This window comes from Triturus cristatus, chromosome 6 (assembly GCF_964204655.1).
Source record: "Triturus cristatus chromosome 6, aTriCri1.1, whole genome shotgun sequence".
Taxonomy (NCBI): Eukaryota; Metazoa; Chordata; class Amphibia; order Caudata; family Salamandridae; genus Triturus; species Triturus cristatus.
The window spans coordinates 388,773,613-389,061,970 of NC_140589.1; positions in this window are offsets into that span (position 1 = coordinate 388,773,613).

The following is a 288,358-nucleotide window of genomic DNA, read 5'->3' on the forward strand; positions in this document are numbered from 1 at the left end:
AAAGTGCTCAGGAACTGGTTTGGACTGGGCAAAGACCCCTCTAACCCAGAGGAGCAAAGGAATTAGGGGTATAAGTATTGGGACCCTGCTCCCAAGAAATTAGATCCTGCTTGACAAGAAGAACCTCTGCCTGAGAGGAAGGAACCGGGAAAGCTGTAAGGAGGAGTACTGTCCCTGACCTGGGGGATTGGCCTGCAGTGGTTGCCTTGCTGCGGAAAGGAGAGGAGAAAGACTACAAAGACTTTATTTCAACTTGTGCTTCAAAAGATCTCCAAGGGCTTGGAATAGAGCTTGCCTCCTGCTGAAGTCTCAGGAACAACAGACTTCACCCCCTAGCTCCCCAAAGTTCTTTGGAAGTGCCTGCTGCTGTTGTTAGGCCTTCTGAGGGACTGCGTGTCGCAAGGAGCTGGAAGCGCGACTCAAGAAGGAGAAGCGTGCCGCCGTCGGAACTGCTGTCGTCGCATCACGTAAAGGGTGTCGCCGCTGCAGCATCGCATCGAGCGGAAGCGTCTCGCATTATCCAAGAAGTGTGTCGCAAAGCTGAAGAAGCGTGTCGCCATCGCAGCCATCGTAGCTGACGCATCGCACCGCATCAAGAGAAGAGTCTCGCATCGAGGAAGAGGCGTGTCGCCATCGCAGCCATCGTAGCTGTCGCATTGCACCGCATCAAGAAAAGCGCCTCGCATCCACGGAGAAGCGTGCCGGCGTCGGAGCTGCTGTCGTCGCATCGCGTAAAGGGATGTCGCCGCTGCAACATCGCATCGAGCGGAAGCGTCGCGCAAATGTCGGAGAAGAGTGCTGCTGCCAAGGCCGCTGTCGTCGCATCGCATAAAGGGTGACGCCGCTGCAGCTGACGCATCGAGTCGAGTCTTCTCGCAACATCGGAGAAGCGTAACGCATCGGGAAGATCTTCACGTCTTTATTTCTTTGCACCAAAAGCTTCATCGCATCAGCATTGTTGCAACACTTTCGTTGCCCTGCGTGTCACATCTAAAAGGTACATTGACTTAAAGTGTCGCATTTAAGAACTTAAGAGAACTAAGCAAAATTCTACCATCTAAAGTAACAGTATTGTGTATTTTTGTCGTTTAATGGTCTTGTGGTAACTCTATATAAAGAATCCTTATTTTTAATATAAAAACCTGTGTGGTGTCCATTTGTAGTGTTGTCACTTGGTTACTGTATGTGTTCACAAATGCGTAACCTATAATGCTCTGAGATAAGCCTTGTCTGCTCACGCCAAGCTACCTAGAGGGTGAGCAGGGGTTATTTTAGGAGTGTAACCCCTTACCCTGACTAGAGGAAAGGTTGCCTGCTTGTCACAAGTACCTACCTGTTCCAACCAGAGAACACGGATTCTAACATGCTCCATGTCACAGAGACACACATTTGAACATCTTTGACATGTTGGACAGGGCATCGGATGCTGCCAATGAATTTATTATTTCTCATATGTCCATTGGCCTCTGTGGAATCCCCAATGCACTGCATGCCATTTAAAGTACACAGGTGGCAGGAGGGGTGCCACACACTCCCTGATCATGGCACACACTGTGCGTCACATGCAACACCAGGCTGGTGGACAGCACCTCTAAGCAGTTACGTGCCCTAGGCCACTGACACAACCTCAGCAGAGTACACAGACACACACAGGCACAGAACAATCACCTGCCATTGGCAACAGCGGATACATACATCACTCTGCACATGTGCCACTTGCCTGTGGGGTGTCACAGGTTTTGGGCTACCTCATCAAGTCAAACACACAGCACGGCTTACTTCTCACATCAGATGGTTAGAGCTGTTGTCTCCTCCATGCAGCCGTGGTGCAACACTTCACATACACACTCACCCACATGACAAGGAACATTCACACACATCAATGTCGATGGGGCGTACACATCACTTGAACACTCTCACCACAGCTCCACTCAACTCATACACATCTGTGGGTACAGTCACCTGTCACACCGGGGGGACCACTGAATCACCTCAGGACAATAGACAAAATAGGGGACAAAGGATTTGCCAGGCTGAATGTGTCATGCACTATGCAGTGAATGTCACAGTAAGCACAATGCAAGTGAGGAGTGCACACCTGAACTACATCATGCTCAGCATGAGAGACATAAGCCTTTCCCCCCCCCCCGGGACCCACTGTAAACAACATTGCATGTCTGTCACGCCTGCACACAATGGCAGAAGTGACAGTCACAAAAAAGGTGCACAGTCAAAGGTAGTGGAGTCAGCACTCACCTGTTGCCATGGTCTCCCATACAGGCTGGGGTACTGTGGGAGGAGCACATCCAGCAGGGTCTCATTCTCCTCCAGGGTGAATGGCTGTGCCCTCTCCACAGTCCTTGACATGGTGCCAGAGCAAACACACACAGCAGCAGTGGTCGACAGGAAAGTTGTGCAGGCAAGTGCCCTCTCATGGGTTCAGCCTGACTTATATCTGTCTTGCTGGGTGCTTTCATTTACAGGAGTACAGAGTGATTGGTCAGACTCATTTGCATACTATGTTTCCTCCAATCCCTTTAAACATACACCAATGACAGGATTTTGCATGGTTCGAAATTTGAGCATCATAGCAAGGTAAACACCACTTTGCAACATTGTAATTTTTGGCCCAACTGACTTTTCCAGCCCACATGATGTGCACATTGCAACGGATATCTCGGTATCCATGACAACCTGCATGCATTTTGGGCCTAATACTTCTCCACTATGTATTTTTAGAGTCAAAAACACAAGTATGGTGCGTTTCACACATACCCGTACACGTACAGCACCACTACAATAGTGATACGGACCGTACACACGCTCTGAGAGCGTGTGTACGGTCCGTATCACTATAGGAGTGGTGCCGTAGGAGTACGCGTGTGTGTACAGAGCGTACACACACGCGTACCCCTTCGGCACTACTCCTATAGTGATACGGACCATACACAAGCTCTCAGAGCGTGTGTACGGTGCATTTCACATGCTTACACTGGTGATAGGATGCGCACACGAAAGGAATGGAGGTATCAGACTCGCACACGGCTGTACATCAAGTCATTGTCATTGCAGACGTTCGTGTGCATGGCCTAGGTGTGTCAGGCAGTGAAATTGCACATGTCTCCTCATGTAGTTGCACAATTGATGTGTGATGACCTGTGTACACATGCCATGTGTGATGGGGCACTATGTGGCACACTTCCCCTTCATACTTTGCACATGTATGCCTGTACTCCACACCTGTCACGCACAGCATCACTGGCATGGCACAGTCACCACCACCCGCAACTGTCCCCTGATGCCATGGACAGGGACACTACCAACTGACATTTCACGATCAGTGTGCCCCGATGTGACTATGTCATGTGTGTGTCATGTGTTCCCATGAGCTTGCTGTTAGTGTTCCGTCAACTACATTTGCTGTTGCTGCATCCAACATGTGTCTGTGTGGAGATGTGCATGGCACACATCTGCGCACACCATGCCACATAAGCATGGTCTGTATGCATTGGACATGACATTTTCACATGAGGACATATCTGCGTTGTATCAATGTCTGTGGTTTATGTTTTCACGTGTACCCCTTCATTGCAATGTGTTGGATCTGTACATTTGTCATTCCATGTGACCTGTGCGTTGAGCTTGCCGTCAGCTGTCTGTATGAGATGACATCCTTTAAATGCAGCTATGTGGATGTATGTCACTCCTGTGATGTCTCTGGCTGTTCACTCAGACTGGCTCCCAGCTCGTTTCAGGGCATGTCATGTCGACTTGCCAATCAAGGGATGTATCTTGGTTTTTGTAGGAGTCTCACCAAGCTGGCATATGTGTCCTGGATGTATTGCACAGACCAGACTCTGTTTTCATCTGATGTGTAGTAGCAGGTTAGCATGTGCTCTGTTCATTGACATTGATGATGTCATGCTCTAAATCTTCGGTATTCAATTCAATTTTCTGCAGGGCACCATCTGTCCCCCGACCAATGCCAGACTTGGGTGCCATGAGGAAACGTGACTGCATCCGACGGTACAGATTCACACCACAGTTGATTGAGGACTTGACCGCCAAGCTGGAACCACACCTCCAACTGTGACACAGGTATCCCACTGCGCTGACCCCCAAGATGAAGGTGATGGCAGCCCTACATTTTTTTGCCACCTGTACGTTTCAATTCACCATAGCTGATGTTGGTGGCATGTCCCAGACAATGTTCAGCCGTGTCCTGCGTGATGTTTTGGCCGCCATGTTGGTGCACCTTGATGAATTCATCCATTTCCCTACTCCTGAGGAGTTGACAGGTGTCAAGGGTGATTTCTATGCCCTGGGAGGGATGCCCCATGTCATTGGGTCCATTGATGGGACACATGTAGCTTTGGTAGCACCACAGGCACAGGAGGTAGCCTATCGCAACCGTAAACATTACCACTCTATTAATGCCCTTGTGGTGTGTATTGCTAACATGCTGATTTCCCATGTCTGTGCACAGATTCCAGGGTCAGCACACGATGCCTACATCATGAGGTGTAGCAGGGTGCCACAAATGATGCTGCGGCTGCACAACGAACGAGCATCTCTTGTTGGTGGGTATACTCTGTTTTGCCTGTGTGTTGCAGTATCTTTTGCGCTTACAGCATCTCCTGACCCACTTTTTTACATGATGTTTCCATGTAGGTGACTCAGGATATCCCAACTAGGGGTGGGCGGAATTTGCGTAATCGTGTTACGCAAATCTCCGCGAAACGGTAAAAAAATCTCCGCGAACACGCAGAAATTCCGCGAGCACGCGGAATTGCTTGCTCGCGATGCTTTTTCCTGTTCACAATCGCTGTTTGCGTGCTCGGGGAGAAATATCTCGCGAACACGCATTTTGAGAACGCGAACAAGCAAAAATTTTGCGAAGTCGCGGAAAGTGGAATTTTGGCCAATTTCGCGTTCTCCGCAGAACGCGAAATTACCCAAATTCCGCAAATTCCGCGAACGGAACGGAATTTACCGCCCAGGCCCAATCCCAACATGCCATGGCTGATGACACCTCTCCGCAACCCAAGATCAGCTGCAGATTGCCGCTACAACAATGCACACGGGCAGACAAGGCGAGTGATTGGGAGAACTTTTGGCCTCCTGAGTCCGGTGCCTTCACAAGACAGGCGGGTCCCTCCCATATGCACCGGTGAAGGTCTGCAATATCTTCCTCATGTGCTGCATGCTGCACAACATGGCAGTGGAGAAGGCAGTGCCACTCATCCTGGATCCTGATGAGCAGGAACATCCACCCGTGGAGGATGAAGGGCTTGGTCACGAGACAAGTGACGAGGAGGAGGAAGATATCCGGAGTCAGCTCATACGCAACTTCTTCTCATAATGGTGAGTCTACTGGGTCTGAGGGTGCACGCTTGTATCATTGGGTGGCATGTGTTGCAATGTGTGTGTCCAGCTGACTGTATGCTAAGTGACTTAGATGTGTGTTTGGATGTGTCACTCGAGTGAGGATGTAATTTCACACATTTTCCCAGAAACACTGTCTTTTAAATTAGCATGGGGACAACATTGTTCAGGTTTAGTAAATGACCATGTATGCGTAGAAAACTATTTGTGCTGACTTCTTGTGTGTCTGTCATTCCCAGGTACTTGCGCATGTTGTCTGCGCGTGTCATCGTTGTCCTCCTGCTATTCCTCACGAGTATTGCAACGTGTGGTGAATCAGCGTTCCATGCACGGACACGGGGAAAGGTCATTTTGGGTAAGGATTGAAGCAAGGCAATGTTTGGGGTGGTACGTGTTTGGAATGTGTAGGTACTGCTCCTGTGCATGTTGTGTTCCCATGCATACATGTCGACTCACCATGTGGCACATAACATGTAGCATGACTCCCATGAATTGATAGTCACCCTTCCTGACAGTCATCTGTAATGGGTGTAGGATTCAGGTGAAGGCATCAATGTGTGTAAAAATTCCCTCTGAAACCTATGGGATGCTACGGGTTGACATAGTGTGGGACATCCCCATGACAGGCTCAATGGGGAATTGCAGCCTCTCTGTGTGCAGCAGGAGGTGTTTGGCTCATCCCCTTAACTTGTGTGCCAGTTCATTTGGATTTACAACATTCGTGTTGTGAAGGGGGTGTCCAGCGTAGGTCCCACATGTTCAGTCAATTGACCTGTGAGTCTGTGCACATAGATGCATTTCCCTTAGTGTGAGTGTGAGTAATAAAGGTGTTCCTCACACTCATAAGTGCCTCATCTCTGTCAATGCAGGTCTCTTGCCACTTTGCATGCGTAATCTCTGGCATAGTTGTCAAAGATTGTGCCTAGGAGTGTATTTGTATTTCGTCAACATGCATGCATTTCTTCATGGATAATGAACTCTATTGTGCATGAGGTCCATGAATGTGTATGTTTTTGTCCAGGTTGCTCACCCCAACAGGCCGGACAAGCCTGCTGAGGGTGTGTCTCCTGTGTGCAGATCGGCATTCTGTTGCCTGATCCTGTGTCAGTCATCTTTGGTGATTGTTCAGCCATTTTCTCTGGGTGACCCATGACTAACCTGACACTCCTTCCTTTACGTACGCCTGTTGCAATTGTTGTCCTTTCTGACCTCCTTGTCTTTGTGTGCTACTTTCGGCCTAGTTTCCAGTCCATGCCGCCTGCTGCTGCGGGCCCACCAAGTTCCCAGATTCTGCAACCCACACGCCTCCAAGATGCTCCTCCATTCCTCCCTCCACCCATTCATTGGGCTGTCATCAGCTTGTCTGTGCCACTGTTGCCGCCACGCTGTGCCAAAGACAGGAACGTCAGCGCATGCAACGTGCACATTGCACGACACTCATGTCCTTGCATTACCCACATCACACAACAGTCTCATGTTGCAGCCACCCCCCAAGCAATGTGCAACCAAAATTCAACCACATGCTCTCAGCCATGCCCTAAGCATGCACACGACCCCTTTGCATGCTGAGTGTGCAACTCCAACTGCCTACACAGAGCTGCCCCGCCATCCGGGCCATGTCCCTCCAACTCCACACCGGCTCCGTCCAACAGCACACCATTGGACTCTGTTACCTCCTCAACACAACAGGACCACACATAACCTTCATGACAGTGACGTGGATAAAAGCATCCGCAGCACACAACTTCTTAATTGCCATCTCAGACGGCTACAAGAGCAGCCGCAGGGACAACACTAACAATCCCGGGGGATGAATTGATATCTATTTCCAAGTACGCACTCAGGGTTACTAATCGGGTTTGGTACAAACCCCCTGCAAACCCTCAGAGTAGCACTCATCTACAGATCTCCAAGCCTACATCCACAATTCAACAAAGCCATCAACACGTTCATCTTCACGCACGCACTCACATCCACAGAATACATGTGGCTGTGGGCCCAGAACTTCTGGCTGGATGAGAACCACACCAGCAACCATCATTGGTCCATCCACATTGTCATCCACGTTTCTGACAAGCAACACACTGCCACACACCCCGCTACCAAACCCCCACAGATGCTTGATGTAAGTCAACACAGACATGCTGTGTGGGACACTGGAACCATCACCACCCCCACACCCTGCAACCTCACACACTGGATCAGCAACTGATCCAACAATCTAGCCACGTTGACGGACTTTCCTGTGACGCACATAAATAATTACGCCACCTGTGACCAGGCACAGCTAGTGGACTCGTACACGTCTAGCAGGACTATTGTGCACAGCTTGCAACACAAATAACCATCAGTGGCCTTACAAGCAGGGCAAACGGCACACACAGCCATCACCATGTCATCATCAAGGACTATTGGAGATCCTTCAGAAGGTGCAGAGGCAAACACAGCGCACAACATCAAGGAGCTCTTCTGCATTGTGAGTGCACTGACATCAGCTCTCCATCCACAAAACAGCCCACCCTTGCAAGGCTGAGCCAATCCCTTTCTACTTTCTACCACTGCAAGCAAATGGACATACACGCAAGCCTTGGCACACAGAGGCAGAACGCACTATTATACGCGGGACCAACCCCCCTCAGGTTTAGCACTTCCATCATCAGGAGATACAACACCCGGCTCATGTACAACATCCACTGGGAATCTCCATCAGGCCCCTTCCCACACAACATCTCAACCACATCATTCCCCATCCTTGTAGCCCCCGTCCAGCATGTCATGTATGTATCATTGGAGTTAGGCACATTCCATGGAAGATAGATGCATGCAGTGACCCAGGCTCTTCTTAGACAACGGACGGCAGGAACGCAGGCTCTCAAGGAACATCACCGTGCTTCCCTAGCCTGCAAATGTCATCAGGAAGACAGGCAATGAGCAACTGACAAACTTCCTCCACGCAAAGAGCTCCAGGCAACCTGCACAAGGCCATCTTCCACTGTAATCATCCCACTGCAAACGTCATCATTACCAACAACAACGACAACTTTGCCCTGCTCCACAATGGTGAGGCCACCCCCCTTGACCACTCCACAGCATTAGCCATGATGTGCTCACACACTGTCAGCTCACACATCTCCAACACTGGTATCCCGGGTATGGACCCTGATGAAATCACCTAGTAGCTCACCAGCAAGGCCATGGGAGTGGGACTCAAGCCTTAAGCATGTAGTACAGTGGCCTCATCTGGAACATTGCCAAGGGCTCATCTCTCAGCGTGTCAATCTTCAATGTGTCCATGACCCCCCTCTCCACCATCACATGCGCACACAACCTCTTCATCATCTCGTATGCCATTGACAGCCAGCTGCTCCTCACCCTCACCATAGACACAGCCATTGCAGGTTCCAACCTTCAAGTAGGCATGAGGTCCGTTGATGAATGTGTGAGCATCAGCCACATGAGGCTGGACTTGTACAGGACTGAGGTTATAATCTGAGGATTGTCCCCTTACAGCTGGGTCAACTCCTTGTGTCCCACCCGCCAGGGCACTGCACCAGCACCCAGTGACCACGCACACCAGATGGTGTGCATCCTGTACTCGACGCTCACAATTGCCATGCTACTCACCAGCATCTGTACCTCATGCTGCAACACCCTCCGCATGATGCACATGATCCACAGATAGATCCACTCCAAGGAAAGACAGACCATCCCCAAGGTCCACGACACCAGCTGTGTCAACTACAGCCTCGCACCCTACAGAGCAAGTACAGCCAAACTCCCGGCAAACTTGTCCACATGCAGGGTGCATCTGCACACCTCAGCTTCAACATCCCGTGCACCAGCCTCATCAACGTCCACCTGAGATAGATGCAAGGGATCACTGTGTGCTGCAGGATGACCTTCACACTCCTCACACACACTCAGGATGCAGTCAGCAACCACAGACCCCAAAATCAACCTTGTACGTCTGTCATCCAAGACTCCATTGGGCCAACTCTATGCATCCAAACTTGCCCTGGCCACCATTCTTCACATCCACCAAACTCCAGCATGAAGGAGATGGGTCTCCCCCCTGGCCAAACATACCTGGGACTCCCTCCCCGGGAACATCCACATGAGCCATGACCTCTAGGCCTTCATCATCCTCTTCCTGATGGGTCTGTCCGCACAGTATTGCAAGCCCCCCCTCAGCAGCTTGAGGCCATCACGGGTGAGTATTGGGCTCCTAGTCTGTATCGGATGATACATTGTGACCCATGTGTGTCCTGTACCGGACTCAGATCCCAGGGTATGGATGGCTGGAGTTAGTTCAACACTCAGGCATAGTTTGGCATTCACCCACACGTATGTTGTGGACTAATGCAAAATGACTGCAACATCTAATTATAACACATTAGTTTTATTCTCGGTGGGGTGCGTGTTGTGTTAGAAATAAATAAGGTGCTCTACTGGGTGCCTGGAATCCAAAGTTCACAGGGGGAGATGGGATCCTTGGCATTTGAAGTCATCAGAGTCCAGACCACAGTGTTGGTCATCATTGGTCAGACTATGACCAGCAAGTCCATGTGGCAGAGAATGTCAGTGAATGAGGTGATGCTGTTGCGCATGAAGGCCAGGTGCCAGGCTAGGTGACCTGGGAGATGTGGATGGTCCACTGCCTCTCACGGTCTTTTCCGTGGATGACCCACCTTCCTCCGGGGACCCTCAGATGCAGGCCTGGACGATGCTTGGGACGCTCCTTCGGACGAATCCTCCTCCTCCTCCCTCCCTGTGGCTGGTGTTGGTCTTCACCTGGTGGCACACGGAGGGTTGGCCATGTTCTCGGCGATCCGATGGAGTGAGCGGCTTGTGTCCGTTTGCACCGCCAGGAGCTCAACCAGTCTTGCCTCCATCCGTCCTTGGTGTTGTTGTTGACTGGCATGTTGCTCGGCCTGCTGATTCTTAATGTCTGTGAGGGTCGCCACTACGTGACTGATGGCCCTGGTGTCATGCCGGTATGCCTCCATGATGTTGCGTACGTGTGACATACCGGTCCCTTCAACTGGCTGGTCAGGTTCTCGCCTCCGCCTGCCTCCACTCCCACCACCCCTGTCCACACAAGCCTGGCCTGCCGTTGTGGGCACATCGGGTCTACGGGACCCCTGAGGGATGGCAGTTGCGGGGTTGTCTGCCTCCTCCTGGGTGCCCGGTGAACCTTGTCCCTCCAGGTCAGACTGGCTCAGTTGTTCAGTGTGGGCAGGGGTCCTGGGTGTCTCCTGGGATGTGGCAGGAATGGGGGTGGTGGTTGACACAGCTGTACCTGAAGCAGGTGCTGCAGGGGCTTGGACACCAGAGGGGCCAGGTGGGTTGGGGTCATCCGCAGAGTGTTGTGAGGTGTCCCTGCCGGTGGGATCAGGTTCCTCCTGTGCCTGGGACTGTGGTACTTCCCCCCCATTGTTGGGGGGAGATCCATGACGTTGCCCTGTGTGTGAGAGAGAGACAATGTTAATGCTGTTTAATGCGACATCCATGTTTCATACATATTCTAGTTGCCACAGTTCCTCCAGGTAGTTGTATGTGCCTAGGATTCACATCAATGTTCACTTGTGTATGGGTATGTTGCAGGGGACTGATTGAAATGTTCTCCAGAGTGTTTGACATGTTGAATTTGGGCTTGGATGCTTCTTTGGCTGTGGCTTGATCTTGTTGTGTCACATGTCCATTGTGAGAGTGGGTAACTCCATTGGCTGCCCCGGTGTGTGCTTGTGTAAGGGGTGTGTGATCATCCCTCAGCCCGACGCTGTTCAACATCCACATGGCCCCCCTCACACAAGTGGCCTGCCACCACAACCTCAACATCATCTCCTACGCAGATGACACCCAGCTCATCCTCTCCCTCACCATGGAACTTCACACTGCCAAAACAAACATCCACATGGGTATGAAGGCCATCGCCGACTGGATGAGGAGCAGCCGTCTGAAACTGAACTCGGACAAGACGGAGGTCCTCATCCTCGGACCCACACCCTCAGCCTGGCATGACTCCTGGTGGCCAACCGCTCTGGGGACAGCACCGACACCCACCGACCATGAACGCAACCTAGGATTGATCCTCGCATCCTCCCTCTCCATGTCCAAGCAGGTCAACGCCGTCTCCTCCTCCTACTACAACACCCTACGCACGCTCCGCCGAATCTACAGGTGGATCCCGACCGAAACAAGTAGAACAGTGACACAGGCCCTCGTCAGCAGCAGACTGGACTACTGCAAAGCACTCTACGCAGGACTCCCATCCAAACAACAACGGCGGCTACAACACTTCCAAAACGCCTCCGCACGACTGATCGTCAACGCCCCCTGCCACAGCCACATCACCCCCCTCCTGAGAGACCTGCACTAGCTCCCCATCGACAAGAGGATCACGTTCAAGTTCCTCACCCACGCACACAAGGCACTCCACAACGCCGGACCAGCCTACCTGAACATCAGACTCAGCTTCTACACCCCCACCCGCCAGCTCCGCTCCGGCAGCCTCGCCCTCGCAACTGTCCCCTGCATCCAACGTACGACCGCCTGCGGCAAATCCTTCTCCTACCTCGCCCCCAAGACCTGGAACACCCTCCCAAGCCACCTACGACTGACCCAAGACCTACTTGCCTTTAGAAGACTCCTCAAGACCTGGCTCTTCGAGCAGTAGTGGAACCCCCCCCCCCCTCAGCGCCTTGAGACCCTCACGGGTAAGTAGCGCGCCTTACAAGTTCCCTGATCGATTGATTGATTGATTGACGGTGCCTGCTGGTGGGTGTAGTGTGATTTGGCAGTGGGTCTCCCAGGTGATGTATCTGTCCCCCCGTGGAGCATGCTGCCATGTCAGTGAGTTTGAGTTCCTGTCCTAGATATATGAGCTTGTTGTGTTTGTGTTTGAGTTTGCAGTGGTCACAGGAGGGCCTTGTGCTGCCTACAGCAGGGCCAAGTGTCAGCTACCTTGTCAGTACTTTGCCAGTCCCTGTGCATTGAGCATGGTGCATGGGTATGTACCTGGGCCATATGGGCTGAGGGCAATGGTGTCTGTTTCTGAGCTGTAGAATGTGTTTTGTGATCGCCACCCTCCCAGCATCCCGGACATCCAGTCTTGGGTTTGTGGTTTGTGTAGCCTGGGACATGGCATGGCCTTGCTTTGTGAATGGGGCATACACATGTTAGTGGCTTGAGCGTTGTTTTTGAGTGTGGTTGTGTCCGGTGAGGGCTTGGGGGTAGGTGAGTGCATTTGTTGTAGTTGGGGTGTGGATGCCATTACCCCCATGTTACGTATGTTGTTTGTGTACTCACCAGGCTCGGCAACTCCTTCGACTCCGTGTACTCCCACCGGTGGAAGCAGGGCCATCACCTTCTCCTCCCAGGGATGGTAATGTACCGGTCTGCGGGGCAGCCCACCTCCAGTGATGTTGCTCTGGGCGTAGTCCTCGTTCATTTTGCGCTTGACTGCCCTCCGCAGATCGTACCACCTGGCTTGGCATTCATTCCTGGTCCTTCTGATGGGCGCAACAGCATTCACCCGATCGACGATCCTCTGCCACATGAGTATTTTTTCGGCTATGCTGGTTTGTCTAACCAATGTTCCAAAGAGCTGTGGCTCGACTCTGATGACTTCATTGACAAGGATGTCCAGCTCCTCCCTTGTGAACTTTGGATTCTTGTCTGTGGGCATAGTGTGGGGTGAGGGTGTGGATGGGTGTGGGAATGTGGGGAGGGGGTATGTGTGAAGGAGTGTGTTTGAAGGTGAATATGTAAAGGTGTATGGGTGCAGTTGTTGTGGTGTGGTCTGTATCTGCAGTGAGTCTGTTGGTTTGTGTGTGAGGGCCCTTTTTATTGGTCCATTTGTGGGTGTGCCTGAGTTTGAAATTTGGGTGGGGGTGTTATAAGAGGTGGTTGTGAGTTTGGGCCTCTGTTTGCCTGTTTGGATGTGCCAGGTCAGTCATTTTGATGTATTTTCTCCTGTAGACGTGTTTTGTGGTGTTGTGCGTGTCGCATTGACCCTCCTTGTGCTGTTTTACAGTGTCCTGGTTCAGTACGAGTTGTTTTAGTGTATGTACAGTGCGCACAGACGCGATGCTGGTGTACGGGGTGGGGTACGGTGTGTCCAAGTACGGGACTGGGGTACAGTGCGTCCAAGTACGGGGCTGGGTACGGCGCGTACAAGTAGAGGGCTGGGGTACGGGGCTGGTGTACGGCATGTACAAGTACGGGGCTGGGGTACGGGGCTGGGGTATGGCGCGTCCAAGTATGGGGCTGGGGTATGGCGCGTCCAAGTACGGGGCTGGGGTACGGGGCTGGGGTACGGCGCGTACAAGTAGGGGGCTGGGGTACGGGGCTGGGGTACGGTGTGTACAAGTAGGGGGCTGGTGTATGGGGCTGAGGTATGGCACGTCCATGTACGGGGCTGGGGTCCAGTGCGGTAATGGGGGGGTACGGTGCTGACATATGGGGGTACGGTGCAGACATACGGGGTACGTGCGGCCATACGTGGGGGGGCTGTACGACTCGTATCCTGGGCACAGGTTTACCCTGGATACGAGTGGTACGGAGTTCGCTCCGCACAGAACTTTTTACATACGCTTGTGTATTGGGAAGGGCGGTACGGATCGTACTTGTGCGCTCGGACTTCATTTTTACGAGTTGTACGTAAAACATGACGAGGACGTCTCGTAGACATTTTCCCAATACGAGTCGTATGTATTTTACACGTATGAATCGTACTTCACCGGTGGGACGGCACTTGTACGATTCGTACGTAAAAAGATACGGATACGAGTCGTACTGTAATTTTTTTTAACGGATTTGAATCGGCACCTAACTGCTCATCTGCCATGTGTAAGCAGCAATTCAATTTCAAATATTCGATTGGCAGTATTTATTGCTAAGCCAAGCTGTGCAAATAAACAACCAGCAACTTATGCAAACGTAATTGTAAACTAAGACATCTTATACTGTAGCTAATTAAAATCTCCACATGAGTGAAATGCAAATCTGCCAGCATGTGCATATATTATAGTGCAGAAGAACACAGTTATCAGTGTAGGTCACCACATGTTGCCCATACACTAATGTACACTCTAGATTGCACTAACATATATTCCATGCTGAGCAATAACAATAAAATATCATATCTTTGTTTATATCAATATCTTGCATGACACAAAATTGTTCGGCTCCACTTTCCAGGTTAACTAAAGAAAATCCCAATAATACACCTGACGAAAAGGGGCATTTATTGTAAATTACCTCCTCGCCAAATGCTACTAATTCACCTTTTTGTATCCATTTTGGCACCCACCATGCATCCTAATGCTCCCACCCTACTTGTTCTTGTGAATAGGCCCCTTGAAGAGGTGTGAACTTACTCCCCGGGCTGAAACAAAGATCTTGGGCGTGGGGAAGTATTCTATTTCTCTGGCAGAATGAACATTTGGGCTTTGCCCAGATAATTGATTAACTTCAAAGAGGCCTACACTGTCATAGGTAAATATTACTTTCTACCTGGGCAAGACATTTCTTTGTTACCCCAGGCAAGCAGCCACCAATCCAAGTGGGAGAGAAGCTGTTCCCAAATTGGTTTGAAGTGACCACAGAAGAGTTGTTACGCATTTCCCTTTCCAAACCTATGGGGTGGGCACACAGGCTCTGTATAGGGGGAAAAGGGATCCACCATCTTGTATTTGGGCAGGGAGCGGTAATATGGAATTATCTGCAGCAGGCCACACATTAACTACAGCAAAAGTGGGTAGGGTTGCCCCTGAGACTCTTTCCCTATAGGTAGGGGCCAGACTTCACTTCTATTGAAAGTGTAGGGCCTATTATAAATGTGTTGCTCCTAGACACCCTCTACAGAACACTACTGGACCTGTTAAAGACAAAAGAAGGACTGCACCTGCTATTGAGGCCTGTGAGACGACCTCAATCAATCAATACATCGGGGGAATTGTAAGCATGCTACTCACCTGTGAGGGTCTCAAGGCGCTGGGGGGGGGGGGTACTATGCAGCTTCGTTGAATCGAAGAGTTAGGTCTTGAGCGTCTTCCTGAAGATGTTCAGGGAGGGGGCACACCTAATGTTGAACGGGTGATGGTTCCAGGTCTTGGCCGCGATGTTGGAGAAGGATCTCCCGCCTGTCCTGGCTCTGCTGATGCGATGGATTTTGGCGAGGGAGAGGTCAGCGGATCGGAGGCTTCCGTGGGTACGTGGAATGAGATTCTCTCATTGAGGTATTGGGGCCAGTGTTGTGGAGGCATTTGTAATCGTGGGTGAGTAACTTGAAAGTCACTCTTTTCTCAACGGGGAGCTAGTGTAGGTTCTGCAGGTGTTGGGTGATGTATTCAGTCGAGGGATGCCGAGGACGAGTCTGGCTGCGCTGTTCTGAATGGTCTGGAGCTTGCAGAGCGTAGACTTGTTGATCCTGGCAAAGAGGGCGTTCCCGTAGTCTAGTCTGCTGGTTATGAGTGTGTGAGTGACGCCCTTCCTTGATTCGGGGGGATCCATTTGAAGATCTTTCGGAGCATGCCGAGGGTGTTGAAGCAGCTGGAGGCGACGGCGTTGACCTGTTGGGTCATGGAGATGGAGGAGTCAAGTACGATGTCGAGGTTGCGGCCGTGGCCTGTTGGGGTGAGAGGGCTGCCGAGGGCGGTGGGCCACCAGGTCTTGTCCCTTGCATAGGGGAAGAGTCCGAGGACGAGGACCTCTGTCTTCTTAGAGTTGAGCTTCAGGCAGCTGCTGTTCACCCAGGATGCTACGTCCTTCATTCCTTCGTGGAAATTGAGTCTGGTGGTGATATGGTCCTTGGTGAGGGAGAGGATGAAAGGCTGGAGCTGCTCCTACTTGTACACAGGACACAAAATTGGACTCCAACGGTCAGTTTGCTGACCTACTTTTAAAACACAAGGACACAACAGGCTGCAAGAAGTCCCCATTTCCTGAAGACCTAGTTGACCAGTTCCAACTAGATCTGCCCTGGACCCTGCTGGTGGCTTCTGGCCTTGGCTACGTCAAAGTGTACTTCTCATAACATCCTGAAAAACCTGGAACATTTTGATTTGAAAGACCTCCAGAAGACCAGGACAAATTTGTCAAGACTCAGGTTGCTTCGAAAAGGTCACAGCTTTTCCACAGAAGCAAACTAGTTTCAGCAGGACTTCTCAGAGAGGGTATCTGGCCTTGTGGAGCCCTCTTTGATTACAGCTCACAGCCTTGTACCACTTGAGGAATCTGAGCTTCAAAAAAGTGACTAAGTAGAAATGTTATGGGTCCGATTCACAGAACAAACTTAAGACAAAATCCTAAACTTAGTACCATTTTGGTATTCACAGAATGCACTTACTACTTCTGGTATTCACAGAATGAACTTACTACTTTTTCGATTCACAGAATAAACTTACTACTTTTGCTATTCACAGAATGGATTTACGACTACTAAACTTACGTCCGCACTCGGGCCGGAAATTCCGGCCCGGAGGCGGAGCTTCCGACCCAGAGGCGGGGCTTCCGGCCCGGAGGTGGGGCTTCCGGGCCGGAGGCGGAGCTTCCGGCCCGAAGGTGGGGATTCCGGCCAGTGGTGGAGATTTAGCCATGGCCAAAATCTCCACCTGTGGTCCGGAAGCTCCGCCTCTGGCCCGGAAACCCCGCCTCCGGGCCGGAAGCTCCGCCTCCGGGCCGGAATTTCCGGCCCGAGTGCGGACGTAAGTTTAGTAGTCGTAAATCCATTCTGTGAATCGCAAAAGTAGTAAGTTTATTCTGTGAATCGCAAAAGTAGTAAGTTCATTCTGTGAATACCAGAAGTAGTAAGTGCATTCTGTGAATACCAAAATGGTACTAAGTTTAGGATTTTGTCTTAAGTTTGTTCTGTGAATCGGCCCCTAAGTGTGTACAAAGCTTTAGGAAATTTAATGCAAAGTGGACCTTCAAGATTTCAATATCAACATTTCATTGATCAGATGCTAATCATTATCAAAAATATTTGTATTCATTCAGCAGTGTTATATCTTTTGTATCTTTTTTTGTTAAAAATCAATACATATACATTATATTCATATACAGAAGCTCAAATTTGGTTCATTGCATACCACATGATATTAATATTTCTATAATGGTTCTTACTAGATCCTTTCAGGCATACTCCCACATTCATCCACTGCCTATTTTATCATGGATGTAATACCTAGGTTCTAAGCAATTTTTGGTCTTTAGACAAACAATCGATTGTTCATTGTATTCATTACAAATGTCCTCTAGTCGTTGCAAGGAATATTTTAAGACTTTCTTCTTGTGGGGTATGTTATCATTTGTTAAGGATTTAGTATCACCAATTACAATATGGCCTCTTTTTTAGTCATGAAGAACATTCATAATGCTCATAGCTGGAAGGAATCTGATCCTACCCGCATTTCGGCTTTAAGCCTTCATCAGGAAGCCATGTTAAATATGAATCCTAAACACATGTGAAAAGAAAATAATTCAACCACTCGTTTAAGATTTATTAACAGCCCGATTCAATGGTGGATTTGTATTTTTAATAAATATTTAGGAAGTTTAATTTTTAGAAAGTAACCTTTTCCATGCATACTTCTCTCAGAGGCTAATTTCAATTAGCTTGTTAAAAGCTGTCAAACCATGTATTTAATGCTAATGAGGTGGAAACTTCCCCAGAGCAGATAAAATTGTCTTGAAATGAAGAGGTGTTTTCTTCCACTGGCAGGAATGGCCACTGTGGGAGTCAGGCAATAAATCAGAAACATTGAATTAAAAGTACCTGGTGTCCCTTCAGGACCCATGTGGCCCCTATAGGAGGCAGTCAGGAATTGATTGGGTAATTAATAAATTGTTGGTGTCCATCCAAAAATAGAATAAATGAATTAATAAATACCTGATATCCCTTAAGTGTCCTTGGTGCCCCTATGGCAGGCAGGGGGCTGGTAACAAACTGAACAAATGAAGTAATGCATACCATATGCCCCTCCTAGGCCCATGTGCCCCCAATGGGCAACAGGGAAAATGTAATAAAATAATTAAAAACAACAATTGTGTATTATAGGCTACTAGAATCAGCCACAAGCGCAGATAAATATATTAGGGAAGATATATTAGGGAAAAATAAAAAAATTAACTAACATGACATGGGTTTCTTCTAATATCAATGGCTTTTAAAAATGTAATAAAATGAATAATAATCAGAAACAACCATTGCCTCCAAAAAATGTTATTTTTTCACCACATGGTGTTGGCCAGCCAGGAAAGATAAATCCATAACAATGGCAAAAGTACCTCCTACCACAAACCCACACACACCAAGCACCGATGCAAAGTTGCCACCATCTCAGGAGGGAAATAGGCAAAGGCGTAAAGAAATCTCCTTTCTCATGAAGTTTTTATAAGGTTGGAGAAAACCAGGAATCAGCAAACAAGGGGAGGAAGTCCCAAGAGCAGGATCAGCAAGTGGAAGGAGCGAAGAAATAACCAAAGGAAAATCGCTTTGTTGCAATCCACTCACCAACCAAACTAAGGCCTTTAAATAGTAAAAGAACAGGAAAAGGAAATTACATCAAACACCATGAGACAGAAAACATATTGAATTGGGAAAGTCAGGAAGGAACGAAGAAAGAGCCATGATTGAAATGAAAAGAAAATAGAATGGAAATCCTAAATGCACTCACAGCAGAGTTACCTTAAAAGGAAGCTGCACAACCATTGGATGGGTAATTGCCATTTTAGAATTGAAGAAGGAGCAAAAGCCATGAGCACAGAAGCTCAAAAGGCAACAGACCTAGGTGAAAGACTCCTCTAATATCCTACATTTATCCATCCAGAACTACGCCCTAGAGGTCGTAAAATCCTTACATGACGAACACCGCAGATTGCGGAAAGGAAACAAATCCTCTCTAGCCTACAGCTGTAGGCTTTGTAAGGCACATTCTGAATCCAGAGACCAGTAGGATCCCGCAAGAACCACCGTTATTTTGCAACTAGACGGCAGAGAAGCCTTGGATGGAAGACACACATCTTGACTCCACACAGTGGCCATCACCAGTTGGTCAGCAAAGAAGGAGGCATGGAAAACGAAGCGAACATGGCAGCCATCATCTAGCTGGAGCCTCTTCCTCCCAAACCACCAAATAATTTCTCACAAGAATACTGGAAAGGTATTGCACATATATAGACTTAAAATGTGAATGGGTCTATCTGGGTGCCTAGTACGCCACTAGCACAGATAAATATATTAGGGAAGATATATTAGGGAAAAAACAAAAAATGAACTAACGTGACATGGGTTTCTTCTAATATCAATGGCTTTTAAAAATGTAATAAAATGAATAATAATCAGAAACAACCATTGCCTCCCAAAAATTTTATTTTTTCACCACATGGTGTTGGCCAGCCAGGAAAGATAAATCCATAACAATGGCAAAAGTACCTCCTACCACAAACACACACACACCAAGCACCGATGCAAAGTTGCCACCATCTCAGGAGGGAAATTGGCAAAGGCGTAAAGAAATCTCCTTACTCATGAAGTTTTTATAAGGTTGGAGAAAACCAGGTATCAGCAAACAAGGGGAGGAAGTCCCAAGAGCAGGATCAGCAAGTGGAAGGAGCGAAGAAATAAGCAAAGGAAAACCGCTTTGTTGCAATCCACTCACCAACCAAACTAAGGCCTTTAAATAGTAAAAGAACAGGAAAAGGAAATTACATCAAACACCATGAGACAGAAAACATATTGAATTGGGAAAGTCAGGAAGGAATGAAGAAAGAGCCATGATTGAAATGAAAAGAAAATAGAATGGAAATCCTAAATGCACTCACAGCAGAGTTACCTTAAAAGGAAGCTGCACAACCATTGGATGGGTAATTGCCATTTTAGAGTTGAAGAAGGAGCAAAAGCCATGAGCACAAAAGCTCAAAAGGCAACAGACCTAGGTGAAAGACTCCTCTAATATCCTACATTTATCCATCCAGAACTACGCCCTAAAGGTCGTAAAGTCCTTACATGACGAACACCGCAGATTGCGGAAAGGAAACAAATCCTATCTAGCCTACAGCTGTAGGCTTTGTAAGGCACATTCTGAATCCAGAGACCAGTAGGATCCCGCAAGTACCACCGTTATTTTGCAAGTAGACGGCAGAGAAGCCTTGGATAGAAGACACACGCCTTGACTACACACAGTGGCCATCACCAGTTGGTCAGCAAAGAAGGAGGCATGGAAAATGAAGCGAACATGGCAGCCATCATCTAGCTGGAGCCTCTTCCTCCCAAACCACCAAATAATTTCTCACAAGAATACTGGAAAGGTATTGCACATATATAGACTTAAAATGTGAATGGGTCTATCTGTGTGCCTAGTACGCCACTAGTAAAGCAGCAACAATAAATTCAACAGCACATCAAAATGAAAACAGTAAGAAAGGAGGGATAGAAACTTTAAAAATGCATCAAAACACAATTACCCCTCAAAATCCTTTTAAACTTGAGGAAAAAACAATTAATCAACCGTCTCACAAAGACACACAAATAAAAATTCTGGGCAGGCACTTTGGGAAGAACAAAGAAAAATGTCTGGCTACATGGGCCTGTACTCCTGGAGCCAACCTGACCCTAGTCAACAACAGGGACATGCTGACAAACTAACCTACATTTGGCATGAATACAAGACAACCCACAAGCCCCTAAAACAATAAAATAATATTGCCAAACCTGTGAGAATGAACTAAATACATCCAAGTCCTATAGCAGACTAGGCCACAAAGTTAAAGAGCACCACAGAAGAGAGACAAATCTGAACAAAGTTCACAAAAACACACACCAAATGAGGGAATGTTATTAACCCCAGACCCCCACCATCCCAAAATGTCCATTATTACTCTATTGTTATCACATCTCACAGAGGCCTGCCTTCAACCTTCTTAACTTCAGGTCATCAACAACAAACAAACACAACGTAAATAATGCAATATTAATAGTAATGCCTGCCAAAACAAACATTTTGCAACAGATTATATTCAACTTCCTTGATTTTGTAAACCTAGCATGATTCCAGTTTACAAGGATGGATGATGTAGCAAGAGAAGGAAGAGTCAGGCTTTCCTTCCACAATACACATTCAAAATGGCTAAGAGCCGAGTGGGAGTCTTCAGGACAGAAAGAGGAAATTGGCAGTGTATGTACAGTAGCCTCACTCTCCACGGCACTCATTCTTTGTAACCAAATAAAACAAAACGTGCATTTTGTGCTTAAATTCTACCTGAACGGTCATACTGGGTGAAAAAGTTAGCCCCAAATGACTTTTTGGAGTTATTTCAGCTATTCCTGCTTTAAAATAATTGTGCTTGTGTTTAGGTTGATTGGGTAGCTGCTGTATGCCGATTGCATTCTTCATGTTCTCCTGTGACAGTTTTTTTCCCCTCAATGGACATCTTGTTTACATGAGATGACATAATGGCATCATTTCAAGTTTTATTTATAATTTTCGCAACATTGAATTCCTGAGACTATGCCAGATTAAACAGGTTAATAACTATGCACAGGCCTGAAAAAGATCCAGATCAGTAAATTGAGTAGATTGAGTAGCTCAATGTGTGGAATTAAAGTAGTACTACTCACACACTACAAAATGAAATTCCAAAACTTATGGCTGCATTCTTCTGGCTTTACTGCCCTTTTTTGTGGAGATCTCCAAAACAGTGATAGAGATCTCTGAACACAAATGTTCAGAAATTAGTATTAAATGTGTAAGGAATTAGGTGAAGTAGTGGGAAAATGGAGTGACACATATCTGCTCATAAAGGGCATTTGCGGAGCATTCAGGATTTTCATTAATTTGAAAGGGAACAGGGCTAGGCCTGCACATGCATTGTTTAGTGTCACCAATCCAGTGAGAGAGGGAGATAGTCCCAGAACAAATTTGGTGTAGTTGAGGAAGAGGGGACTGCTTATTTCCCTAAACACACCACTGGCTGGCACCCTATCCACCTCTGAGGAAAGAAAGGGTGTTCCTTCTTGGATTTCATTTATAATACTTCACTGTGGGTTAGTTTGCAGAAAGGCAAACAGTATGTACTTCAAACGTGGACAGGTTTGGCGTTGGGAACCTTTTTCTCATTAGTTAGGGAGAGTTCAGGAGTCACCCCCACCCACTGGCAATGGAAACCTATCAAGGTGGCAATCACCCATAGCTCACAAGAACATTCTTTGGAGCTGTTCAGTATAGGAGACTGGACATTCTGTTTACGACCTGTGTGGAGACCTGAAGGGATGGACCTGCTCTTGCTTGTACTCAAGACTAAAAAGTGGACTCCAAGGATCAGCCTGCTAAAATATTGTGTGGATACATAGACACAATAAGTTGAAGAGTCCTTTATCCTGAAGTACTCAGATGACCAGTGGCAAAGGGCCCTAAACTAGACCCAACTGGTGCCTCTCCTGGATTAAGTCCTGCCTCCGAGTTCTGTCCTGGGAGCCTTAGAAGTGGTCAAGAAGAGCTCCTCCAGAAATTCTGAAAAGTTGCAACATTTTTGAAATTCCAGGACCTCTTTAGCTTCAGTTGGCCTTGGCAGCAATGTGTCCGATTTCAAAGGGACTTTGTTGCATATTGCTTCAGGCTTTCCCCTCCGGAAGATTTGGAGCTTCATAAAAAGTCTTAGTGCAAGTTTTAGAGTTTGTCAGAAGTGTTAGTCACAAGCGTAACTAGTATTCCATCCACCTCATTATAGGTGCATTATGTTATAATGGAAGACAGAATACCTGTTCCATTTGTGACAATCTACCTGTCTGCCACACTCTAAATCAGGCCCAAAGTCATTAGGTGGAAACCTTGACCGGGCGAAGGCGCAAACAGTATCTGCCCAATGTAAGGACTTCATTGTGCACGAAATCTGAATTTCTCCAGCTCAGGACCTTTCTTGCAACTAATGGCTTCAGTGGGACCTTGTTCAATGTCTTCCTTGTTCCGAAGGGACTTCGGTGGATGCAGCCTGCAATCTTGTCACGCTATAGGATTTCAACTTCTAGTTTTGAGATTAAGTCTGAAAGTTAAATCTCAGACAATGGCATATGGTGGTTGGCCTGAATACAAATCTAGGCCCCAATCAACCGTGAATAATGGCTACTGATTGACACTTTAGTTTTTTCCTGTGCTTTTTGCGCTGAATATTTAGGGACATGTTTATCAAAATGTCAATTAACGCAATGTAGCAAGACAACATGCTGCCTTGCGTGACAGGGGAAGAGCAGGAATGTGTTATATCTACTAAGATTCCTGCTCTCTCCCTGCAAACTGAGTGCTGCATAGAGATAACGTAGGCACGCTTGTGCCAGGGTTAAAGGGTGCCTGAGTTACAGGAAGGATTTTTTTCTGCTGGTAGGGACACCTGCACACAAACAATCTGCACAATGCGGCAAACGTAGAAAGAGTAAATCACAAGAGAAAATAAAGATATCTCTCCTCTCTGCGCCTCTGCTGGGAAGGTATACCATTTGAATGCACTCCCAGGTTTACAAGTCTTTGTAAATCTGTGAATGCACCAATGTCCGTTGGCGAATGTCTAGGAAACCCCAAGCTCCACGCATTGAATTCCTTCCCAATTCAGAGTAATGCAAGGCAGTGATTTGTGCTACCGTACATTACTCTGGATTTACTAATTGATGCAGAGGTGCACAAGGCAACTTTGCGTTGTTTAGGAAATCTCACTTAAGCCCTGAGTTGGCTTGCGTTGCCTTGTGTTACTCAAGGGCAATGCTATATTAAAGTTCTAGTTATACAAAACACAATCATAACCCTGAGACATCCATGTTGTACATTATCTGACAGGTAGGTGTCTGAAAATATATGTATCATGATCATCAATCCACCATTACTGAACACACACATTGTAAGCCCAAGTCATCCAATGATCCTATTTCTAATTCAACCCCATCTCACCCTAAAGTCTGATGCAGTGCATGAACACCAATCTTCTACTTCCTATGGGGTAGTGTCCATGTCCGCCTCCCAATCTTCCCCCTCTATGAAGCTATCCACCCATTCCCCCGTTTGCAGGTCATCCAGCACTTTTTTCTCCCTTGTAGTCATTTTAATTTGCTTTTTCTCCACCCTCGCCCATTCCAACATAGCTTTGCACCACTGGGGTAGCTGGGTGATATGGGCACTCCTCCATCCCATCACCATCCTCCTGCTCTTGATGACCAATGGAAATCTAATAAACCTTGGTGCATCTTTTTACCTTTTGCTCTGGGAATTACCGCCATATGCCCTATACAGGCACAGGCTCAAAATGGTGCCCGTGGCTGCTACTACTGTATTGGTGTAATGTTGACCAATCCCAGTGCAGAAAGGTAGCCACAGGCTCCAGACATCTGGGGCAGGTAGCAGCTCTATTGCGATATATCTTTTGCAAAATTACCGGTGCCATGTATGTTCTATGAAGGAAATTGAAATGTATCAATTTCAATAGAGGATTATTGGAGACCTCTCTGATCTGTGCACATGCTGTATTTCATAACCTTTCGGTGAACAGATCTCCAAGATCTTTACCCCACACCCCTTTGCCTTTAAGTGCCTGAGCAGAGATATCATGCCTTACTGCCCTATACAAATGAGTTATAGTATGCTGGATTGTTCCCAGTTGTAGGATGGCTTGCAAGGTATGAGTAGGGACAGAAGTAGACAGAAACTCGTTCAGATTTCCCCTGACATTTGTGACATTTTGGCATAATGAGGGAACTTCTTCTGTCTCACGACAAATGCCTCCTGGGCATCTCAAAAAGTAATAAATGTGTCCCCTTGATAAAGATCTCCTAAGGTATTACAGCCTCCATCTCACCATTGTTAATGGCCATCACCTCAGTTATTTGTTTGAAAAGTGTCAGGGATTATACGTTAACTTGTCTTGCAAGAGGAGGTCTGCGGATTATTTGTCACATGGTGCATTCCTACACCACTCCTCTCTGTTACACTATGTATGGAAATTGCCCTCGAACATGGCTCCCTCTCATAAGCAGAACTAGGAGCACGGCATTCCCATGTATACCTTTAAGTAGACTCTTTTCCTAAGTGCCTTTTTCTGCCACCAAACGGGTCGCATGTTTTATATGAACTGTACAGTAATAGGTTTACAGAACCTGGAGCCTTAACCCTCCTTCTTCAAGAGTCTTTTTTAAGGAGAGCATGGAACATACTGCTGTGCTTCCCCACCAAAACCAATCTAACCAACAAACTGTCCCGCTGTTTAAATGTGGACACAGATAGAGGGCACAGAGGGTAGTGTAGCATATAAAGACAACATGGTAAAACTACCATCTTTTCGATAGCAACCCTCGCCTTAGGGGTTCTCTGCCTCGCGCTATGCTACTTTCACTGTTTGCTGCTGAACGGTGCTTTTAATTGTTTTTATTGTAGTGTCCTCATACCCGCACTATAAAATATTTACTCGCTATTATGCACATTCTCTTTCGCTTGTGGGCCGCTACTGACTCTCTTGTTGCCGCCACTTACTTCCTGGTTTCCCGTTGTGCCACGAGGAGACGCCATCTTGGGGAGTTGGCGTTCTAGCTCCTCGGGCACACGGGGCTATTTCAATGCAGGCTGCGTGGAGGACAGCGCCTTAGGGGTTCTCTGCCTCACTCTACGCTACTTTCACTGTTTGCTGCTGAACGGTGCTTTTAATTGTTTTTATTCTAGTGTTCTCATACCCGTACTATAAAATATTTACTCGCTATTTTGCACATTCTCTTTTGCTTGTGGGCCGCTACTGACTCTCTTGTTGCCGCCACTTACTTCCTGGTTTCCCATTGTGCCACGAGGAGATGCCATCTAGGGGAGTTTGCGTTCTAGCTCCTCGGGCACAGGGGCTATTTCAATGCGGGCTGCGTGGAGGAGAACGTCTTAGGGATCCTCTGCCTTGCGCTATGCTACTTTCAATGTTTGCTGCTGAACGGTGCTTGTAATTGTTTTTATTCTAGTGTTCTCATACCCGCATTATAAAATATTTACTCACTATTTTGCACATTCTCTTTTGCTTGTGGCTCGCTACTGACTCTCTTGTTGCCGCCACTTACTTCCTGGTTTCCCGTTGTGCCACGAGGAGACGCCATCTTGGGGAGTTGGCGTTCTAGCTCCTCGGGCACACGGGGCTATTTCAATGTGGGCTGCGCGGACTCGCAGCTGGCGTGCCAAAGGCGTGCCTAAGGTAAGCCTGTCTGCGCCCGTCAGCGTCCCGAGAGCAGCCAGCGCCAGCCATGCTGTGCGTGAGCCCTTTGCTCTTAGATGGTGCTTCACTGCGGCCGAATTGTGGGCCCTTGATCATACTCCCCTATGTCAGTTTGGAAACTGGGAGATGACTGGGGCTCTAAATAAGGCATGAGACTCCTGTCGATTCAAGCTGTCCCAGGACCCAAATGCCCCTGTTTTTACTGGTACCCTTGCAAGGCCACCCCCCTATTCGGGCCACCCTTATGAACGTCCGCTCTTTAAGAAAACATCATGCTGAAGTTTTTGAGCTTCTTGATGACAACTCCCTGGATCTGCTGTTTTTAACTGAATCCTGGTTGGATACTTCTTCAGATCCAATTGTAGCCCTGGCTACACCTATGGGCTATAAGATCGCTAGAGCTGATCGCCTGGAAGGGAGAGGGGGGCGGAGTCGCCATTTTTTACAAAAATAAGTGGGATCTCTGCAAGGGGGATGTCACTCAGTGGGGTGGATGCGAAGCCCTGGACTTTAGTATCCGCTTCTCGGCCCACTTTACATTAGGGTGTTCTTTGATCTATAGGCCCCCTGGCCCAGTGGGGCCTTTTCTCCAGGCTTGGGGAGACGCGGTTATTATTAGGGAGGTCAAATTCACTCACTCTATGATCTTGGGAGACCTTAATATTCACTTGGATCAAGCAGAGAGAAAAGATACACGTGATCTGTTGGATATGGCACATCTTGACCAACATGTTAGCATCCCTACCCACCAAGCGGGACATATTCTTGATCCCATCTGCAACAACTTTCCTATCCTATTAGAGGACCCCTACCCTGTCACATGGTCAGATCATTTTTTATCTCGCATCTCATGGGTGGTGCCGAATGTTGAACCGATACGGCGCTCAGGCTACAAATCAGCCTATGGCAAAATTGAACCAGGTGAACTTAATACAGTTCTAGCAGCTACCAAACCAAGTTTGGGGGAGGAGATTGAGGAACACCTAGCAGGGTTCTCTAGCTGGATTTCAACTGCGGTAGCCAAAGTGGCCCCCTGTCATCCAGCTAGGTTGGTGCAGGAGTCACCATCCAAGCCATGGTATAACCCTACTCTTAAAGCTATGAAGCATGACTGTAAGGTCTTTGAGCGGGCATGGCGGAGGAATGGCTACCGTCCGGTTGACAAGCAGAAGATCAGAACTAAGCAGAAATTATGTTATGCAGCTGTTACGCCCGCTAAAGGGCAATTCTTCTCTGCCCTTATTGAATCAGCCAGCAACAGCCCTAAGGACATTTTTGCTGTTGTTCAGAGCTTCACGTCCCTGATGGATCAAGCAAGTGTGTCGCTATCTTCACCTTCTTGGTGTAACACCCTCTTCTGCTGTTTTAGGGATAAGATTTGGGCTATCCAAGCAGCATTTATTCCTTGCAATAGCACTATGGAGATACCTTTGGAATGTCACTCTGCTGGTCCAGTCCCCACCTGGTCCGTATTCAGTACAGTGGACCCATTGGAGTGTCATAAAATTATGAAGGGTCTGAAGTCAGGTTCGCCTTCGGACCCCTGTCCAGCGAGAACACTGGCAGCAGTTGCTGAGGTTATCAACACTGAGGTTAATACCATTATCAATCTGTCTCTTCAGAACGGGGTGGTCCCGCAGGCTTGGAAGGAGGCTAAGATCCTTCCTCTTCTAAGAAAGCCGTCACTGGACCCCCTCTGCCCAGGGAATTATCGACCTATCTCCCTCCTTCCTGCTGTGGTGAAGGTGTGTGAGAAGGTGGTCAATAAGCCGTTGATGGACTTTGTGGAAAGGGAGATGCTTCTGCACCCTGCTCAATCAGGGTTCAGGGCATACCACAGCACAGAAACTGTGCTGGTGGAGGTGGTTGAAGCCATCCGGGAGTGCTTGGACACCAGCGGGAGAGCAGCATTAATTTTGCTTGACCTCTCGGCAGTGTTCGACACGGTCCCACACGTAATTCTTCTCTCACGTCTGGCTAAGATTGGTCTGTCAGGCGTCGTGTGGGACTGGTTTCGCTCATTTCTGGATGGACGTGCCGAGCAGATCTGGATCCCACCATCCTCCTCCTCCCCTCAACCGGTAACAACCGGTGTTCCACAGGGTTCCTTCCTTAGCCCCCTTCTTTTTAACATCTATGTGACCCCGCTGATCTATTTGGTGGAGGAGTTGGGGTCTAAGGTGATGGCATATGCAGACGATACCCAGCTGCTTTTTACCTGGGACAAAGAGGCGGACACGGTATTAGCGGTTCAACACTGCCTGTCCTCGATTTTCAAATGGCTGGCTGAGGCGCAGCTTAAATGTAAGGAAGAAAAATCGGAGGTTCTGCTCTTTGGCAAATTTCCCCTTAATTTTAGAGAGCTGCTCTGGTCTCCTGAGTTTCCTTCACCCATTTCATCAGGGAAAGCAGCAAAAAACTTGGGGGTTTGGTTTGATGAACGTCTTTCCTTCTCGACACACATCAACAAGCTGGCTGGATGTTGTTTTGGCCTGCTTAAAACCCTCAGAAGAGTTTTCCCCCTCTTCGCTCTAGCAGCGAGGAAAACTGTTGCTTGTGCGCTATAGTCTAAATTAATTAAAGAAATGGGCCTGTATTTTTTACAGAATGTATGGTCTTTATTTTCTTTTGCGAGAAGACAAATCAGGGCTTCCTGAAAAGATCTTCCTGAGTTTTGAGTAGAAATAAAATGTGTAAATAAATGATATAATTTTGGAAGAAAGGAGTACGGAAAAGTGGGAGTAGAATTCAATGGTAAAATCATCAGGACCTGGAGCTTTTCCTTTTTTAATAGATTGAATAGCAGTAAGAATATCACTAATGTGAATATCTTCCTCCAAGGAAGAGACATCTACATTAAGAGAAGAAGAGGGCTGAGGGATGGAGGATACATATTGATCAACATCAGACTGTTGAGAAGGAGATTCAGGAGTATAGAGATTTTGATAAAAGTTGGTAAATTCTAAAAGAATTTCCTCATTTTTATGAACTGTGGTGTTAGTTGACGTTAAAATGGATTCAATTTTGCTATGTTCTTTTTTAATCTTGAGATAATTAGTAAGAAGATTACCAGCTTTATTTTGTGCACTATAATATTTGGCACTGGATTTAAGTAAATATAGGTTAGTGGACTCAGCTGAAAGTTTATTAAAAGTGAATTTAGCTTGGACAAGTTCATTCAAGTTAGATTGGGATTTTGTAGAGTAACATGAGTGTTCCAATTGCTTACTACGTGAGCTAAGCAATTGTATGGTTTGGGAGGATGTCTTCCTCTTCTGGGCTACAAAAGAAATAATAAAGTCACTAGAAGCAGCCATAAAGGTGTCCGAAATAAGTTGAGGGGAGGTATGAGAAGACTAATTTTCTAAAAAGAAAGTGTCTGCAAATTTTTGAAAAGCGGAAGTAAATTTAGGATCTAATAGAAGGGCATTATTAAATCTCCATCTCCTGGTTCCTTCAATGGGAGGGAGTAGGTCTGGATCTAAAGATACAGGAGCATAGTCAGACATTAATATAGACCCAATGTCAGAGTGGGAAATATGTTGAGTAAGGGCTTTAGAGATAAACAAATAGTCTATACAGGATTGTGAAGAATGTACTGGTGAGAAATAAGTATACTCTCGAAGAGTGGGGTGACACAATCTCCAAGCATCAACAAGGGATCTTTGAGTTATAGTAGAGGTAAATTGGAGGAGGGGATACATGTAGAATTAGACCATCTATCTATAAAGGGGTCCGTAACCATATTACAGTCTCCACCCAATATCAAATAATCATCCGAATATAACATCAGTTTAGATAAGACCTGAGGCCAGAAGAGTTTATCGGGGGTGGTGGGTGCATATAAATTAAAAATAGTCAGAGGAATTTCATTAACTAGCAATGAAACTGAAACTCATCTACCTTCTGAATCTGCATCCTGATGTATAAGTTGAATATCTAAACTTTATGACAAAGGATAGCTACACCATTACGTTTGCCCGAGCCCGGTGATGCGTAAACCTGACCCACCCATTGTCGGTGAAGTTTGGCAATTTCTTTATTTGGCACATGTATTTCTTGCAATAGAACTATATCTCCTTTTAATCCAGCAATATGTGATAAAACCCGTTGTCGTTTTATGGGGGAACCCAAACCCTTAACATTCCAGGATATAAGTTTTAACAACATCTATATAGGTAAAACATTGAAGGAAAACTTAAGCTGAACTGAAAATAACAAAATACAATAATGTAACATAAGTAACTGTTTCAACAAGGTAAAATCAAGATGAACAGCATTGAGCATATATATAAAGTAGGAAAGAGATATTATAATGAAACAAACAAAATGAGCAGTAATGGAAAGTAAGAAAAAGAGTCAATAAGATAAGTAGAGAGGAAGAAGTGGGTGTTAAAGAGAATTAAAGTGTGTATGATAGGGGGAGATAACAAAGCAAATAAGGAAAGAAAAACAGAAGAAAGACATTGGCAAAGAGTAGCTCAAAAAGGAGGAAAATTGAAGAACAAAAGAAGGACAAAAAAACATACCACAAACATATATTCTGAACACGGGGGTGATGGAGCCACATAAGGAAGACGGCACGATCAAGTGGGAAACTCCAGGACGAAGACGAGAAAGGGAGACATCCTCCAGGCGGGGAAAGGGGGGACCACGATAAACCACACCTGACAATGGAGAAGAAAACTGATTATATGGGGTATGACAAAAACCAATAAAAACTAAGTATCAATATGACTAAAATACATATACATAGCAAATAACAAGAAAACAATCAAAACATTGATGAACGAGGAATCTCCATATTTTCTTCTCTGCAGGACTCTAAGAAGTGCTGTAGGTGAGCCGAATCTTCATAGGTGATGGTCTTGTTATTATAAGTCACTTTCATAAGGCAGGGATGGAACAAACCATATGTAGCATTTAGATTGCGAAGAGCAGATCTCATGTCCAAGAATTTCTTCCTTCGGTCTGCTGTTGCTTTAGCATAGTCTTGGATGAAGAATAAATTGGAACCCTGCAAAGAGATTTTTCCTTTGAGTCTGGCAGTGTGAAAAATCTTAAGTAGATCAGTATACTCAAAAAAATATAGAAGAACGCCTCTCGGTTTAGCTGAGGAAGATGAAGTTTTTGGACCTTGACCCATGCGGTGAGCTCTTTGAATATTCAATTTTGGAGTTTCAGGAAGACCCAGAAGTTCCGAAAGATAGGATTGAAAAAAGGCGAGAGGATCTGCACATTCAAGACCCTCCGCAAGGCCATAAATGCGCAGGTTTTTGGGTCTAATATGGTTTTCCAAATTTTCCACTTGATGTTTCAGGTGTGAAATCTCCGACTGTAAGGAAGGAACTTGATTGGCCAGACCCTGAATAGAGTCCACACTTTGCTCCATGAGAGTAACTTTTTGATCAGTAGTAAATCATTTGGTCTCAAGACTTTGGAGACGAGTATTTGTATCTTTCATATAAGGTTTGAGAGCACAAATTTCCTCCAAAAGCAATTCCATGGAGTTTGTTGCAGAAGAGTTAGACGGAGAGGGTGGGTCTTTCTTGATGCGTTTACCTGTTGCAGACGATGAAGCAGCAGGAATTTTAGAAGATTGCTTGAATGCATTGCGAGGTACAGTGGGTGACATACCTCCTATGGCAGCAGAACCTGAGTCCAATTCATCCATATTGTCTTCCAATATGTTAAAAGGATTGTAGTCCTCTAATGACGTAGAACTCGAGGAAATAATACTGCAGTGAGTACAGCGCGGTTTTGCCAGGAGACCGCCGCCCCACGTAAGTTTCCTTTACTGCCACTCTGTCTTCCGTCCTCCCCCACCTGCCCTCACCTTTCTCCCTTTCTTTCCAGCCTCTTAACTGTTCACATGGGACCCGCATAACTTCAGATGCCGTGTCTACCCTGGGGCCCCTGGTTGTGATCCCACTACCGTGTCTCACTGCAGTAAGTTCTGCCCTGATCTTTACGACCTTCTTTCGCGCCCCCGCCGCTCCGCCTCTCCCCAGCCCTCTGCTTTCTCCTTTTTCACCACTGGCATCCCCTCGCTTCCCTGTCGCACCACTCTTCAGGCTTCTTCACCCAGCCCGCCCTTCCGACCCGCACTTCAGCGCGTTATGCAGCCTCACCTGCCCGCGTTTCCGTTCTCTCATTGGCCCTTCCTTGGTCCTTCCTCCCTCACTCTTCTGCCCCCCCTGATCACACACACTTCCCGTTTTTCCTCCTCACCACTTGCAATTGATCCCCCACCATACGCCGTCACTCCACTCACGGCTCCTCAGCCACCATCAGCCTGCTCACACCTGGCCTCGTCCTGCCTTCTGGACATTCATCGTCCTTGCCTGTCACTGCCCTCCATTGCTGCCACTGTAGGCGACCTTAGATTCCACCCTTGCTCTATATACTTGTTGCTTCCTTGCCTTCCTTTAGAACCACCGTGTGCGTCCATAGTTTTAAGCGCCTTCCTTTCACTTGACCTCTCTTCTGTCCTTCCGTGATCCACACCATCTTGAGATACGTTTCCTTCTCATCCTTAGCACTGCCTTACATTTTATGTAACCAGCCCTGATGATGGCCTAGATTTCTACAGGCCGAAACGCCGTCGACTCTAACAGCGTAACTTCTGGCTACCCCATGTTACGGACATCCTACTCATTGTTCTTTGTAAGTTTACTTATCATTGACTGTCTGGATGTCTCAAATTTGAAAAAATTACTGTACCATTTCGTTCTGTGTTGCGCCCTACACCACCGCTGTATATACCACTTCATGTGTCACTTGCGCCGTCACAATTTTCATGAGCACTTGTGCACAGTATCCTATCGGTTACATTTCCAGTAATGTAACGCAGTGCTTTCTGTTCATGGGATTGTACATATGATGTTTAATATGTCCAACATGTTTTAAGTGACTTCTAATACAGAAAATCCCACATATATTTGTCTCCCTGCGTTTCTCCCTACGCTCCCTACGCTGATTTAATTCTTAGCAACTCAATTTTGCCTATCGTATTTGTTCCCCAAATGAAACCCACATTGAGACATTGTCGTTTGATATAATGTACTGCCCCAGTCTCGCTGTGGTTTACGGGCTACCTCCTGTAGTCTGATATTGTTTATGATATATAAAGCCAAGCAGGCGCACCTTGAATGGAAAGGGGCAAAATGAGGACGTAATTATGTCCAAAAAGGTCAGAGGCTAAAAGGAACAATATTGTAGCAGAGTATTCCCCAGGAAATGATATGTATTATACAGAATACATGAGGGGAAGGAGAAAGTTACATAATGAGGAAATGTATGAGGCCATTAATCACCAAAGAGTATATAGGGCACAAAGCAGAAAAAATAGCCCTAAAAGAGCTCTGGCGACCTGAGGCAAAAGACTGGGTAGAGAGCGCGGCATGAGGAGAAAGTCTGGTCGACAAATACAAAAACAAAATGGTGGCCACGATTATTATCGCGGCGTCAGCTCATGAAGAGAAAAAAGCCTTTAACGCTCACCCAGCATGGTGGCAAAGTGGCTGAAAAGATGCCGCAAATCTTCACAAAAGCTTTCCTGCAGTTGAGAGGTCCAAATTATGCATAATACTGCCAAGAGAGAATCTGCATCCTCCTCCGGTCACGGAGCTCGGCGGCAAGGCGGCCATCTTCGCTGGCGCCAAAGCCACCCTCCCTTGCTACAAAATTTTAACAATGATATATTTACTTGTAGATTTGCCTCATTGGGGCTTACTTTCCCACATATAGACTGCATCATTATCCTCCTAATATCAATTTTTTAAACAATTGTCTATGTAGAAGTCAAAAAATGCGCACTAATGAAAAAGAAGAGTTGGCCTAACGACTAGGGCGGTCAACCCTGAATCTGGGGAACTGGGTTTGAGACTCGGCGACGACGCTGAACATCCTGTTATTCTGGGCAAATCACGTAATCTCCCTGTGCCTAACAAAAATGAATGTGTCCTCATGTAATGCAACTAGTGCTGTGTAAAGCGCTCTGATACTCGATTTGGGTCAAGTTCGCGCTATATAAAACTCCGTTAAAAAAAAAAAAAATTGCAGAATTGACATTGATACAGAAGACAAGTAGGTTAGACAATAAAGTTCTAATTTTAAACTCTGCTATTCAATATATGAACTCTTCATTACCCCTTTAAAAGACAAAAAGTCAACAGTGGTCTTTGTGTATGTAGAAACATTCTGCTGAAATACTTGATGCTATATGAGCAAATTAAAATTTATTAAACAACCTGCTCACGGAAAGGTCAGGAATTAAGCTGTTTATGCATATTGAGCATTTTCCAATCAAGCTGCTGTTTTTTCAAGTAGCATTATTTTAGCCATTTGAGACCTAGTATGAGTAAATAGGATAGCCTACAGTTTATGCATTCAAAATAGATTATTTTCAGCAAAGCTTGCACATTAAATCTGCATAATCTATTACAACCAATATTATTTCTTGTTAATTTTTAAATCTCCTTATCACTAGCCATCTCAACAAAGGAGGAACAGCACGAAAATCACAAATGTATCCCATGCCTAACTCTTTATGAGAAATATAAAAATATATGCTCTGGGGTGGATTAATAGATGTTGTGTGAAATTATTTCATTACAAGACGCAAGGCTACCATTATGCAATACGCTTTTATTGCTGCCCCAATGTGCAGACCTTTAAAGAATATTATTATATCATAAAACAATAGAATGTGTATGAGTGGCTATAAATGTCCAGTGCACTAAGTCATCCTCCTCTTTTATTAGCTGCTCCTCAACAAGATAAGTACATGTTTTTCTGCTTTAACAAACCTTTACTACTAAACCTTAGAGAAATGTTACCATATTACATTTAATAGTTAATAATGGTTTGTAAACTATAGTGTAATATTGGTTCCATAGTAATATTGCTATCGCATTTTGGAAAGGCTTTTTATAGCTAGCTATCAATGTGAATCGTACGCCCATCTAATTTATGGTCTGGCTAGTTAAGTGCTAATTTTGTTACCATTAATACCACAAACCTTTGAACGAATTAAAATTGTCAGCGTGGGAAGTAACTTGGGCTTTAGCTGACATACTGCTGATACCGTCGAGATTGCCATAATGAATTGAATTGCGAGGATGCAATAACCTTCTTGAAAGCGGTGTTGCATCCCCCGCCCTGTTTTTTCACAAAAGAGTATAATTTTTAGGTTTAAACCTATAATAACTGATAAAACCCCACCAAAAGGAAAATAGCCATCACCAGCATAAACATATAAACACTGAAAAAACACATTTGCAGCCACAAACTAAATGCCATTCAAAGAAAGGTAAAAGCTAGTGAAAGTCATTTTTATTTCTTCCTGAAGGGGCCAATACAATGTTATATTTTTATACATGGCAGCAGCAAGAAAGACTGGGCTAACATTGTTGTGCTTGAGTTTTCTTCTTTAGGGATGTCACTAAAATATTGTTTCTTCCCTTTGCCTTTTTCAGTTTTGTTGCCTTTGGTCTAAAGATGCAGGGTTTAGAAGCATGTTTTAGGTCTTATTTAAATATTTTATAAACAGTAGAGAATCTGGAACTATCAGCATCATATTTGATATTTTGGCTACGTTTGATTTGTTCACTGATAGGTTTTCTAGCGAGTCAGTTTTGACAGTAGGTGAATTGCCAAACACCCCAGTCTTTAAACATTCAGTGCAAGGTGTATTGACAGGTATATGTGAAAAGAGTGCTGTCTCCAAGCACCTGAGATATAGGTGAAAACATGACACCAGATGTTTGGAAAACATGGAACGCAGTGTCACTTGGAATACTGCTGCAAAAAGTTCTTACCAAGTTTAACAAAGATTGGAGTGATATTGTTTGTATTTGCAGGAATTCAGCTATGTATATGAAAAGATTGTGTGATGACCTGTCAAAATAGAAACCTGAACTGAAGTGATTCCCTGTAAAGAGATCATTGCCACTTGCTAGATGTTATGCTGAAAGTATCTTTACAATCTTCGCAGTAAATGAAGAATGCTATTGACTTTGTTGTTCATTCTGGTGCAATGTTTCGTTATGCACAGAAACTTAAGCGCAAATATTTCTCATTTTGTGCTTTGTGTGGTATCAAAGAAAGAGTCATCCCAATTGTGTCATTTAGACAGTAGTTCTCAGTCCTAGATGCCTTGAATGCTACATTATCCACGTGGCGACCAATTACAGAATTTTTGCTTAGTGATGAGGCCATAGGCAAATGTGAGGATCTTTGGTTGCATATTGATAGCAATGTGAACAAAGTACACTCGACTGCATTCTTAGATTTTTACAGGATAACATGACTGCTGTAGTGGACATAATCAAAGAAGTAGAGTTTGAAACACCCTCCTCTACCAAGTGTTCAGGGTAAATGGTGCAGATGTGAAACATCTTCTTAAGAGTAGGCTGGGCAAAACTTTTAGTGACTTTGGTACTGCAACATGTTAGAATCCTTGCCACTTGGTAAGCAAAGAAATGGTGAGGAACAATTCAGGACATTGTATTTTACAGTGCATGAGAAATTGCTTGGAATGATGCATAGAAATGACCCTTCACCAACCATGGCATTTGAAGGCATTTGAAGTCAGTGAGCTTCAATGAGGTACTCTGCACAAGTTCTAGATCCCTCCCGTAAAGGGGAATTTTATCCAGACTTTGAAAAGTACTGCTTCTTTTTTTTTAACTGCTCCAATAACCGAGGGCATATGCGCCCAGATCAACGCATATGTTGCAGAACCTGTCCCAGAGAATAGCAATGTTCAGGTGCACCAGTATTTGCATGGAAAGCTATGTCAGTGGCCAGAGTTAGCAAATTGTGTACTGGCTGTATTGGTGTTGCTCGTCTCAAATGCCAATGTTGAAAGGGCCTTTTCACAGATTTACGTTTACATGGCAAAGAAAGAGCAAGCACGCATGACCAAAGACTCACTAAAGAAGTATTGTATGGTGTACTACAATAAGTTTGATTTGTTAAAAAAAATTTGAATCTCATATACCCTGTATGTACACTGTCCATACATATGCACTATCAGGGCAGAAAGCAAGCATAATAAAAGCAAAACATTCCATAAGCTCTGGAAAAACATTGTTTCTGTTGTTTTTTAATGGCACGAAAATGTGTAACCACAGATAACCACTGTTTTTTAAGGTATTGAAAACACTGAAAAAACCCAACCAGAATGTACCAAAAATAGAAACTGAAAACAGGAAAGACTAAGTATAAAGTTAAAAATATAAAAGGCAAACTGGAGTTTTTCCTTACCCGGGTTTCCTAGCAATGAGCCCATTCCCTGGGAACAATTGTTTAATTGACATTACATTGTGTCTTTTGACACGCTGCTGGATCGCATCACCACAAGCGAACATTAACAAGAGATGGACTGAGACCGTCCTTCCTTTATGTTGACACCCTCTTTCTGCCGGAGTGGGTAGCCTAGGTAACAGCTCGTCGCCTGTGCTAAAACAGCTGCGTTGCTCCGAAGAACATACTGGAGGCTGTGTAAAGGCCTCCTCTCCAAATCTATAACAGTGCTCTACTCACACCTATTGTCAAGAAGAAAACCAGATAAATATATTATCTACTCACCTTGGTGAAAATAATCACAAAAAAAGAACTGAAATACTGCACAAACCATGAGTAGGCCATCCAACTAATCTGAGAAACACAAGGACTTTAATTTGAAGCTGATAAATAACAAGTATAGAAACCACCAACTCCCAACCCCAGGCAGTTCCTGAGCTCATGGGGGAAAACAGTGAAAGGTTTCTAGAAGAGGAATTTAGGTCCTCTGAGAGGGAGGCAGTGGGCGCTGCACTAACTAAGAGGTAGAGGGTAACCTCTGTAGAGGAGTATTATTTTTCCCTCTCAGATGGAGACTCCCCTGCTACCTCTGAGCCCCAGAGAAGGCGGAGAAGATTTCCCAAAAGAGGAAACATGTGGAAAAGGCATTCAACCACGCCTACGACACTGGTAGCCCCTGCCCTTCATTAGAGAATAGTGCTCTTAGCTGCACAAGAGAATCAGGCCACCTTGACGGAGCACATAGAAAAGTTGTGGGAAGGAGTGGCCTTCTTGGGTAAGGAAGTCTCTGGATCAAGAAACTCACAATCTACTTAGAAACAAGTGCCCTAGACACTCGACTGGGGATAAGGTGTGTAATATACCAAATTTGGACTCAGAACTTATAACCTTCTTATTTAAGTCTGGAAAGGTCCGCAGAAAGGGTATTGAAAAATGCCTTAAATATTGTCAGGATAAGTTCTTTGACATACAGGGTTAGCTTCCATGCATTTTAGACATGCCAGAGTATTCCATGGGGAAGAACGATTAGGTTAATATTGACCTTCTAAGGGATTGGGCCTACCATGCCGTATGTATGCTGGAGCCTGCTAATGCTAACCTGATCATGGAGAAATGAAAGGCAGTCCTGATGAGGATGAACCCTAAATTAGCGGACCTATCCTCTAGAGAAGGTAAAGGAGATACAAAGGGTCTCCTTTTCAGGGATAATTTTATAAAATCACTAACGAAATACATTTCCACCTTCACAGCTTACAGCAAGGTGCAAACTAGCATGGCGTAGAGTCTTCGGCTCACATACCTTTTTTAGATGGGCTGACAGGAGGGGACTGGCCGTCAGTCGCGAGTCATTTAGGTCCCAGTTTTTCCTTCAAGAACAGAGAGGTTTTTCTAATTACAGCAGGGGCTGCAACCAAAACTCAAACTTTTATCCCCATAGAGGGAGAACCATGAGAAACTATGGTGGAAGACCCAGATCCTCAAACTAAGGATTTCAAGGTGAGCAGTATTGCTTCTTACCTAATAATGGTAGGGGGAAGGTTAAAACTCTTTATTTAGAATTGCAGAAGGATATCTCAGGACACATTGGGGGTTCCAAAATAGATTTTTGGGACTTCCCAGTTCAACTGACAAAACTCAGGGAGTTGATTTTAGATGCAGAAAAAATAATCCTCACAGACTTGGAGATGTTCTAAATGATGGACAAAGAAGTGTTAACGCAAGTCACAGAAAAGAATAAGAAAGGAGGATTTGTACACACAATTTTGTTTATAAAAATGAAAGTCAAGGGCTGGCACCCGGTTATAAACTTGAAGCAATTAAACACATTTCTAAACTACCCAATGGCATTGAGGTGGCTGTAAATTGAAGCCTGTGAATCGTCTGGCGAGCGACAATATGGCGGCCGCTGCAGCCTGATGGGTATTCTACCGCTGCTACTGCTCTGTGTGTGGTGGACTGCCAGTGAGTAGGTGGGACCTGCCGGTGAAAATCCTGCCAGACGGAGGGTGCTGTAACAGGCTGTCCGTGTCGCCCTGGGTGTGGTGGTGGAGGAGGCTGCCTTTGGCGCCTTTTAGAACTGACCAGGGGTCTGCCGCGAGGCGCGGCGGCCTGCTGAGGCCCGCCCAACACGGGTGCTGCTGCCACTGCTGCTGAAGATATCGACGGCGCCTGACGCGGCGGCAGCGTTCCCTGCCTTCACCTGGTGCGTTGAGCGGAGGGGTCCCTTTCTGCGGCTGCCGAGCTCTGGGGGGCCTGGGGCGCTGCGGCCTACCTCGCTGCATACATCGGTGCAGACTCTGCCTGGCGCTCTGCTGGAGGCGCAACGGACTCCTGCTGTGTTTGGGCCCGCGGATCGAAAAGTTGCATCGCCAACTGCAGGCGGGCTCCTAGCCTTCAGGTGCGGTGGTGGGTGGGGGCCAGAGAGTACGGCCATCCTCTGCAAGCTTTGGCCTGTGAGTGAGGCAAGAGGTGATTGGCACTTGTGTATTTCTGTGCAGCCCTGCACAGCTTCTACATCTAGACTTGGCCTGGGAGGCTTCCCCCTCATGGTGTGCCTTGACTGATACCTTTGTGGCCCCCCTATCCTCCGCACCAGGTGCCTCCGGGCCCTCCGCGTTGCTGCCAGTGAGTTTGCATGTCTCATCGGAACTGTTGGACGTGCATCGGATCTGGATCGCACTTCGTCTGGAACCTGTCGGCGGCATTGTGGGGACTGGGTGGCTCTGTTGAACACATTAGCCTTTACCGCCTTGTAACTCATGTGCCTGGTGCTTGTTGGATCTTACCTTGGACTGGCCTGCTGCTGTTTCCTGCTATATCTGCTTAGTCCAGTGGGTGGTCGTGTTCTAGCGAGTTCCGTTTGATGCTGTGATCTGCTGCGCAATACACCTGCACCCGCTGGCTGCAGTGCTTGTTTCTCTTGGGCCCGGTTGCGGAGGAGTGGGACCCTCATTCACCTTGTTATCAACAGCCATGGGAAGAACTGAGAAGACGCAGACTCGCCTCACGTTTGAGGCGCGAACGTCCACCAAGTCGCAACACAGAGCAGCCTCGGACTATGAGGCGGACGCCCAGGGAGAAGGCCCCTCCACGCTGGAAGCTACTCAGCTTGCCAAGCAGAAGAGTCTCTAATCCATCGAAGGGATTATGGCGGCGGTGAATCACAGACTGGACCATATGTCATCTCAACTGGAAAAGCAGAATGCGAGGATGGGGGAAATACAGCAGCACATCTCCACAAACGAAGACGGCCTCAGCGAGGTGGCGGACAAGGCACTCCACATGGAAAAGGTTTTAGCGCTTATTCACGCAAAGAATGAAGATTTGGAGGCACGGTCGTGCCGCAATAACATCCGCATCACAGACCTTCAGCAGTTCACCAACACCAGCAGGATGGAGACCTTTATTGAGTGTCTGGTCAAGGACATATTTGGCCCCGAAAACCTCTTTACTATGTTTATAGTAGAGCGGGTATGTACTCACTGGTTGGTCACTGTTCCTAAAATAGAAAGCTATAACCTACTGGGTTACATAGAACAGAAGTTAGACAATGGTCTATATATGTGCTTCCAGTCTGATGAAGATGGGGTAATATCTCCTTTAGAAATTAGTGCCCTCACACACTCATGCTTCATCATCAGGCGTTGCTCCTCGTGGGGGTGGCGCTGCTGTCCTCCACGGCTGCCACAAGAGGGCTCTTTGTTGGAGATCTTTTAGGAGATGCCGCAGTTGTGCATGTGGGTGTGTGGGCCTAAAAAGAGATGGCGCTTGTGTATTAAAATTGCCCCACCGGTACCTTGAAATCAGTTTTATTCGTAGGTCCGTGAGGTCAAAGTAAAAGGAAAATTTGGGGGAAATGAGGCACCTCTATTAACAAATATGGTAGAGGTCGAGGTATTAATCTGCTGCTCTCAGTACCCTTGTGTATTTGTGAATGTGAAACCTGGTCGACATGTTTCACGCTAGGAAGAGGTCCCTAATGGATCCTGGTGCGCTTCGTCAGGACTGTGAATGTGAATAGGTGCGATAAAAATATAGATAAAAATAGGAGCAGGGAAATAAACACCCTATAGTCCTATGGTACCCTAATAAGGCTCTGAATGAGCTAAAGTATCAAGGGAACATCTCAATGGTGCTCCTGTTATTACCTGTAGGGAAAAAAAGACCAAACAACAACAATGTAGACAAACATATAGAGACAGACATGAGTTACAGTGTACAGTGAATAAAATTGTATCCACATTTAACTTAATTACAGTAGCTGCGTATAAAGCACACCATGCAACTCGTGCGGCAATTGTGGTAGTAAGTGCCATATCTTAATATCATACAGCCACCTGAATATATTTTGACCGTGCCCTCTGTCTATATCTGTGGGTCATAGAGAGGTCTCATGCGTAGGCCTCACGTTGACTATGCATGCTGTGCTTAGGACCATGCAAATGCGATTTCTGGATGTAGCGGTAAAAAAGGGGGTTTGGTGGCCCTTGTGAATGAAGGCAGGCCATTACCGGTTGCTATGTTTCGCAAAAACATTCTCTGTGAGCATAGTGTGACGTGACTCGGTATTCCTATATTAGAGAAAGACGCATATTAGCATCCAAGTTGCATAACAGTTTACCCCTTCATACGAATGGAGTGCCTCAATGGCGGGTCCCCGCGGTCTAGAGGAGGAGTCTCTGTAGGGTAAAAAATCCTCCTTGAGTATCTTCGCGTACCTCGACATACCTGATTGTGATGAGAGTCAGCAGAGCAATACTCACGAACACGCCCCTTGGCAATGGCCTTGAACCTGCCCAGCCACTTGGCGACTGTTAGAGGATTACTGTCAGGCAGCCGGCTGGTTTTAACTATATACCGGGCAGAAATGGTGTAGCTGCGCCTGAAGGCGTGGTGACGTTTGCGTAAGCGAACGTTATTTCAGAGAACTAGCATGTAAGATGTGCTTTAGGGGGCGGCCATCTTAGGGTGACTATGCGTGTTTACTCGGATTCACACGCTAATTATCATTGTTGTTAGTTCCTATACAACCTTCATTTGAACGATGGTGACGCACACAGCTCACCAGTGGTTATTATGTATGCATAGTTGCGTGGGCAAATTACTGGGTCAGTTGCAAGGTTAGATGGTCGAGTCTTTTAGATGTATTATGATGCACAAAGATCAGGAGCTCGTTTCTGTGGGGAAAAAAATAACTAACGTTATTATAAGACCATGATTGGTTATGTCTATAGATGTCTTAAGTCATTCTTACGTTTGTGAGTATGCCTATTATAGAGATCTCATATGGTTGTGACGTGGAGGGGCCAGGAGACATCTCGAACACTCTAAACTACGAGCCTTATACTTAGCTGTTTCTAAATGTATCAATACTGGTGTACTATGCCATATTGGTATAGTGGGTCATGTGACATGGTCGGGGAATGTCCTAGAATAACATTTTATCGCACCATGTTTCCAGTGATCAAGGACGTAATTAACCATCTTTAATAGTTTTGAGTGTGCTTATTTTTGAAGGCTCCTGCAATGGTAATAGACAGTGGCTATCAAGACTTCCCCATTCACCTCAGTGGCTAGCCTGCAACCTGCATTGGCTTCAGACTATGTCAATGTAGATGTCTCATGTTATATTGATACAGGCAAAGAAGACGATGTAGTTATATCTGCCAAGTGGATCTAAAAGGGATATGGTTGGGGATTGTCATTGATGGTTTGTGCTCGTCTCGGGACAGTGTTGTTAAATTCCTTTGTGATTAGTGTCTATGGCTAGCTTTCTTTGTTGCTCTTAGTGGTAAGTTCAGCCCACGGTATCTCGTCATTTAATCCCCTCATATTACATTTTAGTCTGAACACCCAGTGTTGTTCCTGCCGGAGTAGGGTTCGGGGTCCAGTTGGGATTGGATTCGATGATTGTCCACCTCAAGCTGGTCAGGGCATGGTTCATCTCCAAGAAGTGGCTCAGTAGCTTTGTTCTCGTTTTCTTACACCGTATCGTGCTTTTGTGTTCTCCTATGTGGATTTTAACGGGTCTTGTTGTCATCCCTACGTATTGCATGTTGCACGGACATGTTATTAGATATATATAGTTTTTCGTATTACAGTTTGTGTGTCATTTTTGGACCCACGGTCTAGCCAGACCCAGGTCAATTTGTTTGGTTACTCCTGTCAGTGGACACATCGAGCATGACCTGCATGGGTTGTGGCTCTCTACAGGTGGCATTGTCCACAAGGTTGGTTGCATAAGGACAAATGTCTTGGGGCGTGTATGGACCAGGAGGTCCTTGAAATTCTGTGTTTGTTTGAATGAAAAGAGTGGGTGTGGCCCAGGTTGGAATGTTCCAGTCTCTAGAATGCTCCAGTGTTTTTTAATTGCTTTTTGGATTCTATTGGAGTTAGGGGTGAATGTGGTTACGCATGTTAGTGCTTTTGGTTGGGGTTTCTCCTCCACCTTCAAAAGAACCTCCCTCTGATTATTCCTTGCTCGATTATGTGCTTGGCGTATTGTCCTCTTGGGATAGTTACGTGCCGATCAGTTGTTCGCAAGAAAGATAGACAGTTTCTCAAATTTGCAGATGGTATTGCAGTTGCGTCGTAAATGTAAATGTTTTCCTACAGGGAGGTTGTCTCTTAGTGCCTTGGGATAATGGCTCTCATACATCAGAAGGCTGTTGCGGTCTGTGGGTTTCTTGAAATTGGTAGTCAGGAAGGTTCCTTCATGTAGGGTAATCCAGAGATCCAGGAAGGCGATGTTCTCTTTAGATATTGTCCTTGTGAATTTCAGAAAAGGGTCTAGGGTGTTCAGCCATTTGCAGAATGTTGTGCATTGGTCTTCATCTCCTTTCCAAAAGAGTAAAATATCATCAATGTAGCGCTGCCACGTCATTAGGTTCTCCTTGTAGGGGTTGGCCTCCTCCAGAATGTATTTGTCTTCAAAATTTGCCAAGTACATACAGGCTAGACTAGGCACGAACGTGCTCCCATACTGGTCCCTTGGATTTAGTGGTACAATTGTTGTTGGAAGGCAAAAACGGTTTCTTCCAGGGCCAAAGACGCACACTCACAAATGAAGAGATTGGTGTGTCATATAGTAGAGAGGGCCCATCGTTCGCTGGCTGCGCAACTGGTTCCAGGTGCCCCACCTCGCCCTATAATTGCCCGCCTACTGAACTAGAGAAAAGGGCACAGTTAACCACCAAGGGAACGCACTGTCTTTTTTCCCTGACTTTACGATGGCCGTTCAGTCAGCAAGACAGGAGTTTGGCGCAGTTGAAAAGTTCTTGCAGACGAAAGGCATTCCATATGCCATGCTGTACCCCCCTGTTTATGGCAGCAATGGTTTATGTCAAGAAGTTGAAGCGGAGAAGATCTGAGTCGCCCGTGGATCAGGACGACGGGGAGCAGTGATTGTGTATCTGGGGCTGCTCTATAGCGGAAACCACTGCTTGGCAGATGTGACATGTTTTGACTTTTCATGATGTGCTCTTTTGCTCATGATGTCGCCTGGTTGTACTTAAGTTGGCTATTACCTGTTGATTTTTGTTGCACTGTAAGTGCTCTGCATACTAACCCTCCTTTATTGCAGGATCCGATTGTGCCGGGGGTGGCAGACCCCGCCCCTGACTCTAGCTCTCTTAGTGGGCCTAGTCCCAACTTAATGTACTGTGATGTGTTTTTCCCCTTTCTACTCTGGCACAGAGCACTGTAGGGCATGTGGATGGCCACTGCTGTCTTTCGGTGCCTCTCTTGCTGCCTGCGCTCAAGTGCTGGCTGCTCATACGGTGATGCATTGTATTACTTGCCCACTCTCCCTCCGGGGAGATTTCTGTTGCAGACGTTCACCGTGGTTCTCAATCATCTAAGCTTTCCCCCTTGTAGGGACGGCAACGAATTTTGGACTGAATGTATTTGATGCAATGTCTATTGGTATCTGCTCTTTCACATGTCTTTGTCCTGATCAGCCACCTCCTACTATGTGGGAGGCTAGCAGCACTCTGGTGTTCCCCCGTGGGTGTTCCCCCCAAAAAGTTAAGCTCACTTTGTTCTCCATGTTAGGGGTTGTTTATGTCGGGACGGGATGGCTTTGGCAAGTTTCAATCGTTGAAGTGGGTGGGGGGCTGTGGGAGGGGGGGGCTGGGTGGGATATTTGGCACTCTCATCTTGTACTTTCATTGTACCTCTGCGGCTTGATTTCCATACTCTATCACACACCACTGATTACATCTGAGTCTGCATGTCCATGGGCAGTAACATAAAGTTACCTACATGGAACGTGCGTGGCTTAAATAGTCCCAAGAAGATACGATCTGTGCTGACACACTTAGACAGACTGGACGTTAAGGTGGCATTCTTATAAGAACCGCACCTTACGCAGCACTCAGGGAAGAATGTTGGCACCCGCTGGGTAGGGCTGAGGGTCGCTTACTCTTATTCCCCCCACGCTCGGGGAGTGATGATATTGGTGAAGAAAGGTGTCCCATTCACCGAGACGGATACCCAAGACAGGGTAGCACTGGTTCATGGTCACCTTGGTGACGTGGGGGTCCTTCTGATGAATGTCAATGGCCCAAACGTCAACGACCCTTCCTTCTTCACAGATGTTTGGCACCGCATCTCAAAATTTCCTCCGCCTGAACTGCTCTGGGATGGTGACTTCAATGCCTGCCTATATGGGCAACTAGGAAAAGAACAAAATGGGGAGTTAAATGTGTATGTAAGAATCTCCCAAAAAGAAAGTATAACTCCCCACAGTGGTGGAGAGTACACACTACCCCTCACACACCAAAAGGGCCCTTGGTGTCATGCTTCATCATAGGGGTCTTCCCGCCCCTCTACGGGACGGGGCGTGCTACGACCTACGTTTGCGTGGGAGCACTGTTATTATGAGACAACTATGTGTTCTGTAGGGGTGTGAGAGGAAGGGTCTGGGGTGAATGGGAAAGTGTGATTAAAAATACCTGGCTCGTTGGTCATAAGAAAATTTAATATACCGTTGAGCTGGTATTAGTAAAAGGTGGGGGGAGGAGGTGTATATGCCTCAATGAGATGTGCCTCCTATGTCTGCCGACATGTTTCGAAGCTCCCCAGGCTTCTTCTTCAGGACCTTAAGGATCCCTTCCTATACTCACTGTGTCGTGTGATAACGTGATAAAATAAATGAAAAAACGAAAGAAAATGTTGTGTAACAAGAAGAAATGACTTCCTGAGGATATATAATGCCTTAATAGGTAAGTGTAGTCAATTGACCTGTAAGAAAACACAACAGGGGAGATAAAAAGCATATTTGCATTGCTAGATGTTCAATCCATCGTGAGCATTCAGTGACCTGTAAAAAAGTGATATAGTAATCTTCCTATTTCACTATTTTAACGTTATAACGTGCTCTGGCGTGAAATAAGATGGGTGAAATAGACACTGACGTAACAAAACGCACCAAAAACATAAAGCACACACTCTAAGCAAAAAGAAAACCAGTTCCCAAGTTCATAATATCCAAAGTCTATGTAGTTGTAATTGAGCATCAAAGGTCAACCTACTTGTTGTTTGTAAAATGACAAGCGTCATGAGCCTGTTGAACGGGTGGTTGGAGTGCCTAATAGGCTATCTAAAGGATTGGAAAAAAAGGTTTTTGCCAATTGTAGGTTAACCAGGGTTAACAGAGTCCACCTGTAGGGAGAGAGAACTTTCCCTATCGGCTATGCCGTACTTACGACTCCCGGGTGCACTGCCCTGCTGGATAACCTCCCCGATCGGCTCCGTTGGTGTAACTGAGCCGGTACGAGGTATGCCTAAATACAGGGCTTAATCATGGTGGCGCGCAAAGTAGAATGGCTGCACCTGTGTGTGGCGTGTAGCACTGTTCCATGCTTGCTCTGCTGGTCGTGACCCAGAACCGGAAGTCTCCGGAAAGGGGCAACTAGACAGACAGGGCAGCGGGGCGAAGCAACACAGACAGGCAACTGAGGTGTTATTGGGTTTTCTCGATGCAGGAGCTGTACAGGATATTTGGCGCATGCGGCACCCGGGTACTCGCGAAAGTACATTCATCACCACGGTGCATGGCACATGGTCCCACTTGGACTATTGGCTTCTTTCGGAGATTGCATGCACTTGGGTTATTATCGTTCGCCACCTGGCCAAAACATTGTCAGACCACTCCCCCATGCTGCTAGAGATGCAGGCCCCAGCATGCGAGCGACCCCCATTTCAATGGTGATTGCAGCCTTCCTCACTTACAGACCAGGTGTTCAGGTGTACAGTAAGCGCGGTCATTAGTAACTTTTTTAAAGAAAACGCTGGTTCAGTAGACAGTGCTGGAGTCTTGTGGGAGGTATTTAAACTAACCATCAGAAGCATCTGCATGGAGCGCAGGCCGGGCTATTGAAGAACCTGCGTCATTGTATATATAAACTGGCGGATGAAATCCCTGCACTAGAGCGTGAGCATACTAGCTACTATATGGGAGTTGGTTACGGAACATAATGATACAGTGGATCAGGAGCTGGCACATAGGTCACGGCGCTACACCACTATGGGGAGGGAGGTTGCCCTAGTCGCTCGCTCGCTCAGAAACTGGCTGCACCTCGTAGACAGGACTACATCACAGAAATGCTAGACCCTGAGGTGATGGCGCACTATACTTCCCCTGAAATTAGTGAGGTGGTGCTGGATTTCTACTCCAATCTCTATGGGGATCATGCTCAGGCGCCAGCTGCCGATATACATGCGTATTTAGATGATGTTGCACTGGGGTGCTGTCTCTCAACCAGCGTGAATACCTCACACAGCCCTTTGACGTGTAAGATGTAAAATTTCCCATTATGTCTCTACTCACGTGTAAGGCCGCGGGCCTGGATGGATTCCCTAGTGAGTTCTACAAGGCTTATGCAGATGACCTTGCGCCCAGACTCTTGGACATCTTTGCGGAGGCGTACGACAGTGGTACTCTCCCCCCAGTGTTAAAAGAGGTCCTCTTGGTTATGCTTCTTAAGCCTGATAAGCCTGCTAATCGGTGTGAATCCAAACCCCCCTCTCCATCATAAACATAGATGCCAACATATTTGCGAAAAGGATCGCCACTAGGCTTCAACCCCTTATCCCCAACCTAGTCTTCCCGGATCAGTCGGGGTTTGACCCCGCCCGGTTAACAGCAAACAATTTATGTACGGTCTTCTCCACCCTGCATTATTTCGAGGCTGATTTTCAAGCGGTTGCTCTGCTGCTTGATGCAGCAAAAGCATTGGATTCCCTGCAGTGGGAGTTTATGTTCACAGTCCTCCTCAGAATGGGACCACCGCCCTTTTTTCTGAAGTGGATACACCTTCTATATGAGATGCCTGCGGCGTGTGTGTGCGGGTCAATGGTTGGGTTTCTATTGCGTTTCCTATTCGGTGAGGCACACGGCAGGGCTCCCCCTGTTGCCGATGCTTTTCTCGCTGGCATTGAAGCCCCTGGCTTGTAAGCTCCACCAACGCCACTCTCAGGCAGCGTTACGTTTTAGACAGCGTCCATTGGTTGTCTCAATGTACGCCGATGATATGCTTCTGTATGTCCAAGAACCTGAAACGCTTCTCCCAGGATTGCTCCGTGAGTATATCAAATTCGAATGTTTTTCAGGGCTTGGCATAAACTGGGCAAAATCGACGGTATTCTCGCTAACCGCTGGTATGCAATGCGTGGAGCTAGACTTCCCATTAACATGGTCTACCGACCCAGTCAAATATTTAGGGGTATGGCTACACATGGACCCTGAGGTGGTTGTTTCTGAGAATTATGGCCGCGCCCTGACCCAAATCACTGATAGAGCAGCACGATGGGCCAAATTCCCACTTTGTTTAGCAGACCGCATTGCCATGGTCAAAATGACATTTTTGCCCATACTTCTTTATTTGTTCATTAATATTCCCATCTGTCTCAATCTCTTGCGGTGTTTCACTCACTTCAGTCAGCATGGCTGTCCTTCGTGTGATATGGCAAGAAGCCTCAATATAGCTGGGAGGTGCTGGTGTTGCCATTCGAGCGGGGAGGTTTTGAGGCCCCGGATATGCACTTATTCTATCTCTGTGCACAGGCCCAGTTTGCTCATTATTGGTTCTTCCCACAGCGATTCCAACCGCACATAGCTATTGAGGCTGATGCTGTTCTTCCGTTGGCCCTTGTTGCGACCGCCTTGTCTGGTGGCAGTGGCGGACCCAGGACTGAATTTAATCCCGCACTTTGCACCGCATGGGCATGGAAGATGCTTGTGACGCGTGAACGATTGCAATATCTCTACGCCCCGACATTACCACTCGCCGTGCACCCAGCTATCTCTGCTGCACAAGGACCAGCTGCTCTGAAAGCATTAGGTGTGGGGAGAATAACACACTTAGGGGACCTTCATAAACACGGCCAGTTCAGATCGCTCTCTGACATACAGGGTGGCAGGGACCAGGGGTTGATACTCTGGTTCACTTATGTGTGCGTGCGGCAGGCAATAAGAACCATTTATCCCGACTACCCAGAGGAGATCAAGCAGCTGCTAGTGCTGCAGGCGGTGCTTGCGGGGGCGGATCACACAGTCCTGATCACAAAGTTGTATAATGCGTCCCTTAGGGAACAAGAACAGTTTGAATCCCCTTCCTATAACAAATCGGTGGCGCTACTGGGTACTTTTCTGTCGCCGGATATGTGGAGGTTCTGCTGTGCCCTAATTGGCTGCCTAACGACAAACTGTAACCTCTGCATCATTCATTTTAAATACCTGCACCAGTTATACTATACCCCGCTACAACGGATGCGCTTTGGTCTGCGGGAGAGCACAAGCTGTGTTCGTTGTGTGTAGGGGGATGCGGGCTTCTTGCATCTTGCATGGAATTGCAAAGGAATATATAGTTTTTAGGATAAGATTATGAATCTGCACACAAAAGTGGTGTTGGAACCAGTGCTATGTACTCCTGAGGTTTGTCTATTGGGCTGGGTAAAGACTCTTAAACCCTGTAACCGCAGATTGGTGGTTGTTTCGACCTTACTGGCTAAGAGGGCGGTGGCACAAAGCTGGGGCTCTAAACTCACCCCAACACTGAAAAAAGTGGGTCTGAGATTTACCTTATTGCAAGGAGCAACTTGAGATCTATGCCAAGGAATTGCCTGAAACTTAGCGCCCTAAAGACTTTTGGGCTCCACTCTCTTTGTATCTTCTGGGTAACCCTGATTTATAATAGTCAATGTAATCTGATACTCTTGATTTGTTTACTCTTGGGACTGCCAAATGTTGCACTACTGCCGAATGTGATGAGATTTTTTTAATGGGGACACTGTATCTTTCTTTTAGTGCTGTGGGGACTAGAGGGTTGAGGGTGGTGAGAAGTTCTTAGGGTTGTTACTGTGCACTATGGAAAAGGGTTGTACTGTTGGTGATCCTTGATGTCCGCTCTAGCCCCTTATAGGGGACTTACTGTGCATTACACAAGCTGTTCGATAAACATTTTTTTTTTTTAAGAAATCTCAAAGCATGGAATGGCAAGGGCATCTTCTGGAACATCCCAGATTTTGTCCTAGTGTCAGATATAAGCAACCAAGTCTGGGGAGCCCGGATAGGCAAATTGGAAACAGGGGAACGATGGTTGCTAGAGGAACAATCACTTCACATAAATTGCCTAAAAATGTTGGCTGGGCTGAACGCCCTAATGAGTTTTTAAAGATTTGCTGAAAAATTCAAACATACTGATTCGATTAGACAGCTTTTCATCAATGTCATATATAAATCGATTGGGAAGTGTGAAATCCCAAACCTTGTCGAACTTGGTAAAACAAATTTGGTATTTTTGCTAGGAACACAAGATTGTACTAAGAGCGGACTTTATTCCAGGACTTCAGAATGTAAGGGTGGACTGGAATTCAAGGTTTCTCTGGGATTCCGGCGATTGGATTTTGCAGCCAGAGGTTTTTCTCTAATACAAGAACTTTGGGGGCCAATTCAGGTAGATTTATTTGCAAGCAGACTAACCTTCCAAGTACCAATGTATTACAGTTGTAGGCCAGATCCGAAGCCAGCAGCTGTGGACGCTTTCCTTCAGTGCTGGGGCAAGAGCAGAGGATATGCCTTTCCCCCCTTCTCAATGATTCAGAGAGTGTTGTGGAAAGTGAGACTACAGTCCAGCAATATTATTTTGGTGAGTCCCTTCTGGAGGTCCCACGTCTGGTTCCCAGATGTGGTGGAACTTGCAGTAGATATCCCACGCCTGGTCCCGGTATCCTTGGGTCTACTACAAGGTTCGGACGGAGAAGAGCATCCTTTAGTCTCAGAGGGGAAGATGAACCATCTTGTTTGGAGAATTTCAGGATATCAAATAGATATCCAGACCTTTCAGGAGAAGCTAAAGGTTTATTGGATGAATCTTGGGCCCCAGGAATAAGAAAAAGATATAGCAGTGTTTGGAAAAAATAGTTTAGTTGGTGCTTGGGTACAGCAGGTAGTACATTACCAAGTGAGGCTTTTTGATTCTGACCTTTCTTATAGAACGATCAATTGTTGTAGATCTGAAATTTCTTCTGGCCATGTCCTGGCTAATATAGCAGTTGGTAGTAATCCTTTAATGTGAAGGGTGATGAAGGGTGTGAGACTAAAAAGACTCCCTAAAGCAGGTTATGAATCCATGTGGGATGTGAATTTGGTTTTCAAACTCAATAGTTCTTGGCCAAACAACACTTACCACACAAATATCTGTGAAACTGGCAACCTTGTTATGGTTCGTTTCCTTTAGGAGAGTCTCGGACATCAAAGACCTAGAGTTGTTCAACAGATTCTATTCAACAGAGAGTGTACTTTTTGACATTTGGAAAAGAAAAAAGCCTTTGTCAGATTCTGTCTTCTATTCCTTTTTTCATGATTGCAAAAATGTATGTGTGGTAAGATGGATTAAGGAGTACGAAAGTCAGGTCCTGGAATTCAGGGCGCATGGTGTTGATCAACTCCTTTTATCTCAAGTGAAACCTGAAAAACTCATTTGTACAGCCATATTACCCAAATGAATATGCTTGATTATGAGTGAAGCTGGTGAAGATCTCTCAAGGTTCAGAGCCAATTCCTCAAGAGTGGCCAGGGCTATTAAGGTATTTTGGGCAGGTGGATCCCTGCCTAAAATACTTAAAACAGCTTACTGATCAAATGCAAGCATCTTTGTGAGGTTTTATTTAAGAATGGTGGAGCATGTTAGTAACATAGTTTCAGATGTCTTTAAACATGCTTAATGGTAGCCTCTGGTCTTGTAATGAAATGGTGATTTTCCAATTTGTATGCAGGCTAACATTATCCCACCCTTCTCACCCTTAAGTAGAGGTATGTTTTTCAAAGTTGAATATTTTCCTAAAAGATGTATTTCAAGGATTTTGAATAAATATTTATAGAATGTATTTTCTCTTAAAAAGTTAATTTCTTTCATTATTATGAAGCTATGTTTGAATTACATTTACAGTGAGACTTCTTTTCAATTTTTTTAGATAATAGTTCGTAGGATTCAGCAAAAATAACCAAAGGGGCTCGTTTCTTGTGTAATCGAAGCTAAAAGAGGTGGATGACTTTGGGCACTGGATACTTATAGTTCCTTGAGAACATTCTAATATTTTATGTTGTATTAATATTCTTTAAAGGGCTGCATGTTGTGGCAGCAATAAAAGCTTATTGCATAATCTTAGCCTCCGTTTTCTTTAATGAAATCAAGATTCTCTCTGCATATAAATTGGAGAATCGCCATTTCACACAACATTCATCAGTCCACTCCAGAGCATCTATTTCTATATTTCTCATACAGAGTTAGGCATGGAATACATTTCAGACATTTATTCTCAACAATTTGTAATGGCGAGGTATCTACAACTCTCAAATGCCACTACCATAATATACAGCCAGGGCTCATTTAGCTAAATATACCTTTACCAATGTTTTGATCAGTGTGTTCCCCTGTCTAAAGGCAAAATCAAATACTGAGGAAACAGACCTTCAAAATGAATCTTTTTTTGGGTTAAATGTGGTGGCCATAAATCATTTTGGCTAAACTGCACTCCCAAATAGGAAAGCAATGTAACTCTTGTAATCTCACACCCTTAAAGCTGGTACCTTCTTGTCTTTGTGGCTCTATGACCTATAATCATAAAGTGTGATTTGCTGAAGCTGATACAAAGGTCCAGGAAATTCATGAACGTGACAAATGATTCCAGTAAAAGCTTGACATCAAGTGCTCTTCTTGACATCAGGGTGGCATCATCAGCAGAGAGCTAATCCAGAATAAATCTAGACCCCACTTGTGGCATATCCCAGCCATCACTAAGCAGGGAAACCTCCAATTGATTAACATATAGTGTCAATAAAAGTGGAGCCAAAATACACCCGTTGTCTCACCCCTGCTTGATCTCAAAGCACTCTGTACAAGAACCATCAGTACCATATCTCACAGAGGCAGTCAGATTCCTTTGCAAATCGTAAAACAAGTAGACTTTATCCCGATCTCAAAACCCCAATGTTGCCCTATTAACAATATCAATAACAATATGTGGAGGGAACTGAGTAGTTATAGTCAGGACCATGCTTCCAAAGGATAAGCATTTTTGGGGGTTTGATAAAAACTTTGGCCCTGTTTGATGAATCTTCTTGAAAGTTTCCCAAAAGGTCTCATTGACCTCAGCTTCTTCCTGAACAGCTTTTGGGTGATACGTTAAGAAGGAACAGAGAAGAAGGTGTTTACTAAATCACATTTTCCCCTTTAACCCCTTCCATGCGCATGACGGAACCACGCCGTCATGAGCCATGGGCGGCGTGTGCTCCTAAAGGCATGGTTCCGTCATGCTGTGGCGGCTCTGCCCACCCGGCACTGATTCCCCGCCTGTGCGGGCGAATTAATGAGTGGGCAGAGTCGTGACGGAACCACGCCATCATGAGCACAGCTCACCCGTGACTCATGACGGCGTGGTTCCGTCACGAGCATGGCGGCGCCGCAATCACCCCGCACCCCCCCAGCGCCACAGCAGAATTAGCACCGCGGCCAAGGAGTTAATTTTTCCATAGGGAAATTGAACAGCTATGCCAAAAAAACTACTGAATGGAATTACACCAAATTTGGCACAATTCTAGATTGTGGCTCAGAAATAGTGCATTTTGTGATATGAAGTAAATCCATTCAATAGTTTTGAGACATTTAGGACCAAAAACGTCGTCACGGTGGATCTGTGCAATCTTATTGTCTGACCACAACTATAACAGCAACCCCATTTTATGACTAAGGGACTTGTCCCTGTGTCATCAAATAATAGATTAAAATGTTGCAAGTGTGCAGGGTAGAGGTACCCAGACACCTTGGATGGGTTGACGGAGCCACGTTGGGATGCCGCCTGTGGTTGAACCAGTATTGGGAATTTTTAATTTGCCCATTCAGTGGATTTGTGGATCTCGATGCTCAGAGTGGCCTCCTGAGGCTTTGAGAATGGTCCTTGGATCTTAAAAAAATGTGTTTAAAAAACACAACTACACACATCCACTCATCCATGCAATCCTGCACACACACTCTCCCACCCCCACCCCCACACATAGGAAGACACACACCCACACAAACTCATACACACAACTATGCAACCACTCCCCCCCACACACACATACATTAACAACCTCCCACACAGACACAGTGACACACACAATTTCACACACATGCACTCAAAAACACTTATGTAAGCCCAAACACACACACACACCATGATATACACACTTATTTGGCCCCACACACACACTTACACATGCTCACCCACACATATGCACACACACACACTCAAAAAACCTACACAACTCCACACATATACACTAACATACACAAACACCCACACAACACCACACCCTGACATGCACACCCGAACAACCCAAACACACACTGGAACACACATCTGTACATACACACAGTGACACACACATCCACCCCACCCCACACACCCTCAATCTCACACACAATCACATTCACACACCCACACAACCCCCACCACACACTGTCACACGTAGCTGCACAACTGTGAACACACTCTGGCACACACACACACACATACACAACTGCACACCCATACCACCTTGCACACAGACAATCACATGCATAATCGCATGCACAGCGACACAACCCAACACACTTACACACACACACAACTACAGAACTGCCCCACACAGTCTCACACACACACACATAATCCCTCACCCACATGCTCACACACATCTTCACAACCCCACACACATACACTGACACACATGCAGAGAACCCCCACAGACAAACATCCAGACAGTTACATTTCCACACCTACCCCACACACATACAATCACACTCAACCCCACACACAGAAAGTGACATGCACACCCGAAAAACACCAAACAAACACTCATACACACACCCACCCACACAAAGCCTCAAATACACAGTAAAGCACACTTACATGGACCATAACATGCACACACACTCACACTAACCTGCACACACACACCCCATACACACATATACCTACCCAACTCCACACACATACACTGACACACACACACACACACAATACTGCACACTTGAATGCACTCCCAGATAACCACACATACACTGATACACCCAATCAGACAACTCCCCTAGACACACACTGACATGCACTGCCACACAACCCTGCAGGCACACTGGCACACACCCAAACAGCTGCAAACCACACTCAGACAATCACACACCCATGCAGCCCCTCACACACACACACTAACACGCATTTACAACCCCACAGACACAGTCATGCACATCCACACAATCCTACACACACACTCACAACACTACACACACTCACACATGCAGACACAATCACACACACTCACACACACAACCACACATATACACACACTCACCCTCTCACACATACACTAACACACACCCACACAGCACTACACACACACACAGTCACTGACACAATCACATACAGTGACATGCACACCCACACATCCCCTCACACACAGTTGCACACATCCCCACACAACCCCTGCACACACACATATAGCCACGCAATCCCACAGACACATAATAACACCACTACACACATGCACATCCCCACACACACTGACATGTTAACCCATGCCACCACACACACTGGCAAACACCCCCACATACCCCCCACAAGAACTGGCATGCACACACACAATTGCATACACACAAACTCACACACACACCTACACAAGTCCACCTTTGCAGTCACACACACACAATCACTTTACCCCACACAGTCACCCACAACCCCCAAATACTGACACTCACACCCATGCAACCCTACACATTTATGCACGCACCCTCATAACCCCCCACACACACTGGCATGCACACACACAACCACATACACACACTCACACAAACATGCACACAAATCCACAGTCCCACGCACATACACTCACATCACCACACACACAATCACACATACACAACCCTCACACACACAGTCAAACATCCGCACACACCACCCCACACACAGACAATCAAACACACATACATACAACCCCACACACAGACAGTGACACACACACCAACACAATGCCACACACACACACTGACACCCACACAAAGCCACACATACACATTAACACACACACTTACAACAACTACAACATACATTATCTTGCACACCCACAAACACACATACACTTACACGCTTCTCCAGATACACTTGTGAAACAATTATCTTTTAACCCTTTGAGCGCTGTGCGAATTCCCCCGCTTTGCGGGTGAATTAATGAGTGGGCGGTGTTCAGATGACCCCCGGCCATTCTCTGCACACGCCCACCATGACGTTGGACAGCCGGGGGCCATCTGGAGCACGCAAGGTTTTCAAAGGTTTAATAAGACCCGCAGATTCACAGCAGAACTTTATATAGTCAGAATCCTCATTATTAGACTGGTTATGGATTTCACGGTGGATCCTCAGATCCACTTAAAACATTAAAAAATTGTTTTGAAAAAAGAAAATGCGGTCAGTTGTTTATTGGGTGGCCCTGAAAAGATCCTTTGTGTTTATAGTGTGTACATGTAGGTAGAACAGGAAACATTTCTTCATGTTGTTAAAGAGTTAAAGAAGATCAGGTTGCCTTCTGCTGTGAACTGGACTCCATCCTTTCGGGACACTTCTAGCATGTCAAAGAGGATAATACTGTTAAGAGCTCAGTCGAGTGTTGAAGTTCAATGTTAAACAGCTTTTGAAAACTAGTAAGGGGGTTTCTGTTGCGGGAGGCTTCTTTTTGTACAGTACAATACACCCTATGGTCATGGAGAAATGCCAAAGTTACTTTATTGACATGTCTCCTAGATTCCTCAATCTTTGAACAAAACTGAGATGACCCCTGTCATGTTTGCCTTTGACATAGGTTGGATTACACAAAGGAGTTGGGAGGAAAGAATTGTGCCAATGTTTCCTTCATTTGGATTTTGAGTCCAACCTCTGTGATAGTGCCAAGGTCGTTGCTAGCACAGTGTACAATCATGAGGTCTGGGTGCTTGTAATCTGTAATGCTCTCAATCATAGGTAATAATTGATGTCACTTCATACCTCTGGGACAATCCAAGTAATTTCCACTTTGGGATATCCAAGATCTCTACCAATGCCACAATTTGTAGCATGCTCTCTGGCCTAAAAGACAAAGCTGTAGCCCACAAACCACACTCTAAACATGATGCAGAAGCTGGATACAGGAGGAGTCAGTAGCAGAATAAAAATTGCTGACAAACAGCATGGAGAGTGAAGAAAATATATTTTTTTTTAAAGGCAGAGCAAAAGTTGTGTTCACTGATGTTCACGTGCTGATTGCTAGGTTAGGCGGTCAATAAATGCTATCTGAATTGTGTATTACAATTGTGAGCGAAATATTTTTAATAGTATTGTGATTGTAATAGATTATTTATATTTTTAACTGTAGAGGGTGACTTACAATCTAAAGGTGCTGAATTGAACAGTTAACATTTTCAAAGGCTGCTGGGAGACAATATCTTGCTTTAAATGCAAGCCACCTCTCATTATTAGCACAAATCAAATCAGCTCATTCTTTACTGTATAGTTCAGATTAAAACTATAACACTTTCCCTGTCTATTGTGTTGCAAAATATCTGGTATAATTTTTTTTAATTGTTAATTAGTTTCTTCATTAGTTCAATAGTTACACCAATAAAAATCTATACTACAATGTTAGAATAAATTAAAGAAAGTGCAAATACATGTTAGGTTTAGACCCACAGCATTTATTTTGTGGTAAACAACAAGCTTACATTTCTGTTTTAAAATGTTGTCACAATGAGTGATTTACAAGCTCAATGAATCATCAGTGTGTGGCGACTATCGAGGCACATAGAATTATAATACATTAAATCACGTCTAAATGTGTTTTCGCATTTCTCTTTTTGGGAGTTCTCCCTATGACTGAGGTTCATCATTGCTTGTGCTAAATAGAACCCCTTCTATTTTTAATAAATTGTTCCCTCCAATCCTTTTTCCTGTAAGGTCAGGTTCGGTATCCACTGCTCGTGTTTGGCAATTTACAAAATAAATACACGACTGCACCATTCAGAGTTTTAGATACAAGTGCATTCAAATCAAATCAAATCAGGTATTTATTAAGCGCGACTATTCACCCGTAAGGGTCGCAAGGTGCTGGGGGGATGGGGGGGTCGCAGGTTCCAGTCCATCAAGGAGGGGGTCTGTCGAAGAGCCAGGTTTTGAGGTTTTTTGCAAAGATGGGGAACGATGTTATCTGTCTGAGGTGGAGCGGAAGGTCGTTCCAGGCTCTGGCTGCAAGGAAAGGAGAAGGAGCGGCCTCCTGATCTGGTCTTTCTGCTGCGGGGGACCACGGCATAGGAGAGCTGGGCTGAATGTAGGGTCTTTTGGGATGAGTGGAATTTGAGAAGGCTATTCAGGTATGCTGGTCCGGTGTCGTGGAGGGCCTTGTGAGCATGGGTTAGCATCTTGAAGGTGAATCTAGCTTCGATGGGGAGCCAGTGGAGTGTGCGCATGTGCTGGGAGATGTGGCAGTGTCTTGGCAGGTTGAGGACCAGTCTTGTGGCGGCTTTTTGGATGTTCTGTAGCTTGCGGGTGAGGTTTTTGTTTATTGTGGCATAGAGTGCGTTGCCGTAGTTGAGCCTGCTGGTGACCAGGGCGTGAGTGACGGTCTTTCTGTGTTCGAGGGGGATCCAATTGAAGGTCTTATGTAGGAGGCAGAGTGTTTGGAAGCAGGAGGACGAGATGGAGTTGATCTTTCGGTCCATTTTGAGCTCTGAGTCCAGGATGATTCCCAGGTTGCGTGTGTGGTCCATGGGGGTAAGCGGACTTCCGAGGGCGGGGGCCACCAGGTGTCATTCCAGGCGTCTGGGTTTGGGCCCATGGTGAGTACTTCCGTTTTGTTGGTGTTTAGTTGTAGGCAGCTGTTTTTCATCCATTTTGCGACGGCTTCCATGCCTTCCTGAAAGTTGTGTCTGGCGGTGTTGGGTTTGTTGGATAGGGAGAGGATGAGTTGGGTGTCGTCTGCCTATGACACAATGTTGAGTCCATAGGTTCTGACGATGGGTGCGAGCGGAGCCATGTAGACGTTGAAAAGCATAGGGCTGAGGGAAGACCCCTGGGGGACTCCACAGGTGGTAGGTGTAGGGTCCAAGAGGAAAGGGGGAGTCTGACCTGTTGCGTTCTGCCGGAGAGGAAGGAGCAGATCCAGTCAAGGGCCTTGTCTTGGAAGCCTGCGTCGTGGAGTCTGCGTATTAGGGTGCGGTGAGAGACTGTGTCGAACGCCACTGAGAGGTCGAGGAGGATGAGTGCTGCTGTTTCTCCTTTGTCCAGTAAGGTACGGATGTCGTCTGTTGCGGCGAGGAGGGCAGTTTCCGTACAGTGTTTTTTTCTGAAGTAGGATTGGGAGGAGTCGAGGATGTTGTGCTCTTTGATGAATGGGGAAAGTTGGCTGTTGATGACTTTCTCAATGACTTTCGCTGAGAGCGGGAGCAGGGAGATGGGTCTGTAGATTTTGAGGTCGGTGGGGTCCGCCGAGGGATTCTTCAGCTGGGGGTTGATCTCAGCATGTTTCCAGTCGTCAGGGAGTGAGGCGGTGGATGGTGTGGCAGAGAATGGGTGCGATGGTGTCAGTGGCTCTGTTGAAAATGTGGTGGAGGCAGGGGTCCGTGGGGGCCATGGAGTGTATTGACTTTATTGTCTTCAGTGTGTTTTCGGTGGTGAGGGCTATCCAGTTATCGATCGCTGGTTTCAGGGTGTCGGGGGTGGTTGGTGAGGGTTCAGTGTGTTGGTTGTCTTCGTGGAAATTGTCGTAGATGCTCTTGATTTTGTGGTGGAAAAAGGTGCTGAGTTTGTCGCAGAGGTCATGTGAGGGAGGGATGTCGGTGGACTCGCTGGTGGGTTGGGCAAACTCCTTGATGATGTTGAATAGTTCTTTGCTGTTGTGTGCATGAGTGGAGATTCTGACTTCAATTGCTTTTTTCCTCTTTTTTCTGATGAGTTGGTGGGTGGGCGTTGGTCGCGGCTCTGAAGTTGTTGTGGGCTTCTGTGGATTTGGTGTTTCTCCAGACTTTTTTGAGGCGGCGGCAAGTGTGTCTGGACTCTCGAAGTTCGGTGGTGAACCATCTAGCTTTCTTGGCGTGGGTGTTGTTGTTTTTCTTGAGGGGGGCTATGGTGTGGGCGCTGTCGGAGATCCATCTGTGCATGGTTCGGGCTGCGGGGTTGGCGTCGTCCTTTTCCGCGATGGTTGGGGTGGAGTTGCTGAGTGATGAGGTTAGCTGGTCGTCGGTGATTCTGGTCTAGTTTCTTTGTGGGAGCAGGTGCTGGTGTCTGTGGATGGTGGGTGTTGTGAAGGTGAAGTGGACGCATCGATGGTCAGTCCATGGGAGTTCGGTGGTGTGGCTTGAGGTGATGGTGTTTCCTGTTGTGAAGAGGGGGTCGAGGGTGTGTCCTGCTGAGTGCATGGATTCGGTCATGATCTGGTGCAGTCCAATGTTGTGGAGTTTGACCAGGAGGGATGTTGTGCTGGGGTCCAGTTGATTGTCGAGGTGGAAGTTGAGGTCTCCCAGTAGGGTGTAGATGGTGGATGTGATGGCATGCGGCGAGATGATGTCCATGATGGAGTTGGCAAAAAGTCCGTGGGGTACAGGGGTCAGTAGATTAGGGTTCCTCGGAGGGTGGAGGTAGGGCTGGCCAGTATCTTGAAGTGAGGGTTTTCCATAAGGTCTGTGGACTCATCGGGGAGTGTGCTCAGGCGGATGGTGGATTTATGGACGATGGCGATTCCTCCTCCCAGGTGGGTGGAGTGGTCTTTCCTGGCGGTCTTGTATGCTTGGGGAATGGCAATGGCAATGGCGATGTCCGGTCCCGGGGTGGTGTTGGTCCAGGTTTTGGTAAAGAATGCTACGTCCGGGGTAGTGCTGTCAAGGAGGTCCCAGATTTCAGCAGCATGTTTGTGGAGGGATCAGACGTTGAGGAGGATGCATTGCAGGGTCTTCGGTTCGGTTGTGTCCTTGCGGGTGGATTGCGCTGGGTCAGTGGTCTTGGCGGTGCTGCAGGTGTGCCAGCAGCGGTGACAGCTGAAGGGTCCGTGGGTGTCGGCTGGTGATGCTAGCTTGCAGTTGTTGTTGCGGCCTGGGTTGAGAGCGTGGAGTGCTGCTGGGTCATAGCGTTGGCAGAGCAGAGATCCAGGGTTTCTGGCACTGGTCGCAGTCGGGTCACGGACGGGCACAGATGAGCTTGCCTTTGGCGCCCTGGCGGCATGGCTGCGCAGCGGCCAATAAGTAGGGGTCGGGGAGGGCTGGACAGCTGGGAGGCGGGGAGGGGAGCTGGATTGGGCTGGTCGCACTGGTCGTGCTGGGGGGAGGGGCCACGGGGGTAGCAGCGGCAGAGAAAAACAGGCTGAAAAAGGCAAAAGGAAAAAGTCAAAAAGAGAGAGAAAAATGCAAATAAGGCAGCAAAAGTGCAAGAAAGAGTGGAGGAAAGAGCACAGAGGACACAGGAGAGTGAAAGGAGGAGATTGAGATGAGGGTAAAAAAACAAGTGAAAAACGGAGGAAAGACACAGTAGGAGAGTGAAGGGGGGGCTTGAACTGAAAGGGGAAACAACCGAAAATGGAGGAAAGACCCAGAAGGAGAGTGAAGGGGGAGATAGAAGTGAGGGAAAAAACGAGTGAAAAGGAGAGAAAAAGCGGAGCAAGAGAATGGAGACAGAGGTCCACTGGACCACCAGGGATGAGGAGCAGGTGAAACCTGTGGGTGGAGGAGGGCCTCGAACACCAACACTCGAGAGTGCAAGGGCTTGGGGGACGGCCTCACTAAATGGTGGAGCTGCGAGGAAGGGAGAGCAATTTCACTGACAATGAGTCAGTGGTCTTGCTCGCCTGTCCCTGCAGCGGCCGCCATTAAGTAGGGGTTGGGGAGGGCTGGACAGCTGGGAGGCAGGGAAGGGAGCTGGATTGGGCCAGTCGCACTGGTCGTGCTGCGGGGAGGGGCCGTGGGGGCAGCAGTAGCGGCGGGGGAAAACTGGCTGAAAATGGCAAGAGGAAAATGGCAAAAAGAGAGAGAAAAGTGCAAATAAGGCAGAAAAAGTGCAAAAAAGAGTGGAGGAAAGACACAGAGGACACAGGAGAGTGAAAGGGGGAGATTGAGATGAGGGTAAAAAACGAGTGAAAAACGGAGGAAAGACAGAAGGAGAGTGGAGGGGGAGCTTGAAATGAGGAGGAAACGACAAAAAATGGAGGAAAGTCCCAGAAGGAGAGTGAAGAGGGGGCTTTCATCATCTTTCATGCCGTGCTCTGCATCTAGCGTCAATGACGCCTTTTCTATGATATGGGGCAGGTGCCCGCCGATTATTTGGTGAACATTAACATAAGGATTGGCAGTAATGCCAAGATCAGACGGGGATGCTGAGCGAGTGTTCCTGTCATCGCACACATATTTTTCGCCAATTAAGTCAGTGAGATTGAATCACGGTGCGGTCAAGTCGGCAAGACCGAGGGAAATGACAAGCATCACACATAAGCAGTAGAAAATAATGTTTGCGATGTTCAAGGTAGGAAAATGCGTAGGTGGAATTGTGGTCACCTATTGCGTTAATCAGTAAACTGCAGTCGCCAGAATCCACTTTACAAGTGCACAGGCAGATTGTTCCCAGAAAGGTGCTGAACGGTGAGTTTAATAAACACAGCAGTATGGCATGTGGAAAGAAATGAGAACTACGGAATAAGCGTTTAATAGAATCTGACCTACAAATGCATTTACCGAGAGATGAGAGACCATAATGAGGGAGCATATATGAATGAATACTGTGCCTAATATTTAAATGGATCAAATTTCATTAATTCAAAAGTATGTATTAAATTAAGGCCGAGAGTAAGACTATGAACTATGTAGTGTCTCTGTGTTACACAAATTGAAAAGAAAATGCTTGAAAAATTGAGAGCAGCAACTGACGAAATAATAAAAAAAGGTCAGTGGCACTAGTAACGCACTATATCATTTACAAAATATTTTAAAATCTCCATGTAATTTATATAGTACAAACCTAGCAAATGCGCGACATAGCACTGTAAAAATAGGGGAATTTGGGTTTGGGGCCAAGATTGAGGGAGTTGTATTATGGTGAGGATGTGAACAAAAGAGATGGAGCAAAATTCAGGGAGGAAGGAGGTCCCCCTCTGGATTCTAGTTTGATACCAAGCTTGCTGTAATTCCTTTAATTCTTATAGCTAATCGTGCTCATCATGGGCAAAGGCCTTCCACAGCGATGGCTGGATCCCTGCCTAGGAGGAGGAGATGGGGTCTAGCGGCTCGAGCTGCTTTCATTGGTGGCTGAGGAGCTAGGTCCGAATCCAGGCCTCAGTGCTAAACTGAACATCCTGTGATTCTAGTCAAAGCACTTAATCTGTCTCTAAATATGTACAAAGCACTTTTTTCAATCCTCACTGATGTACTCGATCATCTCTTGATCTCTCACATAATATGCCGTGCTCTTTTGAGTCACGCCATATAAATAAACAATAGATAGGGTGGGGTGCAGGGCCTAGAGGCCTTACTTCATTATCCAACCTCCCTTTAAATTGCATTCAGCTGTATGCACTGAGTTCTGACCACCCAGAGGGTTTAATACAGGGCCTAGCTGGAGTCCATGCCCTCTAGTGAAATCCATGCTGACACAGTCCCTGCAGATGGTGGGGAGCAGGGAACTCTTGGATGTGATACATTGGCAAAAATAAATACACAAAAAAAATCCAATAGTTAAAGTGAAGTTATGATCAATACATGTTGTTTGAAAAAGTAAACGCTAAAAATTCACTGGAACTAGTGCTCAAATTGAAGTGGCCTTTTCCAATGCTCATCACCGGACTGAATTCTCAACACCAGCACTTATGTAAGTGGACCACATAATGACACTGATTGTCAATTTCTGAGTTGAGCATGTCAGAGTGTTTACAATATCAAATCATTTAAAAATTAACAATACGTGTTTCTAGACCATTCTTTAAGCTTTGGGTTGCACTGAATAGTCCAGACTGCCACACTTGTTGGAATATGGGTATTAGAAGTTGTGTTGGTACTGGCATTTGGTGGTACTGGTGAGGGCAATGGGTGGTGCAAATTGCAGTAACCCCTAAAAATATCTTCATCCCTGGCACTTACTTTTTTTTATACTGTCTTAAAACCACAGTTAAAGTGAGTTATGGTTACAAATTAAAACCACAGAAACACTTTGTGGATATATAATATACACACTTAAAATCTCTATTCAAATTATTCAAACAGTGAAAGAAAATATATGAACATCTTACACTATTCGTAAGCTAACACTGGGACCCAATTTCCATTGTCATCAAATGTTTATTTAAGCTCAGGTAGGTTTTCTTGGCTTTTCAGAATTTTTCTTTTAACAGCTTTGGATTTTTCAACTTTAGATTCCTATTATATAAAAACAAAAACCCAAAGGCTTATATTGCCAAAAATACTTCCTTTTGCAAATTTGTTTCATTGTCGGTTGCGCTGTATGCAAAGTCCATGTTGGATGCAGACCTATTTCTGTGAGACAATTTAGCTTTCCATCAAACCATATCAGTGTCACCTTGTTGCACTTCACTGAACTGACAGAGTTTCATACAAAATTATTCTACTTCACTAACCACCATATCTGCTTGCTAGAATTTTGAAAACAGGGTTGTTATTGTTTTGTTCCTGTAGAAAATGCATGACTTGTAAAGCAGCTGCTCTAAGGTAAACACCCCGGCTGTATTCAGTACACATATCAAGTCAAAGTCAATTTTGTTTTCTGACATGAAGTGATTTACTTTTTGCCTGGCAATTAGTTACATCAGTTTGCTATTGAAAATATAGTCAAACTAGTATATTTTAAACCAGGAAATACATTTTAGCATACAAAACAGATGTAAAACTGTATATAATCAACCAAACAGTTAAAATCGCATATTTAAACCATTCTCCCGAAGAATTGCATACATTTATTGTGTAAATGCGATTCAGAGGACCGAAGGGGAATCGGTACACAAGTGCTTCTTTAACATAATCAATACACAGAAGAATATGAAATCAGTATTCAATGCAGAAGCCCTAACACTCCATGATAATATTTATGTATAAATCTTCAATCAAGGTTACCCATGCCTCAAACACATTTTCATTTAATAACATCGACGAGCCCACTTACAATTTAAGTTCAATTGTAGTTTCAGATTACTAAATGGCAAACAATGTCTTGACACTCACATGTTATGCAAAACTCACACACACACACACGCACACACACACACGCACGCACGCACACGCACACACACACACATATGTTTATGGTTGAAATAAGCGTACCACTTAGTAGGAGAACATTGTGGCTGGTAATTCAATATTTCATCAAAACTGAGATATGATTCAGAGATATGTTGGTCCTATGTAGTTGTATAGGTAGCAGTGAATCAAGGTTTCTGTTAGAAAAATCATTGCCATCAAATCATTATATTCATGTGGTTCAGTATATGGCTAGTGATTTAGATGCAAAAAGGGTCAATGCCTATCAATGTGATGGAAGGCGCATGCCTCAATAATAAAGGAAAATAGAACATTTTAGGAAATGCGAGCAGATTTTTCACCGTTTTCAGACACATCCACAAATGCTATGCTGGGTGACCAGAATACAGGTGGTATTTATTAGAGATTATATCTGATGTATCTGGATAGAATACTTGAAGTGTGGTTCTGATGTAATAACTTATCCTAAATTGGTTGGGCGATTTTCCCACAATGAGGTCTAGTAGTGATCCCGATGCCTCTAAATATCAATTTTTTTACGTAAATTCTTACAATCAATGGGACATGTTAACCGAGTAGAACTGCTGTATTACTCTTTTGCGTACTCTTTCATGTATTTGAGCAGTAAATACAAAACATCTTATATGGGAATACAATTAGATTGTTCAGGGAATATTGGTACACACTATATCCAATTAGAAAGGACTGTGCTCTTTTGCAAGTTTTAGTAATGGGACGCTGGAAGTTATTGGGCCTATGTATTACTACTTCCTGTATGTATACATGCGTTTATGGACACGTCTGTCAGTGTGTGTTCTGTTATGTTCATACCACGGTATTGTGACTTAGAGATCTCACCAATTTGCTTGGTAAAGACAATTGTAAAACAATACAGTGTTAAAGTAAACAATATCAGTTGTATGTGCACAAAGTGACTAATCTGAAGCACTCAACTGATGCCATTGCATTATTTTGTTTCACTTTAAATTAAAACTTTTAAGCAATACTTATATTGCAAAAGGTGTTAAAGTACAACTCCATTTACATAAAAATGATTGGATCATTTTACCTATTGTCCATTGTAAGAAATTGGGTTTTGGTTGAGGGAGTGAATCCTTACTCAAGCAGGATCTACAACCTTTTTCATGGGAGTCACAAGCAATCCCTAAATGAACCTGTGCTCAATCCTTGGTTAGCTTGGCACAGAGCAGTCAGGCTTAACTCAGAGGCAATGTGTAAAGTATTTGCGCAACACTTCAACAGCAAAACAGTGAAAATACGCACCAAAGCGGGTCCGACACGAGATTATTAAAATATAGTCATTTTTAATAAATAAAACAAGATCAGATGACTAATCAGAAGAACTGGAGATTTGAAATTTAACAGATTTAGTTGAAAATAGCATTAAAAGCACAAAACGCCAACTGTGGAAATCAGGTCACACCGGACCAGGACAAAGTCACAAGTTTAGACCAACGAGGATGGAGCACGGGCCAGCCACATGGACCTTATTAGGTAAGCTGTACAAGAATACCTTAAGTCCTGGTTGTGAAGCATTGTGAGGTTCCCCGTCGACGATGCCTTATGCAGCCAGGGCGATACATCATTTCCTGTGATCTGCGAGGCTGCAATGCAACCTCGCAGATCACAGGAACTGATGTATCGCATCATCAAGGCTGCATTTAGCAGAGTCCAGGGGCTGGGTTCAGATTTGTTGGATCCTTCTGTCCTTGAGGCTCTAATCAGGAGGCCAAAGAAACAGATGATGGACTGAATGGTGAACAATGCAAACATTCACCCCCAGTCACAAAGATCTAGGTTTAATCCATTGTTCTTTTGCTCACCACACCACCTCAGTTTGAACCCAGCCATATGCAAACCTTCTTGACCCTGTTCCTTATGGGAAAAGTCCAGCCCGAACTGCCAAGCCAGGCCCTCCCTCGACCGCACACGAGCATCATGGTGACCGGTTTGGGGCAACACCCTCCATCAGCCAGGCTAGCTTGAATCCAGTGGCACAGTGAGCACGGGATCCACATCTGGGCATACCCTTCCCACTTAGGGCAACAAAAGCAAAAAGAACAGATGATGGGCGGAATGCTGAACAATGCAAACATACACCCCCAGTCACTCAATTGTTTTCCCAAAAGTCCATCAATTGTTCTTTTTGCATTTGTCACCCCGACTGGGACAGGTATACCCAGACGTGAGTCTTATACTCACCATGCCATAGCTGCATTCCAACAGAGAGGCAGTTCGTACAGCAGCACAGCAGCACAGCAGCACAGCAGTCCTTCTTCCTGGCAGAGTTGGTGTCTGAGGTCCAATTTTTATGCCATGTGCCTCCTTTGAAGTGGGAGAAGCTTCTAGAGGTTTTCCTTTGAAGTGCAAACGTTTGCTGCATCCCTTGCCCTGGCTTCAGGCTAACTACAGGGGGTATGCAGCCCTGTCAGTGCATCAGCAGCACACGCTATAGGGCCCGTCCCACCTAAACCATGTAGTGTGCTATGGGGTGCCTTCTGTACTTGAGGTCATGCTATATGTTGCAGGAAAAGGCATTTGTCCCGCTCAGCATGCTGTTGGTTGCAATGTCCCACCCAGCTGTGAGAGTAGAAGTTGGTATGTACTGTAGAACAGGACTTTGTATTTTCCTTACAGTACATAATGCAGAGCATATGAATCTGTATGTATCTGACAGACTGCTACTAAGAAAGAATATTCATTGTCATGCTTAAAACACTCTTATTTTCCAGGTCCCTTGTGAATACTTCATTTCCCAGCTGCCTGGACGGTACCCATCTTGGGAGTGGCCCAGGTTCATATCATCAGCTCCGCCCTTGGGGAGCTACTCACTATTCTGGAGATTTCGTTGGAGCAGGAGCTCCGATTCTGCCCGTGAGCAAGAGCAGTGTGAAAGCGGCCCTCAAGGTATTCTGATCATCCGGCTCTTGCGCGATCTCGATCCTGTGACCGTTTCCGATTGCGGCAGTGTTTATGAGTGCAGATCATGTGTCCGCAAGTTTCCGTTGCCACAAAGCAAGCCGTGCTCCAAGTGGTAAGCCCTGATTAAGGGATGCACTTTGTTGTGATTGAAAGCGGCAGTATTAACTGAAGGGCGTGCCCTTTATTCTTTACATCGAGCAGCATCACAATAGAAACTTCGGGTTCGAGATTTGTGGATGCTCACTTTTGTACCTCATGTTTGTGTATTGTAAGAATTTAATCAGGATCTTCTCACAGTGTTTTAACTGTTTGTGTTCTTTACTAAATAGTGCAAGTAGCTGTTTGGTGTGATCTGTGGAGTAGACAGAGGTGTGAGCCTTATTGTACCTGCTGTTAAACAGTGTGCATTACTAGAGATGAGTCTTTAAAGTCATTCAAGAAGGTTAATGATTGCTATCATATGTTGGTTTGATAACCACCTTTTTTCTTTTAGATTTCCTTCCGCGCTGTTCCCTTCCCACACCCTTCCCCACACCTGGCCATTCTAATCCTCAGACCTTTATATCTACTGTATTGGAGCTGCCTGGAGGTGGACCTCAACCTCATCGTGCAGATCGTGAGAAAACCGGCCACTTTGGCAAGCCCTTTGTGTGGAGACAGTACACAGCCTATTCAAGTGTAAGTAGCACTGTGTCCAGCTCCACCCTGCCATCCTGCCAGTGATGGCCCATCCAGGCCCACCTAACCTCTCTATTGTGTGTGGCTGTCTAGGAGGAATACTCAAAACCCAGCTGTTGGCTACACCCAGTCATATGACCCAGAGACAGGCTGCCGGTACTACATGGCTAAGACAGGGAAATTACAATTTTCTAAAAGTGGCATTTTCAAAATTGTAATTGAAAATCTGACTGTACCATAAAAGAGGATTTTTCATTACAATTGCAAAGACACTAAACATGACCTTGTGACCTGGTCCCATTTTGAATTTACAGCCTGTTAAATGTAATAAGGTAACTCAAAAGTTAACTTATGGGAGAGGTAGGTCTTGTAGTAGAAAAATTTAAGGTAATAGTTTTTCACTATGGGTCAAGTTAAACTAAAAAGTACCTATCCAACTTTTTAAATACACTGCACCTTGCCATCTGGGCTGTTCATGTCCTATTCTATGGGTGACCTATATGTAGTAAAAAGGAATTGGGCCTGGCAAAATATTTATTTTCACAGGTTCAGATGGCAGTTTAAAACTTTTGGCGGCACACAGAGTGAAACATGTAGGCATACAAAAGGTGCTAGCACTTTAACGAATGTGTGACTAAAAGGCAGCACCAACCGCCTGATCCGCAGGTTACCTAAACAAACATACAGTAGAAATTCTACTTAGGACACAGTGAAGACAGATGAGCGCATTAGGCCTCACTATAGTGCATGGAATGCGTGCATTTTTGTCAGAAGCAGGGACATTAAGTAGCAGATGAACAGCCCTGATGAATGCCCCAGACCCACGTGGGCTGCCAGCGCAGGCTGAAACATGTTGGCACTTTGAAAGGAGTACACCTGAACAATTATATTCAGAGAAACCCCGAACTTTGCACCTTTTTATCCCTGCCCCAGGTACCCTCTGAATAAACACATTGTTGGAGTATACCTGAAGGCATTTTTATTATCACTCCTCTGGTTTCCTGCATAACCAGCATTTGCTTTATATAAGAACTCCCATTACATCTTTGGTTGAGTCCGCCCAGGTAACACCATCTTACCTTGGTGTGGATAGACGCCTATGATGAAGCATGCCATGATAAGTGAGTAAGGCCCCTACTCCAATATCTTTGGATACCCCACCGCCAAAGGTTGAGCAGAGAGGGAGTAATACACTCTCACGTGTGCACTTACTTCATTTTTTCTCCTCCACTAGGAAAAACTGGATGTCCTAACAGAACTTCATGCGACAGCAGTTGCTCATATGTGATACAAGTTTAAAACTGCACACACAGGCTGTAATGGTAAACTTGAGAAATGTGCAACAGGAGAATTAACTTGGTGGCACAATCAGTGCTACAGGCCCACTTAGTGTAATTTAATATACAGGCCCTGTGCACAGGTAGTGCCACTTTTTTTGGGACTTACATGGAAATTAAATATGTCAATTGGGTGCAACCCAATTCTACCATGTTTGAGAGAGAGAGCACTCGCACTTTAACACTGGTTAGCAGCGGTAACATGTAAGAGTCTAAGGCCGGCAAAAACCAAGATCAGCAAAAATATGAGGTGTGATGATAAAATGTTTGGGAGAAGACCACCCTAAGGCTGATAGGTCTAACACATGCCCCCCACCTGAAAGTGGAGAGAAATACCCAACCTCTTTGGAGTTCCTATTACTAAGGTGGAAAAACCTGGAGAGATCACCGGCATTAGTGTGATCTCACCTATTACACTGTTCCACACTAAAGTCCATTCCTTCTAGGGAGAAAGATCACCTCATCAATTTAGGATTCTCACCCCTCATGTGCATCAACCCTCTGAGGGGCTGTGGTCTATTTGGACCCAGAAGTGAGTTTCAAACAGGTATAGTCTCAGCTGGTTTAAGCCTCTTTGGTGCCCAGACTACGCTAAGGATTCTCTCTTGATAGCACTTCACCTCTGTTCCCAGGGAAGTAACCTCCTACTGATGAAGGCTAGAGGCTGGTCTAGGCCCTCCTCATTTAACTGTGACAATATTGACCATATACCATGCTCTGAGGCTCGGTATGCACAATAAATTCCTTTTAAAAGTCAGGGGCCTTGAGTACAGGGGCTTTACACATGGCCTGTTTGAGGGAGTCAAAGACTTTCTGACAGGCCTCTGTGCAGATCACCTTCCTTAGCTGTTTCTACACACTGGTGTCCATCAAGGGGGCACAATGGTGCTATACTTCTTGAAACATATCCTGTAGTAACCAGTAAGGCCCAGAAAGGCCCTCACTTCTATCTGCGTTGTGGGGGGCTACCAGGCCATGAACGTTTCAATCTTGGCCTGGAGGGACTGCACATTACTTCCCCCCCACTAGTGGTTTTAAGTGCACTACAGACCTCTGCTCCATCTGGACTTACTGGCTTTGATAGTCAGGCCTGCTTCTTGCAGAGCCTGACGCACTTCCTGGCGGTGAAACAGGTGGTCATCCCAGCTTCTACTGAAGACAGCTATGCCATTCAGATAAGCGGTGCTTAAGGCCTCCATCCCAGCCAAAAGCTGGTTCACCAGCCTCAGTAAGGTGGTATGGCAATTCTTCAGAGCAAAGGACCTTACCTTGAATTAGAAGTGGCTCTTTGGTGTGGGAAATGCCAATCTCTCTTTAGCTCTTTTAGTTAGGGAAATCTGTCAGTACCCTGAAGTCATGCCAAAGGTACTCGGGAACTTGGCAGCCCCCAACTAAGCAATGAGCTCATCAGCTCTACAGGGGTAAGCGTCAGTCTATATGACTGAATTGATACCTGTTTAGTCCACACAGAAGCCAAGTTCTGGGGTGGTACCCGGTAGAGCAGCCTTTGGAACCAGTACCACTGGTCTAGCCCAGGGACTACTGCAGTGCTCAGTCACTCCCAGCTACAGTATTTTGGAGACCTTCTCATTGATGCTGGCCCTCACCTTGTCTGCAAATCTGTAAATTTAGTTTTTGACAGGGGGACTGTCACCAGTGTCAATATCATGGGTACAATAGTGTGCAAGCTAAAGGCTGAGGGAGAACAGAGAAGTAAACTGTCCCAATAGCTGATGATAGTCCCTCGCCTGCTCTGGGGTCTCAGTAGCAGAGAGGTTAACACCCTTCTTCGTCCCATCTTTCTCCTTAGATGACAGTAGATCAGGGAGAGGTTGACTCTCCTCCTCTACTCCATCATACATCACCAACAACATGGTGATTTCAGACCTCTCATATGTGGACTTCAAGAGATTTATGTAGAGGACCCGTAGGGGATTTCTGGGGGTCTTGAGATCCACCATGTAGGTGGCCTCCCCTTCCTCTAAATCATCTCCTAGGGCCCTGTCCAACAAACCTGGAGTGCCCTGGGCTCAATTGGCACCTTCACCTATACCTTCTGTCAAAACTCGCATAGATAGGCTTCAGGTCATGCCTTGCTTCATCACTTTCTGGCTAGCTTCTACGTTATCAGAAGCATTTTTCCAGAGCTTCTGGATTTGGTTGAGAAGTCTAGCATGTAGCTAACCATGCCTGGAGGGGGAATTCTTGGGAGTTTGCTCCCATCCCTCCTTCACCAACCTGAGAGGTCCCCTCATAGATTGACCATGTAGGAGTTCAAAAGGATTGACCCCTACTCCCTTCTGTGTTACCTGCCTGTAGGCAAAGAGTAGGCAGAGCAAGAAGACATCCTACTTCTGCCTCATGGGGTCTGGTAGATCCACAATCATGCCCATAAGAGTCTTGTCTTGTTGACCCTCTCAACAAGCTCATTAGTCCAGAGGTGGTAAGGTGTGGCAAACTTGTAGGTTACCCCACATTCCTTCCACATGAACTTCATATATGCAGACATGAAGTTGGTGCCCCTGTCTTATACCACTTTGTTCAGGAAACCTACTTGGGCAAAAATTCCCATCAAATCCCTAGCCACAGCAGGTGCAATTATGGCCCTCAGAGGGATGGCCTCTCAGTGCCATGTGGTATGGTCCACCAAAACCTGGCTAAACCTGTTGCCCAAGGCAGGTTTGGGGTCCAATGGCTCAACAATGTAGATACCCACCCTCACAAAGGGGGTGCCAATGACAGACATGGGAGTCAGGGGAGCCTTGAGCATTTTCCCTGTTTTCCTGTTGGCTTGGCCAGTGAGACAGCTCCTACAGAAAGCATCTGAGGCGGCCCTCATATGGGGCTGACACAAGTGGGTGACAAGCTTGTCAAAGCTCTTTTCCTGCCCCAGATATCCAACCTAGAATATCTTGTGCACCAGACCCATGAGGAATGCCCTGTAACTTTGGGGGACCACCAGCACACATGTGGCCCTATGCACAGGTGTTGTGGGCTTACTTTAAAGGACTTTGTTCTCCCAGTAAAGAATGCGATCCAGAGGTGTCACCAGCTGCCTGGGCTTTGGCCTGCTGCCTCAGCTCCTCTAGGGTAGTGCACTCTCTGTTCTTTTTGCAGAACTCCTGCCTGGTGGGCTCTCCCTCGACAAGCAACCAAGCATGCTCAGGCAGGTCTCATAGAGAGACAATGTCCTCCCTGGTTGGCTCTGGGGACACCTCCTCCAGTATGCCATCCACTGGTACCACTGGAGCCTAAGATCTGGTTTTCCATGCCACCTGTCCTTCTCTTTCTTCGAAGCTGCCTGGGACATTCTGCCAGGCTCTCTTGACTGTTCTCCCATGCAGCCATGGACTGAGTGACCCCGCATACCTAATCAGGCAACCCCAACAATCCAAGGTGCAACTGTAGCTCCAAGTGGCCTAACGGCTTGAGTGGTTGACCTCGAAGCTGGGGAACAGGGTTCAAGTCTTGGCAGGGATGTTCAACATCCTGTGATTCTGGGCAAATCACTTAATCTTCCAGTGCCTAACGAAATGAATGTGTCCATCTGTAAAACAACTGGCGCTCATGTAAAGGACTCTGATACCTCTGGGTCAAGTTTGTAGTATATGAAACTCCCACCAAACAAAACCTCCTTCTAGGCGGTGTGCTTTCAGTCATGCCCTGGCAAACAATCCAAAGGCATGGCAGGGCTCTCAGCTACCTCAAGAAAACCTAAGCCCCACCCACTCAAAGGGAACCAGAGTCACCGGGCAGGGGTTTTCACTGGTTGTCTGCTACTATGACCTGTATTGGGTATCACATGCTCTGAGGACACCATATGACACCTAACAGTAGTCATGCTAGCCCCTGTGTCTCTCAGAGCCTCCGCCCATTGATGGCGACCCACTTGTTGTACTTGGAAGTATTGGCAGGCATGTGGGCCTTGAACACCATCTCTCTATCACCCAGGGATAATAGGGTAACCTCAGCTGCCCCCCCACACACTGACTGGGACCATCTCCTCCCCAAGAGCTACACTGTCCAACCACTGGGACTGGTTACTACTTGGGGGCTTCCCCCTTCAGGAGCATTTAGCGGCTCACTTGATGTGCCCATATTGGTAGCACCCATTGAACTAAGGGACAAACTTACCAGTATATGTATCCACAAAATCTTGTGGCCAGATTGGAAATGGAACCCTTTCCTCTGTGAATTATTTTGGGGGCGTTCTGAGGGCTCCTTTTTACTTTTATCAGCCCCGTCCATCTTCTTTTGGGCACCCTGACCACCCTTTTGGTAGTCTCCTCCCAAGATGCCCCACCCAGGTCCTGAGCCAGATGTCCACCTCGTCAGCAAGCCTTGTGGGATCAGTCATCTTACTATCCACCAGGTGCTGGCAGAGCTCCGTAAAACAAATATAGAGTATGTGCTCATAAGAATCAGGTTATATAGCCCATCATAACCATCAACTTTTCTGCTCCCCACCCAGCAGTAAGTTCCTTGCTAGAGTAATCTAAGGAATACACAGAAGACATGATTGGGAGAATATGGGTGTCTCTGAACCTCTGGCAAAAAAGTTTAGGGCCCAGTCCAAATTTGGCAACAAGGATGGCTTTCATGGGAATATACTTGGTCGGATCTTCTACCACTATTGTGAGTAGTGCATCCCTCCCCACTGTAGGCATATGTTTCCAAAAGCCACACTCAGTGCTCCTATGGGATCTTGTGCACCCTCATGGCTACCTCATATGCTGCTAGCATAGCCAGTTGTCACTATCATATCCCACCAATACTTGGGCACCAGGTCCTTGGATATGTGGACCTAATTGTCATCTTCAGACACTACAGATAAGCTCCTACCATTGCTGCTAGATTCTGTTTTTTTGTCTAGCTTTAATTTCCAGTTTTATCAGGCTACTCTCATGCAGTTTCTTTCCTTCCAAGGTCGTCTCAGAATTATTTTCCTTGGTTTTAAGCTTGCCCATTTGGAGCATCACCTTCCTTTCTGTTATTATGTCTGCCACCTCCTCTGGGGACAAGCTCCTAAAAGACACATTTCTATGACGAATTCCAGTCGCAAAACATTAATACTTTACCACCATTTGAAAAGTGGGGGTAACCTGTTCGCAAACTGGAATGGGTGCCTATAGAACCCCTTAGAGAATTTTCTAAATACATTTTTTAGCATAGGCAGTGGTCCGTAGGACCACCTCATCCTCTTAAACCATGAAAGCTACATTTTTGATTTTTAACCACATCCCATTTTCCTTTAAGTAAAACGAGTTGAATAAAAGAAAAATGATTGCTTTATTTAAAAAGCAGTCAGAGACATGATGAGCTGCTGACCTCAGCAGGCCACCATCCCTGTGATGGTTGTTATTCCTAATGGGCCGAAAATTATGCTCTTCCTCATTAATATTAATGAGGTAGGTCAATTTACGACCCACCAGGAATCACTAAATAAGAAATAAAACTTTCATAAATTAATACATACGTAATTTAGCAATTACCAAATAGTGATTCGGAAAAAATACCTACTTGAAAATCGCTATCCTAAAGGAATGTACATCTGGCCCTAGATGTCTTAGCTGCTGAAAGGTTGTTAATTCTGTTCTATAATTAGTACAAGTTTCTCATCTCATAAGAAGTAATGTATTACCAATTCAGCTGTTTCAGGGTTTCAGTAGTATTAGTCCAATTGGCAGACACACTTATATATTTGTTTTTAAGCAACTGATGGCCTTCGCAATCACCTTACTGCATCCCGCACCTCCCACTTTCCAACTCTATCAATGAGATCTACTAAACTGTACCATTTTACAGTACTATAGCATCTTTTCTTGATTTTCTCTCATTTTATCTACCTGGCTCCATCTCTTTCAGCTCAGGTTTAGCATCTACATTCCTGGATTTCAAGACTGATTTACAAATTCTCCTTTAGCGCATAAGAATCATCAACTCTAAATTATATTTTTCTTTGATGTCCCCCACTTACAATTAGTCAATGGTAGTCTGCAAAGTAAAAGTGCATTTAATACATTCTTTATCTATTCTCATTGTTGTGTTTTTTATAGTATGAACATAACCAAGAGGAGGGTTCTACCATTTGAAATATGGTTACTACATTACAAACAACAAAAGCATATATGTATACAATAATGGGGGAGGTGAAAAATGGTTAAAGACAACTGGTGGGACTGAGTACAATGAAGACTCCAGTTGTCATGATCTGTACTAAGGATTTGAACCTGCTTGTCTTCACCCGTTGTAAAAACAAGCATAATACTCTGAACCCCCTAGAACTAGATTTATTCTGAGAAAGGACAGTTTAGTTGTACACTCTAAATTTAGGCATTTCTTGGCAACTGACTTTGTATCTCTGGAGGATGAGCTATGCCTGGTGCACCTAAACTTAGAATCAAAAACTATATTTCTCAAGAGGCCACAGTTCTCTCACTGTGTTTGGGATAGTTCAGTTTCATTGCTAGGAAATCAACATATGTTGTTGCTGCTTCCAGAACAATTATTAACAGACACTGATTGGTAACCTTAACATTTGGCTATCAGGTGGAAGCAGATAACAATTTGAAGCAACATCCAGAGAAACATTGCCTGATATAAATTCATACTTGAAAGCAAACTTTTAATTATTTAGAAGTAATTTGAGAGAAAGTCTTGATGGATTACAGTTCCGAAATGTTGGTTTCTCTTCTGGATTATCAGTCACCCTGAGTATCAGAAACGATCCCCAATTTGTATAGTTGATGTGTATATATGTGTACCTGAGTTTGTTTAGGAAATAACAAAGAACCACTGTTGGAAAACCACTCCCACACTAGAAGGGGTGGTGGTGGACTTCCCGAACACACTGTGGTAGCTTGGCTTGAGTGGTCAGGAATCAGGCACCGTGCTAAGCATACAATATACCCATACAATAACCATGCGTGCATCCGTTCCAAAAACGACTCTACACCGTAAAAATTATGAAAATATCTCTCTTTATCTTTTTCTCTTAGTTGCTGATTGGAAAAATAAATAAGTCAATCACAATATACAAATTTTAAATAGTGCAGGTCAAATAAATACTGTCTGAAGATTCAATAAATAGGGGTGATCATAAATATAAAGGACATAAATATAAGTGCAGGTAATACAGGCAATTAAATATTCGGAGGCAATAAATACTGTACCAATAAATATTGTGCACCAACAAGTCCTGTGGACCAATAAATATAGTAAAGCAATAAATAGGTAAAACACAATAAATACAGTGCCCCCAATAAATAATTAAAAGTATACAGCAACACTCATGTAATCAGATCACTTTTCAATTCCTAAGGGCTGATTTGGCCCAGGCACAGCTTGTAGGGTTGTGGAAGGCTTGAGGGGGGCTACTCCCTGGCTGGGACAAGGCTGAGGCCTAAACTGAGGTAGATCAAGGGGGGAATACCAGTGCCCTGGCTTTCTCTCTCCACACAACCTCTCTAGGTTAGTCCCAGTTCACCCCTGGCACAGTCAGGTTGGTTTCAGCACCTCCCTAGCCCCTTAGAGTAGTCTCTCAGGTCTCCACAGGGCCTTAGGCGCCCTCTACTCCACTTACTGCCCTTTTTCTGATGCTCCGACGCCGCTGGAGTCGTGTCGATGCCGTGAGGCGGTTCCGGTTCGATCTCGGCGGCCTCGGCACAATGTCAGTTCTTTGACGACGCCGGTAGGCGGTTCCGGTCCGATGTCGGCGGCCTCGGTTCGATCTCGACCTCCGATTCGACGGCGTCGGGCAGTCTCTACTCGATGTCGACTTCGGGCGGCTCCGGTCCGATGGCGCTCTCGGCTTCGATGACGTCAGCCGGCCTGGCCTCGATGTCGACTTCCGGCGACTCCGGGGTGCGATCCTCACCCCCGACCTCCGGTGCTCCTCCTCTCAGGTTCCGGGCGACTCCGGAGTGCGATCCTCACTCCCGACCTCCGGTACACTTCACCTCGGTCTCCGACGACTCCGGAGGGCGGACTTCACTCCTCCGATGACGCCGCTCACTCGACCTCGGTTGACTTCCTCCTCGACCTCTGGTATTCCTCACGACCTCCGTCGGCGCCCTCTTACGACCTCAGGCGGCTCCGGGTACGACGTCTGCTTCTTCAGTCAGCGCCGCTTCTCCACCTCGGGCTCCAGGTCTCAGGCTACTCGACGCCGGACTCCAGGGAAACCAGTTTCCAGGTCAGGATCTTGCTGCTTTCTGTTTCTAAGGCCTGTTCCTGCTGTCCAGGTCCTTAGGATGAGTTTTTCTGGCTTCTTCCCACACAGGGCTACAGGCTGGGATCCATCAGTAGGGACTAGTATCAAGGGTGGGTTTATGGACCCCACTCCAGGCACAAGTTTCCACCCCTGCTGCTTCACTCCTTCCTCCTTCACTGTTGTGCTGCTCTCCCTTCACCAGTCAGGTGCCAACTGCCAGCTCCAACTGCCAACACTCTGTCTTAGCTTCCCAACATTCTAAACCGCCTCCAACTGTCACAGAGTTCTGGAATGTTCTGGAAGGCGCTGGTAGGTTCCAGTGGATGCTGGTGATGTCACAGGTGGCCACCATTTTGTGCTCCAGGCCCTCAGACAGAAGTTTCAGGGTTAGCTAAAATGGCTCCCTGAATCTGTAGCAACACGAAAAAGTCTGGTGGTTCCCAAAAAGGAAAAATTCAAACAGGGTTTGAGGCAAAAGTGGGACAAAATAAATAATGATGAGGAGGGACCACCCAAAGGGCTGACAGGTCTAACACGCGTCCCCCCCAGCTGAAAGTGGGGAGAGCTACCCAACCCCTTGGGAGTTCTCATCACTAAGGCGGAAATACCTTGAGAGACCGTCTGCATTGGCGTGGTCCACTCCAGGCCGATGTTCCACCTGAAAGTCCATCCCCTGTAGGGAAATAGACCACCTCAACAACTTGGGATTCTCCCCCTTCATCTGCATCAGCCAGCGAAGGGGTCTGTGGTCGGTCTGAACCAGGAAGTGCGAGCCAAACAGGTATGGCCGCAACTTCTTCAGAGCCCATACCACTGCAAAGGCTTCACGCTCTATTGCACTCCACTTCTGTTCCCTGGGAAGTAGTCTCCTGGATAGGAAGACCACGGGTTGATCCAGGCCCTCTTCGTTGAGTTGCGATAACACTGCCCCAATGCCATGTTCTGATGCATCTGTCTGGACAATGAACTTCCTGGAAAAGTCTGGGGCCCTTAAGACCGGGGCCTCGCACATGGCTTTCTTCAATCTCTCAAAGGCTTGCTGACAAGCCTCCGTCCAGACTACCCGTCGAGGTTGTTTCTTGGACGTGAGCTCCGTGAGGGGGGCTACGATGGTACCGTACCCCTTCACGAAGCGGCGGTAATATCCCGTGAGGCCCAAAAATGCTCGGACCTCAGTCTGTGTCTTGGGGGGCTCCCAGGCCATGATGGCCTCGATCTTCGCCTGGAGGGGTTGCACCGCTCCCCTACCCACCAAGTGTCCAAGGTACACTACCGACCCCTGCCCGATCTGGCACTTGCTGGCCTTGATCGTCAATCCAGCTTGTCTCAGGGCCTGGAGAACAGCTTGCAGGTGACGCAAGTGATCCTCCCAGCTGTTACTGAAGACGGCTATGTCATCCAGATAAGCAGCAGAGAAACTCTCCATTCCGGTGAGGATCTGGTTTACCAGGCACTGAAACGTGGCAGGTGCGTTCTTGAGCCCAAAGGGCATCACACAGAACTGGTAGTGGCCATTGGGCGTGGAGAAGGCTGACCTTTCCCTTGCTCCATCAGTCAAAGAGATCTGCCAGTACCCCGAAGTAAGGTCAAAGGTACTTAGATATTGGGCAGCTCCCAGCCGGTCAATCAATTCATCCGCCCTAGGGATCGGATGAGCATCAGTTTTTGTCACTGAATTCAGTCCCCGGTAGTCCACACAGAACCTCAGTTCTGGTTGGGCACCCGGTGGTGCAGCTTTTGGTACTAACACCACCGGACTGGACCAGGGGCTGCTAGAAGGTTCAATCACTCCTAGCTCCAGCATCTTAGTGACCTCACTATGAATGCTGGCCTTCACCTTGTCTGACATCCGGTAGATCTTGGACTTCACAGGTGGGCTGTCTCCTGTGTCCACGTCATGGACGCACAGGTGAGTCCTACCCGGGACAAGGGAGAACAACGAAGAGTACTGCCCCAGGACCTGGCGACAGTCCTCCTGCTGTTCAGGAGTTAGAGATGGGGAGAGAATCACTCCCTCCACCGACCCATCCTTTTCTTGAGACGCAAACAGATCAGGGAGAGGCTCGCTTTCCACGTCCTCTCCTCCGTCAGTCACCATCATCAAGATGACTTCGGGCCTCTCGTGGTGGGGTTTGAGGCGGTTGGCATGCAGCACCCGCAGGGGCTGACGAGGGGTCTTCAGGTCCACCAAGTAGGTAGCCTTACCCTTCTTCTCCAACACCTCAAAGGGTCCTGACCAGCGATCCTGGAGGGCACTAAGCTCTCCTGGTTCGATCACCCACACCTTCTGGCCAGGCTCCAACTCCACCGGGTGAGCGTTGTGGTCATACCACGCCTTCATCACTGCTTGGCTGGCTTCCAAGTTGTCAGAAGCTTGCTTCCACAACTTAGCCATTTGGCTCCGGAAGGCCAGCATGTAGCTCACCACATCCTGGGGGAGCTTTCTGGGAGTTCTTTCCCATCCGTCTCTCACCAGGTTAAGAGGTCCACGTACAGGGTGCCCATACAGAAGCTCGAAGGGGCTGAAGCCCACTCCCTTCTGTGGCACTTCCCTGTATGAAAAGAGTAAACAGGGTAGGAGGACGTCCCATTTCCTCCGCAGGCTTTCAGGCAGACTTCTGATCATGCCTTTTAAGGTTTTGTTAAACCTTTCCACCAGACCATTGGTCTGGGGGTGGTAAGGAGTTGTGAACCGGTAGGTCACTCCACACTCCTTCCACATTGCCCGCATATATGCTGACATGAAGTTGGTCCCCCTGTCGGACACAACTTCCTTGGGAAAACCCACTCGGGTAAAGATTCCCATCAGGGCCCTAGCCACAACAGGTGCTGTTATGGTCCTCAGAGGTATTGCCTCTGGGTACCGTGTGGCATGATCCACCAGAACCAGGATAAACCTGTGACCAGCTGTAGTTGGTGGATCTAATGGACCCACAATGTCGATGCCCACCCTTTCAAAGGGGGTGCTAACGACAGGAAGTGGTTCCAGGGGAGCTTTCAGCTTCACCCCTGTTTTCCCACTGGCTTGGCAAGACACACATGTCCGGCAGTAGGTATCGGACGACACTTTCATCTGAGGCCAATAAAAGTGTGGGACAAGACGGGCGAAGGTCTTGTCTTGCCCCAGGTGTCCTGCCAATGGTATCTCGTGAGCCAACTCCAAAAGGAAGGCTCGATAACGTTGAGGAACTACCAAGGCTCGTGACGATCCATGTAGGGGTGCCTTGGGTTCACTGTAGAGGAGGCCATCCTCCCAGTAAACACTGTAGTTCCCTTCAACGTTCCCTGCTGCCTGGGCTTCGGCCTGTCGCCTCAGCCCCTCAAGGGTAGGGCACTCCCTCTGGCCCTGGCAGAATTCCTCCCTGGACGGGCCTCCCTCCACGTGCCACTCGGCCGGGATGGGTAGGTCCTCCAGGTTGGTAACGTCCCCCTCCGCAGACTCCTGGTCCACCACCTCCGGTGGCCTATCCGTCCTACGGGGTGGAGACGCCGAGGCAGGCTCCTCCTGTCCTCGGTTCTTCCCTTGACTGGCAGCTGGCTGGGCCTTTGTTCCAGGCTCCAGCCGGAATGAACTCCCTCTTCGGGTAGTCGCGGACCTTGTGCTAACACAGGCCCAGTCAGGTGTACCCAGCATCTCGGTGTGAGTCCGGTATTCCACCTCCTTCCAAGCGTTGTGCTCCATGTCATTCCCCAGCAGACAATCGACTGGCACGGCAGGGCTTACGGCAACTCGAAGTGAACCTGCAACCCCCCCCCATTCAAAGGGAACCTCGGCCACGGGATAGTGGCCTGTTCTGCCGTCAGCCATCGCGGCTGGGTGGAGTACATTGGGAATTACCTGCTCTGGAGACACCAGCTGGCTACGCACCATAGTCATACTGGCTCCTGTGTCTCTCAGAGCCTCCCCTCTTTGGCCGTTGATGGTGATCCACTGCCCATACTTTGCGGTATTTGCGGGCACCTGGATCTTAGGAACCATCTCCCGTTCTCCCAGGGACACTAAAGTGACACCCGCCCACTCCCTTCCCTTAGTTAAGGGCATCTCCTCCCCGAGCACTACACTAGCTACTCCGGGGGTCTTTCCTCCAGTGGGAGGGGGTGATCGTTTCTGACACTTCGGATCTCCTTTATAGTGTCCAACGCCACCGCACTCGTAGCAATGGACAACCCTTGGCTGCTGACTCTGGCCAGGATTAGGGTTTCTGGGTGGGTTAGCCCTAGGGGTGAATCCTGTTCCCTTTCCTTGGAAGCTATTTTGGGGGCTTTTGGAGAACTCCTTTTTCTTTTCCCCTCCCTCTTTCTTCTGGGGGGCGCCCGGTCCGGCCTTTTGAGTATCCCCTCCAGTCCCCCTTGTGGACACCCGGGTACTAGCCCAAATGTCCGCCTCCTCAGCAAGCTTCCGGGGACTGGTCAGCTTGCTATCCACCAGGTGTTGCCGCAGTTCAGGGAAACATTTCTCGAGCAGGTGTTCCTTCAGTACTAGGTCAAACAACTCCTCGTAGTTCCTCACTTCACTGCCCTGAATCCAACCTTCCAGTGCCTTCTTTGCATAGTCCAGGAAGTCCACCCAATTCTGTGTGCCCAGTTTGTGACTACCCCTGAACTTCTGTCTGTACTTTTCAGGTGTTAGTCCAAACTTTCTGATGAGCGCCAGTTTCATGGTGGGGTAGTGGGTCTGCTCATCCTCTTCGAGGGCCAATAAAGCATCCCTACCAGCTGGAGGCATGTACTTATACAATCCCCCTCCCCAGTACTTCTCTGGAACCCCATGGGCCCTTAACGAGACCTCATAGGCCGCTAGCCACTTGGCGATATCATCACCCAACCCATAGCTAGCTACTATGTCCTTTGGCAGGTAGGGTTTGGATTCCCTGGTGATCTCTTGGTCTTTGCTGCCACCATTAGGAACAGTTGGTGCCCCAATTCTTAGGATCTGAAGCTCTATCTCTTTCAGTCTTATCTCATGAGCCATCTTCTGTTTCTCCGTCTCATGAGCCATCCTCTGTTCCTCCTTCTCCTTCTCCAGCTTTGCTAAGTCCCATGTGAGCTGTCTTTTCTCCCTCCGATCTGCTAACTCCACTTCGGATAAGCCCCCACTAGAGACAGTGCTGCCCTTCCTAGAAAGTGTCCTGGGCCCTGCTGACAGGTTCCCCACCTCAGGTTGGTACATCTCAGCCCCCTCGGGGTCAGGCTCTCCATCCCTGTCTTCCTCCTCAGCCTTGCTTTCCCTGCGTGCCTCCCCCCAAGCCCTTAAGCTGGTTTGGAGTGCACCCTTCTTTGCTCCTGGGGGACAGTACACCCCCTCCCGCTGGCAAAACTCCCTGAGTTGGGCCACAGTGTACGTTTCTAGATTTTCTAGTACAAACTCCATCTCGCCCACTCAGGTTAGAGGACAGGTTTTGTGCAGTAACAATGCAGGGGGGTACCTTTAATAATACCTCCTCCCACCACCAGAGTAAATTTGGAAAAAACAAAATCCCACAATTAGGAAGGCCGCTTTGAGAAAACTCCCGGTGTAGGCCTATGGACTACCCACAGTTATTGTTGAGTATATGTAGGCACAGCTCTATCCCACCACTGAACACCAACTTATGTTGGAAAACCACTCCCACACTAGAAGGGGTGGTGGTGGACTTCCCGAACACACTGTGGTAGCTTGGCTTGAGTGGTCAGGAATCAGGCACCGTGCTAAGCATACAATATACCCATACAATAACCATGCGTGCATCCGTTCCAAAAACGACTCTACACCGTAAAAATTATGAAAATATCTCTCTTTATCTTTTTCTCTTAGTTGCTGATTGGAAAAATAAATAAGTCAATCACAATATACAAATTTTAAATAGTGCAGGTCAAATAAATACTGTCTGAAGATTCAATAAATAGGGGTGATCATAAATATAAAGGACATAAATATAAGTGCAGGTAATACAGGCAATTAAATATTCGGAGGCAATAAATACTGTACCAATAAATATTGTGCACCAACAAGTCCTGTGGACCAATAAATATAGTAAAGCAATAAATAGGTAAAACACAATAAATACAGTGCCCCCAATAAATAATTAAAAGTATACAGCAACACTCATGTAATCAGATCACTTTTCAATTCCTAAGGGCTGATTTGGCCCAGGCACAGCTTGTAGGGTTGTGGAAGGCTTGAGGGGGGCTACTCCCTGGCTGGGACAAGGCTGAGGCCTAAACTGAGGTAGATCAAGGGGGGAATACCAGTGCCCTGGCTTTCTCTCTCCACACAACCTCTCTAGGTTAGTCCCAGTTCACCCCTGGCACAGTCAGGTTGGTTTCAGCACCTCCCTAGCCCCTTAGAGTAGTCTCTCAGGTCTCCACAGGGCCTTAGGCGCCCTCTACTCCACTTACTGCCCTTTTTCTGATGCTCCGACGCCGCTGGAGTCGTGTCGATGCCGTGAGGCGGTTCCGGTTCGATCTCGGCGGCCTCGGCACAATGTCAGTTCTTTGACGACGCCGGTAGGCGGTTCCGGTCCGATGTCGGCGGCCTCGGTTCGATCTCGACCTCCGATTCGACGGCGTCGGGCAGTCTCTACTCGATGTCGACTTCGGGCGGCTCCGGTCCGATGGCGCTCTCGGCTTCGATGACGTCAGCCGGCCTGGCCTCGATGTCGACTTCCGGCGACTCCGGGGTGCGATCCTCACCCCCGACCTCCGGTGCTCCTCCTCTCAGGTTCCGGGCGACTCCGGAGTGCGATCCTCACTCCCGACCTCCGGTACACTTCACCTCGGTCTCCGACGACTCCGGAGGGCGGACTTCACTCCTCCGATGACGCCGCTCACTCGACCTCGGTTGACTTCCTCCTCGACCTCTGGTATTCCTCACGACCTCCGTCGGCGCCCTCTTACGACCTCAGGCGGCTCCGGGTACGACGTCTGCTTCTTCAGTCAGCGCCGCTTCTCCACCTCGGGCTCCAGGTCTCAGGCTACTCGACGCCGGACTCCAGGGAAACCAGTTTCCAGGTCAGGATCTTGCTGCTTTCTGTTTCTAAGGCCTGTTCCTGCTGTCCAGGTCCTTAGGATGAGTTTTTCTGGCTTCTTCCCACACAGGGCTACAGGCTGGGATCCATCAGTAGGGACTAGTATCAAGGGTGGGTTTATGGACCCCACTCCAGGCACAAGTTTCCACCCCTGCTGCTTCACTCCTTCCTCCTTCACTGTTGTGCTGCTCTCCCTTCACCAGTCAGGTGCCAACTGCCAGCTCCAACTGCCAACACTCTGTCTTAGCTTCCCAACATTCTAAACCGCCTCCAACTGTCACAGAGTTCTGGAATGTTCTGGAAGGCGCTGGTAGGTTCCAGTGGATGCTGGTGATGTCACAGGTGGCCACCATTTTGTGCTCCAGGCCCTCAGACAGAAGTTTCAGGGTTAGCTAAAATGGCTCCCTGAATCTGTAGCAACACGAAAAAGTCTGGTGGTTCCCAAAAAGGAAAAATTCAAACAGGGTTTGAGGCAAAAGTGGGACAAAATAAATAATGATGAGGAGGGACCACCCAAAGGGCTGACAGGTCTAACAACCACAAAGAATGTAAATCAAGAACTTAAGATATTGCATCAACTACATATATGAAGAGAAAATGTGTTCATATTTTAAAAAGCAATGTCTATGTCATTTAGAAATTGCTTTTGTTTCAGTCAAAGGTTAACAACAACCTTCCAGGAGCCTGAGTTTAAGAGGTATTGTGGAGGTAGATTATTACAGTTGAAGACTCTCAGAAACATAATTTTGATGATGTAATCCTGTATTTATTCAACCCACCACAAATAGGTGCCGATTAGGATCCTGGAGAAACCGGGTACGAACCGTCGGACGGAGGTATTTCTCCGTCCGACTCGTACCCGGTTGTAAAACTTCACAAACATGGAAGTACGATTCGCACGGAAACACCATTTCCGTACGAGTCGTACAAAACACCGACCGACGAAAATATACATACGAATGTGATCCGGGAATGCTCCGACGTGACGTCGGGACGCTTTCAGGCAGCGTTTCACGACCCAGGAAGTATGAATCGAACCGACAGCAGTCCAGACGGCAATATTTTTACGGCACCCAAAAAGTGCCGGAAAAGCAAAGTACGCCACGAAACGACCAGATTAGGGGGCCCGGTACGCGCCGTAACCCCCCCAGCCCCCGTGAGTACGCACCGTACCCCCCCAGCCCCCGTGAGTACACGCCGTACCCCCCCAGCCCCCGTGAGTACGCGCTGAACCCCCACCCGTGTACGTACGAGTCGAACCCCCACCCGTGTACGTACGAGTCAAACCCCCACCCGTGTATGTACACCCGTGTACGTACGAGTCGTACCCCCACCCGTGTATGTACACCCGTGTACGTACGAGTCGTACCCCCACCCGTGTATGTACACCCGTGTACGTACGAGTCGAACCCCCACCCGTGTATGTATGAGTCGTACCCCCACCCGTGTATGTACACCCGTGTACGTACGAGTCGAACCCCCACCCGTGTACGTACGAGTCGAACCCCCACCCGTGTACGTGCGACTCGTACGTACACGGGTGTACATACACGGGTGGGGGTACGACTCGTACATACACGGGTGGGGGTTCGACTCGTACGTACACGGGTGTACATACACGGGTGGGGGTTCGACTCGTACGTACACGGGTGTACATACACGGGTGGGGGTGCGACTCGTACGTACACGGGTGTACATACACGGGTGGGGGTTTGACTCGTACGTACATGGGTGTACATACACGGGTGGGGGTACGACTCGTACATACACGGGTAGGGGTACGACTCGTACGTACACGGGTGTACATACACGGGTGGGGGTTCGACTCGTACGTACACGGGTGGGGGTTCGACTCGTACGTACACAGGTGTACATACACGGGGGGTTCGGCGCGTACTCACTGGGTCGGGGGGGGTACGGCGCGTACTCACGGAGTCTGGGGGGGTACGGCGTGTACTCACGGGATCTGGGGGGGGGTACGGCGCATACTCACGGGGCTGGGGGGGTACGGCGTGTACTCACGGGGCTGGGGGGGGTACGGCGCGTACTCACGGGGGCTGGGGGGGTGTTCGGCACGTATGTGGGCACATGTCTCCATGGTTGCTATGGGAGTTCGGTGCAGACGGTGTTTTTTCCATACGGTTGTAACATGGGACGCACGGGATGGATCGTACTTGCGCGGTCGGACTTCACTTTTCACATTTGTACGGTAAATCGTCCGGGGACGTGTCGGACACATTTTCCGACCCGAGGACGTGTGGGGAATTATTCCCAATGCGATTAGTATGGACTTTTTCCCATGCAAATCGTACTTGGCAGTTTGTACGGCACTTGTACGATTCGTACGGTAAAAAGACCGGATACGAGTCGTACGGGGAAATTTTTTACAGGATCGTAATCGGCACCATAGTCTTGATCAGAGTCTCCAACCTTTCACATAGTGAAAGCTATTCCTGGTATTTGAAAACCGCCCTGTGCTACTGCCTAATGCAGGGATTAGATAAATGTACACAGAGGCCAAATAACTTAAACACTGCCAATAGAGTACCTCAGTTTTGCTTCAGGGAGCATACAACATTAATGGCATAGGAGCTGTAACGCCAAAGGTTTATATTTAGGGTCCTCAAGGATCAGTTGTGTCCCTTTTCTCTTGAGACAGTGAAAGAGAGAAGAAAAGAGCAAGAAAAAGAGACAGAGAACATCATAAAAAAAGAAAATAGAAAGAGACAAAGAATAGAAAGAATGACTTTATACGAGAAATAAGGCAAGAGAGACAAAAGGGAAAACAAGAAAGAAAGGAGCAGATAAAGACAGGGAAAGAAGGAAAACAAAAGAAAGAGAATGAATGAGTAAGAAATAAAGAATGGAGCAAAAAAACACAAGATGAAGCAAGCAAGATTGAAATTAAGAATAGAAGAAAAGAGGGAAGAAAAAAGAAAGAAACACTGAAAGGAATGAATGAAAGAAGAGGTAGAAAGAAAGAATAGCTAAAGAAGCAGATGAAAAAGACTGAATTAAGAGAACGAAAGAGAAAAGAAATAAAGCATGAGAAAAAAGAGAATGAGATGAGAAAAGGATGAAAAATAAGGAATGGAAAAAAATGAGAGCTAGAAAGAGAACGAAAGAGTTACAAAAAAAAGAAATTAGGAAAGAGAATGAAGAACGTAAGGCATGGAGAAAGAACAGTAGTGGAGGAGGAAAAAGAAAAAATAATGAAAAAGTACCATAAGTAAATCCAACAATAGAAAGAGAAAAAATAACAGAGGATGAAAGGGAAAGACAAAGAAAGAAAATAAGACTGAAATAAAGGCGTGAAAGAATGAAAGAAAAAGGGAAAAATCTGAGAAAGAAAGAGATATATAAAGAAATAGAAAAGAAATGCTGTGATGGATGAGTTAGGCTGGATACTGGTCAAAGGGGGCAGAAACACTCTCGTTCCCTTAGACCGCTTTTCTTCAGCATTTGATAAAATCTCTCCTGATATCCTGCTAATCGGTGAGCAGTCTAAATATTTGAAAAGTTAATTTCGACCTACAATAATATCGAGTCTAGAATATCGAAGGGACAGAATATCGATGTCAAGAATATCGATGGACAGAATATCGACCCTAAGGTAAGTAATATCGATTTTTTTATATCGATGTTAGTAATATCGAAGTTAGTAATATCCATATGAAATATATCGATGTTACTAATATCCATGTCACTAATATCAATATGTATAATATTGCTATGTATTTTATTATGTATTTATTATGTATGTGTTAATTATTTTTTGTTAAGTGTTCAACTGGTTTTAAAATATATGTATATAATTTTTATATGTTAATAATGTTTTTTTTAAAGTTAATTTTGTGTTTTAGTACCGTAGCGGGTTGTGGGTTTATAGGGGAATAGGGTGGGAAGTAACTTAATTATATGAATTTAATAATACATTTTTGGGAATTATAAATACATTTTAAATAATTTTTGCGTTTAAATTCTGTAGCGGGTTGTGGGTTTATAGGGGATTAGGGTGGGAAGTAATTTAATTATGTGAAATTAATTATAAATTTTTAGGAATTATAAATTAATTTTAAATAATATTTGCGTTTAAATTCTGTAGCGGGTTGTGGGTTTATAGGGGAATAGGGTGGGAAGTAATTTAATTGTAATTAAGTAATATTTATATTTATTTATTGGTATTGATAATTATATTTTTGTTAATTAAGTATTAATTGGTAATTATTTTTTATTAATTGGTAATTAGTTTTTATTAATTGATTAATTGGTAATTATGTTAACTGTATTATTTTATTATTTGAGTGTTTCGCGCGTTTATAGGGGAATAGTGTTGGAAGTAATTGAAATTTAATTAAGTAATTATTACATTTGTTGCTGGGTATTGATAATTAATTAATTGGAGATTAATTATTAATTGGTAAATATTTTACATTATAATATTTTGGTTATGAAAATTGGGTTATTGTAGATTAATTGGTAATTAGATATGTTTAAATATTATTTATTGATATTTCTAATTAATATATTAATAAGTAATTATTAATTGGTAATTAATGTATAATAATTATTATTTTTGGTATAAAAAAGATGCAATTGTTTAATATTTTTTAATTGGTAATTAAAGTTTGATAATTATTTTTTGGTATAAAAATGTAATTGTTCAATATTTATATTCATCAATTAGTATTTATTGGTATTTATTAATAATTTATTGCTAAATAATTATTTATTGGTAGTAATGTTTTTAATAAATATCTATTGGTATTTGTAAGTAATTTTGAGTTATTTAATAATTACATTATTAATTATTTTAAAGAATTATTGTATTTATAAGTATGTTATTTTTAACTTCTAAGCTATCCAATACTTTCTTTCCCTACTGTTGCGCTCTCTGGAGTTAGAATAGTAATTTTTACCCCTACGCAATCCAACACTTTCCCTACTGTTGCACTCTCTGGAGTTGGAGTAGTAATTTTTACCCCTACGCTATCCAACACTTTCCCTACTGTTGCACTCTCTGGAGTTGGAATAGCAATTTTTACCCCTACGCTATCCAACACTTTCCCTACTGTTGCACTCTCTGGAGTTGGAATAGTAATTTTTACCCCTACGCTATCCAACACTTTCCCTACTGTTGCACTCTCTGGAGTTGGAGTAGTAATTTTTACCCCTACGCTATCCAACACTTTCCCTACTGTTGCACTCTCTGGAGTTGGAATAGTAATTTGTACACCTACGCTATCCAACACTTTCCCTACTCTTGCACTCTCTGGAGTTGGAATAGCAATTTGTACTCCTACGCTATCCAACACTTTCCCTACTGTTGCACTCTCTGGAGTTGGAATAGTAATTTTTACCCCTACGCTATCCAACACTTTCCCTACTGTTGCACTCTCTGGAGTTGGAATAGTAATTTTTACCCCTACTCTATCCAACACTTTCCCTACTGTTGCACTCTCTGGAGTTGGAATAGTAATTTTTACCCCTACGCTGTCCAGCACTTTCCCTACTCTTGCACTCTCTGGAGGTGGAATAGCAATTTTTACCCCTACGCTGTCCAACAGTTTCCCTACTGTTACACTCTCTGGAGTTGGAATAGTAATTTTTACCCCTACGCTATCCAACACTTTCCCTACTGTTGCACTCTCTGGAGTTTGAATAGTAATTTTTACTCCTATGCTATCCAACACTTTCCCTACTGTTGCACTCTCTGGAGTTGGAATAGTAATTTTTAGCCCTACGCTATCCAACACTTTCCCTACTGTTGCCGTGTCTGGAGTGGGGATAGTAATTTTTATCCCTGCGCAATCCAACACTTTCTCTACTGTTGCACTCCTTGGAGTTGGAATAGTAATTTTTACCCTTACGTTATCCAACACTTTCCCTACTGTTGCACTGTATGGAGTGGGAATTGTCATTTTTACCCCTATGCCATCCAACATTTTCCCTACGGTTGCACTGTCTGGAGTGGGAATACTAATTTTTACCTCTACGCCATCCAACACTTTCCCTACATTTGCACTCTTTGGAGTTGGAATAGTTATTTTTACCCCTACGCTATCCAACACTTTCCTTACTGTTGCACTCCCTGGAGTCGGAATAATAATTTATACTTCTACGTTATCCAACACTTTCCCTACTGTTACACTATCTGGAGTGGATATAGTAATTTTTAGCCCTCCGCTACCCAAAATTTTCCTTTCTATTGTTTTTTGGAGCTGGAGTAGTAGCTTATTGTCTCTGCTATTTAATATTTGTTTTATTATTTTAGCTAATGTAGTATATAATTAATTTTAACAACATTTAAATTAAATGTAATTTTTTTAATTTGTTATAGATAATTATTTGATTTTTATTTATGTTATTGTTTTATGTGTTTAATGTTTTTGCAATTTTTAATATTTTTAAATAATTTATAATTTATTAAAATAATTATAAAAACATTATTAAGTAAGTATATATAATATATATTATATGCATATGTTTCATTATTTTGTTATTAAATTGTATTGATTAATTATTCATTTTTAACATTAGGAAATATATTTAATTATGTTTATTTTATTTATAAGTATTATTATGTTTATTTTACATATTTTTTGTAACCAAAAAAACCCGATATTTTTAAAAACGATATTTTTGACAACGATATTTTATTTTCGATATTTTTGTACTTACCATGTTGTAGATAGGATGTCGATATTCTTGACAACGATATTTTTGTTGCGATATTTTTGTAGGTCGAATTTCTGACCTTCGAAATTTTGTCAGAGATCCCTGCTAATCATTCTATTGCCGATGATTTGAAAGACATTAACCAAGCAGTGAAAATATTGTCTTGCTATTCTAAATGTAAGTCTGCACTGAATGGAGCTATCCAATCTCATTGCTTAGACACCCTCTCCCCCAGTTTGTGTTCTATAAGATACCTCTTGGAAGTCTGATGTGGTGATTTGGCTCCTCTTTCATGGCATATGCAGACAACATTCAATTGTTCATCTGCCTGGATGACCCAATCAGTGGGGCTAGGGATACCTTTAAGAATTGTTTTAGGGAATTGGACTCTTGGATGAACAGTAATGCTCTAAAGTAAAAAAGAGAAAAGATTAAAACCATTATCCTGGGCAAAGCACAGAACATCTGGTCACATTGTAATAAGGTGCAGTTCCAGCCCCTTTCTCTCCAGTGAGGAACACAGTGATCATTCTTGATGGGACTTTTTAGTATTGAACCACATATCAATAAAGTAATGTCAAAATATTTTTCATTATAAAGAAGTTGAGGAAATGTTTCCTATCCTCCTCAGCACTGTAAGAAACTGGTTTCTTCGGCAACAGTGGTATCTTGACTGCACTGCTACAAGTAATATAAGCATGCAAGAGGGTGGGCAGGCCACACATACACATACTGACAATCACCCACATACAGACTCGCTCATACCCATGCATTCACAAGCATGCACACATACATTGATCATTTAAAGTACATACACACACACTCATTCCCAGCATGCATGCACTACTATACATACATTCAGACATACACACATGCCTGCACTAATGTACCAAACATTACAAAAAGAAAAACTTACTGGGCTGCAGGGTGATCTCAGGGGATGGGAGGAAAGCCTCTGAGACTCTTAGAGGTTTGGGACTGCCACCTCTTCCCATTGTCTGATTCAACACAAGAACATTAAACCAATTTAGAAGTAAAGAGTATATTGTAATAAATGAAATAGCAGCAGAGTGTCAAAAATCAGTATAACCGGAGATATTCAGTTTTAAGGATGCACGTAGATATAGTGCCTAAAAGCACAAAGCGCCACCCACAGTTATGTATTTGTGCTAGTCCGGGGGAGAATCACAAGTTTAGGCTGAAGGCAGTGGTGTGCAGGCAGGTAACAGGGACCTGGCTAGTCCCTTAGAAACAGTTTCCTTCTAAAATCCAGCGCCAAGCGTTCTGTTTGAAGTGGAGGATGTTGCGAAGAGCAGGTAGAGAGTCGTGGATGGTTGCTGTTGTAGCATGAAGAGCAGGTCTGGTATCATGGATTGTCATCTCTATTGTGTGAAGATACTGTCTGGCATTGTGGATAGTCAATGCTGTCGCTTTGCAGTTTCGGTCACCATGGGCTGTCGTGCGAAGGGCATATCTTGCCTTGTCGGCTCTTGCTGTTTGTCGCTGCAGCAGGAATAGCTGAGTTTACCAGAGTTTTGCATTGGTGGTTGTAGTGGGCGGCAGAGTCTTGGCACGAACAGGCCCATTGGTAGTCGAAAACTTAAACATTTCTCCTTTTTTTTAAAGAAGAATGCACTCTAATGCCAGCAAAGGGTGCAGGACCTGGAGGGCGCCACTTGGTGCTCAGGGACTCACTCTAGCAGAGCCCAGCAAGTCTCATAAAACTCCAGTTGCAGGTCCAGGCAAGTCCAGTTGCAGCAGGTTAGCTGGGCAGGTGAAGGGAGGCCTCTGGGACTTGTGTCCCTGTAACTCAGAACAGGAGGTCAGCCCAGTGACCCTTGGCATCATGCAGGTAGCCTGAGATGAAGGGATCAGTTCCAGTCTTCCATCTCAGAGATCAGGCCAGGCCTCAAGTAGCAGGGCAGACCTCTGTGGAATAAAGCAGGCCTCAAGCAGCATGGCAGTCCTCTGGGCAACAAGGCAATCCTTCCTCTTTTAATGTTCGCAGGTATAGGAGTGTACTGAAGGGTGGCTTTGGAGGCCCAATATTTATATCTAGTGCCAGTCTTTGAAGTGGGGGATTCCCTGTACTACTCTCATATCTGAAAGTTCTTCCCTTTGCCTGGATGTCTGCAGTGACAAAAGACCAGTGTGAAGTTCCTTTGTGTGCTGGAAGCAAATCTCTTTGAAATATATGCGGGGTTGGGTAAAACTCTGCCTCCAACTATCCAGGCCAGATTTCCCATCCTGCCTACATTCAGTCCCCGTTGTCTTACTGTCTGGCAGGGATACACAAATTTCAACGGCAGAGCCATTCACAGTCATGTGACCCAGGATACTGGCAGAAGGCATAAATGGTTAGGACAAGAAAATTCTAACTTTCTAAAAGTGATGTTTTCAGAATTGTGGCTTAAAATCTGACTTGACCTTTTAAGAGGATTTTACATTACAATGTATTCACCAGCATCATATTTGTATCTACTCTCAATCAAACGTTATCACTTATTACATGTAATAAGGTAACCCCATGTTAATCAATGCAAGAAATAGGCCTTACAGTAGTGATAAACGACTTTAGGAGTTTGTCACTACCAGGAAATGCAAAACATAAATCCATATGTCCTACTTTTTTAATACCATGCATCCTGCCCTATGAGTCTTCAAGGCCTACCTTAGGAGTTACTTACATGCATTGAAAAGGAAGCATTGTATCTGGCAAAAGGTGTATTTTGTCAGGGCAAAATGGCAGTTTAAAACTGCATTTCATGCTGCAGTGCCTGAGACTTGCTTAAAAGGCCTACTAGTAGCCTTTAATTTACCTGTCCTGGGTACATGTAATGCCATTTACTAGGGACTTAGAGGTACATTAAATGTGCCAATGAGGTATAAGCCAATTTTACCATGTTTTAGGGACAGCACAAGCACCTTAGCACTGGTTAGCAGTTGTAAAGTGCCTGAGTACCAAATCAAACACAAATAAATTCAGCAAACAGGAGAAGTGAAGGCAAAAAAGTTGGGGGAATACCACACCAAGGATTACATGTCTAACATGTCTAACATTCTGATACCACTAAATGCTTCCCATCTGGAGAGAGGTAAGAGAGAAACTTTCTCACAATTGTAATGTGATGAACAAGAAGAGAACACTACTTATATGTGAGCAAAACATCTTCAAGACTCTATCACATTTCTGCAATGGTCTGCAAGATTTTCCAAATAAGACTTCTGCAAATCTGGAAAAATACTCATGCAAGGACTTACATGGACAGGTTTTGCAGTACTGGTACCAGGAACTACAGACATTGAAGGGCTTAAAAAGTACAAAACCTAACATATTGTACCTTTTCTTTCATCATGCCTACAGCCAAACAATTTAGAACAATTGATTTTCCCATTAAACTGGGCATTTTAAAAGTTCACAGGGCTTGCTGAATATTTTGTCCATACCTTTCATCAGAACTGAACTCAATTGACCCTGCTCCTCTCAGCAGCCCATTACAAAATAAGTATAATTTAGATGACTGTATGTTTTGGGAGGTGATTCCCTTAGACATGCTATGGAAAAATAAAATGAGTAGGTGTTCTTTGGTAGCCGTATGCAGTCAATACATGTTCTTCAACACCTCTTGATGACATCAAGTAATAGAGTAAATAATAAAAGGAGTTTCCTAATATTTTGTAAGATGCCATTCTGGTTTGTGTGAAGACTACAAGATCAAGCATGACAAGTGAACAAACTCCCTTCTATTTTTCACAGCTGACCAGATGTGGTTTAGAAAAACACTGATGGAAAGAATTGACTGGTGAATGATATAGACAATGGAACAAGCCAAATCTGAATATATTCTTTCTGTACAACCATCTGAAGGCAATATGCAATGTGCTGTATCTAGAGACAGTGGAAATGGGAGAGGTGAGATTGAGGGCAGGGAAATCAGCATTCAGTGGTGGGATTCATGCATTCAAACCTGGGAGTCATAGTTGTCTTGAAGATCAAGAATGCCCTTATTAGAAAGATTTGAGCTCACTCTCTGGGTAGGAGGATCCATAAACTGTTTACATATCACTGGATATGATTAGCCTAATGAACAATTGATTATATGAAATTGACTCTGCGATTACAAGCATAAATAGAGTGCTGTAGAACAGGGGGGTTGTATGTGTTTTCATAGAAAAATTATTTCATGGAATGCCATCACTGAGAGACCATTTCACCTAAACTATTAGAAACTTGCAGGATGAATGGCATTTACCACTTCATAGAAACCAATTCATATGATGTTTTTTTCAAAATTGGCTTTTGCATGCTTACTTTTTAAGGTGTAAATGCAATAACTGTATGTCTTATGTTCAGAAACATTTCTGTCGGGGGCATTTATTTCATCACTTATCTTCAGGGGACATTATTTCTGATATATATCTTTGACTTCATCAAACAATTACTTTGGATTAATTCACTGACCTCTCACCACCCCTAAACACTGTTCATCCTTTCCCCCATTAAAACCCGTCCCAATACCTAAACTATACTCATCCCTGACCCCTAAACTCTATTCATCCATCTCCGAACCCTAAACATTCCTTTTACTCCTAAACCCACCCATCCCTGAAACCCTAAAAGCTCTTGGCACCCCTAAACTCCACCCAACAATGAACTCTGAAAAAAGCCTCACCTTCCCTGAACACCACTCATTCATGATCCCTAAAACCCTTTACTACCTCAAAACTCCACCCATCCCTGCACCCCAAAAAAGTTGCTGCATCTAAATTCTACCTATCCCTGAACCCTTAAAACCCCTTACCACCTAAAATCCTTCTGACCATAAATGCCACACATCCCTGGCCCCTAAATACCCTCACCACCCTTAAACTCCACCCCTTCCCTGAACCCTAAAAACAGTTTACCACTTCAAAACTACACCCATCACTGTACCTTAAAAATCCTCACCAGCTCTAAAATCCACCTGTTTGTGAACCCTAAAAACGCCTCAACGTCCTTACATTTCACCCATCTCTGAGCCTAAAAATCCCTCACCACTCCTAACCTCCACTTATCCATGAACCCTAAAAAACCTCTCAAACTCCAACCATTCCTGATCTCCAAAAAGCTCTATCTATGCCTGAACACCACACACCCCTGACTGCTAAAAAACCCTCTTCACCTGTAATCATCAACCTCACCTGAACCCAAAATCCTTCATTACTCATAAACTCCACCCAGGTTTAATGTAATTTGGTATTTATCTTTGAAATTATCTTTCCTTTAAAATGTTTGCTTTAATTCATGATCTATTTGCATTTCCTTAAATTTGTCTTTCTCTAAAACTGGTTTTACAGTATTTGGTTTTCTTCAATGTGGTTTCTCAGTTTTCATATTTCCATTAATTCACATACATCACCAAGAGGAAAGGAGGGAGAGAACAATGCAGGGAAAATAGGCAGCCTCTTCAGACATCAACAATTGAGCATTAACTATGGCACAGATAAGAACATATGCTCTATTTATCTGTCAAAACATTGGTAAAATAATAATTCATGGTACTCGGCAGCAGCTGCCACAAAAAAAAGGGCAAAGACAAACCCCCAGAAGTCCCTTAACAATTTCCTGGCATCTGAGATAAATGCCGGAAGAAACTATGAGCAGAAGTTAGAACAAACAAAGATAACTCAATACTGGTAAGAACAGAGGCAATTAATGACAATGGAGAGAAACGGAGGAGATAAAAAGCAAAAAATGGATACAAAGGCGACGTGGGGTGAAACTTCCAGGTAGCCGGACCACACAACCTCATACAAAATGTGATCAAGCAATTGTAAACTAGGATCTGAATGTTCTTATACTGTGGATTCCCACCCTGATCCAGAAATACAACTAAACCTAGATCTCAAAAGCTACAATAACTCAAAAGTATTTTTTAAAACTGTTCTTTTAAAGTTTTTATCATTTAGCATATTGGCAGCAATAGGAGAGTCTGTATATTCACATACAATTACTCAGTGCGCATACCCATTCCACTGTTATAGATAATTCAGATTATGTAGACATAAGCGTATAGACAAAGAACTCATATGAAGTGGTGTTTTTGTTAACCGTACTAAAGTAACAATCAATCCCAGTTGTAGCCAGGGGTAAGGGATCATCTGTATCATATATTTTGTGGTATATAGCATGGAGCGAGATTGACTGGTGCCCAGCCAGACCAGTGATGAATGTGTTTATATAAATCATATGGAGGACCCAATAATCTGCCGTCTGTTGTGATCCCCAAATTCTGGGGCAGTGATAGAAATACTACTCCAGTAAGCATGCCATTACTGGATCTCTAACTCCAGCTCAGGCAAGCTTTCCCCAACCTTTATCAATTTTTTTGCCAAGGGTTTCCTACACATACCCTTGTACCCATCAAATTGCAAAACAGCTCCCTCTGCTAGCGCCCATTTTTCCATCTCTGTTTTTCAGTGACTGTGCAGTGGGTCATTCAAGGACATCCAGTGAAACACAATGTCCCTGCAGCCTATCCCTATGGCCAAATCCAGAAATATTTTTCCTGCCTTGAGGGATGGTCTTCTGCTGCATAGGCCCAATAGGTAAATCTCTGAATTATGGAGTGTCTGTCTATTCCGTGTTCTCTCTAAGCCTTCCATGACCTTCGGCCAAAATCGTGTGATCACCGGGCAGTTCATACCATGTGCACAAAGTCTGCATCAATTGCCACACACCAAGGGCAGCTGAGGTTAGAGGTATTCATCATGATGTTCAGATTGTTTGCATGCCATTCTTGGCAAATCTTATTACGATTTTTAGGCTGTGTGCAGAACCGGAATTGCATATGGTTTAATGGTGTCTCCATGATAAGTTTGGTAGTGTTAGAGGACAAAATACCTTAGCCTCTTTTGTTTTAGGGACTATCTGGATTTCAATTTGAATTGTGGGGAAAATATACATGAGGAGTTTACTATTTCTAATTATGTAACTACAAGCTCAGTGCTATGTACAAATGCATCAACAAATAAACATTTCATAAACACAAACACACAAACAATGCATATGAAGGGTTGCAACATAAAAAGTGCAATTTGTCAATTAAAACAGTTTCAATAAAAAGAGTATCTGAACGATATTCTCTCCTGGCCTCAGTTACGATCAGTGAACAATAGAAGCAGCTTCATTCGAAACATTGAGTCATCGACAATAGCACAATACTTAGCACAAAAGACAGTTTGCAGTAATTTAACAGATCCACAACATATACCTCACACCAACAATCGCACCCTATATCATGACCAGGGGCTAGGTGTACCTGTCACGGGTCCCATAGGTGCCGCGAGCAACGCTGCCAATTGCGTGGCTCGGGCTACCCTCCGCGCTTACCTGAACTATGGGGAGAGGCTTCGGGACCTGTGGTGCGGCGTCCAGAAGAGAGGCGGCTCCAACACTCTTCCGCTACGCAGCGGGAGGAGCGTGCGCGAGGACGTCAACCCGGAAGCCTTCAAAAGAAACTTCCGGGTTGACAACGAAGCAGATTAATTTGCTTCGTGAGCGGATCATCGCGCTTCGAGAGAACTGCGTCTGTGCGGTGAGGTGGCAGAGTGTACCTGTGACGGATAAAAAGGATATTATCCTGGTTAAAGACTTGGGCTCTACTCACCTTGACCTAGTTGGATGGGCCTTAAAATTCATGGAGAATCTTGTTGCTTGGGCTCTATTCACCTTGATCTAGTTGGATGGGGGCTTAAGTTTCATGGAGAAGCTTGTTGCTTGTGACAATACAAATTCTGCGGACTGCCATTTATATTTTGGAATGCATGTTTACCAACAGTTATGTTTATGATGAAGAGGCAATTATGCATTATAACAATTATGTGACCAGATAAAACGTATTATCGATTATCACAAGGCAAGGGTGCAACCAAGTTACCGCGCACTCACAACCCACAGCCATCGAAGTATAATTGTTTATTACTGTTTCCTAACAGGGAGCTGTGAGGTCTTTCTAGGATTCATCCCCTGTGATGCCTATTTTCTTTATCATTTGGTGGGTATTGCGTGAGAGTGTGTGTTCAACTGATATCTGCACAGATGTAGAGAGATGAGCCTCACATAGGGCAGGAACTTATTGCCTAGTTCTGTACTTTCAGCTACCTTTTCATCATTGGATAAATAGGAATAGGACATTCCTAAATGTGCTATTGCGCAAGACTGTGGGCCCGATTCACAGAACTAACTTAAGATAAAATCCTAAACTTACTACCATTTTGGTATTCACAGAAGGCACTTACTCATTTCGATATTCACAGAAGTTAGGAGTCCTAACTTTAGGACTCCTAAATGCCTTCTGTGAATACCGAAAGTCTTAAAATTAGGATTTTTCTCAGTTAGTGGTAGTATAGTTAGAACTCCTAACTTTAGGACTCCTAAATGCCTTCTGTGAATACCGGAAGTCTTAAAATTAGGATTTTTCTCAATTTAGTAGTGGTAAAGATAGGACTCCTAACTTTAGGACTCCTAAATGCCTTCTGTGACTACCGAAAGCCTTAAAATTAGGATTTTTCTCAGTTTAGTAGTCGTAAAGTTAGGAGTCCTAACTTTAGGACTCCTAAACTGAGAAAAATCCTAATTTTAAGACTTTCGGTATTCACAGAAGGCATTTAGGAGTCCTAAAGTTAGGACTCCTAACTTCTGTGAATACCGAAGTGAGTAAGTGTCTTCTGTGAATACCAAAATGAGTAAGTGCCTTCTGTGAATACGAAAATGGTAGTAAGTTTAGGATTTTGCCTTAAGTTAGTTCTGTGAATCGGGCCCAGTGTTTTCTTTACAGGTAATGGGCACATTAGTTTTCGCACTATGGTGCCAATTCCGATCCGGTAAAAAAATTCCCCGTCCGACTCGTATCCGGATTTTTTTCCGTCCGAATCGTCAAAGTAGCGTACAAACTGCCAAGTACGATTCGAACGGAAAAAAGTCCATACGAATCGCATTGGGAAGATTTCCCCACACGTCCTCGGGTCGGGAAAAGTCACCAACACGTCCCCGGTCGAAAAACCCACCGTGCGGAAAAATAAAGTCCGACAGCGCAAGTACGATCCCTCCCGTCCTCCCCATTTCACAACCGTACGCAAAAAACACCGTCCGAACCGAACTCCCATAGCAACCATGGAGACATGTGCCCGCATACGCGCCGAACACCCCACCACCCCCCGCCCGCGTATGTACGCACCGAACCCCCACCCCAGCAGTGCATGTACGCCCCGAACCCCCACCCGTGTATGTACGCCCCGAACCCCCACCCGTGTATGTACGGACCGTACCCACACCCGTGGAAGTACGGCCCGTACCCCCACCCCAGCAGTGTATGTATGCCCCGAACCCCCACCCCAGCAGTGTATGTATGCCCCGAACCCCCACCCGTGTATGTACGCACCGAACCCCCACCCGTGTATGTACGCACCGAACCCCCACCCCAGCAGTGTATGTACGCACCGAACCACCACCCGTGTATGTACGCACCGAACCCCCACCCGTGTATGTACAGACCGTACCCACACCCGTGGAAGTACGGCCCGTACCCCCACCCCAGCAGTGTATGTACGCCCCGAACCCCCACCCCAGCAGTGTATGTACGCCCCGAACCCCCACCCGTGTATGTACACACCGAACCCCCACCCGTGTATGTACGCACCGAACCCCCACCCCAGCAGTGTATGTACGCACCGAACCACCACCCGTGTATGTACGCACCGAACCCCCACCCCAGCAGTGTATGTATGCCCCGAACCCCCACCCCAGCAGTGTATGTACGCCCCAAACCCCCACCCGTGTATGTACGCACCGAACCCCCACCCGTGTATGTACGCACCGAACCCCCACCCCACCCGTGTATGTACGCACCGAACCCCCCAGCCGTGTATGTACGCCCCGAACCCCCCCCATCCGTGTATGTACGCCCTGAACCCCCACCCGTGTACGTACGCACCGAACCCCCCCCAGCCGTGTATGTACGCCCCGAACCCCCCATCCGTGTATATACGCCCCGAACCCCCACCCGTGTACGTACGCATCGAACCCCCCCCAGCCGTGTATGTACGCCCCGAACCCCCCCCATCCGTGTATGTACGCCCCGAACCCCCACCCGTGTATGTACGGACCGTACCCACACCCGTGGAAGTACGGCCCGTACCCCCACCCCAGCAGTGTATGTATGCCCCGAACCCCCACCCCAGCAGTGTATGTACGCCCCGAACCCCCACCCGTGTATGTACGCACCGAACCCCCCCCTGCCGTGTATGTACGCCCCGAACCCCCACCCCACCCGTGTATGTACGCACCGAACCCCCCCCAGCCGTGTATGTACGCACCGAACCCCCACCCCACCCGTGTATGTACGCACCCAACCACCACCCTTGTATGTACGCACCCAACCACCACCCGTGTATGTACGCACCGAACCCCCACCCCACCCGTGTATGTACGCACCTAACCCCCAGCCGTGTATGTACGCACCTAACCCCCAGCCGTGTATGTACGCAACGAACCACCACCCGTGGAAGTACGGCCGTACCCACACCCCACCAGGGAATGTACGGACCGTACCCCCACCAGTGCATGTACGTACCGTACTGACGCCAAAAACACACGTACTGAACCAGGACAAACCATATTTACACAAGGAGAGTCAATTAGAGTTTCCCCACACCACCAAACATGCCCAACAACCCCACAAACATCACATACACTGACCTGCAACTGCCAAACTGCCAAACAGAGGCCCAAAACTCAATCACTCCTCATAACACACCCACACACTTCAAACACAGCCACACCCACAAATGGACCAATAAAAATGGACCACACACACAAACCATGAGCCTTTGCAACAGACCCACTGCTGCCAGAGCCCACAGACGACCCACACCACCATACTTGAACCTCACACTTGCATACCTTCACACAACCACCTACACAAACACCCCCTCATCACATTCACACACACACCTCCACTACCACACCCACACACCCACAACCATCCACACCCACACCCCCACAACCATCCACACCCACACCCCACGCCATGTCCACCACCAAGAATCCAAAGTTCACAAAGGAGGAGCTGGAGATCCTTGTCGACGAAATCCTCAGAGTCGAGCCACAGCTCTTTGGGACATTGGTCAGACAGACCAGCATATCCGAAAAAACGGCCATGTGGCAGAGGATTGTCGATTCTGTGAATGCTGTTGGGACCACCAGAAGGAGCAGGCACGAGTGCCAATCCAGGTGGTACGATCTGCGGAGGACGGTCAAGAGGAAGATGACTGACAATCACAACCAGGGGAACATCACTGGAGGAGGGCCGCCCCCCAGACCGGTACAATACCATCCCTGGGAGGAGAAGGTGATGTCCACGCTGGCGGTGGAGGGACTACATGGACTACCAGGACTCCCAGACCCTGGTGAGTACACAAACAACTCACCTCACATGGGGGGATGCCATACACAATCAATCATGCATGCCACCCCCCCCAAGCCACCACCGGACACAACAACACTCCACAAATACACACATGCCACTAGCGCCTCCATGCCCCATGCATCAATCAGGGCCATGCCAAGTCACAGCCCACACAAAACACCAACACAACACAGGATGTGGCCGATGCTGGGAGTGGGGGCATCAAAACTAACATTGAGCAACTCACAAGCACACAACAATGCCCTCAGCCCATATGGCCCAGGGCACAGCCATACAAACTGTGTGTACCCACACAGTACTGTCTTGCCTGCAAATGGTGGCTGCCATGCAGGATGACATGGGTCTGAAGGCACAATTTGCACATAACAGCAGACAATGAAGATGCATCGCTCTGATAGAGTCTCAGCACACACCGCCACAGCAGCAGCCTACACTCAGACACACTGCCCAATGGGTGCCCGGAGAACAGGAACTAACTCATATGAACAAGCCAATGGCCATTCAAAGACCGGCTAACTGTGTGTGCCCAGGAAGCTGGCCTGAGGTGACAGAGGGTGACAAATAGAGGGAGGGAGAGGGGGAATGAGAGGGAAGGAGACAGAGGGGGACACAGGGAGACAGACAGAGGGAGGGAGTAGGGTGACAGAGGGAGACCGACAGAGGGAGGAGGGTGACAGAGGGAGGGAGGAAGGGAGACACAGGGAGACTAAATCACCCTTGGGTGGTGTGGCCATGTCCACTCGTCAGCCGGTGGACTGTGTGCATGCAGACAAGGTCTGGCAGTGCCTCAACCCCCCCCTACCGTAGATGAAGACCGGTCCATGTGTCAATATGTGCACGAGTCCATCCATGCTGCAGGCACAGACCTAACCACACACCCAGTATACCCACCCACTGTGTCGGTAAGAACCCTGTCACAAATGCTTCAGTCACCTACCTGCAACATCAAATTGCCTTGGCAAAACACCATTTGGCCACGTACAGTGCAACACGTAAGGCGCCTCTGCATGGCTCGCTACGCCCGCACACCACACTGCTGACTGTGTACCCAAATAGATGCATCAACTAAGATTGTGTCACACATGCGTAAAGCCCTGACAGCTGTGGCCAAGGGACATACCCATGCACAAGTGCACTGTGAGAGGAATGCAAGACAGATCCAACTACCCAGAGGAAGAGTGCCAAATCAGAAATGCATGAAACATGGATGCCACATGTAACACTGTTAACATTGTCTCTCTCACACACAGGTCAACGTCGACGATGACCCCCCAACACTGGGGGGGAAGTCTCACAGGACCAGGCTCTGCGGGATGAGGACCCCACCGCCAGCGACGACTCTCACCACTCCGTGGATGACCCAGACCAACCTGGCCCCTCTGGTGTCCAACCACCTGCAGCACCTGCGTCAGGTACAACTGTGCCAACCACCACCCCCATTCCTGACACATCCCAGGAGACGTCCAGGAGCCCTGCCCGCACACGACCACCCAGCCAGTCTGCCCAGGAGGGACACGGTCCTCCGGGCACCCAGGAGGAGGCAGGCGGCAACGCAGATGCCATCCCTCAGGGGTCCCGGAGACCCGATGCGCCCACAACGGCAGGCCAGGTGCACGTGGGCAGGGGTGGCGGGAGTGGAGGACGGCGGAGGCGCGAACCTGACCAGGGAGCTCAGGACCCGGTAGTGTCCCAGGTCAGCAACATCCTGGATACATACCGGCGTGACACCAGGGGCATGGACCAGATTGCGTCCACCCTCAATGACATCAAGGGGACCCTCCAGGAGATGAAGACCCTGCAGGCCCAGCAACATGCCTGTCAACTGCAACACCAAGGAAGGATGGAGGATAGACAGGCTGAGCTCGTGGCGGTGCAAACCCAAATGACCGGTGTACTCCGTCGGATTGCCGACAACATGGGCAACCCTCCCTGTGGCACCAGGCGAAGGCCATTACCAGACACAGGGAGGGATCAGGAGGAGGAGGATTCATCCGACGGAGCGTCACAGACATCGTCATGGCCTGCTTCCGAGGGTCCCCGCAGGAAGGTGGGTCGTCCACGAAAAAGACTGTGAGAGTCAGCAGAACATCACCATCTCCCAGGTCACCTGGCCTGGCACCTGGCCCTCTGGCCCAATAGCAGCACATGACATCCTCTGCCACATGGTCTTGCTGGTCACTGTCTGACCTATGTTGACGAAGACTGTGGCATGGACTCTGACATTTTGCTACGGCAAGGATACCAACTCCCCCAGTGAACTTTGGATTCTACACTCCCGCTGTGCACCTCTTGTCATCCCCACAAACCCATACCCCACCACAAATAAATTAATCACACTTACAAGATGATGCCGTGATTCTGCATTATTACAATACATGTGTGTGTCGTAAAGTCAAAGCATGCCTGATCTCAGAATTAACTGCAACCATCCAAACCGTGGGGTCTCAGTCTTGCCCAGGACACACATGGGTCCCAATGTATCATCTGATACAGACATGGAGTACCATACTCACCTGTGCTGGGCCCAACCAGCTGAGTGGTTCCCGCACAACTGTGGCTACAGACACATTCAGGGGAGCAACAGTCATGCGCAGAGGTCAGGGATCATGTGGAGTGACCTGGCTTGCCGCTCCCAGGTATGTCTAGACATGTGTCCCTACCATGTCCTGCATGCTTGCGTCAGGCGGATGTTGAGAATGGTGGCTAGGCCAAGGTTGGATGCATGGAGATGCCAGAATGCAGTTTTGGATCACAGTGCCACATGGTTGTGTTGGGGTTGTGTGCTGCATCATGAGTGTGGGCGTGGATCGAGAAGGTCATCCTGCAGCTGGCTGTGAATCATTCCCCCCATCCCGTTTGGACGTTGATGTGGCCTGGTTGCCCGATGCAGTAGCAGAGCTGTGCAGATGCACTCCGGATATGGACAAGTATCATGGGAGTCGTAAGGCACATGTCCGTAGACTGCAGGGTAGGATTCGACACGGATGTTGTAGTTGCCCTGGGGGATGGTCTCTCTTGCCTTGAGGTGGATGGAACTGTGCATCTTGTGCATAAGACAGTTTCCACTCCCTGACAAACCGCTAGCATCTTGTCACTCTACACATAGACACATATGCACCACCTCTGAAAACTATGCCAGACATGCCGCACGCACAGTGGCAACAGGCCACCATTGACAGGGAAGAGGCACCTTGGAGACAGAGGGACAAGTTTATTAGTCATGTGTGTTGGAATGACAATGATACTCTGTCAACACATACACAGGTCATGTGGATGAACATGTGGGAGCAACACTGGCACCCCCCATTGCAACACAGATGCTGGTATTCCATTGAACTGGCACACAAGTGACGGATAACAGCTAAACACCCCCTGCTGCCACGGAGAGGCTGCTATACACCATTGAGGCCCTGATGGGGCAATCACACACCATGTCAACCCGGTGCAACCTGTATGTTTCCGAGGCCAGTGTTACACACATTGATGGCCTCATCACAATCCCCAATCCCCTGACACATGACAGTCACCAAGTCTGACCATGGCTCCAGGTGAAGCCTGCCCCATGTCATGTTCCCCATGTAGGATCCACATGTATGCAAATTGACCACACATGAACCGGAGAAGTGCACACAGACTACAAACAATTCACACATCCAAAACGCCGTGAGGCATCCCTTACCCTAAGGAGATTTCCAAACTTGCCCGTGCATGTGACGCAGAATCAGCACATGTTGCTGCGTTCATGAGGAGTAGCAGGAGCACAACAATGCCACCAGCAGACAGCATGCCCATGGACCTGTGGAAGAGAGAAACACAAGGAGTCAGCCCAAAGGAGCACATCCGCAAGCATGTACTCAACACGTATCATGTTGTCAACATGACAGGTGACAATGATGACTCTCTGACAACATCCTTCCATTGCGCCATCACTCGAGTGACACTTCAATACACACCACTGACTCACTTGGCAGACATGCAGATGGACACACACATTGCAACACATGCCACACACGGCCCAATGCGTGCACACTCAGACACTGGAACTCACCACTAAGCAAAGAAGTTGCGTATGAGCCGACTCCGCATGTCCTCCACAGCCTCCTCCTCCTCCACATCACTTGCCCCGTCACCAAGGCCTTCATCCTCCACGGGTGGATGGTCCTGGTCATCTTGATCCAGTATGAGTGGAACAGCTTCCTCCACTGCCATGTTGTGCAGCATGCAGCAGACGATGATGATCTTGCACACCTTCACCGGGGCATATGGGAGTGCTCCGCCGGTCTTGTGGAGGCACCGGAATCGGCTCTTCAGAAGTCCAAACGTCCTCTCAATGACTCTCCTGGTCCGCCCATGGGCGTTGTTGTAGCGGTGCTCGGCAGCCGTGCTGGGGTTGCGGACAGGCGTCATCAGCCATGGCATGTTGGGATAGCCAGCGTCCCCTACAAGGAAACATCATGGACAGTAGTGTGTCAGCACAGGCAGTGAGATTGGAAGATGATGCCAAACACTGAACTGCCAGAGTCTACCCACCAACAATACATGCTCGCTCGTTCCGCAGCTGCTGCATCATTTCAGGCAGCCTGCTACGCCTCATGATGAAGGCATCGTGTACTGATCCTGGAAAGCGAACACAGACATGTGAAATCACCATGTTGGACAGACACACCACAAGGGCATTAATGGAGTGATAATGTTTGCGATTCCTATACACCACCTCCTGTGCCTGTGGTGGTACCAACGCAACATGTGTCCCATCTATGGACCCAATGACATGGGGCATCCCTCCCAGGGCATAGAACTCACGCTTGACATCTGTCAACTGCTCACGAATTGGGAATTTAATGTACTCATCCAGGTGAACCAACATGGCCTCTAAGAAATCATGCAGAACACGGCTGAACATCGTCTGGGACATGCCCCCGACGTCAGTAATGGTATGTTGGAACGTACCCGTGGCACGGAAATGTAGGGCTGCCATCACCTTCAACTTGGGTGTCAGTGCACTGGGATACCTGTGGCGCGGGAGGAGTTGTGCTTCCAGCCGGCCAGTCAACTCATCAATCAACCGTTGGCTGAATCTGTAGCGGCGTATACAGTCCCATTCATGCAGGGCAGCCATGTCTGGCATACGTCGAGGGAGAGGCGGAGCCCTGCAGTGAAATGGAAGGAACACCGAAGAGTGAGCACTGTACAACGACATTGTCAATGCACTGAGCACATGTTACACAGCCAATACACAAATGCCACATTCTGAGTCAGGTCTGTGCCACATTTCCTGGACACGTACGCCAGGCAGGTGACACTCCTACCAAGGGACAGCCACTAACGGAGTGGGGCAAGCTCACGATGACATGGCATGAGACTAGCTGTGGGCCAGTGTAAGTGAACATGCACACGCATCACAGGATTCACAGACATCCACACATGTGCAGAAGTAGTATGCGTATGGGACAGACAGGTTGGTGGATGCGATATGCACTGGTCACATGTCATAGGAAAAGGACAGGCCACACACATTGCCTTGGAGGAGTACATGTCGAGACAGAACATACATAGAGAGCATGTGGATATGTACTTGTTTTGATACTCCGTGTAGTTGCATACATACACACCTCATGGCAGATCACATATGTGGGCTGGTGTGCGGAACAGTGTGCCATGGCCATCTACACACAGACACATGTTGGCAGCAGCAACATTGGACCACACACCTACAGCAAAATCATGGAAACACATGCCACACACATGACATGGTTGCAGCGTGCAACGCAGCCATACACATGTCATGTGTAATATTCCGTGTACCTGGCATCAGGGGACAGGTGCGGGTGTCCGTGACTGGGACATGCTAGTGACTCATGGCTCCACTAGTGTGTACGACATGCACACATGTCAAAGGAGTGCAGGGGATGTGTGGTACAATGCGCACCATCACACACGACATGTGTACACAGGTCATCGTACATATGCTTTGCCCACACCTCAGGGGTAAAGTGCCACATCACATCCTGACACACCTGTGTCACACACATGTGGTATTGCACAGACAATGCATTGGTGTCCACCCTTGGCAAAATCTGACCGCTCCATTCCTGTCTGTGTGCCGCCTGTCACCACTGACAGGTGTGAAACGCACCGTACATACGCTCTGAGTGCGTGTATAGGGTCCCTGGGCCAATATGGGCGCTGGCGTATGCGTACGCCACAGTAGTACGGACTGTACACGCGCTTGTACGGTCCGGATCACAATATGGGAGCTGGCGTATGCGTACGCCACAGTAGTACGGACTGTACACGCACTTGTACGGTCCGGATCACAATATGGGAGCTGGCGTATGCATACGCCACAGTAGTACGGACTTTACACGCGCTTGTACGGTCCGGATCACAATATGGGCGCTGGCGTATGCGTACGCCACAGTTGTACGGACTGTACACGCGTTTGTACGGTCCGGATCACAATATGGGCGCTGGCGTATGCGTACCCCACAGTAGTACGGACTGTACACGCGCTTGTACGGTCCGTACTACTGTGGCGTACGCATACGCCAGCGCCCATATTGTGATCCGGACCATACAGGTGCTTGTACGGTCCGTACTACTGTGGCGTACGCATACGCCAGCGCCCATATTGTGATCCGGACCGTACAAGCGCGTGTACGGTCCGTATCACTGCTTGTGGGGTGCCCTAGGGCGTGGAACGCACCGTACCTGTGTGTAAATGTATGAAAACACATAGGGGACACATGAGGGACAAGTATAAGGGCCTAAATGCATGATGGTTGCCATGGAGACTGAGTTAGATTTTTGAATTTGAGCACCAGGTGCCCAGCAGAAGTCAGTTTGAAAGAATCTACATTGTTGCAAAGTGGATGTTGACTTGACATCATCATCAAAACTGAAACCATGCAAAGCCACACACTGGGGTAGGTTTGAAGGGATTGGATGAAACGTAGGATGCAAATGTGACTGACCAATCAATCTGTACTCCTGTACATGATCCGGCCAGCCAGGCATATATAAGGCAGCCAGGTCCCATGAGAGAGCACTTGCCTGCACATCCATTCATCCATGACCACTGCTGCTGATAGTGATTCCTCTGGCACCATGTCCAGGACTGTGGAGAGGTCACAGCCATTCACCCAGGAGGAGAACCTTGCCCTGATAGATGTGATCCTCCCACAGTTCCAGAGCCTGTATGGTCGACCAGGGGTTCAGGTGAGTGCAGACTCCACTAGCTTAGACTGTGCCCCTCTTGTGTGACAGTGACTTCTGGCATTGTGTCCATGTGTGACAGACATGCACTGTTGTTTAGAGTGGGTCCCAGGGTGTGGAAGGCCTCATGTCACCCATGCAGAGCATGCTGTGTTTCCTGTGTGCACTCCTCACTTGCATAGTGCCTACTGTGACAATGAATGCATGGTGCATGCCACATTCTGCCTGCATACTCCTCCTGGGGATGTTGTTTCCACAGTCCTGATGTGATCCTGTGTTCCCCCCAGTGTGACAGGTGTCAGTACCCATGGATGTGTGTTTGTACAGTGTACCTGTGCTGTGGGTGTCCAAAGGCCGTGTTCGTCCCCTGCACATTGGTGTGTGTGTAAGTCCCCTGTCATGTGGGTGAGTGCATATGGGGAGTGTTGCACACAAGCAGCATGAGGGATGGATATATCCTGGCCATCCGATGTGAGCAGGGAGCAGTGCTGTGTGCATGCCGTGCTGAGCCAGCCCCACACCTGTGACACCCCCCGTCTACTGGCACATGGGCAGAGTGAGGTGTGTACCCGCAGTTGGCAATGCCATGTGATTGTCCTGTACCTGTGTGTGTCTGTGTACTCTGCTGAGGTAGCATCAGTGTGCTGGGGCAGGTGACTGCTGTGAGGTGCTGTACATAATCCTGGTGTAGCCTGTGAGGCACAGTGTGATCCCTGGTCAGTGAGTGTGTGGTACCCCTCATGCCACCCGTGTACTTTCAATGGCACGTAGTGCATTTGGCCTTCCACAGTGGATAATGTCCCTATGACAAAGGTGCAATTAGTTGCATGCATACCATGGCCTGTTCATGAAGAGGATTGTTCTATATGTGTGTCTCTGTGTCTTTGCTCATGTGGATTAATGTATTCTCACTTTTGCATCCTCACAGGTAGGCGCCATTGCCAAGGGGGAGATCTGGAGGGAAGCCGTCAGTGCCGTGAGGGGTACAGAGGGTCGGAGGCGGAGCCTGTCTCAGGTGAGGAAACGCTGGCAGGACATCCGGTGCTGGACGAGGAGGATTGCACGGCTCCTGCTGGGGGACTCACCTGAGAGCCGTAAGAACCGTGGGCGCCGTCGTCTGACCCACATCCAGAAGCGTGTGCTGGCGGTGGTCTTCCCCGATATGGACAGGCGCCTACAGGAGAAGCAGCAGCAGGAAGGGGGTAGGTACATGTGTGTCAGTTGTGTGTCCCCAGCCAATGTAATTGCGCAGTTGCATGGATACACTGCCAGGGTTTGATTGTGCAGTGCGTCAACTTGTCCCCAAAGTAGCCCGGTGCTGTTCTCACTCCCTCCCTTCCCCTCCTTGCCATGTGTTCCCTGGTCTGTGTGTAGCCACTCTTGCACAAGGTTATTTAGGCAGGCAGTTTATGCTGGTGCCCAATGCTAGCAGCATCATGTGTGGGGGTGATGTGTCACAGGTCTGGGGACCTTGCGTGTGCCATGGCCAATTTCAGTCATTGTGGGGTCCATGTCACTTGGCAATGTTTGTGAATCACGACATAGGGGTGTGTCTCCAAAGTGTACAGCCTTCCAGCATGCATGTCCAATTGTGTGCCCTCTGACATGATGTGCCTGAGTGGGAGGCCTGCTAAGTGCAGGGACGGTTGCTTAATTTGCAGTCATGTCCATCCTGGACCATGGAGGAGTGTGGGCACTACTGTGCCCTGGGGCACCTCTTCCTAGGTATCATGTGCGTCATCGAACAATATGGACATTCACTGTGTCTTCGCCAGGGGTTGAGTAGGGTGGCATTGTACCCTGGGCTCAACTGTTATGACCTACAGGTTGCTACATGTGTCCACTGTACAGGGGGGCCCATTTTGCTTGTGCATACTCACAGTGGGCATTACCTGTGTGTGTTGTTAAGACAATCTGATGATGTTTGCTTGTCAATGATGTGTGGACAGGCGCACCAGGGGCAGTGTGTGTACAGTCATGAATTAGTGGAGGCCATGTGTTTTCATCCCAGAGTAAGAGGTGTACATACTTTCTCCGTCTCAATGAGATTGTCTCAGGTGTGGGTGGTTTGTGCGTACAAGGCCTACATGTCAAAAGCTCCATCCTCCTTGCTGGGTTTGGCCTGTGTGTGATGTTTGACTGGACATACGCTCAAGGTGCAGTGACCCAGTCATGTTTGGCATGGTTTCATGTATTGCCTTTGCAGCATGTGCCAAGAGTAAATGGATATGATTCCTGCTCATCCCTTTTTGACGACGCAGTGTGGTGCAGATGCTGTGCACATTTGTCCCCAGAGGCTGGCTCCTCTGTAAAATTTGAAGTGAAGTGATTTGCTGTTGTGTCATGCTCTCCATTGTTTCTCAGTGGCATGGTGGGTCGACAAACTGTGTGTTCCATGGCCTACATGTGTACATAGTTTTGTAGGTGTAACTCCTGTTGCTTTTCAGGCTATGCAATGTGACCTATGTATATTTGACTCATGTGACATATGTGTACAGGTGTCTGATTATCTCCTGTCTCTTCACCTTGCCCACAGCATCGCCGGGGGACACGGTAGGAGACACTAGCACGGACCGGGAGGAGGGATTGAGCACCAGTGCCAGCAGTGCTGTCCTGTCTGGCACATGGAGTGGCACGGAGGCCGAGCGGAGTGAGGCAGAGGACCTGTTGACTGCCAACGCAGACTATGACGCAGACGGGTCCGAGGCTGAGCTCCCAGAGGTGGCGGAGTCTGCCCACTCAGCTGAAGGCAGCCCTCCACATCCCCCCGCCACCTCAGTTTCCATCACCGGCCTCCCACGTGCTCGTGGCCCTTCCCTCCGTGCTCGGTCCCCACATGTCTCCTTCCTGCCAGGCACCGCACCCCCTGCCCCTGTCACCACTGCTGCGGTGAGTGCGGAGTCTGTGGACATCCTGAGGCAGTTGCAGGTTGGTCAGACTGCGATGCTAAATGTCCTCCTTGCCCACACCCAGGTGCTGACCCAGATGGAGGCATACATGGAGGGCATGTCGGCTGCGCAGTCTGACCAACGGCAGTTGCTGAGGTCCATAGACTCCACACTGACTGCAGCACTGGATCTCCTGCAGCGCTGCCTACCCCCCCTACCCCTGCACCATCCCCAATTCCCACTCCCGTGCCTGTCCCACGCACATCCAGACGTCAGCGTGCACGCACCCCAACAGACACAGGCACCACACCACCAGGGAAGTCGAAGCGCACACCTCCTGTCACGCACACACAGGGTGAGGAAGGCACACCCACTGGGTCGGGAGGGAAACGTACAACACGCAGCCACAGTGGGAGTCCGCAGTCCACACAACCCACTCCCTCCAAATCCACTCCCCTTAGCTCTCCTGGCCAACAGTCGGTGACAGCATCATCCACTGCAAGTGTGCCCCCCAGCCCCAGGATGACACCACCCCGCAAGCGGTGGAGGCGGGACCCGGCAAGGGGAGTTGAGTCCCCCACCCTGTCCACACCCTCCCCCAGTGGCGCTGCGACCCATCCCTCTGCCCCCCCCCTCCTTGGGGCCTGTGGTTCGATTGGGTGCGGGGGAGTCGCTGGGGGAACTTGCCGACGTGTGCAGCGCCATTCTGTCCTCCACCTTTGGCGCTGGCACCCCCCCTGTGGCAGAATCATCCCTCCCTGCACCCACAACACCTACCCTTACCCCTCCTGTCCCTGCGGTGCCTGTTTCCACCCTCCCCCCTGATGCCCCCTCTTCTGTGGATGAAATGGACATGTGAACTGTGCAGGCAAGCTAGGGGACACACGTCCCGATGTGTACCCCCCCCCCGGACTTTGCTGCTGGCCTGGCCCATGGCCCTTGTACATAGTGGACATTTTCTCAGAGATATTTTCCTGCTGAATAAAGCATTTTCTTTTGGTTTTGCACACTGATGCTTTCCTGGACTTGCTGTTGGTGCTGGTGCTCCCTGAGTTGGGGTGGTGATAATGTGTTAGGGGTCTGTGAAATGTTGGAGTGTGCTGCTCATGGGGTGTACCCTGCCATCTGCGTGCCATCACAAAGGTAAATGCCAATGGTATTTGGTCATGTTTGCTCTCACTGTATGGTGACATTGTCCCAAGGTGTGTTCCATCCTCTGTGGAGCAGGCCATTTTCCCTGCAGGGTGTCTCCCAAATGCTGTGCTGTGCTGTGTCTACATTTCCTGGATGTGTGAGGGTTGCCTTTCAATATAGCCATGCTGGCTCAGCGATGGCTCCACCTGCATCTGGGGTATCACCCTTGTTGGTCACTGAACTTGTTGATGGGGTATATTGTCCTATGTCTGGGCACTGCTGGGAGGACTCTGCACCCACCCCTCCTGTGTCTGGGCACTGCTGGGAGGACTCTGCACCCACCCCTCCTGTCTCAGGGCACTGCTGGGAGTGTTAGGCACACACCCCTCCTGTCTCTGGGCACTGATGGGAGTGTTAGGCACCCACCCCTCCTGTCTCTGGGCACTGCTGGGAAAACTCTGCACCCACCCCTCCTGTGTCTGGGCACTGCTGGGAGGACTCTGCACCCACCCCTCCTATGTCTGGGCACTGCTGGGGGTGTTAGGCACACACCATTCTTATTGCAGGTTAGGTGCGTACATACACGGGTGGGGGTTCGGTGCGTACATACACGGGTGGGGGTTCGGGGCGTACATACACGGGTGGGGGTTCGGGGCGTACATACACGGATGGGGGTTCGGTGCGTACATACACGGGTGGGGGTTCGGGGCGTACATACACTGCTGGGGTGGGGGTTCGGTGCGTACATACACGGGTGGGGGTTCGGGGCGTACATACACTGCTGGGGTGGGGGTTCGGTGCGTACATACACGGGTGGGGGTTCGGGGCGTACATACACTGCTGGGGTGGGGGTTCGGTGCGTACATACACGGGTGGGGGTTCGGGGCGTACATACACTGCTGGGGTGGGGGTTCGGTGCGTACATACACGGGTGGGGGTTCGGGGCGTACATACACTGCTGGGGTGGGGGTTCGGTGCGTACATACACGGGTGGGGGTTCGGGGCGTACATACACTGCTGGGGTGGGGGTTCGGTGCGTACATACACGGGTGGGGGGTCGGGGCGTACATACACTGCTGGGGTGGGGGTTCGGTGCGTACATACACGGGTGGGGGGTCGGGGCGTACATACACTGCTGGGGTGGTGGTTCGGTGCGTACATACACGGGTGGGGGTTCGGGGCGTACTTACACGAGTGGGGGTTCGGTGCGTACATACACGGGTGGGGGGTCGGGGCGTACATACACTGCTGGGGTGGGGGTTCGGTGCGTACATACACGGGTGGGGGTTTGGGGCGTACTTACACGAGTGGGGGTTCGGTGCGTACATACACGGGTGGGGGGTCGGGGCGTACATACACTGCTGGGGTGGGGGTTCGGTGCGTACATACACTGCTGGGGTGGGGGGTCGGGGCGTACATACACTGCTGGGGTGGGGGTTCGGTGCGTACATACACGGGTGGGGGTTTGGTGCGTACATACACTGCTGGGGTGGGGATTCGGTGCGTACATACACGGGTGGGGGTTCGGGGCGTACTTACACGAGTGGGGGTTCGGTGCGTACATACACGGGTGGGGGGTCGGGGCGTACATACACTGCTGGGGTGGGGGTTCGGTGCATACATACACGGGTGGGGGTTCGGGCGTACATACACTGCTGGGGTGGGGATTCGGTGCGTACATACACGGGTGGGGGTTCGGGGCGTACTTACACGAGTGGGGATTCGGTGCGTACATACACGGGTGGGGGGTCGGGGCGTACATACACTGCTGGGGTGGGGGATCGGGGCGTACATACACGGGTGGGGGTACGGGCCGTACTTCCACGGGTGGGGGTACGGTCCGTACATACCCCTACCCACGCTCTGCGTGCCTGGGTACGGCCCGTACCCATGCCTTTGGTGGGTGGGTACGGTGCGTCCCCCCATTGTTGCGGTGCCGTGGGGTCCGCACCGTACACAGGCCATGGGGGCGTGGCTACTGGTCGTACCACGCGTACCCCTACATGACCCCAGCAATGCTGGTACGAGCCGTACCAAGGCCTTTCTGATGTGGGTACGGGCCGTACCGCCATTGATGGAGTGACGTAGGGGGACACGTGGTACGTTCCGTACCCACGCTCTTGCGGCCTGGGTAGGGTACGTACCGGTTCGCGTGACCATCCACTTCCGTTGTGGCGGACGCTTGCATTGCTGGCCTCGCCCCCACCCCCTGGAAGTGACCAGGCCCTGATGGTCAGGTATGTCCAGGCCATGTGTGATTTGGTACCATGTGTTGGTGTTGTGTGTCCTGCCCCTGCCCCCCCCTTTGCCCCTGGTTGTTGTGCTGACCTTCTGCGGCGTCTGCGTCGGTTCCTGTACGCCAGGTGGACTGCTAGGAGGGCAGGGATGGCACGTAGGTTCGGGTCCATGTCTGTTCATCGCGTCCAGCTGCTCCTTGCGTGTGTCGTCCTGATTTCCTGGCAGTTTTTGGCAGCCGGTAAATATTTTCCGTGCGGGATGACGTCGGTTCGAATCGTACTTCCTGGTTCGTGAAACGTAGGCTGGATGCGTACCGACGTCAGGTTGGCGCATTTCAGGATTGGAATTGTGTTTCGAATCTGTTCGGTCGGTGTTTTGTTCGATTCGTACGGAAATGGTGTTTCCGTAGGAATCGTACTTGCATTTTCGGATGGATTTCGCACCGGGTACGAGTCGGACGGAGAAAAAGCTCCGTCCGACGGTTCGTACCGGGTTTTTACCGGATCGGAATTGGCACCTTTATGTGTTATTCATTTCTGTCCCTGCTCAAAGGTGTTGTTTTTCGTTTCAGATCTCCCTCCCTGCTGTCCCCTTCCTTTCCTTCCCTCACTTGATCACCTTAACCTTCTGTGCTATCATAGCAAACAGAATTGAGGCTATCAAGGGGTGGACCCACTTGAGCCACAAATCGATCCCGATGATTCGACAGGAGAAACCGAAAGGTGACAAAATAATCTGCCCAAGTATTATCTCTCCTCTTGGTCGATTCGGGGATAAAGATGGCCACCGTAGAAGACGTTTTAGCAACCTTAGCCGTCTTACAACAAGAAGTAGTAGCCTCTCGAGCCGAGGCAGCTGCCTTGCAAGAACAATTTAATAGGTTTTCACGAAACCCTTTTGACGTCCCCGCTGCTCAGCCTAGTATGGGTGGGTTATGGCCCAATAGAGGAGGGATACAGGTAGTTCCTCCCATATCAGTGGAAATTCCAACTCCCATTCCCTTAGCAGCACCCGAGCGTTATTATGGGGACGTAACCAAGGTGCAGGTTTTTTTTTTAACACAAGTGTTATTACACTTCTCTTGCCGTCCCAAGGCCTTCCCTACTAACCAAGCGAGGGTTGCATTCATGATATCATACCCGGCAGGTGACGCAGCCCTATGGGCCGTTCCGTTGATAAAAATGGACGACCCGCTACTAAATGATTGGGATGAGTTTCGGGCTGAATTCGAAACAGTATTTGACCGAAGAGCCACTACCCTTTCAGCTGACAGGGAGTTGTTAGAACTAAAACAAGGTTCACGAGACTTAGTAGTATACATCAACTCCTTCCAGCGGTTAATCGCGGAAACACAGTGGCCTGAAAAGAAAAGAGCGGCACTCTTTTATCAAGGACTAAAGGACGACTTAAAGGACGTCCTGGCCCAAATTGACCCCCAGCCTTCTACTTGTACGGATTTAATTAATCTTACATTGCGACTAGATTACCGTTTAATTGAGCGGCGAGGGGATAAGCGTAGAGTAGAAAGACCATATCCCAAAACTGAAAAAAGTCGAGCCCCGGGGGTAACAACATCAACCACCCTGAACCCATGGAGATAGGGACAGTACGAGCCCCTCTCTCCTCTGAAGAGAGAGAACAGAGAAGAAGGACTGGCCTATGCTTATATTGCGGCCGTAAGGGGCATTTCCTTAAAGATTGTATGGTTAAGCCTAAATTTAGAGCAGGTCTTCCTAGAGCTGTGTCGGACGTACCTGAGACGAAGGCGGGAAACTGAAAAGCTCAAGAATAGAAAAGGGGGAGTTCTTGGGCAAATCCACTATCCCTTCTATAAGTCATTCATCACCAGACCTTCACAAACACTCCTACTTATCGCTTTCCATATATACTGACAAAGGGTGGAAAGAATCTAAGGCCATAGTTGACTCTGGGGCTACTGGTCTTTTCATGGACGAGGGTACCTCACGGAGGCTACAGATACAGCTAGATAGGAAACGGAAACCTGAAAAGGTGTGCACAGTGGACGGTAGAGTCTTAGTATCTGGTCCTATTTGCTTCTGTACACAAAAATTAGAAGTAGTATGTGATGGTCTACATAAAGAAGAGATTAGTTTCAACATCATCCAAGCCCCCCAGTATGGGATTATATTGGGGCTGCCTTGGTTAGTCAAACATAACCCCAGGGTGGATTGGGTGTCCAGAACATTGACCTTTGACTCTTCTTAGTGTATGGAGCATTGTGGAATTCCTCTACACATGTCAGTCACTGCCTTAGCTGATGAGCACACTATAGCCACAGCCACAGAACAAGATGTCATCCTTCCTCCTTGTTGCCATGAATTTTTGGATGTCTTTTGCGAAACTCAGGCAGAAATGCTACCACCTCACAGACCATACGACTGCCAAATCGACCTGGTTTCTGGTGCAAAAATACCATGCGGGTGGATATACACCCTCACTGAGCCAGAAGAACAACATATCAAGCAATACCTAGATAGGTATTTAACTAACGGATTTATTCAACCATCTAAATCCCCTGCAGCATCGCCCTTATTCTTTACGACTAAGGCTAACGGCGAACTCCGAACCCTTATTGACTTTCGTGCTCTCAACACTATCACGATAAAAGATCGATACCCGCTGCCCCTGATTCCTGTCCTTCTCGATCAGGTAAGAGGGGCTAAGATTTTTACTCGCCTAGACCTAAAAGGGGCTTACCACTTAGTCCGCATGAGGAAGGGCGACGAGTGGAAGACGGCCTTCCGAACCAAGTATGGTCTCTTCGAGTATAATGTGATGCCCTTTGGGCTTTGTAATGCCCCTGCGGCATTTCAACACTTTATCACTGATGTCCTCCGAGAATTTTGGGATATATATGCCGTAGTATATATAGATGACATTTTAATCTTTTCTGCTGACGAAGACATCCATCGTCAACATGTCAAATCTGTATTCCAAGCATTACGAAACCATGGCTTGTATTGTAAAATCAGTAAATGCGTATTTCATGTGCAGGAAGTGGAATTTTTGGGTGTTATACTAACAGCTAACGGACAAGAGATGGCTAAACATAAGGTCCAGGCAGTGAAAGAGTGGAAATCCCCTTCCTCAGTGCGAGAGGTACAGTGTTTTCTTGGCTTTGCCAACTTCTATAGGCGGTTTATACACCAGTTTTCCAAGGTAGTATCTCCCATTACCAAACTCCTGAGCAAAAACACTGCCTTCCATTGGTCAGTTGAAGCCGAACAAGCCTTTGAACGCCTCAAGGACGCCTTCACATCTGCCCCCATTTTGGCTCAACCCGACCCAAAACGGCCTTTCATAGTAGAAGTTGATGCCTCAGATGTTGCCCTAGGGGCTATCCTGTCTCAAAGACATGAAACCACCGGACAAATGCACCCCGTGGCATACATGTCACACAAACTAAACGAAGCAGAATGCAACTATACCGTTGCTGAAAAAGAGTTATTGGCAATAAAGAGGGCATTTGAGGTATGGAGGCACTATCTGCTGGGAGCACAACACATGGTCACAGTATATTCTGAACACCGTTATCTTCAGTTTATGAGATCTGCGTGTCTGTTATCTCCACGACAACTGAGATGGATGCTATTCTTTGAAGAATACAGTTTTGTAGTTACCTATAGACCAGGGACAGAGAATAAAAAGGCAGACTCTCTCTCCCGACAGGAGTCAGCACAAAACAAAAATAGGAAACAAGTACACTCCATAATGAACCCTGCTCAGGTCATTGGAGTTCTCCAGACCAAAGCATTCCTCCAAAAGATAAAAGACACCATACAGCGACCTTATTGGAGAAACTGGCTAAGGAAACACAACCAATGGAAGGTCGTACAAGGGCTCCCTATGTGTCATAACCAGTTACTGGTCCCCACTAAGGCAAGACAGCAGGAAGTAATTCACTGGTGTCATCACATACCCAGTGCAGGTCACAACGGAGTGGACAAAACGTTAAACCGTGTATTGAGAAATTTGTGGTGGCCCTCAGTCCACAAAGATGTACAACAAGCCGTTTACAGTTGTACGACCTGTAGTCAAGCCAAGACAGACCACAGAAAACCTGCAGGCTTATTACAGCCACTACCCACTCCTGAAGAACCGTGGGAAACCATTTCAGTGGATTTTATTGTTGGTCTACCCAAGGATAAAGGGTTCTCAGCCATTCTAGTGGTGGTTGACAGCCTAACCAAAATGGGGCATTTTGTAGCCTGTACTAAAATCCCTAGCGCAGGACAATTGGCTCATTTACTTCTGGTACACATAGTGCGCTTACATGGACTTCCAAGGATCATAGTCTCAGGTAGGGGATCTCAATTCACAGCTCAGTTTTGGACGGCCTGGTGTAGGGCGTTACATATGGCCTCTGCTAGGTCAACCAGCTTCCATCCACAGACAGACGGCCAGACTGAACGCCTTAACCAGACTTTGAAACAATACCTGAGGTGTTATGTGGAGGACAGTTCCAACTCATGGGTGGACTTACTATGGATCGCTGAGATGGCATATAATAGTGCTATTCATCAATCCACCTCTATGGCTCCCTTTTACAGTAACTATGGGTTTCACCCTAGAATAATTCCTTTTCTATATCCCAGGGTAAACACTAAGATTCCAGATGTCCACCAGAGAATAACACACATACAGAGAACTATCAAGATCACCAAGAAACATCTTAAAGTAGCCAAGATACGATACAAGATTCAAGCGGACAAGCACCGTAGACCCTTCCCTGACTATAGACCTGGTTCCTTTGTCTGGTTATCCACCAGAAATCTCCGCTTTCGGATTTATAGCATTTTTAATCCTAAATACATAGGCCCGTATCGAATCAAGAGGTGCATCAATGCTGTTACCATGTTGTTAGACCTACCTAAAACACTTCGTATACACCCGGCATTCCATGTCCCCTTACTCAAACCTTCATACGTCTCGCCACAGAAAAAAAAACCTCCAGTGTGGGTAAATGACGAGCCAGAATACGAGGTGAAGGGCATCTTAGACTGCAGAAAAAGTGGAACAAAGATGTGGTATCTGGTATCCTGGAAAGGATATGGGGCGGAGGAAAACTCATGGGAACCAGCTTCAGGCATCCATGCCCCTCAGTGTATACGCAACTTTCATAGACTAAATCCATCCAAGCCACGCCCTTGTCAGCATTCCTCGGAAGAGGGATGTGCTGTCACGGGTCCCATCGGTGCCGCGGGGAGTACCGCGAGCAACGCTGCCAATTGCGTGGCTCGGGCTACCCTCCGCGCTTACCTGAACTATGGGGAGAGGCTTCGGGACCTGTGGTGCGGCGTCCAGAAGAGAGGCGGCTCCAACACTCTTCCGCTACGCAGCGGGAGGAGCGTGCGCGAGGACGTCAACCCGGAAGCCTTCAAAAGAAACTGCCGTGTTGACAACGAAGCAGATTATTTTGCTTGGTGAGCGGATCATCGCGCTTCGAGGGAACTGCGTCTGTGCGGTAAGGTGGCGGAGGGTACCTGTGACGGATAAAAGGGATATTATCCTGTTAAAGACTTGAGCTCTACTCACCTTGACCTAGTTGGATGGGCCTTAAAATTCATCGAGAATCTTGTTGCTTGGGCTCTACTCACCTTGACCTAGTTGGATGGGGGCTTAAGTTTCATGGAGAAGCTTGTTGCTTGTGACAATACAAATTCCGCGGACTGCCATTTATATTTTGGAATGCATGTTTACCAACAGTTATGTTTACGATGAGGAGGCAATTATGCATAATAGCAATTATGTGACCAGATAAAACGTATTATCGATTATCACAAGGCAAGGGTGCAACCAAGTTACCGCGCACTCACAACCCACAACCATCGAAGTATAATTGTTTATTACTGTTTCCTAACAGGGGGCTGTGAGGTCTTTCTAGGATTCATCCCCTGTGAAGCCTGTTTTCTTTATCATTAGGTGGGTATTGCGTGATAGTGTGTGTTCAACTGATAACTGCACAGATGTAGAGAGATGAGCCTCACATAGGGCGGGAACTTATTGCCTAGTTCTGCACTTTCAGCTAACTTTTCATCATTGGATAAATAGGAATAGGACATTCCTAAATATGCTATTGCGCAAGACTGTGTTTTCTTTACAGGTAATAGGCACACTAGTTTTCACACTATATGTGTTATTCATTTCTGTCCCTGCTCAAAGGTGTTGTTTTTCATTTCAGATCTCCCTCCCTGCTGTCCCCTTCCTTTCCTTCCCTCACTTGATCACCTTAACCTTCTGTGCTATCATAGCAAACAGAATTGAGGCTATGAAGAGGTGGACCCACTTGAGCCACGAATCGATCCCGAGGATTCAACAGGAGAAACCGAATGGTGACAGTACCACTTGTATTACGCCCAGTGGTCCAAGCTACCAACACCTAAACAACTCAATGAGAAAACATTAATTGGTCAAAAAAAATTACTTAGCCTGTTCCTAGCACATGCTATCCTGTGATCAGGGGAGGCCCTTCTCTGTACATGGGACTAAGTGAGCATGATAGTCTTTCAATATCAGTTCCAGGACAAAGACAATAACAATAGTTCATGGAAAAAAAGGAATAACTTGAAAACCACAGATTCTGTCAGTGTCAGGGCACTCAGATTATCCTTTTACGCTTCCCCCTAGTTTGCCATACGCCATATGCTTTGCTATGGTTCTTATGTAGTCTTTTACCCTCTGTGACGGTTGCTTCAAGATGGAATTCCACCCCCAGATTCAGCACAACTTCCAACCAATTGCGATGTCTGTTCACCTTCCTAGTTTGCGCAAATGTGAATCCGTCCAGACTGAGTCCTCTTCCTTTGGCTGCAGTTGGATTTGAGGTACCAATCTGCTCCTGGCTGGCTCACCAGAATATTGCTCGAACATGAAGCACCTTGAAAAAATATGAGACAAGAGGCATTTGGCAAAACAGAAACAGTTTGTTTAATTCAACAATGCGGCCGGAGAACAGTCGTTAGCATATGGCCTAAGGACTGTCTCAATTTACAATCGGTCTAACATAGACTTTTATACAGTCCATTGAATGTAATACAATGTTTCCGGAAATCCTTTTTTGGTAAGGAATGTTCACCTCTGTCTTTGGAGCCATAAATTAAGGTATAGGATGAGGAATCCAGGCAGGCCTTGACCTTGCATCGACATAATGAGGCCAGTGGGTAACATTTACAGAAGGCCGGCATAGGCAATGTGTGATCACTGCGTGTACTGTGTGTTCTGTGTCTTGATTGGCTAAGTGTTCCTAACTTCAGGTGGCACCTGACTTTATGGTGCTTTGGTAACCCACGTACCCCTCCGGCCTTGTGTGTTTTATTGGTGCCAATTTCCCTGGACCATTGTGGTGTAGTTGCACCTATCTGTGGGGTCGATCTGGGATTTCCTGTTGGCGCATCTGTATGCTGGCTATGTGCTACCTCAGAGGTGCTAACCACCTCTGATCTGTCAATCGATAACCTCAGGCCTGTGCCACAGGGAATGCCTAAACACATATTTCTGATTTGGGTTTATTTTTACACATGAATGTATCATTAGCCATATTGACATAGACTTTCTCAGTATTAACACTACCATCAATGATACCATCAATGTACTACAGCTTTAAAGGTAGCACATGGGAGATGGTCTCTAAAATAACACACAATTAATAGAAGAAAGTCAATGATCATGAGAGGTGATTGTGAAACGTGTGTGTGACTTTGAAAAAAATAACCAAAAATAACAAGGTGATGGAAGGAATGCTGAGAATCTCTCTGGGCCATGTTCCAGACCATCGTTTCTCACTTAGGTGCCGATTAGGATCCTGGAAAAAATGTCCCCAACCGATTTGAATCTGGACTTTTTTCCGTACAAATGGTAAAAGCGCCGTACAAACTGCCAATTACGATTCGTATGGGAAAAAGTCCATACAAATCGCATTGGGAAAATTCCCCCACACGTCCTCGGGTCGGGAAAAGTCTCTGACACGTCCCCGGACATTTTTACGTACAAATGGGAAAACTGAAGTCCCAATGCGCAATTACGATCCGTCCCATCCGTCCGATTGTACAACTGTATGGAAAAAAGACCGTCCGGAGCGAACTCCCATAGCAACCATGGAGATGTCCAAACAAGTGCCTGGTACGCGCCGTACCCCCCCCGCCCCCGTATGTTCGCGCCGTATCCCCAGCCCCCCCCGCGGATGGGCGCGCCGTACCCCCAGCCCCCCGTATGTACGGAGCGTACCCCCGTACCCCCAGCCCCCCGTATGTACGGAGCGTACCCCCCAGCCCCCCGTATGTACGGAGCGTACCCCCACCCCCATATGTATGGAGCGTACCCCCGTACCCCCCAGCCCCCCGTATGTACGGAGCGTACCCCCACCCCCATATGTACGGAGCGTACCCCCCAGCCCCCCGTATGTATGGAGCGTACCCCCGTACCCCCCAGCCCCCCGTATGTACGGAGCGTACCCCCACCCCCATATGTACGGAGCGTACCCCCGTACCCCCCAGCCCCCGTATGTACGGAGCGTACCCCCACCCCCATATGTACGGAGCGTACCCCCCAGCCCCCCGTATGTACGGAGCGTACCCCCGTACCCCCCAGCCCCCCGTATGTACGGAGCGTACCCCACCCCCGTATGTACGGTGCGGACCCCCAGCGCGTAGCGCTGGGGGTCCGCACCGTACATACGGGGGTGGGGGTACGCTCCGTACATATGAGGGTGGGGGTACGCTCCGTACATACGGGAGGCGAGGGGGGGGTACAGCGCGTACCGGGCCCCCTAATCAGCTCGCATCGCTGCGTACTTAGCTTTTCCAGCACTTTTTAGGTGCCGTAAAAATTTTCCCATCCGGACTGCAGTCGGTGCGAATCGTAATTGCTGGTACGTAAAAACATGCCTAACTCCGTCCGGACGTCACGTCCGCGGTGTCCCGGATCACATTTGTATGTATTTTTCTGTCGGTTGGTCTTTTTTCCGAATCGTACGGGAATGGTGTTTCCGTACGAATCGTAATTGCATGTTTGTAAAGTTTTACAACCCGGTACGCGTCGGACGGAGAAAAAGCTCCGACCCACGGTTGTACCGGGTTTTTCCAGGATCGTTATTGGCCCCTTAATGTGTCATTCAAGTCAAGTCAAGTCAGGAGTACTTATATCGCGCACATATTACTCTTGCGAGTCTCATGGCGCTTGCAGAAACACTCCGAAAAGAAGAAAGGGACCACAGATTAATTTCCAAAAAGCCAGGTCTTTAGCTCCTTACGGAAATTACCGTGATCTGGCATATTGCGAAGATAGTGAGGCATCTTGTTCCATGAAGCTGGGGCCAAATAGGAGAAGGCATGGCCGCCCTGCCTAACAGTGTGAATTCTGAGGGGGGTGAGCAGGGCAGCATCACTGGAGCGCAGAGCCCTAAAAGGTTGGTACCAACAAAGTTTCGGCAACCAATATTTAGGACCATTTCCATACATTTGCTTGTGAGTTAAGCATAACGTTTTAAAAAGAGTTCGCTTTGGCACTGGGAGCCAGTGTAGGGTGTTTAAGTAGAATCGAGCCGAGGTCCTGTAAGGGCGGTCCAGAACTAACCTGGCGGCCGTATTTTGAAGGACTTGAAGTTTGGCCAAGAGATCAGAATTAATAGCATGCAAAAGCGAGTTGCCATAGTCCATTCTATTAATAATTAGACCTTGTATTAGAGGTCTGCGAGCCTCGAGAGGAAGCCACTTAAAAACTTTACGAAGGCTCCGCATGACACCATAACATGTGCTGATCACCTGATTTACGTGGCCCCTCATAGACAAGTTATTGTCGATGTAGAAGCCCAAGTTCCGGACCACGTTCTTGTGTGAAGGGCATGGGCCGAGCCTAGACGGCCACCAGTCATGCATCCAATGATCAGCTGCTTTGTCAAACAGCACGATCTCTGTTTTGGTTCCATTTAATTGGAGATGGTTGGATGAGATCCATTCATCCACATGGATCAGGCAGTCTTTAAAACGTTGCCTAGTTTCACCGGTATCGGGGCCAAAGGTGATTAGGATCTGAGTGTCATCCGCGTACGATATGACATCAAAACCATATTGCCTAATCACTGCGGCCAGCGGGGTCATATAAAGATTAAAAAGGGTGGGGCTCAGTATAGAGCCCTGAGGAACACCCATCTTTACCATTCGTTTGCTGGACGTGATGGTGCCCATCTGGACCATAGTTTTACGATCCCTCAAATAGCTGCTGAACCAGTTCAGAGCCGGCCCCCTGACCCCCATCTCCCAAAGTCGACGTTCAAGAATACGATGGGAGATAGTGTCAAAGGCCGCCAACAAATCAAGCAGGATAAGGATAGCTGACTGCTGCTTATCTAAGGCTAATCTAATGTTGTCCGTGATCTCAATCAGTGCCGTCTCCGTGCTGTGTGCAGCTCTGAAACCGGATTGAGAGGGGTCCAAAAGGCCATGACTTTCAAGGTGATTCACGAGCTGCTTATTTACTAGAGACTCCAATATTTTTCCAAAGTAAGGTAACAGAGAGATTGGCCGATAGTTCAAAAATATCTCTGGATCCGCCGAAGGTTTTTTTTAGAATAGGCCTAATTCTGGCTTTTTTCCAGCACAATGGAAAGTCAGCTTTTACTAGGGACTTATTAAATATTTCTACTAATTGAGTTAGGACAGTAGGGGCCAACGAGGAAAATATTTTAGGAGGGAAAGGGTCATCAGGGGAGCCAGATTTGATTTTTATAATGGCCTCGGTGACCGATTTGAGGTCACATTGCTTGAAATTCAATAGAAGGTCACCTGAGCTCAGTGGGGTATAGGGGAGTACTTCCAGTTCAGTGTCGATGTATGCAGGGGTAGGCGGAAAGGTACGATAAACATTCATAATTTTGGCCTCGAAGAAGTCTGAGAGGGAATCGGTCCACGTTTGAGAGACGGACGCTGTGGGTACGTTAGTAGTGGCCGTAAACTCTTTAAGGATATGATATAACTCCTTTGAGGAATTCTTTGCCATATTTATCCTTTTGACCAAATACGATTTTTTAGCTAGTTTAATTTAATATCAAGCATATAGCCGTTATGCATCTTTTTATAGTTATCACGATCAACGTGGTTTTTTGTTTTTCTCCACAGTTTTTCTGCGGTACGGCATAAACGTTTAGTGGCCTTAAGTGTATCAGTAAACCAAGGAGAGTTTCTGATCTTCAACCTAGTGTTCTGTACCGGGGCAATTAAGTCTAGAGTGGTTAAGATAGCATTATTTAATTGTAATACATCGTGATCAACACTCGTTTCAGGGTTTAGGGGATGAAAGCAAAAATTATCTTTGAATAATGGTGTGGTAACTTTACACCAGGGTCTGCAAAATACAGACTCATTATCAAGATGGAGTTTCTTATTAGGTATGGAGGGAATAGTGAATTCCAATAAGTAGTGATCTGTCCATATTAATGGTACTGGGGTTTCATCAGTCAATTCCAATACATTGGTAAACAAGAGATCAAGAGTATGGCCGGCACAACGGGTGGGCCCAGTCACCAGTTGGCTTAGACCAAGGGTGCTCATATCTGAGAGTAGTTTATCTGTGTCAGGATTGGCAGATAGTTCCGCATAATGATTAAAATCACCAATGAGCAGGAATTTATCTGAAGCTAAGACATGAGGGGCGATGATTTCGACTAGCTGGTCGGAAAAGTCGCCCTTTGAACCAGGGGGGCGATAGACCAGGGCTCCTCTCCAGGAGCCATTTAAATGACCGACAATTTTAAAGGAACAGATTTCAATGTTACTACAAGATACATAGTCCAAAACACGTATAGTAAAAACTCTTTTGTATATAATAAGTAGCCCACCCCCTCTTTTCTCTTTACTGTCGATTCAAATGGTTTTATATTCGGGGGGGAAGGGCCACATGTAAATCAGGACAAGAATGCTCCTGTAACCACGTTTCAGTAATAAAACCGATGTCTGGGTCTATGTGAGTCAGAAGATCCCATACATCCAGGGCATGTTTTGAAATAGAACGGGCGTTAAAATAAATGGCCTTCAATGAAATAGGAAGAGCACTTTCTTTCTTGAGAAGTTTTAGACTGGAACATGGGATAGAACAGTGCCGGACAAAAGAACGTCTGATTTCTGGGCACTGAATCTTACCGCTTTCATAGGAGCCCGAGTTCACAATGAACGGGATATTGAGGCATTTCAATTGTGTATTGTATTAAACCCATTATGACAGTTGCCCAAGCCGATGTTCGGAAATGATTGAGGGAACAGGATGCCGAACCTAATAGGGGCACGACACAATCTGAGCAGAGTTTATGGCCGCTGGACACGACCGGGCGCAGACGGGCTTGCGTTTGATGCGCTGCTGCGCGCGTCCGCGCCCTCGCCCTGTTTAAATAAGGAATATGGCAGAGAGACTAGAGCGCGTCCCTAGACTTCCACAAGGAACCGGAAGTTTGTGCAAGCCTCTACTGACCCTCCGTGCAATGGGCACACGCCGTGACAGAACGGGGTCTGGGCGAAGACTGACAGGAGGCGATTGATCAGTGCAGGTAGGTTACAACAAAAAATACAGTAAATATGGCCTTTCGAGTATTTAAGATTAAAAACAAATGACCTTTCAGATTTTCTAATTAAGAGCAAAATGCGGCACTAAATAGTGCAAACAATCAGGGCAGTTCAAAAATATTAAAATTACACAGTTTTAAATTAAAAGTGTAGCGATCTCAGAGGCATGGATAAGAGCTAAGAGCAATGGCCGATACCGTTCTAAACGGAGTAGCGCTGCTACTTTTGATATGGAGTAAATCTAAGTAATCACGGGGATGCCGGGATCAGCGTCTGTCTGCCACAATCGGGTGCGGGTGAATAATGAAGAGCCGCGGCGGTGGTTTAAGGCAAAAACCTTTGCTTCCGGGTCAGTAGACGTGTGATCGCGGTGTTGGCCCGTGGAACGGGACACTGCACGGTGAGGGGCGGGGTTAGGAGGGGAGGGAGTGGAGATCTAGACCACAGTTGAAATGGAAAATTCCAGACAGAGACCTGCCTTAAGAAAATCAGTCTTGATACTGCTCCAAAAGTAACTGCCCAGCCCAAAAAACAAGGCCACAACCCCTTCAGATGGGAACACGAGCTAACCCAGACTGGTTTTAGCCTACCTAGGGCTATTGAGTGAGGTATGGCTTAAGTCCTATGGCACAGTGAGTTCAGGACCCACGCCTGGGCATACCTGTCTCACTTCAGGCATCTATTTAAAAAACAGCAAGGTGATGGAAAGAATGCCTCAATCAACCTCAGTGAAGTAAAGCAACAATATCTCAACTGGTATGATTATTGAGGACAGTTAGAAATGCATGCACAACACATTACATGAAAGGAAAAAGGGAGACTCTGATTGAACTTTTTGAAAAGTGCACTTGGCATCATATATTTTGAAAACACAATAAAGTAGGTACAGTTGTAGGAGCACTGTAGGCAAGGAATGCGAAAACAACCCGAATTGGACATGGGGCTCAATAGTGTATGTGACACAAAAAGTGGCGACGCAAGTGACAATGTGTAATCAGCGAAAACGGGGCAATGTGCAATTAGTGAACAGATATATACAGTGAGTATTGGTGGTTCACGGCAGTAATTTACAGGTTTTTAGATGGAGACAGTAATTTGGTTGAACCACAGAGAATAATGCGCTATCAGTTGAGCTGAGGGGTCAACGGCATTTCGATCCTATGATTCAGGATCATCTTCAGGACTGGCATGCTGAATTAGAGCGGTGCTGTACAGGGGAAAAAGGAGATGGGTCAGGGAAAGGGAGGGAGGGAGAGGCACTCGTGCATGCACGTGAAAGTGAGAGCTGGATGAACACGGCGATGAACCTGTATACGTAGTGTAAGGAAGGTGAGGGGTGAATACGGAGTCAAGCGAGCGACGGCGGGAGTAGGCTGGTTGAGAAGTGGTCAGCTGTGAGGCATATAACCAGGGTATCTCAGTGAGCGTCGAGAGATTATTAAAGGAGGAGGGAGTGAGACCTGTGAGTGCTTGGGCAGGAGCGTGTGTTAAGATTACGTTGAGGAAAAGAAGCCAAGAAGAGATGCTCAGGTGCAAGAGTGAGTACGTCTTATACCTGAGGAGGACACGGTCCCATGTCCAAGAAGGGCAAAGGAACAATTGCAATGAAGGAACAGTCCGGATTCCAAGGTAGGATATCCTAGGGAAAACCAGGTGAGCATGAATAAACTGGTCAGAGCATCCACGGCGGTGATGGAAGCGCGCGGGGAGCCAAGGTTTACCTGGATGCATTACACAGCAGTGTATCATGTAAAAACTGGTGCCGTGTCACGGAGGGAACATCGGCGATTGGGAAGGAGAAAATGTAAAGCTGCTCCTCGTTGTACCGCAAATCGGTACCGACGGGGGAGGTCTAAGGAGAAAAGGATGGGTCAATATATACCGGTGGCCGGGAAGGAGCCAGTCTAAAGGTACTATGGAAAAAGGGCGGCGGAACTTACTTTTGATATGGAGTAAATCTAAGTAATCACGGGGATGCCGGGATCAGCGTCTGTCTGCCACAATCGTGTGTGGGTGAATAATGAAGAGCCGCGGCGGTGGTTTAAGGCAAAAATCTTTGCTTCCGGGTCAGTAGACGTGACAGAGCATGTGATCGCGGTGTTGGCCCGTGGAACGGGTACACTGCACGGTGAGGGGCGGGGTTAGGAGGGGAGGGAGTGGAGATCTAGACCACCGATGAAATGGAAAATTCACACATATACAAGCGTGGTAATGGATACTTGAAAATAGTTCAAACACGTTTAGGAAACATAAAAAGCAGCCATCCATTTCATGGTTACAGCAACTAAAAGGACATCGGAGAATTTTGTGCATACAGGACTGAGTAAGGTGTATTCAGAGGTATCGTAATGGTTGGCTTAGACACTTGAAAACAATTAAATCACGTATAAGATACAGAAAGGAAAGTCATCAGTTTCATGGTAACAACAAGTAAAAATCATATTGCACATTCAGAGAAATATGTGCAAAAACGGCCGAGAAAGGTGTAATCAGCGATGTCGCAAGGGGTGGTTTAAGGCAGGGGATATATACAGATAATAGAAAGGAATCAGGGCAACAATACAGCAAGGTGGTACGTGTGTATCGTAAACCTGTGTTTAACCAGATTCTCACAGCTGTGGATGTAACATGGAGAGAGGCCCTGATTAAGAAGGGGTACGCCTAAGAAGGGTGGTGAGAACAAGGCAAGAGTGGCAATGGCTCGAACGTCAGACTGGAGACCAGGGGGACCTGAGTGTTGGAGTATTGCCTAGCTATAGCAATCTGGTGAGGCATGATACATCTGACTCAGGTGGGTAGGGTGTTGGTCTTGTGTGTGTGGTAGTTAAAGTGCAATGGTGCTATTCCATTCGTCAATAGTGTTCAAGCCTGTGTTGAATGAGTTACAAACAGTGATCCATTTGCATTCGCACTTGTTAAGGGGCGCTTTTATGTCGCCACCTCTGATTGGAAGTGTTGGTTGGTCTATCACCTGCCAGGTGATATCTGTTTCACAGTGGTTTTGTTCAATGTAATGTGCGACCAGGGGTGAAGTAAGGACTTTGCAATGGATTCTGCTTTTATGTTGGATTATCCATTGCTTGACCATTTGGGTCCAATGTGGTTTGTCCAATGTAGATGAGATCGCAGGGGCATCGGACAGTGTAAATAACATTTTGGGACCTGCAGTTCGTAAGGGTCTTGAGTTTGTAGGTTTGGTTATTGGTTTGGACGTCTTTGGTATTCACTGTGAGGTCACAGACGACGCAGGCTCGGCATTTGTAGTGTCCCATGACAGGAGGTTGACTCCAGGAGGCAGTAATGGTATTCTTGCCTAGTGTTTTGGTTGGCCACGTGATGGCATGGACTAGATGTATGGCTAGATTGCTACCTCGTTGGTATGAGAAGAGTGGTGCTTCTCTGAACGTTTCAAATGGTTGTAGCAGCGGCCAGTTGCGTTTAATGATCTTGCTGACTTTATTGCTGCAGGGGTTGAATCTTGAGACAAAAGGGATCCTGGTCATGTTTTTCTTAGGTTTTGGTGTAAGGAGATGTTCTCGATGGCAATACCAAGCTCTTTTGCAGGCTCTGGTAACTAGACGCTTGGGATACCCCCTATCAAGGAGTTCTTGGATCAAGATGTCTGATTCCCGGAAGTAATCTATCCGCCATTTACAGTTTCTGCGGATGCGTAGGAATTGGCCATAGGGAAGGCCATCCCAGAGGCCTCGTGGGTGGTAACTGGAGTACGGAAGAAGGGTGTTTCTATCAGTTGGTTTTTGATGTAAGCAAGTACCGATTTTGTCATCTTCTGCGTGTATTATAACATCTAGGAATGGGAGGTCATTGGGTTTGGACTCACAGATGAATTTGAGGCCAGTTTGAGACATTCGATGAAAGGGTTAAGGGTCCGGGTGGTGCCTTTCCATAGTAGGAGAATATCATCGATGTAGAATTGCCAGAGGGAGATGTGGTCGATAAAGGGATTATTGGTGGTGAGTATCTGGGTCATCTCCAGGTTATGGACGAAGAGAATAGCAAAATTCGGGGCGAAGCATGCTCCCATGGAGACACCTTTGACTTGAAGGTAGAAGGTATCATGGTACAGAAAATAGTTATCAATCTCAGAACTGGTGATTGCCCCCCAAACTATAGTTTTTCACACACTTTGACATTCTATCTAGAGAACCCCATTATGCAAATCAGTATTGGTTCTACTCCAATGGGAACAGTCCAGCCTGACCTGCGAGGCCAGGTCCCCTCTGAATGGAGAACACTAGCAACCTCAGACCGGATTTGAAAAAAGAGGTGTCGTCAGAGAGGTGTAGTTTGAGTAAATGACACAGTAAGCAAGGGACTTACACCGGCACTTAGGGCTGTTCTCAGTACTGAGCAATAATAATCATTGTTATGTTATGTTAAAGGCTTTTAAATAGTGCAAGGATGCCTGAAAGATTATCTCTGCACTTGCTACTGGGCAGTGACACAGTCTTCTAAAAGTGGAGAGGCCAACACAGGTGTGAATATCAATTGTTTGTGAACACAATAGCTGTTGTAAACCATTGAGTTATTACTTTCTGAATAGGAAATAGGAAGGGAACTTTCAAGACCCCTCCAATTGTGATTCATTAAGGATTGCAAAAGTCCTTTAATGAGTCGGAAATAATTTTTACCACAAGGGAAGTGCTTTTGAGTTTGCAAAAGGGCCTTGTCCATGAGGCCCTTGTTCTTTTAAACTGAATTTCGAACATATGTTATACTGTAGCTGGAGGAATGCCCCTTTCACAAAGTAAAATCAAACACATTTGCAGTAACTTTCTGTGTAGGCAACTCACTTGTATTCATTTTGGGATGATACATTTTTGTGGTGTACCATGGTCCTGAGGACAAACATAATCGCCCACAACAGTATCTTGGTTTTGAACAGGTTACAATGTTTTCTGAATGTGTACAGTAGTAAAAAAGTTTGTTTTTAGCAAGGATAATGCTTAATGATATAGGCTTGAGTGAACTTTTACATAGTTCGGAGTATTTTATATATAAATCGGCGACAAATGAAGAAACTTTAGTAGATGACTTCCTAAAGGTTGTGGGATAGCTGCAACACATGTTGGGCTTATGTTTGGCTTGTGATAATTGTAGCTTCATCTAAAGGAAGCATATAACATAAGTTGGTCAATTGTGGAATGGCAAGCTGATTGTTAGTGCTCAATCAATCAATCAGGGGGTATTAAGCTTGCTACTCACCCGTGAGGGTCTCAAATCAAAGGGCTGTGGGGGGCAGCTTCGGTAAGTCGAAGAGCTAGGTCTTGAGGTTCTTCTTGAAGATGAACAGGTTGGGGGCATGTCTGATGTCAATCGGGAGCTCGTTCCAGGTCTTGGCCACAATGTAGGAGAAGGTTCTTCTACCCGTTGTTGCTCTGTGGATGCGCAGGGTTTCGGCGAGGGTGAGGTTGGCGGATCGGAGGTTTCTCTTGGGTACATGGAAAGAGATTCTATTGTTGAGATATTGGGTTCCTGTGTTGCGGAGGCATTTGTAAAAGGCACACAATTGATGGGTGGAATGCAGAACAAATCAAAACATTCCCCCTCAGTCAAGAGATCTGTTTTAAATCCATCATTCTTTTGCTCACCATGCCACCCCAGTTTAGATCTGGCCATATGCAAATCAGTCTTTACCCTGTGCCTCATGGGAACAGTCGAGCCCAAACTGTCAAGCCAGGTCCTCCCTGGACCGGAAAACAGCATCCTAGGACCGGGTTCAGGGTTTCGCCCCTCATCAGCAAGGATAGCTTGCAGGCATGGGTAAGTAGCTTGAAGGTTGCTCTCTTCTCGACGGGGAGCCAGTGGAGGTTTTGCAGGTGTTGTGTGATGTATTTGTGTAGAGGGATGCCGAGGACGAGTCTAGCTGCGGTGTTCTGTATGGTCTGGAGTTTGCGGAGCAGAGAATTGTTGATCCCGGGCATTTCCGTAGTCTAGTCTGCTGGTTATGAGTGCATGGGTGATGGTCTTCCTTAATTCGGGGGGGATCCATTTGAAGGTCTTCCAGAGGATACAGAGGGTGTTAAAGCAGGTGGAGGTGACGGCATTGACCTATCAGGTCATGGAGAAGGAGGAGTTGAGTATGATGCTGAGGTTCTGGGTGTGGTCCGTTGGAGTGGGGTGCTGCCGAGGGCAGTGGGTCACCAGATGTTGTCCCATGCAGAGGGGGAGGGTCCGAGGACCTCTGTCTTCTCCAAGTTGAGCTTCAAGCAGCTTCTGCTCATCCAGGATACAACTTCCTTCATTCCTTCCTGGAAGTTGAGTCTGGTGGTGATGGGTCCTTGGTGAGGAAGAGAATATCTGGGTGTTGTCGGTGTAGGATACTATGCTGAGTCTGTGACGTCTAATGATGGCAGCAAGCAGGGCCATTTAGATTTTGAAGAGTGTGGGTCTGATTGATGATCCTTAGGGTACTCCGCAGTTGATCTCTGTGGGTTCGGAGAGGAAGGGTGGAAGTCTGATTCTTTGGGTTCTGCAGGTGAGGAAGGTGCGGAGCCAGTCAAGGGCAGTTCCCTGTATGCCGGCGTCGTGGAATCTGGTGGTGAGTGTATGGTGGGAGAGGGTTGCGAAGACAGCAGAGATGTCAAGTAGGATCAGGGCCAGGGTGTGTCCTTGGTCGAGGAGGGTACGAATGTCGTATGTAGCAGCAAGTAGAGCAGTCTCCATGCTGTGGTTGCTGCGGAATCTGGATTGGAAGGGGTCAAAGACAGAGTTCTCTTCAATGAATTTCATCAGTTGGGCATTGACGGTCTTCTTGGTGACTTTGGCCGCAAAGGGGAGGAGGGAGATGGGTTGGTAGGTTTTGAGGTCTGTAGGATCTGCTGACGGCTTCTTGGGTAGGGGCCTGACTTGCGTATTTCCAGTCAGAAAGTGCCGGTTTCAAAGGTGGCGTTGATGGTGTGTTAAAGTTCCGGTGCAATGATGGCGGTGGCTCTGTGGAAGATGAGGCCCTTGATTTTGGAGTAGGAGCCAAGCTTGTTGCAGAGGTCCTAGCCGGGGGTGATGTCCATGAATTCGCTGGGGGGTTTGGGGAATTCCTGGATGATGCTGAAGAGTTCCTTTGAGTTGCTGAAGTTTGCGCGGATCTTGTTCTGGATGAAGGTCCTTTAGGTGGATGGAATGCGTTGGTGGTATACTGTCATAGCGTTCTTCCGAGGATTTGCTGTTTCTCCAGTTCTTTTCGAGACATCTGCAGGTGCCTCTGGATTCTTGGAGGTCACAGGTGAACCAGGTGGCTTTTCTAGGGCACTGTCAGTCGGGTTATGTAGAGGTGCGAGCTCATCTGCACAGCTGGTGATCCATCTGTAAAATTCTTTGGCTACGAAGTTGATGTCGGTCGAGGTGGGAGAGCATCACTGTTGAGGGTCAAGTTGAGCTGCTCTTCAGTGACCTTGCTTCAGTTCCTTCGCGGAGGGTGGGGTGCAGGTTTGGGGGTGGTGGGTTTGTCGGCATGGAAGTGTATTAAATGGTGGTCCGTCCAGGGAGTTGCATGGTGTGGCTGAAGTGGATGTTGAACTTGTTACCTCCTTCGAAGATGGGGTCAAGAGTGTGTCATGCCTTGTGAGTGGGGGTGGTGATGAGTTATATCAGTCCGAGGATGGTGAGGTTGTAGAGGGGGGTGGCAGAATTGGGGTCGCTGAGGTTGTCGAGGTGGAATTTGAGGTCTCCAATGAGTATTAATCCATGGAGGCGATGGCATGGGGTGCGATGAGGTTGGTGATGGTAGTGGTGAAAGCAGTTTGGGGTTTGGGGGTGTCTGTAGGCAAGGACACCTCGTCGGGTTCTTCTGGGGCTAGTCTGGATCTGGAAAGGGAGGTGTTCGGTGGTGGGCGGTTTGACACTCAAGTTGGAGGTGGTGAGTCAGAGGGAACTCTTGTGTGTGGCGGCCAGTCCTCCTCCTGGGTGGTTGAGGAGGTCCTTCATTTGGATCTCATATCCGTCGGGGATGGCGGTGGTGATGTAGGGGGCAAAGGGGGGGTTGGTCCAAGTTCCTGTGAAGAAGGCAACGTCTGGCGAGAGGGCGTAGAGGAATTTCCAGATCTCTACAGCGGGCCTGTGCAGGGATCGTACGTTGAGGAGGATGCACTTCAGGGCTATGGTAGTGTTGGTGTCTGGCGTGGGGGCAGCGGCCGTGGTGGTGCGGAGTGTGGTGGAGGTTTGGCAGTATTGGCAGCAGGAGAACTCGCCATATTTGGTGTTCAGCATGGACAGCTGGCAGTTGCTGTTCCTTCCGGGGTTGAGAGCAAGGAGGGCAGCTGAGTTGTAGCGGTGGGTGGTCAGAGATCCAGGGTCTCTGGCACTGGTCACGGTTGGGTCACAGATGGGCACAGAGGGGCTTGCTTTTGGCGTGCCTTTGGGGCTCCAGTGGCGCGACCGCACAGCAGCTGCCATTAAATAGGCAAGGGGGAGGAAAGCGGAGCTGGCATGTGGAAGCAGAAACAGCAGGGGGGAGGGGCCACAGGGGCAGCAGCAGCAGGAAAATGGGCACGGAGGAGCAAAACAAGGGCACAAGGAACAACAACGAGCAATGAGCAGAATAAAAAGTGAAGTAAAAATAACAGAACAACACTAGAATCTCAGGAGGACAACACCTGGTACAACAACAAAAAATTATGCAAGACAAGGGCACAAGGCACAACAACAAGCAATGGACAGAATACAAAATAAAATAAAAATAACAGAACAGAATCGCAAAAGGACAACACCAGGCACAACAATAACAAAACTAAGTTAAGGGCACAATGCACCATTAACGTCTACCCTACCCGGAGTGGTGTAGGTGGCAGTGGCACAATAGCAGAGCTGCAGAGAGCAGGGACTCTGCCCAGGGGGTCAGCGGTCCTGCTCACCTATAGCTTATGTAAACGTTTAATGTACTGCATAAGGTAGGTGTACAGAAGGTGGGGAGGCAGATACTTCCACACCTTATAAGTCTGGAAAGGTTTCAAATCTTTGAATAAATGAACAGCCAGCACCCTCCAAATAAAACTGCAACACACGTTGTATCCAGTTCAGGTCTTCTGTTCATTATTTCTTTAGGTCATATTAAAGACTCAACCAGTCAACATGTGTTTCATCACAATTAGTGTGTGACCCTTGAATTAATCAGAGCTGGGAAATTAGCATAAATGCAGGTTCTAATCACTTGTATGGTCCCAGCATGCAATTATATGAAATACCTTCTGTTTGAGCTTGGAAAAAGAATAAAGTGAGGTAAAACCAAAGGAAGATGTTAGTCCATGAAGTAAATGTCAAGAAATTAAAAATACAAAAAGAAAACAGCGTTCATGTGTGTCATATTTAGCCATTTTACCTGATGTGGCATATAGCTGTCATCAGTAATCACATCAGTAAGCATCAAGACATCATCAATGTAACTTCCCTAACACTAAATTTTGTCTAGCCAAATGAAGGTATCGTGCCCCACGTCTGCTCCCTCTCAAACCAACTGATAAATGTGTTGGCATAAAAGGGAGCAAATCTGGAACCCATATCCGTACTCCATGGCTGCTAGTCCCAGGAACCCTCAAATAGAATCAGAACATTCACCTGTCTATGATTCAAATAATATTCTAAGCATGCAGCTCCATTCATGAGTGATGTTTGTGTAAAGTGAGATGACATCTAGGGTTACAAAGGTCATACCCCCCTCCCAAGTAACAGCATTGATCATATTGAGCACATGTGTATCACAAATTTAAGAGCCAAGATTTCTAACAAAGGATTGAAGAAAAGTGTCTACATTTTCTGAAAGTCTCTAATGGTGCTTCAATTTCAGAGATGATTAGTCTACTCATGGGGAAGTCTGGCTCTTTGTGTATTTTTGTTAAATATATGAACTAAGGTACCTAGGTCTTTTTACTTTCAGGTAAGCAAATTTATCATCATTGATAAGTAAGTCCCCTGTCTAGCCATCCTATTAATCTCTGGGTGATGTTGTTCCCTAACCACCGTCTGATAGACAAAATGTCACCATTAAGGATATTATATTGATGATTACATGATATTTTGGTTTTGGACACTTGAAGTTGTGAATGACGTTTATGATTACTTAACCAAAATTATTACCGTTTTTTAAAAACTTGTTTTTATTATTCACCACATTGCATCATATCGCATTTTTGACAAATAGCATATACATTTTACACGGAAAACCATCATACTTTTGTGATAGAGGTGCCCATGCTAACCAACATCAGCTCCACTCACCCCATGGTACACTGTGCATTGCAATGTGTGTTGGCTCTATACATTTATCAAACCTACCAAACGTATTATCTTAGATGTGTAACTTTAAATTAAAGGCAATATAACAGAGTGCAAAATGGTACACACAAAAGTCACAAATAAGAGCAATAACCTATGAGGACAAAATTAGAGTAAAAAGAAATGGTAGCTAAGATGTTGAATATCATTGGAAAGTGCAGGATATGAAGCACAGACTTGAGACATATGGCTATGATAAATACACAATCAGGAGAGCTATGAGGAGAGCTAATACTTCAGAAAGAAACTTGAACCTCTGCACCAGTAAAACAAAAAATAATTGCAAGGGCAATGAGGTTTTAAGATGTATCATCACATATGGTAGCGATATAGATCAATGCAGCTACATAGTAAAAAGAGACTGGTGGCTCTTAATGGCAGACAATTCTATCTGTGAATGGATTACTAATCATTCCAGTATTACGTTTTAAAGAGGTTTGACTTCATGAAATATCATCAGTCGCAGTTACACAAGAGGGAAATAAGCACTCACTGGTTCAGTCAATTGACAAAAGGGTTACACAAATGTGGGAACGTCAACATGAGCAAATTTATGGTATGGGAGGCTATTCATTTTAATTGCAACACCCGGGATACTTTTTATAATAACACATACGTATCCTGTAATACTGCATTTGTGGAATATGTCTTGATTTATTGTTGAAAGAAAATCCATGGTTCCAGCATAGGAGCATTCTGAGACAGAAGAGCTGAACATAATATAACAATCTGTAATAAGGGCTAGAACTACCCTTTGCTATTCACTATTCTACATACCATGAGAATCAGGTGGACTTTAATATCATGGAATACAACATATGCCATCAGATACAAGGGGTGGTAATAGGAAACTAATTCTTTGTAGGGCTCAGGCATGATCAATACTTAGGCTAAGGGCAATTTAAAAAGGTATCAATATTGATTACAAATATCAGTACTTCCTGGGTACTTGAGCTATCGCGAGCCAAATGATGCTAGGTATTTTGGCTGCTGTATTTCAAAACTATGATTGCCACTGCTAGTTGATGTCATTTCAACCTTAAATAGATGCCTCAACTATATCTGACCCCTTACCAGCTCATTTCTTCTTCTCCACAAATGTAGCATATATTTATGCTTTGTTAATCACTTGGTCTATATTGACAAATAACCCAGCTGTGGAATAGTACTGTTGATAGATGGTTGCCTCAATTGAGACTAAATATTAGCAGATGGCAACATGGCTTTAGATTCACCACTTTGTCCTCATCACTATGGGCCTGATTAATAAAGGTAAACTTAGACTTGAAGTCTAAGTTTTGATCTGAAGTTGAAGGCCCCGAATTCACATAGTTAAATGTAGACCAACAGTCTAAGGGCCCAATTCACGAAAGGTAAACTTTCATTTAGACCACATTCTAACTTTACTAGTACTAAAGTTAGACTTTTGGTCTAAGTTTAGAACAGAAATCTAACTTGGACCAATAGTCTAACTTTACTACCTGTACAGTTAGACTTTAGGTTTAAACGTAGACTTTAGGTCTAAACTTTTTGTCTCAGTTTACCTTTGTGAATCAGCCCCATGGTTTGGACCAGAAGTCTAAGTTTAGACCTAAGTCTAACTTTGCTGATAGCAAGATACAGCCATAAAAGCCCAATTCAGACTTAGAAAACTTCATTAAAAACATATCTCATGATCTTCTCAATAAAACAAGTCTAAAGACAGCAGCTAAAAATTTTTTTTTTTAAAACAATGAGTATCCCCTGCGAACATAGTAAGTGAGTGCTGCCATGGGGCACCATGCCCCGCAATCATCATATAGGCAAGTCAAACTAGCGAGATCAGGCTATCAAAACATCATTTGTTTTCTTGTAGTGATAGCACCCCTTAAAAAAGAACAAATAAAAACACACAGTGTAAGTAAATTTAACCCTTGCAAATACAACAGGGCCTTAGCACATCTTCTGATGCTGCAAGCTTGGATTAAAGGAGTTAAAAACCTTTTAGAGTACACCAAGTAAAACTTGCAGAAAAAAGTGAAATTGAGCTGACTCTGAGGTGAGGACTTGTCACGGGGACAAATGAAAACATTATTGGGGTCAAACTGGCCCAATGGGATGCTCAAATACCATCTTATAATGCCAAATCTAACTTTAGTTTAAAGGACGCTGTCCCATGGGGCATCCACCCATGACAGATATGGTTCCATATTGTGGGTAGTCTGCAGAAACCCTTCCTTCCTTACTGAGGTTTTAATGAATTCCCCTTCCTCTCTAAGCCACATTTTCCTGGTTATAAAGGCTTTTTTGATCCAGGTAATATCTTCCTTGGTGATAGCTGAGGGTGAAGAGAAGTTTTCCGATCTCATGCTTGACATATTGCAACCATGGTATGGCCAAACCTCTATCGCAGGCTAGGCAATTGGAGGAGATCATCTGCCTTCTAAAACCTGCATGCACATTTGCCGAAACAGTACATCATAACACCAGAGGGGCCAATTTGATACAATCTTCAATGTGCTCAGCCCCCAGCTCCTGATGGACAATATAAGTAGTGGAGGCCGGGGGTACACCTAGGATGTGTTGCAGAACCCTATTCTCTTCCATCTGGAGGGTGGTGATGTTGGAGTATACCCAGATGCCAGCCCCATATGTGAGGATAAACGTTGCTAGGTACATTGGTTATTGTATCTCAAAACTATGTTTGCCACTGCTAAGAGATGTAATTACTACTTTGGATAGATATCTTCACTATATCTGACCCCTCACCATGTCATGTGGAATAGTACTGTTGCTAGATATCTGTCTCAATTGAGACGAAATATTAGCAGATTGAAACTTGGCTTTAGAGTAACCACTTTGTCCTTATCACTATGGACCCGATTCTCAAGGGTAAACTTAGATCTGAAACTAAGTCTTGACCTGAAGTCGAAGGGCCGAATTCACAAAGGTAAACTTGGTCCAAAAGTCTAAGTTTAGACCAGAAGTCTAAGTTTAGATCAAAAGTCCAGACTTACTAATAGAAAAGTCTGCTATAAGTAAAGTTAGACCAAAAGTCTAGCTTAGACTAAAAGTCTAGCTTTACAGCTGGTAAAGTTAAATTTCATCTAAATTTAGACTTCTGGTCAAAACGTAGGCCTGAATATGAGTTTAGCAGTCTGGAAGCGGCCAGTCACACCTCCGCCCCGCTCCCACATGCCAAACCACACAGCTGGCTGCCCACCAGATTACGAGTTACCAAGTGGTCTGGTGGTCTTTTGGCGCTCCCACAGCAGTGCCTATTAAAAAGGCACCGCAATGGGAGCCTCAAAGCCTGTTCCTGCATGGCATGGCCTGTAAAGTCCATGGCATGCAGTAATGGTGGTGAATGCATAGAAATGGGCCTCCTGCAGGCACCCCATAGCCCTGAGTCAACGGCGAGCCCTCCTTTGTTTCCTCACCACCACAATTCTCATGGAGGCCTTACCGCCATGAAAACTGTGGGGGTGAGGAAACTCTTAACATGGTTGGCAGTGCCGCAGCAGCACCACCAGCATATTAGGCCCTGTCACTGCAGCTGGATCCCTGGTCCCCAGCAGTTGCAGCGGTTCTGTGGTGGTCCCACCACCGTATTCATAATACCATGGCTGGACCGCCTTTCTGTCGGTTCAGGGACCACGACCACGGGTTCTCGTAATCAGGCCCTTAGACTTTTGGTCTAAGTTTACCTTTGTGAATTGGGCCCTAACTTTAGACTTAAAGTCTAAGTTTAGACCTGAAGTCTAAACTTGGACTTCAGGTCCAAACTTAGACTTCAGTTGTAAACGTAGAAGTAAGGTCTAAAGTTACACTTCATATCTAAACTTAGAGTTCACGTCTAACTTAGACTAAACATCTAAAGTTAAACTTCGGGACTAAACATAGACTTCAGGTCTAAAGTCAGACTTCATATCTAAAGTTAGACTAAGACTTCAGGTCTAAGTTTACCTTAGTGAATCGGTCCCTATATGTTTAGCTTTGTATTTGATGTATGTAAGTCTTTGCTTATACTGTGATGGAAACTGTCTCTAAACAGTATTGTTACAAGTATTGTTACTAGTTACTTACAATGAAGGGGCCTGATTGACAAAGGTGAAGTGAGACTAAAGTCTTCTGGTATTCACAAGGAGCATTTACTACTCGTAATGCCCTGTGTAAATACCGAAAGTCAAACTTTACGAATTCCAGTATTCACAAAGGCATTTACGAGTAGTAAATGCCCTTTGTGAATACCAAAGGTTGTAAAGTTAGACTTTCGTCTCACTTTACCTTAGTGAATCGAGCTCAACATGCATAACCTCTTTTGAAGTGTCAGTTCTTTTGAACAAGGTGGCAACTAAAGAATAAATTAAGTATTGTATAGAGCACATTAATGGAAAATTATGGATAATACCCATAAAATGAAAATACAAGTTAATCCACATCTACAATGTGCTATGGGCCACAGCCTAATCTTAAAAATGAAAAGGAAGCCTTTCATTTTTTTAAATGTATCCTGTAAACAGGCTGCATTTAAAAAAAAAAAAATATTGCTTTATTTTAAAAGCAGTCACAGACATGGGGCCAGATTTACGACCCTTCCAATTTGTGAGTTGCAAATTGCATTGTTGTGCGACTCGCAACTTGCGACTTGCAAATTGGAAGTTACAACTGGGTCTCAGACACTGTTTGCGATTCCTAATGGGGTTGCAAATTGCCTACCTCATGAATATTCATGAGGCAGGTGCAATTTGTGACCCCATTGGGAATGGCTAGAACTCCAAGGATGGTGGCCTTCTGGGGTCAGCAGACTACCATGTCTGTTTAATAAATAAATCCGTTTTTTTTAATGCTGCCTATTTTCCTTAAGGGAAAACGGGATGCATTTAAAAAAGATACTGTTTAATTTTTTAATAGAAAAAAAAGTGCGAAACAATCTTACATTAAAGTGCGAGTTGCTATTAGGAAGGGACGCCCTTGACACGCCCCTTCCTTATAGCGAGTCGCAACCCCATTTTGTGAGTCGGTAATAGGCTACCGACTCACAAAATAGGGTTTGTAAATAGGGCAGAACTATTTTTCAGTTGCAAACAAGCCAATTCCCATTTGTGACCACAAAAAATGGTTTTACGTCTGGCCCTTGGTGGTCTGCCAAGCCCAGCAGGCAACTATTCCTGTGATTTTAGCGATTCCCAATATGTTGCAAACTGAGACCTATCTCATTAATATTCATGAGGTAGGTCTATTTGTGACCCTCTGGGAATCACAAATGAAACTGAAAAGATGTTCAAACAATTGAAATAGCGATTTCCTAATTGTGATTTGCAGGAAATTGTAATTAGGAGCTTGCTATTTCAAAGTTTTGTACATTTGGCCCTTAATCACATAGTTTAGCTGAAGGAGTGGCAAAATATGAGCAGCTGAATATCCTCGCACCACCTGCCTACAGGCACTAAATAATATACTTTTTTGCATTGCACAATGCTTTTGGAGACTGGATACGTTTGTAGTTACTGGCAACAGCTATACACTGCATAAGGTATCATTGACTAAATAGGGCACATATGAACACCGCACCCTTCTTGCCTTACTTTTATTTCATTTAATTTGTAATTTTTAATTTCTCCACTTATACGTGATATATTAACATTTTATTGGTTTTACCTCACTTTATTCTTATTCTGTGTACGAACAGACGGTATTGCATATATTTGCATGCAGGAGCGGCCGGTATGCTGGATGAGAGGTGAGGCGGGCAGCTAGGGGGAAGGGGTATGGGGGTCACAGGGGGGAATAAAAAAATACTTTAAAAAAAGTATCTGCTGCCATCCCAGTCACGCTCTTCTGCTTCTCTTCACCGCGGGAAGGCACAGGATCCCAGAATACCCTGAGACCAATCCTCAAGCTGCTCTCATATATGAGAGCAGCTTCAGGATTCACCTGAGCACCCTCAATTTGTGTTCTAGGACAGACTGTGAGTCTGAGCCTGCTCTCTCCAACCCAGCAACACAGCTGGGTTGGAGAGAGATTTCACTGTGCATGACTCTTTGGCCGACCATAGACGGCCAGCCAAACTGTCATGCGCAGTGATGAGAGTGCACTACCATGCCCCTCAGTGCCAGTCACTACCATGCCCAGCCCTAAAGACTCGGCAGGAAAGGAAAAATAAAATGACTGTTGTTTTATTTTTCCTTTCCTGTTTTTTTTTTTGGGGGGGGGGGATGACGCTCCTCTGCCATAGCAGAGGATCCACTGCTGTTTCCATGCAGCACTTTTTATAAACCGCTTTGTCCTGTGCAGTTGCGTACTAGCGACAAAACATCATAATAACAGTTTTTTCACATCTCACAATTGCTTTTTCTGATCAGTTTCTATTCACACTGGATCATTTTGAAGAGGATAAATCTCACACTCACCTGCAGTTTGGTGATTGATCAATTACTAGGAGCAAAACAAGTGAGAACTTGTGTACAAGTTAATTTTGCAGCCCGGATGAAGTCAACAGTCACACACTTACCGTGACAAAACACCTGTTGGCAGTTTGATTCTTTAAGGTCTGAAGCAATAACAAACAGTAGGCCTGAAGTGAATACAATATGTGTTACTGTTTTCTTTGGAAACTGCAAGCTATTCATGTATTATATATGTTATTTAAGTTTAATGCTTACTTGCAAAAATACCACTGTGCATAGTTGGACAGTTAATTTAATTAGATGGAGCTATATAATGTAAAGAAAATGTGGTCCATTATACCTTCCACTGCGGAGCCAAATATTCAATATCTATGTGAGGCTTCCAAAAACAGGAACATAGATAATCAACAGGGAGCAATTGAATTCAGCAGACAAGTCACTCTACCTGTATTGAATATAACAAATACGTTACAAATAGCAATGGTCTGTGCTGTTAAGTGTTGCGCAATGTAGGACAATACCAGTGATTTTAAGTCTATCACATGTGCAACAGAATGTGCTAAATCTGTCACAGGGACCTGGAAATGTGTTTGCATTGTTTTAGTCATATTTCTTTGCAGGCACCTGACAGAGACACTATAACACGTTTTTTGCAGATTTTGAGTGAACATCTCTACTGATCATTGAGGTGGTGTTTTTGCCTATAGGCTTGCTGCACTTGGCAGCAAAAGATACTTTGTTGTCGTATTCTTTATGGCATTTCTGTGCATCTTCATTCTCAGATGTGCCACAGCTCCTGCTAGTGGGGTTGATATGATAGAGTCCTACTTTTGATACCATGGTATAATTTGAAGTAGGTACATGGAGAAGTTGATAACTTCACAGCTGCATTATGTGCCATAGGTTATGTCAGTCAGTATTCTTTATTCGATGAATAAAACATCATAAAAGCACATAAATACATGGTTAAAATACAATTAAATCATGTCGAGATCCTGACTGTTACAACACATTTAAAAGAGTAAAACAACTCATCAATATATTTCATTAACAATAATAAAATCGAATATATAATATCATAATACACAACTTGTAATAAAAAGCAGATATGCTAGATAAGTGGTAGGATCATACTACCCACTTTCCGATTTGTCTAATGCCAATGGTGTCAAATCTATATTGTTGAAAGCCCTCTATCCTGTTGGGTAAGTTGGGATTTAAGTCTCTTTATTCGTATCAACCAGGCTCTTCCAATGAATTTGGCTACGCCACATACCATCAAGGTGGAAGACGTATCAGTACAAAAGACCCTCAGCGCCATTACATGGCACCTGAGGTCCAATTGTTTACACAAAGGTTTTAACCAAATCCTCCTCGGCACCCTATAAGCTGGACAAGCAAACATAAGGTGTGCTACAGATTCTAAAGGTGCTGCACAGCACGGACAAGCCTTAGAGGAGCCACATAGGTTGTTCCACCCAGAGGTGAATGCATTTACTGGGAGGATCCCAAACCTAACTTTTAAATACAGTGATCTATCCAAGGGCTTCTCAATAAAATCAAGAAGTGGTTCAAATATCCTAGGTTATGTTTCATGTGGAAGTAAGCTTCTGAAATTCCTTTTGTTTTGGACACAGTCAATGCAGCTTTCTTGATTTGCTGAGCATCAGGGACAATCTGCCTAAAACGCCAAGCACCTATTTGATGTCATGTTTCTTCTTCTTTTGGTCATTGTGGCCTGGTGTGCTTCATTGTCTCCTAAAGAAAAAGTTTACTTGTACAAAGTGCTGAATGATGGTAGCACTACAGCAACAAGCTGTCCGGCCCCCACTAACATAATAGAAATAGTATATGGAGAGGAATGCAAAGATACACATGTTTTTTTGAATAATTATGAATTGATGTGTGCTTACAAAGCTCTACGACACTGCAAATGGTGTTCCCCTAGTCTCAATTATGCGATGTATTCTGAGGCCTCATCCTAGGCCTTTAGATACATGTGTTTTTCTTTGTCCCAATTTCAGGCTTCATTAAAGGTCATTACTTTCCTCAAAATGTTCTTGTGTTAAAACTCCTTGGAAGTACTTAAAGGTGTGGTAGTACTGCATATCTAAGAATCCACATATCAATCAATCAGTCAGGGAATTGTAAAGCGCGCTAGTCACCCATGACGGTCTCAAGGTGCTGGGGTGAGGGGGTACAGCACAGGGTCAGCGAAAAGCCAGGTCTTGAGGCCCTTCCTGAAGGTGTGCAGAGTGGGGGTGCGTATGATATTGATAGGGAGCTTATTTCAGTTTATGCCGCGATGTAGGAGAAGGCTCTTCCACCTGTTCTGGCTCTGCCAATGCGCAGGGTTTGGGCGAGTTCAGCAGATTAGAGGTTTCTCTTGGGTACGTGGAAGGAGGTTCTTTTGTTGAGATATTGGGGTCCGGTGTCGTGGAGGACTTTGTAGGCGTCGATCAGTATTTTGAAGGTTACTCTCTTCTCAACGGGTAGCCTGTGGAGGTCTCGCGGGTGTTAGGTGATGTGTTCATGTTGAGGGATGCAGAGGACGAGTCTGGCTGCGGTGTTCTGTATGGTCTGGAGCTTGCGGAGCAGGGATTTGTTGATTCCGGCATAGAGGGCATTTCTATAGTCCAGTCTGCTGGTTATAAGAGTCTGGGTGATCTTGAAATAAGACCCTAGGGGCCAGATGTACGACGCCCAAAATAGCGACTCGCAAATTGCGAGTATTTGGCGACTCACAATTTGCAAGGCGGTATTTTGGATTTACAACAGTGTGTAACACACTTTTAGTGATTCCCAACGGGGTTGCAAATTGAGAGGCTCTTGAATATTAATGAGCCTCTCGCAATTTGTGACCCCTTTAGGAATGGCAGGCTCTCCCAGGTATGGTGGCCTGCTGGGCTCAGCAGACCACTATGTATGAGACTGCTTTTAAATAAAGCATATTTTTTAATGCAGCCCGTTTTCCTTAAAGGAAAACGGAATGTATTAAAAAAAAAATTAAACGTTTTCGTTTCATTTTTTAACGGCCGGCAGTGGTCCCTTTGACCACTGCCTGCCCTTAAATGATATTTTCCCCTGCATTTGCAAAGGGGTCCCCTGAGGACCCCTTCCCTTTTGCAACCCCATTACCACCCTCTTGAAGAGGGTGTAAATTTGCGAGTGTTTTGCGACCGCATTTGCGGTCGTAAAACATTTGTACATGGGGTTGCGCTCGATATTAGGAAGGGAACACCCCTTCCTAATAGTGACTTGCAATTCCAAAATACAGAGTCGCAAATGAATTGCGACTCGCTATTTTGGTATGGTACATACCACTATTGGTATTGGCATGCACCAACGGGTTCACAAACCCGTTGGTGCATGCAAAAACAGTCATACATCTGGCCCTAGGTGTCCTCAGAAGCACTTGGTCTACTACCTAGCCCACTGTGAATATCCAAAAATACGATAGGGCCAAACACTTCTTACAAAGGCTTCTAGCAATGATGGTGCCTAAAAGAAAAAAACTTAGATGTTTCGCTAAACAATGTCCTTATTGATATGTGATAAACAGTGCAGAGGAATACACAGAAAATAAATGAGACTCAGAATTATTTTCTAGCAAGCCTTTCAGTCTCAATGGTACCTAGAAGCAAGCATAGTTAAACGGTGTTCAATAAAGTACAAAGAACTGATACCGTGCTAGAGAAAAATAGCAGAAGAAGGAGAGAAAGAGTTGTGTTCTGTTGTCTTTATCACTAGCACCCTGAGCTGGGATTTCCTTGAGTAACCCAATACTAACTACATTGTGTAAGAATTGAATGGTCAACACTTTCTGCAGTACTGTTAACACAAATACTAGACTGCCTTCCTCTGTCCGTCGTCAAGGAAGGGGATAGTTTATCTTTATTACTACACTCAATAATGTCATCAGTGCTACTTTCTGTAACAAGCCTGTACTTTACAAACCAATAGAAAAAATAAATAAATAATACATATTCTAGTAATTTTCTAATCAATGTCAAAGCTACCTTTGCAACGCTTGCGGCATTTTCTAATTTGCAACTCTCACACTTTATAAATATGCTCTGCGAGCCAGACCATTACAAACGTACATATCATATCATATTTTCAGAGTGACAATGTAAATGAAAGTGTGGGTCACCTTTAAAAAAAGACATTAAAATAGGCCCCCTAAAACCTTTGTGGACAAAAATGCAGACTGGCAATTATTATAGACGAAGGATTAGCAGCAAAGCAGGAAAAATTAACCTCCTTAGTGGAATAATTAGCAGCAGAGTGCTTGGAGCAGCAAGAAACAGGTGCAAAGGAGTGCAGAATAGAGTGCAGAGTGCAAGAACAACTTAATGACCGAGTGCAGGGCGGCCAAGGTTGACCCACTTGTTATATCCGATGTTAGCTCTGAAGGTCCTGAAGCTATCTTCTTCATTTTGGTGCAGAGTTGATTAAAACCTATGTACTAGAGTAAAACATATACATTCATATAAAACCATTAAAAGGGTAGAAGAGACTGATTGTGCAAAATGGAAGTGGCTTCTAACAAGCAATAGCGTCCAGACAACTAATTTGAAAGTTCATTACTAGTGTTCCACAGCATAAGGCCCTTGGGCCGGTTGCTGTGGTGGAGGCAAGCATAAGAGCTGCCCCCACGACCGTTCAGAGTTGGTTGTTCCATTTAAAGTGCGTGATGTACAAGGATTTGCCAGTACTAGAGTTCTCGGTAGAGTGGAAATGCAGTCTTAGTCTTGCACGAAGAGGATCAGGGTACTGAGTTCAGCACTACCGTAGGTACAATGCTGCCTCCCAGGCAATAAGTTTGTTTTTTGATGCTAGATTCTGCGGCGATTAGGAATTTTACCAGTTGACAGCTTAGTTGGACGTTGTCGCTGGAGAAGCTTGATAGCACCGCTTGCCTACAGGACCGTATATGTTGCTTGTTGAAAAGTGGCCTAAGAAGGATCCGGCGCTCCCATGTTAATTCCCTGCATATAGTGGTGAGATGCACTATTTCCTCCCCTCCTTCCACGCACAGTCGACAGGTTGCTGGCTTCGGAGGGTGTAGCCATGGCGGCATGTGGTGTGCAGAAGGCAGTAATCCTTGGTGGAATCTCAGGAACTTCTCTTTGGTGGTTTTAGAGAAGCTAGTGTGGAGGTATGCTTGAGGTGAAGCTTTGCTATAGGACTGTATGGTGAGCCAGCCATGTGCGCGTTCTGTCTGGGAGGCGCAGTCATGGATGAGGGATTGTTTTTTAACACTGTTATTTACTGTTTTTTTTAAACTTGCACGAGTCCCTGATTGCTCCTAAAGGTGCAGTAACCCCAGTTAATCAAGTGTGGCGTCCAACTATCGTCTGGCGGGGCACGCCTCTTTGCTTTGCAGTTTTTTCCACAGGTAGGCATTTAGCGATTCTGTCTCTCTTCTTCTGATTTTGTACCAGCTTTTGGTAAACGCTCCTTTACGTGCCAGCTCTTCTCTTTGTGATTGAAATAATTAGTGTGCGTTGCTTCTTATTGAGTCCACCCCAGGTACAATATAAACTACATACGATTGTGAGAAAAACAAATTGTTTGGGTACCTTTGCAGTTCCTGCATTTATTAACTCACTGGACCCACTTCTTGAAAATGTAAAAGGAAATTGCAATTCAGGGCTTTATTGCATCTGACCATGTAAAGTACTGACAACCATTGAAGCACTGATTAAAATTATTTTATGGGTACTTCACTCTTAAAATAACAATTTATCCTTTTGTGAAAGATCCTTTATGCTCCCACAATTAAAAAAATGTCAATGTCTTTTATTTTTTGTTACACATTTACCTACAGCATGCGATTTCTTTTAATATTTGTGCGTAACACCTGAACTGTATTTTCTGTCAACTGTTCTCTCTGTGCGGTTAATGCAACAATAATTAGAGCAGTGGGAAGAGAGGTGGTCCAGCTTACATCACCAATAACACCTAACTCCCTACAAAAATCCCTTAAGCCAGCAGCTTTTGAAGTGAAGCTGTATAAAATAAAACGCATACAAATGCGGAAAAGGCAATATATTGCAAAAATAAAATGTTTTCTGTTTGGACGATCGTTCAACAGATACAATAGATTACATCGACAGATATAGTGCCTAGGAATTAGTTTTGAAATCTTTGAAAACTCAAAATGCCTAATTCAGAATTTCCATTTGTGGATTCGGCCCTGCACATATGATACATTTGATCAAAGTTGCTTTAATGGCATGCATTGCCCAACTCAGTGATGCTTGAGTCATGACTCTCAGAGGGAAGAAAGATAGAGAGGATTTAGTAAATTTGAAACAGAAACCTTTGGTCAACTACGGATCTCTACGTTAACCCGCTTGGTCCAAAAAGAAAGTGTGATATTTTAGATATAAACCCAGTGTAATTTGATGTATTAACAGTTGTTAACCTGTATTGTGGAACACGTTTTTAATCATGTTTGTTTGATTTTTATGGTTTTACTCATAAAACCGAATAAAGTTTGTTGATAAGGATGATGAAGTGTGATATTTTTATTAAACAAATAATCAATTATTTCGGCTCATTTTGTCATATCCAAAATTAAGGACAGCTCAGTCTTTAAGATGTTGAGGAAATATTTTTTCATATTCTACCTGTTAAACATACATTTTGGTTTGAAGAAAACCTGCATTAATAAAAAACAGTTTAGATGGTACCCTAAAAGCTGCTATACTTCCTCACGTCAGTCGATTTGTAGGAGTTTGCAGCAAGCTAAGAACGCAGCACATTTTTTCGCTCTCTGAAGACTGATTGTATTCTACTGCCTCTATGCAAGGGAAAGTCATTTTACAGGAAAGATGCCCCAAGGGAGGATATTTCTGTGTGAAATGAATTGTAGGCTCAGGTCCGAACTCAAAGGTTTTGGTAAATCCCTGTCTCACAAATTAATTGTTTAAGCTTTCAATTCCATTCCCCTCCCTAAACAATCTTCTTACCATGGTCGCGGTGGGTACTTTGCAGTTTTGGTTGTATCTGTTTGGGTTCACATTAGGTTACCTTGGACACTGCTAGCACTCTCCTGCTTTCCCTGTCCAGAGATTGTAGCCTCCATGATTGGGCCATTCGGCAACGAATGCCGTGCTTCTAGTTTCCATTCAAAATGTTCTTCTTCTGTCTACCACGTTAATAACAAAGGACTTACTTGATTATTGTGATGGAACATCCAGGATGACTTACAGCTTTTATGGAGAGTGAGTAGCTGAGTCTGGGCAACTACTGAAATCCTGCCAACATAATATACATTTTTCAGCAGATTCCATTAACTTATGGGACCAAGGAGACATCCATGTTCTCAACACCAGAGGGGCACTAGCAGTTCTGGGTATGCTCTTTGGGTTGAAGAATGCCTTTGCCACATTCCAGAGATTGGTCAACCAGGTACTGTCTTGGCTGGAGGAATTCAGAGCCGTCTACCTGCATAACATTACAGTGATCAGCTCCAGTTGGGAGGACCACTTGCATCACCTCTGTGGAATGTTGAAGGCCCTGCAGAAGGCAGACCTCACTATCAAGGCCAAGAAATGAAGCCCAAGAAGTGCCAGATAGGACAGGGGTCTGTGATGTACTTAGGGCACCAGGTATGAAGCGGCCCCTACAGCCTCAGATTGACACCATCCTGTCCTGGGAACCCCCCTAGACCCACACTGAGGTGAGAGCCTTTTTATGTTCACTGGGTACTACCAAAGGTTTGTCAAGGGCTATGGCACCATTGTTGCTAACCCTGGGGGAAGTTCACAAAGTTACGCTACGCGGAACTCCGCAAAGTAAAATAAAATGCTGCTGCTCTACGTGGAGATCCACAAGCGGCAGAGTATGGTAGAAAAATGATGTTCGCGGTGATTGCAGTGCCGGATGCTTGTGTGCACTGTGCAGTCATCATGAACGGCACCATGCACAGGGAAAGCGGGCACTGCTTTCCCTTTCTGCCGCTTGAGTAGATTTTTACTCGAGTGGCAACTATCCCAATGTGAACAGGCAGTTTCTCAATGTGAGCAGTCGCGAGCATATACGACCACTCGCAATGAGAAACCTGACCCCCCCCCCCCGTGTTGTGAAATCTCGCCAGAAGGTTGATTTTCCATGCTCGCACTTGCCAACTTGATGTTGACGATCGCAAATGAGGAAACGTTGACGAACTTGAGCAAGGAAAAAACTCCACTCCACGTAACGTGGAGTGCGGAAAACTCCGCGAGTGGAACCGAGTTCACTGTTCAGGCTTAATTGTTGCCCTCTTGACTGATCTGACTTCCAGGAAGCAGCCATGGAAAGTGATCTGGACTGATGCTTGTCAGACCGCTTTTGATGTCCTGAAGTCTGCCATTTGCACATTGCTCATGCTCAAAACACCCAACTTCTCCTAGGAATTTGTTGTGCAAACCAATGCTTCAGAGCATGGTGTGGGTTCAGTTCTCTCGCAACTGAGCTATGGGGGCCTGGACCAACCTGTAGCTTTAATTGGTAGGAGGCTACTTCTCAGGGAACAAAGGTGGAGCTCAATTGAGCGAGAAGCTTTTGCTGTGGTCTGGGCACTGAAGAAGTTAAGGCCCTCCATGTTCAGACCGACCACAGGCCCCTCAGATAGTTGAAGCAGATGAGGGGTGTGAACACCTAAAACTGTTGAGGTGGTCCATTTCCCTACAGGGGATGAGCTTTATGGTGGAATATTGCCCCGGTACTGAACACGCCAATGCTGATAGTCTGTCCAGATTCTTCCGCCTTAGTGATGAGAACTACCAGGAGGGTGGGTAGTACTCTCCACTTTTCAGCTGGAGGAGACACATGTTAGACCTGGCATAATTGGCGTGGTTACCTCTGACTTTTTGCCCCTGCATCCTGTATTCCTTGATGCTGTGCTGGATTTCGTTTTTTGCTGGCTTAGATGCTTTGGGAGCTTTCACACAGCTCATGAGTGCCAAATTGCAAGTGCTTACTGGATAAATTATGAATCGGATTGGTTATGTACAATTGACATATTTGGTTTACTGCTAAGTCCCTAGTAAAGTGCACAGTGTGTACCCAGGGCCTGTATATCAAATGCTACTAGTGGTACAGCAGCACTGTCTGTGCCACCCGCATGAGTAGCCCTGTCAAAGTGTCTCAGACCTGCCACTTCAGTGTCTGCGTGAAGTTTTAGGCTGTCATGTCAGCCTGACATGTGCACCCACTTGCCAAGCACAAGCCTTTCCTTTTTCTTACATGTAAGGCACCTCTCACGTAGGCTTAAGGTACCCCCATGGGGAGGGTGCAGTGTATGGGAAAGGTAGGACATGTATTGGCGTGTGTCACATGTACTGATAGTGAAATCCTGTGTATTTCGTTTTTGCCTATTGAAATGCTCTCTGTCCCATAGGCTAACATGGTAGGTACTTTGTACCATCTTACAAGTATGCCTTTCCATTGGGACAATATTTAGAAAGGGAGATTAGACACTCTGTACTCAGAATTTAATTATGCACCTTTTAGTAAAGGTGTTTTTTAACTCCTGTGCTTGAAAGTGCCAGTTTTAGAAAGTGCTCACTTTCTTGTTTAACCATCCTTTGTGCCTCTGCCTGTTGTGTATTTGCTGTCCGGGTTGGAATGACAGAAGCTGGGGATGTGCATTCACTCTAGACAGTCACTGAGGGGGTTTGAGGTGTGCCCTGCCTTGTCTGGGTGACTCATCGCTAGGCTGAATAGAGCTGGTCTGCATTTAGAGTGGTGGGAGGAGTTTTGCTTGCACCTGAATAGGCTGTGTCTCCTGTTCCTCAATACTGTCCCCACCTCCTGCAGTCATTCTGGACCCAGGAGGGCAGGACAGGTTTGCATGTACTAGCATGGCTGCTCATCAGTGAGACCAGTGCAAGGGTGTCTGCAGTGTAATTGGACAACCAGCGCGGCTGATGGGAGTTCCCAGCATTGCACATCAATACCCCCAGAAGCCAACGTTGACAAAGCTTCATCGGTGGCCGGCCAGCCAGCCCCACCAAAAGGAGGCCCCAAGGATGCTTGTTAATCCAGGGACCGCCAGGAGGAACCCTGCCCTTACCACACCAGCCGTACAAGGCCGACGTGCGCACTGCAGGAGTGGCACCTCACCGCTTCCACATGTACAAGTTTGCGGGGCACACTTTTCCTTGGCCGCTCTTACTGTGGTGCATGGGCAGGCAGCTTGATTGCCTGCCACAGTAACCTCACACCAGAGCGGTGCTGACCATGACACGACACCAATGGGCGACGCAAGCACTAACTCCCTGGTGCAAAAGACACACAATTGATGGACGGAATGAAGAACAAATCAAAACATTCACCCCCAGTCAAGAGATCTGGGTTAAATCCATCATTCTTTTGCTCACCATACAACCCCAGTTTAGACCTGGCCATATGCAAATCAGTCTTGACCCAGTGCCTCATGAGAACAGTCCAGCCCGAACTGCCAAGCCAGGTCCTCCCTGGACCGGAAACAAGCATCCTAGGACCGGTTTCGGGGTTTCACCCCTCTTCAGCCAGGATAGCTTGATTACAGTGGCACAGTGAGCCCAGGACCCACGTCTGGGAATACCTGGCGCACTTAGGGTGAGAAAGCAAAAGACACACAATTGATGGACGGAATGCAGAACAAATCAAAACATTCACCCCCAGTCAAGAGATCTGGGTTAAATCCATCATTCTTTTGCTCACCATGCCATCCCAGTTTAGACCTGGCCATATGCAAATCAGTCTTGACCCTGTGCCTCATGGGAACAGTCCTGGCTGAAGAGGGGTGAAACCCCGAAACCGGTCCTAGGATGCTTGTTTCCAGTCCAGGGAGGACCTGGCCTGGCAGTTCGGGCTGGACTGTTCCCACAGGGCACAGGGTCTAGACTGATTTGCATATGGCTGGGTCCAAACTGGAATGGCATTGTGAGCAAAAAAACGATGGATTTAGGCCCAGATCTCTGTACTGGGGTGAATGTGTGACATTGTTCTGCATTCTGTCCATCAATAGTTCTTTTTGTGTTTTTGTACCTCCCTGGTGTGGCGCACGTCCATTGGCCGTCACCAGGGTGGCCTCCCTTTAAACCTCCAGTGCACCGGAGATTGTTTTTTCTGTAATTTCCCCCGGAGGAGACACGGAAGGCTTTCCGCGTCCCCCCCGATCTGTGTCGTCAGCGCGCTGTTATTTACAAGACAGTTGTTCGTCGGCAACTGTCTTGTAAATAACAGTAAAACTGATTCCTTTCATGTAAAAATGTAAATATACAATTTTAATACACTTCAACTCCCATAATGCCGCATTAAGGCCACATGGGCGTATATATAGTGCAATTGAGAAAGGACTCACTGACCGTGAGCAAGGCCGTGAGAGGGCCTAAACGCGTTGGTTGAGCTGTGCGAAAATCAACGCAATTTGAACATTCCCTTCTGAGTGCCGCGTCAATGGCTTTGCGAGATATATATATAAGAAGGCATAATACATGCTGAAATGCATTCGCCATTTCTGTCAAAAGGCTGAATAAAGAAGCCTCCCTACTTACCCCTGCTGTGGCCTCTGCTCTTTCTTCGGAGGGGTTCTGTTTATTATATATATATATATATATATATATATATATATATATATATATATATACCAACAGAAAAGGTTGCCCTCGATGATATATATATATATAAACAGAGAGAGAGAGATATAGAGAGATATATATATATATTAACTACTGGCGATTGCCAGTAGGTATTTATAGTTAGGACCTATTATCCGTAGGAAATCTGCAACATTTTATGTGGAATATCTTTGGCGCCGGTCGACGAATTTTCGCAAAGTTTTCAAAACTGGTGGGGCGCTCTGGTCCGCTCCTATCCTGAAAGTCTCGGGGTGATTCGTCAAGCGGGGGCCAAGAAAAAGGGGGGTCCCAAAACATGTTTTCCCCATACAATTTTCCATAGGAACCTTTAATCGCAGCTACAGCCCGAACTGCGGAACGGAATCACACCAAATTTTGCAAAAAGGTAACCCTTGGTTCAGAGTCGTGCCTTTTGGTTAAATGGTGTAAATCCGTTCAGTAGTTCCTGAAAAAATCAAAAGTAAAATCACATGTATATCTGGGCGGAGCCTAACCACACATCTCATCGTGAGATCAGATTGGCTGTCAGCACTTCATCCAAGAAGTGTTGGCAGCCATCTTGGGACCAATATACATGATGGCACCTCATTAAAAAGCATTGCAGTTAATAGAAGGTTTTAAGACTTTATTTTTTTTTTTGAAAATTCTTTTTATTGGCATTTATAGTACACAGAGTGCGGATATTTGCACATACAGATTTACAGTAAACATGTGCCCTTGGAGCACCGTGTGGGTTTTAAGACTTTAGTTACATTATAAATCATTTGTTGATGGTACCATACTCATTTTAGAAATTGTGGTGTTTTCTAAGGTGATTTTACAATGTGAAAAAGCCTTCTGCTGGGATATCATGAATCATGTTTGAGAGAAAACTATTTTCTCATGCTTTTCCCAAAGAGGTTTGGAAGGTGATCTATAAGCTAAACTAAGATCATATTTTCTGTAAATTCACATTATCTTTCTCAGTCATGTGAGAATGAAGTCTGACATTCTCAGTAAAACGTGCACATCCAACAAGGGCAGAGACTGTCAGTTGATTCCTTTGTGTTCTACTGCAGCTTCCCAGAGTGTTCTAAAGAACAACTAGAGCTCTAACAGTCCTACTTATGACAAACGTATTGCACACCTGAAGCAATCTTGATTGGAATAAAGTGGTAACTCTTCAAACATTTAATTTAAAAAGGAACAAAATGAGGGGGTTCATTTTGCCATAGAAAGTATGATTAGTGCTGCAGAAAGAAACATTTGGGCACATTTTGAGTGACTTCTCAAATCCCCTTCTATTACATTAAAACATTCTGACATGCAGACTGAAACATGCACTTTCAATACCAGCAGCAGACTTCCCTGGTGAGCAGTAGATTTGCTACAGTGATCTAATGAGCAACTAGAGTGCTAACATTCAGAATTTATGGCAAATGTGTGACAAATCTGAATGCCTTCTTGATGGAATCAAAGTAAAAAACTGAAAGTATTTCCTACTGAGGAGACTGTAGTAAATGAGGAAATTAGGAAACTTCATAACAAATAAGTCTCCCAAGATGGCCACCAGAGACAAAAGAGCCCAAATGTAGCACAAATATCACCCAGATGTAGCCCAATTATAGTCCAATGACAGAATGTCCCAGAGTGTTCTAAAGAACAACTAGAGCGCTAACAGTCTTACTTATGACAAAAGTATGGCACACCTGAAGCCATCTTGATTGGAATAAAGTGGTAACACTTAAAATATTTAATTTGCAAAGGAACACAATGAGGTGGTTCATTCTGGCATAGAAAGTATGATTAGTGCTGCAAAAAGAAAAATGAGGGCACATTTTGACTTCTCAAATCCTCTTACATTTCATGAAAAAATTCTGACATGCAGACTGAAACATGCACTTTGAATACCAGCAGCAGACTTCCCTGGTGAGCAGTAGCTTTACTACAGTGATCTAATGAGCAACTAGAGTGCTAACATTCAGAATTTATGGCAAATGTGTGACACATCTGAATGCCTTCTTGAAGGAACCAAAGTAAAAAACTGAAAGTATTTCCTACTGAGGAGACTGCAGTAAATGAGGAAATTAGGAAACTTCATAACAAATAAATCTCCCAAGATGGCCACCAGAGACAAAATAGCCCAAATGTAGCACAACTATCACCAAGATGTAGCCCAAGTATAGCCCAATGACAGAATGTCCCAGAGTGTTCTAAAGAACAACTAGAGCGCTAACAGTCTTACTTATGACAAAAGTATGGCACACCTGAAGCCATCTTAATTGGAATAAAGTGGTAACACTTAAAATATTTAATTTGCAAAGGAACACAATGAGGTGGTTCATTCTGCCATAGAAAGTATGATTAGTGCTGCAAAAAGAAAAATGAGGGCACATTTTGACTTCTCAAATCCTCTTCTATTTCATTAAAAAAATCTGACATGCAGACTGAAACATGCATTTTAATACCAGCAGCAGACTTCCGTGGTGAACAGTAGCTTTACTACAGTGATCTAATGAGCAACTAGAGTGCTAACATTCAGAATTTATGGCAAATGTGTGACATATCTGAATACCTTTTTGATTAAATTAAAGTAAAAAACTGAAAGCATTTCCTACTGAGGAGACTGCAGTAAATGAGGAAATTAGGAAACTTCATAACAAATAAATCTCCCAAGATGGCCACCAGAGACAAAAGAGCCCAAATGCAGCACAAATATCACCCAGATGTAGCCCACATGTAGCCCAGTGACAGAAGTGTGCAAAACACTTTTTATTGTTTGTGTTTTTGCAGTTTTATATAGTGCAGACTTGTTAGGTATTGGAGTGCTTTACATGAGCATTGGTTACATCACACAAGAACAAATTCATTTTGGTTGCAGACATGGGGAGATTAAGTGATTTGACCAGAATCACAAAATGTCGAGCTGAAGCAGGAACTCCAACCTGGTTCCCCAGTTGCAAAGTTTGCAGCTCTGGTAGTAACACCACATCCTCTCCCCTATGTGCAACATTTAATCAAGTGGTCAACTGGATAAAAAAACATAAAGATAACAAATAATTTAAAAGTGCTTTGTCGCTATTTGAAAACTCAGAAAATATGTCCTCATTTTAGTTTTTTAGAGCACTAACCATAATTTTGATGCAAATAAGACCCCCTCATATATGTAATTTCTAAAGGAAATGCTCTAGGTATTACAGTTTTGATTACATCAAGATGACGTCAGGCGTTCCACACTTTTGTAATAAATATAGAATGTTAGCAATCTAGTTGTTCATTAGGATACTGTTGAGAGGCAGAGGCCAGGGGCACGGACTCTGAAAATCGAAAGCAGGTAGGAGGGTGCAGAGGCAACAATTTGACCACACTGGGCAGGCAGGAAGGGCAGTGGCAGCACAACAGACTATGGAGGGTAGTGGAAAGGGGGGCAGGGGCAACAAACCAACAATACAGGACTGGCAAGAGAGACTGTGGCAATATAATAGACCATTGTAGGCAGAAGGAAGAGGCAGTGGTAGTACAACCATACATGCCAACAGACCCGATTCAGCCAGGAAACGTCCAATGTTTTTAAGCTCAAATAGGCTTTATTTGATCTGTCTTTTGTCTACAATCTCTCTTTTTCAATGTAACTCAAAGGGGAAAATCAATACCCCAGTTTTTTTTCAAAATTTCCCTATTACCAAGTTCAAAATGTTCACAAGTATGGTACATTGGATCATGGAACGCAGGAGGAATTGGGTTAGGGACATGGACTCGGATAACAGAGGACAGGAGGGACATGGAGAGGTGCACCAAACTGACCCTACAGGGCAGGCATCAGGGGTTGCAGCAGCACAATACACCACACAGGCAATGCGGGACGGGAGTGCAGCACAACAATCCATAGAAAGCAATAGGGAGGGGACAGGACCATGCACATGGACAACAGAGAACAGAGGGGAAAGAGGCAATGGTAGCTAGCTGACCATAATGGACAGAGAGGAGAGAAAGCTGCAGTATAACAGACCATAAAGCGCAGGAGGAACGGATCAGGGGCATTACAATGGAACAGACAAGCCAAGTAGGAGGGAATAGGGGTCTGCACATGGAAACAGAGGGCTGGGGGCAAGGGGGCAGGGCAGGTGCAGCAAGATGACCATGGAGGTCAGGCAGGATGGGCACTAGAAGTAAGACACACCATGGAGAGCAACAGTGAGACTATGACGGCATACACACAGACCATGGAGGGAAGGTGGGAGGGGTCAGGGGCAGCTAGCTGACCACACAGGGAAGGTGGGAGGGGCCGTGGCAGCACAGAAGACCATGCATGGCAAGCGGGAGGGTTAATGGCAGCAGAATGGCTATGATGGGCAAGAAGCAGGGGCATGCACAAAGGACCATGGAGAATAGAAGGGAGGGTCAGGACCTGGGCACAGACAAGAGAGTTCAGGAGAAGGGGCCTCACAACAGACCACACGGGGTAGGCAGGAGGAGCAGTTGCAGTCCAACAGACCAGGGAGGGCAGAAGGGCGTGGCAGTAAAACGGACCATGGAGGACAGGAGGAAGGGGATAGGGGCATGGAATGTGGACAGGCAGGGTGGAGGTGGCAGGGACAGGTTACAGTCATCTGACAATGCTAGGCAGGTGGGAGGGGAGTGACAGCTCAACAGAACACTCAGAGTAGATAGGAGTGGCATGTCCATGGAACATGGTGGGCAAAAAGGATGGAGCAGGGGCATGCACAAAGACATCAGAGGGCAGGGGGAAGGAGAAAAGAGGCAGCAAGCTAAGCACAGAGGTTAAGCCGGAGGTCAATGATGGGGCATAGAATTGGGCAATGGAGGGCAGGAGGAGTGGACTGGTGCATCATGCTAAATGGAGGGCAGTGGTAGCACATCAGGCCATGCATGGCAGGAGGGATGAGGCTAGTCCATGGATTCCGACAACAGAGGATAGGGAGGAGGTGGATGGGGCAGCAAGCTAATTGTTCAGAGAAGTCGGGTATTAGGAACTTTATTGTTTTTAAAATGTGTGTCTGTGCGAACTACTTAAAATATGAACAAGTATGCAGCATAATCTCACTTTTATTCAGGAAGAAGAGGATGTTTGTGACTGTGACTCTGGGCTCACTTGGCAGAAACACCCCCTGACCCTGCACCCCCATTGCAAAATATAATGCCTGTGAAAAGAGTAGGTGAACGCAGTGTTATATAGAATATAGTCCTGAGAGCACGATTGAAAATGAAAACTAGATATAGTGTATGGTATAAACTATGCACCAAAAAGTGTGATATAAGATGAACCAGGGCATGAAATAAAATATGCAATACATTGTGCGCAATGACAGATTCATTGGAGAGCACGAGCTAGCACAGGCACTAGCGCGTGCTATGCGATATGCACCTTGGAGTGTAATATGCAGAGGGCAGTGTTGAGTAACCTAACTAATATCTAAAGTTGTAATGTCAAATATGTGCTGGGGAGTGTAACATTGTATATGCACTGTGACAAAGATATGGATCCCAGATTGTAATATGTATGGCATAGTGCTGTGCGTTATAACATAGGCATCTAGGAAGGCACGTTAGATGGGGCAATATAACCCATTCAAAGGCAAGTGTGGCATGAAATATTCACGGGGTGGTGTTACAGTGAATATGGGCTAGAGAGTGTCACAGCATACGCACTAGCTGGTGGAATACAACACAGAGGTGTGTGGCACTCGGCAGTCACTGGTGGGTGTAACACAACATTGGGCTCAGCCATGAGCGCGCTGTGACTCTCAAGTGAGATTCGTCTCCTTTCCAGAGAGTAAAATAAAAAGTATTACACATCCGGCGGTGGATGTGTGTTTTATTAACCGTGAGGAGGGTTTCTTGCATAGTTTTGGTCGAATTTTTGTCGAATCCCCTTTGAGTGGCTTGGTGTGCGTCTGTAATAAATGTGCCCATCAATAGCTACCCATATTTGTGTAAATAAATGACAAGGGTGTCTACTTGGAGAGTACCCACCGGTGGGGGCGCTGGGATTAGGCACGGTAGGGCGTCAGACACGTCAGAGCTTCACAAGCGGTGTAAATACATTCCACGTGGATTCATTGTATGCATAGTCGCCTTTTAATGAATATCACGCAAATCATCATGGTGATAGGTACGTACGGTTTGTCCAGCATGTCCTAGGTGTTTCTATAAATATATTTGAAAGAAAATAATAAAAAACAAAGGCCGGCCCCGGGAGATGGGGTCTCCGGGGCCATCAGTGGCCTGAGGAGGGGGGCAACGCAACCCCCATCCTAAAGAATAAAAAAAAAAAAGGCCTTGCCCCAGGGTTGGGGTCCCCAGGGCCGATTAAGGCCTCGGGAGAGTAGCCACATGGCCCCCATTCCCAAAAAAAAAATCTAAAAACAAAATTAGGGGGCAGGCCCCGGGGGATGGGGTCCCCAGTGCCAATAAATTAGAAAAAGAAGGGGGGCCACACAGCCCTCCTTCTTAAAAAAATAAAATAAATAAAAGACCAGCATCGTGCCGGAGGCCACGCCCCCTCCTTGCAGCACTCTGCAAACGCGCCCCCTGGCGAGTTGTAAGTTGGGTAATTAATTCCCCTTCAATACTGAGGGTCCCTGAGGGCCAACTAGCCCAACAGGTATCTCCAGTATGCGCCAGGGAGCTGTGTGGCAGACAGGTGTTCTGAGGCCACGCTCCTTTTCACACCTCTCTGCAACGCAGCTCTGTGGTGCTTACTGGAGGTACCTAGTGGGCTTGTGTGACCCTAGGGACCCTTAGGATTCAAGGGGACTTAATCTCTCAACTTAGAACGGCCACAGGGCGTGTTTACACAGTGGTGAAGGGAGGGGACAGGGCCTGAGGTGACGTGTGCAAACAAGCCCTGTGGCGCGTTTTAAGATGGGAAAATAATTCCCTTTCAATCCTGCGGGACCCTGGGGGGCAACTAGCCCACCAGGTGCTTCCAGTAAGCGCCACAACGCAGCATTGCAGAGAGGTGGTGCAGGCCGTGCCCCTTTTTACACCTCTCTGCAATGGCGCATACTGGACGTACCTAGTGGGCTATTTTGCCCCAAGGGACCCTCAGAATTCAAGGGGACTCAATCTCCCAACTTGAAACGGTCACAGGGCGTGTTTACACAGTGGGGAAGGGAGGGGACGGGACCTGAGGTGACGTGTGCAAACACGCCCTATGGCGCGTTTTAACTTGGGAAAATAATTTCCCTTCAATCCTGAGGGCCCCTGGGGGCCAACTAGCCCACCAGGTGCTTCCAGTAAGCGCCACTGCGCTGCATTGCAGACAGGTGGTCCAGGCCATGCCACTTTTTACACCTCTCTGCAACGCAGCTCTGTGGCGCTTACTAGAGGTACCTAGTGGGCTAGTTGGACCCTAGGGACCCTCAGGATTCAAATGAACTTAATCTCCCAACTAAAAACGGCCACAGGGCGTGTTTACACAGTGGAGAAGGGAGAGGACGGGGCCTGAGGTGACGTGTGCAAATACGCCCTGTGGCGCGTTTTAACAGGTAGTTTTAATCCCCCTGCCCTATTATATACTAGCAGTTTACAGAGGAGGTCATGCTAATCACAGGGGGACCCCAACGCATAGTGTTCCCTAGTGTATGTAGGTGTTTTCACTGTATTCTAAGTGTCTTTTAAAATAGCACTGGCTCTAGGACTGGTTAGTCAGACTCAGTTACCGCCAGTATCCGTCTGAAAAAGTTGAGGGTACAGGATGATTTTGCAACAAGGCCTCTTTCTGCTCTTCTGTTTGTTCTTTCTGCACATTATCCTCCTTCCTGCACTTTTCTTCACTTTGAGGACTTCTGAAAAAACCATAGGTTTCAGGCATGTTATAGTTAGGAATTAGCATTTAAAAATCCTTAGAAATTCACTGAAAAAACCATAGGTTTCAAGGGCGTTATAGTTAGCTGGACTTTTCACTCATACAAAACCATTCAAATTCCCCCGTTATAGTTAGATCAGCTAACTATCACTCGCGCACCCGCAATGCACTGCTGATGACGTCACATATTACATCACTCATGACATGGTCAGTGACATCACTCATGACATCACTGATGACATCTCAAATGACATCATTGATGATATCACTGATGACATTATCCTTGTGATAGAGTGGCAGACCTCCTCTCACCCTAATATAACCTTTCATACACACATTCAAAAATAGAAACTAACATTTTCAAAACAATGGGCATACCAATACCAGTTACAACAACCTATTCAGTAATTTTAAGATCCACATACACATTCACTCATTCACCAACAGTCCTATACAGTCACTCATACATGTACTCACTCATCATATGTACTCATACACCTATACATCCTGTTACACAACGCCACTCATCCATAGAGTTACTCACAAACATAGACACTCATGCTAATAAATAATCAAACATCCATTTACTTGCATATACAGTTATACACACACCACCACACTTACTTCTACAGAAACTTACACATACTTAGTCTTTTAAACAATCACTTATAGAAACACATACTTATTCAAACAGTAACTCTTCCAATCTCTCACTCTCACATATACTCACTTATATACACCAATAGTCACATATACTAGTTTAAAACATATGTAGTTACTCATAAAGACTCTATTGATACAGTCATTCACTCACTAACACACCCATGCACACACTCATCCACCCATACAGTCCTGCGCACATGCTGTCTTCAACACATACAAACAGTGAGTCACTCATTCATGCATCTATTCACTACGTAATACCCCCCACCGAACCATACAGACACTCATACTGATACTCAAAAAACCAACTAATAACCTATATAGACACTCATGTAGCTACTCACCAACCTGTGCAGCCACTTATACACAAAGTGAGAGACTGATACAGATATTTACATATTTAAACATTACTCAATCAGCCATGTATTCACTAAGATATACTTAATCAGTCAGTTATCCAATCAATTTTTCCAAAAAACTCATCAATTTAGACACTTAGATACCGATGTATTCTTCCATCGACCTTGAGATATACATATATGAAACTTATTTAATTTTCAGAAAAACACACATTCACTGGATGATGTCATCAGTGATGTCATTGGAGATGCCATCAGTGATGTCACTGACCATGTCATGAGTGATGTAATATATGACGTCATCAGCAGTGCATTGCGGGTGCGTGAGTTATAGTTAGCTGAACTAACTATAATGGGGGAATTTCAATGGTTTTGTACGAGTGAAATGTCCAGCTAACTATAACACCCCTAAAACCTATGGTTTTTCAGTGAATTTCTAAGGCTTTTTAAATGCTAATTCCTAACTATAACCTGCCTGAAACCTATGGTTTTTCAGTGAATATATATATATATATATATATACCAAAACTCCTCCATTGCTGACAGGAAATATTACCTACTGGCAGTCGCCAGTAGGTAGATATAGTTAGGACCTATTTTCCATAGGAAATCCGCAACATTCTATTTGGAATAACATTGGCGCCGATTGATGAATCTTCGCAAAATTTTCCAAACTTTTGTACAGCTCCGGTCCGCTCCTATCTTGAAAATTTCACGGTGATTCGTCAAGCGGGGGCTGAGAAAAAAGGGGGGTCCCAAAATGCGTTTTCCCCATGCATTTTCCCATAGGACCTTTTGACGCAGCTACAGCCCGAACTGCTGAACGGAATTACACCAAATTTGGCAAAGAGGTAGTCCTCAGTTCAGATTAATGCCTTTTGCTTAAATGGTGTAAATCCGTTCTGTAGTTCCTGAGAAAATTAGAGTTAAATGTACATATATATCTATGGCCTCGGAGGATCCGCGCGCCCTATGCCGTGCACAAGCTATATTCTAATTGGCTGTCAACACTCCAGATCAGAAAGTGTTGGCAGCCATCTTGTGCCTCGGTAGAACCGAGGCACAAGAAACCTAAAAAACAAACGCAAAAAACACAAAAAGGGGGCAGGGTAGAAACACCCTGACCCCCTAGGCCTGCTCAGGGTGTCCAACAAGGACCCCCAGGGCCAAAAAACGATTATTCTTTTTTTTAAAAATCATTGAGATTCGCGCACCCAGCGCGAATTTCGTCCGGAAAAAAAACAAAAATTCAGCGCGGGCTCCCGTGCTGAATATGCTAATTTGCCCCCGGGGGTCAAATCCCGGGGGCATAATTAAAAAAAGTGTGGGGTGGTCCTAATCCCCCTCACACTGCCCCGGGGACCACCACCCCCAGGGCTCGAAGATAGTATATGCGGGGGCTCACTGCCCCCCCAGCCCCGGGGACCGCCAGTCCCCGGGGCAAATTGTCAATGTGGGAGGGGGGCCATGCGGCCCCCCTCCTGGAGCCTTGTATAGGCCCTGGGGACCGCCAACCCCCAGGGCTGGCTTGTGCAGTTTCCCGGGGTGCTTGAAATAATTTGGGGTGGGGGGGCTCTCAGGCTCCCCCAGCCCTGGGGACCACCACACCCGGGGCAAATTGTCAATGTGGGAGGGGGGCCATGCGGCCCTCCTCCTGGAGCCTTGTATAGGCCCTGGGGACCGCCAACCCCCAGGGCCAGCTCGTGCAGTGTTCCGGGGTGCCCACCCCGGGACACTGTAGTTTGCAATGACAGGGCGGGAGCCTCGCACCTCCCGCCCTGTCATTGCAAACTGCTTTGCTTCATTGAAGCGAGAGCAGAGAAACCTGCTCTTGCTTCAATGAAGCAAAGCTGATTGCTTTTCCACATGGGGAGCAGCATGTTAGCTGCTCCCCATGTGGAAAAGCAATGCCGGCTCCCGCAGGACATGGGAAGCCGGCTGGGACCGTGGGGGATTGGGGACCCCCCACGGCCCCCAACGGAGTCAAGGCCCCGGGGGATGGGGTCCACGGGGCCATAAGTGGCCTGTGAGGGGGGCCACGCGGATCCCCTCCACCATTAAAAAAAAAAAACAATAAAAAAAAACAATGGCTGGCCCCGGGGGATGGGGTCCCCGGGGCCTTAAAGTGGCCAGAGGAGGGGGGGCTATGCAGGCCCCCTCCATAAAGAATTAAAATTTTTTTTTAAAAAGGCCCATGCCCCGGGGGATGGGTTCCCCGGGGCAAATTATGGCCTCGGTAGGGGGGCCACGCGGCCGCTTCCCGATTTTTATATTTTTATAAATAAAAATTGGGGGTAGGCCCTGGGGGTTGGGGTCCCCAGGGCCAAAAAAATAGAGAAAGAAGGGGGCTACACAACCTCCCTTCTAAAAAAAAGAAGAAAAAAAAAATGGGATCGGGCCGGAGGCCACGCCCCCTCCTTACACCACTCTGCAAACGTTCCCACTGGCGCGTTTGCAGAGGGGGTACTAATTCCCCTTGAATACTGGGGGCCAACTAGCCCACCAGGAACCTCCAGTATGCGCCAGGGGGCTGCGTTGGAGAGAGTGTAATGAGGCCACGCCCCTTTTCACACCTCCCTGCAACGCAGCTCTGTGGTGCTTACTGGAGGTACCTGGTGGCCTAGTTGGCCGCCAGGGGACCTCAGGATTCAAGGGGACTTAATCCCCCAACTTAAAATGCACCACGGGGTGCGTTTGCACAGTGGTGAAGGTAGGAGGTGGGGCCTGAGGTGATACTGTGCAAACACGCACTGTGGCACGTTTTAAGTTGGGAAATTCATCCCTCTTCAATCCAGAGGTCCCCTAGGGGCCAACTAGCCCACCAGGTACCTCCAGTATGCGCCACGGAGCTGCGTTGCAGAGTGTTGTAAAAAGGGGCGTGGCCTCTGAACACCTCTCTGCAACGCAGCTCCCTGGCGCATACTTGAGGTACCTGGTGGGCTAGTTGTCCCCCAGGGGACCGCAGGATTGAAGAGGAATTAATTCCCCAACTTAAAACGCGCCACAGGGCGTGTTTGCACACGTCACCTCAGGCCCCGCACCCTTCCTTCACCATTGTACAAATATTCCTCTAAAATCAGCCGAACTACGAATTCCGATTTACTCACCTGTTATCAGGAGAGAACCCAGTGCTGCATCTTTTAGCCCAGCTCTGACCCTGAAAAGTAATTCTAAGCGTACTTACCAGTAACTTGTATTTCCTTCCATAGGAATCCATTGTGTGGTTTTCACCAGAAAAGTTTCTGTGTCCATTTTTGAAACGTACAAATATTCCTCTAAAATCAGCCGAAATACGAATTCCGATTTACTCACCTGTTATCAGGAGAGAGCCCAGTGCTGCATCTTTTAGACCAGCACTCACCCTGAAAAGTAATTCTTAGCGTACTTACCAGTAACTTGTATTTCCTTCCATAGGATTCCATTGTGTGGTTTTCACCAGAAAAGTTTCTGTGTCCATTTTTGAAACGTACAAATATTCCTCTAAAATCAGCCGAACTACGAATTCCGATTTACTCACCTGTTATCAGGAGAGAACCCAGTGCTGCAACTTTTAGACCAGCACTGACAATGAAAAGTAATTCTAAGTGTACTTACCACTAACTTCTTTTTCCTTTCATAGGAATCCATTGTGTGGTTTTCACCAGAAAAGTTTCTACGTGTTCAATTTTGAAACGTACAAATATTCCTCTAAAATCAGTCGAACTACGAATTCCGATTTACTCACCTGTTATCAGGAGAGAACCCAGGGCTGCATCTTTTAGCCCAGCACTGACCCTGAAAAGTAATTCTAAGCGTACTTACCAGTAACTTGTATTTCCTTCCTTAGGAATCCAGTGTGTGGTTTTCAGCAGAAAAGTTTCTAAGTGTTCATTTTTGAAACTTACAAATATTCCTCTAAAATCAGCCGAACTCCGAATTTCGATTTACTCACCTGTTATCAGAAGAGAACCCAGGGCTGCATCTTTTAGCCCAGCACTGACCCTGAAAAGTAATTCTAAGCGTACTTACCAGTAACTTGTATTTCCTTCCTTAGGATTCTATTGTGTGGTTTTGAGCAGAAAAGTGTCTATTTTCACAAATTAAAAATATTCCTAAAAATCGTCTGTATGACTTAAACACATTCTTTCTACTGTTTACAGGAGATTGGCCAGTGCTGGATCCAGGATCCACCACTGAGTAAGAAAAAGTAACAATAACACTACTTACCTGCTAAGTGAATTTTCTGCCGTAGGATAACATTGGTGATTCTATGTGAAACTTTTTCGAAGTGTCAACTTTTAAAATACAATAATAATCCTTAAAAATCACTACTGTAACCAAAACACTTTTACTCAACTGTTAACAGGAGATGTCCAAGGACTGAATCTAGGATCCAGTCCTGTGGTTAGAAAAGTAATACATAAAGTAACTTATTGCATTTGACTAGAAATTCACATTGAGCTCAATGTTGCTTTGTGTTTGAAATTGTGTTGCCCATTGCAACAACTGTAACTACTGTACTTACAAGTCTATTGCCTATTTGCAAAGTATTTAAAATAAAGTAATTCATTCTGAGAAAGTATATTTTGTATTGTAATGTATAATGTAATTAAAAAAATAAAATATCTAAAAAATAAACAGTTTAAACAATGTAGTAAATCAGTATCAAAAAAATCAGTATAACAATTAATACATTATAAATTGTCATTTACAAAACCTTTGAAATTCACTGAAAAAACCATAGGTTTCAGGCCTGATATAGTTAGGAATTAGCATTTAAAAAACCTTTGAAATTCACTGAAAAAACCATAGGTTTCAGGCCTGATATAGTTAGGAATTAGCATTTAAAAAACCTTAGAAACTCACTGAAAAAACAATAGGTTTTAGGGGTGTTATGGTCAGCTGGACAGTTCACTCGAACAAAACCAGTGAAATTCCTCCGATATAGTTTGTTGTACTAACTACATCTCGCGCGCCCGCAATCCACTGCTGATGATGTCACATATTACATCCTTCATGACATGGTCAGTGACATCACTGATGACATCTCAAATGACATCACTGATGACATCATCCACGTGACAATTAGATACACCTCATCATACACTAGTATAACCTTTCATCACTCACTGTAAAATACAGAGTGCCAGATTTGAAACCATTGACACACCAATACAAGTTTCTAAACACCCACTCAGTGATTCCTAGATCTATACACACATCTAATCACTTCTTACCTATAGATTCACTCATACATGCTGTCAATGATCAATAGAACACTATCAAATATACTTATACACCTATATCGACATTACACACCAGCACACATCCTAATCACTTATGAAGTCATCCTACTCACTTATGCAAACAATGGATCATACTTACTTTTACTTAGCTATACACTGATAAAAACACCACTTCATCTATTCATATAGATAATAGCTCATACTTAGTGTGTTATAAAATCACTATTAAAACTATACAGTTATCCATACAGTCACTCATACAATCACTGAGTCTTATGTATACTTATTTATATAAAACAGCGGAAACAGACACTGGCTTTTATTTTTCTAGTTTGTTGGACATGTATCATTGAGACACATATTTGCTCCTCGGCACACCCATAAAGATATTCACTCACCCAAACAACTGTTATAACATGTAGTTTTAACTTCATATACCTACTGAATTGACTATTCACTCATCTTTGGGCAGTCACACCCCCCCCACCGAACCACACACACATTCACTCTCCCATACAAATACTCAGTTAACTATTCAATAAATAATATAGACTTTCACGTAGCTAGTAACCAACTAGTGCAGCAGTTTACACAACAACCGACAAAGTGATACAGATATTCACAGTTTAGTCACTATCCAATATATTTAGTGAGACACTATAAATTAGTCAGGTAAACAGTCAATCACACTGCTACTAAATCCACCATCCAGATATTTATATTTATATATCCACTCATTCTTCAATGCAAATTGATATATATATATATAATACATATTTAAATAACGAACCAAACCACATGCACTGGATGATGTCATCAGTGATGTCATCAGTGATGTCATTTGGGATGTCATCAGTGATGTCACTGACCATGTCATGAATGATGTCATATGTGACATCATTAGCAGTGGATTGCGGGCGTGCGAGATGTAGTTAATACAGCTAACTATATCGGAGGAATTTCAATGGTTTTGTTCGAGTGAAATGTCCAGCTAACTATAACACCCCTAAAACCTATTGTTTTTTCAGTGAATTTCTAAGGTTTTTTAAATGCTAATTCCTAACTATATCAGGCCTGAAACCTATGGATTTTTCAGTGAATTTCAAAGGTTTTTTAAATGCTAATTCCTAACTATATCAGGCCTGAAACCTATGGTTTTTTCAGTGAATATATATATATATATATATATATATATATATATTCACAGAAAAAAACATAGGTTTCAGGCACGTTAGAGTTAGGAATTAGCATTTAAAAAACCTCAGAAATTCACTGAAAAAACCATAGGTTTCAGGGGTGTTATAGTTAGCTGGACTTTTCACTTATACAAAACCATTGAAATTCCCCCGTTATAGTTAGTTCCGTTAACTATAACTCGCGCGCCCGCAATGCACTGCTGATGACGTCACATATTACATCACTCATGACATGGTCAGTGACATCACTCATGACGTCACTGATGACATCTCAAATGACATCACTGATGACATCATCCAGTGAATGTGTGTTTTTCTGAAAATTATATGTGTTTTATATATGTATATCTCAAGGTCGATGGAAGAATAAATGGGTATATAAGTGTCTAAATGGATGATTTGTTTTTGAAAAATTGATTGTGTAACTGACTGATTAAGTGTATCATAGTGAATACATGGCTTAGTGAGTAATGTTTAAATATGTAAATATCTGTATCAGTCTCTCACTTTGTGTATAAGTGGCTGCATGGGTTGGTGAGTAGCTACATGGGTGTCTATATAGGTTATTAATTGGTTTTTTGAGTATCAGTCTGAGTGTCTGCATGGTTCGGTGGGGGGTATTACATAGTGCATAGGTGCATGAATGAGTGACTCACTGTTTGTATGTGTTGAACACAGCAGCATGTGTGCAGGACTGTATGGGTGGATGAGTGTGTGTATGGGTGTGTTAGTGAGTGAATGACTGTCTCAATAGTGTCTTTATGAGTAACTACATATGTTTTAAACTAGTATATGTGACTATTGGTGTATATATGTGAGTATATGTGAGAGTGAGAGATTGAAAGAGTTCCTGTATGAATAAGTATGTGTTTCTATAAGTAATTGTTTAAAAGACTAAGTATGTGTAAGTTTCCGTAGAAGTAAGTGTGGTGGTGTGTGTATAACTGTATATGCAAGTAAATGTATGTTTGATTCTTTATTAGCATGAGTGACTATGTGTGTGAGTAACTCTATGGATGAGTGGCATTGTGTAACAGGATGTATAGGTGTATGAGTACATATGATGAGTGAGTACATGTATGAGTGACTGTATAGGACTGTTGGTGAATGAGTGGATGTGTATGTGGATCTTAGAATTACTGAAGAGGTTGTTGTAACTGGTATTGGTATGTCCATTGTTTTGAAAATTGTAGTCTCTATTTTTGAATGTGTGTATCAAAGGTTATATTAGGGTGAGAGGAGGTCTGCCACTCTATCACAAGGATGATGTCATCAGTGATGTCATCAGTGATGTCATTTGAGATGTCATCAGTGATGTCATGAGTGATGTCACTGACCATGTCATGAGTGATGTAATATGTGACGTCATCAGCAGTGCATTGCGGGCGCGCGAGTTATAGTTAGCTGAACTAACTATAACGGGGGAATTTCAATGGTTTTGTACAAGTGAAAAGTCCAGCTAACTATAACACCCCTGAAACCTATGGTTTTTTCAGTGAATTTCTGAGGTTTTTTAAATGCTAATTCCTAACTATAACGTGCCTGAAACCTATGGTTTTTTCTGTGAATTTCAAAGGTTTTTTAAATGCTAATTTCTAACTATGCCTACAGAGATAGGACATGTGAAGAAAGAAGAAAAAATGCACATAAAGAAACAAAAGAAGTGCAGAAAAAAGCAACAGAAGTCCTCAAATACGAAGATAAGTGCAGGAAGAAGGATAACGTGCAGAAAGAACAAAAAGAAGAGCAGAAAGAAGCCTTGTTGCAAAATCATCCTGTACCCTGAACTTTTTCAGACGGATACTGGTGGTAACTGAGTCTGACTAACCAGTCCTAGAGCCAGTGCTATGTTAAAAGACACTTAGAATACAGTTAAAACACCTACATACACTAGGGAACATTATGCGTTGGGGTCCCCCTGTGATTAGCATGACCTCCTCTGTAAGCCCCTAGTATATAATAGGGCATGGGGATTAAAACTACCTCTTAAAACAGGCCACAGGGCGTTTTTGCACACGTTCACTCAGGCCCCGTCCCCGCCCTTCACCACTGTGTAAACACACCCTGTGTCCGTTTTTAGTTGGGAGATTAAGTTCATTTGAATCCTGAGGGTCCCTAGGGTCCAACTAGCCCACTAGGTACCTCCAGTAAGTGCCACAGAGCTGCGTTGCAGAGAGGTATAAAAAGTGGCACGGCCTGGACCACCTCTCTGCAATGCAGCTCAGTGGCGCTTACTGGAAGCACTTGAAGGGCTAGTTAGCCCCCAGGGGCCCTCAGTATTGAAGGGAAATTATATCCCCAATTTAAAACGTGCCATAGTGCGTGTTTGCACTCGTCACCTCAGGCCCCGTCCCCTCCCTTCACCACTGTGTAAACGCACCCTGTGGCTGTTCTAAGTTGAGAGATTAAGTCCCCATGAATCCTAAGGGTCCCTAGGGTCAAACTAGACCACTAGGTACCTCCAGTAAGCGCCACAGAGCTGCGTTGCAGAGAGGTGTAAAAAGGGGCTTGGCCTCAGAACACCTGTCTGCAGCGCAGCTCCCTGGCGCATACTGGAGATGCCTGTTGGGGGCGCGTTTGCAGAGTGCTGCACGGAGGGGGCATGGCCTCCGGCACGATGCCAGTCTTTTATTTATTTTAATTTTTTAAGAAGGGGGGCTGTGTGGTTCCCCTTCTTATTCTAATTTATTGGCCCTGATGACCCCATCCCCCAGGGCCTGTCTCCTAATTATATTTTTTTGACCCCAATCCCCAGGGCCGGCCACTGTTTTTTATTATTTTAAATATATATATATTTATAGACACACCTAGGACATGCTGGACAAACCGTACGTACCTATCACCATGACGATTTGCGTGATATTCATTAAAAGGCGACTATGCATGCAATGAATCCACGTGGAATGTATTTACACCACTAGTGAAGCTCTGACATGTCTGATGCCCTACCGTGCCTAATCCCGGTAGACACCCTTGTCGTTTATTTATACAAACATGGGTAGCTATTGACGGGCACATAAATACACATGCACACCAAGCCATTCAAAGGGGATTCGACAAAAATTCGACCAAAACTATGCAAGAAACCCCCCTCACGGTTAATAAAACACACATCCACTGCCGGATGTGTAATACTTTTTATTTTACTCTCTGGAAAGGGGACGAACATCACTTGAGAGTCACAGCGTGCTCCTGACAGAGCCCAATGCTGTGTTACACCCACCATTGCCTGCCGAGTGCCACACACCTCTGTGTTGTATTCCACTAGCTAGTGCATATGCTATGACACTCTCTAGCCCATGTGAACTGTAACACCACCCCGTGAATATGTCATGCCACACTTGTCTTCGCACGGGTTATATTGCCCCATCTAACGTACCTTCCTCGATGCCTATGTTATAACGCACAGTGCTATGCCATACATATTACAATCTGGGATCCATATCTTTGTCACAGTGCATATGCAACGTTACACTCCCCAGCACATATTTTATATTACAACTTTAGAGACTAGTTAGGTTACACAACACTGCCCTGTGCATATTACACTCCAAGGCGCGTATCGCATAGCACGCGCTAGTGCCTGTGCTATCTCGCGCTCTCCAATGAATCTGTCATTGCGCACAATGTATTGCATATTATATTTCACGCCCGGTTCATCTTATATACACTGCATAGACCATACACTATATCTAGTTTTCTTTTTCAATCGTGCTCTCAGGACTATGTTCTATATAACACTGTGTTCACCTACTCTTTTCACGGGCATTACATTTTGCGATAGGGGGTGGAGGGTCAGGGGGTGTTTCTGCCAAGTAAGCCCGGAGTCACAGTCACAAACGTCCTCTTCTTCCTGAATAAAAGTGAGATTATGCTGCATGCTTGTTCATATTTTAAGTAGTTCGCACAGACACAATGTTTTAAAAACAATAAAGTTCCTAATACCCGCCTTCTCTGAACAGTTAGCTTGCTGCCCCATCCCCCTCCTCCCTATCCTCTGTTGTGTGAATCCATGGACTAGCCTCCTCCCTCCTGCCATGCATGGTCTGATGTGCTGCCACTGCCCTCAATTTAGTATGATGTACCAGTCCACTCCTCCTGCCCTCCATTGCCCAATTCTATGCCCCATCATTGACCTCCTGCTTAAACTCTGTGATTAGCTTGCTGCCCCTATTCTCCTTCCCCCTGCCCTCCGATGTCTTTGTGCATGCCCCTGCTCCATCCTTTTTGCCCACCATGTCCCATGGACCTGCCACTCCTATCTACTCTGAGTGTTCTGTTGAGCTGCCACTCCCCTCCCACCTGCCTAGCATTGTCAGATGACTGTAAACTGTCCCTGCCACCTCCACCCTGCCTGTCCACATGCCATGCCCCTATCCTCTTCCTCCTGTCCTACATGGTCCATTGTACTGCCAAACCCTTCTGCCCTCCCTGGTCTGTTGTGCTGCAACTGCTCCTCCTGCCTGCCCCGTGTGGTCTGTTGTGAGGCCCCTTCCCCTGAACTTTCTTGTCTATGCACAGGTCCTGACCCTCCCTTCTATCCTCCAACGTCCTTTGTGCATGCCCCTGCACCCTCCTTCTTGCCCATCATAGCCATTGTGCTGCCACTAACCCTCCCACTTGCCATGCATGGTCTTCTGTGCTGCCATGGCCCCTCCCACCTTCCCTGTGTGGTCTGCTAGCTGCCCCTGATCCCCTCCCACCTTCCCTCCATGGTCTGTGTGTATGCCATCACAGTCTCACTGTTGCTCTTCATGGTGTGTCTTGCTTCTAGTGCCCATCCTGCCTGACCTCCATGGCTATCTTGCTGCTCCTGCCCTGCCCCCTTGCCCCCAGCCCTCTGTTTACATGTGCAGACCCCTACTCCCTCCCTCCTGGCTTGTCTGTTCCATTGTAATGCCCCTGATCCGTCCCTCCTGCCCTTTATGGTCTGTTATGCTGCAGCTTTCTCTCCTGTCTGTCCATTATGGTCAGCTAGCTACCATTGCCTCTTGCCCCTCTGTTCTCTGTTGTCCATGTGCATGGTCCTGTCCCCTCCCTCTTGCTTTCTATGGATTGTTGTGCTGCACTCCCGTCCTGCATGCCCTGTGTGGTGTATTGTGCTGCTGCAAACACTGATGCCTGCCCTGCAGGGTCAGTTTGGTGCACCTCTCCATGTCCCTCCTGTCCTCTGTTATCCAAGTCCATGTCCCTATCCCATTTCCTTCCATGATCCAATGTACCATACTTGCGAACATTTTGAACTTGGTAAGAGGGAGATTTTGAAAAAAAACTGGGGTATTGATTTTCCCCTTTGAGTTACATTGAAAAAGAGGATATTGTAGACAGGAGACGGATCAAATAAAGCCCATTTGAGCTTAAAAACATTGGACGTTTCCTGGCTGAATCGGGTCTGTTGGCATGTGTGGTTGTACTACCATTGCCTCTTCCTTCTGCCCACAATGGTCTATTACATTGCCACAGCCTCTCTTGCAAGTCCTGTATTGTTGGTTTGTTGCCCCTGCCCCCCTTTCCACTGCCCTCCATAGTCTGTTGTGCTTCCACGGCCCTTCCTGCCTGCTCAGTGTGGTTAAATTGTTGCCTTTGCACCCTCCTACCTGCCTTCAATTTTCAGAGTCCGTGCCCCTGGCCTCTGCCTCTCAACAGTATCCTAATGAACAACTAGATTGCTAACATTCTATATTTATTACAAAAGTGTGGAACGCCTGACATCATCTTGATGTAATCAAAACTGTAATACCTAGAGCATTTCCTTTAGAAATTACATATATGAGAGGGTCTTATTGGCATCAAAATTATGGTTAGTGCTCTAAAAGACTAAAATAAGGACATATTTTCTGAGTTTTCAAATAGCGACAAAGCACTTTTAAATTATTTGTTATCTTTATGTTTTTTTATCAAGTTGACCACTTGATTAAATGTTGCACTTAGGGGAGAGGATGTGGTGTTACTTCCAGAACTGCAGACTTTGCAACTGGGGAACCAGGTTGAAGTTTCTGCTTCAGCTCGACATTCTGTGATTCTGGTCAAATCACTTAGTCTCCCTATGTCTACAACCAAAATGAATTTGTTCTTGTGTGATGTAACCAATGCTCATGTAAAGCACTCCAATACCTGACATGTCTGCACTATATAACACTTCAAAAACACAAAATAATAAGTGTTTTGCACACTTCTGTCATTGGGCTATATTTGGGCTACATCTGGGTGATTTTGGGCTACATTTGGGCTCTTTTGTCTCCGGTGGCCATCTTGGGAGATTTATTTGTTATGAAGTTTCCTAATTTCCTCATGTACTGCAGTCTCCTCAGTAGGAAATGCTTTCAGTTTTTTACTTTGATTCCATCATGAAGGTATTCAGATATGTCACACATTTGCCATAAATTCTGAATGTTAGCACTCGAGTTGCTCATTAGATCACTGTAGTAAAACTACTGTTCACCATGGAAGTCTGCTCCTGGTATTAAAAGTGCATGTTTCAGTCTGCATGTCAGAATTTTTTAATGAAATAGAAGAGGATTTGAGAAGTCACTCAAAATGTGCCCTCATTTTCTTTCTTCAGCATTAATCATAATTTCTATGGCAAAATGAACCCCTCATTGTGTTCCTTTTTAAATTAAATGTTTTAAGTGTTACCAGTTTATTCCAATCAAGATGGCTTCAGGTGTGCCATACTTTTGTCATAATGAAGACAGTAAGCGCTCTAGTTGTTCTTAAGAACACTCTGGGACATTCTGTCATTGGGCTATACTTGGGCTACATCTGGGTGATATTTGGGCTACATTTGGGCTCTTTTATCTCTGGTGGCCATCTTGGGAGACTTATTTGTTATGAAGTTTCCTAATTTCCTCATTTTCTGCAGTCTCCTCAGTAGGAAATACTTTCAGTTTTTTACTTTGATTCCATCAAGAAGGCATTCAGATGTGTCACACATTTGCCATAAATTCAGAATTTTAGCACTCTTTTTGCTCATTAGATCACTGTAGTAAAGCTACTGCTCACCAGGGAAAACTGCTGCTGGTATTGAAAGTGCATGTTTCAGTCTGCATGTCAGAATTTTTTAAGGAAATAGAAGAGGATTTGAGAAGTCACTCAAAATGTGCCCTAATTTTTCTTTCTGCAGCACTAATCATACTTTTTATGGAAAAATGAATCCCCTCATTTTGTTCCTTTTTAAATTAAATGTTTTAAGAGTTACCACTTTAATCCAAGCAAGATGGCTTCAGGTGTGCCATACGTTTATCATAAGTAGGACTGTTAGCGCTCTAGTAGTTCTTTGGAACACTCTGGGAAGCTGCAGTAGAACACAAAGGAATCAACTGACAGTCTCTGCCCTTGTTGGATGTACATGTTTTACTGAGAATGTCAGACTTTATTCTCACATGACTGAGAAAGATAGTGAATTTACAGAAAGTAAGCTCTCAGTTTAGCTTATAGATCACCTTCCAAACCTCTGTGGTAAAAGCATGAGAAAATATTTTTCTCTCAAGCATGATATCCCAGTAGAAGGCTTTTTCACATGGTGAAATCACCTTAGAACATACCACAATTCCTAAAATGAGTATGTTACCATCAACAAATGATTTATAATGTAACTAAAGTCTTAAAACCTTCTATTAACTGCAATGCTTTTTAATGAGGTGCTATCATGTATATTGGTCCCAAGATGGCTGCCAACACTTCTTGGATGAAGTGCTGACAGCCAATCAGATCTCAGGATGAGATGTGTGGTTAGGCTCCGCCCACATATATATATGCTTTTAAATGCTATTTTCTCAGGAAATACTGAACAGATTTACACCAGACCTGCAAAAGGCACTTCCTTGACCTTATGGCTACCTCTCTGCCAAATTTCAAGTAATTCTGCTCAGCCGTTCGGGCTGTAGCTGTGTCTAAAGGTCCTATGGAAAAATGCATGGGGAAAACGCGTTTTGGGACCCCCCTTTTTTCTCGGCCCCTGCTTGACGAATCACCCCGAGACTTTCAGGGTAGGAGCTGAACGGAGCGCCCCATTAGTTTTGATAATTTCGCGAGGATTTGTCAACCAGCGCCAAAGTTATTCAAAATAGAATTTTGAGATTTCCGATGGAAACTAGGTTCTAACTATAACTATCCACTGGCGACCGCCAGTAGATAATATATATATATATATATATATATTTATATATTACCTACTGGCGGTCGCCAGTAGGTAGTTATAGTTAGGACCCTGTTTCCATAGGAAATCCGCAACATTCTATTTGGAATAACTTTGGCGCCGGTCGACGAATCCTCGCGAAATTTTCAAAATAGGTGGGGCGCTACGCTCCGCTCCTACCCTGAAAGTCTCGGGGGGATTCGTCAAGCAGGGGCTGAGAAAAAAGGGGGGTCCCAAAACGCATTTTTCCCATGCATTTTTCCATAGGACCTTTAGACACAGCTACAGCCCGAACGGCTGAACAGAGTTACTTGAAATTTGGCAGAGAGGTAGTCCTCAGGTCAAGGAAGTGCCTTTTGTAGGTCTGGTGTAAATCTGTTCAGTAGTTCCTGAGAAAATAGCATTTAAATCAATATATATATCTGAGCCAGCTTACGGTGCGCTTACCGTGCGCTTACGGTAAGCTTACCGTACGCGTACGGTGACGTGCACGAGCGCGAGCGCGATTCTGATTGGCTGTTAGATCTTAGTAAACATTCGAATGGGTCGAAACCAGGAAGCGGCGGCCGCCATTTTGTGTGTTTCACTCAGAAAAAAAAGGGTGATAACTTGAAAAGGGGGCAAGGAAGAGAGTTACAGACCCCCTAACATTTGAAAGGGGGTCAAAGAAGGACAGAAAAGTACAAAAAAAAAATTTATTAATTTTTTAAAAAAATCGCGGGGTACGCGTACGGTAAGCTTACCGTAAGCTTACCGTACGCGTACGGTAGAAAAAAAAAATAAAAAAAGAAATAAAATTCAGATTTAAGTGTTTAGATATTAGGGGGCTCTAAAAAGAGCCGTTGTGTTTATGAAGTGATTTGATTTTTTAGTGGTACCTACAAGTAAGTACCGATGCAGAGTCTAAGGTTCAAGAGGAAGACTCTGTTCCCTTCATCATTGAAGTGTACACCATCTCCTCTATAAATGTCTTGCATGTCGTAACGCAAGTTGTTGTGGTAAATGGAACCCATACCATAGTCTCGGAGGAAAGCAGAAACAGATTTGTTGACGTGCTTTCTTGCTTTGTCAATCTGCGGACAAAATTGATTGGACCAGTTCCCTTTTTGCCTTTGGCATATGTTAGAATACACAAAGGCAGTTTTAGGGAAAAGTGAAAACAGTTGTGCAAAGGTGTCCTTCATAAGCATTTCCAGACCTACCCCAGTCAAAGTGCCTAGGTCATTGCCAGCACAGTGCACTATTATGAGGTCAGGGTGTTGGATTTGCATGAAGGATTTCACAAATGGCATCAATTGGTGCCACTTTAACCCTCTCTGACCAACCCATTTAATGTCTACATTTGGCAAAGCAAGGTCTCTCACCATACCTGTTTTTTCTGCATACTTTTCACTCCAGAAGACATAGCTGTGTCCTACAATCCACACTGTGAACATCTTCCAAGGAGATCGGGGTGCACTCAGGAGGTGTAATTCAGTAGAATGGTAAAAAGAAATGAAAGACAGTTTGGAAATGGAGGCATACATATTTTTTTTAAAAAACAAGAACTGATTGGCTGTTTCATACCATTCTACACTAAAAACTAGGCTGTATGTGTAAATTTATAGAAGCATGTTTTGTATTGGTACAGAAAAATGTGTTACCAAAGAACAGTACTATGGATTTGCTGTTAGGTTAGAAAAGTCAAGCACTCCTGCTCTTTGGAAATGAAACATTGTGTGGTGAACTTCTGACCTAACTCTACACAGCAGTGTTTCAAGAGCAGTTGCTATTGTAGCAGGCAGAAGTCAAGTTGGGGGAAGGGTACTAGGCTGAAGTCAAGTTGGGGGAAGGGTACTTTTGGAAAAGGGTTGGTTTTCAACCAATAGAAATGTGTGATTACATTTGAAAAAAAGGGGGAAGCACTGAGATTTGAAACTAACATGTATATGTGTGGAAAAAGAGAGGGAAACATTGCCATTATCTGGTTCTGCTGAGAGGAGAGAGGTGTACAGAACAGAGATCCTGGCTCTGATAATCTGCTGTTTGAGTGCCACATTTCTATCACAACTAACTAATTTTAAAGGTGAGTTAAGAGTTTGAGAGGGGATGTATATGGTAAATTAAGAAATGAATAATAGAATTGGAATTCCTTTTGTTGAAGTTGTGTTTATCATTTTGTGTTTTGGGAGAAATTTAAATGTGAGGAACATGTAAAATAATATGGACTTTTAGGGTTTGAGGTTCCAGTCAGTAATGCAAATACATTCAGCATCACTAAGGCTGGTTGCCCTTGCTGGAGTGTAGTCAGTCACCCAGGTTACACATGTTGCTGGTCTCAAAAAGCTGTTTGGACATGTGCTTTTTTAAGAATCTGAAAAGTGGATTCATAATGTGTCAGTCTGTAAAAGTGTTTATCACTTGCCAAAAAAAAGAGTAGTAAGTGTGCTTTCAAATTGGCAAAGAAATCTTGTTTTCTGACTAATATGAAAACATGACTGTGTGCAAAGAGGAATTACAGACAGATTTATTGCGTATTGCTCTGGTAATTTTACATTTGCATTAGATGGAAAGGGGGAGCTATTTTTTTCTGCAGAAGCAGACTCTTAGCACACAGCCAGCTGCTTATCCTGTGGAATCATGCACAGTATTCACAACCGAGTGGGGTTTGAGGTTGCAGTCAGTAATGCAAATACATTCAGCATCACTAAGGCTGGTTGTCCTTGCTGGAGTGTAGTTAGTCACCCAGGTTACACATGTTGCTGGTCTCAAAAAGCTGTTTGGAGATGTGCTTTTTTCAGAATCAGAAAAGTGGTTTCAAAATGTGTCAGACTGTAAAAGTACTTATCACTTGCCAAAAAAGCAGTAGGAAGTGTGCTTTCCAATTGGCAAAGAAATTTCGTTTTCTGCCTAATTTCAAACCATGACTCTGTGTGCACACAGGAATTGTTTTTAGATATTTAATTTGTGAAGGTGTTATTGTGATTTTCACTTGTAGGAAAGGGGTACTTAGTATTTTAAGATTTGAAAAGATCATAAAAAATGTAGTAATATATTTAAATTAAATAAAGGAATTTTTTGTTAGTTTTTTTCAGGTATTGCTGAAGAGCAGTGAACAAAATTTAAGATGCCTACAAAATCCAGACTAAGGAAAAACCACAAAAAAAAACTATATTTGAAGACAACTGGAGGACCTAAGTTAGTTGGAGATGCTCATGTTGGGAAAAAGAGAAAGTCTTCTGGTAAGCAGACAAAAGATTTTTTAAAGAACATCTTCAAAAAAAGGAAAAATGTACAAAATGTCTGTACTGGAAAGAATGTTTTAAATAGAAAAGAACAGGAAAAAATTGAGCATTTAGTTAATGCAAATATACCTTCAGAAACAATAAAGATTAACTTAAACAGAAAAACAGCGTTTAAAGAGATACGTAGAAAAATGTTTCAGAGAAGAGTTATGTCCAATTTGATAAAGGATGTGAAGAAATAGAAGCAAAAGGCTAAATTTTATAAGAGAAAAAAAGAAATTGAAGCCATTGCAGCTAAGGCATTAGAATTAAAAAGGAAACTATTCATTTTAATTTTGAATAGAATGCGTACATTAGATAAAATGGTTAATGTACTGAAATCACAAAGAAAAAGGAAAAGAGTAGTGAACAGAACAAACTTTTGTAAAGTGTTTTTAGGAGAATGGATGCATAGTTCAAGTAGTGAACCTTTTTTTAATGAAGTGAGTTATTTTCAAAGTAATAGTTTGCTGCATGCAGTTGACACCAGAGGTCGTGCTTATGAAGTGAAAAATGGTTGTATAATGGAGAAGGAGAAAATGGTTTCAAGAGATGAGGTACAAGTGATGGCGGATGAGGCTATGGGGAGACGTCCTAAAGCCCCAGTGTACACTTGGGAATTGTAATAGTATTTGCACTGTGCGTCAGGAATCTATTGATAAATTTCGTGAGTTTCTAAGAGAATATAGTAAAAAAAGTGTAAAACAGAAGGTTAAGGTGCTTCAAAGTCTAGATCCATGCAGAGTGAGAGAGAATACTGGTTTGCAGGGTCATTCTCTGGCTTGTCTATCTAGAAAAGTGTGTAAAAGTGTTTTTCATCATTTTAGGATGCTGGCTGTTCATCATACTGAAATGAGAAAGTTTGTGAGACGGTTGTATTTTGCTAAAAGTCCAGCAATAAAGTTAGATGAATTGAATAGGGCTCTGTTCCGTGGATCGGTATCAGATGTAGAGAAGGTTACTGATGAAATTCAGTTTTGTTACTTTGGTCCTGAACAAGACAGTGCAGAAAAGGACACAGTAAATGAGGAAGAAGTGGAAGAGAATGTAGAACCCTCTGTAAGTAAGACATTTAATGATCACATAACAAAATTTGCAATAATCTCTAATGAAAGACCAAATGTTACTTGTATTTGTTGCCGCAGAACTCATTATAGAAAACAAACTAGGAATGTTGATCTCTACAGAAAAAGTGAAAATGAAGATAACTATAAGTGGAAGGATTTTGCCACATATATATTTCTTGAAAATTGTTTTGAATTGGGTGAAAATCAGCGTATTTGTAAATACTGTTACAACAAGTAAGAGGAAAATAGAATGCCGACCAGAGCTGTACATAATAATTTAGAATTGGATGTTATTCCTGCCGAACTTTCTGAATTAAATACATATGAGTCTATACTTATTCAATGTGTTCATCCGTTCCAGACCATAGTACGTATGGAGCCCAAAACTGGTAAATTACCTCCTTCAGATTTACTGAGAGGTTTAAAAGGAAGAGTGGTGTATTTGCCCTTGGATTTGAAAAAAAATATGGAAACTATTGATGCAGATACTTTGGAAACTGAACCATTAGTCATTTTGGTTAATGGTGTACCTACAAAGAACAAGAAAATTTGGCAGGAGCTGGTGGATGTACGGAAAGTACAAAGAGCAAATTTGTATTTGAAAAGGAATAACAAATGATATGAATCAATTTATATAGAAGAAGAAGAAGAAGATTTACAAGAAGACACAAACACCAACTGGACAAATTGAAAAAGTGGACAAGTCAAAGGAAGAAGAAATTTATGAACATTTTAGCATACATCCTCTTCATTCAAAAGAAGTTATGGGAGACAATATTGATCTGTTTCAGATGAAGAAAGCAAAAGGAACTCCCGTGAGTGTATGGGAGGAGAGCTTGGAAGCTCGATGTTTTCCCCAGCTGTTTCCTACAGGAAAAGGAGGACGATACGATGAACGTCCAGAACAGATTCCAGCTTCTGAGTATCGAACTACAAGACTATATGCTGAAGATCCCAGATTTCGACAAAGTATTCCTTATTTGTTCCATCTTTTATTTGAAAGCGACTTGTCTGCATTATCATATGCAGTAAATCACATTTTAAAAAGTGGAGTACATTTACAAAATGTGTCTGCTAAGGATTTTATGGAGAAAGTGCAGCACCGAGATGATCATTTGGAAACACAACTGATCAATCTGATGGCTTGTCAGCGTGGGACAAATGAATATTGGTACCGACGCCATGGTGAATTAAAATGCATGTTACGGAATTTAGGAACACCAACATGGTTCCTTACCCTAAGCTGTGCTGAGTACGCTTGGGATGATTTACTGGATTTTCTACGAGAGGCAAATTCAAACATTAAAAACATCGAATACAAGACAGCAGGAGAACTGTGCTCATTGGATCCGGTTAATGTTTGCAGATATTTCAATCATAGATTTGAGGCTATGATGTCCTTCATCTGCAATAAAAAAAATCCACCTCTTGGAGAAGTAGTGGATTTCTTTTGGAGAAAAGAGTACCAGGCAAGAGGTGCTCCTCATATTCATATGCTGTTGTGGATCAAGGATGCCCCAAAGTTTGGAACAGATACTGATGAAGCAGTGTTATCTTTCATTGAAGAATATGCAACATGTGCTATACCAAAAAGCACAGAAGAGAAAAAGTTAAAGGAGCAAGTTTTACGTTTCCAAAGTCAGCGGTGTGGAAAATACTGTCGACGGAAATACAAGAGCAAAGATAAATACTACACTAAATGTCGATTTGGATTTCCTAGACCTGTTCTTTCAAATGGAAGAGTCAACAGTTTTATGTCATCTGTGAGACATACTATTACAAGAAAATCACCTAAGAATACCTACAACCTTAAAAGAAAAGAAGAATCAAAAAATATAAATGACTACAACCCAGTCCTTTTATCCATGTGGAATGCTAACATGGATATACAGTATGTAGCTGACAATTCCATTGCTGTTGCTCGATATGTAACGTCTTACATTACTAAATCAGAAAAAACTGAATTGAAAGAAATGTGGGAAGAGATTTCTCACGAGAAGACTGTCAGTAAGAAGCTGTACAGTTTCAGTTTAAAGATGTTATCGCATCGAGAAATTGGATCCTACGAATGTTCAGATAGGTTATCTTCTGCAAGTCTCTACTCGAAATCAAGAAGAATAATTTGGGCAAGTTTAGGCCTTGCAGCAATGAGAAATCGGGTACTGAAATCTGTTGGAGAAATTGAATATTTGGCCGAGAATGACCCAGAAAGTACAGATATTTTGAAATCAAACATGTTGGAACATATTATCCCAAGAGAAGTCATCATCTGGAGAACATGTGTCTCTATGAAGTGCTGCAGAACTACATTTATTCACGGAAAGCCGCAGAAGACATCAACAATGGAAAATATAAAGTCATTGGTGAGGAAGGATGTTTGGTGAAGCAAACAAAAGGAAGTTTGATAAATCACAGGAAGCTGAGTTGCGACACTACTGACAAAAAGGAATTTTACTACTTGGCTCTTTTACAGCTGTTTAAACCATGGCGTACAGAGGATGAACTACTGGGAGAATTTCAAAGCTATGAAGATTCATTTAATGCTTGCAAAGACAGCATAAAATGCAGTACATTCACAACTTATGTGCAAATGTTAAATGAAGAAATTGAACAGGAAACTACAATTGCAGCTGAAGTAGCTAGAGACAGTTCTCAAGACAGCCAAAGTTCAGGAACACTCAGTCAAGATCCCCTAGGACAACCAATCGTTGAAAATGAAGCTGCTATAGCCATGAATGAAGTGGAAACGGCTATGAATCAAGCTCAAGAAGAATTTATAGACTTACCAAATTTGGAAAGACAACTGAATGAAGAGCAGCAACAAATTTATGAAGAGATCAGAAACAAAATTGATCACGGATTACTACATGAAAAAAAAGAGTGCTCATGCACATCATTTCATCCAATCAGGATGTATGTAAGCGGACAAGCTGGAACTGGAAAAAGTTTCTTAATAAAAGTCATCAGAAGCTACCTACAGCAAAAAACGGATTCTACTTTGTCTTGTGTGGTTACTGCTCCAACTGGGTTAGCAGCATATAACATAAAAGGAATCACCTTACATCGTTTGCTAATGTTACCAGTGGAGCATGAGAACAAAATACAATACCACAAGCTAACTGGAGAAGCATGCTTGGAAGTTTCAAGAGTATTGAAGAAGATGCAAGTTCTCATTATTGATGAGGTGAGCATGGTATCAAACTTAATGCTTGCCTTTGTGCATTTAAGAATGCAGCAAATTCTAAGGACAGACTATGACGTGTTATTTGGTGGAAAACATGTCATAGTTTTTGGGGATCTTCTACAGCTTACTCCAGTTAAAGGACAACCAGTGTTTAATACTGTGACACATGAAGACACAAAGAAGTCATTGGGAAGCATTGGTAATGCAAATATTTGGTCCTTCTTTGAGTACAAGGAACTTACTACTAATATGAGGCAAGCAAACGATGAAGAATATGGAAGTATTCTGAAAGATATCAGAATTGGACTACTGACTGAAGCTGGCACAAAAGCATTAAAGACTCTGTTGCTACATAATTTATTTCCACAGGAAGAAATAGTTGCAGAGAAGATATACAAGAACATTGCAGAAAAGAAGTGTCATCTGCTTAATGCCAACTCTACGTGAATGCTCAATATTCAATGAGGAGCTTTTGAAATTGAAAAAGGAAGATATCAGGAAAATGGAAGCAGTGGACAAAATTCAAGATGGAAGAATTACTATCACATTAACAGGCAAACTGAAAAATAAATTGGATTCACTAGAGAAGAACATTTCCAAAACTGCTGGATTAGAAAAAAATCTATATGTTTGCATGAACTGTAGAGTATTTTTAAGGAGAAATTTGGATGTTGAAAAAGGTTTAGTTAATGGAGCTATGGGAAGAGTTGTGGGTTTTATTAATTATCAGAAAAAAGATGGAATTGAATGTTTAAAAATAAAATTTGATCAGATAGAAGAAGTTATAGACATTTGTCGTTGTACAGTTCGTTTTATGCTTGTGAAAGACTTATATGTACAAAGGAAACAGTTTCCGTTTTCTCTAGCATATGCTGTAACTATTCACAAGTCTCAAGGATTGACTGTAGATTGTGCATTTGTAAACATTGGTTCAACTGTGTTCAAAGAAGGTATGGCTTATGTAGCTTTGTCACGAGTGAAAACATTATCTGGTTTATTCATGATAGACTTTGATGACTCAAAAGTTAGTGCTGATACAAATTGTGTAAAGGAGTATAATAGATTAAGAAGAACCTATGCTCCTCATTTAGGTCAGTATCCTGTGTTAGAGAAACGTGTAGTTTCTCGTAAAAGGAGAATTGAGAATATCTGTAATGAGGATGTAGAGAGGAGGAAAAAAAAGAGGAGTGATGTAATTGCAAGCAAAAAGAAAAAGGAAAATGAAGAAGAGGTTGTAGGATGTCATTTTGAAAATAGCTCTGGTGTCAACTGCTACGCTAATGTAGTGCTGAATGTTGCATTTTATCTGGAAAGTTTGCAAGAGCAGATAATAGTAAATCAGAGAAAAAGATTCTGTTCTGAGTTGAGTCTCCTTTTTCAAAAGCTGAGTAATGATAAAACTCAAATAGAAAGTGCTACTGAAATTAGAAAACTTTTAGATGTATGTTCAGGACAAACACAGTTTTCTCAAAATGTACAGCAAGACGCACAGGAATTCTTGATGTATTTTCTTCAGGTACTGGAAGAAGAAGGGGTTCTCATTGAAAATATGTTTGGTGTCTCTTATAAATGGGAACATAGTTGTGAAAACTGTTACAATACATGTGGCTCTAATGTTGATTCTGAAAGGTTTATTTATTTAACATTGCCAGACAGTAAAACAGTCACTTTTGCTAAATTAATTAAAGATGCTAATCATAGCATGGAATGCGGTGAGTGTAAATCTGAAATGTTTTCAACGTTAATTTTAAAGGAATACGGACAGTGTGTAATTTTAATGATGCAACGATGTAAAGCTGATGGTTCAAAATTAAATACTTTAATAAAGATGTTTACAGGACAGCAATTATCAATTTCAGGAAAAACTTTTGTAACAGTTGCAATCATTTTCCATGAAGGACCTACTGTTACTTCTGGACATTACACAGTTTATCTTAAATGTGAAAAAGGCTGGACACTGTGTAATGATTCCCAATTGATTTTCAGGCAACGTTTGCCTTTTGATTTAGCAAATTCCTATCTAATCTTCCTGAAACCAAAATTTTAGAGAGACTTGGCAAGATCTGTACAAAACAATTTTACCATTTTATAGGATTTCCATTGGAATTTAAAAAAAAAAAGATTTTTCAAATTATCATTTGGCCTAATGGAAAGGTAACCAATTGTAATGTGGACTTTTTTAATTTTTAATGAAACTTTCGAAAACCAAAAATTTAGAGAAAATCGGTAACATCTGCACAATTTAAATTTTGGAATGTTATTGGATTACCATTGGAAATTTATTCAAAAAAGATTTTTAAAATTACTATTTGGCCATAAGGAAAGGTAAACAATTGTATTGTGGACTAATTTAATTATTAATTAATCTTTCAGAAACCAAAATGTTATAGAGAATCGGTAAGATCTGTACAATTTAAATTTTGGAATTTTATTGGATTACCATTGGAAATTTAATCAAAAAATAATTTTAAAATTACTACTTGGCCTAAAGGAAATGGAACCAGATGTATTGTGGAGTTATTTGAGATATAATATTTTTGTGATTATGCTTCTGAAACAAAATTGTCAGACGGTATTTTAAAGAAATAATTATTGTTATTAGATGATATTTTTTAAGAATATTATGCATTTCTATAATGTTATGTTTAAGTAAAAAGAGATTGTGGGCTTTTTAAAAACAATCTTTGAGATTGTTATTTTTTTTTTGCCCGCTGTTAAGTGATGAATGCAATTGCTTTCACAATTTATAGTGAAATGCAATATATTCTGAAAACAGCAAAAAAAAGGCAAACATTTTTTTGGGGAAAATATGTAAATACGTGTACTGTGTTATATAATGATTTATTAAATATTAATACTTTTTTCTTTTTTTCAGATTGTGAAAGAAATTTTTCGTAAAAAACCAACCATTTTTTCAAGTAATTTCAATTACATTTTAATTAAAAATTAAATTGTTGTGTGGGTCAGGTAAGTCAGAAATTAGATGGTCCCTTTCTTCCACTTTATCTCAAACAGATTTTTAGTATTTAGTTATTAATTCCTCAAGGATCTTGAGATGTGGTAATTGATTTTTAGTGTTTTTAAAAAAAAAAAATACGCTTACCGTACGCGTACGGTAAAAAAAAAAAAAAAAGTTTTAAAGAAAAAATTTAAAAAAGTTGAGGTAAGGTTGGCTCTTAAAAGAGCCGTTGTGTTCATGCAGGGACAGAGGAAAGGAAGAATGGGAACATTAGCTGGTAGGACAAATGTGCTGGTCTATTTTGTTGTTAATGAGGGGAAGACTGGTCTCCCTATGAACAATTAGACCATGGCAAAATGAACACCGCATAGTAACCCTCGCAAACCGATGGTTCGTTTCCACAGGATCAGAAAAAGGTGAATCTGCCCCCACAGATGAAGGGCTCTGCTGAGTTTCCGAAGAAGAACTCGGCTGAGCTGCTGTGGATGTGCTTGGTTGACTTACTGAAGGGTTGCCTCTAGTATGTCGAGCATGTGTCCTAGGGTGTACATCGTGAAGGTGTCTCAACATAGTGTGATTCCCGAAGGAATACTTCTTGTTGGGATTACCTCGCGAAAGTACACGCTGGCACAGCTTGCAAGTCACCAAGGCAGCATTGACTTTTTTCTCACCCTCAGGAAAACTAAAATACTCCCATATAAAAGAGCTCTTCTGTTTCCTCCTTCTCTGCCTGATGGTGGTGCTGCTAGCCTCACTCTCAGTAGAAGACTGCTGGTCTGCCATCGTATCCCAAAGACAAGTCAGCTCCTTCTCCTAAGGGATCACAAGCAGAAATGAGGGGAATGGGTGTGGTGTAGGAGAGTTCTAGAACTGAAAGTAGTTTCAACCAATCAAAAGTTGTGTTTCATGATCACATGACCCACCGTGCGCGTACGTTACGCTTACGTTACGCTTACGGTGCGCTTACGGTAAAAGTACGCATGCGCGTAAAAAAGACACGCGCTCGCACGCATGCGCATAACAGTCACTCCCCAACACTTCCGCGTAACGTGCGCGTGTAGCGTACACGCTTACGCGCCCCATACGCAGTACGCACGGCTACGCAAATTGCGTAACTATACGCAAAAAGAGTAGATAAATTACGAACATTACGTAAACCGTACGCTTACCGTACGCTTACCATACGCGCACTTAAAAAAAAAAAAAAAAAAGAGAAAAAAAGATTTTCTATGTTATACTAATATCTCTTACCAGTTTGGTAAAAAAAAAAAAAGAGAAAAATTGATATATTGCAGATTTTTTTAATAAAAAAACAGTGTTTTAAGAGAATAAAAAGTTAAAAAAAAAAAACTTGCTTTTTTTAAAAAAAAAACACATTTAATATAAGAATTTATAATAAAAAAATCATACAAATCAATAAAAAAACCATGGGAATCACATATGTTATAGGTAAGAATTAGCATTTAAAAAAACATACAAATTCACTGAAAAAAACATGGGTTTCACACACGTTATAGTTAGAAATTAGCATTTAAAAAACCTTGCAAATTCACTGAAAAAACCATAGGTTTCACACATGTTATAGTTAGGAATTAGCATTTAAAAAACCTTGCAAATTCACTGAAAAAACCATAGGTTTCACACACGTTATAGTTAGGATTTAGCATTTAAAAAACCTTGCAAATTCAGTGAAAAAACCATAGGTTTCACACACGTTATAGTTAGCGGACATTTCACTCATAAAAAACCATTGAAATTCCCCCGTTATAGTTAGTTAAGCTAACTATAACTCGCGCACCCGCAATCCACTGCTGATGACGTAACATATTACATCACTCATGACATGGTCAGTGACATCACTCATGACATCACTGATGACATCATCCTTGTGACAGAGTGGTAGACCTCCTCTCACCCTAATATAACCTTTTGATACAAACATTCAAAAATAGAGACTGAAATTTTCTAAAAAAAGGACATACCAATACCAATTACAACAACCTCTTCAATAATTCTAAGTTCCACATACACATCCACTCATTCACCAACAGTCCTGTACAGTCACTCATACGTGTACTCACTCATCATATGTACTCATACACCTATACATCCTGTTACACAATGCCTCTCATCCATAGAGTTACTCACACACATAGTCACTCATGCTAATAAAGAATCAAAAATACATTAACTTGCATATACAGTTATACACACACCACCACACTTACTTCTACGGAAACTTACACATACTTACTCTTTTAAATAATCACTTATAAAAACACATACTTATTCATACAGGAACTATTTCAATCTCTCACTCTCACACATATACACACTTATATACACCAATAGTCAAATATACTTCTTTAAAACATATTTAGAAACTCATAAAGACACAATTGAGACAGTCATTCACTCACTAACACACCCATACACACACTCATACACCCATACAGACATGCACACATGCTGTCTTCAAAACATACAACCAGAGAGTCAATCATTCATGCACCTATGCACTACGTAATACCACCCACCAAACCATGCAGACACTCACACTGATACTCAAAAAACAACCTAATATCCTATATAAACACCCATGTAGCTACTCATCAACCCATGCAGACACTTATACACAAAGTGAGAGACTGATACAGATAATTACATATTTAAACATTACTCAGTAAGCCATGTATTCACTAAGATACACTTAATCAGTCAGTTACACGATCAATTTTTCAAAAACAAATCATCCTTTTAGACACTTATATACCTATTTATTCTTCCATCGACCTTGAGATATACATATATAAAACATATTTAATTTTTATAAAAACACACATTCACTGGATGATGTCATCAGTGATGTCATTTGAGATGTCATCAGTGATGTCATCAGTGATGTCACTGACCATGTCATGAGTGATGTAATATGTTACGTCATCAGCAGTGGATTGCGGGTGCGCGAGTTATAGTTAGCTTAACTAACTATAACGGGGGAATTTCAATGGTTTTTTATGAGTGAAATGTCCGCTAACTATAACGTGTGTGAAACCTATGGTTTTTTCACTGAATTTGCAAGGTTTTTTAAATGCTAAATCCTAACTATAACGTGTGTGAAACCTATGGTTTTTTCAGTGAATTTATATATAAAGGAGGAGTATGTTACAGCGGAGGTTGGCTCCGCTTTCTGGCACGCCCCTCGTTCAGGAGCTCCGCGTATGCCGGCAAATCCTTTGGTTTATGGTGCATGGAAAGCACAACGCGGCGCCCCCCCAACCTGGACTGGCTAAAAGGTATTGGGGAGAGGGAGCAGATTGACTGCTGAGAGGGTTGCCTGGCAACGATGAAATCCACCATGCAGATCCCGCAGAATAAAGGGAACAGGCGAGTCAAAAATGGCATTATCATGTGCTAGGGCGGGTCACTGCACCTTGCTCTGGATTTTAGACTGTCTTGTTCCTGACAGCGGGAGCCTCAGCACAGCAACCCGAGGATCGTTGGGCAGGAAAGCGGCAAGTATTATCTGGAAGAACTTTCTCTGTCCGCTTTCTATTGCCATAACCCTCAGCCAATGAGAATCCTCGGCAAGATTTTTAACAAAAGCCCCGCGAAAACTTACAGCTTGGAGCACACAGCAAACACCCGGCATTGAGGAAGGCAACCGCCGAAACGCGTCTGCCAGGGGCTGATAGTGTGGACATCGCGAAGATTGCTTTGTGTATCCTGGTGGCATTAAACCTGAGTTTGGCAACCCCAGCATGTGTCAGACCCGGTTTTAATTAAGCGGGCTTGGAGGAGTATGTTACAGCGGAGGTCGGCTCCGCTTTCTGGCACGCCCCTCGTTCAGGAGCTCCGCGTATGCCGGCAAATCCTTTGGTTTATGGTGCATGGAAAGCACAACGCGGCGCCCCCCCAACCTGGACTGGCTAAAAGGTATTGGGGAGAGGGAGCAGATTGACTGCTGAGAGGGTTGCCTGGCAACGATGAAATCCACCATGCAGATCCCGCAGAATAAAGGGAACAGGCGAGTCAAAAATGGCATTATCATGTGCTAGGGCGGGTCACTGCACCTTGCTCTGGATTTTAGACTGTCTTGTTCCTGACAGCGGGAGCCTCAGCACAGCAACCCGAGGATCGTTGGGCAGGAAAGCGGCAAGTATTATCTGGAAGAACTTTCTCTGTCCGCTTTCTATTGCCATAACCCTCAGCCAATGAGAATCCTCGGCAAGATTTTTAACAAAAGCCCCGCGAAAACTTACAGCTTGGAGCACACAGCAAACACCCGGCATTGAGGAAGGCAACCGCCGAAACGCGTCTGCCAGGGGCTGATAGTGTGGACATCGCGAAGATTGCTTTGTGTATCCTGGTGGCATTAAACCTGAGTTTGGCAACCCCAGCATGTGTCATACCCGTTTTTAATTAAGCGGGCTTGGAGGAGTATGTTACAGCGGAGGTCGGCTCCGCTTTCTGGCACGCCCCTCGTTCAGGAGCTCCGCGTATGCCGGCAAATCCTTTGGTTTATGGTGCATGGAAAGCACAATGCGGCGCCCCCCCAACCTGGACTGGCTAAAAGGTATTGGGGAGAGGGAGCAGATTGACTGCTGAGAGGGTTGCCTGGCAACGATGAAATCCACCATGCAGATCCCGCAGAATAAAGGGAACAGGCGAGTCAAAAATGGCATTATCATGTGCTAGGGCGGGTCACTGCACCTTGCTCTGGATTTTAGACTGTCTTGTTCCTGACAGCGGGAGCCTCAGCACAGCAACCCGAGGATCGTTGGGCAGGAAAGCGGCAAGTATTATCTGGAAGAACTTTCTCTGTCCGCTTTCTATTGCCATAACCCTCAGCCAATGAGAATCCTCGGCAAGATTTTTAACAAAAGCCCCGCGAAAACTTACAGCTTGGAGCACACAGCAAACACCCGGCATTGAGGAAGGCAACCGCCGAAACGCGTCTGCCAGGGGCTGATAGTGTGGACATCGCGAAGATTGCTTTGTGTATCCTGGTGGCATTAAACCTGAGTTTGGCAACCCCAGCATGTGTCAGACCCGTTTTTAATTAAGCGGGCTTGGAGGAATATATATATTTTTTTTATATATTTATATATAAATATATGTGTGTGTGTATATATATATTCACTGAAAAAACCATAGGTTTCAGGGGTGTTATAGTTAGCTGGACTTTTCACTTGTACAAAACCATTGAACTTCCCCCGTTATAGTTAGTTCAGCTGCATCCCCAAATGCGATGCAGTGCACGCAACGAAATTCGTTTTATTAATTTATATGTTAACTTACCTGTAAACCTCCGTAATCCATAGTTTACTACCCCCCACCCTGCCCCTCCCCCTCCCCACGTCACTGCCCTGCAGTTACTCCTACTACCGACCGCGGCTGGCCTCATGTGGCTGTCTTGGAAGCCATTAGTAAAGGCTCAATCGGCATGCGTTCGGTAATGTTCAGTAAGAAGGAGGGGGAGACTTGACAGGTGGTAAAATGTAGTCAAACTCATTATGTCTTGTGGCATATGAATGTGATGGGCCCTTGCATGGCAGCGGTATGTTTGTGTGAGTGCAAGTGATTTGGTTGTTTGGGCCCGTTGCTGGCGGTATGGAAGTCTTGTGGGTGGTGTGTGAATGGCGTGTGAATGGGCCATAAAGCGGTTGGTGCCATGAAGTGGCTTTATGGCTCACCTTCAGAAGGCTTGGCTTCAAAATGTATATACTTTGATAAGTATTTGTGCTTTGAAGCCAGCTTCTGGAGGTGCTAATGCTGTAGATCAGAACTTATAAATTCTCCCTACTTCCACGGACTGAGTAATTTCACAGTCATACGCACATACACTCATCATACGCTGGTGGGGCCCATTACACCAACATTCATTCTATTACTCTATTCACACTGAATATAAGAGAGAACTCTTTGATCAATCTGCATCTAATTTGAGGTCAATGCAACCAAATTGAATTGTCTCGAGTCATGATTTAAACAGTTTAAGCACATTTGAGATCTCAATAATATGACAAAGAAATAACCACCCGACACTGAAATTCAAACAAGGATATTTTATCTAGATTAATTCATATAGAAAGCCATTCAATTAGCAAGATCATTATTCTCATATTTACCTATTCTAGCTAAATGTCGTTCTCTAAATCAGATCAGGTCTCTCGGCAAAGAATTAAAGTCTCTCGAGTTGCCGTCAGTCAGCATCGATCCTCTTGAGCATAAGTTCAGGAAGAAGTGGCGCGCAGACCCTCTCTAGTCTAGTAATATTTATACTGAAATTTACATACTAAAAGTTACAAACAAAACTCTAAACGTCCGTTGAGCAGGAAAGGATGCTAGCTTGCAACATTAGAAAAATCTCTGCTCTTGGATATCTCAAAAATAAAAATACGGAAATAGGAAGCCCAAAACTAAATTTGCAACATCCATGGATGCTCTTCTCCGGAATTGTATCACTCGCAGTGAAGCCATCGCAAGCTTATCAAAAAATGTTCATTTGTGACAAATGTTCTCTACCAAGGATAATTGGCGACCATCCCAGAGCTGTCGTCTTTTCATAACTTTTAGTTCAGGCAGAAGCCGAGGTCACATTCAGCGAGGCCTCTCTTCACATTTCATCTACTCAAATGCAGGCTGTAGATATCGGCCATTTTCTTAGCAGGCCAAAATGGACAACTTAATTAAAAGAAACACACAACAACATTACTACATCGTATTGATTATACAGTGTTAATTCCCACTAATACCCATATGTGTATGTATTTATCTAGCCATTTGCGACATAAAAAAGCATTAAAGCATAATATTTTAAAGCGCAAACACATAACAAATATCACATAAGCCACACTTATTTAAATAATTTGCTCACCAACTTAGTTCACTTATTAATTTAGCCATGCAATTGCATCCCACGTGTAATTCTTTCATTAGTAAGGTTGGTTAATAAAAACTCGACAAAACTTAGTACTTCATAATTAAACATTAATAATTTTAATTATGACATACAAAAATATAAACTGAAGTTTGAGTTTAAATAGAAAACCCTGCTCCAGCACTAAAACCAACCAGTGTAAGTGGTGGATTAGCTTTATCAAATTATATATATATTCGTGGCGGTGTAATGGCCTTTTGTAAGATTATTATTTTCTCAATATGGGTAGCATGGAACTTTGTGCCCTAGCTCAGCCGTCACCTAGGCAAACCGTCACATTTTTGAGTAGTAGACAAAGGGGGAAGTACAAGGGTGAATGACTTGCGTGGCTCTCACTGTTGTTTTCACCCAACATGCCCTGAAAAGCTCAAATTTAGTTGAAAAAAACTATTTTTCCACACATTTTGTGTGGGAAAGTTGTGGCATCACCAGGCTAACACAAATTTCCTACCACCCAGCATTCCCCCAGGTGTTCTGATAAAAATGGTGCCTCACTCGTGTGGGTGGCCCAAGTACCCGTGACAGGCAAGGGCCCAAAACGTATTGAGGGGACATCAAAATTGCCTATCACAAAACAACCTGGATTTGCAAGGACGGTCACCTGGGTTTTCGGCCCCATGCTCGGCAGCCACCTAGGGAAACCTACCAAACCCACACATTTCTGAAAGCTAGACACCCGGGGGATTCCAGGGAGGTATGGCTTGCGTGGATCCCCCCACTTTTTCTTACCCAGAATCCCCTGCAAACCTCAAATTTAGCAGAAAAAAATCACTTTTTCCACACATTTTTGTGTGGGAAAGTTGTGGCATCACCGGGCTGACACAAATTTTCTACCACCCTGCGTTCCCCCAGGTCTCCCGATAAAAATGGTGCCTCACTTGTGTGGGAGGCCCAAGTGCCCGTGACATGCAAGGGCCCAAAACATATTGAGGCGACATCAAAATTGCCTATCACAAAATGTTTTGGCACAGCACCAAAATAGGAAAGCTATTGAAGAAATACAAATGCCGATGCAAGGAGCAGACAAATGTGGAAACATTAAAAATACCAATGCAATGCCAATACAAAAACATGCTGATCTGAAACAAAAGAAAAATGCCAATACGAAAGAGAAAAAAAAGCTCTGAACAAAAAAACCGCTCATAGGCGTGTAACGGAAAGACAATAATAAAACACAATTAATTATTCCTTGCTCCATGCTCCAAAACAGTGAAAAGAAGTGATGTCATACGTATGGTAGCAAATTGCGAGCCAGCTATAATGACTGAAAATCAAGCCTGCAAATGCTAAGTGATGGTGGGCTCCAAGCCCTTTAGTGCATACAATAGCCCTTTCAGTGACAGCGCATGCCCGCTGTTTAGATGAGAACTATAAAGGAGGTTAATAAAAGTTCCAGATTATGTTCTGAAATTAACTTCAGCGGAGATTGGGAAGACATAGCATGTGTATTTGTAGAGTGCACTTTCACGCAAGGGTATTTTGAACAGATATTTATTGTTACTCAACGGTACTCACTTTATTGACCTTAGAAGGATGAAAGATTGAGTGGAACTGCTGAGATTTGAATCTGTGACCATGCCATCGAACACAGACCTGTACACTGGAAGTATTAGTCCACTAAACCACCAGACCAGGGATCACAAGGGAAGACGTGGGAAGTATTCAGAGGTGTAGATAAGTTTAAGCACAGGTAGGGTGTGGGCTATAAGTAAACAAAATGATGATGCTCCAAAGCATGCTGGTAAAGGAACAGCACAGTAGGTTTATATGTGCTTGAGGGTGTTATATGGTTCTAGCAGGTTTGTTTCTTATGTGGTGCCTTGATCAGGAAATGTCATATTGTGGCAATTAAGTATGAGTAATTTGAGTCAAATGAGAAAGAGATGTAAAAGAACATAGATGTACTCCAGCAGGTTCTTTAGATGAAGTTCTCTGACTTGCACATGAAAATGAGGCTTGTGCTTTGTCGTGACCTGGACACAGTTTTCCACTCATGTACAGTCCACTGCAGTAAATATTAAAACCACACAGAGAGAAAATGCAATTCCTCACACTGTCATATAGGCACCCCTAGTTAATGGGAAGATGACTCAAGCCTACAATGTACCTTTGGTTGTAAACGTAAAGGTTTTTTTCTGATTTTCTCTAAAGCTATAATTCTTAACATGCTCTCCTTTCTGGTAGATAACTTCTTCTTTTGCCTGTACTTTATTGTTGACAAGCCATCTTTTCTTCTCCTTCCAGGTGCTTCCATCAGGGGGCCTGGATGTCTCAGACAGAACAGCGAGTGAAAGGTAAGTATTTATGCATTTTCTAGTTCTTTCAATGTTTTTCCTTTCTGTTGTTTCTTCTTTGGTTCTTCTAGATGTTTTTTTTCCTATCTAATTTTTCCTTATCTGGTCTTTGTATCTCTGGTAGAAATGGGTTTTCTAGTTGGCTACGGCATGCACAAAAAACAGGCACAACCCACCACTCTAGTCAGGGTAAAGGAGTTACACACACAAGATTACCCCTGTTCACCCACTTGGTAGCTTGGCAGAACAATCAGGCTTATCCCAGTACCAATGTGTAAAGCGGTTGTGCAACACACACACACAAACACCAGTGGCACACTAGGCACACCACAGGAAGAGACTCCACACAAGGTTACATAAAAATATTATGTTTATTATACACCAACACATATAGATCACAATCCCATAAATTAATATTTGCTTTGTCAGTGAAATGATAAATAAATTAGCTTTGTCATTTATGTAAACTTAAGTTAGGTAAGCTATCAGAGCTGTTTGTAAATCGCGGGCCAGGTAGAGCACTGAAGCTGCTGCAGAAACGAGTTCTATTACTATAGCGGTTTGTAGTCTGAGGGCTTGTTTGCACTGATACTGCAGATGAGGAAAGAGGCGCATTAGCAGAGATGTTGGTCTGGGGATAGCAAAGCACTGATGCTGTTACTCAGCCAAGAGGCACAGCAGCAAAGCTGTTTGTTGGTCTGAGGGCGGGCAAAACACAGATGCTGCAGCTCAGGAACAAGGTAAATTGGCAGAGCTGTTCAGTGGTCTGAGGGCTGGCAAAAGCACTGATGCTGCAGCTCAGGCGAGAAGTACATCAACCGAGCTGTTTGTTGTTCTGGGGCTGGCAAAGCACTGATGCTACAGCTCAGGCGAGAAGTACATCAACCGAGCTGTTTGTTGTTCTGGGGCTGGCAAAGCACTGATGCTACAGCTCAGGCAAGAGGTACATCGGCAGAGATGTTTGTCGGTCTGGGTGGCTTGCAAAGCACTGATGCTGCAGCTCAGCCAAGAGGTACATCAGCAGAGCTGTTTGTTGTTCTGGGGCTGGCAAAGCACTGATGCTACAGCTCAGGCGAGAAGTACATCAACCGAGCTGTTTGTTGGTCTGGGTGGCTTGCAAAGCACTGATGCTGCAGCTCAGCCAAGAGGTACATCAGCAGAGCTGTTTGTTGTTCTGGGGCTGACAAAGAGCTGATACTGCAGCTCAGGCAAGAGGTACATCGGCAGAGCTGTTTGTTGTTCTGGGGCTGGCAAAGCGCTGATGCTGCAGCTCAGCCAAGAGGTACATCAGCAGAGCTGTTTGTTGGTCTGGGTGGCTGGCAAAGCACTGATACTGCAGCTCAGCCAAGAGGTACATCGGCAGAGCTGTTTGTTGGTCTGGGGTTGGCAAAGCACTGATGCTGCAGCTCAGGCAAGAGGTACATCAGCAGAGCTGTTTGTTGATCTGGGTGGCTTGCTTTGAATGAATGTTGCAGTTTAGGCAAGAGGTACATCAGCAGTGGTGTTTGCTCTGAGGGCTGGCAAAGCACTGGCGCTGCAGCTCAGGCAAGAGGTACATCGGCAGAGCTGTTGGGACCTGGGAAAGCAGTGAAGCTGCAGCTCCGGTTCACAGGGCTGCAGCTCAGGACCAAGGTACATCGGCAGGGCTGTTTGTTGGTCTCAGGCCTGGCATAACACTGATGTTCCAGCTCCGGCTCGCGGTACATGGGGTGAGGTGTTTTTTGGCTTTTGGAGCTGGAATATCAATTTTGCTGAAATCAAGGACCTGGGTTTATCTGTATCACTCTTGGTCACCAAGGTGTTTCTCTAAAGTACATTATGGTATATGAAACTTCTTGCATGAGAGTGTTAGTGCATCTTTTTCCAAGACACATGCAACTTAAATGAGAATTCCCCCCCTAAACTGTCCGAATGCACCAATTTGTAAAGCCAAAAGAATGCTCTGACGTGCCGAAAAGTGAAACCTTTTTCAAGTGCAAAATTTGAATAATTGTGCTAATTACACTCAGTTTATGACATACTCTGCCTTAAACAACTCTCATAGAATTCTGGCGCAGAGTCAGTACTTCTGCATGAAATAGAGCATAGGGCTGCATTTTTACTGAAATGAGTAAAAGTCAGTATGAGGTGTAGCAGAGGAAGGAGACTGGGCGAGCTGGTCACAATGCGTAGCATGTTACTAGTGCCAAAAAGAATACAGCTTTTGTGACAAGCAGCACTAAGATTTTATGTTTGTTTGAGCGGCTGTGAATCAACTTTCCAGCCACCATTTCCAGGAAGGCTTTGCTGCTATAGACGCTTACTTTGCTCTGGCACTTGTCCTTCTGTGTTACTACATTTTGCTTTCTTAAAGCGGAATGAAGAATGGAAGGAACACCTTTTGTTACTGATGACAAAATTAATGTTTTGTGTATAATGTTCATATTTGTTTTTAGGTCTTGCTGCTGTGATAACAAGCATTGGCAAAACCAATAGATCTTGCTTGGAAGAGCTTTGTCATTTTTATATTAGTCATGTTGTACTGAAGCGCAGCGGCTGTATAACAAGACTGAAAGGTTAAAAAAGAAGTGCTATGACGTGAAGTGCTGCCTCATCATAGAACTTTTTTTCTTTACTTTTAGCCATGCTGTACAGAAGTCGCGCTGCTGTACACCATGGCTGAAAACATTGACAAAGCCAATAGATCTTGCATAGGCGAAACATATTGGCTTTGCCAATGCTTGTTAAAGTCTGGTATTGATAAAGTGAAATAACATCCGTCTTACCTGCTCCTCGTGGATGACAGAGGTGATATGGAAGCTCTGTAAGATAACAGGACGCCATCAGTAAGTTAGAAGTTTGGTAACGCTGATATGAATGGAATAAGCTTGTGCCAAGGGAAATATTTTGATTGAGTGGTCACCATTGAAAGCAATACGGCACAGTTACCATTTATTTGCAAAGATATGTGAGGACAATAATGTAGGAATACCAAGACTGGGGCCTCCAAGCTGGCGGAGAGAATCTTTCTGCATTGCTCCCAAGTTCCTCAGGCTCTTCTTCATTTGAATCCCTGAAACACCGTAAACTGCTCCTGCGCACATTTTAGCGGTGTATATATTGCGTAAAAGTCCACAGGGCATATTAGCAATAGACGGCAATAAATTTTGCAAAGCGCGCTTAGCGCTTTTTTATTTATCGCCGGAATTTTTCGCCCAGTTAGCGCGTTATTAACAATGCGTATCACCGAGGCGATACACATTCCAGCGATAGAGGGGATATCGCCGTTTTCCATGGAACAACGCTGGTTTTCCAGCGATGTTCCATGGAAAACGGCGATAACCTTGCTGATACGACCCTGTGGTCGTATCAGCATAATCCACCCCCAATGGTAAGTATACCTAACTCAGCATTTTCGCAGACGTTAGATTTTGGCGAAAACCGCGGTTTTCGCCAAAAACTAACGTCTGTAAAAATGCATGGGCCTCCTTGTAAATATCGCGATGTGCACATCAGCGATAATTTACAAGGAGTACTGCCCAGTGACGCCCACTTTGCATCTCATTAGAGATGCACAGCGAGGCGTCGGGAAATCGGGTGCTAACATGCGCTGATGCATGTTAGCATCCCCTTGTAGATAGGGCGATGTCATTTTCGCCGCTTTTTGGGCTTTTAAAGCCAAAAAAGCGGCGAAATGACCCTTGATAATATGGCCCCATATGGGGAGAATTTCCTGATATTGGCCCCTCAACCGACCTTCATTTGTGAACTTCTGGTTAAATGATCCTGGATGCGTTAATAAATAACTGGAAAACATGTCCCCTCTCACTTCATTAATTTTGGCCTGATTTAGATGGGCATTAAAGTATGTTTGCAGGATGACTCTATTTCCAAAGAAATACCATCACCGTGCCATGGGATGGCGGCGGTAATTCCTTTATCAAACAATACTTTTTTTTTTTTTTTATTGAGCAGAGGAGAGCAGGATAAATAACAATTTTTAAACACTTTTACAGTTACTTTCTGATACATGTATGAATCTGAAACAACACATCGTGACATACCAATCTGTAAACGAGAATATAGCCTTAAAAAAAAAAAAAAAACAACCCCACATAAAGCAGCGTCATGCTTTCTTAAAGTACAAGCCATAAAAATAACCTAAAACAAAGTGTAGGGCTACTAAAGTGCAGTGTGCGACACTATGTGACTTTCTACAACACTTCAATTTTATATTGATAGCAATTTATCTAATGGCCTCCATTCCACAGTAAGAAAAGCATCTGCTTTTCCACCCCCCTCATTCCCGCCATATTTTAAACTATTTCCTCGAGTCAACAATAAATTGTGCAAAAATACAAATTTTCTTAAAGTGCAATATGCTAAAGTGCTAAGTGCTAAAGTGCTATACCATTACCATACTAAAATTCTATATAGCTTGATACTATATGCATCACTATTAGACTTTCTACACAACTTCAAATTTATATTGCTAGCAATTTATCTAATGGCCTCCAATCCACCGTAGGAAAAGCATTGCTTTTCCCCACCCTTCTTTCCCGCCATATTTTAATCTATTTCATCGAATCACAATAGATTGTGCAAAATTACAAATTTTCATAAAGTGCAATATGCTAAAGTGCTTGGTGCTAAAGTGTTGAACCAGTCCCGTACTAAAGTTCTATATAGCTTGATACTTATCCAAAAACCTCCAAACCAAAGTACATTTTTTTACTGCCCCTACCCGCTTGGCATATGCTTCTTCATATCTCCTTGTCCTCCACATTTTAATTAACCATTCCGAATAAGTGGGGATCTCTTCTGTTCTCCACTTTTGTAGAATCAATGACCATGCTATTACAGTGCCAATAGCCACGAACGATGCTTCTGCTTTATTAAGGTCAGCTCTTACTCTAGAGATCCCAAACAATGCCACCTCTGTCTCAGGATCAATATTTTTATCAATTGCATAGCTTATAGCTGAAAAAAAAATATTCCAGAACGTTTGGAGTTTTGGGCATGTAAAACAAATATGAAGCCAGTCCCCCTCTCCCAAGGCCTGGCACCGAAAGCAGTTATTTTCAACCCCTGCATGGCGCTTGTTTAATACTGCCGGAGTATAATATGCCATCCACCTTGAAAGAAAGGACATCCTTTTAAAATTGGCCGCTCTCAATGCTTTACTACCTAATAGTGCAATCTGCTGCCATTCTTGATGGGAGAACTTGCAATTTGTTTCTTGTGTAATCTTTCCCAAAAAAGTTTCAACTATTGGAGCTGACCTTAATTTTAAGAGTAGAGAGTACCAGTTTCCTACACCTTTCAATCTCATCTTATAAAGTGCATTAGCAAGTCCCCCTGGTACCCGATCTGGTAAAATATCATATTTTTAAATCAGATGCGAGATCTGTAAATATTCCAAGAATCCGGGCTTCTCCAGGTTCCCACATCTGGCTACCACCTGTTCCCAGGACATAAAGGTTTGAGCTATAAAAAAAACTACCCAGCTCGAAAAAAACGTTGTCCTTCCATCTTGTAAAAGGTGAGAGTGCATCTGCAGCCCTAAAAATCTACTTTCTTCGAGATTTAGAAAAATGTAGCCAGAAGAATTAATTTGTTTAAAAAAGAATAAAAAAGGCGTTTGGAGAAGTCGCATAATGTCTTATACCGGGATTTCTTTGGCAGTTTGGTTGTTTTAAGAAAAACTGATAGTTGTGTTACAAACTCACTAAGCATTTTTTCATAGAAAATGTTTTCTGTCAAATCGTTACTAACAAGTAGATGGGCAATTGTGTCCAGTAAGGCAGCCTCATAATAGATTTGGATATTAGGTAGAGCCAATCCTCCCTGATCTATTTCTAGTTGTAGTGTGGGGAGCTTGACTCTAGAAATCTTATTATTCCATATAAATTCTCTGAACATTGAATCGATTTCTTTAAAAAAACTTAACATTTATCTTAAGAGGGACATTGATAAATAAGAAATTTAATAAGGGTAGTATAGATATTTTTAAAAGCCCAACCCAGCCTATCAAAGTCAATGGTATAATTGACCACTTATCCAATAAGCTTTTGATCTTACATTTCGTTGTCGTATAATTCAGGCTAAAAAGTTGATCAACTTGGTTGGAAACATATATGCCTAAATACCTTATTGGGTCTGTTTTCAGCGCCTGGGGTTTTAAATTCTGGGGTAAAAAGTTATAATCATTATTCAATATTAACATTTCTGTTTTGTTTTGATTTTATAACCCCCTTTTTGTTCAAATCTTCTAAACTCCGCTAGTACCATGCTCCAGTTCATTTCATCCAGATACAAATACAAATTATGTCATCTGCAAATAATTTCATTTTTGGCATCCCATCAAAGGGCGCTCTAATTAAAAGATTATCCCTAATTCTACATGCCAATGGCTCTATAAAAAATGTAAACAAAATGGGTGACAGAGTGCATCCCTGCCTTGTCCCTCGTTTTATTTCTATTTCCACAATTGATTCACCATTAATAATCAGCCTGGCGTGAGCTCCTTGATATATATTCTTGAGCATTTTTATAATTTGACTAGGGAACCCAAACTTTGATAAACCGATAAAAAGAGCTTCCCAATTCACTAAATCGAATGCTTTTTCGGCATCGACCATCGTGATACAAGTGGGTAATTTATTTACAGTGACAAAATCTAAGGTCTGAATTAAAAACCGGGTATTCGTTGACATAGATCTACCTAAAATAAACCCAGTCTGATCCGGATGAATTAAATCTTGTGCTATAGGTGTAAAGCGCTGTGCCCAAATTTTCATTAATATTTTAAAATCTGCATTCAGAAGGCTGATTGGTCTATAAGAGTTAACATCTTTTTCACTCTTTCCCTTTTTAACAAAGCTGATCAAGATAGACTCCTTAAAAGTTATTGGAACCTTCCCATCCTGCTTAATATAAGTAAATATTTTTCTTAGAAAGGGAGTTAGTGTCTTCTTAAAAGTTTTATACAGCTCAATCGGGAGCCCATCCGCTCCACAAGCTTTTGCCCCTGGAATTAATCCTATGGCTTTTTCTATTTCCTCTATGGATATATCCATGTGGAGCTGTTCTACCATTTCTCTTATAAGACTGGGTACCTCGACCTCCTCATAAAATTGATTAATCTGGTCTACTCCAACCTGGTATTGGGTTGCATATAATTTAGTATAATGTTCCAAGAATGTTTGTGCAATCTCTCCTTTTTCAGTTAAAAGGCCATTATTTCTAGGGTCAAAGATTTCAGTGATCATTGCTGACTCTTGCTTAGTTTTAGTAGAGCTAGCAAGCATTTTACCGATCAACTGGTTTTCTTCATAAACCCGTTGCTGGTAAGCTCTAGAACAAGCTATCTCTTCCATGATAAAAAATTCTTTTAATTCATATTTAACTTTGATGAGATGCCTTTTATCCTCCTCTAACGCCACAGACCGATAATTTACTGCCTTTGTTGCCTTTTCTACGTTCTGTTGAAGATTATTGATTTTTTCTCTCCTCTGTTTCGTTTGAGCGGCGGAGTAGGCTATTATTTGGCCCCTTAAGGCAGCCTTGAACCCGCCCCATACAGAGAATATATCTGCCGTGTTCTCATTTCTGTTAAAAAATTCCTCGATCCATTCCCCCGTATTAGTCACCCACTGAATGTCTTGCAAGAGGAGACGATCCATCTGCCACTTGGATCTTGGTTTCACCTCCTCATTAATTCTTATCTCCACTTTGATTAGGGAGTGATCCGAAAAAGGGTTTGTCAATATTTCTGTATTATTATACCCCAATGATTTAGTTATTAAGAAAAAGTCAATTCTCGATGCTGTATTATAATTATTAGAGTAACAGGTATACTCCATCTTAAGGGGATTAGCGTCACGCCAAGGATCTATTAAAACATGTTCTGCTATTAAGCCTTCTATCACTTTTTTGGTTTGGGGTTTCAGCTCTTTTTTTTTCCTATTTGAGGTATCCTTTTTTAAGTTTTGGATAAAATTGAAATCCCCACCCCAGATCATTTTCCCCGGTATCCCCCTTAGTGTTTCCCCTGTTTTAAGTAAAACTGCATTGTCATCCATTACAGGAGCATAATAGTTCACAAAATTGAATTTAGCACCCTTTAATCAAGCTTCAACCCAGATCCATCTGCACTGAGGATCTCTTACTATTTGGCCGAATTCCCAAGGGAGGTTTTTACAAAAGTATATAGCGACTCCTCTACAAGCCAATCCAGCAGAGGCAAAAAAACATGTGAAAACCAACGAGGAAGGAATAGATTTGGGGAATTTGTTTTTAGATGTGTTTCTTGTAGAAACAAGACATGAGGTGTCAGGGAGGTAAGCCATCTAATAAGGCCCCCGTATTTCTGCTTATTTAAGATCCCATTAACATTTAAAGAGTATATACTACACAAGTTAGTCATATCTTGTACAATTCAATCTCCCTTCCTCCAACTACTTGAGAAACATATCGTATCCATAGCCTGCCTAACTTAACCGACCATAGCCTGACTAATTTTACCTTTTCTACTTCTGCTCTGCTACTGCTCATTTTTATTTTGCTTTTATACCCCCCCTACTGACCCGAGGTCCTCCCTGTCCCCACCACCTACCACTTGCCCTCCCCTTGCATTGTGGGAAACCCCCTAGCTGCCACGCTGTCCACATTGCACCCCTCCCAAAAACCTTATGGGCGTCTTGGAGTTACACCCAAGGTGAGCTTGCCCTTATCTCCAGATCCCGCCCATTCTAATTTCTTTTTGTCATTTTTGTCATTTTTATACATATATTTATTTATTTATTTTTTATCCTGAATCCTGCCAGTGATATAAAGCCCAGTGTGCTCAGCTCCCTACTTAATCTAGCAGTGATATTAAATCCCAGGCCTGTCCTTAAAATCACAGGTGTATGCAACAACACTTTTTCGCCTCACACCCAGGATCTATTACAATCTACCTCCCGGCTACCATCATCTACTAGATCCTTCTGAAATTTCCTTCTACAGGGCCTGAGCCTCTTCCAGGTCAGAAAACTAAAAAAAAACTTTCCTTTCACCAGCACTTTGAGTTTAGACTGGTGTGCAATTGTAGCTTGGGCACCATGAGCTTTAAATAGATGGAGAATTTTAACAAATTCTTTTCTCCGCCGAGCAGCGGCTGCTGTCATGTCTGAGAATATTCTACATTTAGAAGTCTCCGTAACTGGAAACTGTCTCTGCTGGAACGCCTTTGCTAAAATTCTCTCCTTTATTCTGTAGTCCGCAAAGTTTAGTAGTATTGTTCTAGGATATGTAGAGTTGGGAAAGGGTTGTGCTGGGACTCGATGAGCTCTTGTTATTGTGAGATCTTCATCATGTTCTGGCAGGACTTGCTTTTTAATGAATGAGCTCACCCACTGGATTGTTTGGGCTCCTTCACGCCCTTCCGGAACCCCAACAATTCTGAGGTTCGATCTGCGAGAATAATTTTCAAGTTCCTCCAGCTTAGCTTCAACAGTGAGTGTCTTTTTTTTTTACCTCTTTCACCTCTCCCATAACAATAGACACTTGGTCCTCTATCACTGAAACCGGTGGCTCCACCTCCTGCAATCTATTCGGGAGCCCTGCCATTGTCTCTTCCATCTTTCCCAACCTTGCGTGCAGAGCAGCAATCTCTGCTTGCTGTGTATTTTTCATGTCCCGTATTTCTTCGAGGATTAGGTTTAACATATCCTTAATGTCTAATTGATACGTTTCCTTAATCTCAGCACTCTGCAAGCGTTGGCAAGTTGGTCTTTCATGCCTTTCATGCTATCATTTACCTCTCCTGCCTTAGGATCTACTTGGCTCAGGAAAGTTGAGGGTAGAGATACTACTTTCACCCCTCAAACTAATATGGTGCCACCTGAGGTGATTACTTTTGAACAGGCTGTACTTAAAGACCTATCTCATGTACCCATGTCAAGGCATTATAACAACATGTCAAAGGCAGAAACAGAGGCCATCAAGAATATATCTAGTGATACATCTATTACTATAAAACAGGCAGACAAAGGAGGGGCGACAGTCATTATGGCAACAACTGACTACGAACTGGAATGTAGACGTCAACTGAGTGACCGGGACTACTACACTCCAGTCACACATAACCCCACGCAGCGCCTTTTGACAACTATCACGTCTTTGGTCTTCTCAGCAGAGAGCCAGGGTTGGATAAGCAAGAAAGAAGCTGCATTCCTGATTAAAAAGAACCCAAGGACCCCATATTTCTACACTCTGCCAAAAATCCATAAAGGGATTTCCCCGGTACCCGGCAGGCCTATAGTGTCAGGAATTGACTCAGTCCTTGAACCCCTTTCGCAATTCTGCGATTATTTTTTTCAACCATTTGTCAAAAAAACACAATCCTACATACAGGACACCTCAGATCTACTTCGCCTGATAACAGGATTACCTCCCACGGATGAGATCAAACTACTAGTAACCCTAGATGTACAGGCGCTATACACCAACATACCCCAGAGGGCTACACTTGATGTGGTAGAGAGTGTACTCAACCATGATCCCTGGGACCATAACACACCTATCAGTTTTATAATGGATTGCGCAACGTTAGCCCTAACTGAAATTTTTTTTGAATTTAAAGGCCAAATTTACAAACAGACACAAGGCACTTGTATGGGCAGCACATTTGCGCCGAGTTTAGCATGTCTTTACATGTCTGACTTTGAGACACGCAATATTTTCCATCACTCAAATCCATTCTCTGATATATACCTTTGGAAGAGGTTCATTGACGACATCCTGATACTATGGAAAGGAGAGATGTCAACCTGTATTGACTTCTGTAGTTGGATTAACACTCTTGATCCACACCTTAAGTTTACACACACAATCTCCGAAAAAAACGTCCCATTCCTAGATCTGAATATCGTTCTAAACAGGGGTACTCTCACCACGACTCTATACAAGAAACCGACAGACCGGAATAGTTTGTTACTCTACTCCAGTCACCATCCACGGAGTCTGAAGGAGAACTTGCCTGTCGGACAATTCTTGAGGGCAAGACGCAATTGCAGTGACCTGTCTGACTACAAGTTGGAGGCGAAAAGATTGGCTACCAACTTAAGAGCACGGGAATACCCAGAAAAACAAATAGCCTTAGCTAACAAGAGAGCGCGCAATAACCATCGGGAGGCGTTGTTAGCACCTAGGACACAAAACCCTACTGATGTCCTTACCTGTGTCATCTCATTTACTCCTGCTTCTAATGAGATCACTAAATGCATTAAAAAACACTGGAATATCCTCAACACAGGCACAATGAACATTGAAACCCCCAGGTTCTCGTTTAAGCGTACGAAAAACTTGAGGGATACACTCATCCACACCCGTCCACGCACACAGGGGAATGCCATCCAAAGAACTCTTTGGAATCTACCACCTGTCAGTGGACATTACCCATGTGGCTCGTGCTCCGTGTGCCCCCTCACTTCGACACACAAATCTGTACAATTCAGCAATGGCTTCAAGTGGGAACTACGCCACCACACCAATTGTAATACAGCAAACTGCGTGTATCTTATCACATGCCCTTGCAGACTACAATATATTGGCATGACAACTCGTCCAATAAAAACACGCATTACAGAACACCGCAGCAATTTTCGCTGCAAAAGAACCAACACGAGAATGTGTATGCATTTCCATGAAACAGGACATACACCAGACTCATTCACATGGCTCATCTTGGAATCCTTCCCCAACATCACCAAAGATGCACTATTTGTGAAAGAACAAAGGTGGGTGTACAGATTGGGGTCCCACACCACAGGCCTTAATGAAGCAATCCCATGGGCATCCCTCAAACCACTCTGATAACACCTCTAACTGCTATATTGGCCACCAGCGCCTTATGACCCCTCCACACTACCGCATTAACTCCACACCTCTTATACCAACCTGAGGTGCCCTTCTCATGTCTATGTCTCACCCTCTCTCCGCGATGCTCCCATCAGGACTAAGGGTCTATGTACCTTTCCTCCCCTAATCACAATTTTAAATCCATACTCTTTTTCCGCACTATTTATCCCACACGGGCTACTTAATTACAGTGCCAACCTCACCTATGTGATTATTACCATAGCAACACACGTAACAGCGAGTGCATTATTAATATCGATATAACATCGGACTTTGTCCTTACTGCGCCGATATTAATACTCACCCAAGATGGCGCCCATGATGTACCGTAGCGTTCACTTAAACAACGCCATACGGCCACGCCCATTCCCGCCGCCAGTCATGGGAATACTTCCTATTTAAATCCCCGCGATACTAGACACCCCACCTCCCAGTCCTGGTAGATCGGGGTAGGTCATCAGGAGACGCGGACTCGGCGCGTCAGTAAGTACTCTTTGGCCATTGCTTTAGTTAACATTTTTAGCGGTCTTTCGCCTTGTCCTTTACCACATGGACAGACTTAGACTTTGAAGGGGAACTACTTCGAGTTATAAGCATCGCTGACTAGACCTTTACTAGATAGAGAGGTCTTTTTCCACCAAGATTAACTTTATCTAATCTTTGCCTCGTGTGCCCAATATACAACAACCAAATGTGGGGAGACAGAGATATGTTGTGATCATATATATATAATTTTTTTTTTTTTTTAAATCAAGAGAAGGGGTTTATATTACCCTGGAGTTTTTTACCTTTCACTATGCCATTCAGCTAGCAATCTTGTCATATATACAATTACAGAACGCAAGGAACTCCTTGCGTCTTCTACCAGGAACTGCAGCACGCTAACCTTTGAATACGATAGGGTAAGTGCACTCTGCACGTTCTTGTGATGCTATATAAGGCTACTTGGAACCCAATGACACATTGTGGAGTGTTCACATCACATGGTTTTAGTGTGTTTTTATCACCACGCTTAGCGTGCACCATCACTATAGTTGCACATTTTTTGCATATGAGACGCACCGTATAACTACAACATTTTATGTTTGACATTCTTTAATCATATTGGTCTTCTTTCCCACAGGTAGACCGAGTTGCAGGTAATCTTGTTAAAAAATGCTGTTTTAAAAAACTTGTTATGCAGCCTGAAATGTAGATAGAATCCAATAGGTCCTGATGAATCGCCAGAGTAATTCTCAAACAGGGCGAGAAACATGTTGACCCTAGATGAGGCAGTGTTGACTACCTAGCACATAACTCTGGGCATCCACACTCCACCTCACACAATTTTTAATTAGGTAAGAAGGCCCCAAAATAAACTGATTAAGTGGGCACTCCCCTACCTATTTTAATATTCTCACTTTTTCTTTCATCTACATCACAATAGAGCCCCCTACCCTCAATCACCTAACGGCTGTCCGGATAAAAAGATCTCCATAAGAGCGCTCCTAAAAGAGCCCGTTGAGCATTGCACCAGCCGGCCCAACGCAGGAGCAGCCCGATGATGACGCTTCACATCCCAATGGGTGCGTGATTCACGACACCTAGACGGTTGTATGAGGGCTCCAATATCCGACTAAGTACTACACAGACTAGTCACCTGTATACTCTCTTGGTCCGTCTCATTACCTTTAAGGAACAGCTTTGGTATCAATTTGTTTGTCGGTAGAGATACAGTCTCAGCTAGAACAGCTCTCCTACTTTCCATTGGAGTGGCAACCGCTATCCCTATAGGCGGAAGTGCCGGTACCTCTGTCATAAACTCACAGCTTTTATTAAGCAGCTCCTGTAGCGAATGGTCAGTATTCTGTATTTCTTTACCCATTATATTCGGCGAATTGATGGAACTAGATGTCGACCGATTTTGCTCTGATTGCTCTGTTCGTGGTTGTAGCTGAAGCTGAGCTTGCGGTTGAGGTTGCTTCATTTGAATACTGTGTTGTTGATGTGGGAGAGCCACTGAGCCAGATGTTTCGATAATCTGTTGCGTCATCCCGGGGAGACTATCTGCTCCGTCCATGCCCCTTTCTGTAGCTGATATATCAGCCGGCCCAAGTGTGGATACACCTCCGGAGGAGGGTGAAGGATGATGAGGTTTAGGGGTGGCTTTACTAGTGAATAGCGGAAACTCCTTGATTTCCTTTGATTCTTTTTTATCAGATCCTAGATTTGAGATCGCCGCTATAGAGGCTGATATAATTGTTTTAGGCAGGCCTGCCTCTGTGTCCACAGTGGGTAAGACCAGGTCGAAGAGTCCATCGTCCTGCAAGGGTGCAGAGTGGCTAATGAGAGATTCTTCTTCAGAGCTTTCTGAAGTGATCTCTGCGCCTGGTGAAATGGGATTATCTCCCCCGTCCTTAGCCTTAGCACCACGCAGTATCGCTTTCTTTGCTACGGTCTGACAAGTTTTTTTAAGACGGGCTATAGTCTCCTTAGTGGCCTTATTAGGGATATTGCAGTCTTTTAATTGTTTCCCCATCTTTTTCTCTCCTTTTACGCCGAAGTATCTAATATGTGCCACTTGCGTCTTTTATTCTCCTCTTCCTTAGAATAATTCTTCTCTCTTTTCTCTTTGTCAACCGGGCATGTTTCCCAGCCTCCTGCCCCCTTCAACCTCGAACCTTTTCCACCACCACTCCTCACCTCTCTCCACAGTTCACGATGTCCATTCCATGGCTTCTTGACTCCTTTTAACCCTTTTTTATCTTCGCCTTATATCGATCTTGTAGAAACAGCCGTAGATCATTCCATCCGCAGACAGTGTCCTCAATGCCCCCACCGCCTCCGTGTATCAGCTGGAGCAATAGAGCTACAGAACTGCAAACCGGGAGCTGGAGCGCCGAGATTTTGTTTAATGAGCTCCTGTTACATCTTAGCGCGGCTCCCGACAGCTATGTTCATCCTCGCGTCGCTGCATCTCCGAAGCGTGAGCCCATCCGCTTCTTAGCATGAACGCCGAGTTTCCATCACCATCGCCATTGCCGTTAGAGCCTGGGGGCGGGATCCGGGTCTCAGGTCACGGGATCACCTGCCGCTACGTGAAGGCGTGGTGCTTTGATGAAAATGGTATCCATTTAGTAAATGACCTTGCTGCTGCTATTTCGGTGGATTATACATTAGCATCCTTATCTTATTAAATCTCTTACTCCGAGAACAGTCCCCACCTTTCATCAACTGCACTCGCCGTAATTGGTGCCCCCATCCATACTTTCCTCGAGCTACTGGTGAGATCCATTTCAGATTTTACAATTCTCCCCCGGTTCGACTGGAATTTATTTACATCTCTACCGCGATCGTTTTTCTAGCTCAAGTACAACAAGGAAGCATGGCTCATTTCACTTGCTCCAAGTGACTGAGAGATGTAAGTAATAAAATGATGGGGCTATATTCTGTGATAATACTGGTGGCAACGCCACGGCCTATAATATTTTTTGTGTGAGTTCGATTTTAAGACTCAGGCGGCAAGGTTATATTTTTATCTTTTGTCCCTGCATTGCATAAATACGACACAAAAACTTTTGTATTTCAAACAGCTTCTCAATAGTCACTTTTTGAAAAGACTGCTATTTCTGAACTTGTCACGTTTCATCAGCTTAGACATTCTTTGTGTAGGGTTTTTAAAAAAGAACGTGTGATCCCTCAAGCTCCTGGCAAAATGGAAGATTGGATTGTTCAAAGATCTCAGTGCCTTCCTGTTCAATAAATGATGTGTCTCAGAAAGATAATGCCGCTGCGATAGAAGGTTGTTACTCGAATATATCGGCACACTTAGCTTTTTTGTTCAATGAATTAAAAATAATATGTTGCTGACAAAAAATATCTCTTAACGACTATACATTTTAAAAAGCATTTCAAATGCACTGGTGAAATGAGTGTGACATTTTCTCCCGCCAAATGTTACAGCATTTGATAGATGGTCGCTGCTTTTATCATATCTACAAAGAAAAAAGACAATTTGTGATCTTTCTTCAATAATTTCGGAGGTATATTCCTGCAGTTTTTGTGCCGGAAGTTTTTATAAATCGCGTTTCTTGTGTTTTTTCATTTAAGCACACACAAATCAAATATCTGTTCAATAACAAACTCTCAAAAATGTAAAACAACTTTTGAGTCTGATAAGCAATTTGCACATACAATTATTCAGCTGTTCTGTGTGATGCTTTCTATATTTTATTGTCTCCCTTTAGAATTTATATAACTCAAAATGTCGTCACTAAATGAAGCCCTTGAATTTCATTTTGGATTAGAAAGCTTAAAAATGCTTTTTAAACAAATGTTATTTTGTGAAAACAGGGTATTAAAGGAGTGGTTTAAAGAGCTTAGTGTGTCCGATATTCACCACAATGTGGAGAAACAAATAGTTATTATTTCTTCTCTCAGTCCTGCATCCTAACAATCATCAATAATAGGCATTAGAACTTTGCTATTTTTATGAAGTCAGCTGCAGATTTGAGATGTATTGTCACACCCTTCAGTGATGGGTATTTATCTAGAAAACGTTCACTGGAAAACGTTAAACTTCTTGCAGCTCCAACAGTATATGATGCTTTGTCTAGATGACAATTGTGGCAGAGAGTGGTTACAGAATTGTGGCAGCTTGTTACTGATTGTATCAGATATATATAAAGAGCATACTATTATAGAAAGTAAACACAGCATCTTAAATAGTGATGGTGGGCATTTATGTTAGCATGGTGCTTAGTGGAGTATGGTACAATAATGACCTACAGAGCACAATTCAAGAGTTCCAACATCTCGGTGGCAAGATAAGCCATTCAAGATTATTGGAAAGTGATGGTTATTGGGAGTTTAGTCAGTCAGTCAAAAAAACTTTATTTTGGTTACACAAGTAGCCATACAAGTGCATCAAAATCACAGCATTAATAGGCTCATAACAATCCAGTGTGCAAAATACAAGTAAAAACACTGAGAGAAAATACAAAGAATGTGTTAGATGCTAGACAAAGCGTAAAAAAAAGTCCATCATTATATCTGGCTGAAGCCAGGTCAGCGCTTATCTGATCCTTAATTCTTCCAGTTGGTACGATGAAAATAAAGTGTGAATAAAACGTAGCAATAAGATACACCAGACCCAATGAGCACTTATAAATATACGTAAAACAAAGCCATGAAATCCATAAAACCTACACAAAATAATTTAATCGGCTAAATAACAGCCACAGGATAATACTAAAGTGCTAAATTGCTGATGCCCACCCATTAGAAAAATCTCCACTAATGAAAAACAACATATTTACAAGCCCCTTGCACCACTGATGCGTCACTCTTAATATGGAAAAAAGTAATGTCCCAGAGGCGCAAGGGGCTTGTAAATTAGCCCGTTGTTTATCTTCTACTAATTACACATTTTAAGAAGGAACAATTATTTACATATTTGGATGGGGAAGTATGTTGTTGCCAAAAAAAAACGGACAGCACCACAACATCTTGTTCCCCATTCCTCGATAATTGGAATTAAACACCTTTAGTAAAAATCAAATAGACTTAGCAAAAAAGGTAAAATGGAGCAGACTCTGTGGGGAAGATTTATCACATAGACATATTAATATTTTGGTTGGGTCAAATTGGCCAAGTGGGGAACCAAGGTGCAATCCCACGAAACCCACTTGAATTGGGTTAATAGCATTCTCTCCGAGGTACTGCCTACCCACTCTAGATACGGATCCATGGCTGGTGTAGTTTGAAGCCCCGCATACTCTTTTGCAGTGACTGTTGGGGTTTTAATTTCCTCTTTTTGACAGTGCCTCTTTGCCTTAAGAGAGTCTTTCACCCAAACAATATCAGTTTTTGTCATGAAAGTGGGATGGGAAATGACGCCCAGACTCCCTAGATTCATCAGTCCCGTCTTGATATATTTCAACAAGGGATTCTCAGAACTCTATCACATGATAGGCAATCAGTGATGATCTCCCTATTAAATTAAGCATTTGGGTTCCTTCAGCTAGAGCACCACAAAACCAGGGGAGGAGTTTTAATAATATCATCCACATATTCAACCCCAAGCTTGTGGTGCATGATAAAGGTTCAGCATGCAGGTGGGACACCTAAAAGCCACCTGAGCACCTTGTTTTCTTCTCTCTGGAGGGAACTGGCATAACGCTAAATAACCAAAGCCATAGGTGAGAATAGGGAGACACTTTTTTCTGAACACCTCCAGCAGAGGAGCCACCATTTCTTTTACCAATGATGGAGGCTAAATTAAAGATATACCCTGCCGAACTCAGAAATTACTTGCACACTTTGGCAGTACAGGGTCCCCAGTTACCCCTTGCATTAAAAACATATCCAAATATGAAAATTCCGGAGTAATAGTGACAGGGCGACCCTGTAAATGCACTCCTCACATCTGAGTGACCCCACAAAAATGAGTAACTCCTGGAACAACATTTTGAGTCTATTAGAGGTTCAGAAAAGTAGTACAGTGTTGTATGCATAGAGTTGGACTGGGACCTTTTTATTGCCAATTAAGCGGCATCCAAAATATTTACAGACAAGGCTGTGCCTAAACCATTGAAATACAAGAGGAACAGTATAGGGCCACGGCACAGCCCTGGTAGACCCCTCTCCCCCAGCTTAAAACCTGAATGTTCACTGTACCTTACTAAGGCTGATAAATCATGATGGAGTGCCTGCAAAAATTCCACTTAGCCACCATCCACCTTAATTAATAAGGATCTCCCCCCATATAGGTCTTACTATGCTGTCGAAGGCGCAGGGCAGGTCCATGAAGGCCAGGTAGATAGAGCCCTGCTTGGCGACTATATATTTGCTAATCAGCATATGCAGCCTCAGACATTGCTCCACCGTGCCAAGACCTTTGTGAAACTCGTACTGCACCACCAACAGAGTGTCCATCTCTCTGACCCAAGTTAAGAGGCGCTACAAAACATCTCTCCCTACCAGCTTCACTGCTGAACCCAGCAGAGATATCAGCTGATAACAACCTGGTGATTGAGGGGTGCTCTTTTTAAAGATTTGCACGTAAATGTCGATGCTGTTACTTTGCAAAAATACACACTAGTGTAACAGATTCATATGGGCCCCCTTTGCAAATTGTGTGAGTGGACCCTATACCCTTACCCTGCCACTAGATGTTTGCAAAAAACATACTTATGCATAGGGCAAGATGGCCGCCATGCTGGAGCTCTGCGAAGTAGCTCCAGGGCTAGGGATCACTTTGTTGTGAATATCCTTGTTTATGCCCCCCCCATCCACCCCTCTAATCGACCTTCCTGCAAAGTAGAATGCAACAGATATTCAACGGTTCACTCTACATACCTACAAAAAAGATTTTACGGGGATGCAACAGTTTTCCCGGCAACCTACCCGGGTAACCTAGTACGACGCCGATGCTTCCCGTTTTCCAAGAGGCTCGGTAAAGAGGCAGGCCGAGTGTCGCTACCGTCCTGGCTACGAAGCAGGACATTACGAGGTGCTGTAATTCCCCTGGCTGCGGGCGAAGGTGCTGAGTGGTGCTCTCGCCCGGGACTGAACTCCTTGAGTTCCAGGATGATCCCTCCTGCCTCCGCTTTGCTGTCTGAATGAATGATGAGTGCTGGGGGCTCCCTGTCTATTGCTGCACTCAGCACGAGTCACTCCGGCTCTTACCTGCATGCAGGCATCGCACCAGGGTTGCCACACCAGCTCGGACTGTTAGGCTGGTTCCGTATAGGTTGTCCTGGACCTGCTGGAACTTTGCGATGTACCTGGGCTCGGCTTTCTGCAAGGAAGGGCGCCCATTTTGATTGTTTTTGTGTGTTGTCGTAGGGCACCTATTTTGTTCTCCTGTTATGGAAACTGAAGAGGGGCGCTCTCTTCCCTGGTCTCTCTGCTCTGCTAGCCATGGAAATTGAGAAATAGGTGTGCTCCATCCTCCACATTCGGTGGCCATCTTGGAGTGGTTAATTTACTTCTATCCCACACACTTTGTCTCTGCGTTCTCCTTTTAACACCCTGCATGATCTACTGTACAAGAACTCCCTTCAACAAATAGGAGATATACACCCATATATGTAGACAATTCAGGTGGGGTCATGTTACCTATATCCAACACACTTTGTCTCTGAATTGTCCTTTCATGGACTTGTACGAAATGCTCTGCATTCACTCCCTACTGATAGAGCTAGATTTTATCAAGATTAAGCATCGCTCTGTTTTGTGTTTCAGACAGACTCGCAGATTTTGGTGCAATGAAAACACATGGCACATGAAACATAAAATGAGGCCTAGTCTAATGCTTTTTAAAAGTGGCACTTTTGGTGCATGCAAAGTGGAAGACATAAAATGAGGCCTTGTCAAAATACTTTCAGTCTGAAATGCTTTCATTTAAAAACATGCTTAATTAATTAATCACAGATGTTAATGTGTTGAGTTTAGACTTAACCTCGCTATAGAATGTACATTTAATTTAGAGGATGTTTTTTTTTACTTTTAAAGTAGCACATAATTGTGCTGAATTAACATGTGCATTTGCAGTGTGGAAAAACTTGTGATATCAGTTTCCTCTTTAGCTTTATAGATAAAATGGAATGTGTGTTCTCTCCTCCCAGCTCCTTTCCCTTGTAATCTACACTCTCTGTTCCTGTCTCAAGAGACTTTGGCTTTGTAGCATATTTAGACAATGCATATTTAGTTCATAATACATCTTTCTTATATTTTGTATTAATTAATCAATCATGCACCAACACTACATGTGGGGCAAACGCATTTTGCATGAAAAACTATTTAAAACAATAGAGCATATTGCTATGAGTATGTATTAATTGTTTGCGCTTTGAAAAATTTGAACTAGTGCATGTTTATGCTATGTTGTACATTGCACATTTTTGCATGTTTTGCACAAATGATAGAAAAGCTGCTTTAAACTAATAGCTTTTGCTAGGTAATAATTAATACAGGGTACTAGTATTGGGGAGGTAAACATAATGGGCTTTATTTCATAAATTAATATTCTTTTGTGTTTGTTTTGTTTTTGAGCCCAAAATAAAATGGATGCCTAAGAGTCAAGCATGGCTGAGAATTGTCAGCAGTGTGCTGAATGAGAGACGCATCCACAGAAGATTGTGCCAGCTGCATGAACTGCCAAGTGCCTCAAGTGAAGACACATGGGTCATGGCCACAATGAACTGTACACTCCTTGTCACCGTGCCAATGTACCAGTGTTTGTGGGAAAGCATCATCCCTGTGTGCGATGCGAAAGAGTGGCAGGAAATTGAGTGATACATTTTGTTGCAAGAAATCTTCTTACTGATGTTATGTATATTGTTCTTAGCATTTAGCCCCTATTGTCAGAACCGGTATGGGTTGGATTTGCAATGAGAACAGGATGATGAGACCCTCATGTCATCTATGCTAACCAATCACAGTGCAAGTTTCTACTGAAACTGCAACAATATTAGTATAATCAGCCCATAATTAGAGTAGAAATAATGACCCTTAGGGGGCGTGTCAGTCTTAGAGGGGAGGAGAAGGAGCAGATCTGACACAGACATCATATGGATGAGGTAAGTGAACGTCGCGGGTGCAGCCTGGGATGAGATTGCGTCCGAGGAGAGACAGAGGGAGGAGGGGGCAGAGAGGCATAGGCGAGCCTTGCACGTCATATTTTTGGCAAGGCAGATCACATTCCTCTGTGGTCTTGTGAAGGGAGGGCAGCCTCTCTGTGTAAGACACAGAGAGACAGATGAGCAGACCAGAGCAGCGAGAGCAGCTGATGGAACAGGTTTAAATTTAGATGCTAAAACTCTAAGTTTATGCTTTGACTAATTAACTAGAAAAGATGTATTTGTCTTATGCATTTATTTCTCTTTATGGGAGATTTTTGCCAATTATTAATTATTGATTAGCCTTTCAAAACTCACTCTTGAATTATATTTTTTCCTGAACTCTTTAAATAATTTTGACTGATATTTGATACCTTTACAGAATGCCTTGTATTCAATTTGTAATATGTTCTGTATTAATTCTATTTTTCCTATTTTCAATTCTGTAACCTGATTGATATTTGACTAATGAATAAAGGGTCAGAGAACCTTAACTTTAAACTAGAAAACAAAACCCTTTAAAAATACTCACAACTCTCTTTATTGGCTTAAATATTAATTGCATTTAGATTTTTCATGTTTATGTAAAGTCTCCTGAAGGTGATACATGGCGGCAAAGGTCCATCACCTTTAAAGTGGTAAACTAGAGGTAAATGAGGTTTTGCATTGAGAAATTACCGTGAAATTACTGCTGGATCAGTTTCTGGTAGCAGAGGTAAGGTTAACACCATCACCAAAAGGAGCATAGTTTAGTTTAAAGCCTAAATAGCGCCAGAAAATAATTGTCCAAGTTAGATAAATGTCCAGATTCTGTTTCCAGTGCTCAGAACCTGAAGACTGGCAAAGCAGTCCTGGAAGGTGATGCAAGAAGGCGATTGCTGAAGTGGTGTGAGTATCAATAGGGTTGTGAAATGTTGTTAATGTGCTAGGATGTATTTTTGAAGTGTTGAAAATAGTAAGGGTTTTGACTGTTGGTTAAATTTTGCTCATTTTGAATTGATGGTTTTATTGATTATATTGATAATTTCGTTGGACAGAATTTTTGATTATATGTTCTTAACATGAAAAGTTAGTGCCTCATTCTATGTTGTCTGGAAACACAGGTACAGTGATACCTGGAAATTCCCAGGAAAGGAATAGTGGGTGGTGGAAGTAGCCACACTGCTCTGAGGTTACTCGTCTGTTGGAAAAACACTGAGAAGCTATGCAGGGCTGGCAGTGTTAAAGTAGGGACTATTTTCTGTGTACAAGTGAGTGTGATTGATAGCAAAGAGTTCGCTGGTGAAACTTTGGTGTTTGATCACCTAGAAAGGGTAACACCAAAGGAGTAGCAGGTTCTTCTGAGTTTGAGTGGAGGGTAAGCGGAAGGGATTTACTCGCAGTGCTTGAAGAGTAAACGGAAGTTCTTACTTTGTGAAGTGTAAGCGGAATGTGTTACTCGCAGTGAAAAGAAATCTATCCTTTATTTAGTGGAACAGACAGAGTAGAGAATGTTTTTATGTTGTTGCTAACAGAATTTTGATTAAGGAAAACTCAGAAAATATTGCAGTTGAGAGGGTCAGTAGTAGGAGTTAAACTGACTGAAATTGAAACTGACAGCATTGGAGAAACAAAATTGCATTGAACTATTGCAGAACTGAAAATGTTTGAAGGTTTAAAGAAACTGTTGGGAGGTAAAGTGAAAAAATCATTTTTAATTGGTGATGCTCCAGAAGGAACACCCGTGCATTTTATGTCTATCAATTTGGGCCAAAATTCATGTATGTGGGTTCACCAATAGTGCAAGATTACTGAAAAAGAAAGTCCTTTGAGGTTTCCAAAAGATGGTACTTTTGAATTTCAAATTATTGACAAATTAAGAGAAGTGTTATGTGAAATAAAGACACCATCTAGAGCTGCACAATTTGAGGCTTTATGCATATGGGAAAAAGCAGCAAGAGACAAAGCAAGTGAGGATAAAAAGGTAAAGCACCAGATACGGGAGAAGGGAATTAAAGATGACAAAAAGTTTCAAATAAATAATGATTCAAGGGATGAAATAATGGATGCATTGTTAACTAAGTGTCCACCAACTTATGTGGTTCCCTTTAAAAATACTGATAATATTGTACCAGTAAGTACTACAGTGGCTACTGCTTCTGTTAAACAGAGAGAAACACAGATTGAGAGAACTGTGCAGACATTTCAGATTGACCCACTATCTGTTGATTCAGCACTGACAGCAATATCTCCAGGTGTTTCTGCTTCAAATGTGACTGATTCAGTCCAAATATTACAAACTGCAGATGCACAGGCAATGCCTAGAAAAATTGTGACTGTCCCAATTAATATGGTCCCTACTCAAAAGGTTCAAAGAGCTGCAGAAGGAGTAATTTTGTCAGGGTTTATTTCAGAGACTAAGAAGTCACAGATTATTGAACAGAAACTAGCCCGGACAGTCCAAGCACTAAAAGGTGGGGGGGAAATGGTATTTACAACATCTGCAGCCCAGGATAAAATTAATATATTTGAAGATGGGATTTTTCAAACCTGATTTGAGGCAGCAGCAGTGATTAAAAAGATCGAGAGAATGGAGGAACAAATTAACCCAGACCTTATAAAGAGAGACAGCTTGATGTGTTAAATTCAACAGTTGAACATGTAGAATTTAACAGTACCTGCTGTTTAAATCATGAAAATGTGAACCAGTGTCAGGAGAAAGAATTAATTTTCCCGAGTATTGAAACAGCTACATGTGCAGTAACTACACATGATAGAATGACTGATTTGGCTCAAACATATGAAATTGGTGTTTCAGAAAGTTTTCCATTTCAGAAAAGTTTCAGGGTATATGAATGATGAGGCAAATGAGACCATACATTCTTCAGGAATGACATTACACATTGCAGAAATAATTAAAAAAAAAATCAAAGGCAATGGGTTTGAGAAATTAGGAGACATTTCTGAACACATTCCCAAAATTGAGAGACAGATTTATGCTGTGGTACCCACATGTTGATGGATTTGTTGACATTTAAAGGAGTTGTGTATTAATTTGGAAATGCTCTTTGCCATCGCCATGCAGACTGAATTGTGGTTTGAATCTAAAGTTGTTGTGCTAAGGCCAGCTAAGGAGACAATGAAAAAGGTTTGCATGAATGCACCATCATTTTCTGTTGTTATGGAGAAAAACGTAGCAGTGAATACTTTGCTGAAGGGTAGAGTGCCAGCAAAGGATGTTAATTGGGTACAGATTAAAAGAACACAGGATGGAAGTAAAGGTGTTTTGGTTCGTGCAAATTCAGGTATGGATGTTGCACTGCTGGAAAAAGTATCGTTTTGCCATCTTTGTGTAACAGAATTGAGCATTGGAAAAAAAATGGAAATTTAAACCTGCTGCAGAAAATGGAAATGAGCAAACACAGAGAGAAATGCAGGTGGAAAATGTGCCAGCAAAGCAAATGCATATGTCAGTTCAGAAGCCGGTACTAATGGCAGAAGTTTTTCAAGCTCAGATGTTTCCACAAAATATGGAAAATGCTAAAATTAATTTAAATAAGTTGTCCAGAGCAAATGTGAATTCTTTCCAGAAACAAAATCAGAACCTATTTCAACAGGTTGCTGTTTTTGAAAATAAGAGTTTTATCCCTAACAATTCTGAATTTACCAAGTCCATTGTGAAAACAGTGGAAGGTCCAGACTTAGTTGTAGGAATTTTAAAAAGAGAAATTACAAACCCAGTTTTAGAAGAATTTGCAGCAAAAATAGGCCCATTTGAGGAAAGTTACCAATTTGCTGTTTGTGATACAGGCCTGACAGGAAAACAATTGTTTTGTAAATTAAACAACACAAATTACTGTACACCAGATAATGTTAATTTTCAGATTCCTGATGAGGATGTACATTTTAAAATGGCCCAACAAGAGACAGCTGTAGCATGGTTTTCAGAAATGACAGTTGAAAAATTACCTTCTGATTTGAAAGAACTAATAAACACAGAAATAAAAGAATTCACAGAGAAAGATGTTAGATTAAAAAAACGTGCAGGACATGTCTTATTCAAATTAGAATCAGGTGACATGTATTCAAGAACACCATCAGTTGCAGATAAACTGAGTAAAGGATTTTTGATGGAATTGATTGGAAGTCTATGTAACTTTCTGATCACAGGTTCACAGAAACTAAATGAAAAGAACAGATTAGTGCAGGAGATTAATAGCATAACTTTTCCATGTTGTCCCGCGCTACCGAATCCAGCAAATATATTTTTTCACATTTCATGTGCTGAAGGATTGCTTACTGTTATTGATTTTTGTCAAGTTCATATCACAGTGCCATTGCATGAAGATAGTCAGGAGTACTGTCAAAAAGAAAATGAATGTCTGGGACACATATTTGGAAAGGGAGGTAGAAAGGTGTCACCAGAGAGAGTGGAAATAATTCACCAGATGAATCCACCTCAAATTCAGAAAGAAGTCAAGATGTTTTTGGGAATGGTTAGCTGCTGTAGAGAGTGGTTATTAAACCTTTCCCTAGGGGCTAAGCCTTTACTGAGGCTGACACACAAGGGTGTGTCTGATCCGCTTCCATTGGACAACAGTTGCACAAGAGCATTACTAGAGTTGAAAGAGAAAAAGTGTCACGCCATGGCGCTAGGAATGCAAGTTTATTTAAAAATAAAATACAGCAATCTGCAGTTGAGAGGGAGGGCTGCGCTCTCTCAGTGCCTGTTCAAAAACAAGAATGTGTTCAAGGGTCTGTGATGTATTTCCCAATGACCTTTGACCCCAACATCAATGCAACTGAATTTGAGTGTCTATATGTCATGAAAATATGCATAAAACAAAGATCAGACTTTAAGGATGAATGTCTGATTCAGCCCCAAAATTTCCATTTTGTAGATGGCCCATATTTGAAAGGTAACAATGACACATTAAGAGCAGCACATGCTGTGCTCCTAAAACATTATGCTGTCAAAGCTTCATGGCTTTCAGTAGTTACCTCAGCCCAAAATTCGAAATTGATTGCCCTTACCATAACATGCAGTATATCTGCTCAAATGGGAGTCACTGGTGTCATGGGAGAGAGAAATGCTAACTCAGTTGCACAAAATTGTGTTCTGTTAGCATATACATTCAATGGAATCTTCACAGGTGAATTAATAGACTCAAGAAAATGTTTCAGAAACAGAACAACAAGGTTGTATCAGAATACATTTTGAGAAAAATGACAACTTCATACTAGCAAATGTGTTATTGCAAAAAGTGATGCCCAGGTATAGATTGCCAGTTTCTCTGAAATCAGATCGCAATGCTGTCTCAAAGATGATGTGTGCAGAACCACAGATTGGACAAAGATTGGATTGTAGTTTTGTAGTTATCTGCCTGAAGTTTATAGCATAATCAAGTGACACAAAGACAGTCCAAAGTTTTACTTTGCAAAAGACTGTGTTTCAGCATCACTGAAGTGGATTGAATATATACATGCAAATGCACTTGCGAAAAACACAGATGAAAAGACTAGCAATTGCTGTGAAGGTCTGACTGATGTGGAACGTGCAGTTTCTCACCAGATTGCAGCTGCTACACAAGATCTACATAATGGATGGTGCCAAAACTTTGATCTGAGAGATGCTGTGAAATGGAAAGGCCTTTTCCAAATGATCCTGGCAAAGTGTGGTGGCCTTCCAAATTGGGTGCATGCTTCTCACACATGTATGGTCCTGTGTGCCCCTGATAAAACAGCTCCTCTTCAAGAAGAAATGCCAGCAGTAGTCAAAAGCCCACAGAAGAGGGTCAGTCAAGCTGTAAGGGAACACACAGAGCCTGAAGCAGCACTAGAGAATATTGAAGTGGCACTGGAAAAGCAAAAAGTGGAAAGTGACTCAGATGAAAGCGGTGTCAAAAGGGTGAATGAGTCAGATGCAGCCTCTGAAGAAGAAATTAGTGCTGTGGGCCTATGAGTGGAGGTAGAAAAAAGCTGTCTGAAAGGGTATCCAAAACGTCTGCAGTGGTCCCTTGAAAAATCATTTGCACCCATAGCTGAAACATCTGAATCTGATCAAAGTGAATATAAAAGTGAAAGGCTTGGAATGAAGAAGTGCAAAGAATTGAAGGTGCTCTGTCAGCACCTGAGTGGTCAAATTGCATGGAAAAAGTACACAATGCCACACTGTATGAGCCACCCTGATGGCAAGCTGATGACATAGAGTAAAGAAGGAATTCGATCCTATCCCTCCCTTGAACATCTCTACCATCTAAGATCCCTAGGAAGCATCTACAACAAACGCATCAGATGCTCAAAGGACACCTTCTTCAGAAATCAACTAGAGCACGCGAAAAAAAGTCCCAAAAAACTGTTTTAAATCATCAAGTCCCAAACTAACAGTCATCCTAATCTATCGGCACTGGGTTGAGGGACACTGCCGAACTGCGATGAATTCACTGATTTCTTCACAGATAAGACCACTAAGATGGAAGCTGAACTACGCTCTGCCCTTGTTTACCTGTCAATCAGTCTGCTGAATACCCTCTTGCCTACTTGGTTGGATGTCACTGTTCCTGTGCAGCCTTACCTCCCCAAAAACAACGCATCCTGGAGCCTTTTCCATACCTTGGATGAAAGCACTATATGCAAAACGCTGGCCACTCTGAAACCTTCTAATCACTAGAACGACCCCCTGCCATTGAACCTCTTCTCTGCAGTTAGAACATCGTACTCCCACTTTGGACTAAGATCGTCAATGCATCACTTTGGCAAGGTGCAATTCCGGATTGCCTAAAATTGGGTCAAGTTACCCCGATTCTAAAGAAACCATCTGCAGATCCCACTGACCTTCATAACTTTCGCCCAATCTCTAACATCCCCATGTTGGCAAAGCTCCTGGAGAAATGTGTGCTCTCCCAACTCTGTAACCACATCGTTCACTTTCAACTCCTGGACCAATACCAATCTGGTTTCAGCCCGGGCCATGGTACAGAATCTGCATTAACTCACATTGTCAATGATGCGCTAAGAATGTTGGATGAAAATGATTCTTGCCTACTGATCCTTCTTGACCTCTCGTCAGCATTTGATACTGTCAAACACGATAACATAATTGACTTCCTGGAACACAGGATGGAGTTGTCTGGGCCTGGACTAAACTGGTTCTCCTCATTCCTTCATAACAGATCCCAAATCTTCAAGGTGAACCAGTCTCTGTGTCATCCTTCGCAGGTCACACTGGGGGTTCCACAGGGTTCAGCGCTCTCACACTCTTCAACCTGTTCATGGAGCCTTTGACAGAAATTCTGAAATCATGCAGCATTCAATATCATATGTATGCGGATGATACCCAATTATACCTGAAGATCTCCTCCCCTGAGGGCAGCTGGTCTCTCAACTCAGTCCTACTGGAAACTCAAAGCTGGTTGGCACGTAACCACTTGAAGTTAAATGCTCTCAAAACGTAATTCCTCCTAATCGCACCACACAAGCAATCTCCGGCCATCGAACATTGGTTGAATCATCTTACTGCTCTTAACTGTAGGCCGCACCTTGTTGATTCTGCAACCTCTCTGGGAATTATGCTAGACATAAGTCTGAACATGCAGAAGCACATCAGCTCCCTCACCAAAGGAGCGAACTTCAACTCAACATACTAAGGAAACTCAAACCTTATCTCCCTGCTCATGACCTAAAGGTGGCAGTGCAAGCCTTAGTGATCTCAAAGCTGGACAACCCTTTGTGGCCTACCTAGAGTGAAGACTTTTCCTTTTAGGACTGCCCTCAACTCTGCTGCTAGGCTCATAACAGGCACCAAAAAATACAACCATATCTCTCCTGACCTGTTGTCCCTGAACTGGCTTCCATATGAAGCTCAGATACAGTTAAAAATTGCATGCAAGGCACATAAAGCCATTCACTTCAATACTCCACTGTACCTCGCTCAGAAACTGGACCTCTCATGTGGTTTGACAGCCTCCAGAAACGCCAGCACCCTATTGCTCAAACCACAAAAATTCAAGAAAAGAAAAACCTACAATCAAGCCTTCTCAGGTATGGCACAGAGGATTTGGAACTCCCTCCCCCCTGAAGTCAGGGTGATTCCTTCCACTGTCCTCTTCAAAAAGGAAGTCAAAGTGCTCTTGATGAAGACATTTCTGCCTCAGACTGGCTATTCCAATGGATATTGAGGTCACAGTTGCAGATTTGTGGCCCAGCTGCCGGGGTCAAGAGGATGTCTTGGCTTTACATGACTGTGAATTTTTCGCTTGGTTGGTTCTGTTTTTGATTGCTTGTATCCCTCTTGATGTATAAACTGTAAAGCACTCTGATACCCGCGGTAGTCATGTTCGCGCTATAGACAACATTCTAAATAAATAAATACTATACACCCAAAAGATCAGCATACATTTCATGATGCAACTAGGGTAAAAGAAAGCACAAATAACCATGAGAAATGTACCTGCAAAGTGTTAACAGAGCACACCAAAACATGTTTTGGTGTTATTGAGTTGCAAAAAGGGGTTTAGAGGTTAATAGTGTGATCCCTGGCTTCACAAGAGCTTAAATCTATGGAGCCATCAGGATAAGAGTCTATGCAGATTAATGGGTAAGGTAGATGGAGATGCAAATGCAATCCATTCACTAAGAACTGAAGGTTCAAAGGTCATCATTCCTACATTCACCCATGATTAAAAAGTGAGTTGTCCTCCTCCTGGTGTGAAGTTACCTCAACATGTATTTCACTTTTTAAAACTAGAACAGCTTGTGATAGGACTGCGGTCTAACAAGGACTTATATTTGCGTCAATATTATGTGACTACACACTCGTAACAGCTAGAGTTGTAAGATGAGTAGTGCATATAGGGGGGCGGGTACAGCATTAACCTAATGGATTATTGTACTGTCATATTAGTTAAAAAGCTAGTATAAAGGTCAAAAAAAGACTAGAACAGCACAAGTGGTATCACTTGAGTAACTCTGCTAAAGAAACATGGTCTGAATGAGAACAAAATATGAGCATTTAGCAAAATAGCACAGGAGACCTGGGCTCAAATGTCAGCCACTTTTTAAACAAACCTTGTGTTTCTGGCAAGTCAAGTATCTCTCAGTGCCCCAGGTACCAAATTTGGCAGCACCTACATGTGGTTCAATATGCTTTAGAAGCAGTTGTGACACAAATGCCATCTGCTTTTTGCTTTTTTGTACATAAGAACAACATGTCTATTTTGAGAGGTCAGGGGATACCACATTTTAAATAAAGCTGAATTTTTTTATTACCTGCAATGAACAAGGGTAGAATCAGCATCAATATACTCGGTTAGCTTCGAATACATGATTCTTGATTGAGAGATGAGAAATCCCTGGTGAAATATTAAGGGTTCATTGTGCTAGATATATACTGTTCAAACTTTTGATTTTTACATTTATTAATGGAAGACGAACTCTCACCTCTATTTCTCCTGGGATGATTCTTCACACCTACAACCAATTTACTTCATCCAGTTTTCCTTTTAACTACAAAACCTGCTAATCTTACATTGTACTCACCTATGCAAAACCCAGCTCTGGTCAACTCCTCCACATATGTCATTCTCAACCTTTCTCATTCTCACCAATTTTGCAATATTCTGAAAGTATCTCTAACTCTTTAGTTACGATGTCACCTTATCACTCATCGTCTCACCATTTTCATTCAGAATCACTCTCACTTCCATTTTCTGCCTCTCTAATCTTTTTACCTTTATCTCTCTGTTTCCCACCTGCCACCATCTGTTAAATTCTTTCACTCCACCTCTTCTGTTTTTTATCAAATCTTCTTCTCTCAGTATCTCATATTTTCTTCCGTTTTGCATCTTCCTCTATCAGACTTCTACCCTAATATCCCCCTTTGTCATCTTACCTGATTCTCTTCACTGTACCTCTCTCTAGTTCCCGTTTATTTTTTCATTTATAATATTCTCACCTGTTCCCCAAGACAGTGATTTCCCTGTTCCCTCCTGTCTCTCCACTCATCCTGTAAAGCCTCCGCCCACCCACTGTTATCTCCTTATCCTTCTTGCAATTAATATCTTTATCGATCACTATCTTTCTCTCTTTTCTTCCTGCTCCCTGTTGGTTTACCTCTAATTTCCCAGCATCCATCTCATCAAAAAGACATCCCTAAAATTCCTATCATTCACCTCAACAGGAATTGATATACCTGTATTGCCCAGCATGTAGCTATACAGGAAATGACATAAGTGGTTTCCCACCAAGTCCATCTTTGAAAGAAGAAGCTAGGCAAGCAGACTTCATTTCCCATCATTCATCTCAACATGAAGACATCTCCATCTTTTCCAGTGTCCGTCTCAATATCAATATTTCCCAGCCCCCATCTGTACAGAAAGTGACACTTGTTTCCCACCAAAAGTATGTTTAAAAGAAGCCAGGCAAGAAGACTGTATTTCCCAGCATCCATTTCAAAATGAAATCTCAGGATTTCCCATAATTCACCTCAACAGAAAATACCATCACTACATTTTCCCACTCTTACCAGCCTTTAAAGGCCTGCCCCCTCCAATGGCTCCAGAAGCCCAGCTGTCAAGGTAAGCAACCCATCATCATGTGACCCCCACAAACAAGCTCACTATATTGGCACATGTAACACCAACAATCTCATACAATTTACAAGAGTGCACACACCACCCGCATCACATAATCCTCAACTCATGCTCATAAGTTTACACTCAGCTCATGAGTTCACACCCTCAACATTGCTGAGATCATCACACACCACAACCTAGACACTCTTTATATCACAGAAACCTGGTTCACCCCCCTCAACACACCTTCTTGACATCCTCCTTCCCTTTGGGTTTAACATCTAACACCTGGACCGCACATGCAAAACTGGAGAGAGACCTGCAGTCATAAAGAAGTCAAGATTTCTCTGCATCATCTTCAATTTGGCCACAATTAAGGCTTTTGAACTTCAGTCCGCCCACTTTAGTTTCTTAGCCTGCAATGCATCATCCTTTCACCCCATGTACAGACCACCCTCAACTGACAAGGGCATCGTAGAAGTAATATCAGATTTCATCACCTCTGACTCCATAAACATTCCCACTCTGCTATCCTCAGACGGTTCAACCTGCCCAGCTCTTCCAACAGCAAAACCATAAAGGAATTATTTGACTTCCTACTCAACACACTTAAAATAAAATACGGCATCACAAATCACATCCCTTGAAAGGAAACACACTGGAACTCATTCTCACTGCATTCCCCGGCACCCACTGAAGACCCCCATACACCTAGACTAGACTGATCATTTTGCTGTCTCCTTTATCACACATGTCACTATCCCAAATGAAGGGCAGATGAAAAAGGTGGAAGAATCCCTTCATTCCTTCAATTACATCTGGAAGAACTCCAAGAAGAACTAGTCAACCTACCCACAGACTTCCAGTACTCAACGGAATCACCCTTCTCAATATCTACAATACTATTCTGAAGACTCATGTAGAATGCTATGTGCCTCTAAAAACTCACACCTTCAAGCCTAAGCTATCAGCATCCTGGTACATCCAAGACCTTACCAAAAATAAGCATGGCATATGAAAACAGGAATAGAAACGGAGAAGATAAAAATGCAGACGGATCAGAGTCTTATGAAAGTACTCCTCTCCAAGATTTTACCAAAAACAAGCATGCCATACAAAGGCAGGAGAAGAAATGAAGGAGATGAAATGCAGGAGGATCATACATATGAAAGAACTCCACCCCAACTATCATAGTATCACCATCGCAGCAAAATCCACCTACTGCAAGACCACAGTCAACAGAGCAATTAACAGAAGAAAAGCTCTCTTTCAAGCTGTTAAACAGTGTGCCAACCCCTTCCAAGAACCCAGAAGCCACTACTTTCTTGGAATTCACAAGTACTTGCAGAGTTTCACAACTCGCTATACTTATGTGTGCAGTCAGGGCAGAGAACGCCACACACATAAGTATAGAAAGTGCTGAGTCATCAAACTCTGTAAGTACTTTGTGAACTGAATTTTGTAGTACTAAAAAACATGCGACAAAGTGCAGTTTGTATATTAGCGTCTTGTGTTTTTGAGCAGCATCTTGGTGTGGACATCTAACTGTTCTGCCACTAATCCTAAAGTTATTGTGGTGGAATTTAACATTTCCTCCCATATGTCTACATTTCTCCTTATCTCATCTAAAGCAACAACCATTCCATACATGGTAATTAGAGTGGGGAAGAACCTAGACGTAGTTGGAACAGCACATCTCATCATTTTGTATCCAAAGGAATGATTATTAAAGTTTCTTATGGATGTAATGATATACCCTGGACAAGACGTTCCAGAGGCATTTGCCCCTCAGTGCTTACAAATAAATCCTTGATTAGACATTGAAGGACTAGTCACATGTGGCATGTTACAGCTGAAGGGGTTAATAAACATTTCAAAGCCTGGGAAAGAAGAAGGGGTGCTGCCAGCACACTCTGGCAGTCTATGCACAAAGAAGGAAAGTTGAAAGCAGCAACACATATTAGTTACTCCTGTAAGCAGAGCGGAAGCTCCGTGCAAGAGAAGATTTGGTAGAGATCTGTTTTGGAATAATTCCCCATTCTGTGGCAAGATTGCACATCACCACCAGCCAAATGCTCAAATCAGCATGGAAAATAGTAGTTCAGACCCACAGGGGGACCTGTTTTCCAGAAGGAGGAGGCTACTTACCTCAGTTGGAGTCAATAGTGATCAGAGGCTTTCAAGGTAACATCCCCCGGTGGTGGTGGTGGAGCAGACTAAAAGGGTGGGCATGGAGACTTTAACTCACCATCAGATGATGAAACCACAGCAGAAACTATTTTAGTAGAATATCCTGGCCAAGCATGTGTCCTAAAGTATTGTCATGAGCACCATTGTCTCTAGAAGTGACTTGTTTGCACTGGAAAGAGTGGATCCAAGTTGCCAAGCCACTTAATTTAACAGCTGTGCTTGTGATGAGCAGGATCCGTAACTGACCACACCAGCACAAATGCAGTTCAGTCTTCCTATCATAGACACAGATTTATATCCAAACCCCTGTCTAGAGGGAGTGGCATGCCTTAGTTGGATACTCAGTTAAGGTGGCTCCAACCTGGCCACAGAAACTGCAAAGACATTGTACAATCTTTCTGCAATATTGTAAAACAGCATCATCATTTAACTGTAAATCCAAACTGGCTGACGAAACAGGAGATTTGATGGTAACACCATGGGTCAGCCCATGTCTATTTCATAAGGGCTCAATTTTGTCTTCTGGGAAGAGATTGTTCTATAGAACTCTTGGGCTAATGATAATGCATTAAGCCATTTTAACTGTGGCTCTGAATATATGTTAGCTATCTAATTCTTCAGGGTCCCATTATTCCTCTCTTACGTGACCGTGGACTCAGAGTGATAGGCACAATGGAAATGCTTGTCTATTCATAGAGCCTTACAAACTGCCTGCATTACTGCTGACACCAAGTGGGTTCCTCAATCAATACTGCCTCAACTTGGCATCCTGAACCTAGGAATGAAGTTTATGAGTAACCACTTAGTTACAGTAATGGCATCTGCATAGGTGAAGAGGTGCACTTCCACCCATCTGGAAAACATACACACCACCACAAGTGCATGGGAGTAACTTTTGCATTTGAACATCTGAAGGAGGTTTATCTGGATGAGCACAAAGGGGCCTCAAGTGGCAGGTTGAGCAGTGGAATGGAATTAACCTATTTTCCACCATTATATGACAGGCATGCTGCCCAGCATTAACAATAGCTTCGGGCTATAGAAGAAAAGGAGGGTGCATTCTAATGGACTGCAGTTGAACATAACATGTCATCCTTACCTTTGTGCTGTTCCATGATACAACTTGGTGAGGGTGGGGTGTAAAACCTTTGTTTCGACCACACGACCAGAGCTGTCTCTCCACTCACTCACAGGGTCTCTTTTACTTTTTGTATTTTTGGGGGCTTGCTCCTGCAATTAAGACAAATCTTTTTAAAGCGGGTACGAGAAATAGATCAATTCTTACAACTGACATACAACATCATCACTTTTAGACAATACTGCATTCTAGGCAGCTGGATTGGATTGGGCATTGCCCTTTGAAACATCATTCTGATTGTGCTGGGGAGCAGCTGCTTCACCCCAGCCAACTTTTCTGGCAACTGTAAAGTATTTAAAAGGTTCAGAACATATTCCTAATTCTTGACAGAACATATTGTCCATTCTTGATAGAGGTACCTGCCGAGATCAAGAAACCTCTTTGCATCTAAAGGAGCCCAAAGTTGCAGTCTTTTCTTTGGCTAGGATGCTGCAAGCACAAGTTATAGTAATGAGCTATGGGATAGCATAACCAGCAACTAAAATACCTTTGTTCTTGTTGAGACATGATCCATGCAGAAAATAAGTTAATTCACATTTGTTTAGGGATACATCAGACAAATGAACACACAGCTTGTTAAATTGGCAGTGGTTAAAACACAGTAATGTGTGTGTCCATCCCCACTGGTAGGAATTAGAGAAACATAATTCCGAATGAGACAGTGGATCAAAGTAAAAATGGGATATGGACAAGAACAGTAATTCATATCGAGACAATCGACCGCTGAGAGATGCTGAGTTATTTTAGTAAGACGTAGCATGGTCACAGAGTGGAGTATAGCAACAGTTAACAGAGAACTCAAAACAATATTTTCAGATGCCTCACTATGATTTGTGATAGCCACCACCCACAGTATATCAGATGGGAGCCCAGCAGTGACTGAGTCCAAAATGGAGAAGTAATAAGCTATGGATTTTTTTTCTGAGTACTGTGGATTTGTACCAAAAACCCAAGTGAAAATCTATTTTTACATAACAATACAGGGAAAGGATTGTCATGATCAGGGGTCCCTAAGTTGGAGCCTGAAGTCTAAACTTGCTTTAGTCTTACAAATGTATTCTCAGCTTCACTAGACCACTGCAAGAGTCCATGTATATCTTTTCAAATATATTCTTTCAAAGGTTTGGGCATCTCTGCATAACCCAGAATCTACTGTCTGCAGTACCACATCATTCCCAAAGATTTACGTACCTGGGTGGCACTTTCAGGGCTGAAAAACATACAAATGGCCTCAACACTTTCAAAGGAAAGGCAGCGTTTGCCAGCACATTCTTATGACTAATTTATCACACTTGCAGGAGACAAAACTGTAATTTTCTTTTTGAAGCTATGTGCCCCTTCTTAGCCAAAACAATGAAGTGGTAGAGTCCTCATTGTACTGATCTAGATGACTAAATGCCAACCATTAAACAATTAATTTATATAGGCCAGTCGATTCAAAAGATAAGAATGCGTTTTTGTCAGCATCGCAGTCGCCTGAGGTGTAAAAAATCAAATGCACCATTGGTTGAACATTTAACGAATTTGGGGCACAAGGAAGACAATCTGAAAGGGCAAATCATCAATGTGATCCACCCTTCACCTCGAAGCACGGATATCACCACGATCCTCAACAAAGAGGAATTAAAGTGGTTCTTATGAACCAACAGCTTACACACTGGCCTTAACCGAATGGAGGACTGGACCAATCTGATTTGATACATACTGAGAGCTGTACTCTGGTCGTTTTCTGTCTTTCTGTTTCGATTATTATATGAACTTGGATAGCTAGTAAATTGCCAATTGTGGTTGAACTTTATCTTATATAATATTCTCGTCTTACTATCTCTCTCCCTGTCCTCATCTTTTCTGTGCCCATCCTCCAGTCACCCTTATGATGCTCAGTCCTTTTAATGAATACTGTGTCTTCATGCCTATAATGGTATTTTAAGTAACATAAATGTTGTGTGTGACTTTTGGCACACTATCTATGTATTGGTAAATATGCCATTTGTATTCTTCCATGCCTTTTCTTCTTCTTTACTAACATTATCCGAGAGTGCATCTCCTATTTTCTATCATTCCCTCTTCCAATATGGGACCTGCATTCCCTTCTCCCTGCATGTGGATCTCTATACTCGCATAATATGAAGACCGTAAACACTTATTGTCATATTTCTCTGGAGAACTTACTCCTTGTAAATTGACCACTTCATATTTCAATCTCTATGTTTAGTTTGTTTGGGATGAATCATTTATTATTATCATTGTTTTAGTCCACTTTTCTTAGGATATTCATCTTGGTTATAAAATGATGTTAAATGCAAGGCTTTTGATATCCTTAATCTTAATTCTTTCTCCTTACCCAGTCAATTCTATTCCTCATTCGCACTGTTCAAAATGGCGCTTACACTTCCCAGACTTTCCTGTTCACATTATAATTCACACGCATGCGTGTCATTTAAGGCTGCTAACCAATTTATACCATGCTCTAAGATAGCACTTCCGCACACTGGCAATGGAAGGAACAGCCATGCAACATTACAGTATTCCCCCACAGCGTGAGAAAAGGTAAGCACTTTCTGACGCAGTTCTAGCTCTGTACTAAGTGTCAAGCTGGAAGTGAGCTTACAGCTTGTGTATTCTTCTAGGCGTGATTTTCCTTGGGACCTGCTGGAAAGGGAAGTTAACTAAGATATCCTCACTTGGCTCCTTGATTCTTGAACGCTGCCATTGGAAAGGGGTATTGGCCCCTATGTACATTTTTTATTAAACACTCACTTTCACTACACGGCCAATTATCTAGTTTGGTGCTAAATTTGTACAGTTGTCCCTGTAGGCCTCAATTCATTCCGTAGTTGTAATTGGTTGGTGCCAATCGTATTGGACCGTTGCACCTGGCAAGGGTCATTGACCCCCATGTAAGTTTTTTCATTACACTATCACTTTCACTACCTGACCACTTGGCTTTAATCTTGCACTGTTGTCCCTCTAGGCCCCAATTCATGCCAGAGGTCATGTAATTGGTTGGTGCCATCAACATTGGACTTGGCCCTTCCTCTGACTGCCACTCTTGAGACAGGAGCATTGGCCATACCTTCTGAGTGCGCTGTGGGTGCACTTCATTTACAATCCACCCTATTGGATCACCATCACTCACGTATAGTCAATTATCCTGTTCACTTGGTTTTAGATCACACTACTCAGAGCACTGTTATGTTCCACTTCTATTGGGATTCATTCATAATGAGCATCCCTCATTCTAATTGGTAAATTCTCACTGTTGGTTTTTATTATAACACCATGAAGTTCAGATGTCATCATCACCTTGCCCAATAGCTTTGTCGAAGTTTGAATTTGTAGCATTGACATATGTATAACACTCATCGCCGAACCCTTCCTAACCTTTTCTTTTCTTTATTTCTTCCCTTTCGTTGCCCCTCTCCTTTCTTCCTTATTAGTGTCTGGCCTTATACAGGCTAACTCTCAGGCATATATTTTGCTGTCCTAATGAATGATCCCCGCTATTCTGGCCGGGATTGAAACGTAATCAACAACGACATCTTGACTCAGATTTGTTTATTATGATCCTTGTGGAGCATAAGATGTTCTTTACAATTGTGACTGTTGTAAGAATATATATGTGAAGTCACTATGAAAGTAAATGACTGAGGTCTGTAAATTTGGTGATTTTCAACCCCGTTTTTACCCACTGCACTTTATTTATACTTTGTTTTTCTTTCGGAATATTTGTTTAATAAATATATTTGTCCATTTGAAGAACACCTCTACAGTTCACAGTGTAGTCGTGTGTTATACTACTTTATATATTTGTTTGTGAAAGGGACCATTGTCTCTAAAAACAATCATTAAACATCAGCATAATGGAACAGTATAGACTACAGGGAAAAAACAAATGTGTCTAAATCCTTTTTTATGGATTGTGAAAAGACTGAGGGAGAGTGTGTGCATCCTTGAGGTTGATACGTTCATGAAAATTTGGACCTTCAAAATGTGACTGAGAAGAGATACTGACTCTCCTCATGCATGGGAAAGGACGAGAAAGCAGTAGATAGGTCAACTGTGCTGAACCAGTAAGCACTGGTAGTAATGCAGGAGAGAATATTAGCAGGATTTGGGACCAGAGGGAAACTCAGGGTAGTAGCAGAACATCAGCAGGATGAAGTTACCTACTGATCTGATTCTTTTTGAACCCCCTGATGAAGGGCTTAGGTATACAGCCTAAAATGCATGGGGGATTAGGAAACCACATGGTGCAAACACTTTAGAACAAATAAGAGTAATCAAATATGTGATTTTTGAAAGAAGAATGACACAATAAAAGGAATGAAATGATTGTATTGTGTAAAGAAGCACATTTATTTACAAAAGAAAAAGGAAAGAAACAGAAAAAAGATAAACAAACTATGAGGTTCATTTGAAGTGGTAATGCAGACAGTCCGAGGACACAAACATAGGAGGGAAATGGTACAAACAAAACATTTACATGGTACCCAGTGATCAGTGGGGGACGCTGAATAGCTACACACTTAGAAACAGAAGTTTGCATAAAAGAATGATACCAACAGACATAATCGCACAATACATAATAAGTGCTCTGGAATCAACAAATAATTTAGTAAACTCAGGATTCACATATTATTATTAGTCCTAAAATCTTGAATTAACCATTCTCATTAGGGTTCCCAGCCTTGTGCTTTGGAAGGATTGGGTTGTTACATCTACTAACAATAGGTACTAGAACCCCTTGCTGATCACATCAGCTATTACAGGGCAGATGACTTCTCCACCTCAGGATTTAATGGATAGTGGGGTATTCTGGGTACATTCTTCTATTGATCAACATTCACCTTTATTGATTCCATCAAGGAGATGAATCCCACATCGTTAGCCCCTGTTGGTGCTCTCTGTGAATGTAGTACTCTTAAATCAGGGGACATGATAACTGGGTTTGCTTCTTCAGAGCAACTCAAGCTTTCACTTAATAATCTGCATACCTTAGTCCCTTGTCATAATGTTGTGTTCAAGAACATCCCTTCCGGGGTACAGAACACTATACAGTTCCACTATACAGTTCAAGTTGCAGAGCATGTTTCTACCTATCAAGCTTTTCAGAGAAGTGGGAGTAAACAAAGAGCAGTGCTTATCACTAATAGGTCCTAAAGAAAAAGACACTGGATCAGTAAAATGGTGGGGAACTCTTTGACTAGAAATATTGACTGCATCTATGGACATGCACAAGCGAGGTAAAGGAGGGAATCAGAAGGGCTTGGGCATATGTCAAAAATAGGCCTTGGCCCAAATGTTATTACATCTGTTTACATAATTATGTGTAATTTGGCACAACATCCTACCACAGGAACAACAAACTTAGCAAGGATGAGTGGCTGCTCCTGTTCATGGTCTGCTGTGTACAGCACTGTTTTCTTAGCACAAAATGCATCCTCCAGTCGCTTTTGGATGCAAGGGTACATTTTGAGCTAAATTATGGGTGACGCTCCATGTAATCTTGTGTAATTTTGCTGGAATATTGCGTAATTAATCTACAACAAATTACAAAAGTTACACCTACCTATAGTCAAGAAGACAAGTGATGTTTACTATTGATGATGCACTGCACATATCAGCCATTTTGATCTACAGGTATCAAGGTTTAAATAAACATCAGGGTAAGGTTTCAGGGCAAGTTGATGATACCCACATTGGCCAGAAGTCCTAGTTCATTGGTGGCAGCATTAGGCCAGCCTCACTTCCAATATCCCAGCTGACATGCAAAGAAAGAACCTCCTGACCCTGGGGTTTCTCCTCAGCCCATTCCATTCCCCTTTCAAATTATCCCAATTGAATGACATTCTCCAAACTACCCCTTTGTTGTACTTATTGCTGCTAATTTTTTAATTTAAGTAACTTCAATTTAGACTAACTCTGCTAGCCATACATACATTGCAATCCCTGAATCAAAGCAGCACCACTACCTTCCTGAGCTATCTGCATCGGGCGGTATACTCGAATACAATACAACCTTAGGTCTGTCCAAATAATCAGCTGGCATTTCAACCGTATTCTGCTTATAATTTGACATTTCAGTGCAGTAAATTTTCACTGGTCATATCTCTGGAATTGCATTTAACCGCGCATCCTTTGATGCATTCAACTCCCCATCATTTCCAGGGGCCTCCCTTGGTCATGGAGCTTTCTACACTAGTCTTTTGCTCCCCTCACTTGCCACTATCAATCACAATAACTATTCCACATCGGCATAATTGTGTCTGTATGCCTCAAACACACACTGTAATTCTTCTCAAAATTGAGTTCCATTCTCAAGAATGTTGGGGAATTGTTTCTTTTTGCTAATTACGTTAGAGGGGTCCCAAGAACATGATGGCATACATTCGATAGCCCCTCAGAGAGTGAAGGGTGGAGAGGAAGGGCCCTCTCCTCTTGTGTGAGGGATGAGGGAGACCATCTAGACTACCTCTATGTAGTTTGCTTAAAGCTTTTGAGAGTGATTGTAGGATTTCGCTGTCACTGTTCACAATGCCCTGGAGCAGAATATGTGGGTGCACTAGACCAAGCAGCAGCAATGGAATTTACCTCTGACCTGGTAGCTTTGCTGTCTACCAATCGCAGTGCTTGCACATTACCTCCTTGTGGTCCAGTCTGCAGCTGTACCGGAGGCACTGCTCCATATTCGGGTGCAACACCAGCTGCACCTCCAGTACCATTGGCCAGCATGGGGAAAATGTCCAACAAATCCTCTTCCTTCATATCCTCTTGTGGTTCGTGATCGTGGTGCGAGGAAGCTGTGAAGTTGGAGAACAAGCCCTGGCTCTGTCTCTAAAGTGGCTAATTCAGTATTCTTAATTCATGTTTTCATTTGTGTTTCTCCTCATGACTTTGTATGAAGAGTGGCCACAGTTTGGCATCTATTTTTGAGGTATTTCAGCCCCTTCGGCAAATTACCCAATTACTCTAAGTCAAAGCTTCCTTATTCTGGAAAGGAGTGTAAGGCAAGAATGTGTCCTAGCTACAATACTTTTTCTACTTTTTATTAATAGGTGCGTTGAATTCCTAATGGGGTGCGTAAATAACTCCCCGGTCTTGTGTGGTGTTAAGATCCTGGCGCTATTATTCACTCTGGTGTCAAAAAAACCCTAAAGGCCTGGAACTTTTGCTAGAAAGATTCAACTTATTTTGTACCATCAATGGGCTAGCAATAAATGCTGAAAAAACAAATTTATGGCTATCTACCCACACAGACAATTTCAAGGAACAGTCAGACTAGGCGGAGTCAATCTAGAGAGAGTCACAGACTTTTATTATTTGGGTATACGCCTTTCCAACACCAGCTCTTGGAACAGCCAGGCTGTTAAGAGTAGATTACTTCTTAACCATAGGACAGCAGCCACGTTGAATTTTGCTAGGAACACATCTCTCCATAGTATGTCCCCACTGTTAGAAATCAGGAGAGCTCAAGCTGTGGCTGCGGCTACCTACGGCTCTGAACTATGAGGCTATAGCATTGTTATCGTGTCGGGTATTGCTGAAAATACGTTTTTGAGACCAGCACTTAGACTCCCACAAGGCACACCCCGGGTTTTATGCAGAGTGGATGTAAATGTTTGCCCTATCGATGCCATAGTAAGACTGAAACCAATTTTATACTGGCTGGGATTTTGGTTGGTTCCAGAGCTGGAATATTTTTAGAAATGGATTGAAGGATGTCCTTATAATCCCAAGGTGTGCCAACACTTTGCCATGGCTCAGCTACATCAGGGAATCACTCACTGCACTGGGGTCATCAGACCTTTGGCAACACCCAGAGGGCATCTCTTTCTCATCTGTAAAGGGGATCAGAGAGGCCTTCTTGACAAATGAATGGAGGAAGGTACTGGAAACCGCCACAATGGCAGTCGTACTGGTTCTTTGAACCTTCTTGGATGAAATTGACCCACCATTCACTGGATCTTTATATATCAAATTCAGGCTGGGTACCCTTCCGCTTGCATCCTTTACCAGCAAATGGAGATCCCACCCAAGGGGGGTGCTGTCTGCTCAGTATGTGGCACAGCACAGGAGACAGATGCCCACTTACTCTTTTTTTGCCCTGCATACACCAAACAGTGAAGACGCAGGATTGTCCCCTTGTGCAGATGCCTTGAAACAAGCATTGCACATTTACAGGTCAGATACGGGGTCTTGTGTGTTTTTCTTAATAGCTACATTTTTAGAATCAGTCTGGCCTAGTTGCAAAAAGGATACCTATGCAAATGCCAGAACCCAACCATTGAGCATATAAGTTGACTGTAATCATGACACCTTAGCTACAGCTGCATACCACCATTCAATGAACCACTAAACATAATCGCCCAAGAATAGACTCACTTTTCTCAAAATATTGATTTTACACAGCATGACCTCCAAATTTATATGTTAAAGTGCGAAAGCTTTTATTCAGATTTTATCTAAACCTAAAAAACAATTATTTTCTACTATGGCATTGTCCCTTTGGGAAACTTCAGCTTTAATTATATTTAACCATTTGTTAACCCAGTGTGACTTATTTTATGCTGCTTTTATAGTAGTTGACTGGAATAAAGTAAAAGAAGGAAAGAAAGAAAAAAAGAAAGAAAGAAAGAAAGAAAGAAAGAAAGAAAGAAAGAAAGAAAGAAAGAAAGAAAGAAAGAAAGAAAAAAAGAAAGAAATGACTTCTTTGCATAGGAGTTTGCTGTGTTTTTGGTACTCACACGCAGGTAAAAGGGAAAGGGACTGCAGGCCATGTGTCCACAGTATACTTCTCATGCAGGGAGGAAGTAAATAAAATGGAAAGTGGGATAGGATTTTCCTTCAGTTTTCATTTCTTCTAACTGATCTCATGGAAGGGAAGGTTTCCAGCACTGGCTCCCAAAGACCCCTGTGCTGACAAACCTTCAGTCAACACCCAGAGGGGCACATGAAAGGGTCAAGCACTTGTGTGGGGACTGTCTGAATTTTGAGGTAACGTTTGAGGATTTTTTGCAGTTTTTGAGGTGCACAAGGGATATAGTTTAGGCTTGAAGGCCTTGTTAGGCCCTCAGTGCTACTTGGTGGTGATGCCTGATGCTCTATTATTGTTTTTATTTAGTTTCTGTAGTTTCTTATGTTATGCTTGGAAATGAAACTGACTAATTAATTGTTCATATCAATAAAATTCAGGCAAGGCTGTACTTCAGAATTTTTGCTTATGTCATGTTTGTCTGCTAATACTCCTATAAGGATATACCTAGGAGATGGCCGGTTGATAGTGGATTCTTTACTTGGAACTTTATTGGGGTGAAGGGCGCTGATGTTTGGCTTGTGACTTTCTAAACAACGTGTTAGGACAATAGGCAATCGAGGAATCAAGCAAACTTGTAAAGCATGTTTTGACTTCTCCTTCTGCTGACTCCAAAATTATGTAGTATGCTGTCATGACAGGCGATTTATGGAAGGTAGAGGTTAGTGTGGAGCTATGATTGACTTTACATTGGTTGGAGGTGGAATTTCTGGCCGACGTTGCATGCATCACTACCACAAACATGAGTTTCTTTGTCTGTGCAGCTTTATTTATCGATTTACTGCAAGAACTGGAGGGACAATTACTACTGGAAATTGTATTCATTCTGTAATCATGCATGAATGACTGCAGGATGGAAGGGATGGTACCAAAACCAATTCCTATTGAGACCATAGTATAGGAGAGTTCAATTTCTGCAAATTGATCTCAATCAATCAAATCTTTTCTTCCATTTTTTGAACTATAGATATGTGGTTTTGTAGAACAAAACTGTGCCTATAAAGGGCATGTATCATTACATTCACGCAGCTGAGAGGTCAAATCAACTGGTGAAATCGTTTTAATATCCTTACAATTGAGCATGGGGGCCTCTCCATCTGTGGTTTCTTGAAATTCCAGAATGCTGGATTTTAGTAGGTCTTTATCCGGTATCAAATAGGTGCTTAGATCATCTTCTTTACATTCTCTTTAATTTTATTGGTGTTAGGATCATCAAGATTGCCTTAGGAGACATTCTCAATAAGAGATTAGTTTGGATCAATCGGATGCTAGGCACATCCAAGGGGTTCAGAGTACTTATTGAATTAGGATGAATTGGAATTCTTAAGTACTGCTTTAGCAACTATATGATTTGTGTGTGAGCGAGTGCTGGGTGCCTGGCTTTGTAGAGAGTAAAGAACTTTCGTACATGCAGATGATAATAGTGGAATCTTTAAGGAGATTTTTTTTAAATTGGGTTGTTGGTTGACTGAGGTATAAGCCCTGGTAAAGCAGCAACCACAATCCCAGTCAGAGTAAGGGGCAGCTAAACCTCAAATTAACCTGTTTTCACCCTCTGGTAACTTGGCACATAGAAGTCAGACTGAACTCTGAGGCAGTGTGTAAAGAATTTGTGCAAAACTTTAAACAGTAAAACAGTGAAAACACTACACAAACTGACTGCACGCCAGCTTATAAAAATAGCTCTTATTCTAATAAATAAAACAAGACCAAAATGGCAAATTTCCAATGAGTGAGAACTGGAGATATTGATTTTTAAAGTTTAAAGTGAAAAAAGCGCAAAAAAGCACAAAGTGCTATTGGGGATATCCGGTTGAGCTGGACCAAAACAAAGTCACAAATTCAGGCCGACTGTGATGGAGCACAGGCCGACTACATGGACCCAATAAGGACCGCTGAACAAAGTGCCTTAAATCCTTGTTGTGGAGTGTTACATGGATCCACGTTGAAGATGAGTCACGCAGCCAAGGAGATGTGTCAGTTCTGAGATGCAGCAACGCTACAATGCGAGGACCTCATGCATGGAGATTGAGGATCCTGTTGACGGTGCTTGCGATGCAAAGTCCGGTGTCAAGTATGTGAGGTGATGTGCCAGTTCTGATGAGCAGTGAAGTTGTGATGCAGAGTGTCAGTGTCATCATCAAGGCTGCTGTCAATGAGAGATGCAAGGAGCTTGCGTCAGGAAAAGCCTTGCACAGCGGTGGTTCACAGGGCAATGCGTCCATCCCAAGATGTGGAGGTGGTAGTGATGCAAGTATTTTGCAATGGGTGACAGCTACGCAGCAGCAATGCATCGGTTCTACTTGTGGGTGCACCACTCATCCAAGCAAATGCATTGTTTCTGCTCAGGGATGCATCGCTCAGCAGAGAAGATGTACTGTTCCGCTGGCAAGCACCTTAAACCCACTTTGTGGGTCCAGTGCAAAGGTGGCACAATTTGACTAGACTCACAGATGAAAGCATCCTGGTGCAGGGGTTAGAAGCCTTTTACATCCCTGAAGCTTCAGATCAGGAGGCCAGCCAACTAGCCCTTGGAGTCACTCTGGTTACTGGGGTCAAGTAATGTGGGTCCAGTACTTCTCTCAACCAGGCAAAAGGACAGTCGGTAGCAGGTCAGCCCAGCAAGGCAGGAGTCCAACAGAGTGTCAGTCCTTCAGCCACCTAGAAGTCCTCCAAGCTGGCTGACTATCCACAGATTCAGAAGTGCACTGATTTCGTGGTGCCTGAGGTCCAGTACTTACACTCATTGGTGCCTTGGAAGTGGGGAAGACTTCAAAGATAAGCCTTTAAAGTGTACAGATGTCCTCTCGTCCTGCCCTGGCTCCAGATTCACTGCAGGGGAGTATTCATCCCTTTGTACGTGTACATGACACAGCCTATTCAGGTGGAAGTGAGGCTGCGCCCCACTTTTCCCTCACATCGTGCCAGAGATGGCTCATTGAGACCCACCTAAGTTCCCGTTGTGTGTGGCTGTCTCGGAGGACTACACAAAACCCAACTGCCAACTACACCCAGTCATGTGATTAGAGTCAGGCTACAGGCACTGTTAGGAATAAGTCTCTTGTTGGCAGTGGTTTGCACCCTGTCCAAGTAGAGACCCTCACCTTAGTCAGGGTAGGGAGTCACACAGCTAAGATAACCCCTGCCCAGCTCTTTGGTAGCTGGGCAAAGGCAGTCAGGCGTATCTCAGAGGCAATGTGTAAAATACTTACACCCAAACACACACACAGTAACACAGTGAAAACACTAAAGAAAGGAGCCCACACCAGTTTAGAAAAATAGCCGATATTTATCTGAAGAAAACAATCCCAAAACAACAGAAATCCATCATACACAAGTCAAGATATCACTTTTAAAAGATCAAGCAAGTTTAGTCCATAGAAATAAATGGATACATTAATTTTAGCTCAAAGTAACTTAGATGCATCAAACATCAAAGACAGTGCCAGGCACAGGGTAGGTAATGCGTTGATTACTTACTGGCAGGGGAGGTGATGCGTTAGTTCCTTACTGCTAAGCAGGGTAGGTGATGCATCGGTTCCTTATTGGCAGGGGAGGTGATGCGTTGGTTCCTTACAGCTAGGGGAGGTGATGCATCAGTTTCTGGATTCACAGCCTTGGTTCATTGCTGTGGTGCGGTGTCCATGAAGAGGCGGAGTTGAGGGATGATGCATCAAAAAGCCGGACGCTCTGTGTTGATGCGACATTGGCGATGCAGGTACTGTGTCGATTTCACAGCCAATTAACAGATGCTACGTCGATTCCAAAACTGCGAAGCAGGTGCTACCTCAAAGTCAGAGCAGGTGCCATGGATATGGGTGGCACGGTGTCCGGTACTCACATTGCGGCGATTATTCTGACACGCTGCAATGGCAAGCTGGGGCCTGTGGTGAAAGCTGTGGCTGATGCTTCCAAGGGAACCATGCTTTGGTGCAGCCAGCAGCGATGTATTGATCTTTTGCATGGATGCATCGAGAAAACAGGCGCTGGGAGACAATGTGTGGATTTTCTCTTTAAGATCACCAGGTTACACTTCCAAGGGTCCAGGAACTGGGTTTGGCACCACTGGCAAGTCAGGACTCTCGGCAGAAGAGCCCAGGCACTGACAGGTGAAGCCTTTGGAGGCCCTGAGGCTTCTTAACAGTAGGCAAGCATGCAAAAGCCCTTGGCGAACCTTGGAAGCAGGATGTAGAAAGCAAAGTCCAGTCCTTCCACGCCCAGGACAGAAGCAGCAAGCAGCAAGGCAGCACAACAAAGCAACAGGCAGAATGGCAGTCCCTCCTAAAGCATCTAGCTCTTTTTGCTGGCAGAGTCCTCAGTTCTGAAAGTGTTCTGATTTGGGATGTCAGAGGTCTAATACTTATACCCCTTTCTGCCTTTGTAGTAGGCAAACTTCAAAGGAAAGTTTTTCTAGTGCGCAAGCACCTGCCTTTCTCTGACCTGGCTCCAGACACATTATAAGGGGTTGGAGACATCTTTGTCTGAGGACAGCCACAGCCCTATTCAGGTGCCAGTAACAACTCTTGGCACCACTCTAACTCAGGAAGACCCATCAACCTGGTGATGGGACATCAGGATATGCAGGGCACACCTCAGCTTTCTTTGTCAACTGTCAGCCAACCCAGACATGTATTCTACAGACAAGCAGGGGCACAGAATGGGTAAGCAAGAAAATGCCCACTTTTTAAAAGTGGCATTTTTAAACATGCAATGCAAAAACCAATTTCACTAGAATATCGACTTTTAAATTGTGAGTTCAGAGACCTCAAAGTACAAATCTCCATCTTCTCCCAATGAAAAAATACACTTAAAAGATATTTCAAGGCAATTCCTATGTTACCCTATGGTAGAGATAGTCCTTCAATAGTGAAAAACGAATTTAGCAGTATTTAACTATTAAGACATGTAAAACACACCAGTTCATGTCCTACCTTTTAAATACACTGCACCCTGCCCATGGGGATGCCTTGGGCCTACCTTAGGTGGGACTTACATGTATTAAAATGGGAGGTTTGGGCCTGGCAAGTGGGTGCACTTGCAAGGTCGAAATTGCAATTTGAAATTGCACTCAAAGACACAGCAGTGGCTGGCCTGAGACATGTTTTCAGGGCTACTCATGTGGGTGGCACAATCAGTGCTGTAGGCCCACTAGTAGCCTTTCATTTATAGGCCCTGGGCACACCTGGTGCACTTTACTAGTAACTTACTAGTAAATCAAATATGGCAATCATAGAGAGACCAATCACCAATACAATTTAGATAGGGAGCACTTGCACTTCAGCACTGGTCAGCAGTGGTAAAGTGCCCAGAGTCCTAAACCCAACATACCCAGGTAAAAAAAAAATAGGAGGAAGAAGGCAAAAGGTTTGGAGATAACACTGCAAAATGGGCCAGGTCCAACAGGCACCAAATGGCTAAAGGAAGAAAATACCAAATTTCTAAAAGTGGCATTTTTAGAATGGCTAGTTTCAAATCACGCATTATCATAAGTTTGGATTTAAAATTGTGATTCTAGAGACACCAGACTTGAAGGGTTTATCTCTTCCCAATTGAAAATTACACTTCTAAACTTTAATAAGGCAACCCAGCAATATCCTATTGGAGAGATAGGCCTTGTTCTATTGAAAAATTAATTTGTGAGTTTTTCACTTCCAGGACATTTAAAACTAAAAAGAGCATGTCCTACCTTATATATATATTGCACCCTGCCCTCTTTGTTGCCCATGGCTGACCTTAGAGGTTACTTATATACATATAAAGGGATGGTTTGGGCATGGCAAAAGGTTTATTTTGACAAGTGAAAATGGCAGTGTAAACTGCACACACAAGCTCTGCAATAGAAGGCCTGAGACATGGTTAGACGGCTACTTAAGTGGGTGGCAAACACTATTCTGCACTCCCACTAGTACCATTCAATTATCCGGACATGGGCACATGTAGTGCTGTAGACTGGGGACATATAATTAAATTAAATATGCCAATTGGGAATAAGCCAATATTACCATGTTTAGGGGAGAGAGCCCAAGCACTTTAGCACTGGTTGGCTGTGGTAAAGTGCAGAGAGTCCTAATTCCAGAACAAACAAGTTCAGAAAAGTGGAGGAGGAAGGAAAAAAGTTAGAGCGAAGACCAACCTAAGACTGTCAGGTCTAACATAGGTCTTTTACTAGGTCTTATCTATGCCACTGTGCTCAAAACCATACCTGAAGCCTTGTCGGTGAGGTGGTTACTCCTTGAATATAACCTCAGTTATCTCTGCAATGGGTGGATTCTTCATGGGAGGAAAAGGCTCCACTGATACCATAGGTTTTTATATATATGTTTAGCTTGGCTGCCAAACGGAGGAAGGCCAGCACTAGCAATATGCGCTTCAGCCAATTGCTCACTCCTTGTGACAAGGTGGGATTCTTCTTAAATTAATACAGAGCCCATGTAATTTCTTGCAGTCTTCGCGAGTGAACTCTGGTGGAGCTATGATAAAGATATGAAAGAGTAGATAAGGTTGCTGGCTGAGGCAAACTTAAAATTGTAGATGCAAACATATGAACTTGGTTAAGTTCTTAATGCCATTATCCTCTTTATGGCTGATCGCAGGAGTAAAAAACAGGCTTTTGAGCGATGAACACATGACAAACTGGCCAACTGCACCTCGACTGACTGATAGACATGACACCCGTCGCACGCACCCCAACAATCCCCCAACTCCAAGTGTCCCAGTCAACCCCTAAAGCCGACTAGTTGCCTATAGGGTCCTGGGAGAAAAAGGGGCCATCATACAACATTTTGGGGTACAAATGGGACTCAGGCACCTTGTAGGCGCACAAGCACATCCAGTCGCTTTTGCGACTTCCCCGCTTAACTGCTACAGTTGCTCCACTAGTTCTGTGTCTTGCTTCCATAACTGCCCACTCCTCCTTCAGTTGCAATGCTATGCCCAGTGGAAAGGCCAATATTGTTTCTGGGGGGCCCACACACTTGGATGGTGACCTGATGACAGGGTGAGGGGTGCTACACCCACTCTTTACTGGTACTGCAATTTTACAGACTGTGGGCAGGTGGACCATGGGCTACACAAGCCCCAGACAGCTTCAACTCTGTCTACCATGGCTCTGGAGGCAGCTCATAATGCTACCAGGGTTCCAAAAACCTTGAAAATAGCCGTCAGTAACAATGGTCATGCCTGGCTCCAAGACCCTTTGGATCTTAGGGAAAAGTCCCTTTAGTCAGCCCTGAGCTGTTCCTGTGGCTTCACTCTGTCCACCCTTCCACGCAATCAACACAAGCTGACTGCAGATCAGGAGGCCTTGCCACCCCAGAGGTGGCTAAGGAGCTAGGTTTACATTTTGTTAAAGTCAAGAAGATAGCGGGCAGGACAGATGAGTAAACACAGTTTGTTTTGGGCTGTTAGGTCTAGGTAGGAGATGCAGATGAGCCCCAGCTCTGGTGTGGTGGATGCGATGCATGTACACATCTAAAAAGGAAGGTGAATTTCAGGTGTCTGGATGGAACATAAAAGTGAATTCTACTTTTTTGGTGGAGGGTGCCAAGGTTATCCAGAGCCTTGCAAGTACCATGGAAAAGTTTGAATAGAGTGTGCTTGTGGATGGGAAGTCAGTCAAGGGTTCGCAAATGCCTTAAAACTGAGAATGAATAGTGTGGCAGATGCATTCTGAAAAACCTGATGCATCTTGAAGAGGTGGGCTGAGAAGCAATTGTGGAAGTCATTACCGTAATTTAGCTTGCTAGTAATAAGCACTTGGGTGGCTATCTTTCCTGAGTTCAGTTACAACAACTTGAATATTTTTTGGCCATCTTAAGGATCCTGAAATAGGAGACAGAAACCGTTGTCATTGTCATTGCAAGCTGGCTGTCGACAATGATATTAAAGTACCTAGTGGACTGAGTTGGCTACAGGCTACCAGGAGTTTAGACTAATAAGATGGGTCTTTTTCAAACAGGACTGCGTAAGTTGTGTCACCATTAGGTTTGGGACAGTTACTGCTTATCCAAACAGCTAATGTTGTCATGCAATCAGTAAAGCTGACCTGAGTATTTAAATTGTCCTCAGTATGGGAAAGGGTCAAACCTGTAAGAAATTATACCTTACCTGAAGGATCTGATAGTGGCTGCTAGTGGTGCTGCATGCATCTAAATCTTAAAAAGGGAGGGGCTAAGAGAAGATCCCTGAAGGATGCTGCACAAGATGTTCAATCAATCAATCAGGATTTATAAAGCGCAGCTAATCCCCCAATAGGGTATCCAGGTGCTAGCAGGCCCTGGAGGCTTATTTGAACAGCCAGGGCTTTAGGGCCAGTCGGAATTCCAGAAGTGAGTTGATGATCCCAAGGTGTGTGGGGAGGCTGTTCAAGGTCTTTAATGCATTGTGAGAGAAGGTGCATCCTCCACGTCTGCTTCAGTAGATGCTGGGAGTATAGGCAAGGGAGTTGAGTGTCGTCTTCTTGATGGTTGGTGGAAGTTCAGGTGGTGGTTAATGTAGGCAGGTCCTTGGTTGTGTAGAGCCATGTGTGCATTGGTCAGCAGCTTAAATTGGCATCTCTTTTGTACAGGGAGCCAGTGGAGTTTCCTGAGGCGGGGTCTGATGTGGGTTCATCGGGTAAGGCAGAGGATGAGTCTGGCTGTTGCGTTCTGTATGGTCTGAAGTATCTGTAGAGGGTGTGTGGCAATTCCTATGTAGAGGGCATTGTCATAGCCTTGTTGCCTGGTGATGAGGGCTTGTGTCACAGTGTGTCTCGCAAATATGGCTAGCTGTTTGAAGATCTTACGTAGCATGCGCAAAGTGCGGAAGCAGGCAGAGGAGATGGCGTTGATATGTTATTTCATGGCAAGCTTGTTGTCAATGATGATTCTGAGGTTTCTGGAATGGGTGTGGGCCCAAGGTCTGCTGGCCACCAGGAGTCGTTCCATGTGTTGCTACTGTTACCAAAGATCAGAACTTCCATCTTGCCTGTCTTCAGGTGCAGGCAGTTGTTCTTCATCCTGTCCGCAACATTTGTCATGTATCTGTGGTAGTTGGTTCTGGCAATGGTGGGGTCGTCAGTGAGTGAGAGGATGAAATTGGGTGTTGTCTGCATAGGAAATTATGTTGAGACCATGGGATTTGACTATGCTAGCCAGAGAGGTCATACATGTGTTGAAGAGCGTGGGGCTGAGGGATTAGCCTTGTGGGACACTACAGGCGATCTTCTTGGGTTAAGAGGTGAAAGGTGGGAGGTGGTTCCTCTGGGTTCTTCAGGTGAGGAAGGAGGCATCAAGTAGCTGGTTCTGCTCCAGGTGAGACATGTGTTGATTGTTGATGACCTTTTCCAGTACCTTTAGTGGGAATGGCAGCAGGGAGATTTGGAGGTAGTTTTTGATTTTGTTGGGGTCGGAGGAGGGTTTTTTGAGTAGTGGTCTGACTTCGGCATGTTTCCAAGTCTCACAAAATGTTGCAGTGGTGATAGAGGTGTTGAGTAGGGCTGTGAGTTCCTGGCCCATTCTTTCGTTTTTGAGGCTTAGGATGTGGTGCAGGCATGGTTCTGTGGCAACTCCAGAGTAGATGGATTTCAGGGTGCAGGTGGTGTCCTGGGTGGGAAGGATGCTCCAAGTGGTCAGTGTGTGGTTTGTGTCAGTTACAATGTTGGTGTATCGGTCAAGGAAGTACATAGGTGTGTGTTGGGGTTCGAAGTTTCTTTATACAGTTGCGATCTTGTCTTGGAAGAAGTGGGCAAGATTTGCACACAGTTCCTGTGAAGGTGTGATGTTGTTTTCACTGGCAAAAAGGAAGGAGAATTCCTTAATGATGTTGAAAAGTTCCTTGGTGCTGGTTGTGATGCGTGCAGCAAGGGCTGTCTTCTTTGCTGTCCTCAGCAGGTGCTGGTAGAGGTTGAGAAAGGTCTTGAAGGCTGCCATGTCAGAGGTCTCCAAATGTTTGCTGTCTTGTTTCGGTGTTCTGAGTGCTTGTGTGTACAAGATGGCCTTTTTAAAGGATTTTCTCTGGATGTTGCTCTTGATGGGGATGGCACTGTCTGCTCAATTGGTGATCCAGGTGTTGAGGTTTTTCACTCCCTGTTCGACGACGGTGGCGGTAGCAGGGTTAGAGGTTTTGAGGGCATTTACCCAGCTGGTCTCTGAGATTTTGTTCCACCTCCGGTGGGGGGTGTTGGTCATCTTGGGTGTGTGTTCTGTGACGTGGCTTTATTTGATGGGGTTGCACGAGTTGAAAATTGGGCCAGCGTATGTCCTGTGGTGTGTGTAGGGTCGTGGACAATCTGGGTAAATCCGATGCTTTTCAAACTGTCGAGAAGGTGTGCGGCATTTTAGTTGTTGGGGTCGTCGATGTGGAAATTTAGATCACTGAAGAAGATTTATTCCTTGGATCCTAAGGCTAGGGGCCCAAAGAAGTCTGCGATGTTCTTGCAGAAGCTGTAGTGTGGACCTGGGAGTTGGCATTTGAGGGTGCCTCTGATGGTTGTGTTGTCGTCCATGTGGAGCTTGAAATTGAGATGTTCCATCATGGTAGTGGTGTTGTCAGTGGTGGTGGTATATTGTATGGTCTCTTTGTAGATGATGGATGTTCCTCCTCCTGGCTTGTTGGTGCGATTGCAAGGGTGTCAATGAGATCCCATAATTCAGTGGAGTGCCTGCAGAGTGATGAAGTGAGTTGGTGTTTTGTTCAAGTGGTGTCTCTAGTGTGTTCGGGGTGGAGCTGTTCAGTGAGCTGATGTGTGGGCAGTGGCAGTCGGTGCAGGTGAAAGGTCCTACTTCGGAGTGCAGGTCAGCATGGTTACAGTGTTTGTTGAGGCATACCGGGTCAAGATTGTACAGTTTGGCAATGGTGTATCTTCGGGGTGGGAGGGCCAGGAGTTGTGGCGCTGGGTGCAGTTCAGGCATGGAGAAGCGCAGACAGGCTTGCCTTTGGGGCACCAGCAGCGGGCCCTCTGCATGTGTCCACTGTGCTGTCTTGCTGTGGCCTGCATTAAATAGTTCCTGGGGTTCTTGCGGCTTCTGTTAGACGGAAGAACGGTGAGTTGGAAAACCCCAGTGGGAAACCCCAGCAGGAAAACCCAGACAGCTGCGGTGTCACTAGATCAGTCTGGAACAAGCACAAACTGGAGACCACAGGCAAGTTGCAAGCTAGGTGCCCCGGTACCTACTGATTTGGTCTGCTGTCGCCTGCATTAGGTAGGTCTTGGGGTGTGTGGGGCATCTGTTGGTGTGAAGAACGGTGGTGGGAAAACCTGGGCAGCTGTTGTGTCACTGGATAAGTCTGGAACAAGCAGGAACTGGAGGCCACAGTCAAGTGGCAAGCTAGGTGTTCAGGTGCCTACACGTGAATGCCAGATTTAATGACGGCCATAGATCTGATTAAGTATTCAGTGCTGACTGGCAGAGACATCTTAAGGATTTTGGGGGCCCTGGGCCAAACATATTTTGGGGGCCCCTGTGCAGAACAGCTTTGAATTTATGATACAAATTGAGCCCCTGTTTCCCACGCAGTTTCCGCTTCCTCAGCTGCGTTAGCGATCTAGTTTGCATCATGGGCATTAGGCTATATTTTCCCCAATGTAAACAGATGCGCGCAGCTGACAGCGGTAGGATTTAGTGTTCCCTGCCCTGCTACTAGGTTTTTAATACTTTTTAACTTGTATATATGTGGCTGAATTACTCTGTGCTTTTTAACAATTTCTCCTACCTATGCGCACTTGCACTTTACTTGATTTTGCTTGCCTACACCTCCTTAGCTGCTCCGATTCGCATCTCGCTTTTCCTCCAGTCCTTGTCCGCCGCGGCTGATACACCGATTGAGCGGAGGGCTGGGGCTACTATTGGGCCCCTCACTTCCGCCGTCACAGTTTCCGCTTCCTCAGCTGCATTAGCGATCCAGTTTGCATCATAGGCATTAGCCTAAATTTTCCCAATGCACACAGACGCCCGTCAGCATCCTGGAGGCGTCCGGCACCAGCCATGCTGCCCAGTTCCCCCCCAGTGAGTTTCTTCCACTATATTACATTAGGGAAAAACCGCTTAGCCTTAGGCGGCTACCATTATGTCAGTGTACAGCGGCTGATCCGAGCTTGGAGGTAGACTTTCAACGCAATAAGTGCAACTGGTCTCCTCCAGCCAAGGAAACGTGTACCCAAGATCCTCCCACGCAACAATAAGTGTAAAAACAATAAGAAAACAGAGGACTTAAAGGCCACCCTTTTAAATTGTAGCTCCATGCAAATGCATGAACCACACATTTATGACCTACTTTTAGATGAACAGCCTTATCTCTTATTTCTCACTGCGACCTGGCTGTCTGAAGCCACCAACCCTACTATCACCTCCGCCATCCCTACGGGTTATAAAATCCTTAGGAGGGAACGACCGAGTGGGAAGGGGGGCGGTGTCCCCATAATTTACAATAAAAAACTCGACTGCTCTCCCATCCCGATGGAAAACATTGAGGGCGCAGAGTCCTTAGGCTTCCGCTCAACCTTATCCCCCATCATAGCATAGCTGGTTTTCTGATTTACAGACCTCCCAGTGCAATTGGAAATGTTATTACTACGCTTAATACATCCACCACCTCCCTGGCCTTAAAATACAACAACTGCCTTGTTGTGGGAGATCTCAATATACATATGGATAATAGAAAAGACCCTCAAACAATTTCCCTTATTGGAGACGCTACAGGCCTGCAACATGTTTCCATGTATTTCTTCAGCCACCCATGAGAAGGTCCATACCCTCGACCACATTTTTCACAACTTTGACAGATCAGTAAGCTTACTTCTTCTCATTACCTGGTCTGACCACCACCTATTAAAATTCATCATTCCCAACTCTGCCACTGCCCCTCGGGCTAACGCAGGGCAGAGGGTCCCTAATTACAGGACATTCCATAAAATATCCATCCCAATGTTAGCAGACGCCCTCAGTTATTCCTCACCGGAGCTGTCTGGCTGCCCCGACTCGGACGCCCTCTCAATAGATTCATGGCTCTGAACCAACATCGGTGCAGCGGTATCGGTGGTTTCCCACTCCTCAAAGAGGTGGGCCCCACCAGCTCCATAGTTTTACGGTTCCCTTAGATGTAGCAAAAACAATTGTAGAAAAATGGAACGGAAATGGCGTAAATCCTATGCACCTTAGGACAGGAAGGTGTATAAAGACACCTTAAAAGCTCATTACATTCTCGTGAAGGCAGCCAAGAAAAACTTCTTTCAAACCAAGATAGAAAATGCCCAAAATAAGAGTAAGGAAATCTTTAGCATAGTTAAATCCTTTACCGCCCCGAAAGCCGGGACAAAGGAAGGGCCATGCACAGAAGAATGGTCTAAGCAAATAGCTCAATTCTTCCACAAAAAGCTCTCTCGTGATCAAACAAGCATTCACTAACATCTCAGAGGAAGAACTGACCTTCTACCTTAGTTCTAATAACAAATTTCACCTCTTGGATCCTCCATCTTTACTAGCTTTCCCTGAGTTTCAGCTTGAAGAATCACTGACCCTTCTCCAAAGCATTAAGTCTGGCTCTCCTATCGACCCATGTCCAGCGAATATCCTGAACCTATTAGCTCCCACCATGAACCCCATGGTAAACCAGCTCTTTAATGCTTCCCTCTCCTCAGGGAACATGCTGAAATTATGGAAGAATGCTAAGATTCTTATACTGATAAAAAAGGCTAACGCCAAACTGACGGACCCTGACAACTACAGGCCAATCTCCCTTCTTCCTGCTCTCTCCAAAGTATTAGAGCAGCATGTAAACAAGGCCCTCCAAAAACACATTGAAGATGGGAAGCTCCTTCCTGAGTCCCAATCCGGTTTTAGGGCTATTTACAGTACGGAGTCCGCTTTGCTGGAAGTGACTGAATTTCTCAAGGGTAAGCTGGACCAGGGAGGCAAGGCTGTTCTGATACTGCTCGATCTGTCGGCGGCCTTCAATACAGTCCCACATGAGAGGCTCCTGGAGAGACTTGCTAGCATCGGCCTGGGGGGACCGCCTTAACATGGATGTCATCCTTCTTGGCAAATAGATCTCAGGACATCTGGCTCCCCCCTTTCTTATCCCCAGTTCCGGCCATGAATGTAGGTGTCTCTCAGGGCTCCATTCTCAGTCCTACCCTTTTTAATATATATCTATCCCCCCTTGAGTTTCTGGTAGAGGAAGAGGGCGTCAAAATAGTTTCCTGTGCTGATGACACTCAGCTGAGTTTTACATGTGAAAAAGGAACCAACTTTGACGGGCAATGATTAGGACTTTCCTCACAAAGGTTTTTAACTGGCTTAAGATCAATCAGCTGAAGTGCAATCCTGACAAAACTGAAGTTGTTTTCTTTGGTAATCCAGAAACGCTCTTGGTGACAAAAAGATCAGCCACCCCCGCCTGCAGAAAAGGAGAAAGTCAAAAACTTGCGCTTGCTTTGGCATGCTCCGGATGTCAACAAAATTCCTGCCACTGTTACCGCTTGAGAGTAGAAAGATTGTGGAGCAGGCTCTGATTACATCAAAGCTTGACTATGTCATCAGCTTGTACCTCGGTTTTCCCAAATCCATAATCCAGCGCCTACAAGTGGTACAAAATGCGGCAGCCAGAGCCATCCTGAGACCTAAACCCAGATCTAGTATGACCCCTATTCTTAAGTCTCTACACTGGCTCCGCATAAAGAACAGATCGACTTCATAGCGATGACCATCTTCTTTAAAGCTTTCCATGGCTTAAGAGCCAGCTAACTAAATAAGCGCGCTAATCGCTACACAACATCTAGACCCCTAAGATCTTCCAATGCCAACCTGGCCATCGTGCCTAAAATATGCCATGCCTGCACTGGAGGCAGATTCCTCGCCTTTCTAGGCGCAAAATTGTGGAAAAGACTCCCTGAGTTTCTGAGACTAACCACAGACCTACTCTCTTTCAGGAAGAACTTAAAAACCTGGCTTTTTAATAACTGATGGGTCTTTCATGAATGTTTTCCTCCTACTGTCACTTTTTGTGACGCAACGGCAGCGTAAAAAATGTGCTTATTGCACACTATTTACAAAGTAACGCATCTAGGCAGATGCGTCACTTTGTAAACCCCTGCACCGCATTATACCTGCGCCAGGTATAATGTATGCAGGGTGGGTGTTACCCCGCAAGAAGCCTTGCAGAAGTGGCGCATTGAAATCTATGAGAACTCAGTGCGCCGCTTCTTGGACCCCATTGCATCAATATCTTACCCCTGCCTCACGGCAGGTGTAAGACTGATGCATTCTCTTTCACGTGGGGCTGTCCCATGTGAAAAGACACATCGCTGGATTTGTTTCTATTTTCAAACATACCCCAGCAATGCATCACTGTTGCGCTTACAGATAGGTCAGAAATACTGACGTATCTGTAACTCCTTGCGACATGATGCGTCATACAGTAACTATGATGCATCCATCATGTCGCAAGGAGGGCGCACTAAGAATTGACGCATCCCTGTTTTCACACAGCGATACATCACTTCTCATAAATAAGGCCCTAAATGTGTTTACAGCCAATATTCAGGGATAGTTATGTGTGTTTTAAATATTGTACCACACCAGCAGCTCACCAATATTACTGCAAATAATCCCTGTGATGCCCTCCCATTTCTTATATGTTAGGCCTTGTTTGATATAAAAGAAACATTTTTTTATGTATATTGCATGAAACATAAACACAACATTTCTCTGCAAAATGGCTGTACTAGACTCTCACACACCATAAAAAATAAAGTAAAGGAAAACAGTATTTAAAACAATCTGTTTAAGAAATTTGCAAGGTCATGAGGGCAAAAGTCTGGAGAATGGAGATGACTGCCAGGGGGCCCCCTGAAAGGCTGGGGCCTGGGGCCAGAGCCCACTTGGCCCATGCATTAAAACGTCTCTGCTGACTGGTGAAAAAGTGATCAGAGATTCCCCATATGATATTATGGAGGCCAGGTTAATGAAATGAAAAGAGTATGAGAAAGGTTGAGGGTCAAAGTTGTCATAAATGTGCTTGATTTTCTCATGAAAATGACTAGAGAGGTCTGTGTAAAGGTCAAAGGAGGGAGTGATGAGTTGAGAGGACGCTTGAGGTTGTAAGGATTCTTTCACAATAGTGAAGATTTCTTTAGAGAAATTGACACTTTTCTACAAATGATAGGTTAGGGAGAGCTGCAGAGATTGCCACAGGCGAAAGTGATAGTTGAGGATGGCTTATTTGAAGGTTCATCTACCATGAGTGTGGTGAGTGCATCACCAGCAGCTTTATTGTTGGTTTCAGTGAGATTTGAGCTGTCGAAAGTTCTCTATACACCAGCTAGGATATGGAATACGCTGGGGTTTTGATATATGGGTTTGCCACAGATTATGCAGTGAGTGTCCTGGGGGAGGGAGTGGAGGTGTAGCAGTTTCCAGATCTTGAGAGGTATGATTCCTCTGCTTTCAGTACATTAAGGTTCCTTAAGAAGTAGAGCTGTGACTCCCTAGTAGTTCCATTTGCCCTCTTCCCCTGTCTCTTCCCACCTGGCCTAAATCAGTCCAAGATCTTGATCTCATGGTTACTTTAGCTCCTGGCAGGCCAGTTGGCTCTCTTCTGGACTTAAACTTGTCCACCATCCCCTTGGAGTTTTGTGGTTTCTCCTATCAGATCGGGTGAAAGAACACAGCAAACACACTGACCAGTTGACCGAGAGCCTCGCTAACTCCTTGTTGCACCAGAAAGGCTCCCCAGCCATTGACCAGCTAGAGTACTAGCCATGTCTCAATGACCTGGCTTTTACTCCCGAGGTTTCTCCAACCACATTGGTGTGCCTGCTAACATTTCCCCTTATATATCACTGAGAGCCTAAGTGCTTGGAGCTCCAACTCTGTACCCCTGTATTGCTTGTCCAACAGTGTGCCTGTTATTAATGCTTGACACTGAGACTCATGCCATACAATACACTCCACCCTCTGGGCCCGATTCACAGAACTAACTTATGACAAAATCCTAAACTTACTACCATTTTGGTATTCACAGAAGGCACTTACTCATTTTGGTATTCACAGAAGGCACTTACTCATTTCGGTATTCACAGAAGTTAGGACTCCTAACTTTAGGACTCCTAAATGCCTTCTGTGAATACCGAAAGTCTTAAAATTAGGATTTTTCTCAATTTAGTAGTCCTAAATCTAAATTTAGGACTACTAAATTGAGAAAAATCCTAATTTTAAGACTTTCGGTATTCACAGAAGGCATTTAGGAGTCCTAAAGTTAGGAGTCCTAAATTTAGGACTACTAAATTGAGAAAAATCCTAATTTTAAGACTTTCAGTATTCACAGAAGGCATTTAGGAGTCCTAAAGTTAGGAGTCCTAACTATACTACTACTAAACTGAGAAAAATCCTAATTTTAAGACTTTCGGTATTCACAGAAGGCATTTAGGAGTCCTAAAGTTAGGACTCCTAACTTCTGTGAATACCGAAATATAAGTGCCTTCTGTGAATACCAAAATGAGTAAGTGCCTTCTGTGAATACCAAAATGGTAGTAAGTTTAGGATTTTGTCTTAAGTTAGTTCTGTGAATCGGGCCCTCTGTCTCCCATCCAGGCTCCGAATCTCTCCAGGTCTGCTTCCTCCAGCTTCCTGCTGCCCATTTACTGCAGATTATCACCTCCAGGCCATCTTGAAACCAAGTTCAATTACCTAGAACCCCCATAGGACAAGAAAAGCAATCACCGCAGCTCTAGAGACACTTCTCCGCACCCCTTTGAGTCTACTCCTACAAGGCAGTGCTTCTGCCCCTGATGGCCAGTCAAATCACCATGGTGAGGGTAGCCAATTGGGGAAAGGTCACGCTGAAGGGGAGTAAACTAAATGCTCCGGTGCCCAACAAATTACCCGCAACCTTCACCACTTCACTAGAAGCTGGCTATGGCCACAGCCAGCAGAGACAAGCTTAACAATAACTCTGCCGCACCTCAGGACCAGTGGCTACCGCTATCATCTCCACGGGGAAAAATAAATGAACTATGTACCACACCAGTTTGTGATGATGGCAAGCTGCAAACAAAGGCAAAGAATGGAGAGCCACTACATCTCAGGGGTCATCCATCAGTATCACAAAGGTAATAGGTGGTGGTGAGTGCAAGGTAGGAAGACTGCTACCCTGCAACCTCACTTCCCACCGTCATGTTGGTCAACCAACGTGAGCCTCCTTCTGAATATGCTGGGGTGTGTGTGCAGTTTGACAGGGACCAGAGTTTTGGCTGCATTGATTGGTCAAATATTAAGATTAGCAATGGTTGAATTCATGTCAGTGCACAGATGTGGGGGTAATCGTAAAGTTCAGAATTCCAGTCTCTCGAGAGTTTAGACTAAGTCTGAGGCTTAAGAATGCATGCGGCTGTGGTTCTTAGCAGAAAAATAGGGCTGCATAAGGCTGTCAAATTGCGGATTTGACCAAGTTAGGAGGATAAGGATCTTTGTTTTCATAAGAGGGTGGTTAGTGAAAACAGAGTCAAGCAGGTGGCGGGTTATTTTCAGCACACAGGCTTTTGTGAATGACCAAGTTCTATTCTTCCTGTAAACGGCTGGGGATAAGCCTTATAGGCTCCACCAGGAGAGGAGGCTGCCATCTTTTCTGCTTTATTTCTCACAATTTTGAATAGTGCCCTGCTCTTATGTACAGCATTACAGTGCACTGCAGATATGTTTGCGATTTTCCAATATCAATAAATAAATACATACTGCAACTCCCAGTGGTGCATGATATTGCATTGCCCTTGAGTCATGCATGGTGTCGCAGGGGCTACGCAATACCTAAGTTAGATTTCCCAAGCAACGCAATACCATCTTCCGTGGCCCTGCGTTGCTTGGTAAACCTGGAGTAGCGTACTGCCTTGCATTACTCTGCCCTGGAAAAGCATGGAATGGGTGGTTATGAGTGTTCCCACACATCACCACACATAGATTTTGGTGCATTCCCAGATTTAAACCTGGGAACGTGTCAAAATGCTACACCTTCCCAGGGGAGGTGCAATGAGAAGGAATCTCTTTATTTCTCCTGATTGTTACCTATTTGAAAGTGTGCTGCATTCTGCAGCACCTTTAGAGGAAAAAGCCTCAGAGGCTTGTTTTTGTGAAGGAAGGTGGCCTTTCCTGCATAAAAACAAACCTGCATGCAATGCAGGCACACTTGCACCATGGTGTAATGGTGTCTATGTTTGCAACAGGCAGCAGATTGTGCACCAGTGCAGGCAGAGAGCAAGAATGCTACATATTTTGATAGATATGCACATTCCTGCTCTCTCCCTTTCATGCAACGCAGCAAGTTGTCTTGCTGCTTTGTGTTGCATGAAAAAATGAAAAATCCAGTTAGAAGTGTCCAAATGAAGCAGCATCTGATGTCCATCTACTGGAGCTAGTCCTTACCATCATGCAGTCACTCTGCAGTCTCTCACCATACTGCAGAGGGATTGAAATATAGGATATGAGTCTATAGACTCAAGACCTGAGGATGTTCACTCATGGGTATGTTGTTTTCTATTTTATCCTACTCAGCTTAAACAATGTATACGTACCTTCAAAATCTGACATTTCTACACAGTGCCTGCATTTGCTGTCACCATTACTAGGAAGATTAAGGGACATATATATTATGCAGCTGTGTTACCCTTGCACCATGCACAACTACTGAGTAACGTAATGTAGCGCAAATCGCTGCATTGCGTTACTCTGCCCCAGGGAGGCGTTCCATGGGTGAAGCGTGGGGGTTGTCAAGCATTCACTCATGGATTTTGGTGCATTTCTTTATTTACCATTACTAGTAGACCTGGGAATGCATCAAAATGCTGCGCCTCCCCAGGTGAGGCGTAACAAGGAGAAATATCTTTGTTTCTCGTTGTTTTTTTCTCTTTCTATGTGTGCTGCATTTTGCAGTACACATAGAAAGAGAAAAATCTCTCAGTGTATGTTTTTTGTGCTCCTTCCTACACAAAAGCAATCTTGTCTGCAATGCCAGCACGCTTGCACCACAGCGCAAGGGTGCCTGCATTGACACCAGGCAGCAGTTTTTGCACCAGTGCAAGGAAAGGACAGGAATGTTAAATAGTGAGCTTTCCTGCCCTTTCCCTTTCACAGAGTGCAGTGCAGAAAGATGGACTGCTGTGTGAAAGGTTAATAAATCTGCCCCTGCCCCTGCCCCCGGGTAACTTGTCAGTATCACACGATTTTCTGTTTAGTATCAAGGCCAGGATTTATGCCAAGGTTCCTATCCTGTCTAAAGAAAATTGTTTTCATTGTATTAAGTCAGATGTTATGGTGACTTCACTGCCATGTTTCAATTTTGCTTTCCTCTTGCATAAGTCAGTTTTAAATAAGCCTTTGAAAAAAGCCTTCGTTAATCAAGCCATCTTTCGATCTTGAAAAATAGGGGAAACCTTTAGTAAATCAGGATTTTAAAGTGCAAACACACAGTAGGAAAAATGGCGAAGCATGATTACTATTGATAAAACAAACATTTGCAATGTAATCAGTCTCACATTAGCCTGGGTGCTGAAACATCTACTGTTCTTTAACATGGAGGGAAAGTAAGCACCAAACTGTTGGACACGCCAGGTATGGGAACACATGGAGAGAAATATTGCCTTTCTGCGGGAAATGGTATATCCCAAACCTCTGTTTTTAATATAAAATCAGGGCTTTCAGTGGTCATATCAGTGAAAATACAAGATTTGAAAAAAATATTATTGTCTACGGGTGCCTGTGGAAGACAGTTTCTATGGACCAGAATCTAGAGAATGCTAAAGTGATTCTGGTATTTTACTGACCTCTGCTGGTCTTTTTCTATCAGGACAGTTAAATAGAGGCAGTTGAACAGAAAAAAAGTCCCTAGGCAGAAGCAGACAAGTCTTAGGGCTGATCTCCAGAGCCCACAAAGTACATATACATATAAGTATATACAAGTATGTACTAAAGTATATACAAGAGGTCTCAAATGCTTGACCTAATCAGGGGAGTAACCGGAGGCGTCTGTGGCCCCTGTGGCACATGGAAGCCTGCACACTGCAGACTCAAGCCGATGGATATCTATGATATATGGGATTCCCGGCGGTCCCTCATCACATTCTCACGGCAGAGAAAGGGGCATCATTTTGCCTAATGCCGCTGTATACCAAGGGATTGTTAAAGAGTGGAATTACTGTAAAGAGCCCTGCAATCATCTGAAAGAAATATAAGGTTTAATGCATATTCAAAGGACAAGTTTTTTTAGCAACTTGAAGTATAAAATGTGATGAAATAAAAATGCAGCTTTTTAAAATTCGTAGCACGTAGCACATACACACCAATCAGCAGACAGCAAATGTATGGATGTATCTAGACCTGGGCGACAGACCATTTAGAAACGTAAATCTAAATGGAAGTTAAATATGATATGTTTAAAGTAGGCTGCAGTCCACATTGTGGACTGGAAAACCTAGTGGCTGCCAGCGTAACAGCGTGGATAATCCTTCAGTGCTTGAAGCCAGCCATGAAACAGGAGAAAAGAATCATTTTCCTGCCTTTTCATGCCCAGCAATGGAGTTTAAATGATTTGTGATTTTATTTACAGCCGCTGAAGTGATACAGATTTCCCATCACTTCTGGAAGGAGGCAATCCAGCTGAAGAGGGAGATAAAGCTGCTAGGAAAAATGTATTTTTAGGAGCTCTCAGTGCGTTTCGATTGAATCCACACAGAGCCTGAGAGGTTAAAGAACGAAAATATTTGAACATATCCATCATGATATAAGAGAACGAATGGCCATTTTGGATAAAGATTAATTAGCAAAATATCTCTTTAGATTGAGATGCAACCTTTGAAGTTTCAATTAATTACATGATCTAACCTTTGTTTTATAATATCGGTAATCTAAAAAAATAATCAATTCATTTCGGTCCATAATATGACCTGCAGATGAGCACTGACTGCGCCTTTCTGGTAACGTGTCATTATCCTATCACCGTTTCTCAGCCAAGCTACCACATCTCAATCGATGTAACACAACTGGACGATGTCTCTGGTCCCTACGTGCAGAATCACACACATACATACTTAGCGACCATCTCTGCTTTTTCATATTAAACCATTATGAGAGTCCCACATTAACTTGCTTGTTCTAAATATGCGCTTTTCTTTGATTTCACATGACAGTGCTGGTTGGACGTGATTGGGATATTTCTTTAATCCTCACATACATCAACATTCTCTTCACATACAGGTCACACCAACGAACACTCCCGCTCCGTGAAAGTATACCTATGGATTTATTTACAAGACATGACCAACGTGCTACGAGGTCGCTCTAGCGCCATGAGTAGGCTACGTAAATGTAAGGATGTGGAAGCAGAGCCCCATACCCCAGTATTTTAAACTGCGCAAAATTTAGATCATCCTAAAGTTCACCTTAGGCGGTTCTTCTCCAGGTTAATCATGCGTAAAAAGGCACCAAACATCAGTTTAGCAGAGTATCAGGGCCCACTCAATAACTAAGGGGCTCATTGTGATGTCGGTGGGACTGACACCAATAGCACAGTGTCGGTCCCCCCAACTTCCGAATCAGCGTCTGACAGCCACTTTACAAGCGGTCAGTCCGACTGCATGGATGAGGGACCGACCGCTGCCGTTCTGAAGGGCTCAAGGAGCCCGTCGGCTGTGTGGTAGGAATGTAGGGGCATATCAACAAGGGCTTTATCGCTGCAGAGATAAAACTAGCACCCTATCAACAACAGGGTGCTAAAATGCAAATTTGCATGTTAGCACCCTTTTACTCTACGCTTCCCCTTGCATCTCTAATGAGATGCAAAGGGGGCGTTCCAGAGTAAAATAATAGGAGAAATGTCGCTAAGCGACATTCCTCCTATTATCAAGAATATCGCTAACCCTGTTAGAGACAAAAAAAGCAGCGCTAACCGCGGTTAACGCTGATTTTTTACGTCAAGTATTTTTCTGACTTAGCCATGATATCCTATGGAAGGAGGATATCATGGCTAAGTTTGTCTGTCCCTATTAACAAGCTAACGTGAGATTATCGCTGGGTTTCCAGCGATAATCTCACGTTAGCCACTTAGCGTGAGGATTTTTATCGCTATTGAGATAAGCGTTGCTAATAGCACGCTATCTCAGCGATAAAAATCAACGCTAGCCGGCGATAATTATCCTAGCGCTAAGTGCGCTTAGCGATAATTATCGCCGGTTGTTGTTGATATGCCCCGTAATCCCTACAATGAGGGAGGTGCCTGCTCAGGCACTGCCGAAGGAATTACAATGGCCCTTTCTGACGGCCTTTCAATGGCGGTCCGACCACCTTGGAATGGCAGTCGGAAATGGAGTTTGAGGGCCCCTAGCACCCTGTCCTTCTGCGGCCTCCGCTATGAGACCAAGGGGGCATCACAGGGGCCACCAAAAACGTCTTTGCCCCATGTGGCAGGCACCTCAGGGTGCAGGGATGTTTAAAAACATGCATTTTGGCATTGGGGCTTGTGCTGCGGCCCTTTTCCGGGCCATGTTTCTGACTGCCACGATGGCGGTTGGATCCTAATTAGGCGGTCGGGACTGCCGAACTTCCGAACGGCATCGTAATTAGGGCCTGAGTTATAGATCAGGAATAAGTTAAGGGGCTTTATTACAGAAATGTCCAAAATTAGGCAATACATAATAAATGCCATAAAGGCTCAAAATGCAAAGTTAATACAGAGTAATTAAAAATCAGAAATAAATTTAAGTCCCAAGTGAGCATCAAAAGTCAGAACGAAACAGGCAGCATCCTCAACAGAAAAAGAAAGTATTCACCAATATTCTACATTCTTGCTCATCCTTAGAGTCAATGAGTTTTTAAACAAAAAAATTCTTTATAAGAAATATTGGAATGTTGTCTCTGTCCTTGAACACTAAAGCAAATCAAATCAAATTAAATCAGGTGTTTGTTAAGCGCGACTACTCACCTGTAAGAGTCTCAAGGCGCTGGAGGGTGTGGGGGGGGGGGTTTGCAGGTTTCCGTCCATCAAGGAGGGGGTCTGTCGAAGAGCCAGGTTTTGAGGTTTCTTGCAAAGATGGGGAGCGATGTTATCTGTCTGAGGTGGAGCGGAAGGTCGTTCCAGGCTCTGGTCGCACGGAAGGAGAAGGAGCAGCCTCCCGATCTGATCTTTCTGGTACGGGGGACAACAGCGTAGGAGAGCTGGGCTGATCATAGGGTCCTTTGGGGTGCGTGGAATTTGAGTATTCAGGTATGCTCGTCCAGTGTCGTGGAAGGAATTGTGAGCATGGGTTAGCATCTTAAAGGTGACTCTAGCTTCGATGGGGAGCCAGTGAAGTGTGTGCAGGTGATGGGAGATGTGGCAGTGGCTTGGCAGGTTGAGGACCAGTCTTGCGGCGGCGTTTTGGATGTTCTGTAGCTTGTGGGTGATGTTTTTGTTTATTCCGGCATAGAGTGCGTTGCAATAGTCGAGCCTGCTGGTGACCAGGGCGTGAGTGACGGTCTTTCTGTGTTCGAGGGGGATCCATTTGAAGGTCTTATGTAGGAGGCGGAGGGTGTGGAAGCAGGAGAACGAGACGGAGTTGATCTGGCAGTCCATTTTGAGCTCTGAGTCCAGGATGATTCCCAGGTTGCGTGCGTGGTCTGTGGGGGTGGGCGGGCTTCCGAGGGCTGGGGGCCACCAGGTGTCGTTCCAGGCATCTGGGTTTGGGCCCATGATGAGTACTTCTGTTTTGTTGTTGTTAAGTTTTACGCAGCTGTTTTTTATCCATTTGACGACGGCCTCCATGCCTTCTCGAAAGTTGTGTCTGGTGGTGTTGGGTTCGTTGGATAGGGAGAGGATGAGTTGGGTGTCATCTGCGTATGACACAATGTTGAGTCCATAGGTTCTGACGATGGGGGCAAGCAGAGCCATGTAGATGTTGAAGAGCGTAGGGCTGAGGGAGGACCCCTGGGTAGGGGTGGGCGGAATTTGCGAAAGTGACTTTCGCAAATTATCGCGAAAATGTTAAAAATCTCCGCAAACACGCGGAAATTTCGCGAAGATGCGGAAGTTTTTTTCCCGCCCGTTCGCGGTATTTTCTGCGTGGTCGCGGCTCGCCAACTTACCCATGCGGTTGCTCGCGGGCGTGGCCATCTTGTTTTCACTCTTCTCGCGGTGCATGATCGTGAGAAGAAAGACATGATCACGCGACCAATGACATTACTGCGGGCACGAACTGTCGCGAGACAGCACAAATGGCTACCAACAATCCAACATTTCCTGGAGAACGCAACCGGATCGGGAAAACTTGTCAGCGAACGCGGGGATTCAGGTAAGGCGATCGCGCGCACACAAGAATGTATTATTTTACAGCGCGAGCAAGAAACAAATTATCGCTAAGCTGCGGAATGCGGTAATGTTGACATTTTCGCGCTCTCCGCGGAACGCGAAAATGTTAAATTATCGCAATTTCCACGAGCGGAACGGAAATTTAGCCCAGGCCTACCCCTGGGGGACTCCACAGGTGGTAGGTGAAGGTCCAAAAGCAAAGGGGGAGTCTGACCTGCTGCGTTCTACTGGAGAGGAAGGGGCGGATCCAGTCGAGGGACTTGTCTTGGATCCTTGCGTCATGGAGTCTGCGTATTAGGGTGCGGTGAGAGACTGTGTCGAACGCCGCTGAGAGGTCGAGGAGGATTAGGGTTGCTGTTTCTCCTTTGTCCAGTAAGGTATGGATGTCGTCTGATGCGGCGAGGAGGGCAGTTCCCGTATTGTGTTGTTTTCTGAAGCCGGATCGGGAGGATTCGAGGATGTTATGCTCTTAGATGAATGTGGCGAGTTTGCTGTTGATGGCTTTCTCAATGACTTTCGCTGGGAAAGGGAGCAGGGAAATGGGTCTGAAGATTTTGAGGTCGGTGGGCTCCGCCGAGGGTTTCTTCAGGAGGGGGTTGATCTCAGCTTGTTTCCAGTCGTCAGGGAGTGAGGCAGTTGCCAGGGAGTGGTTGATGGTGTGGCAGAGCATGGGTGCAATGGTGTCGGCGGCTCTGTTGAAAATGTGGTGGGGGCAGGGATCTGTGGGGGCCACGGAGTGGATTGACTTCATCGTCTTCAGTGTGTCTTCGGTGGTGAGGGCTGTCCAGTTGTCGATCGCTGGCTTCAGGGTGTCGGGGGTGGTTGGTGAGGGTTCAGTGTGTTGGTTGTCTTCGTCGAAGTTGTCGTAGATGCTCTTGATTTTGTGGTGGAAAACGTGCTGAGTTTGTCGCAGAGGTCTTGTAAGGGAGGGATGACGGTGGACTCACTGGTGGGTTGGGCGAACTCCTTGATGATGTTGAAGAGTTCTTTGCTGTTGTGTGCATGAGTGGAGATTCTATCTTCAATCGCTTTTTTCCTTGTTTTTCTGATGAATTGGTGGTGGGAATTGGTGGCGGCTCTGAAGTTGTTGTAGGCTTCTGTGGATTTGGTATTCCTCCAGGCCTTTTCGAGGCGGTGGCAAGTGCATCTGGACTCTCGAAGTTCGGTGGTGACCCATCTACCTTTCTTGGCGTGGGTGTTGTTGTTTTTCTTGAGGGGGGCTATGGTGTTGGCACTGTCAGAGATCCATCTGTGCATGGTTTGTGCTGCGGTGTTGGCGTCATTGTTTTCCACGATGGCTGGGGTGGAGTTGCTAAGTGATGAAGGTAGCTGATCGTTGGTGATTCTGGTCCAGTTTCTTCATGGGAGCAGGTGCTGGTGTCTGTGGATGGTGGGTGTTCTGAAGGTGAAGTGGATGCATCGATGGTCAGTCAATGGGAGTTCGGTGGTGTGGCTGAAGGAGATGGAGTTTCCTGTTGAGAAGAGGGGGTCGAGGGTGTGTCCTGCTGAGTGCGTGTGTTTGGTTATGATCTGTCGGAGTCCAATGTTGTGGAGGTTGTCCAGGAGGGATGTCGTGCTGGGGTCCAGTTGGTTGTCGAGGTGGAAGTTGAGGTCTCCCAGTAGGGTGTAGTTTGTGGACATGATGGCATGTAGGTAGATGATGTCCGTGATGAAGTTAGCGAAAAGTCAGCGGGGTCAAGCGGGTCGGTAGATGAGGGTTCCTCGGAGTGTGGAGGTAGGGCTGGCCAGTATCTTGAAATGAAGGTGTTCCATCAGGTCTGTGGGCTCGTCGGGGAGTGTGCTCAGGAAGAGGGTGGATTTGTGGACGATGGTGATTCCTCCTCCCAGGCGGGTGGGACGGTCCTTCCTGGAGATCTTGTATCCTTGGGGAATGGCAATGGCGATGTCCGGTCCTGAGGTGGTGTTGGTCCAGGATTCGGTAAAGAATGCTACGTCCAGGGTAGTGCTGTCGAGGAGGTCCCAGATTTCAGTGGCGTGTTTGTGGAGGGATCGGATGTTGAAGAGGATGCATTGTAGGGTCTTCGGTTCAGTTTTGTTCTTGCAGGTGGATTTGCGCTGGGTCCGTGGTCTTAGCGGTGCTGCAGGTGTGCCGACAGTGGTAACAGCTGAAGGGTCCGTGGGTGTTTGCTGGTGATGCTAGCTTGCAGTTGCTGTTGTGGCCTGGGTTGAGAGCATGCAGTGCTGCTGGGTTGTAGCATTGGCGGTGCAGAGATCCAGGGTTCCTGGCGCTCGTCGCAGTCAGGTGACAGACAGGCGCAGGCGAGCTTGCCTTTGGCACCCCGGCAGCGTGGCTGCTGTGCGGACGCACAGTGGCCGCCATTAAGTAGGAGTCGGGAAGGGCTGGACAGCTGGGAGGAGGGAGCGGGGAGGGGAGCTGGATTGGGCCAGTCGCACTGGTCGTGCAGGGGCGGAGGGGCTGCGGGGGCAGCAGCGGCGGGGAAATACGGGCTGAAAAAGGCAAAAGGAAAAAGGAAAAAAGAGAGAGAAAAGTGCAAATAAGGCAACAAGAAAGAGTGGAGGAAAGACTCAGAGGATACAGGAGAGTGAAAGGGGGGATTGAGATGAGGGTAAGAAACGAGTGAAAAACGGAGGAAAGACACAGAAGGAGAGTGAAGGGGGAGCTTGAAATGAGGGGAAAACGACAGAAAAAGTGCAAGAAAGAGTGGAGGAAAGACACAAAGGACACAGGAGAGTGAAAGGGGGGATTGAGATGAGGGTAAGAAACGAGTGAAAAACGGAGGAAAGACACAAAAGGAGAGTGAAGGGGGGAGCTTAAAATGAGGGGAAAACGACAGAAAATGGAGGAAAGACCCAGAAGGAGAGTGAAGGGGGTGATAAAAGTGAAGGAAAAAACGAGTGAAAAAGGAGAGTAAAAGCGGAGCAAGAGAATGGAGACAGAGGTCCACTGGACCACCAGGGATGAGGCGCAGGTGAAACCTGCGGGTGGAGGAGGGCCTCGAACACCAACACTCGAGAGTTAAGGGGTTTGGGGGAAGGCCTCACTTAATGGTGGAGCTGCGAGGGAGGGAGAGCAATTTCACTGACAATGAGTCAGCGGGCCTTTAAAGGCCAGTATAGCCTGCAACAGTGGGCTATAAGACTGTAGTAAATCAAAATATTTCACATCAATAACATTTAACGTTAACACTATCTGATTTCTAAGAAAGCATCACACTTTTCTCTGTCATCCGGTGATGTTTTTAACCAAATAAATGGCATTTAACAAATGCAATTCAGAAATTAGTAAAAATATGGAAATACAGTGGAGGGGACCTTGAAAGTTCAATCAATCAATCAAAGGGCTTGTAAAGCACGGCTACTCACCCATGAGGGTCTCAAGCCCTCAGGGATGGGGGCTGGTAGTCGGACTAGTTGGAGGATCATTCAAAGAGCCAGGTCTTGAGGTCCTCCCTGAATTGGGTCAGGGACTCTGATTGCCTGAGGTGCAGGGGCCGGGTGTTCCAAGCCTTGAGGGCGAGGTAGGAGAATGACCTTCCTCTGGTTCTGGTCTTGTGGATCCTGGGGATGGAGGCAAGGGCGAGTTGGGAGTTGTCTTGCGGGTACGTGGAATGTGAGGCGGTGGTTCAGGTACGCTGGTCTTTCGTCGTGTAGGGTTTTGCTGTTGCAACCTACCTCATACACTAAATGTTTCATAATAAGCCTTGTATCCATAAACTTTAGGAAAACATTAGATCAGCTGTCTTCGTTCTTGTAGAGCCTATGGGGAGAGAAGATGTGCAAGGGATCCTGATGGGAGGGGGCAAATGCAGTGGTAAAAACTGAGAAAGCAGCAGCATCCATTTTATCCGAAATGGAGTTTTCACTAAAATGTGGTCTCACTAAATCATGTTATTAAACTTGCTCCTAAACTTCATATTAAACTTGTTTCAATTGCATACATATTAATTTATTATTTCCATATTAGATCCAACATAAAAATCATTAATACTATTATTTGGTCTTACTCAAAGTATACATGCTGTTAACAGCCCACTAATAGCATGACGTTCACATTGCTCACTCACAACTCTTTTTAAACCCCACATGTACAGTTTGCACATCACACAGTTTACACAAGCAAAGGGTATAATGTGTAAAAATATTCTTTAATAGTGTTCATGTTTTTAACTCACTTTCTAATTCTTTCCAACATATTATTTGAAAAAATAGGGATCATTGGTTGTGTTCCCACTCTTTTCTTGTCACTTACACTGTTGTTTATTCAGATATAATTTAGATTTGTGGATAAATATGGAACTTCAAAATACTAACAATGTTGGTGGTTCTCTTTTATGTTGTGCATGCACATGTCCAGTTCTCTGTCACCCTACAGAGGACAATGATTTTCACACACACAGGAATTTAGAGTACTTTAGAGATAGGTACATGACACGTGTACTTGCACAACTCAGACATGTCTGGATTTGTAAATGATCAGCAAGTGGAACATTTATAATTTACACATTTTTAAAGTTGAAAGTCTGTAAAGGTTTGGCAAATCCTGCTCTTTGGTGCTTGACATAAATAAAAAAGTATTTTAACATGGCGTTTACAACAGTGAAAGCCTTTTCAATTGGTGTGACAAAATTAAATATATATCAAATTTTTAGTGCATCTAAAAAAATTAACAACAACCCTCAATACAAATTACATCTTTCCATATGTGCTCCACATGAAGTTAATATAGTGGGTTGTTGCCTTTCACTTGTAGCATATTGAGGATGACGGGTTATATCTTGTTAATAGTTTTTGACATGAAATTGGGTTTCCAGACATCATCCTAGACATAATAAAGAGTAGAATTACAGACGTGTGTCAAAAAGACTTATTTTCAGTGTCTTAGGGAACCTTTAGAAATTCCACAAAAAGAGGAATAGGTCTGGTGTTCGAAAATATAGGTGCAAGGAGAGAAAGATCCCTACTGCAAATTTGTCAACATCTTACTTTAGAGACAAATATATGGCAAAGGGACTCAAGCAGTAGGTAAATCAGCAATGTGTATAGTACGATAAGTGTATCATTGCCATCTGGGACATGTGGGACTCACATAATCTTTTGAAAGCATTTTAGTTGGCTCCTAGTAGATGTAGTTGTGATAGCAAAACCACTGCATATTACCCAGTCATGGTTACCACTATGTATTCATATTTAAAACATTGGGCCTCATGTATGAGATGTGTCGCATCGCTGTGTGAATGCAGAGATGCAACACTTCCCAGTGCACCCTCCTTGCGACATGATGGATGTGTCATATTTACTGTATGACGCATCATGTCGCAAGGAATGACAGATACGTCATTATTACTGATGTATCAGTCAGCGCAAAAGAGGCGCATTGCTGGTGTGTGTCTGAAAACAGAAGCAACTCCAGCAATGTGTCCTTTCACAGGGGCCTGCGTCACCCTTACGCCTGCCATTCAGCAGGTGTAAGGTTTTGGTGCATTGGCGTCCTAAAAGTGGTGCAGTGAAATCTTATAGATTTCATTGCTCCATTCCTACCACCCTTTCTTGTGATGGAACGCCCACCCTGCATACAGTATACCTGGTGCAGGTATAATCTAGCGCAGGGGTTTACGAAGTGACGCATCTGCCTAGATGTGTCACTTCTTAAATATGGCGCAACATGGCCAAATATTTAGGCTGCCGCTGCATCACAAAAAGTGACGCAACGGCAGTGGAAATGTGACACAGGCCTTTATAAATAAGGACCATTGTTTACAAAGGAAATCGATTCTTTGGTTTGCTTCTATATTTAGAGCCGTTCAACAAATCTTCGCAAAACTTTCCAAAGAAAAGTTAATCCACCTCAGCTTCTTACTGGAAAGTTTTCAGTTGATCCGTCAAGTAGGTCTGAGAAAAAGAGGGGGCCCCAAAACACATTTTTCCCATGCAATTTTCCATAGGAAAATTGAACAGCGATACCGCAAAAATGGCTGAACGGAATGACATTAAATTTCAGAGAGACCTTTTGTGATTTGCTGTAAATCCGTTCAGTAATTTTTGGGAAATTAAGGCTCAAAATGTATGTTTATATAGGGACAAAGATTTTCCATGGATCCAACAGATCTAAAGATCAGATCTTATTGGTTGGCACCACACCAAGAAAGATCTGGTGGCAGCCATTTTAGTAGTCAGGGACTCAGTCCACTGTCCTGGAAAATGTTTTTTTTTAAAACATAGGGGGGACAAGGTTGGGATAATTTGCCATGCCTGGTGAGGGGTCTTCGGAATCTGAGAATCTGCAGTCCTGTTAAAAAAATGGTGGGTTCCAGCCCTTTTCAAACATTAAGCTCCGGGGGGGAGGGTACGGCCTCACTCACAGCGGCCTTGGGGACCACATTCCCCTGGGCCAATATACTTAATTATGGAATAGCATCTCTGGGGCTACCTCATGGCCCCGGGGAGGGGGAGCACATAGCTCCCTCCCTCCCCATTAAAAAGATATCAGCCCCAGGGGATGGTGTTTCTGGGCCTTGAAATGGCTCACAGAAAGGGGGCACACACCCCTCCCCCTATTAAAATAAGTGATCAGCCCTGGAGGATAGATCCCCTGGAGCCATGAAATGGCCCAGGGACGGGAGTTACATGCCTTCCTTCCCAATTCTTTTTTCTTTTTTAAACAAGGCAGTTAATGTGAAATTATTAGAGTGGCTGTTCATTTTTCATACATTCCCCAGTTGGGGAGCATCATATAAAGTCCTGGAAGGGTGTTTTCTATATATTTTTAAGCTGTTGGTGCCCCTAAAAAGGCCAGGAGTGGCACCAAGATTTTTTTGTAAATGTTGTGGCAGCTGCAAATAGCACAGCAGCCCCCCCACAACAACATTTTTAAAAACATTGCCACAAGTCTCTTTGGTCATTGCATCCATGACTCCATGAGAGAGTTCCATTTTTTTAAAGCACTCAGAGCTGGAGCTATTTGCTGTTCAGCTGGATTGGAGGGACCTCTTTACCTGAAAAGTTTTTAAAAAGACTCAGACATTTTAATGTATTTTTTTTATAGTACTTTATTGAAAATATTTTGTGACAATAACTTTTAAACACTGCAATGGTTGAATATATATGCTATAGAAGTGATGATAGTTATTGGTGACATTTTAGCAAAGATAATTGGTTTGCCTTATATATTTTGGTGTTCTGACCCTTTGAAAAAGTCAGTAGTTCTGCCTCTCTTAAAATTACACCTTTTATATTGTAACATGACATAGTCAGCTGAGCGCAGTGGCGAGGAGTATCTTATGCCACACCATGCTGAAGGCTGGGCAATTGCAGGGGTTTGGCTCAGGGGCAGGGCTTCAGGTCCGGCTGCAAGAAAGGGCATGCGCCCAACCCCACTCCACACACAGCAATGGCCATCTTACTTTATGTCAAAAATAAAAAGAAATTCACTGGAATTTTTTTTTTTAAAGAAACACTATAGGTAAGAATTGCAATAATATCTCACTTTACATTAAATAAGCTTAGAAATTCACAGAAAAAACTGAAAGTAAGTAGTTCTGCCTTACCTACAATTACAAACTTTATAGTGTTACATGACATATTCAGTTGTGTGTGCCAGCTGGGATTAGCCCCACACAGCACACAGCCAAAGGCTGTGCATGGAAGCGGGTGGAGCACTCCCCGGAGTGGAGTGCAGAGCCCCACCCCATTCATGATGATGATCATCCTACTTTATGAGTAACAAAAAATAGAAATTCACAGAAAATCCAAAAGGTTAAAATAAGGTTATAGTTAGGATTGGTAATATTATCTTATTTTACATAAAAAACTTAGAAATTCACTGAAATACTAAATGTTCAAAGGACATCATAGTTAGGTAAAAATGTCAGTTAAAACATACTGTTTTAAGCTAACAAAACCACTGAACTTCACTAGTTACAGTTATCGAAAGTAATTATAACTCATGCCCTAAAGTGACTATGACTATCACCCTTGCCATGCACTACTAATTGCCTCACATATTACCTCACTTCTGACATGTTCTATAAGATCATTGATAACATTACCGAAACATCTAAAATGACATCCTTGATGACAGGGGTTCGGGTTACAGTTACTTTAGGGCAAGAGTTATAGGTGCTTGAGATAACTATGACTGGTGATTTGTGGTGATTTTGTTAACTTAAAAATATATATATACACACACAAACATAATCATCCCCCAAGGGTTCAGGCACAGACATCGGTAAGCTCTGATTGCATTTTTTTAAATCTTGTTTGTCTGCCATGACGGGTTTCAGTCATAGCTGTGGCCTTGTTCATATACCGAGCTGCATTCTCACAGACCTTTAAATACGGTCACATGGTTTTTCTTAGCAGAGAACAGACAATGCATTTTAGGTGCCACATTACTAACAAATTTTTTTCATTTTTATTGCTTCATTTGGTGAATTATTTACAATATTTACATGGAGCTGCACAGCATATTTTAACTTTTCATGTTGTGCAAATTGTCAACACATTTACGGTCTTTGTTGTATATTCAATATATGTATACATACAGAACGAAAAACCCCATTCTTTTGGCTTTACATTTTTAATTTTTCTTACATTTTCAATAATGCTTGGAAGACCCTTAATTCCTGCCTAAATGCATAGCTCATTATTGTGTCACAAACGTCATTGAAGGTGCGATTTTCACAATTTAATGATGGAAGGAGATAGACATAGTAAAAAGAAATACATTTGTTATAGTAGCGACCACCAGACATATAGTGCTTTAGGTTGGTTTACAATAAACCAAAAAAGGAGGTTAAGGGTGAGGAGGAGAAGACACAGGGGCAGTACCGGGGGCAGGTAAGGCCAAAAATGAAACAAGGGGGCAGATTTATGTTTCCTGGCGCATCCCTGCAAATCAGCAGGGATGCGCCAGGAAAGATGCGTCACGAAAGTTTACCCTTGCGCCACAATAGATTCGCCGCATTTACAATGCAGCGCATCGTGGCGCAAGGATAAACAGATGCGTGACGCATCTGATGGCGGAAGGGCGGCGCATTGCTGGAGTTGCGTCGCAAGCGCGACGCAGCTCCAGCAAGGCTCGGGGGTACCCTATCATTACAATGCTGTGTCAATCCTTACGCCTGCTTCAAGCAGGCGCAGGGTTTTGACGCAGCATGGGCTCAAAAGTGACTGAGGGAAATCTTGTAGATTTCACTCAGCCACTTTTAGGAGGCGTTCCTGCGACGGAACGCCCCCCCTGCACAGGTACGCCTACTGCTAGCTCAGGGATTTACAACGTGACGCATCTCCCAGATGCGTCACATTGTAAATACCCCGCAGCATGGCGCAGGATTTGCGCCGCCGCTGCGTCACAAAAGTGAAACAACGGCGGCGTAAATGAGGCGCAAGGGGCTCATAAATCTTCCCCAAGGTATTTATGGGTGGGATATGAGGGGGCTTCCTTTTTAGCAAGTAATGCCCTAACACACCTGCGAAGGTGTCATGTTTCATTATTGGGCATTTTTGCTCCTCGTGGGGTCAGCGCTGCAATACCACATGAGCCTCTTGAGAGTGCTCTCTAGAGGAGATCATTTAAAAAAACGCTGTGAGGGTGAGTGAGAGTGTGTAGAGCAGGTGAAACTGTTGGTTAAAAATACCACTGGGTATCCTAAGGTGACATTTATTCCATGGCCCCCCTGGTAAGATTACAAGCAATAGCTAAATTGTTACTTTCCAGCAATGAGGAAACACAATTTAGTCGTGAGTGCTAGTGCTGTGGGACGAGTTGACATGTTTCACACCCTATTGGTCCAGGAGGGATCCACGGTGTTTCATCAGGACCAATGGATTGTATAGAGGAATTAATATCTGTCCCAACCCAGATACAGGAATGGGAGAGTGGAGGTATAGGTATTAGTAGATTACTAACCCGTACAGTCATAAATATGAGAGTGGTAAAATGGGTGAAGGAAAAACCTTTGTGGTCAATAACCTAAAAAATAATCAACCTGCAAGAGAGGGGAGAAAAATATAGGGTAAGAATAGAATAGAATCCCCAGAAAATATCTGCAGGGGCTGCAAAAAATAAATAGTATCAACATATTTTCACAAATAACATGTTTGATGTGCAATATGGGGTTTTCTTACAAGATAAACCACCTCCACCATCGAGGACTCAGGGCTACGCAACCGCTCCAGGTTAACCCCACCCTCAGCAATGATGCCCAGTGAAGTTCTGACCTCTGAAAAAGCAGTTCTCAATGAAGGGGGTAGGATTATCTCTTGTGCACTTTATAACAACCTATCCAACTGAGAAAGGGAAACCATATGAGGAATCACCGAGGATTTTTCTATTGTCATAAAACCTACTGACAAGGGAGGAGCGATTGTACTACAGGACCTCACAGTCTACTATCAAGAATGCATATGACAGCTAAACAACAATCGATACTACTGCCCAATAGACACTGATCCGACTTCAAGGCTCACTATGAAGATCCAATTGCTAGTAACTACTGCAAAGTCACAAGGTTGGCGGATTTTTTGTTCAACGTGAAACTCAGGGTGCCATATTTCTACACCCTCCCGAAGATCCACAAGATGAACACCCCTATACCAGGTAGACTCATTGTCTCTGGTATTGACTCACTATTAGAACCACTGAGTAAATTCTGTGATCATTTCCTCAGACCCATAGTGATGAAAACACCCACTTATTTGAAGGGCACTACAGAAGTTCTGAATCTCATACAAAATCTAACAGAACCGGCAGACATTGACCTCCTCATCACTCATGACGCAGAAGCTCTGTATACCAATTGGAGTGTACTTCCTATATTCCTGATAGACTCTGCGCATTGGAATAATATACACTATAGTTTTGACATAGGACTGAGATCAGTATGTCTCTATCGAGTACATTAAACTTAATTACTTGTGTGTGCTGGCTAACTCAGAGGTCACTAGAAACTTCTCGAATAAACAAGAAGAAATTAGTTTCTGACAATGGCATAAACATGACAACTTTGTTTCCCTTAGAATCTGAACAATCTCAGAATCCTGTAAACAATAGATAACAGTTTCACTCAGTCAATCGTGCATGCTTCATTTCTACAGAGTTACACAGAAACAGATAGAAGGGCATTTCAATAAAAAGGGTTTATTGAGCAGTCTTATTTCTTGTGCAAGAGATATGAACTGCTACAATCGTAAGACAGAATGCGAAATATAATTCGTACAGCGTATGGTCAGTGCGTCAGGCGGGGACTTGACTTCCTTCCGAACTTGCCATGGCGAGCTGCGTCGTGCAAGTAGGCAGCCGAACCGTGGTTTGCCATGGTAAGTGAAGATATATTTATACCTTGAAGGTGTTTAGGAATGCCAGTATTGACGTAAAAGTCGGGCAGAAGAACGCCATGAATGAACCCCTAAGGAATAGATGTTCATGCACAATAAATGAGTTCTTGGAGAAATCAATATCCAAGCAAGGGGAAGTCCTAAAGGCTTAAGAGTCTGGTTTTCCAAGAACTCGATGTGGCGTAGATGAACGGATGTAGGTGGCCATGCCAGTATTTGGTTAGCATGGATAATGCCTAAATAAGGATAGGATTTCTATGCCTAAATATGGGCAATGCGAATTGTGCCTATATAAGGACATAAATCGGGAAACCTTTATACGGTATCTAAATCGACACACAACACATTATCCTACAAGATGTCAGAATAGAAGTGTTGGAAACTATATTGACGACAGAGACACCATGGATATCCCCAACTCATCCCAGTATCATCTTGGATCGTGCGTCCATAGCCCTAAAAGAGAATTTCTTCCAATGTAAAGAACAACTATACCACCAGATACAGGGCATCTCCATCAGTAGCACTTTCACCCCGAGTCTAGCTGGCCTTTATACGTCAGCTTTTGAAGGAGAGTACATTCTCACCAATAACATCCCATACATGGAAAATATCCTCACATGAGGGAGATATATCATAACATCCTGATTCTATGACAAGGGGATGCAAGCATCTGTATGGACTTCTGCGAATGGATTAACACACTCAATCTTTTCCTACAATGTACGAGCCCCATACCCGCACACTCAGTACCATTTTTGAGACTATTGCTCCCAAGATAAGGAGGCAGGATACTCACCACCAACTACAGGAAGCCAACAGACAGGAACAGCCTGCTACTTTAGGATAGTCACCACACTAAAGCACACCACACTAAAACACTCCGCAACAATCTACCTGTGGGACAGTTCCTATGCCTATGCCGCAACTGTAACACCATGAAGGAGTACGAAGCTCAAGCATACACACTGAGATCTAACCTGATAACTGACACTACCCTCATAGGATTGTCAACCAAGCCTACAAAAGAGCAAAAAATAACCATTGGGACTCCCTTATGGAGACCAAGGTAAAACCATCAACAGACACGCTGGCCTGCATTACCACCTTCACTCCCTCATCCAATAAAATCCAGAAAGTTATCAAGAAACCTTAACACAGGAACCCTGTAGGAGGGGGACCCCCTTTTTGCATACAAACCCACCGACAACTTTAGAGACATCCTTGTCCACACACGACCAACCCCACCCAGGGACCCTCAAACCACCCTCTGGGGCCCTCCCCGGGTCAAGGGACACTATCCCTGTGAATCATGAACAGTATGCCCTTTCACCAAGACCACCAAGGAGATTGACATAGTTTAGCCCACCCTTGGCAACAGAGGCACCAATTGCAACACAAACACCTGCACATACCTCATCACGTGTCCATGTGGAGTAAGGTACATGATGATGACTACTAAAATGGTCAAATTTAGAATTACCGAACATCGGAGTACTATCCGCTGTAGGAAGGCCAGCAAAAAAATATCTTCTCACTTCATGGAAATGAACCATCCTGCGGAGAAGTTAATGTGGACTATAATTGAAGCTAACAGTAAATGGAACATGAATTCCCTTTTTCTCTAGAGAGTAGCAGTGGGTTTCCCGTCTTAAGAAACTTGTCCTTGGTTTGAATGACCACATCCCCTGGTCCAAATGCACTATTTAACTGAATGTTCCTCATGTTATTTAGGATACTTCACACACATATATAACCACTACTACTAACATCTGGTGTTAACCCTCCTGGTTGCTAGTGCAATCATATGAAAAGTCTGTGAAACACTTTTCCACTAGCACAATCATAAGGGAAGTCTGTGCAACACCACCTTAGCATTTTCTTCCACTCTGTGCATCTCCCATCTCTGGGCCTGAATTTGTGTGTATCTTGGAATGTAACCTATACTCTTCACATCCCTTATTGACACCTTGCGCTATCTTCCGAACAGGGCTATTACTGTTTATATTTCTGTGCATTTGCACTCATGCCATGATACACTGATCATTTTAACGTGCTCATTGTACGCCTCCATTTCAATACACCTTAGTGGAGGGAAATTTATTTAGGGGCTGCCAATAGGGTGGGTGTCTTGCACTACTAAAAACACTATTTGCCAAGAAGCCCTGGATGCCGGGAGGCCGCATTTTCTTTTAAAGATGACCGCCACAAGATCAGGCATTGAGCACCAACTATGTGCTCCCCGCCCCTCCCTCTTCATGCACACGTTTCCCTATCACATTGGACACGGTTCCCCCCGCCTCTGCAGGCAACGAGTTTACCATTTAATCAGCACCGGTCACGGTATCCGGTCCTTCCAGGCAAGCAGGCGTAGGGGTAGGTGATGGTACCAATTACCGCAGAGAGAACTGTGAGTACAGTGTGCCGAAAGGTCAGGCTAGATCAAAACGACCCATTTTCCTTTTCCTTTTTAATGATGAGCCTCACATTACCCATTCCCGCAGATCTCATGCCACAAGCTAGATGTAAGAACCTGCTCTGACCTAAGGGGCACAATTCTTGAAAAATGAGGGTAAGCAACAAATCCCTCACAGTATAAAGATATGTTTCTATGTTCTCGTATTATCTACAACTCTCTTTGTGTGTTTGTTAGGCTTGTGTAGTTGTGGACCTGCTATATATTTTTAAATAGCACGTGAATGCATGTCACTCACACTAGATTTCAGAATGAGTGACACCCAGCAATGTGAATGCCCCATATTGCACCTCAAGCATGTTATCTGTAAAAATATGATGATACTATATATTTTTGTAGCTCCTGCAGATATTTTTCTAGGGTTCTATTTCTCCCCTCTCTTACAGGTTGGATTTTATTAGGTCATCGACCACAAAGGGTTTTCCTTCACCCATTTTACAACTTTCATTTTTATGAGTGTACTGGTTGGTAATCTACTGGTACCTATACTGCGACTCTCTCATTCCTGAATCTCAGTTGAGACAGATATTCATTCCTCGATACTATCACTTGGTCCTGATGAAGGGCTGTGGATCCCTTATGGACCAATAGGGTGTTGAAACATGTCGACTTGACCCACACCACTTGAACTCACAACGAAATTGTGATTCCTCATTGCTGGGAAGTAACAATTTAGCCATTGCTTTTAACCTTACCATGAATACATTTTAACCTTAGGATACCCTTGTGGTATTTTGAACCCACAAATTGACCTGCTCCAAACACTCGCACTCACCCTCACAGCATTTAAACAAAAAAAGATCTCCGCTAAAGAGCCCTCTTGCGGGGCTTTTGGGGTATTGCAGTGCCGTCCACACAAGGAGCAAAAAGCCCAATGATGAAGCATGACACCTTCACAGGTGTGTGAGGGAATCACTTCCTAAAAAGGAAACCCCACCTTTTCCCACTCATAAATATCTTTTTACATCTTTCTACCTGTATCTCGTAATCGCTTTAGGAACAACTACCCTCTTGTGTACTATGTGCTTGTTCTTGGGAGCTATGGTACTGGAACATTTATTTTGGGGAAATTGTCACCATGGTGACTGATGTCTGGAAATAAAGTGATTTTTGTTTTCTGCTTTGCTGTTAACTGGACTCCAAGTTATTTGTAGGGCCAATTGATTTCTAAGGCCCATTGTTACACTTGCCTAGTTGGCACTATGGCCCAACCACATTGTAAAATCTCTCATTAAGTACTTTTTTTTACCCAGTTCCTCCAGCTTTGGAACTAATATACTCTTCTGTTCCTCATAGTTATGTTACATAATTCATTATCATATCTTTACAGGCCACCTACGGTGTCCTTCACCAACTTGAAAGTTTCCCCTTAATTCTATATTGTCTCTATCCTACCCACTATTTGTGTTGTTTTGTCTGGAGTATTTTAATACATGATGGGTCCTTCTAATGGGGTATATTTGTATTGTTACTTCTCTGTCCTTTTGAGGGATTTAACTCTTTCTCATTTATGATATGTGGTTAATCTGAAAATTGCTCTGGGGAAGCTTAGTTATCTTTACTTCATAAAAATTAATATAGTTCCTCTTCCATGTTCAAACCATTTAGGAATTCAATGTTCATGTTGACAATGTATCTGCTTTCAAGTTTTTTCAGCTTTCTTTCTTGGTTGCCTCACTCACGGAGTTGGGACTGCTTCATCACAAAATATGATAGGAATTATACATTATTGCCATGTACATCATGGAAATGTCTGGCGACTGGGTAAGACCAATCTTTATTTTTCACTGTTCTCATGTGTTGAAAGTATCCTACAGTGCACCTGTAGGACTGTGCTTCCCACGTATGACAAGCCACATTTGCGCGATAACATACATACCACAAATTCAGTTTTGCAGTTAAAAAACCCTTGATTTTTAAGGGTTTTGTGTTGAATGGTGTTGTGTATTCTCTGGTATTTACTCCTTTAGTGTATGCTTTGCATTTATGGAAATAATAAAACCCATATCTGGGAGTTCTGGGCTCAGAGGGAGCCACCACCAAATCTGCGGATTAAATGCCATTGTCGTTGTAGGAATCTCCTGATCGCTCTTTTCTGTTCACTATAAGTAGTAATTATCCTAATGTGATGTTTAATTTCCTTCCCATTTTCTTCATTCAAGAGGATAGATTCCCTGTTCTTCAGTTGGACCTTACTAGGGCTATTTCCAATATAGGATTGGAGTACCCACGTTGTTTAAAACATTGCAACATTTCTTGTTTCCCTACATTCCAATCCTCTATCATACTACTGTTTCTTTTCAGTCTGAGTAATTCTCCATAGGGAATACTTGCTCTTAGGTGGAATGGATGAGAACCACCTAAATGAAGGGTTGAGTTGCCTGCCATCTCATTTCGGAATAATCTTGTTTGCAATTTACCCTCTCTTATGAATATCTGAAGATCTAAGAACTCTACCTGAGTGGTGCTGATATTCCCTGTAATGTATAGGTTCAAATTATTGTGGTTGATTTGTTGGATAAACTCAGTGGACTCCTGCTGGAGCTGGCATTGCGTTAACACACAGGAAGCTGCTAAACATGCAGCTCCCTGTCTGTGAAATTAATTAATCTGTTGTC